Genomic DNA, 288358 nt, shown 5'->3' on the forward strand with positions numbered 1-288358 from the left:
TAGCGGGTCCCTTCCTTAATGCCTGGTTTTACCAGGCATTATGCAAGGGACCCGTTAAGGGACTTCAGAGCTAATAACGGTGCCGCAAATTGCGGTACCGTTATTAGCTCCATCCCCATTCCCATTAAGCCCTATGGGGGCTCGAATGGGAATGGGGAATGGTTCCCGGAATGGGGACTTACCGGGTACTCCAAGGTTGGAATGACCCGGTAAGTCCCTATTTCGGGAACCCAGACCCGGAATGCAGTAAGGGGGTAGCCATGGTGATAATAGCACCATGGCTACCTCCTACCTCGTAATGAGGCCCATGGCCACTCCGAACTGGTCAGGAAAGGAACAGGTTAGGACATTTTTAGGTATGGCCGAATAGTACTCTAAATTTGTACGAGGATTTGCAGACCACACAGTTGCCCTACGGAATATGATGAAAATGAACAAAAGATTAATGTGGGGCAAAGGATATGAGGATGAATTTCAATACATAAAAAATGCTTTGAAGACAGCACCAGCGTTAAGAAACTATGTGCGAGGGAGATGCACAGTAATCACAACTGATGCAAGCAATGTAGGTTTAGGTGCCGTTTTGACGCAGATTCATGAAGGAAAAAAGCATGTAATAGCATTTGCGTCCCATTTGGTGAAAGGAGCAGAAAAAGCATATGCAACAATAGAAAAAGAAGCTCATGCCATTAAGTAGGCTACAGACAAGTTTAGAAGCTTTGTGTGGAGAATTAAATTTGAGCTTCATACGGATCACAAACCTCTAGTTGAAGTATTTTTGACCAAGGGTCTTGCCAAAGTGTCAGGCAGGATAAGAAGATGGGTTTCCATGCTACAAGAATTCGATTTTTTGATAATGTACATCCCAGGTTTGAGAAACTATGCTGCAGACTGACGAACTACGAAGAATCTAAGGTTGATGAATAGGAGCAGGAGATGATTTGTGAGATTTGTGAATCCTCAATATCTAAACAAGAGTGGTTCGAAGAGATGACCAACGATGTTAAAATGATGCTGGTAATCAAAGTTGTGGAGGAAAGTGATTTTTTCATAAAGAAAATGCGACAAGCAGGAATAGAAGGTTTCTGGAATGTGAGAGATTAACTATATATTCAAGATGGTCATTTGATGAGAGGAGATAAGCTGATAGCCCCGCAGGGGATCAGGGAGAAGGTTATATGTCTCGGACATGAAGGCCATCAAGGAATTGTGAAAACCAAACACAGAATAAGGAATACCTATTGGTGGCCTAGATGTGACATGCAGATTGAAAGAAGCATCCGAAACTGTATCCTTTCTACTAACTGTGATAAAGGGTGTATGAGTAAGAAGTATCCCATGGTTCTGACAGACATAACAGAGAGACCCAGAAAAGAAATAGCTATTGATGTACTGGGGCCAGTGTGGAGTGAGGGCTGTCAGATCTTGCATTGTTGTTATTGATGTTTTGGCGATATGGGCGCCGCTGAGGATGACGCCGAATGTGACTACCAAAAGAGTGATTGATTTCCTGGAAGAGCTATGTGGTCGTGAGAGCTATCCTGTGGAGGTGTTGACTGATAGTGGATCACAATTTAAATGTAGGGAAATGGAGAAGTACCTTAAGAGAAGATCCATTACACACAAAACCAGTGCCATATATCACCCCCAGACCAATGGCATTGTGAAAAAGGTACATTAGAGTGATAAAGGAGGCGATCATGAGGGCATGATCTAATGGGAGAGATTGGAAGGAAGTGGTGAAGAGGACGGTTGTGGCGCATAGGTTCACGCCACATAGCACAACTGGGGTATCGCCTTTTGAACTTAGCAAGGGGAGGAAGGCCAACATCAAACTTTCCGGGATGGTTGGGTGAGATGACTGGCATGAGTGTGGCACTTGATGAGGTGGAAGAGAACGTCAGGAAGAGACAATTGAGCAATAAGACACTGCTGGATAACAGGAAGTTCAAGACAGCAAAAAATCCACATGCTGGTTGTTGGGTTAGGCTCAATTTGCTGGTGGTCCCAAGGGACAAAGGGTGTCAATGGTCCAAACCGATTGAGATGATGGGAACGTTTAAGCATGCTGTGAGAACAAAGGATGGAAGGGTGTGGAACAATGGAAGAGTCATGGTTATGACAGGGAATGGTGGTGAAGTGAGAAGGTGTGATGAGGTGTACAGAGAGAGAGGTGATCTTTCCTTGCCAGAAGATTCAGGTACTTCGGGAGCGACATCAGCAGCTACATTAAGCTTCAGGAGGAGTTATCCAAGACCAAGGCATCTGATGGATTTTGCTGACTAGCAGAGTCACCGGAAGGGACTTTCGTGTGAAGGAAGGAGAATGTGTAGTATTGTGTAGCACTATAGAATGTGGGAATGGGGATTCGACTCGAGAATGCTGGCAGCGAGAGAGCAACGGTTGCCGAGACAAGAGAAGTGAAGGAGTGGCAGAGGCATTGTTCATATCCTCTTTAATATACATTAACTTACTTTCATGTAATAAACCCGTTCTAATGAACCACCATGTTCGCGTACGCTTACTGTATCAGCCGGTACTTCAGTCCTCTAGTTCCAACTCTCTGCTGATCAGACGTTTTTCCAAGCAGAGAGTGGGGGGTAGAGCCCTCTCTTCGGCAGATGCCTCCCTCGGGAAGGGCCTCCCTGCCCCTCTTAGACTTGAGCCGAACCGCTTTAAATTCCAGAAACCTCTCAAGACCCTGCTTTTTTCTACTTCCTTCCCTCTCTCCATCCTTTGCTAATGTCCCCATCTGCTGCTGTGACTGGCGGCCTGGTCCCTTATGAGTCTTACAGGTTACCAGGCCCCATTGACCAATCTTTACCAGCACTCCCCACTTATCAGCACTTCCCCTCACGGGCCCCCTCCCTGACTAGCCTGGATGGTTGGGCATTCCCTTCCTGAGTCTGTTCCACCACCGTCCTTGCACGTAGTCAGTCCTCACACGGTTCCCTCAGCACTTGCATAGCCTCTGGGCCCCTCCACATTGTAACCAGCCCCTCCTATTCCCCCCCTTTTTGATGAGAGGAGATAAGCACTTCTTGTTACTGCACTTGCACAATATGAATGTCACAAGGACTAGTAGAGCCGTTATTGTTATTTTTCTCCCCTGCAAACCCCCCACCGCCTTTTTGTTTTGGGGCGCCGGGATACACCATTTGCTGTATAGGCACCTTATCCAAGCAACGAGTCGGTGATAGATCTCTTTCCTCGGCTGGAGCCTCCCTCTGGAACGGCCTCCCTGCTTCCCTGAAACTTGAGAAGAACCATCTCCGGTTCTGGAAGCACCTCAAAACCTTCCTCTTTGCTTCTGCTTTTTCTCCTCCTCTCCCCTGCTGACCTCTTGGCTGTAACTGTAGTGGCTACCTGGCCACCCTCTGATGATCTTGGTCCAGTCACACACACCTGCACTGCCTGCATAGGAACCCCCGCAATTAGGACTGTTCCTGTATCCCCACAGTCCCACCACCAGCACTTGACACCTGATTCCTGCACTTACCTTTGCACTTGCCATTTGCTGGCGGTTACTTACTTGGGATTACTTTTCCCTGATTACTGCACTGTCCCGTCCCCCTCCCCCTGCACTTTCCCTTCCCCCATCCCATGCACTTGCGTGATCTGAATGACACCTGGCTTAGTAGGATCATTGTCCTCCCTTTGTTCCCCCTCCCTTGCCTCGTTGCGCCTTGAAACACCTGTGTATAGGCGTGTTATAAATGCCATATCATATCATATCATAAATAGTGAATGAATAAATAAACAATGTTCCCAGGTCTACGGAGTTTGATGATTAAGGGTATATGGACCCATTACCTTGACCTCATTCAATCACCATATGAGAAATCTTTGTATATTTGGTTTAGGATGGGAACGCTCCACTTAGCGTCTTTACCTAAATCCTGGGGTCAAGGTGGATCAAGCAGGTGCCCATATCTGACCTAGGCATGGAAACCGTTATCCATTTTCTGTTTATTTGTGTTAAACTGAAACATCTCAGAATTTGATACTTAGGATCACTTTTTAAGGCAGCTAGGGTCCGATGGACTATTGAAGCAATGAAATGATGTAGACCTCCCAATGAGCACCATATTGTATTTGCTGTAGTCCATTATAGTCACAATGCCTGGTTGCTCAGGTTGAAATTAATGGATAAGGGTATGACTGTTGGTCGATAACATTATTTTACATAGAGTGCATACCTTAGGCTTTTAGTGATTGACCTAAATTTGGGGATTTTGATGAGGATGCAAGTATACTCTCCTTTCTTTTAAATTCTTTTTAGAGATGAGTACATAGAAATTGTTTATAATTCTAAGGTGATCGATTGTTTTATTTCATATTTATGTTTTTGTTTGTCTGTTTTTATAAGTACCTTATGGTGTGTATACCAAATAAAGTATTAGAATAAATTATTAACAGGTGTGGTGGTACGATGGAGGGCATTAATACTTTAAAGTTGTCAATATCTCTCCAAGGGCAGTGTTTGCTTTTGATATCAGTATAGTTAGTGACTTTTTATAGAGAAGTGCCTGTAAATAAAATATTTGTTTTTGCAGATCTTCATTGCTACAGAGTTGGTTATTAGCCACTAACGTACTTATCCCCATTATGTTCTTGAAGCAACAGAGCCATCTGGTGTTGACTTGGATCTACATACAATTTCCTTTATTGTGATAGAAAACAATGTAGTGGATGGCCTGAGAAATAGGCATCGAAGGCCAGATTCAGCCCACATGACAAATGTTTGATACGCCTGATATGATATGATAGTTTATTTATATAGCGCCTATACACAATATGTTTCAAAGCGCTTCAAGGCAAGGAAGGGAACAAGGGAAAATACAATGACATTCTTACAGGCCATGAACAGTAAGGATGTGAAATTAACTATCGTACTTGGCCTGACGACATTTCAGATACTGCAAGAGCTAAGACATAGAAAAGGAAGGGAGGGGGAGAGTGGGAAGGAAATGGAAACAGACAGGCAACTACTGTACTAGGCCTGACAACATTTCTAGTAGAGCAGGAGAAAAACAAAAGGTGAGGGAGAGGGGTGCAGAAAGGCAGGGGAGGAACAAAACAAGCAACTATTGTACTAGGCCTGACAACGTTTCAGATAGTGCTGGAGGGACGGGGGGGTTCAGTAAGGGGATGGGGAGCAACAGATGAGGTTGCTATCATACTAAGTCCAGGGACAATTTTGATAGAGCAAGTGCATAAAAGACAGCAAGGGTAGGAGGGGAGGAGATAGGAAAAGGGAGAGGGGATGACAGAACAGAGAGTAAGCAGTCAAAAAGAGTGGAGAAGCAAGAGGGGAGAGCGAATACAACTGCAGAAGTCAGTAGTAACACATAATGTTGCAAGCCAGGATACAAGATAAAGATGGGAACAGCATGATTCAGGGTCACCATAAGGATAAGATGCAAAGGAAGTCTAGCATGAGAGTTGAGAAAGGGTAACACACCGTGAATCAATGAAGTTCATAAAAGTTAAATCCAGCATTGGCCACAAGATGGTGATGGTGAAACCAGAATGTAGCAGGACAGACTCCTGTGTGTGGGAAGGGGGGGGGGGCACTAAACACAGGGGGACCAGAGAGGGTGGGGATGACCTGTGGGGACACAGGGTGTAAACAAATGTTGGTGCATGCTTACCTGCTGTTTTAGCAGGGGTTCGGGTCCTGGATCCTCCTGGTCTGAATAGGTCAGAACAGGAATTGCTTTTTCCTTTGACTGCCCTTCGCTTTGGAGGCCCGGGTGAGAGACGCCCTTGATCTAAGAGTTAAGAGCAGGGAGGAAGAGGCAGGGCTAAGCAGGTGGGTGATGCTTAGGCAAGGTGACCTAGATCCACTTACACCGTCTCCCCAGCTGCAAAGGAAAAGAGGCTGGAGGGCTCCTTAAGTAGGGAAAAGATCGGTAAGCAGGAAGGCACCAGGTGGGCGGGGGTTGCTATGTGGTGAAAGAGATCGGCAACCAGAAAGGCACCAGGTGGGCGGGGCTTGCTAAGTGGTGAAAAAGAGCGGCAACCAGGAAGACAACAGGTGGGCGAGGCTTAGGCCAGGTGGCCTAGATCCACTTACACCGGCTCCCCAGCTGCAAAGTAAAAGAGGCTGGAAGGCTCCTTAAGTAGGAAAAAAGAGCCGCAACCAGGACGGCACCAGGTGGGTGGGGCTTAGGCCAGGTGACCTAGATCCACTTACACCGGCTCCCCAGCTGCGAAGGAAAAGAGGCTGGAGGGCTCCAAGTAGGGAAAAGAGCGGCAAGCAGGAAGACAACAGGTGGGCGGGGCTTGCTCAGTGTTGAAAAAGTGCGGCAACCAGGAGGGCACCATTCGGCCGGGGTTTAGGCCAGGTGACCTAGACGCAGTTTCACAGGCTCCCCAGCTGCAAAGGAAAAGAGGCTGGAGCGCTCCTTAAGTAGGGAAAAGAGCAGCAAGGAGGAAGGCACCAGGTGGGCGGGGCTTGCTAAGTGGTGAAAAAGAGCGGCAGGAAGGCACCAGGTGGGTGGGACTTAGGCCAGGTGACCTAGATCCACTTACACCGTCTCCCCAGCTGCAAAGGAAAAGAGGCTGCAGGGCTCCTTAAGTAGGGAAAAGAGCGGCAAGCAGGAAGGCACCAGGTGGGCGGGGCTTGCTAAGTGGTGAAAGAGAGCGGCAACCAGAAAGGCACCAGGTGGGCGGGGCTTAGGCCAGGTGACCTAGATCTACTTACACTCACTCCCCAGCTGCAAAGGAAAAGAGGCTGGAGGGCTCCTTAAGTAGGGAAAAGAGCGGCAAGCGGGAAGGCACCAGGTGGGCGGGGCTTGCTAAGTGGTGAAAAAGAGCAGCAACCAGGAAGATAACAGGTGGGCGGGGCTTAGGCCAGGTGGCCTAGATCCACTTACACCGGCTCCCCAGCTGCAAAGTAAAAGAAGGTGGAGGGCTCCTTAAGTAGGGAAAAGAGCGGCAACCAGGAAGGCACCAGGTGGGTGGGGCTTAGGCCAGGTGACCTAGATCCACTTACACTGGCTTCCCAGCTGCAAAGGAAAAGAGGCTAGAGGGCTCGAAGTAGGGAGAAGAGCGGCAAGCAGGAAGGCATCAGGTGGGCAGGGCTTGCTAAGTGGTGAAAAAGAGCAGCAACCAGGAAGGCACCAGTTGGGCGGGGCTTAGGCCAGGTGACCTAGATGCACTTACACCGGCTCCCCAGCTGCAAAGGAAAAGAGGCTGGAGGGCTCCTTAAGTAGGGAAAAGAGCAGCAAGGAGGAAGGCACCAGGTGGGCGGGGCTTGCTAAGTGGTGAAAAGGAGGGGCAGCCAGGAAGGCACCAGGTGGGCAGGGCTTAGGCCAGGTGACCTAGATCCACTTACACCTTCTCCCCAGCTGCAAAGGAAAAGAGGCTGGAGAGCACCTTAAATAGGGAAAAGAACAGTAAGCAGGAAGGCGCTGTCACGACCCGTAACCCAGAACCCCCACTGGCATTGGCGCCAGGCTTATACTTGGAATGGGACTTGAAGGGACTACTTTTCATATGGAGGCCTGCGGCCAACATGGAGTGTTCAGAGACCAGCACCCGGCGTTCCTGGTATAGCGGACCTGCAGAGGAGACAAAAGAACATTATTAGCAGTTCCAGCTTACCTGCAGTCTTCCATCCTTCAATCCCAGCTGCTCGCGGTCTTCCATCCCGTTGGCAGCCTCTTCAGGACATTGCGCTCGCACCAGAACGAAGCACCTGGGAAGGAGAGAAAAAGGGACAACGTTAAACAGGTTACTCACGGCAAGCTCAGTAGTAACCAAAATCTCCTCACCTGGCTGGGCATATCTTGACCAGTTCCGCTCCGGAAAACACTGCACGCCCAGAAAGACCATTGTAACCTGAAAAGGAATAAAGAATACAGGTTAGCCCAAAAAAGACATTAGCGTGCCGCACTTCACGCTGAACCTACCTTTCTTCATACGCTCTGCGTCCATAAATCCCGGCAGGAGCCGAACCCAAGCAGCACACCCAGCGAACCTCCGCATACAATCAGGGAATGACATTAATAGCCCGCAAGAAAGCAAAGGCCCTCAAAGACTACTATTATCGAATTTACCTCTTTAAAGACACTTGAATGGGTTGGCATCAGTGAAGTTAACTCGGTCGCTTCAACCCGCAGAAACTACGCGCCCCTGCGCAGAAAGCAGGACGGAGAGCACGCCAGACATAATGAAAAGGTGAGGGGGGGCCTTCAGGTCGAGTCCAAGGGGCTGGTGGGAGGAAACGAAATCTGAACCCAGTCCTGCTGTGTTTTTGCTATAGAAGACATCATCCCGAATTGAGTACATCTGGGGGAAATCTGGCAACCAGGGCATACAGGCGTCCCTGTGGCTATCAGGTGAGCGTAACAGGCACCAGGTGGGCGGGGCTTAGGCCAGGTGACCTTTATCCACTTACACCGGCTCCCCAGCTGCCTGCAAAGGAAAAGAGGTTGGAGGGCTATACTGGTTAGTCTTTTCTCCTGGGGAGGTGAGGTGGGATGTGTCCACACCCCAAAGACTGGCTTCTAAAGGACCTGTGATTGTCCCCTGCCATGTGAAGAAAACCAAGGTAAGGTGACATGGGGCCCCTCCCCATATCAGCCCAGGTTCATCATCCACTGACTCAGAGTGGCACCCGCCATATTGACTCACCACCTTGGTGTTCCCAGAGGCAGGCATTGGACTTCATAACACTCCCAGTCGAGAGACTGCTTGAATTTAGTGCTGGCACCGTCTTGGTAGGAGGGCTCTTGGATTCTCATCGGAACTAGACAAAACTGGAGACAGGAAATGACCAGAAAAGATAGGTCCACAGCCTGGCAACTAAAATAAATGTACCTTGTTACAAATTTAATGTTGCTACATCACCATCCGATGAATTAGGGCAAGGCACCACTCGCTGATCTCCCTCATGAGAGCTTTCCTTTACCCTAAGCCCCTCCATTTACATGACCAGCCCAAATCAGTCCTCCTACAGGAGAGTGAATGCAGCTGTGTATGACCATGTTTAGCGCAATCTCCCATGGGGATTAATATCTACCTCTAACTATATATCATCCTTTCTGATTTTTGTGTGTAGCAAAAATTCAGAGCACAAAAAAGAGGTCCAACCAGAATAGTACATTTTGTAGAGAAATTACAATTTCCAAGGTGAGTGAGGAAGCTTAGAGTGGGTGTCTGGGATGCAGCCTGCTAATGCAGCTCGCCCCTACCTTGTTTTCAGAGAGGAAAAGGAGGAAACCACACTAAAAAAGATGTAAATATTTAATGTACAATTCTTTCACGCGGTTGAACCCAGCAGTGTGTACATTTTATATATATAAGAACATACTACAGATAAGCCATAGACCCCCACATAATAAATAGGCATTGGGAATGACCGTAGGGCTTAGCATGGCAACGGACAGTCAATGGGTGGGCAAATATCCAAACAACACCTACACGCCTTGTGTCCCTCCTAATATGCCCTCTCACCCTAGCTTTACTCATAGCAAAAGTTTCAGTTTAAAATTGGCATAGCTCCTTTGGGGTCCTTCTCTGGCTTCTCAGACAGGTAGAGGCACTGTGCAAATTTTTAAGGCCATCTGAGCTGGGTTGGTAACCTCTAGAAGGGTTAGGTATATGAAGGATACCTATGTGGGTTTAACCCATAAACTGATATCTGTTCCTAGATGTAGGTAGCAACATATGGGTTCGCAGGACTATACTTCTCTATTTTCCTGCCTAAAATGGCTGTTTAATCAACACATATTGTCAGTATTTTTGCCCTCAATGTCTTTGAGATGCCAATAAAGCCATGCAAGATGCTGACTATTGTTTCACTACTAGGTGTCTCCTTGTTCGCGTCTCATTTTCATTCAACAAGATTCATTCACCAGGGGTCATCATGACTACACATACATGCTCAGTCCACAATTTGAACATTCGTTTGCACACAGGCACTGTTAGGCAGAATAACATGCAGTACCCTTTGGGAACACTACACACAATTAAGACTACAGGTGTAAGCACAATCTTACCTTTGGTATAAGTCAGTACTACACAGTTTTGTGCTAGTAGGGCTGAGCGGCCAGGCTTATCTCAAGAGGGATGTGAGCAGAAGAAGGTGTTACACAAAGGACTTGCAATCACAGTGGTTCAAACAAACACTTACTCAAGGTTTCTTGGTAAAACAATATTAATTTATTTACACAGTTAGTTAGAAAACATTCCACTAGTAATAAGCAGCTCAATATCACACTTTAATACACTACAATACCAAACCAATAAGTTTATGAACAAGTTAGGCTCCCCTGAAGTGGGAGCAAAATTGCACTTCAGTAACTTTCAAAAGGGGTAAAAAGACAAAGGTTATAAGAATCAATCATAATTACTTTCATAGGCAGGGCAAATGGTTTCATTTCGCTACAAGAGGCAGTTCAATTCAATAGGCCTGGGCCAAAGTCAATGGATCAGTGTCTTGGATAGGATAGCACAGTTCTGTAGTAAACGGTTAAGTGTTTGCCAATGTTCTTAGAAGTAGTTTGCACAAAAAAAAGTTATATGTCGGATTAAGAGCGAACAAGGCTCCAAATTTAGGAAAGTTTCACAAACTTTCACTGCGGCAAAGAGGATTTCTCTTGCAATTGCACAGTACCTTTTTAATGAAGAAAAGCTGTAGCTGAGGCTGTTGTTCCTGGCATTTCCTGGCAGTTCCTGCAGATCTCGCTGTTCCTGAGCCTCAGTCTTGGGGACAAGAGGGAGGACGTCGGGAGGTTCCTGCACTGCACAGGCACGAATCCATAAGCTTGGCAAAATGTCGGTTTAAGGTGTGAGTGCCTTAAACAGTCCACAAACTGGTATTCTTCTCACTTTCAACAGCACTCTGGAGAAAATTTGACCAGTATGGAGATGGTTTCCAGGTGGCCTGTGAGTTGGTTGTACCTTCAGCCAGGCTCATGATTTCCTTTCTGTTGTTGCCCCTGCTGCTTGCTCCCCAGTGTCGTGCAGCAGTTATGTGATGGGCTAAAGATGAAATGCTTTTTTTTTATCAGTACACACACTATATACTGTCGGTATTTGCTTGGGTACACACATTAAGGAGAGCCATCATCCAACCCTCACAGGGGAAAGGCATTTGGAGGTAGTCTTTTCACCAATCAAACTGGCACCAGTGCCCGTTTCTATTTATTTTAAAGACCTATATATTGTTGATGTAAAGACTTTGGGTCTCATTACGAGTTTAGTGGTAAATCTGCTGATTTACCACCAAATTTGTTTAGTGTTATCTACACAAGATTTCAGGCATTATAACGGAATTAGAAGTGGTGGTATGGAGGTGCAAATCCTGATTATTGGAGTTCACAGGACTCCATTGTTATTTTTGTGAATTTACAGTGGCCAGTAATTCTGTATGGTAAATCTGCCAATTTGTGGCCTTAAAGTGAAAGATTTACTTCTGACGTCATGCAATTACTAGCAGGAACGGAATTACAGCCGATTTCTTACCACCCCACTGAACTCATAATGAGGCTGTTTGGAGGGACAGTGGGATTCTGGTAAAAAAGAGGGGGTGGTTGGGGATTCTCCCAGAGAGATGCAAACTTCAACTTTGAACATTGGCAGTTCTGCAACATGGGAAAATATATGTGGTTGCACTTTCTTCCACACAGGGACACATGAGAACACCATTTTAGAAAAGGTTTCCCTTGAACTTGGGTGCTGATGCCATGGCAGGGTGGCTTTAACAGTAATTTGTCACTGTGTTCCTCTGGAGAGTGTTAAAAGAAAATAAACGTTTGACACAGGTATTAGCAGGGGCGACTCGTCCATAATGGGTGAGGGGGTATCAACTCACCGGTTCTTGGCCCCCTCTCACCCATTATGGAGGAGCCAGCCCAGTAAAATACGAGCACTCCCTCAGCTGTTTATTTCAGCTGAGAGAGTGCTTTTAACTATGTTTCCCTTTCACAGTTACATTTCCCCAGCCGCGCAAACTCAATGAGCCATGAAAGGCTGGGGGCGTTTGCTTCTCCAACTTCGCATGGCTTGTTGGAAATGCTGGCTGGGGAACTGAACATCTGTATGTGCAAGGGGGCGCTCCGGCGCCTCCTCACACATACAGACAGAGCAGGCTGGAGTGGGGAATCTCAGGACCCACACTCAGGCCCCTTGCACGCAGGGTCGGACTGGGACAAGAATTAGGCCCGGACACCCAAAGAAAAGTGGCACACCCCTCGCCTCAAAAAAGTGGCAGTTAAACCATCATCCGTGAATCACGTCAATTCAAGACTTTACAGAAAGTGCTACTTATGGAGGGTTCATGTGTCTGTTGCATGTTATGTTTTGTTTAAACGCTTGAGAAAGTGATAACATTCCTTTTGTTCTTTTTTTTAAAAACAACATCATCACATAGCTTAATACTTATTTTAAAGAACCAGACTCAAGGCATGTCTACTTGTTGCCACCAGTAATTAAAATAGCGTTGCATTTAATAAGCAGTACAGCCAAATGATGACACCGGAAAGTACCAGTTGCCAGTTGTATTTATGATCAAATAACAACACAACTCATAAAATAACATAACTTTGCATACAGTTCTGTGACAGGGTTCACAGCTCTGAGGCTCAGGAGGTTTTTGGACCTGCTGCAAGTCGATGCTTATACAGGCCTTCGCAACCCCTGCAGGGAAGGAGGGTTAAGTTGGCGATGGCTGGATAGGAAGGGGGGGAAGTAGGGAAACCAGAATGAGGTTTGGGGAGAGGTTATGGATAGGTTGGGGATGTTAGGGTAAGGTTTTGATCCCTGCGCACGCTTTCAGTGAGCTGTTACACCCATAGAAACACACGTCCCTGCTTCTGACTCTACACACATATACAATATCACTATAGCAGTATACAAAGGCACAGCAACATAATAAACACATGAGGTAGTGCAGCACTTAGTTTAGGTTAGTTGCAACCAGAGTGTCCTTTGTCAGTCAGTCAACAAGTTTATTCGGATTAAAGAAAAATCCATCAAACACAAAACAAAAATATCACACAAAAAGCATTTACAATCAATAAACCATATACTTAAATAGTACAACAGAGAGACTCTTAGGGAACGGGAAAGGTGAAACAAAGGCCCCCATCACCCTCTGGATGACTCCCCTTGCCTGGGCTTGGTCCCCAAAAATCCTGTCCGGTCACGGCCCAGGGGAGTGAGGTTTGCCCCAGACAGGGGGTAGGACCTCCTGACTGGCCTCATGGGCGATATCAAGCCTAAATAAGGGTGTGGGCTGATTAGAATTCCGCTCCCTGGTGTCCCTCTCGACCCCTCCCATTGACCCAAGACCCTGCTCGCCTGTCTCCAGTCCCAAAAGGCCAATTCCACTATGTCCTTCGGGCTCTTGCCCACACTGGCCAATCTCCGACAGCCTACCAAGGATTCCCTAGACACAAAGGAACATCCTCTCACGGAGCGTAACCAGTGTACACTTTTGTTCACAAGAGATTCCTTGGACTCCAACGTGTTCTTTTCCATTTTTGGTACACCGTGAAGATACACTGTAGCTCGACCATTCTGGTCATGAACAGGAAGCTGAGATGGGCCGACTCTGTGCCGTGGACCAAAAACAATCTTGCCCTCCTGATTAGGGCTTTTTAGGGCTACTAGGCTTGGGGCGAATTCCACCAACCCACCAAGCTCATTGTGCTCGGTGCCGCCTGCCCTGGGATATTTTCCAATGACTGAATGTGCAGACTCAGACACCAGGCTGGGGCAAGAAGGTGTTGGAGCTACAGTCTCGGGACACAGGGGGGCTTGGTCCTTGGGGTGTACCGGAGGGGAGTCAGAGAAACCCTTACATACAATCGGAATGGTAATGGGCTCCCCCTCCCTTTGCTCCCTCCCCTTAATGGCTATTAGCGATTTAAGCAGATTTCTAATGACAGCCAACTCAGCCAATACTTGGTTACATTTACACCCCCCCAGTGACAAAACCTCCTCGGTTGGGGGGTTAATAACCGGCCCTACAGCCGGGGGGGTTTCACATTTCGGTTGCAAGGACACCCTAGGTGGAGATAGGTGGAGAGAGGGGCTAGCCAACGGGCACAATGTGGACATAGATACACTCCCGAAACTTCTGTTAACCAGGGAGAGATTGCGTACAGGGTCGTCGTTGATAAATGAACTGCCCCCCGCAATTGGGCTAGCCAGAGCGAAGCTAGAGAATGACTTTCCCGGGCTGGCACAAATGATAGAGCATGGTGACAAAGTGGAAGCCACGATGTTGCAAGCAGGAATGGGATTTACTGAGGGATGGCAGCTGGCTGGTACTCCGATTCCTGCAATGTCTCCCTCCTTAGACTCCGGCATCTCTGATCCGGGGCCAAGATTACCGGAGACAGATGGCACCTTGGGGAGACTGAGGCTCAAGGTGGGGGCAAGGGGAGAGAGCACATCTGCAGTAGATGGACGGGACAACAGGCCTGGATGATTTCCTCCGTTGGGGCCTATGATAGCCTGATCCTCCTGGGGCTTAGAGGTGCAGTCTCCTCCTACGCAGGGTTCCGACATACTGCCATAGTTAGTAGGTATTGGACCTTCCCTGGTCCCTTGTCCGGCGGCTATACTGTCCCCCTGTGACAGTCGACAGCCCCCATCTTCCAGCACTAGTGGGGGTTCAGGGGAACATGGGAGGGGCTCAACCCCATGAATTAGGACAGAGTTTTGCACATCCGGGATTGGCGCTTTAGCTGGCACTTCCTTTTGACTCTGGGAGCCCAACCTCTTCACAGCCAGAACTTTTCGCTTGGGTTTGGGGCCACTCGCTTGGCGGGCGAGAAGAACCTCTGAGCAAAATGAAGGGAGGGGGAAGGGCGAGAGAGCTGGTGATGGAGGGAGGGGTTTCCTTGGTGGGCCCTGAACTTTCAAATTTCTTAGGGACTTGAGGAGTGACATTGCAAGTTCAGTAGGTCCACCCCAGTAAATCTGCCCTCTGCCCTCTGCCCTTTTATCCAAGACACACAGGCAAACAGGTAAACAGCTCCTCGTACAGTCCCTCGCCTGCACTTACTTCGCCCTCTTCTCCCAGGTGGATCCAGGCCGAGCCTCCCTTTTCACCGCCAAAACACTGTGTCCTTTTACCGCCTCAGGGACAGAGTCCAGAGGGTGCACCTCCCCGGGTCCGCAAACACCCTCCGCGGGACGCCAACACCCGCGCCCTTGTCCCCCGCGGGCTTCACCCTGGCGGGCCGAGAGGCGTCGGGAAAGTAGTGGAGGGGGCGTGGCTTGTAAGTATGGAGGCCCTCCTGGGCCAAAACACCCTCCGCGGGACGCCAACACCCGCGCCCTTGTCCCCCGCGGGCTTCACCCTGGCGGGCCGAGAGGCGTCGGGAAAGTAGTGGAGGGGGCGTGGCTTGTAAGTATGGAGGCCCTCCTGGGCCAAAACACCCTCCGCGGGACGCCAACACCCGCGCCCTTGTCCCCCGCGGGCTTCACCCTGGCGGGCCGAGAGGCGTCGGGAAAGTAGTGGAGGGGGCGTGGCTTGTAAGTATGGAGGCCCTCCTGGGCCAAAACACCCTCCGCGGGACGCCAACACCCGCGCCCTTGTCCCCCGCGGGCTTCACCCTGGCGGGCCGAGAGGCGTCGGGAAAGTAGTGGAGGGAGCGTGGCTTTGTTGTCTTCTGTGATTTCGTTGTGCCAGGATGTGTCGTAGTAGCTGTTCAATTGATGAGAGTGCTACAATTAGTACACATATCAAACACTGCCACATGTGGCTGTTCACATGCTTATACACATGCAAGAGATTTAGAGAGGCCGCATGTGGCTACTAAACATGCACAGTAGGGGCCGCAGGTGGCTCTGGTAATTGGTGCTAACATGTTAGTTGGAGTATGTAGTTAGTAACGCCTTACGAAGGTATTCCGAATTGTGTCCATGGCTAGCGAGCCGGCCCGTTATCCAATGATTTATGGTGCTGCGTGTGGCTGCGAAGCGCCGATTAGTGTTGTGATCTGTTACACGGCATGCAGTGTCTTACTAGTACAGTTAGCTTTGTAGGAAGCAGGAGCCAGTTGTCTCTGGCTGGTGGGGCTGGGTCCCCTGCGCGACCCCACTGCTCCTTGTGGTTATGAAGAGCGCTGCAGCACTTATCTGTGTCAGGCGAGGGTTTAGGATGTCGATCCCATGGGACGTTGTCCCTCGCAATGGATATGAAGCCGAAGCTGCTCAGAGACACATCTTCTCAGCAAGAGGACTTGAGTATAAGCACTGTGCCTTTGTTGCTGTGCACGTGCGATGACGTGCCACTCCGAATGTGGCCTTTCTGTAGTTCTGGGGCCAGGTGCTGCTGGGAAACATAGTTTGGTAGGCGGTTGGCCTACAAAAAGGGCAGAGAGAAGTCTTCTAAAAGGCTGGATTGTCCATTTGGGGATGCATTTAGTTTTTGCTGTAACTTTGGCACTATTACAATGTCTTTGGCATGACTAATGCCATATATTGCTCGCTTGCTTTTCTTGCTTGTTGGGTGGCGCCTCCTCCAGGACCTCAGCCCTAACATCTGTGGACAATCTTTTTTTCTTTTGAAAGTCATGTAGCTGGACTCAAAATCTGATGTTACACAAAGATGTAAAGCTGAATGATTCATATATTGTCCCCACTGATGTTAACACCGACTTGCTGAAGGGCACCATCTTCACATAAACTTTATGATTCTAAGTACTGTGTCACCCTTCCCACTTTGGTCTTTGATTGGACACATCTTGGTTTCAGAGTACATGATGTATTGCACATTCAAGTCAAGGTCGTAGTGATTGAAGTGATGATGGTCAAATGTGATTCCTGCAGGTGCCATACAATAGGTTTTTAAGATGTTAGTTGGTGACTTATCCAAACTTAAATGTATTGTTTTACTTTAAAAGTTAATATTAGGCTGTTTGCCTAATATGCAATCTAAGGATATTGCTGCATGCATTGACAAGCTGGCACTCTACTCTTCCTGGAATTCCTGAAAATCACTCGATCAAGAGATACTTCAACAATGCACTTTTTTGTGCAACCAGGTCGATTATGTCAGAAATTCTGCAATTGGTCAAGCACATTACGCTCCACAGGCATGAGCTTAAAGGCTTAAAGGTTGTCCTGGCTGAGGTGGTTTCTTAGGAGAGTTTTAAATTTCTTCAATTTTGAAAAACTTCTTTCACATGCTAATTGTGTACAAGATAAGGTCAATCGCCGGTAAGCACTACTAAAAAGTTTATATTTCTTTTAGAATTGTGTAGCAACATACTGCACAGTTACGGCATGTATTGCATTTCTGTACTAAATGTTTAGGTAGCTCTCCAAATTCTTCTTGTAGTGCGGGATCTTCATTATGTGGGGCTTCAAAGGCATACTCTTTTGGTAGTGTCCTCCTCAGTTCAGTCCACTTGCTTGCAAAGTCCAAGAGTTCTTCCCTAACCTGTACCGTTAGGGAGTCATCCGGTCTTTCAAGCAAGGAACAAATATGTCTAAGGGCATTGTCGGATAGACTTTCATTGACATTTTTGGGAGGCAGGCATGCCATATCTGGGCAAGAGATGAGTGGGTTTTAAAATGACTAGTTAGGCTTTGAATAATGTTGTCCATAATGGCATTATGTACAGTAACTCTAAACCGGTCTTTAGCCAAGGTGATTGGCTCATCCCTTGCACTCATTCCAGACATCCTCTTTTTGTGGGACAATTTCCCCTCCCCTTCCGGGGACTTGGGCCAAAATACCTTCAACTATCTCTTCCTAAATATCTTCCTTCTCGAGCTCTTCACTCATCCGCCTCCAACTCCCTCAGGGTCAGCCGCTTCTCCAAGCAACGAGTTGGGGGTAGATCTCTCTCCGCAGCAGAGGCCTCCCTTTGGAACAGCCTTCCTGCCTCACTGAAACTTGAGGAGAACCATCTCCAGTTCCGGAAGCACCACAAAACCTTCCTCTTTGCCTCTGCTTTCTCTCCCCCTGTCCCCTGCTAAAATTACTGAAACTACACTGAATCTGCAACTGGGCCACTCAACCAATCTCGGTCCTTGGACCAGCCACTCTCCCCTACACTGCCAGCCTGGCAACCCCTGCACTGCGGGACTGTCTCTGTATCCCTACAGCCCCCACTTCCCAGCACTTGTCTGCACTTACCTTGCACTTGCCACCAGCTGGCCCTTATTATTTATCTTGTAATCTACTAACCCTGTACTGCACTTTCCCCTCTCCCTTTCCCCCTTGCACTTTTCCTTTCCCCTCTACCCTTGCACTTGCGCGATCTGAATGTCACCTGGCCTAGTAGGATCGTTGTCTGTCTCCCTTTGTTCCCCCTGCCTCGTTGCGCCTTGAAACACTTGTGTATAGGCGCGTTACAAATACCATATTATATCATATCATATCTGGAAGTGCAGTTTCCACTCTTTTATCATAGCCTCTCTCTTCCAAGCCCATGTTGGCCCATTCTGCAAATATTTCTGCTGCACAATACACAGAATCAACATTTCTTGACTCTGCAGCAAGCGCTTTTGTAGTGTCCGAGACCATTCTTTGTGCCTGGAGGATGTCCATTCCACTTGTGTGGAGGTAATTAGATAATGGGGTCGTCGAATTAAATACTCAGAAATATAACTGGGCTGTGAGCACTGTTTGCAATATTGCACAGAGCCTCAGAAAAGTTTAAAGCTTGGTAACGGATGTTTACATTGAATATTTATCTGTATTTGAGCCAATATTATTGAGTGCTTCACCACATCAATGAACGTTGCTTTGTTCGGGTTATTAAAGGAGCCAACAACTTTCTGTAGTGCCGCATCCTTTGCCCACCACCTTGTTTCTCCTATTATTTGGACTGTGCGCCCTTCCACAGACAGCTCACACCACACATCCATCCTTTTGTGGGACTCCCGGAAAAAAACGGCACAGGAGTTTAACAGGCCAACCAATGACGTGGATTCATTTGATGGTTGTGTCCCTTCTACAGGTACAAGATTTAATACATGTGCATAGCACCAAGCATGTATTTAACCCGGGGGTTCCTTACTGAGCCGGGATGTGAGACCATTGTACTGGCCCTGCATACTGGATGCACTATCGGTTGAATTTCAAATGCACCTGCGTAGGTCAAGACCATTATCTTTAATAACACTCTGCACCAACTCAAACAGCCCCTTTCCAGTAGACAAAGGGCAGTTGGTTAATGATAGCAGACATTCACGTACAGTGTCTGTAACATATCTAATAATTCTAGAGCACTGTTCAGTAACACTCACATCTTGGATTGAATCTATCTGAATGGAAAATAGTCTGCTTCCTTAATTTCTTGACTGGTTACCATTTTAAACAGTTTGGAAATGGCTTCAATCACATACCGAACTGTAGTCTTTGACATGAAGGTCACAAAAGCACCCCGTCCTGACCTAGGTTTCTTTTTGGATTTGGTTTGAACGGCCTCAACATGTTCATTTAGAGATCCGTCATTTTTACTTAGGAGCAGAAGGATTTCAAGGAAGTTGCCATGATCCAGCTCTTCGTTATCCAGCTCAAACATGGACTCTGATTTCCCATGAAAACGGAGCCCTCTTTTTCCAATGACTTTTACAACATCAATGACACACTCCAATATGTCTCTTCTGTTTCTGATTTGCTCACTTCGAGCTTATTCCTATCTGTAAAAGAGTAGACCGCCTATGTTGACCCCTTAAAAGGTCAACATATATGAATCCGTGCACCTCTTATGACCGTGGCCTTCCTCATGTTCTACAATGCCCTGGTAAAGACACCTCCAGTTTCTCATCCCGTTGATGAAAGGACCCCTTTCTTCACGTTTAGTAAACGCTAACAAACTGCAAAAAAGGATCTTTTGTATTTCAGATTAACTTAACCAATGCCGTTTACTCCCATCTTTCCTCCAAAATGCTAACTCTGCTTTAACGTGTGTATGTTTAGGAGGTTGAATTGGATGATGCTGAAAGAAATGGGAAAGTTGATCTGGTTTTGGATGTTGAAACAAATAGTCTGCCACCTGTGGTTCATCTTTCCGTGTTCTGGGTTGCACATGCCAGTTCCCTGAGTCTTCAGTATGTAGTAAAGCAGATAAAGATTCTTCCTAATGACTAGTACCTGGCACTTCCTCTGGGGGGATGATGATGTCTCCAATTATTTCAGACACACTGGTTTCTGCCACTTCCTCCTTGGGGGAATCTTCAATTGTATGTGACAGACTGGTACCACCACCGGCTGCCACTTCCTCTAAAGGGATATCCTCAATTATTTCAGACACACTGGTTTCTGCCACTTCCTTCTTTGGGTGAATCTTCAATTGTTTGTGACAGACTGGTACCACCACCAGCTGCCACTTCCTCTAAAGGGATATCCTCAATTATTTCAGACAAACTGGTTTCTGCCACTTCTTCCTTGGGGGAATCGTCAGTTGTTTGTGACAGACTGGTAGCACCACGGGCTGCCACTTCCTCAAGAGGGATATCCTCAATTATTTCTGGCAGACTTGTTTCCGACACTTCCTCTAGGGGGCACCTTCAATGATTGCTGACATTGTAGTTGCTGCTGCATCTGCCTCTGTTGAGATGTCCCAATAACTGCAGAGACTCTGGCTTTTTTCACGTTCTCTCTTCTCACATCTTGAGCTCTTGTTGATGGCTCCAGTGAAGAACCAGGTTTAACAATTGTACTTGAAGAAGATGCCTGGTCACCCTCTTCCACTTTTCTCCCAGCAATGCCACGTGACATTTTGATGGTCTGAACTGTAAACAGACTTTCAATTTTTTTGTTTTGCCGGACTTCCTCTTCAATCTGCTTTTTCGTCTTTTCTCATAGTTTTTCTGCTACTCCCTTTCATTATTTTTTTAGCCATTTCTCTCCTAAAAAACAAAATTACCTTTAATGGGCATCAGATTCCTGCCTTTATCACAGTAGGTCTAAGTAACTTGGCTGCCAACATCCAAACTAGCATTTAATTAAGAAGAAACAAGTGTTTTCCATTAGATCAAGGTCAGCATTTTCAGATTTGACTGTACCCAAGCCTCACAATAACCTCCCTCCCCAAAAAAAGAAAACAATATCCAGCTGGGTCTATACAATTCTGAGTCTAACAGTAATCCAGCCTCATGGCATGGTAAATTAACTGGATGCATGCATGTTATTACTTTTTTGTCTTTCTTACTCCTGGCCATTGGCCTGTATGTTGTATTATGGTCTGACGTCTCAGAAAAAATAGTAGCCAAAAAGGAAAGCTGCCTTTTCATTAATTTATGAAAACCACAAAGGGCCATGCAGCAATACACACATATATAGCAAGTGAATTCCTACTGCATGCACACAAATGCACACATTTGTGTAATAATGTTACCCTCCACCCTAGTGTGTGCTCTGCAACAGAGCCTTTGAGAGAGGTGTAATCCAGGTTTTTCTTTTGCCCTGGCACACATTAATCCTGAATGCAAATTCACAATAACAAAACTTGGCCAGATTGAAAGAGGAGATCGACTGATTTTCTAACTGTAATTTGGGTGTGCAGGAATAGGATAGGAGTTCTGCCTGGTCACTGCTGCATATAGACTAGACTGGAGCCTAAGATGGCCGGGCACCTGCGGGGAGACAGAAGGTGTGCATAATAATGGCCTCCAAAGTGGTTTAAGTGTGCTATACAGGACCACCTTACATTACACTGCATTGAAGATATACTGTCACTAGTGGTTACTTACCCACAAGGATGGGCTCGCCTGGCTGGCTGTTGGTAGCTATGCTAAAGCCTGACTAGAGTGGAAACTTGAACAGTGATCGGCCTGCAAAAACAAACAAAGTAAAGATGACGAAAACCCAATAAACACAGTATATATCATATAAATACAGTGCAGGGCTTGTAACAAAGATATGATGAGCAACGAAGCATCCCCCAATAGCTAACGGCTAAACCATAGATAGTCTGTCACAAAAAAAGGAGTAGAGCACCTAGGACCATAAAGGCTGTACAAAAATTGAGCTAAAAAACAATAGAGGATGATTTGTGACGTGTTGATGTATTCCTTGTTTCATTTGAAGGATGCTAATTGCAAAAACATTTCCAGATAGTAATGTGTGGGTGCAGGGAACTGGGATTGCAGTAAACAGGTAAAGGTCATTTGATATAAGCTTTTCAAATATAGAACAAGGGGTTGTAAAAAACAATGTGTGTGCATTTGAGAGAGAGAGAAACAATTGGGGCGCTTTCAAACAAAATTTACTTGATGTATAAGCGCCTTACAAATGCACAATAAATAAATAAATAAAATAGGGGGAATGAGAGCACACTCGATTTTATATTAAATAGTTTGTGTTGGTTCTGGGAAGACACTAGGGGTGTGAGCTAAAACTTTTTTTTTATAATGTTCAACGAATACCTCTTTCACTTTTGCCATGATTTTTTAAAGTTTTCACTGAGATATCTGCTCTGAAATATCACTGACAGTGTATATTCAAATGAGAGATGATGTACTGTTGCTGGTGAAAAAAGTGATCTAACTCCCAGTGCATGTAGTTTTAACAAACTACCACTCCGACAGTGCACTGCAACCAAGTTGTAAAGTTGTAGTTTGCAGTACATCCTGGATGTGCTCTGTTACCTTGTGAACTTTTGTCACCAGTAATACTCCCACCTGCCTGTCTTATGTCAGTGATGTCATTTAGGGGTAGCCAGGGGTCATATCTGCGACCCACGAGGTCTTCCTTACTACTCCTGTGGTCTCTCAGGTGTGTACTGGGAGCCAAAAGAGGCCCTGGAAATAATTTTCAAAGTGGACCCGTGTTGCACATTTTCCGCAAGCCCAACCCTTTCTTATGAGAACATTTGAAAATAAAATTGGTTACCACACAAAACGGGCCCAGGGTGCAGAGACCTAACAGGAAATCTCCAGAATTCCCGATAGGCCAGTGCACCCCTGTGTGGGATACATTTACCCACTCCATCTCCAAGCTGCACTTCAGCAGCTATCAGCAGAATGGCTGCGCTGGCTCCTTTGAGCACCATTGCCTCTCATCAAAACTGTGTTTTGCAGCTATAAAATGATGGCTGCACTGTCGTGCCAAACACCTATGGGGCAAGATGGAACAGGGAGCACACTGAGAAAGGCTGCCAGTCTGTTGTCTTACATGCGCCAATTAAGAGAATTGAAAAGCAGCTCTGCTTTGCTGCTTGCTCAATTTCCCATTGGCAAAGGGAATATTTTACATTTAAAATGATGCTGTTCTGATGCTCTTTTCATTTGTTCTACATTACACTGCTTTTATCAGTGAGACCCTGCTATGCCCATCCATATTCAGATTGTGCTCTAGCAGAAGAGTGCATTATCACCGAATAACAGGCTGTGGCAGGCAAGAGCGCTTCACTTTTGCTATAACGTGTCAAAAATAAACCCTTCAAAATAAACCCTAACTCCCTGTGCACATGTCAATATCAGTGGACATTTGCCTTGAACATGCTGCTGTAAGAGAAACTGACTAGGGCTTCAAACAATGTTTGGAATCCAGATGGGAGAGAAACCCGAATTTGAAGGGGACATCCCAGCAGTATTCACCATCTGTCAAAATGTGCGTTTGCAAAAGAGGAAAATGCCTGTTTTAAAAGTACGTAATGTGATGAAGGTCCTGTCCTTGCCTAGAAGTGTAAGGGGGGTTTGGGTAAAATCTATCATGTTTCATATTAACAGACTTGCTTCTGTTTCAGAACAAAATAAAATACATGGACATGGACTTTTGGGTGCTGACAGCAGGAGTGGCCTCCCCCCAGAAGGAGCCACAAAGTGATTTCAAGGACACATACATGTTAATGTCTGCCCTTGAAAACTTTGAATGGCCAAGAGGAAGAATATCACACCCCCATCAGACTTCTGTCTGGGCTTCAGCTTGAGACAATATATTCTGGGACACCTACGTGTTACTTTTGGGAGTGACACCTACCAGTCACTCAAACTGTGGAAACTCCAGGGCAGCCCTGTGCTAAACTGATATTTGGTGGTAGCCTGAAAACAAATGTTCCCAGTTGGGGGACAAAGGCCAGCCCATTTTGGCACAAAGAACTTTTAATGAATACACTTTAAAGACTGTTAATTCCATAACTGGACAATTCATTAATGAAAAAGCATTGCAGTTTAAAGGTAATTTTCATGGTTTTCAAACAAGATATCATGGCTGTCCATAGCATGAATGGGGCGTAAACTCCAGGAGAATGTGAATCATGGGAAAGGTACATATGATCGAATGTTAAAAATGAATGGAAATGTGCCCTATGATATGTCTATATGCTTAGAATTGTGGGATTTTGGGTGAAGCGGTTCCCACTAGAAACCGCGAAAAACTATTAGAAGGACGAAATGATGTCCTGCAGACCTGGGAGTGGGAACACCATGATCTGTATGAAATATACAATTTGCCTATGTATTTTGCAAAGGTGCCACAACTGTATAAATGTGTGATTTATGTTAAGATTGATTTTAGGCAAATATGACTGTGGGATGGCTTTGAACCTCATAAAACACAACCCCCTCTTGGAGGAGGCAACCAACATAGGCTGATCTATCCGGTTCTTCGGGGTAGGTCTAGCTTAGTCCTGCCCAACAATAAATCCTGCGAGTCACCCGCCTTATAAAAAGGGGAAGCTGGAGACTCTCTTCTGAATTTTCCAGCGCCTGCGTATCCAGACATTCCAGATCCACCCTGCAGATTTCAGACTCCACGACTAGAAAAGGGATAGTTGGTTCAGGCCCTCCTATTTAGGCAGAACCACCCTTCATAACTAAACCCCATAACAAAATCCCACTAACTCAGGGAGAAGGGGGAAAGGCTGTGGTACGCTTTTGGGAGTATCCTGTGACCAGGCCGGCTTTTTGCCCCCTACCTGCATGCCAGCTATACCCTTGTGATCCAGTGACCAGACAGGCCCAGCTGTTGTTCTGCTAGGAGAGTCCTCCGCCTTGCTGTGACCAGAACCTTTGAGTCCAGAACCCGGTTTATTGCCCCAAATCCCAAACTCAAGTGCGGATTGTGAGTATTTCCCCATCCCATAGCACCACATAGCATACCCCATCTTGATACTTTGTCTTTATTACACTCCCTAAGTAATCCTATCCATACCCTGATAACTTGTTTAAAACTTTCCAAATTAGTTGCGCATCTTGTCCTTGATTTCTAAGCGTTGGCACCATTCTTCCATTCACTCCTGTCTTGGAAGTCTTTAGCAATGTTTTGATTAAATAAATTAATTCTCCGTAAAGAAAAGAGGCACACTGCGTGAAGGGTTACAACTGCAGCTTAACTTTTCTATTCAGAGTGTCATTTTATGCAATTGCCTCTTATTTTATGAGGGAAGTTCAGATTTTTATTCTGTTTGCTGCATAGCATCCCTGACTCCCTGCTGCTCTTTCCTATCCACTCAAATTTGATTGGGTGGGGTTTGAGGGAACATTGCAGGGGGATATCTTAAATCGGGTGCTATCTACCCAAATAGAAAAAGTGCACCAATTAATTTGTGCTTTAGATATGTTCTTGTAGGAGGTCAACCAAGTGTATTTCATTAGTTTACATTGTAATTATTACCCCATTGGTGATTGCTGCCCAATATTCAAACTATGGGCCTCATTACACGGTAGGCGGTAGGGGTTTTACCGGTACCGGTAAGGGCACCGGTACCGGTAAACCCCTACCGCCTTACTATGAGTTCCCTTTGCGGGACCTGACTTTAACGGCTGGTTTTACCAGCCGTTAAAGTAGGGTGCCGCAAAGGGACCTCGGAGCTAATTACAGTACCGCAATTTGCGGTACCGTAATTAGCACCTTCCCCATTCCCATTATGCCCTATGGGGGCAAAAATGGGAATGGGGAAGAGCCTTGGTGAATGGGGAATTACCGCCCCGCTCACCTTGGAGTAGGGCGGTAATTCCGCCATCCACCAAGGCGGACACGGTAAAATACCGGCAGCAACCATGGCGCTATTAGCGCCATGGTTACCGCCTACCGTGTAATGAGGCCCTATGTGATTTTCTTTGAATTCAAAATAAATAAATATTGTATTCCCACCAACCGGCCTGGTTCATGGTCCATGGTGACCCGGGGTATTTGTAAAAGGGTGTGTAATACGGGTTGGGTGCCAGCTCAATTTGAATTCGTTGAAAATAAAGAAAAAGTATTCTAATTGAGCGCTACATCTTAGGCAAGAGTCTTTACACCTGGTAACCAGACTTTTGCTCAGCTGCTCTCCACCTTTTCAGAATATGAGTTGTTTTGCCGCAATCGAATTGCTGGCATCTTTTTTAGCCTCTAGTTTGTGGAATTTTCCTCAACTGAAGCTCCAATGCTCGCAGCACCATCTACCTTTCCACATGCTGCTGAAAGACTGTGTTTTTTCTCATCCGAATAAAAAGCATAGATTTGGTCGTTATATAGACACTGCCTTGTAGTGTGCGTGGTGTTTCAGGTTCTCTGGCAGGCAGCAAAAGGCTTTCGGGCTAGGGTGCTCTTTATGTTATGTTACATGTAATTTGCAGCATTAATCGGCCGTTAGCATTACGTGGTAGCATTTAACACAATGTAGGTATGCCGACTTACATTGTTCTGGGTTTTTAGGGACCTTAGCCTGGCATCACATAAAATGAGTCAAACATTGCAGAATGGCAAAAATGTGGAATATTTATACTTTTACAAATCGACATCAACCAAACACTGCATGCAAAATAGTCTAACAAATCCCAAATGAAAGGAGCTTATCCTTTGCTGGTGCATTGTCAGCATGGTGGTAATGTGGCGGCTGCAGTATGTGTTGATGTGGAGTGGCCTGTGAGTTGTGGATATCACTTGCTTGTGCATGTTGCGTGTGACAGTGCTCAACAGTGTGTCAACATCCTAAGGAGAGCAATTTTAGCACTGAGGTAATATGCAGTAGAGTGAAAATCTCAAGCTTTTTTATATAGCTCTCTGCTTCATGCCACATGCCCCCTTCTAAGTTCGGTAGTAACAGGTGTTGTTAAGCAGTCGCCATTCACGTGCCTTCCCACCTAGCAGACAAAGTCACTATCTCTGGCTGTCAACACACCTCAGAAATCAGGATCTGGCAAGAATAGAGGAGCAGACATGCAAACACGAAAGGACCAGGAAAGAATAATTCTCAGATTATTTCCCCAGAGCGCTGAACCACATAGCCCTGATTAGGGCCTTTGAGCATTGAACTACAGATGGCCCAGGTACACAACCTGGAATTGTGAAACATATATCAGAACATGACATAGCCCATCATCACACAGTATAGCATGGATGGTAAGCTCCCAGTGCCTACAGTCATAAAAGGCACAAAGGTTCTGACATAACCTGACCTATTCTAATCTCACATAATGTAGCCTAACACGGCATAACAAGACACAAAAAGGTAGAGAACCGTAGGGCAAAACATGTCTAAAACCGGGTACACCACAACAAGGCAGTCGGCAGAGCACAGCACAGTCAACAGGTCACAATGGAGCATTGCAGGGCATCAAGAGTCACCCAGGCATCACTATGCAGAATACGGTGTGACTGTGACCTGGTATTGCAAGTCAAAGCAGCATCAAAGGCAAATGAGGCACGCACGAGCGAGAGGGTGTGGAACATACATCAGGACACAACTGTTCAGTCAGTCTAATTTACCTCCTGTCCAAATGGGGAGTTCAGGCTGAGCCAACCGCTAGGCCAAGGTCCAAGGCCCAAAGTGGTGGCGAGTGCTGAGTCGACGTCGACACCGGTCCACATGATGACGAAGGCTCCTTCGAGTCCTAGTCTGCACATTGGCTGGCTGCTGTGAGGGCAGCCCGGCCGGCGGCCTGACTAAGCCTGAAGAGCCGGCATGCACTAGGTGCCTTGTGCCCAGCCCAAGCAAGAACTTGGCGTGGCGGGCAGGCCGGGCGCTATTACTGCGCGGTCTGACTGCTGCAGTCAGTGACTCAGACTGCCTGCTGCTGGTGGCGGTGCCTCCGTGTGCGGCTGACTGACTGTGCGCCGTAAATGCCCAGCCCAGGCCGGCATGCCAAATATCCTTAATCCAGTCCAGAGAGACGTCACGTGAGGTCACTGAAATGACCTGACCTCTCCCAGGCCTGGCGCTGGCAAGTTGCTTTCAACTTTGCAAGTGCAACAAATTTGTTGTTTACTTGACACCTGCAAAATTGAAAGCAACTTAAATGGAGTGTGTGCCATGTGTGTGCACTGGCCCAGCCCTGCAGGCTGCAGCCCAGCCCAACAGCAGGCAGGTGTTACAATTTTGCACTTCTAGTCGCTGGTCGCACAGGAGCGCGGCCTGACTAATGCCAGGCAGCCACGCCGTCACCAGATAATGCCCATTGCCCAGGCCTGAGGCTGGGCTGAGAGGAGGCCACACTGCGTGGCAGTGGCCCCTCACTACTATGCACATAACATAGAAATCATCAAGGCACGTAACACGTGTTACCTTGCTTTGATGAATGGTTGCTGCCAGTGCCATCACCATCCGCCGCTGCTGGCGAAAGCGAGCTGCTCATGCCGTGGCCCACAGCCGCAGGCAGCAGTTAAGCATAATTTAATTTTCAATAAAAACAAACAAACATCTAAAAAAATCGGCCCTGGGGTGGCTTGGTGAAAAACGGCCTCCACGTCCTCAAGGTCGTTCGGCCAGTGGCTGAACGATCTATAGCCCCAGTCCAACCCTTCTTCCACGCATGTGCAGGAACCAGGAAACTTCCTGATTCCTGTTCCTGCTGGCAGGGGGCTGGAGCACTGGAACAACCGGACCCGCGGCAGAAGGTAAGTTTGTTTATGTTCATTTTTTTTAATTTAAATTATCTGTATGGAGCGTGCATGCTTGTGTTGTTAGGTCAATGTATGATGATGGATGCTGGTGTGACTGAGAGCGCTTTCTGTGTATATGCTGTGTAAATGTGCGTGTTTGTAAACTCTGTATGCTCATGTATTTAGTATTTATGCATGTGTATGGATGTGTGTATGCTTGTGCAGTTTTAATGTCTGGATGTGTGTATGCGTGTGCTATGTGTGAGTGGATTATGGATACTCATGTGAATGAAACAGAGTCTTCGCTGCATATGTGTTGTGTAATGTGTGTTTGTAAGCTCATTTATTTCTTATTTAAGTATGTGCATGGATGCGTGTTTGCTTGTGTTATGAGAGTGCATGACGGGTGCTCGTGTTAATTAAAGAGTGCTTGCAGTGGTATATTTAAATGTGTGCGTTCGTATGTTCATGTGTATGGATGCGTGTATGCTTGTGTTTTGAATGAGTGCATGATGGTTGTTTGTGTGAATGAAACAGAGAGTGCTTGCTGTGTGTATGTTGTGTAAATGTGTGTATGTTTATTATTTAAATATGTGTATGGATGCGTGTATGCTTATGTTTTGAGTGAGTGCATGATGGATGTTCGTGTGAATGAAAAGGTGCTTGCTGTGTGTATGTTGTGTAAATGTGTGTGTTTGCATGTTTATTTAAATATGTGTATGTATGCATGGATGTATGTATGCTTGTGTTACGAGTGAGTCCATGATGGGTGCTCGTGACTGAATGAGACAGTGAGTGCTTGTTGTGTGTATGGCGTATAAGTGTGTGTGTGTGTGTGTGTGTTTGTGCTGGTCTAAGATGATTTTGGCGAGTGGGGGTAGGAGGATTGTACAACAAAGGCATTTTAAACATTCCTTTGTTGTACAAACCCCCTCCCCACCAGCCAACATCAGCTCTCCATCTGAAGTGCTGTGGGGCCCAGGGGACAGGGATGGCATTATTGTACTGGACATCTATCATAGATGCCCAGTAAAAAATGCCATGCCTGCCACCCTGACCCCCCAACGTCTTGCATACACACATACACACTTTGATTGTGTGTGTTTGGTGCTGTGAGGCCCAGGGGACAGGCATGGTGTTTTTTTTACTGGACATCTATTATAGATGTCCAGTAAAAAATACCATCCCCGCCCACTAGTCCCCCAGTGCCTGGCATACACACATAACCACATTTATTGTGTGCATGTGCGAGGAGCTCGGGACCCATTATTGTGATTATGTCTGACTGCAAGCCACTGGCACACCATGGAGCACACATGGAATTTTTTACTGCGCATGGTTGGTAAAGCAAGCATGATAAGTGTTATTACGAAGCAAGACTGGCATATTTAATGCTACCAGTCTAGCCATTTCTTACTGAGGCACGACATTTTGTATTGAGTATCTTTGAAGAAGCAAGGAGGATCAGTGGTATTATTGTTACTGTGGCATAACATTTTGTATTAGACTCTTTTGGTAAAACAAGCATAAGTGTTATTATGTGGGTAGGCTGGCATTTCAATGCAGTCAGTTCAGTCCTTTCTTATTGTGGTATGGCATTTTGTATTGGGCATCGTTGGTAAAGCAAGCATTGTGTTATTATGAAGCGAGATTGTCACTTTTATGCACTTAGTCTAGCTATTTTTTATTGTGGTATGGCTTGTTGAATTGGGTATCTTTGATGAAGCACGCATGATAAGTGTTATTATGTAGCTCGACTGGCATTTTAGTACAGTCAGTTGGACATGTTTACATCCTTTGGTATGCATTTTTAATGGTAAAGCCAACTGGACAGTGTTCTTATGTGTGGATACTGCCATATATTGGTAGAACAAACCTGGACATGTTTTCCTATAGTATCATTACTGGCATTATGCACAAAGCAAACATGACTATGTTCTGATATGGGAATAATAGGGTATAATGTTGCAGTCAGCATGGACATGTATGGGCACAGCCAGTGTGATGTTTTATACTGGCACATATTGTGGGAAAAGGCATCATGAAAATGTGTTAGAGAAATGCTCCTGTGCACTGTTGGTGACTTGCATCTATTGGATTTTTTAATGAGTTACCCTACAAAACACAGAGCAAAATGGTTGGCTTTTTACCCAATTTTTCTAAACGATGTTCTCTAACATGCACCATTTTGTTCCCATTATTTAAAAAATAATCTCGTTGGGGAGAACGCCCCTCCCCCCCAAGAAACTCCCTTGATGGGCGTGGGCTCCATCACTAAGCTCGGTCACTCAGCCATATCTGGGACAAATATTTACACCACTCCAGTCAAAAAATTCACCAGCCGCCACTGGGTACTAGACATGCAACTGCAGAGGACCAATTCTAGTTCAGACAATCGCCAGTAGAACCCTTCAGCTTTCAGTAAGGCCCCCATTCCAGGCAAGATCCCCCCAATGCTCTTAAGCTCACCTCATCCTAAATGCAACGACTGTCCTTGACTCAAACCATGTGCATCATTAGTCTAATTCCCCAAGACCCACTTAAATGGGGATGACAGAAAGAAAAATACTCGGAAGTGGAGCAGTCAAAACTTTACAGGAGTTCAACAGTATCACAAACGTTTTTGCAGAGACACAGTTGACAGTGATACTGTAATAAGAAAGTTTCATTTAAGCAAAAAGCCCCGAGCTGGGGGGGGCATTACCACTTCAGGTAATGCCCCGGTGCCCATAGTGCCAGGCCTGAGTGAAGTGAGGGTCTTAGCGCAGGCCCTGGGGCATTACCTGAATCAGTAATGCCTCCCCAGCGAGGGGATTATTGCTATTAGTACCCTAGCCCGTTGGACCAGGGTAGTAATAGATTATTTTGGGAAGTTAAACGTCATCAGTGAAAAAAAAGAAACAAACAAGATGGCTGTCATGAAAGGGGGGAAGGGACTACACTCAGTCCCTTCTCCCTTTCCATGGTGCCCATTCGCACAGCTGCATTCAATATTTACATCTGGCCCCTTGTGTGGCTCATCCGCTCCTTCGCCGTCAGGTGCTACTCATATGGCGATGACACTCAGATCCTGATCTGTTTAGATCTCGATCAGGCTGAGTTTTAGTTGTGCCTGTGGCGGTGTCTGGTGTCAGTGGGGGACTGGATGAACCGCAACTGGTTGAAGTTGAACGGAGATAAGACGGAGGTGCTGGTGGTGGGCTCACCTCCTGATCCTTCACTTTGGGTGTCCTCCTTTTGGCCTTCCTCTCTTGGTTTTCTTCCAGTCCCGGCCGATAAGGTGAGGCATCTGGGTGTCTCTGCCTCACTTTCCCTGAAAGTCACTAGTCGTTGCCGTCTGCAAAGCTGGGCACTTTCATCTCAGAATTCTGAGGAAGGTACACCCGCTGACACCTTCTCAAGTACATTCCCCTGTAGTTGCAGCCCTTGTGATTAGTCGTTTAGACTATTGCAACTCACTAAATCTGTCCCAACCAAAGGGCTTAGTACAGCGGCTCCAACGCCTTCAGAATATGGCTGCTCAGGTTGCCACTGGCTCCCCCTATGGGGCCCATATATCACCTGTGCCTCGTTCACTGCACTGGCTGCCGGTTGCTAAGCGCATTGCTTTCAAGGCTCTCTGCTTGGTACACCACGCCCTGCATGTCCAAGGTGCTGAATATCTTTGCAACAAGTTCACCCGTTACCTTCCTATGCGGCCTCTATGTTCTGCTGCCATGGGCCTACTTGTTGTTCCTTTGTTTCTCTGCTCCCACATTGGTGGGCGAGTGTTCTCTGTTGCCTCAGCTCGACTATGGAATAGACTTCCACTGACCCTCAAAAATTCTCTAAATCATTTTACTTTTAAGAAGGAGTTGAAAACGTTTCTGTTTTAGGACTGCGACTGTAGCTGGTTTTGTTTTCTCTCCTTTCAGCGCCATGATGCCCTTGGGTGCACCAGCACTTAATAAGTTAACATAACATAACAGCAGCGGGACGCGCTGGGAACACTGCTGTTTCCAGTGCCAGCGAGGGTCCAGGCAGCACAAGGTAAGTGGGAGGAGGATGTGGGGGGTGGACATGCGTAAAGGGGTTGTGAGGGGCTAGAAGACGTGGGGCACAGGCAAGAACTTACCTGAGCACCCGGCAGGGGAAGGTGGTGGCCTCCAGCACTCAAGAAGCTTGGAGTGGTGGAATTACTGTATGGCAATGCCCCCACTCCAAGTCTCCTCATTGGCTAGGAGGACTAGGCTATGCCGGGTACAGTTTATATTAGAAATGGAGATCATTATTTCTTGCTGCCTGCCACTGAATTTCTGGAAGAAGGGAAGTGAGGAGGCTAAGCAGCCTATCTGTGTTGTAGGGTAGCATCCCATTGACTGCCGATGGCTATGCGGGTACCTATGGGCATTTCCACCAACTACCTGCCCATCCATGCCCAAGGCACAGCCCCCTTGGGTCCCTTTGTGTATAGTTCTGTGTTTTCCCACTAGACATCTGAAAGGTAATGGCATACCTGTAGTTATAAAAAAAAAGCCCCAATGTAATAAATTAGACTTATTCAAGTGTGCCTACAGTCAACTTGTTTTGTAAGCAGTTTGTGTGCTTCCTTGCATCTGTTCCTTGCACGGAATTTCATTTAAAAACATGTATTGGAAAAGTCAACGGTTTTGGCTCTTGTATAGACTCATATAGGCTTGTGTAGCCCCAAGACGAAATTTACACACAAGAAAAAAAAAGGAGAGAGGCCTTCTCTTGGTACGCCGTTGCCTTCTGTAACACCATTCCAATGACATTACGTACAGTGCCAACACTCTTGTAGTTCCACAGGAACTCAGGACCTTACTCTTCAGTTAATACTTAGGTGTCACCTAGTGTTCTTGAATTCCCGCATCCTACCACAACCCTAGCGCTGGAACATCTGTTCCACCTATTGTAACCCTCTTTTCTGCATATGTTAACCTCAAAGACATGTACACTGCACTGATGTTTCCTAGCTAGGTCTACGCTATATAAAACCAAATACATACAAATCCATATAGGAGTTAAATATGCATTTACCAGGCAAGGTCAGAATATGGCCAGCTTTTGTCACCTAATGGACAATTAGTACCTGGCGTGTGGGGGAGGGGTGGCCGCCTCCCAGCCAATGGGGAGGCTCAGAATGCAGGCTTTACCAGACGGTAATGCCGCCGCCCTGAGTCTTCTCAGGGCTGGTGGCTGCCATCTCCCCTCGACAGAGAATGAGGGAAGTCTTCCCCTTCCCCAAACCCCCACCGACAGAATTCCCTCCCCGCCCCCACTAACCTTTTCTGTCCATTTGCACAGCACGTCCGCTCCCGATCTGCAACAGGTCATCATGGAAATGAAGAAGGGACCACACATAATCCCCTCTCTCCTTTCCATGGCAGCCATTTGTTTTTTTACTTTTTTTTAATGGCCACCACGGAAAGACTACGTGTAGTTCTTTCTCCTGTTTCCATGGCAGCCATTTTTTTGTTTACATTTTTCTATTTTAAATCCAATGGCCGCCATAGAAAGGGAAAACAGATTTTGTTTTTCCTTCCCCAGCGACCTTTTTTTTCTTTTCTGTTACAGACACCAGAGCAGAAATAAAAATGCTTTGAGTACCCCGGTCTTACGGGATGGGGTACTAATAGCAATAGGCCCCTTCGTTAAGGCCCTCGTCGGCATTACCTGAAGTGGTAATGCCCCCTCTGCTCGGGGCCTATTGCTTAAGTAATACCATTATGGCAGAGCCGGAAAAATGTGGATGCCATGACTACAGAAGAGCCAAAACTGTGCTTGTTTCAATTTTATTGTAAAGCCAATGGTTGTCTGGCATAGTCACTGCTTAATTGCCCCTTCAGTAAAAATTGCCACTCATCGTGAACGCCCAGTTTCCTCCTCCCTCACACAAGAGGCACTGCCCAGTTTAGGGCAAACCTGCAGTACAATGGGGGGTGTTAATCCAAGCCTTTAAAGTGAATCACGCATAGCAATCTGGTGCAGTACAAACAATAAAAGAAAACATTGTGCATGATAGATCGTCAACTGACACGAGTAAGTCTTTTCAGGAGGAGGTCAAATTTACGAACATACGTTCCAAGGGCACCTGGAAAGAGGTTGAATATGCAGTGCTCCTGATCAGAAAGTTGTAAAACTCGTTGCATTGCACTATTATTTTCTGTACTGCACCCACCTTATGAAACAGTTTCTTTCTCAATATCCCTTCTCTGAGAAGTGTGAAGACCCACACAGCCTTGGTGGAAAAAGTGATTAATATAATTTTTGGAACCTAGGAGCAAGACACCTGCTGTCAAATTGATGATCGGATTATGGGTTTGAAGCAATTACAATTCGAGGTTATTAGGAAAGTGGGACATGCAAGGAATCTGTTTTGCATTACATTGGGGGCTTTGTTTGGACGAACTGAACTGGTCTCTTCAGCCCAAGAAATCTTAGACTGTTAACAAATCCCAAATCCCAGTTATCCAGCATTTCGTTGTTGGTAATTACTAATGGGGTAGCCCAGATGAGGGAACTCCCAGCAAAATTGAATTTGATGTATCTGAATTTAGATCAGTCTGTAAGAAAGAAGAATTGTACCGTGCAGGCATCAAGAAATTCCTTTAACTTCTTTTGGCTGCCAACAAACTACCCGCAATAGAGGGGTGCTGGAGGTTGTTGGAGGTCTGGTAGTCACTATTTGTCTTAGATTCAGACATGGAGGACAAGGTTTTCAGGTCCAATCGAAAATTATTTACAGGTGTGCATGATCTGTGGAAGGGCTTCAGATGCATAGTCGTGTCTTGGAAGACTGGACTGTCTCAGATATTTCATATGAGAAAGAGCGTGATATTCTCAAAGGGAAGAGGCTCTAATAACCACTAACACCTATGGGTTATAATATGCAGTCCTCAATTAGGATAATAACAGGGCTGTACATACCCTATGATTTCTACTCCCAGTGGGTGACACTTGGAAAGGGATATGATGATATATATTTCACAGCCAACCACGCTTCTTGTACAATGGCCAAGCCCGGTGACAGCTGCGTCTCGTCTTTCTTCAGTATCTCTGCACACATAATCAGGTATGCCAATGATGCCCAAGGAATGGGTGGGCTTCATATTTCATGGAAGCACTCTTCTCTTGCTTCATTAGGTGTTCCATATATTGCTAATGTGTTGCCTTTCTGGCTGCTTGCGGTTGCTTTGGGCCGCTGCTGCATGCAGTAATGCCAAAAGAAAGCAAAGGTTCAGACAGCCGCAGTAAAGGGAGTGAACATCGGTGCCCCCGATATTCTGTTTTGGGTCCTTGGCTGCTGACAAAGCCCAAATCCCTTCTATGGGTGGGATAGGTGGGTGGCCTTGAGGGTTCTTAAGTGAGAAAGGGATTCATTAAGTCCAACTGCAGCGCAGTTCCTCTGCCTGACTATAGAGACATCTTCTTGTTGGAATTCCAGTGGTGTCAACACAGTACCGCACATAAGCAAGTGCTGCGCTTCCTAAGAATCACCTGCATATACCACTCAGTCCCATGCACGCAGGCCACTACTGTCCTTACAAGGGGACAGCAGGGTGGACCAGAATGTGTACATGACACACCCTATCAGAATGCACACGCGCGCACACACATACACACACACCTCTTCATGCAAATGACTAAGGGCTACTTAAAGGAACATTTCATGACCAAATAATTGCTTTCACTTAGAGAAAACGATCACTCTAGCCTTCACCCACAACACTCCCCAAATTGTTGAGAAGCAAAGCCGCTTTTTTAGGGCAGCAATATCAGGGTCAATTGAAAGGCACAAACGCCACAGTTGGACAAAATCGCCATGCTCAACGCCCAATGTATCAACACAATTTAACAAGGATTCTTGTAAACGGTAGACTCCTTTTTCTTTGGCAAAACGATGCTTAGGAAGGAAGAACCCCATATATACAATTCTGTATTCAATAAACAAAATGTGACTTGCTTTTCAATAAGCAAGAATCCCCTCCCAAACATGAGAGAGTTAAGTTGCTTTGTCTGCTAAGCATTCCCATTCTTCTGAAGCAAATGCCCCTCATTTTGGATTTTGTGTGGGGCCCTTATATAACAGGCCAGCCTCTACAACGGAAAAGGCCACGGTGTACTCCAGTCACACTGAGCAAAGCTTGCTCTCACAGAGCCTGCCGGTCATACTCGAGCCAGCTAAAGTGCCATGAGAGGCCACCACAGGCTGCATTAGATTCTGCCTCAATACTTATGCGCATGGAAATCTCAATCATTAAAAAGACATGATTACAAATATGTCTGATGTATTTCTAAAATTGATCATACTTCTAAATGAAATGTATAAACTCTGTAACTGTGGTATCTAAATAATGCCACAAAACACTGAATTTGAAGGAAAAAGCAGCAATGGGATTTTGTGGCACCCAGGAGACAGTACTCTCCCTCAAGTTCCTTTGATGAGCTACAATGCTTTTGTTGGGGACAAACTCCCAGGTAGGTTCGAGGGCTACTAGGAGTTTGCAAACTCTTGAAGAGCTAGATTCTTGGAAGGCCCCAACTTCTTCCCCGAAAAAACTAACGTAAACCCAGTCTGACAACAAGTTCAAACTACAGTTTATTGCAGCCAAATACAACAGGGATCAGTTCAAGGATTGAAGAACATCCTAGGACATCTCAACGTTCTCTAGCTGGCAGGCCAGTTTTGCACCCATATGATGTCAGAGTGATGCTACAATCTGGGCCCCTCTCCAGAAAACCTATTGCACTACTGGATTGGGTATTGAGTGATAGTCCACCTATAGTGGACACTATACATATTAGTCAACTGGTTCTTGCCTGGCCCATCCCCAAATTACTAACTTTACACAATGTTGCATTGTGAGGGCCTTACCATTGGTTCTTGCCCATTGCTACCCACCCATAGGAGTCTGAACGGTGATTGGCTAGAGCTGATCTTCCCAAGCCTGGGATCCAAACTGATTCTCTGCTCTTGGTGTACCTTTTCAAGGTAATAACAATGACTATGTGTCTGCATTATAACTTGTGTTCACCACCTTAGACTATGCGAGTGCTCGTTCACATCGTGCAACACTTCTCTAACACTGTAACATCTTTGTTGCAAGCTTCTTTCTGGTGGCGTGAGATCCAATCTCTTTCCCAGCTCCTGGTTTTGATTCATCATCCGGGTCGGCCGGGTCACCTGTATAGAGACCGTGATTTGGAGCTTATGCAGCTCAGAATTATGAGGAATTATTTGCATTTACTGCAGCTGGTATTAGTGTCATTCAGGGAACATAATATCGTTCGTATCTGGTGGCCTTGGCAGCGGGTCCTGTCTCACACGTTTGCTCTCTGTCCAACCTGGATTCAGCTCAGCTCCTGCTGAGGATCTGTGGCCTGTTGTAATTTTCCTAAGCCCTAACGTGGCTTCTACATGTTTGTGCTATTCTATATTTTCCATATGTTAGTCACACTTGACTCTGTCAGGTCCCATAGGTGCTCTTGCAGTTCCATAAGGTTAATTGCACATAAGCATCTGCAAGCTTTATTCAGGATCTCTTGCTTCTTGTGGTTTCTGCGTTGCTGCGTTAAGCTAATGACAAAATAATAAAAGCAATGACAGCATGTATATGTATCTGTCCTCTAATTTACAGAACTGAACGCATGTGTTCTTTGTGTATTCGGGTGCAGGTTTTTGTCCCAATGCACGGCTGGCAAGTGTGCTTCCTGTCTAATGCTATGTCGTGGTATCTCTAACGAAGTCAGGGGCTTTCCTTCTCAGCACTTTAGTCAATACTGCCAATTGAGGTCTCCTTAGTTGCAGCCTGAGGGTCCTCGTCCACCATGGGTAAGATTTGTACCGCACCTGGGCTGTAGGGCTGGCTGAATGCGTACCTCTCAAAGTACTTATCGATTGTTGGAGCACTAGGAATTGGTCTGCAATAGTATGGGCGTTCACAGTATGTCCTGTGCTTCTTCTGCGTCATGTACCTTATAGGAGGGGAAGTAGGGGGTGAATTTGGCCATCCTTCAGTTTACAAAACTGTATTTTAGCACAAAAAATTAAAAAATAAGATCAACTTTGTATTTAGGAACAAATGTATAATATACTTAACTGGTGCATGCATGATTAAATCCAAACCAAAACTCACACACAAATATAAATAAAGAAATATGGGAATGGCAATTAAAACAACAGAGACGAGATCATATACTTTTAGACTATAAATCAAAACTTGCAGTCTTTATGCAAAAAAACAGCAAACCCAACCCGGCCTGAAACTGTTTCCAGTCTATCGATAGATAGGAATCTATCCCAAAAACATTAAAACAGCCACACGTAAGTTAGAACACACTACGACCTACCCCACCCTTCAGATCCCAGTCCTGTCACAGCTGTTAATGATACTATCAGAAGGAAGAATATCAGACACAGTGTGCGTATGCTCATGTTAAAATATACTTCAGGTTTCACCATGAAGTAAAGGAATTGGAGTGTCTGTGCCTGTGATGAGTATCAGAAGTTCTTGAAACTTCCTGAGCAATGGTTTTGATACTGCTAGATATTCTCTGGTACATCTCACTGCAGAGGACAACAGCTGGCCCCCTTCTTGAGGGCACTTGGCCAAACGATCACATGGGTGCTTATTGGCAGAAGGAGACCTACCTTACTTAAGTGTTTGCTATAGATGGAGTGGAAAAGGTATTTCCATAGGATACTTCTTATGCCTTTAAATCCCAACCCAATCCCTCCTGCAGTAAGGCAGAAGTAGCTCTGGTGAGCAGACGCAAAAGGCATTTGAGGAACATATTCTGAGCCGCACTTAATTTAAAATGATTAAAATATCCCAACAATTCGCTGCTATAAGTTGTGGCTGCCATATAGTTATCTCTATCTGCCTGCAGGGTGATTTTAGAGCAGTCCCTGCAAGCTTTGAAAACAGCATCACTCAGCTACAGCTTCAAAGTGCCTGATGGTGAGGAGTGGATTCCAAGTAGTCAAAAGGGTTTACGATTTGCGGTGGTTAATTCCCCAGTACACTTCCATGGGTGAGCAGTCCGAGTTCCCGGACAATTATCAATATGATCATGGTACCAACAACGACCAACACGAGAAGTGTCTCCTTGCTGCCCAGAGGAAAGATGTCAGCAGCCAACCTTAGCGGCCAATCCTTAGCACTTCTCAATGTCCTATTCTACTATGTTGGCCGACTATTGATTTTGGAAGCTAGGAACTGGACAATTGTGTACTGTTTATATAACTCAAAAGATAAATCGCCTATCTGACGTGTCAGGGACTTTGATTTTTCATACCTCACATGATTTTCTAAAGTCAATACATAGCCTGAGTTCCTTTTCACTAGAAACACCCAAAGGTACCAAACTCTAGGCTGGACATGAAATCATGAAAGTCTTCGCTTTGAAACGGTGTAAATACTGATGAAAGAAATCTAATGAAGATTTACTGTGCAAATGTCAGCCTATCAGCTTTTAATGTAAGCTGTTCTGCTGTGACATTCTGGTGTGCATTGCTGGTAAGGGATGGGGTGTGTTCTTCAGTGTTTAGACAGCTTGGGATGTAAGGGGTGTTTTTGTACGTGTAACCCACCCGGATAATAAGGTACACACATCCTGCGAGGAAAGGGGTGATTTCCTTACTATCCCACATTCAGGAATTTTCAGGGGTAATTGCTTGATTCTCACATAGCCTAGAGGGGCAGTCTGAATATGTATATTTTAAAGTCTTCCTAAAAGGAAATAAGGTTGGCAGTAAGTGGACATCGCCTCTACAGAATTCCATAAACAAGGACCAAAAAAGAGTGTGACTCTTCCAACATCCAACCTCCTCGCCTCATAGCTCGTTGTAAACCGAGACCATTCTGAAATGGGCAACTTCTCAATAGATAAGAAGTGTTATCCTGGAGAAGTGCCTTTTAAATCAAACAATCACATTAACGTTGGATGAGTGTGTGCACTGCAAGCCTCGGAAGGTGAACAAAATAGGTGTGATCTGTTCAAATGTGTTAGCACTCACCATCAAACAAGCTGCAGAGTGGAGAAATGGTTTAAGTGAAGATGCAAGAAGACCAGAGCAACGTGTTCATCTGCCATCCAATCTTGCAAAGAGTGATGCCTGAACCACAGATTGCAGGTGATTTTGAGGAAGAAAAGTAAACGTGATATCGATTCATGAATCGATATCAACTTGATTCAATATACAGATGTTTTCACTCCTTTGAGGGTGGGCAGCGCTGGTAACAACCCGCCAGCCCTGAGCTAGTTAGGCATGAGTGCAGCGCTACCAGCCCAGAATCCTCCGAAAGCTGTATATATTGCTATATACTGTCCGCCAACCAGAGTGCTGATACTTTTTTTCATTTTTAAGGGAAGCAGGCTTAGGATGGATTCACGTGCACCAACGTCCCTTAAAAACAAACTACAAACAAATATGTCCACAATTGGAAATAACTATTTGAAACACCTGCCGATGGGCTGGGAGGTGCACATGCGAGTGAGGAGGGAAATGGGATGGGGGACTCCAGTGAGGGAATGGGGGAACAGGTGAGGGTCAATAGTGGGGGATTTGGGGAGACAGGACTCTGGGCTCTGACACCAATATGGCAGTCATGAAAGAGGCGCAGGGGGATGCCATGGAAAGTGGGCTTTAACTTTTAGATTAAATCTGCTGTGGCTTTCCCTGGTACTTATATATTAATATAATCATACTGGAAGAGCATAGAGAAATCTGGAGACTGAATGCAGTGAATGCTGTTAAAGTACATCTGTAGATGTGCAGACTGGATAGAGCTACTGATTAATTATAGCTCAGAGTGAAGTTCTGAGAAGAATCTATAACAAATCCAAGCAGGGGAAAGCCCCATCGAAAATAAAGAATTGTGAAATGAAGAGGAGGAATAACAAGGTGCAGAAACTCTTAGAGGGTCTCAATTTAACAAAAGGTGCAGGCACCAAATGGTCTACGGCACCGATTCAGACAAAGTTGAGGATACCGTTGAGATGACATAGTAGGATATAAATGTAATGGATGTTTTCTTGAGCCTCCCACATCCAAGCGAGCACAGGGAGCGCTTTTTCAAAGCCTTGACTAGTAAGGGGTGCTTTGCTTTGCTTGGCTCTTTCGTAGTCTAGCGTGGTAACGAGTGTCTGCTTCTACCTCACAATCTACAAGGCATACATTGTTTTTCAAAAATAGATCAGCAATGTTAGCTAATTAAACTTTTCTTGATTAGCAAATACACTTCTATGATCAGCAATTGTGTACGATTGTTTTCAATGTCATCATAAGTTTTTCATAGCCAAGACATACAATGAGGAACAATACAGCATTTTTGAGTACTTCTGAAATAAGACACTAGTGCAGGGGTCTGCACCCTTAGATTCCAAACACCATCAGGCCTAGCCACCATAGTCGATGGTGTGGGTAAGGGAAGGCTGAAGAAGTGCCAGGGCTCATGGGTCCCATTTCAAAATGTTTGAGGAAGCCTTGCCGACAGCAGGGACAAACAGTCTTAAGGACCAGGGTGTGCCTAAATTATAATGGAGACAGTGGAACGCAGCGCGGTGTTAGAAGATGCTCATTACCACGGAAAGAGCAGCCGCATAGGAGCTATTTAGCACCTTGCTGAAAAAGAGTGATTATGCAGATGAAACAGAGCAAAAAGGAAACCAGGGGATAAGAATTTAGCTGGATAGTGCGCATGGGTGTAGGACATGCGGGGAACAGGGGGGACAAATCCCGCCCACAATTTTAAGTGGGGGAGGGGGTGTAATGTTATTTATCCCCCCAGAATATGTGTTTGGTGTGTCGTGCAGGGATCTGTTTTTGAAGTGGGGGGAGGGGCTGCTTACTATATAAGCTGCCCTCTCCCCCGTGGCCCCCAAGGCATGGGGGCAATACCCTGGGGGCAGATGGCTGATTATTTGCCCCCAGGGAAGGGGGGTAAACAAAACATTTTTTTAAACATAGTTTTGGGTGTGGTGGGTGCGGGTGGGACCACTAGCCACCAGGGATTTTTGCAAGGGGGATGGCCCTTTCCCACCACCCTAAGTGAATGGGGGCACCTTATGTAGCCCTCCCTGGGGGCAGATTTGCCCCTAGGCAGGGGTACATGAGATGCCCCCATCCATTTGGGGTGGGGGAAGAGGTCACTGCAAATATTGGCAGAGCCACCCCGTCCCCCAAGCCTAGGTAGTTTGTTTTGCCCCCCTGGGGGGCAGATGCCCACACACATGCCCTACGAAAGGGGCAAAACAAAAATAAAACAAATTATAACTTGTTTTGGGTGGGTGTGGGGCGCCACTGTACCACCATGGATGTTTTTAGTGGAAAGGGGGGTGGCCCTCTCCCCCCACCCCAAATGGATGGGGGCATTTCATGTACCCCTCCCTGGGGGCAGATTGCTAGCACAATCTGCCCCTAGGAAAGAGGCAAAACAAAAATAAAAAACAATGATAACTTGTTTTGGGTGGGTGTGGGGGTCACTAAACCACCATGGATGTTTTTAGTGGAAAGGGGAGTGCCCGCGGGTGTCTTCTTTTCAGAAATGCATGGGGTTCTCTGTTTTCCTTGGTGGCTTCGACACCGTAGGCCCAAATCTGTAGGTTGCCCAGATGAGCAAAATCTGCTTTGGCGAAAAGCTTGGGGCTATCAGTGGGTTAGACTTTTCCCTTTACGCCGAGGTAGGGGCATCCACACATGTGAGGTACCATTTCCGTCGGGACACGTGTGGGAACGTGGGAAGGTAGGACATCTGTTGTTGGCGGCGTGTTTCGGTGGGTGGGCAGAGGGAAATGTTTCTGAAATCTGTTGGAAAAAAACACAATTTTCAGACATTTCACTCTTGCCACCCAACGAAACACGCCGCTAACACCACATGTCCTACCTTCCCGCGTTCCCACAGGTGTCCCAATATAAACAGTACCTCATATGTGTGGGTGTACCTACCTGGGCGCAAAGGGAAAAAGCTAAACCACTGGTAACCCCCAAAGGGTTTGGGGAGACAACCTACAGATTTGGGCCTAGGGTGTCAAAGCCACGAAGGAAAACAGGGTACCCCATGGATTTCTGAAAAGAAGGCACCCTTGGGAATCCACAGAGGTCTGACTTGCATGAATCGTCCCAGAATTTATTACCCACAATCCCAGACAAAGTGAAAATTGTGTTTTTTCCACTAAATTTCAGACTTTGTCAGGGATTGTGGGTCATAAATTATGGACCGATTCGCGCAGGTCAGACCTCTGTGGATAACCACAGGTGTTTTCTTTTCGGAAATGCATGGGGTTCCCTGTTTAACTTCGAGGCTTCGACACCCTAGGCCCAAATCTGTAGGTTGTCCACATGAACAAAATTCCTGAAAATCTGCTGTGCGAAAATACTTGGGGTTACCAGTGTTTTAGGCTTTTCCCTTTGCACCCAGGTAGGTAAACCCACACATGTGAGGGACCATTTTCACCAGGAAACCTGTGGGAACGCGGGAAGGTAGGCAATGTGTTGTGGCTGCGTGTTTCGGTGGGTGACCAGAGTGAAATGTGCAGAAATTGTGTTTTTTTTCTGCCATTTTCCCGATTTCCCCCCAAACTATGGAATCTTTCCCTACATAGTTGTTGCCTGACCTGTGCAAATCACCGCTTCCTAAACTTGGAATATTGTCTACTTTACAGAAATGTATGCCTTTCTGGCTTCCCATTGAGCTTTCCTACCCTTTTCTTCCAGTCTGCCCACGCATGTCCTATTGGACAAAAAATTCCAAAATCGCCTACCTCTCACAAAATGGCTGATTAGCATATCAAAATATATTATTTTGGTTTCCACTCAATCTGTTCTTGAAAGCCTGGAAAATGGTGATTCCAGCACAGCAAACCATTTGTTCCTAGCTCCTACAAGGAAAACACCACAGGCTTCTTTGTACAACATTTTATTGGCATTTTCTGAAAGAAAAACAAATGTTCTCCTTTTTGGTTATTTTCTCTCACCCCCCTACAGCAAACTAGGATTCCTGGGTGGCGTTACGACTGCATGTGGGAAAAAAGGGGCCAACTTTGGCCGAGATATCTCATGTAACAAAGAAGTTACAAGGGATTGAATGGCGACATACCGATATCACCAAAAAAGGCTTTGGCACTGGGGGGAAATACCAATGGCAGTTAAGGGGTTAAGATGGTAAAGCCCCAGAGGAGATTTCATTTGTAAGGTAGCTCAGTTAGTTAATTCTCCAAATGCAGATTGTGCACAAAAATATGTAACACCTGTGTTCAGCACCTGGCTTAATCTTCCGATGGGATAATAGACAGAGTGAATACATTCAGCTTCATTACTGTCGCTTTTTCTAATTAGCCAGATTTTCGTGCATTTTCTGGGTGGAGTTTGGGAGCCGAGTGGACACACCAGGACCAGCTGTATTTCCCGCTCCACCGTTCTCATGCTGGAAATAAGGAAAGGAACTCCTCTGGGATCTGCTTGGAAATGAAACCTGGTAAAAGCGGGCGGAGTCCAGAGGAAGCCATTGTCAATTCCGCCAGCAATCGCTAATTGCGTGAGGTATTTACACTCTTCCAAAGTGGAAAAGCAATGTGATTTCACCTGCCTTTTACGCTAAAATCTTCCATTTTGTGGAGGAAAAGTGAAAACCTGCGCCAATGGAAGTGGTCCACTCCATGCAGTTTACTTTGCGCCTTGATGCTTGGGGGTTTTGCGTGATGCTACACATGTAATAAATAAATACATACATTTAACATGACCCCAGATAAATGCCAATTCGTGATCAGAATGAGTGAGCATGGCATGTCACTGGTAAGAGGGTGTCCTGTGCTTCTTGAATGCGTTGGCAAATGCCCTTAATTGCCATCTCGCGTTAAGCAGGTGCTGAAACCCATCAGTGTGGATTGCGCAATAATAAGTCGACAGAGGTATTCCAAACGGCCAATTTCGCTCTTTGGGTGACATTGTCAAAGTGGGAGAATGTTGCCCAGCATGTGCCACTTTCTCTGTGGAGTGAATTGTGCCCACCCCGAGGAAGAAGTGTGAAAAACCCACAAGGGCACTGTGCCCTGCTCTTTCTGTGTGTGTCTTACCCACAGGGCGACAGATGTTGACTCAGACATGGGTAAGTCTCAGGTGGCAAGCCTGTACCCTAGTCGATGTGGCAAAGGATTCTAGACTTCTGAGGCTGATAACATTAGTAGCATTGAGTTACATGCTACCTGACAGGTATGTGTGATAAAGTTGCAAAGCAGAGCTGTTAGTGGGCTAAAGCAGGAGGCAATGTCTGCCCACCCTCAAAGGGTATGTACAACCAAAATTAATAGGCTCCTCCCCCCATCATGGCTGTAGGGGCCAGGCTCCAAAACAAGGCAAGAATGTCCTACAATCATCCATGCCCACAAGTAGGGTACCCCTCTCTCCAGGAACCCTGTTGAGCAACCTCTGTGCTTTCCAAGTGATATTAACGTTATTTAAAGCCAGAAGTCTAAAGGGTAATCGCTTAATTGCAGCTGGAAATTAGCTCCTGGCGTGATCAAAATGTCTTAACCAAGTGTGACATCATCCCCTTCCTTTATAAGCAATATGTGTGCTCTCACGTTTCTTCATCCACTGAATTACTTTTAAAAACAAAGGCAAGAGTTTTGTCTCTTGTGTAGGCATTAGGAAGGCAGTTGCCAGCCTCTGGCATAATATGCCCATGTTCTTCCAATATTGGCTAGCTGTTGCCCTCTTATAGCCAAGTAGAACCATCATGGCAGTGACTGGCAAAAGCCTTTCCCCTGCAGACAGAAAATCGGAAATAAGAGGCCAATTCAAGACACGGAACAAATAGAAGTTAAGACAGACTGCAGCTTCCTTTGCTGTGTTAGGGAGAATATGTTGAGTGTTCAAGCAAGCAGGTATGTATTAAGCAAGCAAGCAGTAGGACAAGGGAGAGGCAAAGAAAGGCCAGAGGAGCTCTTTGAATAAAGTAACAGGGCAGAGGACCCATGCTCTGCCTTCCTAGTAACATATGAGAGAATCAAATAGATCAGGCTGTGCAGCAAATGTTAAACGAGAAAGGAGCGGTACCGTTATTTGCTCCCTGGACCCTTTGCGGCTCCCCATAAGGCCGCTTGGTAAAACCTTGTCCCTACAAAGGGACCTTGTAGTAGGGCACAAAGGGATTACCGGCACCGATGTCCTTAACTGTGCCCGGTATCCCTTTGTACCCTACTCGGAATGAGGCCCATGTTATTTGCTTGTGCATCCTTTCATTTTCTTCTGTTTTCTTTTCTTCTTTTCTCTTGTTTTATACAGTGATATTTGTAATTTAATAAGTACTGCTATTTTAATTCTAATTTTGTGAAATGTCGAGTTCTTTCACTAAAACATAATAAATAAATAAATAAATAAATAAATAAATAAAGCAAAGTCCACAAGATGTCCCCTGTCCCCCCCAGATTTTATATGTCTCCTATGCTCCTGATAGTGCGAGAGGCCAAAGGATGGCCTGAGGACAGCAGCAAATGTAAACTGTACCTGCATTAAATGACACAAATACCCCTCTCCCCCATAACATAAATATGTTCAGAGAAAATGTTTCTGTGCAAGGCTCTGTGCCGCTGGACGCAGTCGGTGTTGTGCAGGGCAGTGCATCTGTTTGTTTTCTGCCTGCCCCACCACATGCTGTGTAAACAGAAGTTTACAAGTTTCATAAATCAAAATGTTCAGTATGAGACGAGTGTCAGAGCTGGAGACTAAGGAGTCTAGTGTTGCATCAGGCAAGGTAATTTGAAACATCAGGTGAACAAAATGACCCTTGCCAGTAATTCATATTAACTTGATTCAATATAGAGATTCATACCACTTTCGAATGTGGGCAGGGCTGGTAACAACAAGCCAGTCCGAGTTAGTAAGGCATGAGTGCAGTGTTACCAGCCCAGCTTCCTCTGAAAGTTGTATATATTGCTATATGCTGCCTGCCAACCAGGGTGCCGACACTTTTTTTTTTTCATTTTTAAGGGCAGCAAGCTTAGAATGATTCACTTGCACCAACTTCCCTTAAAAACAAACTACAAACAAATATGACCACAATTGGAAATAACAATTTGAAGCACATGACGATGGGCTGGGAGGTGCATAAGTGAGTGAGAAGGGAAATGAGACAGGGGGTTCCGGGAGGGAGTGGGGGTTCGGATGAGGGTCTTGTGAGGGTCATAAATGCAAGGAGGACAACTTTTGGATGATTTCTCCAAATTTGCCATTTTATTAAATTATAAGTTTCAACAAATGTCTCACTATCCCTACCTTGATGAGGCATTCCCTACCTATAAAAAACAAAAGGAAACACTCTGGGAAAGGATGTATGGCCCTCACACTTAACCATAAAATTCACAAGAAAATCTATAGCAATTCACAAAAAATATCAACAATGGTATTTCTCATATGTTCACAGTCTCTCTTTGTACCCTAGGTTCACTCCCCTTTCCTAGGTTTCAAGTTAGGTTCAGTTCCAATGTTCAATATAAAGAAAGAAGGAAATCCGGGTTTGCACCAAAGTTCCAAGTCAATTCTTGACTCCTTCACTTTGTCAAAAGAAAACGTTCTGTTTAACAATGTTCAACCAACAAAAGAATGTCTTCTTCTTTGAGTAATAATTTCCACTTCATCAAATAGCACCAATGAGGTTCTGGGTCACAATGCTTTGCCACAACTTAGAAATGTCGAAAGAAGAAATACAGTTCCTTGGCAGATTCAAAGAAACACAACTTCTGGCAAGGTAAAAGAAACAGCTTCTTTGTAGCACTTCTCAAGGTTCTCGTCATAGTTTTATAAATCACAGTGTATATCTTTGTCATGATGATTTCACAGCACCACTTCTTCCACCTCATGCCAGGTTAACTTCTGTAAGAGTTCACTATGTTGGTCTATCGCCTGCCCCATAGTGTGTCACATTCAACTGGGCTTCTGAAGTTTTGAATCTATTGACCACCAAAGGTTTTATCACAGCTTCAGCAATCTGCAACTTTATGATTAGCCACGTTCCAGAAACGACAATATTCACATCAACACTTCCATGTAGGCAAGGCACTCTTCCTCTGAACATTTACCTTGCAGAAGAGAAGCCTCTTTCACATTCTTGTCTTTCTGGCACATTAACAACCAAACTTGCCCTTAAGGATGTAATTTTACCTTTCCTCCTTATGACTTTGGCAATGTGAATTATACCAATTCCTAGGGAACTATTAAAATCAGCAGGCTTCACCTTTTACCACATTGCCTAACCTTTTCGCTCTCTGCCCACCAAAGCAATTTACTTGTATGCCTCTTGTTAGTCTCTGTTGGCTGAAGACAATGCTTGCACAACTCTGGGCGCGGTATCAGGTAATAATATCCCTATATATATGGTTGCCGTATATAATGTCACCGGGAAAATGTTGTGGCGACATTATATAGGTGACCATATAGGTGTCCATATATATAGGGAGAGGGGAGCAGGGGTTGCGGGGGTGTCCCCCGCCCTCCTTGAAAAAAGAAAAAAGGCAATTTTTTGGGCCATTATTACATGGAACCCTCTGGGCTTGAGGAATACTGCTTTCACTTTTGGCTTAGGCAATGCTTGTTCCCTTAACTCACAATTCAATGTTCAGTCACTTCATTTCAGTGCTACATCATCGTCAATAACTTCACAATTGATGTGTCGGTTCACCTTTACCTCAGAATCACTTTTAAAGCACACAAAACCAGTCTTTCATATGTTCTCTGAAGTTTAAGTTTCAATTAACATTAACAAGGTTTGAAGTGTTTTACTGTTACGTGAGTGCTATGGAGAAAGTTCACTCATACGTGAGCGTTACTTGTGTAACTTCCCATTGTCCAACAATCAACGGTCAGTTTGTTATGGCTTTCACTCTAACGCTACAGTTGCCTGCCTTCGTTCGCACAAGGGATCAGAATGCTCGGTAACATTCATCGACTTCTGTCTTGCTCCCTTCGCGTATTGCAGGACTGGAACTGCTTTGGGTCTCATCTGGACACACATACTGCCTCTGTGAAGGTGCCCCAGTCCACCCCATACAGTCACGTTGCTCCTCTCGCTCCTGGGACTCTTGGCTGCACGCCAACACTCAGCCACGGTCTCCACAAGCATCTTGCTGCACAATTTCTGCAATCAGGTTCACATGGGGAAAAACAATCTTCTTTCATGCTTTCCGCTGCGCAACATCTGCACTTCATATTTAAGGGGAACAGGACTCTCTCAAGAAAGGCAGCTGGAATATGCTTGGTCAAAGTCCCAGCGTCCATTCTTTCCACCAACTTCTGCTTGGATTGCCAACAACGTGCTCTTGCCCTGCACCTTGAGTGGGCCTTTTAAGCCTCTCTGCTTCCCTCACGTGTGGGTCATGATGCTTAACAAGCTGACTACGCCTGCAACATTGCTCTTCAGCCCTCTTCTTTGTCCAGTACTTAGGGGATTATGGGACCTGTAGTTCCAACTGACACAATTAAGGCCTCTTATTTCTTCCGCTTGACAAAAAGCCAATAGAAGTTTGGGATTGGGGAAAGTTTAACAAGGGAGTTTCTTAGTATTCCTAAGCTGTTCCCCCCCCAATGCCCCAATGTGATTCTCACGCAGAACACTACCCCCAGGGTTGGGATCTTGAAGTATCTACCCTTTCCAGGCCACATGAGAAGGGTTGCAAGCCAGGTTTATGGGGGCAATCATTGCTGATTCATCACAGTCTCCAGTGGGGGCAATGGGGAGATATGGCTCCGGGTGTCATGATCACAGGACCGTTCCATAGAACTTCCCCCAAAAGGTCTTGGGCTGCGGTGTATCATTCCTGGGCTATGAGCATGGAAAACCCAGTGGCCAATTGTAATTCAGACTATCCCGCTTTACTCAACATGGCCGCCAGGCGGCCTTCCCTGAATCCTGCAGAGCATTCCAGTAGTGCAGGCTCCGCGAGTATTTAAGTCCCTCCCCTCGGTAGAGCTGCGCTTCGCGTCCTCTTGCTGTTAGCAGACGCTTATCTCAGCTCGTTCCTGACAGGAATTTCTTGCCCTTAGTTTTCCCTTTAGTCATTGAAAATTCCTGTGCCTGAGTCACTCTCCGTTCACATTTGTTGTAGATTCCTAGTTCCAGTTTGAATGCCCGTCAGTTCACAGTTTCCGAGTGTCCTGTGAGAAGGAGCGTTCTTCTGTGAGGAATTAACAGGAGAAGCTGTCCGTGTTGTTTCAATCTCACCGCAAGTACAGTTTCTTGTGAAGCATTATTTTGGCATCTAGTTTTCTCTTCAGCCTTTGTAGTAGGTACGCAGCTATTTTAGTCGCTCGCGTCACTAGGAATTTTACTGAGGCTGTGGTATTGCACATAATTGTTTATTCTGTAGCTGGGCAGTCTAGTCACAGCAGCTCATTTGTTTTACATGGTTTGTTCACACACACGTAGGAATATACAGTATATGTATTGTCCCTTCTTGCTGGTTCCCTGAGTCCCTCTGGTGTTATGTGAGGGAAATAATTTACTTAGTGGATTGCCTGATAGAGGTGTCTTGTTGCCACTGTGTGTATGTGCAACACACTCTTGTACCATACATTACATAATAGTGCAGGAGTAAATGGTTTCAGTGACATTCCCTTCAGATTAGGAGTGATTTTCTCCTCATGTCTAGGCACCTAGTGTCACTCAGTCATTGAACCTTTTCTAACATACCACTTACCTCCTGAGGCATTAGTACTCCCTTAGCTCTTCCATTCGAGTTGGTTCTTTTCCCGCTCTCATTCAATCCCATCTTCAGAACTTGCGCCCCTGCACAGATGCAGGACGGATAGCCCATCAAAACATAAAAAGAGGTGAGCAGGGCAAACTTAGTGGGAAGGAGTGTTGATTGGTGAGGAGATAATTCACAGTTATCTTAGATTCCACCTTTGACTGGTTGCTTAATTTCACAGATTCTCAGCTCATTGAACACTAAACAGGGAATTAGTGAGAGAACCACGCACCCTGAGAAGAGTAGTAGAGGTGTTCCCGCAGAGCCTAAGGTAAGCGTTACACCGGGCACTGGCACCAAAATGGCAGCCATGAAAGAGGGGCAGGGGGCTGGCATGGAACGTGCGCTGTTACTCTTAGATTGCACCTGCTGTGCCTTTCCCCAGTATTTATATATATAATATCATCATAATCGAAGAGCAAAGAGAAATCCAGAGACTGAATATAGTGTATGCTGGTAAAGTATATGCGCAGACTGGATAGAGCTATTGATTAATTATAGCTTAGGGTGCACAATATGCTCTTGCCAATATAAACTCAATATAACGTTAAGCGGAAAATGCCTTTTAGCTGGTCACCTGCAGCTCCTTTCCAAAGTTCCAACATAAAGTTCCAAAGTGTAAAAGAAACCAACAAAGTTCTACCAGTTAAAAGGGTTCTTCCCTTGCCCTGGGTTTTTCTATGTTTTCAATGTCCTTCACTTTCACATTACCATACTCCACAATCTCAAGGGGAATGGCTCTTCCACTGAGTTTCCTCCGGTTTACACAGTTCATCAACTCATGATATACAAATTCTCTCTTGATCTCCTTCCACAATCTAAAGTGGTATGACCCTTCCCTTAAGATGTTCACAGTTCCACAATTCACAGGCTCAAGGAGTATGCCTCTGCCCCGGAGCTTTTCCATAGTTCCACAATTCACAGTTTCCAGGGTTATGCTCCTTCCCCTGAACTGCCTTAGACTTTCCACAATTTATGGGTTTCCCAGTTTCACAATTCACAGGCTCAAGGGGTATGCTTTGTTTCCTGAGCTTTCTTGACTTTCCCAGAGCAAACCCTTCCTGTAGATTCCATGCATTTGGAAAACTGCTTTCCTCCCTTTTCCAAGTTTAGCAATCTTGATTGGGTGCGGGTCCCAGACTCACTGTGTGCCTGGTTTACTCTCCTGCCAGGACTGCCTCATTTTGTCACTTGGGAGCAGGTCCAAACTCGCTGTGTGCCTGGTTTACTCTCCTGCCGGGACTTTCTTATTTCGTCACTTGGGTGTGGGTCCCAGACTCGCTGTATGTCTGGTTTACTCTCCTGCCAGGACTTTCTTAATCAGTTCAGTATTTGGGTGTGGGTCCCAGACTCACACTTCTCATCAGCAATCACCTTCTCTTTTGTATAGTTCCAAGATTCTTTAATTCCACTTCTCATATATTGGGTCAGCGACCCCTCTTCATTCATCTTTGTCTCTTTGCTCCTCAATCACCCTGGTGTCCCAGCTCTCTTGTTTTGGCTTTCCAGGTTCATCAACATTATGTGGAATCGGCCATGAAGCACCCCGGCTTTCCAACCTTGCTCCCTGGGCTCACCGGTTTGCGTCAGCTGCTTTGGCGTCTTTCACATCTCACGTTCTCGCTGCTGCTTGCTTGGCAGCTGGGAGGGCTTCCTGTCTGCTCTCCGGGTCTCGCTTTGCCCCCTTCACGTGACAGCTCCTGCTGTCCGTGGCACAAGTGCTACAAACCTTCCGCTTCCAGACTTCCCTGGACGGCACCTGCTTCTCCGCCCCACACTGCAGCTTGCTCTCCTTCGGTGTCAAGACCGATGTCGGGAAAAGTGGCTGTCTCTTTATCTCCAGGTGTAGTGTTTTTAAATGTCCCGGCACCTGTTCACCTTTTCCGAACAACCAGAGTGTGGCGTTTGCTTTCCGGTTTTAGTGATCTTCATTACTCCAGTCCTTTTCCTCGTCTCAATGTTATCAAGCAAAGGGGAATGTAAATACTGTTGGTGATTGGTCATAACTGGAGGTTCTACACCCACACGACAGTATACCATACAGGAATGGGGAGGCAATTGGGTGTTACCAGAGGCTAAAGAAACAGGGAAATGCCTGTCTTGACCTGGCAGGTCTACTCTGCCTCCCCAAGGGTTGTCTTCCCTCATGTGGTCCTCTCATAGATAGCCACATCCAGGGCAAAGATCAGGCAGCATCTGGCTCTCCCTGGCCACATGAGGGGAGGTTTTACCTGGGAAAATTGCCAGATTGATCACACTAGTAACTTGAACTTTCTACTCCTTGCTTACCACCAGCATTAAAATCAGATGCTGGCGCTAATGAATGCAGGTTTGTACGGTGGAGCATTTTGGGCTGGTCAGAAGTGGTGATTGTACTTCTTTCCCAGCTCCGCCAAACAAAATCAATGAAAATCTGACCGAACTTAAAAAGCAAGCGTAAAAGTTTAACACATGCTTTTTACGCATGCTTTTTATGTCACTCAGAAGGTAAATGAACTTCCCTGTTATTTTGTTGAGCATATGTTCCCTGTGTGTCCTTGGTTTATTGTGATGATAGGAAATCTCTCACCCCTCATACCTTTTTTCCTTCTCTTGCAAACTCATACTCTCCTCCCGTTCCTCTTCCCCACCGAGCGCTAGGATCCAGCTAGCTTTTAATTGAGCATGATACAAAACGCGATAAATCAAATACATAAAAAAATATATGTATACACTAGATGAAGGGTATGAAAGGGCAACACTGCAAGCAACAAAGGTTGACATGAATCAATGCTAAGCAACAACCTAAGGCTGCTTTGGTAATATGCATGCAGCAGTCTAGTCCGGGGCTCCAGAGCCACCATGTTTAATATCAATAAGTCTGAATGAGCGCATATACTTATGCATAAAACAGAGCAAAAGAAGGATGCTGTAGCAAGAACACAGGCACCTGCTTGGATAATATTTCATCTTTGTGGCTTATATGATGTATTGAGAAGGGGATGGGGTTGGCAAACCAACATTGCTGCAAGTAATCAAACAAGAAAGTGTGTACCAACAGTAAAGAATGCGAGCTCTAACAGTGGAGTAAGTCACTGTGCGCTGACTCAATGTACAACAGCTGGAAAAAGGATCACTCCTGGCTAGGTGCATCTACTTACTACCTAGTATGGTGTCCTGGTGATGGCTATCTGCACAGCGGAGGGTCATAACTATGTGCTATTAAATAACTCGTAATATTATGGGTCAATGGGGTGATATCCAGTGAGCCACTGATGGTGGGAGCATACGTTGTACAAAGGGAGATTTAAATTATCTTCGCATTTAGTACTTTGTTAGGCATAACCTTTCGTAATTTAAATTCCATGTCCGTAGTGGTGTTGTGTCATAGGTGCCATGTGTTTCCTTTGAATTTTGAGGACATGCGCTGTCCATGCCGCCCGCCTGACTTAGACTGTCTTGTTCACAGGAAGCAATCATGATTGGATGCCCAATGCCAGATGACATGATGGTGATATGTGCCGCCGTTCTTCTAATCCTCCCCACCCCCGTCTCAGGGGCCCCTGCAGCATGTCACCTGAGGAGCCACACTGACAGCGCACTGTCTAAGGATGGGGACATCATTCTCGGAGGGATCTTCCCCATTTTCTATAACAATGTCTTTGCTCCAAGCGCGTTCAAGGCCCCACCAGTGCTAAAATACTGCAACACGTAAGGTTGAAGGAACGAGTGAAGTAAGATGGGGCTTTAGAGTCCAAGCAGAGAAGATTGGATTGAAATATTGAAAAAATGCAAGTCCCAGTAGAGGAATTTGAGAGCTGGTTCAGACAGGATTTGAGGGCATTGCAGACCAATATTTGTGTCCAGTACTAGAATAGCAGGGGCTGATGCAGGTCGATATTGAACTGCATTTGAGTCTGTCTGTCCTAGCACTGGAACAGTAGTGGATGCAGGGGCCCAATTGAGGTAATTCAGCGGATCTGTTTGGAAATAACAGCAATGGGATAGCAGGCATCCTACATGTCAGGGTTGAAGTGCATTTGCAAAGCAGTGTGTGGGTTTAAGTACAGGGATAGAGATGGGTGACCCAAAGCTATGATGAATCGCAATGGCAGATCTCTGCAAAATTAGCAAACCTTTAACATTTCCCCAATAAATGTTTACTGTAATCAATTTCGACACTCACATTTTCATTGGTATCCATCCTGACTTCCTCTAGATTTCGCTTTCGGGCTTTTCGCTGGTATCAGTCGATGATTTTCAGCATTGATGAGGTGAACCGTAGCCAGCGCCTGCTTCCAAACCTCACACTGGGGTTCCAGATGTATGACTCCTGCTCTGCAGAAGCCCGGGCACTGCAGGGCACCATGTGGATCCTTTCTGGGCAGCAAGATCCAGTGCCCAACTACCAATGCCAACCAGGCCAACTGGTGCCAGCTATCATCGGTGACTCCCTATCGGCCACCTGCCTACTTATGGCCAGGGTCCTTGGAATCTACAGGTATCCACAGGTGCGGGCACCTTTCTCCTGTGCACCATGCTAAGAAATATTACTTTATTGCTGTTTTGTACAGAAAAGCAATTGCTTGTTGTCAGTGTAGCACCAAAGCAAGACTTCCTCTCCTTACAGATCATCCTTGTGCACTTTGGTGCCCAGGACTTTGGATTGCAGGATTTGGTTATTGTATTGTTTTAATTGTGCACACAAAAATAGATATTCTGTCGAAGGATAAGCAAAATTATTTATTTTCTGCATAGAAATATACAAAATAATTATATAATTATATTTGTAGGGTGTTTTCTAAGAATATTGATCTTCTGCAGATATTTACCCTGCTCCGGAACAATTATTATTATTATTTGAAAATGTGTAGAGTGCGAACTAAGGCCAATAGGCATCTAGGCGCTAAGGAGGGCAGCAAACGCAGGCCAACCATTACTTCATACTCTGAATAGGAAGAAGAAAATACTAGAACAGATGGGTTTTCAGCGCTCGTCTGAAGGGGAGATAGTCAGCAAGTGTTCTCAAAGATAGCGGAAGAGCATTCCACAAGCTTGGGGCTAAGACTTAGAAAGAACGACCATCCAATCGCTTTTGCTGGTATTTGGGAATCTTAAGAAGCAGATGAGAATCAGAACGCAGATTTTGCATTGGGCAATATCTTTCTAATTTCGCTTTTAGATAATAAGGACCCACATTGTGCACTGCTCGATGGACAATAAAGAGAATCTTAAATTCAATTCGGGTGGCCCCCGGCAGACAGTGCGAACAATGGAGGAGAACTAGTGAAGGAGTCAGACGAGGCACCATAAGTGGCAATTGCGCTGCTGAATTCTGAAGTACTTGCATCCGCTAAATCTGATACTTGGGCTGCCCCAGATAGATACCATTGCAATGGTCCAGGGAGCCCATTACGGTGGATATCACCAGTGTTGTGCTGTTTGCAAGGGGAAGTAAAGGAAGAATCTTCCTCAAAGCCTTCAGTCTTCCAAAACCAGCCTTACAAATTGCAGAGATCTGGGCCTCACGTGATCCATTTGGAAGAAGTTTCACTCCCACACTTTTCACTGAGGTGCAGGGGAGCGGACATGGGCCAAGTGACTCGGGCCAGTACTGTGAGCTCCACAGATGATCCCTTGCGGGAGGACCAACCGCCAAAACCTCTGTTTTGCTTCCATTTAGTTTCAACCAGTTGGCTGACATTGTGCTGAAAGATCGTTTTGCAGAATTTTGTGAGGCCATCAGCAGATTTAATTTAAGGAAAAGTGAAATGACTAACCACAGGAGTGGACAGTGGAAGGTGCAAACTTACATTCCATGTGTTTTTTGTTGAAAGATATATTTTAACTTGTGACTGTCATACAATTTCTAGTTTAAACTTGAAGAGGAAATGTTTTTCCAATAGTTGAATGAGCGGAGTTGCACAGACAATATTCTGGCGCGACTTGTCTTAATTTGTTCTGCTGAAGGGTCACAAATCAGCAAAAAAATAATTATAAACATCAAAAAACTCCCAAAGCTCGTTTATAAACTCAGAAAATGACAGTGCGATATGGCTCAATAAGAGATCCCTTGCTGTGTTGGCTTTCCAGAGCATCCAATTCAAACAGAGAAAGCCTCAACACAGAGATGCTTTGCTCTGGCTGTAGTCATCATACATTACAAGGAACAATATATCCCTCAATGGAGCTAAATATATTGCTTGAATAGTTTTTGTGAGGGGTCACCTGTTGTGCAATAGTCCTCAAACTTCACAAAGACCAGAGAACAATCTTGTATATAAACGAATCACCTCGTTGGCCCAACGATTCATTGTTGCCATAGTAATCTAGCCTTAAAATACAAACCCGCCACATCCCAACAGATTACATGAAACGACCTCCACTACTGTGCTAAGGTAGTATAAAACATGAAAGGCACATTGCGTTCTTACACTGTGCTCGAACATAGCAATATACTGCCTGAACTGTATTTGATTGAAGCAAATGTTTGCAGATAAATTCTATGTATGTAAGGAAGATACAACATGCTATTCCCTGCTGGTTAGCCGACAAAGCGGTCACAATAACCTTAGAGATTGAAGGCAGCCTGTCTGACTTAGAAGTACAGTCACATTTACTCACCGAAGTATCCGTTAAAACTAAAAAAAATAAGTGAACAATAAAGGATACTGAAAATAAAGAGGTAAAAATAAAGTTACCTGAAAATAAGTAAGGAAGAAAGCAAAATGAACGAGACTTTAATGTTTAACTGTAAAACATAAACTTAATCGCAAAATAAAAAATAAAGTATGGTTTAAGAGCAGTTGAAGACATTGGGGTCCAGGGAGACCATAATGAATGGAAACAGGTAAGTAAACAAGAAGGGGTGCTCTGTAGTGCTGGGCACTATGTGATGCTCACTCACCACCTGCTATATACTAAATCAATAAGAATAAAAAAAAAACACATTCTTGAAACAATACATATTTGAACAGAATTTTCATTTTTTTCATTTTAGAAAAGAGCAAGTAAAACATTCATATTAGTTCTGTTTGCTTTCTTCATTTAAAATGTATTTGTTTTACGACTGAAAGATGAGTCACATTTCAGATACAAAGTGGCATGCATCTTCATATGGCCACATTAGCAATGATAGGCGCTTGTGTACCTATCAGTTTTACAAGCTAAGGGTCAGGGAAAGTATGACATTAATCAGGAAAGTCTGCTGAGGCCGCAAACCGCCGATTCATCTTCCACGCCTCATGTTAGAAACTACTAGTATTTCTAATGTTCAAGCATACCTGGCAGAAGAATCCTAGCACCCTGCAAACGGAGGATAGCACAGGGGCAAAAAGCCCCCTTGGAAGCAAGATCACGCAGAGCAACAGAGTTTTGAATCCCGGATCCGTGCTTAGAAACCAAACTCCGGTATGGTATTAGGCGCATTATAAAAAACAGTTTAATAAAGGAATGCCACTTAAACCAAAAATAAAGCAACATTTTGCCAAAGAGACATTTTGGCATGATTAGTAACACACTTATAACCTTATTCGTGTTTTACTTTGTAAAGTTACTAAAGTTGTCTTGCACGGATTAGTCTTAAAGATAAAAGTGCCAAATGCTGGGATAGTGCCACCTCATTCAGAGATGATACCAGATGGCATTATGTTCCCAAGGGATGGTTTCACACCTTAGGAGCAGGCGAGGGAAAGGACTTCTAAAAATTGGGCAGAACCCAAGTAGCCCTTGCCATTTTTAGCAGAGGAGCCATCTGGGAAGAGAAAGATAATTGGAGTTCCGAGACCTTTACTCTAAAGGAGGCAAGTTAGGAGCGGGGCTAAGTCAGCATTTGAGCTCTGGCACAGGGAAGATCCTTTCTGCCATCTCAGAAGCTCTCTGCATGCTTACTTCTGCCCTGAAGTGACTCTGGGAATTGCTGAAAACGAGGGAGAACACGCTGCTAGATACTCACAGGAGATTGGATACACTAACAATGTAATGGGGGACGCCCACTCTGTTGTAATACTATGTCCGTTGTTGAGAGCTCTAAGCCTCCTTCCATAGGATGATATGATATCTGACTGGAGGAGGGAGAGAGGCCTTCCCTTAAGATCTCCAGGAAACAGAAAGGACATGAGCTAGAACTTTGAGCTTGCTTGTTGCTATAAACCAAGAGACAAAGTCACATCGGTGCCCAAAGAGAGGTGTGTGCTTTTAGGGGGCATAGTTCACTTCAGCCTGAGGGGAAAGTAGCAGAAGGGAACTCCTGTCTGTATGTTTCTTTGAAGGTGACCACCATCAGACCCCAAATCCAGACGCATCACTCAAGACCAAACAGGCTTTGTGAAAACATTAAGCCGCATTGAGCACCTGTTCGAGCACCAACTTCTGACTGAGCAATTGAACCCACTGCACCATGCTGAACCAACCGATCGATTTGAGACAAGCCAACTGCTTCAGAGACAATGCCGCTGTAAAAATCCATCCCACTGAGCCGCCTTACTACCATCAAAGCCTCCACATTGAACCTGCAGCTACACACTCTTGAGCCTTCTCCTGAGACCATTGATCCTCCTGTCTTAAAGTCAACAGTCCCTGAGCACAGACAGTCGAGCCGACCACTCAGAAGATGTAAGCCACAGACTCCGAGAAGCATTGAGCCAACCCACAGCCTCGAACCCAGCTCAAATCGGTGAAAAGAGCCCCCAAGTACCAGCTTGATGCTGTTAGCCATTAACAAGAGATTAAGTTTGAGAACTTGTGCACTACATGACATTTCCACACATCTTAGGCACCCTGACCACTTTGTGTTACCTTGGGCCCTACGGGTTAGGCCCTGCTTGGACATTACTTTTACTTTAGCACTTATTGTAAGGTTATTTGGAAACTTCCACTACTGATTCACATCTCTGGAGAGTATAGCCTGAAAAAATAGTTTTACAAAAGCCGACATGAAAAAAAAATCACTTTAGAAAACCACGTGCGGAGCTTGAGCCAAGGTTGAGGCAGTCTTCAGCAGTCCGCGGCGGGTCCTGGAAGGACCCCGGACATGGAGCCCGAAACGGCACAATCCAGCTTCCCTAAACCGACATCCGAACTCCCAGCTGAGGCACGAAAACTGAGGAGCAACTTTAAACTCTCAGATCCGCCTCAGCAGAAATCTTCACACAAGAAAACGAAGGAGGTAAGGACCTCCTCAACCATAACTTCCACCGTAAACACAAATAACTCTGCAAACAATACAGTTACATCAGCTAAAGCTCGGTTCGACTTTGAAAACCCATTTGATGGCATACGGCGGTCTCCTTTTTCTTCTCCATCTAAGCCACTTATGCTCACAGAGACCGCAACAAACGGCAACACTCAATCTGAACTAACAGACCATAGTGGTCACGCACCAGCCCCTCGTATTTCTTCTACCTCCTCCTCTGCTACAACCCCAAATGGTCTGACCATGCCTACCGCTCTACCGTCTCACCTGTGCCACGGGGTATCGAGCCGGAGGTCTCCTTTTATCTTCCTGCACTATCTCTGTCGGGTGCATTGCTGGCGATCCTCTCCTCACCGCGCTTTGTTCAGTCCACGGTGGCGAGGGGTGAGGAGGCCCTGACTGTCGAAGGACAGTCCGCCTCCTCCCCTGTGCCAGCAGCGCGGTCTAAAGAGGAGAGGGTCCCCCGGGCAGCGAGCGAACGCCCGGCTCCAGGAGACCGACACCCGGAACAAGATTCGGCGGAAGAGCAGTCCAGGCGAAACCCGCCTCTGGAAGGATTAACAGTCCAGGAGGACCACACCGCCTTCAATCCTGGCAAGCCCAACCCCCTCTTTCCCCAGCGGCTGCCGACAATCCAAGCCGCAGGCATGCTGGGGTACCCACAAGGGGGCTCTGTACACCCAATAAACGTGAGCCCATTGACAACATTGGTTTCGGCTCAAATTCACGCCTCAATGGAATCAACAATAAACACTCAGCAATCAAGAAAATCTGGTCCGCCGTCTGAATCTTTTTACAAAGCAACATCTAGCAATCTTTCCATGGGAATACCTTCAGCTTTCGAGCCCACACCACAAAGCTTTGTTGATATAAGCGCGGCAGCCCATTCAACTTTTAGAGAGCCCTCTTCTCCCATGTTACACAATGCCAATACATTTTCACCACAGCAACGACGTGCAGATTTTGAGTCGCCCGACTCCATCACTGCAGAACCTTATATCGCAGAAAAAGTCAAAAAGCAGGCCACTCAACCCAAAAAAACATGAAAAACAGAAAAAAAGACATAGGGAAGAAACTCCTTGCCCACCGCTTCTATCTTCAGCCCTTAAAGACTTCTTTAAAAAACAATGCAAAAGAAAACTGGACGAAGCTCAAGAACTCTCGGATGCAGAAATCTTAGAAGCCATTCAAGACTTTCCCCTGGCGACCAAAGCAAGGAAAGTGATGCTTTCTCCAAAAAAGTCTCCAATGCCACCAATCAGCGAAGTATTGGAACAGGAAAAAAAAAAAGGAAAAAAAATACTGTTATCGAAGGTCCTCCGTTATTTATGGAGAAACAAAACGTGGCTGACACAACTAATGTGGGTGTGTGTATAGGCAATCACCGTTCAACCATAACAATTTCATCTGGGCCTTCCAAAGTACTCTCCAATTGTCCAGAAAAGGAAACAGACGCAAACAATTGCAAACAACCGTCATTATCCAACAAACAAGGGGCGATTGGCCCCCTATCATTGCCTAGCAGTGAAATCCTATGCAAAGAAAAATCGCCGACCAGAATAAAACCATCAGTCTCTCTAGTATCTAGACAGCACTATACCCAGGGGAGCGTATCAGTGAGCCAACATCAACTCGACCATCGACCACCTCAACTAAAAAACTCAGACAGACCTATTGAAACAGAGGATAGTTTTGTCCTCCAAGAACCATTGTTGCCGGCTACACCAAGAGACCGATCTCCCCCAGAAAACAGAAGGCTAAGTGAAATAGCCAACTCAAACATCAAAGAATCACCGGCAAATAAAACAACCTTACAACCATTATGTCGGCTATAACAATAGCCTTAGCCCCTTTCGGGAAATTATACGAAAATATCAATGACTCGCTAAAAGACAGTACTACATTTACTGCAATGATACACACAAAGCTGATCTTTATTGAGGGTTTTATTACAGCGCTGGACCAAAGAAACAAGAAACATAGAGACTCCTGGGACATGAAGTTGTACATACTGGAAGAGAAACTAAACCTCCTTAAAAACATAAACTCTGAGAAACCTATTTTGGTCGACAAAGAAACCCAGACAGTGTCCCCACCTCATCCGGCGGCACTGGCTTCCGTGTTTGCAAGAACAAAAGATAAAAACTCTTTTTTACAAACTACAGTACCCAAATCAGTGCCACCAAGTGACCTTCTCCAAAAATCCACCCCCACTATGAAAAAGCAACCTCTCTTGAAACTCATTGCAAGCTCTCAACAAGACTTAACCCACTTGGAAACAGTGACTGCGCTTGATCCACTTCTATCTCCAAAAAACAAAAAATCAAAAGAAATCACGAGAGAGAGCTCAGCTACCACATCCCATACTGAAAACATTGCTAATACAGAGACATATTGCACCATCTCTCCAAGGACCGCGGAGGAATTCATGACTCAAAGTTCCTTGATCGATTTAACACAACATTGGGACTCAACTGAAATCCTAGAACTCCAAGCGCTAACTACAACAAACACCAAGATTTTAACTCCAACTTCACCATCTAGCCCTCAAAAGAATATAACCAAACACACAAACTCTCTGACCATTCTGACAATTCACAATTACGCTAAAAAAAACAAGAAACTCTGCCAGTGTTCTCAAAAAACGATGCACCAAGATCAAACGATTCAACATCAAGATCCATTCCTCTCTTTAAAATAGAGCAAATACCTTCTGATGACCGATACATGATTTTAAACCGAAGAACAGTCCTCAAGACACTAAAGCAAATAGACACGCTTCGGGGTATAAAGTCAGACGACTTCACTTTGATAGAGCCTTATCACAGGAACAACCAAGCAAAGGCCTATCTCCACATCAAAAAGTCGGCGCTTTGTGAGATCCCCCAAGATGTCTATGTTAACTTAGCCCACCTAGGGTTTATTCTGAATGAGCTTCAGGTGGCAAATACGAACAAGAAAGAGGGCGAAAACTTCAAGAAACCTCCCACCAAAAATTATAGATATAAGTCGCAAACGGAGGATCTTTATAGATCATCAAGAAGGGGAAGCACACTATCCCCATCACGAAAAACGGACTATTAACGTACCAGACCAGCCTGGAAACGGGCTAATAGATCCAACTACCTGAACTACGAACTAACCTATGAAGACAGATCTGATTTAAGAAGAGAGACCAGAAACTACAAAGAACAGGGGAGATATCAAACGCCCCCAAGTCAGCAGTATAAGCGCAAAACCACATCGCAACATCTCCGTGAAAACAAAAAAGATATACTAGACCCGTCTACCACCAGCGCAGACGGCGTCCCAAAAAGGGTACCTGGTCACGGATTTGAGACGCTTTGACACCCGGGCTTAAAAGATAGCAACAAACACGAGGTGCAAGTCTACCATCTCAGGCACCCTTTCCTAATCCTGACGATCTTTGAAAACCAACTTTGTCCATAGCCTCATGGAACACCAGAGGCCACATGCACTTAACCAAACCTGATGGTTACAACTTGGGACTCCATGATATCCTTTGCCTCCAAGAAACCTGATTGCTGGACAAACTAGCCTTGGATGGCTACACTCTAGAGATTTCTCCCGCCTGCAAAAGTCCCCTAGGTAGACCTTCATCAGGCCTATTGATAGCTATCCATACAGGATCAAACATAGCCATGACCAAGTAAATAACAGCAACCTACGGATTCTTGGCGGTCCTTGCAACATGGGATGACGAAAATCCAGCTGAAACAAGAAGTCCCCAGGAACCCTTTGCCATCATTAATGCCTAATGGAACCCTAAAAAAACATCTTCAGCTAACTTCTACGACACGGCAGAAAATATTCTTGATGAAATTATGATCAAACATCAGACCTCGAATATCCTGCTCTGCGGCGACTTCAACGCTAATTGCATGATCTCTAAATTGCCAAAGATAAATCCATTTGTCTGTTCTTTGGCTGAAGAAAGGGGAAACTTGTGGCTCACATTAATGAGATCTAGGAGCCTTTGCAACGCAGCCAACGTAAGCAGAGAGGAAAGCCTGATACCTACATGTGAGCGTGACCAGTCATCTGCCACTCTGGACTATATTTTGTCTCTGAAAAGATCTATATGAGTATAGTCTCCTTCGCAGTAATTAGAACCAAAGCAAGCAACCACAGTTTACTGAATCTTACCTGTAACACCAGTGTGCGAGACCAACAATTCTATAAACTATCGATTGAGATAAATTCTCAACTTACCCGTTTACGCATGACTACTAAAGACATCAAAAGGCTGTCAGACAACTACAAGAAACTAACTTCTGACATCGAAGCCCAGGATGAAATTTTCAAAGATATCTATATTCCGCTGCTCCTTGCTTTCAAAAAACCCCGGAAAAAATCCTCATAATTTTGCATCAAATCACGACCACACGTATAACCGAAATCTAGTGATTAGACAAAGCCACCTAAGGAAACTAATGAAAGCAGCAGCGGTTTTGAACACATCGACACTGTGGGAAGTCTACTGCACTGAGAAGAGAAACTACAAACAGTGGCTCAGAAACTCCAGATCTGCTCGCTATCAACTTGATGCAGAAAGTATGCTCAAGGCCTTAACAAACAAAAAGCCTCAAGACTTCTGGACACTAGTCAACAAAACAAATAAACACCCCAACTTTCAAATGATAAACCCAGTTTCGGAAACCAACTGATCCAAGCATTTTTCGCAACTTTTCGAGCCATGCACTTCACTTACGGACCAAACAAAAAGAACCACAGACGGAAGCTGGGTGGACCTGTCTGACGAAGTCGAAATAAAAAGGGTAATCTTAAAATAGAAATTGTCGAGAGCACCTGGTCTGGACGGGTTAGCGAATTCTGACCTAAAGCAACATCCGGAGGACTGGTCAGCGATTATCAGCATGATATTCAAAGACTGCAAAGAACGGAAGATCAAGGCAGTCATTGTTCCTATTTTCAAAAAAGGTTCCAGAGAGGATCCCTCGAACTACAGGCCTATAGCACTCCTCGATGTCATTGGTAAGGTCTTTGCATCAATCCTTTTGACTCACTTCTAGAAATGGGCACGATCCTCTCCATCTGTGGACCCTTTACAAACGGGATTTCAGAAAAACACAAGTACAGGTGCAAACATAATGATCTTGAAAATCATCAAAGAAAATGTCCTGTCAGGAGCCCCTCGAGTTTTCCTTGCTTTCGTAGACCTATCTCAGGCCTTCGACAGAGTCGATAGGCCAAAATTGTGGAACAAGCTTAGGGCATGGAACTGTCACAAAGAAATTCTTGGTCCTATAATAGTCCTATAATCGCCCTATAATCTGTACGATTCAACCAGCAAGCCCTACTATCCGACCACATACCTTCCCATCGAGGAGTGAAACAGGGCTGTCAATTGGCTCCGGCACTTTTTATAGCCTTCCTTGGCGACTTTAAAGACTCCCAAGCCTCGATCAGATCGTTTCCACCCAAAGTCGGAAACACAAGGGTCACTAGACTACTTTATGCTGACGATCTGATAATACTGGATCATACACAGGTGGGTTTGCAACGTCAACTCGACAACCTTGTGCAAAACACAAAGGACAACAATCTGGAGATCAATAAACTAAAAACCAAAATTTTGATCTTCCAGAAACAGGGGAACAAAAAAAAGAAAGAAACCTTACAGTGATAGATACATCAGTCAAAAATCGAAATTGTTTCAACATTTAAGTACTTGGGAGTAGAAAAGCTACTACTTTGGGACAGTTCTAGAAAAGCTCTGAGCATGCAACAAGTACTATGGACAAAGACCAAAAACCTAACTGCTCAATTACGTGCAGTCCATAGGAAATACGGTAAATACAGCTTGATACCAGCCATTCAGTTCTACAAGGCTAAAGTAATCCCAGCATTAATTTACGGAATGGACACAACACCTGCAATCCCATCTACGTTGTGGACTAAACTGGAAGTCTTCATTTGGAGAGCAGCACTTGGACTACCCAAATCGACATCCTCTCTAGCAATAAGACGTGAACTAGGTCTACTCTCACTAGAGGCAGTCGTGGCTCACAGTACCATTCAACCTTTCCGAAAAATTCGACATCCAGAGAGCCTCGGAATATACTGCATGATTGCTAAGGAAATTGCCACTGGAAGCAACAAATTCCTCAATGATTGGGTCAACACACAAAAGCTCATACTGCAGGAGATAGCCTGCTCTGAAGAAGATCTCCTCCAAAATCCGTTAAGAATCAAAACAAAAATGGAATGGTTGGACTGGATAAAAACTAACGAGAAAGCAGTTTCAAACAAACTCCTAGGTCATCTCCCACCAGTCTTTAATAAACTCAAAGAGCCTATGTGGTACTGTACAAAATATCCTAGCAGACTCGCAATGAAACTCTACTAAAAGCACGCCTAAACCTGCTGCCAACCCAATAAATCTTAGCAATTAGAACATCATCTAAAGAGAAAGCCTGCAGACTCTGTAAAAAGCATAGAATCGATCAGACACTTCTTGATGGCTTGCCCGACAATAGACATGAAAGGAATGCCTTTTTCGGCACCCTGTATACTAACTCTTTCATTGATTACGAAAATACATGGTGGAATCGACTCATCACAGGAGCGCAAACCAAATGGCTAACTAGCATCAACAAAGCTCCTAAACATCGCCCTGGAGAAGGCTTCCCAACTGCAATAGGCAAATCCCTCTAGCTGGTCTGAAGACGATTTTTAAGATTTTTAAGACCTTTAAGAATCCTTAGAACCCTTAGAACATTGGACTTTATCTTATTTGAACTTCACCAACAGTATCTTCACTAATTTCGATGGAGACGAACACTAAAAAACGGTTATAGGTTAAACGTTCGAATCAAAAGGTTTCGAAATACAATAGGTTCGAGTACATTTGCTCGAAAACAAAAGGTTCGGAAAAAAAAATAGTCATTTTTTTTGGGGGGGGGGGGTGTCGCCCCTGACCCCCGTTTTTGTGGTAAAACCCACTTTTTTTTACCAAAACGAAAACCCCCAAAAAAATATATAATAAAAAAAAAATTCAAACCTTTTGTTTTCGAGCAAATGTACTCGGCCCTAGTGCATTCGAACCTTTTGTATTCTCACCTTTAACCAGACACCTAAAAAACTTAACATGTTATACTAGCAGACACTCCACAAATCTCTTTTTTTCACGCTCTTCTATGAAAATTCGTTTTGTAAAAATCTTAATAAGATTATATACAAATAATAAAACTTTTTTTTTTAAACGCGTGCAGGGGCTGACAGGCACGTCAGGGCCAGGATGAGCAGTCACATGAGTCCCAGGTGAGTGGTTATGTGTGTTTGTATGTGTGTGTGTGTGCATGTGTGTGTGGTGGGGGGAAGGGAAATGTTTGTAACGGGGAAAGAGGCAAATGCAACTGTGCGTTTGCGGGTGTGTTTATAAGTAATGCTTGGGGGAGGGAGGCAGTGGCGGCTGAGGAAGAGGTGCGGAGGTTAAACCCACCCCCCCCCCGACTTCTGGTACCTCCAGCGTGGATGCGGACAGGAAATGTGATATTCCACCAAAGGAATGTAATATTTTCCCTTTTTGCGTCCTGCCAAAAATCGGAAGAAATAAATCAGCCTTTTTGGTAGGCGGCCTGCAAAAAGCGGAAATATCACATAGAACCAGAGATACAACATCTACTTTTGTCTAGTTACTTTTATAATTAAAACACTAGTGAACCAAGTTGTGCCACACGTTTGGGAAGAGCACATTGAAGCCTTTGTCCCCACTTGTACTTTTTATGTCCCGAACAGAATGACTGCCCCCCCCTTAAAGCTAACTACCAGCCTACCAAATCCTTTTCAAGAATGACTTCTTAAAGCACATGCGAGGAGCATATGTGGCAAGGCGACAAAGACGCAGAATTTCCTTGGCCTGCATGCTAATCCGTAGATGCTCCTGGGACAATGAAGAAGAATTTTGCTGAGGAAAAGATAGACTGGATCCCCTAAGAATGTAAGGAAAATGGCTGCTATTCGTCGGATCCTAGAGATAACTACTAAAATGAATTTTGCATGTATTTCATTCAAAAATCTCTTCTTCTCTGCACGAGGCAAGATGGTATACAAAGGACAGCAAAGGCTGTAAACCGTGCTGTATGCCAGAGCACTTTGGCTTGCATTCTGCAAAGAACAAAAGGATAGCTGGACAAGATTTGACTCTGCAGAAGACAGATTGAGAGGAGGGACTGCCACAGTAGATAGACCCAGCTGGATGAAGCAAAGACCATCCAATAATTTAGACCCGCTGATGACTGCTATAAACATGCAATAACCAGAACGTAGCGAAAGGGAGTGCAGTGATCTGAGGGAAACTTTCTCCCTCCTTCCCTGTTGGAGGTTCCTTGGACAAAGACAGTCGCCTTTGTCTAACACAGCTCCATTAGGGTAGGCAGACCTCAGGAGGGGTGGAGCAACTGGCTGGGGCATACAATCACCTAAAGAAACACCACAAGTAAAAACAAGCCAAGACGTATCTGTATGGCTATTGGCTGGGGAAGAGAGAGGTGAAGGGCACTGAGGGGAAGATAACAAAGGTAGATAACATTGTGGCAAAGAAAACTGACCAACCCTCACTGACAAGAGAAATGGGCTAACACCTTTAAAGTGCCATTCTCACCTTCAAAGGAAGTACAGCAGTAGAAACACAAGTCCAAACATTACAAGAATCAGGAATACCACAGAAGCAAAGATTAACAGTCCCACCTCTTAATTACTGTCCATGCTAGAAAAATCTACCGATCAGAGAAAGAGTTCCAACGGAAAAACCTTTTCATGTGTAGTATGCAAGAGGGTCCACAGGAATCCGATATCATGGCCTGTGTCCAGGAACGAATCAGTGATCAGCATCTAGCTCCCACGGTTTTGGGGATTCATTGAGCCCACACAGCAGGAAGACTGTGACAGGGAGATGATCCTGCATCCATAGATGTCCTGATGAAACTGTCCTGAGTGCAGAAGAGGAAAGATTACAGATGTCCAACAGTCAAGCATAAATCCACTACAAGGGGTTGAAGAGTCATTTGTACCAAGATATAACTCAAGAAAACGTACAATAGAGGAAGCCATTTTTTTTATTTGTATTGCATTGTTTAAAGCACAGACATAGCTCGAGAGCAGTGGAGCGCTGTACAGGGTGTGAGAGCGTGGTCTGTGTTTGGCTTGAGATCTTTTAAAAGTAGCCTAGTTACGGTCTGTGCCTTCATCGGTTTTAGTCCTTGTTCAGGTGTTGTTGAAAAGCCATGTTTTGAGAGATTTTCAAGACGATACCAGGACCGATTTTCAGCGGATGGGTGCTTGACAAGACAACAATTGTTTCCCGGGTCCTCTCTTCGAGGATGCGTTGGGATTTGAGACAGTTGTTTGATTTGCTGTGTGTGCCTCCAGGTATCTGGTAGTTATCCACCAGGTAAAATGGTATGCTATTTGTGACTGCTTTGCAATTGATATATGAAGTCTTGATCAGTATGCTGCCATGGAGAGGAAGCAAACGTAGTTTGCTTAGGATGGGGGTCAATACGTGAAAATTCCTTGATGTCACAGGAGAGCTCACAAACCGAAAAATCAGATAAATGACTTTTGCCAAAAGAATTAAATGTAAATGGCATGGCAGGTTGGAAGTGGCAACAATCCCAGAGATGGGATGTAGATGGTTGAAGATCCATGAGGAGGGACCGCAGTGCCAAAACGACAAGGAAATCCAAGGCCAGAAGATGAACGACCGAGGAGTCAGCAAAAATAAGGTGGGGGGTGGCACATGTCTTTATTTAATGGATATTTGTCAGGCGCCTATACAACAAGCAGTATTTCAAGGTGCCACTAAATATCTCTCCTTGAAACTTTGCTGTATATGAGGTAGATGCTAACTGTACTGGGGCTTGAGCACGACTTCTCCAAAAGGAAGGCAATGCTAATTTGTGTTCTCTCTTAATGGCTGGAGATTTCGATCTGATGCAGGTGACAAAATGTTCTGCCCTGTGATGGAACCAATGTCGGTTGGAAAGGTGGGCATGTATGGCATTCCTGATTTCGCTTTTGCGAAGTTCCTCCTATTAAATTGGGAATCTACTCACTCTTGGAGAAACCTTTGGAACAAAATGAAAATAGACATATATGAGTTACCCGATAGCAAACAAAAATGGCATTTGATCAACAGAGAAATGGAAGCATGATGGACAGAACCGCAGGTGGTCATAGACTCAAGGTAGTACTGGATGTATAGCTCTTAAATGTTAAGAGTGTAAACTCCCCTGTGACTTGAGGTAGAATCTGGAACCTACTGAAACCGCAATCAGCTTTCCTCGTTTACATACAGGAAACACAATGTAACATTCTGCACTATGTAACAACTGAGCCTGTAACACTAGAATGTAAAGTACTTCAGGTAGAATGGTAACAAGATGCAACTTCCATTAGAATGTGCGTCTTTAGAAGCACAGAGTAACAGGAAGAGAGCTAACTTGAAGGAAGCCAGTGGGGCATAGATAAGTTCTTAAATAAAGGAGAAAGAAGCTCCCATGTCTGCTGTATCCTTTCAATGGTGACGAGCTGGACAATGCTGAGGCCACACTGAGTACTGGTGTTGTGGACCTACTGTTACCCTGAGCTTTGCTAGCTACACTTCTGCAAAAGTGCTTCTCACTTCAAGTAATGAGTGTCCTGCCTTGCGGACCCTACAGAATCCTGCTAATTGCCTTGTGTGCCGGTTGCAGTGGGCAGTTATGGAAGCATCCCGTGCGAGGGTGCTTTATATCAGCGCCCGTGGAGAGTGGAAAGAGGGGCCTGCAGAAAGCTAGTGGAAGAGGGACTGCTTTGTTTGTACTGTGCTTTATTAATATTGGCACCTGTGGAGAGAGGGACCAAAGCAACAAAGCGGAAAAGCACTGTTACTAATTCTACCTTGGATGTCCTGGATCAAGTGCCCTGCTAAGGCAGCCTGTACTCCTTTAACTGTGTGTGCAGTCATTTCCAGTAGCCTCCTAAAGTCTCTACTTGGAATCCTGGACTGGAAGCCCATGGAGAGCGACCATAGCTTCGGAAAGTGCCTATACACACTACTTGGGCTCTCCTAATTTAATGTTCATTATTGGGAAACAGCTAGAGGTAGTCGCGAGCTCTGGAGGGTGCCCATTACTCTTTGCATGCTGACCGTGTATACTTTGAAGCTTGGATACTGGTGCTCTATGGGACAACTTTATTGGTATTTTAGTAACATAATATGATATGGCATTTATAACAGGCCTATACAGAAGTGTTTCAAGGCACAAAGAGGCAAGGGAGGGAGAACAAAGGGAAGACAGCGATCTTACTAGGCCAGTTGACATTGAGATTGTGCAAGTGCAGGGGTGGGGGAGTGGAAAAGTGCGAGGGGAAGGGGAGGGGCAGTGCAGTACATGGGATCACACAGTAAAAGAAATAAATACAAATAAATAAAAAGGAAGGGCAGCTGGTGGCAATTGCAAGGGTAAGTGCAGACATCAAATGTCAAGTGCTGGTAGGGGACTGTAGGATACAGAAACAGACCCTGAGATCAAGGTTTGCCAGTGGGGCAACCAGTGCAGGAGTGTAACTGGCGGGGAGGGGACTTGGGCCCGAGATCAGAGGGTTCCCAGGTGACCAGTGCAGTTTCAATTTCAACCAGGAGTTCAGCAGGGGAGAGGAAGAGAGAAAGCAGAAGCAAAGAGGAAGGTCTTGAGGTGCTTCCGGAACCAAGATGGTTCTCCTCAAGTTTCAGAGAGGCAGGGAGGCTATTCCAGAAGGAGGCCCCAGCTGAGGGAAGAGATTTACCACCAACTCATTGCTTGGAGAAGCGACGGGCCCTGAGGGACTTGGAGGCGGAGAAACGAAGGGCTCAAGAAGGAAGATATTTACAAAGAGAGAGTTGAAGGTATTGAGGCCCCAGCCCCCAGAAAGCTTTGTGGACAATGCAGAGGGTTTTGAACTTAATCCTCCCAGCCACTGGGAGCGAGTGAAGAGATTTCAGTTCTGGAGAGATACGATCCCTGGGCTTGAGGCCAAAGACAAGTCTCGCAGTCCTGTTTTGGGTGAGTTGCAGATGGCGGAGAGTAGAAGCTGGCAGATTTAGAATGAGGCTGTTGCAGTAGTCCAGCCTAGAGAGAAACAGAGCTCTGGAGACAGTGAACTTCTGATGTAAGGAAAGGAAGAATACCTCTGAGGAGGTGCAGTTGGTAGTGTGACTTCTTAGAGACGTCGGAGATGTGAGGAGAGAAGGAGAGTGTGGAGTCAAAGATGACCCTAAGGTAGGTGGGAGCAGGAAGAGGGCCAAGAGAGGCCGGCTAAAGAGTGACAGGAAAGGAGGGAGCAGGTGTGCCGATAAGGATAATCCCAGTATTGCTAGCATTAAGGCAGAGCTCATTGGCGGCACACCCTTCCTGGATAGCAGACAGACAGTCAGAAATGAGAGATGGAGAAGAGGTGGCAGAGAGGAGCCTGAAAATGGGCTGTGTGTCATCTGCATAGCACTGAAAGTTGGGGCAGAGAGCAGCAATGCGGTGGGCAAGAAGTGCCAAGTATTTGTTGAACAGCCAGGGAGAAAGGTTAGACCACTGGGGAACACCACAGGTAGCGAGAGAGAGGAGAGGAAGGACCCAAGTTGGAGAAGGACCCAAGTTGGACCTGAGAGGGTCAATCAGAGAGGAAAGAATTCAGCCAGGCCAGGGTCTGATCGATGATACCCAGGTTATCTCGGAGACGGTTGAGCAGGATGGCATGGCATGGTTGACCGTGTCAAAGGCAGAAGAGAGATCAAGTAAGATGAAGACATGGGGTATTAGAATCGAGGTTGGAGAGCAGGTGTTCACGGATGTTCAGGAGGGAAGTTTCCGTGCTTCTGGCAGCTCCGAAGCCAGACTGATGGCCATACAACCAACAGATTCAGTGTGAAGATTAAGCTGGGAGATGGCCAGCTTTTCCAAGAGTTTGCACAAGAAAGGAGTGATGGAGATTGGGCGATAGTTAGCCGGGCAGGAGGGGTCGGTTGAGGGTTTCTTAAGAAGAGGGTGCACAGAGAGTGTTTCAGGGGGGAAGGGCATGCTCCAGTGGAGAAGGAGTCGTTGCAGAAGTCAGCCAGAGCAGGAGCCAGGATGTCAATGTGGTCCTTGATGGTTTTGGAGGAACAGGGGAGAACCTGTTTTGACAAGACTTTAATAGATTGGACTTGTCTAGAAACCTCATCTGGGGAGAACAGGGGAAAGGCAGAGGAGGGAGAAGGGGTGGCCAAAGAGGGGCCAGAAGAAGAGCAGAGAGTAGAGGGAGAGGAAGAGAGAGAGGACAGGATGTCCTGAGTTTTAGAGATAAAATGAGAAGCCAGGGCCATGCAGAGGGCCTGGGAGGGGACAGGAGAGGTATATGACACTGTACAACTGTGATGACAATTGCATATAATGTCTGCATAGTGCACATATCATTAGCATATGAATAGGTGTGTTGGCTATTGCATGTATAGTCAGCATTTTACATCAGCATTTATCTCCTGGATGAAGAATATGTTCGAGAATGTGTTTTCTTATTGTTGATATTGCAGAATTGAAAGTGATCATTTGAGAGGCAATATCTGATTGATCATTTGGAGGCAATATCTGATTTCACTGTGGGTGCGTGTTGTTGGTAGAAATCTTTCCAGCCTTATTGTTTATCAATGGCAAAATTCTATTTCATATGAGGCAATATTTGTTCAGTGCAAATGTGGTAGAGTATTGCTGATAAGAAGTCCTTCCAATATTAATATTTATTAGCACCTGGGCGGGGGAAGCCAACCAATCAGGTGGTTAGGAACGAAGGCTTAACCGCCGATGCAAGCCATGTTCCAGCCAGCCTGATGGCCATCTCCTCCCACCCCCTCTTTTTTTTTTTAAACCCTTCTCACACCCCACTCACCTTATTTCGGCTGCGGCGCTCCAGCTACTTGCCATGAAAAGGGAAGAGGGTCTCTGTATGGAGCCCCACCTCCCCTTTCCCATAGCGGCCATCTTTGTAAAGGATTTTCCTTCATTCAATGGGATGTGCACGGCGTCCCATTGAATGAAGGAAAATCATTTTTTTTTTTAGCACCCTGTGTTACTGTGATCGGCACCCAGGGTGCGAATAGCCTTAAGCCCCCATTCCAGGGGCTGCAATGGGGGTTAATGGCCAGAGCCCTAGTAATCCACCCTTGCTTCGCACAGGCTGATAACTTGGGCTGCCTGGCTGTTAACCCCTGTTCCAGCCCTTGTAACGGGCGCTTAACTCCATATTAATGGCTGAATTCTATTTTGGGTAATGGGACACCTTTACAATTAAGGATCCCTAAGGTAGTATATAATCATACCTGCCTGGAGCATGCTATATACTTGTCCCCATCCTGTTGATTATCAGCCAGAACTATCTGTTATATATGTAAATCAGATTTCCTTTCCACACTTGAGACTACATACCTGAGTGGTGCACAACCACTCTTTTTGAAGTACATTTAGGTGTGCAACGTTTTATAAGCATAACATGGTTAATTTTCAAACATGCAAGGGGTACCACCACCCAATTATTTCATATTGAACCAAGGTGATCCAGGTATTCCTTGGAAGAGGTGGAAGAAGCCTTTTGAGCATTATTTGTTGGCTGATTTTTTCTAGTGAGAGAAAGAGATGTTTATTGTTACATTGCCTGGGAAATTATGGGCAGGAGCAATTCGAGAATTGTCCTCAATTATCATGTGGTGAGTCCAATGGCATGTCAGAATATGATAAATGTATATTGATGTTGGACACACATTATGAGAAATCCATGAGCATCATACTACAAAGATATCATTTTGGTAAAAGAAAACAAAAGACAACAGCGTCTGTAGAGCAATATATTACTGCTTTGAGGGGTTTAGGTACTACTTGGGAGTTTTGTACCACTCTCAATGAGAGACACTGTGATCAGTTTATGTTGGAGTCTCCTGATATTAAAGTACGTGAGGCCTTATGGTCTTAAAGCAATCCTGCCCTTGAGGAGGTTCTTAGAGTTGCGAAGGAGGTTGAGCACACCTACCATTGTGGGAATTAGAAACAGCTAGGAACGAAGGCTTAACCGCCGATGCAAGCCGTGTTCCAGCCAGCCTGATGGCCATCTCCCCCTGCCCCCATCTTACCCTCACCCTCCTCCATCTTTTTTTTTAAACCCTTCTCACACCCCACTCACCTTATTTCGGCTGCGGCGGCACTCACCACCGCAGCCACTCCTTCTTCCGGGCTCCAGCTACTTGCCATGGAAAGGGAAGAGGGTCTCTGTATGGAGCCCCACCTTCCCTTTCTCATAGAGGCCATCTTTGTAAAGGATTTTCCTTCATTCAATGGGACGTGCACGGTGTCCCATTGAATGAAGTAAAATCCTTTTATTTTTTAGCACCCTGTGTTACCGTGATCGCCACCCAGGGTGCGAATAGCCTTAAGCCCCCGTTCCAAGGGCTGCAATGGGGGTTAATGTCCTGGAGCCCTCATTATCTGCCCTTGCTTCGCTCAGGCCGATAACTTGGGCTGCCTGGCTGTTAACCCCTGTTCCAGCCCTTGTAACGGGCGCTTAACTCCATATTAATGGCTGAATTCTATTTTGGGTAATGGGACACATTTACAATTAAGGATCCCTAAGGTAGTATATAATCATACCTGCCTGTAGCATGCTATATACTTGTCCCCATCCTGTTGATTATCAGCCAGAACTATCTGTTATATATGTAAATCAGATTTCCTTTCCACACTTGAGACTACATACCTGAGTGGTGCACAACCACTCTTTTTGAAGTACATATAGGTGTGCAACGTTTTATAAGCATAACACGGTTAATTTTCAAACATGCAAGGGGTACCACCACCCAATTATTTCATATTGAACCAAGGTGATCCAGGTATTCCTTGGAAGAGGTGGAAGAAGCCTTTTGAGCATTATTTGTTGGCTGATATTTTCTAGTGAGAGAAAGAGATGTTTATTGTTACATTGCCTGGGAAATTATGGGCAGGAGCAATTCGAGAATTGTCCTCAATTATCATGTGGTGAGTCCAATGGCATGTCAGAATATGATAAATGTATATTGATGTTGGACACACATTATGAGAAATCCATAAGCATCATACTACGAAGATATCATTTTGGTAAAAGAAAACAAAAGACAACAGCGTCTGTAGAGCAATATATTACTGCTTTGAGGGGTTTAGGTACTACTTGGGAGTTTTGTACCACTCTCAATGAGAGACACTGTGATCAGTTTATGTTGGAGTCTCCTGATATTAAAGTATGTGAGGCCTTATGGTCTAAAAGCAATCCTCCCCTTGAGGAGGTTCTTAGAGTTGCGAAGGAGGTTGAGCACACCTACCATTGTGGGAATTAGAAACAGCTAGGAACGAATGCTTAACCGCCGATGCAAGCCGTGTTCCAGCCAGCCTGATGGTCATCTCCCCTGCCCCCATCTTACCCTCACCCTCCTCCATCTTTTTTTTTAAACCCTTCTCACACCCCACTCACCTTATTTCGGCTGCGGCGGCACACACCACTGCAGCCGCTCCTTCTTCCGGGCTCCAGCTACTTGCCATGGAAAGGGAAGAGGGTCTCTGTATGGAGCCCCACCTTCCCTTTCTCATAGCGGCCATCTTTGTAAAGGATATTCCTTCATTCAATGGGACGTGCACGGTGTCCCATTGAATGAAGGAAAATCCTTTTTTTTTTGGCACCCTGTGTTACCGTGATCGCCACCCAGGGTGCGAATAGCCTTAAGCCCCCGTTCCAAGGACTGCAATGGGGGTTAATGTCCTGGAGCCCTCGTTATCTGCCCTTGCTTCGCTTAGGCCGATAACTTGGGCTGCCTGGCTGTTAACCCCTGCTCCAGCCCTTGGAACGGGGGCTTAACACCATATTAATGGCTGAATTCCATTTCAGGTGATGGGACACATTTACAATTAAGAAGCCCTAAGGTAGTATATAATCATACCTACCTGTCACATGCTATATGCTCGTCCCCATCCTGTTGATTATTAGCCAGAACTATCTGTTATATATGTAAATCAGATTTCCTTTCCACACTTGAGACTACATACCTGAGTGGTGCACAACCACTCTTTTTAAAGTACATTTAGGTGTGCAAAGTTTTATAAGCATAACACAGTTAATTTTCAAACATGCAAGGGGTACCACCACCCAATTATTTCTTAGAGAACCAAGGTGATCCCAGTATTCCTTGGAAGAGGTGGAAGAAGCGTTTTGAGCATTATGTGTTGGCTGAATTTTGTTAGTGAGAGAAAGAGATCTTCTGATGAGTCCAATGGCATGTCAGAATATGATAAATGTATATTGATGTTGGACAAACATGAGAAATCCATAAGCATCATACTACAAAGATATCATTTTGGTAAAAGAAAACAAAAGACAACAGCGTCTGTAGAGCAATATATTACTGCTTTGAGGGTTTTAGGTACCACTTGTGAGTTTTGTACCACTCTCAATGAGAGACACCGTGATCAGTTTATGTTGTATGAGTCTCCTGATAGTAAAGTACCTGAGGCCTTATGGTCTAAAAGCAAGCCCGAGCGCGCAAAGGGCATCGAATACACGGAGTATCCTGCTGTTGTGCTGTGGCTGCACCTACATTCCCACTATCAGCTGTTGTAGTGGGAGGAGAGCGAGGTGCTGCGCATTGAATGGACATTGACGGACTGAGAAGTGCGGATTTGGCTCCGCCCCTTTCCCGCCCCCGGTCACGGGCACCGCCTCCAGGAAGTGCTATAAAGAGACTTCCCAAGCACTCTTGCGGCGCTAAGCCCGAGCGCGCAAAGGGCATCGAATACACAGAGTATCCTGCTGTTGTGCTGTGGCTGCACCTACATTCCCACTATCAGCTGTTGTAGTGGGAGGAGAGCGAGGTGCTGCGCATTGAACGGACATTGACGGAGTGAGAAGTGCGGATTTGGCTCCGCCCCATTCCCGCCCCCGGTCACGGGCACCGCCTCCAGGAAGTGCTATAAAGAGACTTCCCAAGCGCGGCGCTAAGCCAGAGCGCGCAAAGGGCATCGAATACACGGAGTATCTTGCTGTTGTGCTGTGGCTGCACCTACATTCCCACTATCAGCTGTTGTAGTGGGAGGAGAGCGAGGTGCTGCGCATTGAACAGACATTGACGGAGTGAGAAGTGCGGATTTGGCTCCGCCCCTTTCCCGGTCACGGGCACCGCCTCCAGGAAGTGCTATAAAGAGACTTCCCAAGCACCATTGCGGCGCTAAGCTCGAGCGCGCAAAGGGCATCGAATACACGGAGTATCCTGCTGTTGTGCTGTGTGGCTGCTGGGCTGCTCGCTGTGTAAGTACTATACTGCATAAGCCAGCAGCCACGATAGGCTGAGCTGAGATTTGAGGAAATAAAGCTTATACTGAGGAGCTGCACTACAGGATGAAACCTATGGTTGTAAATACGGATGCATCGGGAACAGCCGTGCGAACTCGCCTGCAGGTAAGGCAAAAATTTGCATCACTCCCGGAAGTGAATGGAAGCCCGGAGCGCGCACAAAACATGCCGATGCTAAAACAATCTCGCTTACCCTTTTGCACCAAGAAGCGCAAAAGCTTGTCTTTGGGGGCCCCCGCGACCGATACGGGTAGCGAAAAAATGTCGAGTTTGGTTATTGAAGACCCTGTGCAGTTAGCTCCAAAATCACCTGTTCAACCTATTGCCTGTACAGTTTCCACTCTCGAAGAGCCCGTGAGTCACCTCCCTCCACCCTTTGAAACACCAAGCTTGCATGAGGAGGATGCCGATCAGGTCAAGAAGTTAGATCTAATTGCTGGTGAAGGATATCCCAGCAAAACGATCAATACTGCGCCCCCAGGAGATAAAGAAAAAAGTATAGTTGAACAAAATCAGACGGTAGGGGTGCTACTCGAGAAAGCCCCAGTTCTCCTGGTCAATCTGAGCCTTGAAAAGACTACGGAAATACTAGACCAACCTAGCAACCTTGATACTTGGAGAGACTCGTGGTGTCCGATCCCATCTTTAATTTCCCCAAGAAGGGGAAATGATTCTGTAAACATGCCGACTAATGATCTAGTCAACTATGGAACTACACCTATAGCGGACATGTGTGAAAGCATGTTGGATGAAAATTCTAGTCTGGATGTGGCATTGAACTCCCCTACTCTGACCTTAAAGGAAACCACAAACAGATCTCTACTGATTGAGTCTGTGTGGGAAAAGGAGGACCAATGGGACACAAATGACTCGGAATTATGGGAGAAAGCCTTGCCGGATCCCAAGAAGGAAATAGAAAAAAAAAACAACATCTAAGAGCCATGGAGGAAACCACAACGATAAGCGATATCTTCCAGCCATACAGGGAAGATAACAGATGTCAGTGGCTCAAGGAAAAGAGCCCCCAAAATAATACCCAGCTGGGGGCAAATGCCCTGCTCTCAAATAACCTAACTGACCGAGAATCTCTTCCTCGGACCCTACACAAAGATATGCTGGCGATGCCTTACCCTAAGGGGACGCTCCCTCCAAAGGCCAGACTAGAAAAGAAAACCCTGTGGGATTTTGGAAGTGAAACTCCGTCAAAAACTACAGGCACTGAAGGAAAGACAATGTTGCCATTAGCTAATTTGAGCAATTCAAGTTTAGCTAACAAAATTATGCAAGACCTCACTCTCTTGACGGGGAAAATAGAGAGAGAAAAAAGGAGGAGTTTCTCGATAATAAGCGAGAAAATGGCTGAACTGGAAAAGGAGCAAACTAAAGGGAGCTCCCTGGAGTCGGAGGCCGTGGGGGCCGAGGTCCTCGCAACAAAAACCCAAAGAGACTTCAGGTCAATGACCCTGTCACAAAGATCTTTAATTGAGAGGAGAAATCCATGCCTCGTAGATAGACCGTCAAGCTTAAAACCACAAGGACAATCTGTAGAACCCCAAATGATAATGAAAATGACTCAGACGCCCTTGTTGGATGACCAAAAGCAGTGTTCTGAAATCTTTACGAAACATCAAATTATACACCTAATTAAAGACGCTTACCAAACTGATAGAGAAAAGGATATGAAACACCTCCAGCAAGTGATCATGACCTCATTGAACATCACACTGGCACCATACCTAAAATTGTATGAGATGATAAATGACTCTGTGAAAGATATGACTACTACTAACATACAAATTAAAGAGGCAAATATACAAACAGATTTGTCCCTGCGGAATTTGAATGTACGAATGGACAAAGAAGCCGAAAAATCCCATACATGACAAAATCGCCTCACTGATCTGGCAAGGAGAGATGCTAATGATAAGTCCTTATTGATGGAGGCGGTTCTGGAAGATTGCAAGTGAATGCGAAATTTATGCAAACAGAAAAAAGATGAGGTACGCATGGTTGAAAATCCGTGTCGAGGGAAAGGCCCCATGAAATTGAGTCAAAATAAACCAAATCAACCCATGCAAACTGAGCTAATGACCAAAGAGGTTATATTGATCTCTCCCGGTTGTAAGGGGATGGGAAGTCGTGACTCAAAAATTCAATCAGAAAAATCCAATTTCGCTATCTTTAGTGGTGGGACATCCAAGGACCTGTCCTCAGAAAAGGGAAATGAGCAGAAGAAAAACCAAACGAAAATGGCAAAAAAACAAAAAATGAAGGCTTAAAACGGAAGATAAATGGTTCCAGGGCATTCTTAGGGAATCTATGAACGCCCCCAAGAAGAGAAAACCTCCAACAGGCAAAGAAGCCGAGGAGAGAACTGGCAATGGGAGACACGAACATTTTGGAGGACACGAATGCAAAGGATGTGGGAGGGGGGAAAAACCCTCCTCCCTCCTTGGAGGATAATGGAGATGAGTCAGACCAACGAGAAGATCTAAGTGACCTGATTGACATTATGGAAGAAAATAGGGAGGACGAAGAGTGGCAAAGCATCAGCCCATCAGAATGGAAAACTATGGACAACTGGGAGATGGTGGAGAGTAGCCCTAATCCCTCTGATCGCAAGAAACCCCAACGAGATATCCTTCCGAAAACCTTAAAGGAGACAAAAAGCGGATCAGACTCATCGGAAAGGGAGGAAGTCAATGAGGCTGATGACAATCCTGCTAACTTCAAAACCTTAGAACAAAAAAGACAGGAGCTAGCTACCAAAGAAAGGAGGGTACGATTTCAACTTGAAAGCTTTCATCTAAAACAGGATGGTAAAAACAGAATTAAAGAAACAAAGAAGATCAACAAAGGAATAAAAGCGTCCGTCACAAGAATGCTATTTGAAATTAGAGACGACACTCAATGGACCAAGAAGAGCTTTGCTCAATAGGAGCTATGTAGTCTCGCTTTGTAACCAAACATCAGCTCTACGCATGATATCTACTGAGGACATTAAAGTTGTGGAATTCCCAAGAGAACAGAGAATGGACCAAGTTATATTGCATCTTAATTCAAATGACATCAAGCAGAAATTTCTGAAGGCTACTGACATCCTAAGAAAAAAGGGATTTCGTCTGACGGAATTAGAAGATGACATTAAGCCTGATAGTATTGATATATCACCAAAGGACAGAAGACGTGCTAATAATGAGGTCTCATCATACACGGAAAAAGAATCTATGGGAAAAAAGAGAGAAAAAAATGGTCAAGAAAAAGAGGAAAAGAAGAGGAAGACTCCAAAAGAAAACGAAAAAGAAGGAAATAAAAACCCCGAAAACCATTTATACAGCACCAAAGAAAATGTTGAAAAACTAAAATCTTTGAAGTTTACGGTAGATAATTCACAAAACCCAAGGAAGGGTAAAATAAATGAAAACAAACCTGAAAATAAACCAAATGATTGGCCCCCCATGGCAAATGATCGCAACTAAAAAAAAAACAATAGAATAAGGAAGTTGGAAATTGATCCGTTCGCTGTGCCTCATGGAATACCAGAGGATTTCATCATCTGTTCTCGACGGAAAGCTCTTTCTAGACCAAATATGATCTCATTTGCATCCAAGAATCATGGCTGTGTGAACCTCCAATATGTGAAGGGTATGAAGTCTACTTCAATCCGGCAAAAAAGGGACTGAAAGGCCGACCGTTTGCAGGCCTCTTGGTATTAAAAAAAATCGATAGCCACTTACAAATACTCAAGCATGAAGCTCCAAATCCTTACGTTCAAATATTGAAAATAGCCTCTACAACAGAAAATCAGGAGGAGATGACCAATTTGCTATTGATTAATACATACTGGAGGGAAAATATGCCAAACCCAGGGTCATACTTAAAATCTATCACAAATGCCATTGACAAGTCCATGACGGAGGAAGAAGATCAGCTCATATTGCTGAATGGTGATTTAAACATCAAGCTCCTAGACAAAGGGGGCGAAATTAAAGAGATTGACAATCTTACAGGAAAAGAAAGCCAATGGATGAAGGAAATGGGCATACGGCATATGATGATGTTAAACAGCCAAACAAATGGCGACCTCATGGGGGCCGACACTTGGCATAGTGGAAAATTGTGAGCATGGTTGGACTATTGTTTTGTGGGAAGAGATACGCTTGCCTGGATAAAATCATTTCGAGTCATCAAGCAAGCTAATAGTGACCACTCTCTTCTGGAAACTGAGCTTGCATGGGATTCAAGAGCTTTCCCAAAGGGAGGAAAAGTGATGGAAACAGAGATATCGTGGGGAAGAAACAGGCTGTGACTTAAAGATCAGATTATACCAACACTGGCGAAAAATTTCCAGGAAGCCGTAGAAAAGGGCGAGGAGGTGGTCGATTATAAATGGCTGTTTAAAGCTTATGAGGTTAAGTACGATTCATCTAAACTGAAGCAGGTCAAAAGGAAACACGCCTTTAATGAATTTGTAGTCGCCAGACGAAAAAGATACAGAGCTGACCTTAGGCGTATAAAAAAGTCTCATAGCCTAGACAAATGCGAATTGGAAAGAAAATGCCGACAAACCTACAAGAATTGGCTGCAATCAACCAGATACCAAAGAACTCAAAGAGACGCGGAACAAATGATGGCAGCCTTAGCAACAAATAATACAAAAAGTACCTGGGATCTAATTAACAACAGAGATTCTAATCAATCGGCCATAGGTATCAACCAAGTCTCTGAGAAAAACTGGTTCGACCACTATACTGCCCTGTTCAAATGAAAAAATGAGGAAAAAGTAGTTGATAAAAGAACAGGAAACGCTACCTGGTCATTGAACTTCGATAGAGAAGACATTCAAATACTGATCAAAAAATTAAGCTCTTCCAGGGCTGCCGGTCCAGACGGCGTCTCCAACAAAATGTTGAAAGAAAACATGGAAGGCTGGTCAGACCTAATTTACGCACTTTTCAAACAAGTAGCGAGAACCAAACAAATTCCAACTATGTGGACGGAGGCCTACATCGTGCCTATTTTTAAAAAAGGTGACCGCGGCAATCCTAGAAATTACAGGCCGATTGCGCTACTAGACTCCATTGGCAAGCTCTTCGCCTCCATCCTCTTACGGGATTTAAAGAACTGGGCAGCTCAAGCCGGAATCTTGGACGAGAGACAAACTGCTTTCGTGAGTGGAGTGGGCACCTGCCATAACCTGTTCCTGATCAATATATTAAAAGCAAAGGCCCTAAAAGGAAAAACAACAATCTACTTGGCCTTTATAGATCTCGAACAGGCGTTCGATGGAATAAATAGAGAACGGCTGTGGGCAAAACTGAGGAATTGGGGATGCCCTGTGGATCTATTGGAGGCAATCCAGGCACTGTATACCGATACCTCGATCCAGGTTCAAATTACTGCAAATGGAGGTCTATCAAGGCGGATCAAGACATCCCGAGGCATCAAGCAGGGATGTGCCCTCGCCCCTTTTCTCTTCATACTCTATATGGCTGATATGAAGTCTTCACAAGATCAGATCCGGGCCTTCCCACCGAAGGTAAATGGCATAGAGATACCATGGATGCTATATGCGGATGACGCAGTGTTCGTAGACCAGACGCCGATAGGTCTTCAGCGCAGGATTGAGGCTTTTAATGACTATCTTAAAGCCAATGACATGAAAGTAAATGCAAAAAAATCTATGATTTTGACTATGAAATCAAGCCGCGGAAAGAAACTAGCAGGGAAAATACAGACCTGGTCATTGGAAAAAGAAAAACTGGCAGTAGTCGATACTACGATCTACCTCGGGATAAGAATTAATAGGAACTGCAATGAGCAGGCCCATTATACCCTGATTAGAGAAAAACTAAAAAGTCTGGTTAACCAAGGGCTACTTCTACATCGTAGATATGGGAAATTTTCTCTGTTGCCGATTACAACCTTCTATAAGCAAAAGGTAGTGGCCGTCATTACATATGGAGCCGAGGCCCTTATAGCCCTAAAATGGGAGGTCTGGAACCTATGCAAAGCCTATTTCTGGCGAAAGATCTTGCGCCTTCCAAATTTGCTACCCTTGGAACTTATAAGATCGGAACTAAGACTGCAATCCATCATTTCAATCACGACGTGGAAATCACTATCGCTTTATAGAAAGTGTATTTTGGACAATCCACCCGTGCCATTCAGAATCCTAGCAAAGCCAAGGGTTTCCAGTAGTGATTCAATTCTCCAAGACTGGAAAATGAGATGTGAAGAAACTTTAAAATACCTGGCGATCTCTGAAGACACCCTCAAAAATAACCCAGATAAGGCTAAAAGAACTAATCGGGAAAAAGACTGGGAGGAAACACAGGAAAAGAAATTAACAGGAGACCTATGTCATAATGTCATCTGGGAACGCAAAGCTCTGAACATGTTACCTCCATATTTGATGAAATTTCCCTCACAGCACTACCAAGATCTGCTTATGCGCTGTAGATTTAACATCTGGCACTCGAGAGAAATAAGGTGGCGAAGAAGGCAAATTGACAAATCACTAGCATACTGTAGATTTTGCAGAAAGAAGGACCAACTGGAAACTATAAGGCATGTGATGCTAACTTGTCCGAACCTGATATTGAATCGCCTGATCTACATGGGAAATTATACGAGCCTGATCTCGGAGGAGAACGAAGAAGAGTATTGGGAAAGGCTCATCACAGCTGAGAAAGTGGGCCGTACTTTGGACGCATTGAAATTTGTTGAATCCTTAAAACTGGAGCAGGAGGAGGGGGAGTCTGAGGTGGACGCCACCCAAACAACTGGTGATTCTGGCCTAGGGGCGATCATTTAGGGATTTTGAACTTGAACCTAATTTGGGGGGCCTCCACCTCTTTGAGGAGGGATTGTTAAAGGAATGTTAAAGGTTTAACTTTGTTTAACCAATAAAAAAAAAAAAAAAAGGCAATCATCCCCTTGAGGAGGTACTTATAGTTGCGAAGGAGGTTGAGCACACCCACCATTGTGGGAAATAGAGAAGAGATCTGAAGGTGATACCAAGAAAAGTGATGATGCACAGGTCATGGAGGGTCTAACTGTACATATCAAGAAACCAGATAGGAAAAAGTCTGTTGAAAAAGAAAGCATCTAGATTTAAAGATTTAAAGAAAAGAGATAAGGGGAACATAGAAAAATGTTTTTCCGTTGTGATAGTGTTTATCACTTTGCTAATAGTGACAAATGTCCTGCTGGCAGGGCCATTTGTAAGAAATGTAATAGGAAGGGTCATTTCAGAGGCTGTTGCAGAACAAAGAAAGAGAATGTAAAGTGTGTTGATGAACTATGTGATGTAAGAAACCAGAACGTATCTCACCCGCTAGTCCCCAGGGGTTTCTCTCTCAGGTGGCCAGGGCACGGCCATCGCCTTTGGATCCAGAACATAGGGGTGGACCAGTGCGGGAGGATCACCTGGGTGAAGGGTCCTCCGGGAGAGGGAGTTGGAGACCTGATGGCGAGACGCAGTATCCGCCTCCTGGTAAACCTTTACCCCATCCTACCCGATATGATATTTAGAAACTCTACCCCCCTTTTTCCTTCACACTCACTTTCACACGGACAGCCCGCTCTGGGAGAAAATAGACTCACACCCGAGCATTGTACCTGACATGTCCCAATACAATGGCCAGTCAAGGTGACTTCCATTAAACATCCCCACACGGATAAAAGGCGCAGCACGAGAGGACACTCTAAGCGAGGCAAAGCACACGAAGGAACAGTACTTTTCTGATGGCAGCTGAACGAGGGAAGAAAGACGGCAAACCAAGAAGGGTACGCAAGGAGGGAGATACCCTTGACCTTTCTGGCCAGAAACCGTTGCTTTCCAGAGTGCTTTAGCGTACAAAGCATAAGGGCCGGAAACCAAACTGAAGAATCCTGTATTGTGTGTCGGAGATACCCAGAGCCCTCCTGCATGGCTGACCAAGTCAGGGAGGATCAGCAGGCACTGTGGTACCATCTTTGACTCCAAGATCAAAGCAGCGCCTGACAGATCAACACACCCGGTGAGTTGGGGGAAAGTGATGCAAGACCGGTCTGTGTTGAACTCAAGGTTGCAAGCGCCAACATTGTATAAAGAGCGCAAGAACGAAGATTGAGAAGCGTCTGATGAAAGAAGTGAGGAAAGCTTAATTGCTGATGGATGTTTTGAACATTAAGGAGAACGATATAATACCAGTGACAGAGTGGTCCAGCACTACGTGGGTGCTCAATCGAAGCACTCTGTAAGGTATCCAGCCAAGAAGTGCCAGAAACGAAAGTAAGAACATTGTGTGAAGTGAATCAAAATGGTCCTGTGACGGTTTAAGAAAAATCACATTGAAAGTCAAAATCACATTTGAAAGTCTTTGATATCAAGAGGGAAACATAGAGGGAAACATAGAAACATAGAAAGCAAATTAGTATTGCACAATTGTATATTTCAGAGTTCCTGTGCAGTGTGCATAATCATGCAGAGGCAAATCATTTTTACACTTATGATTTAATGTACACTCTAATTATAAAAACAGTGTATAAAATGATGAGTATGCATTCGATCTAGTTTACATGCAATCAACCTTGCTGTCAATGGGGTACATTATTATAAATGGTCAGTGGCAGCAGAGTCTTTGCTCAAGGGTGAGTGATTGTCATTACACCAATCACAGGTCTTACAGCCAATGAAATCTTCAAGACTACAATTAAAACATCCAAAATCTGACTCTCCAGGAAGTGCAAGCGCTATTCAAAAACAAATTAAAGTTACATTTGTAATTGAAATAGAAACTCAGCAAAACGTGTCCCTGTGATGATCCAGATAGGTATTTAACTTTATGTAGCACTTCGTGCATGGTTCGTCCAACATCTAGGCACTGTGGTTGTTATATTTCAGTCGATACTCAGTTTACCAACCTCTGATGTATGTTAGCCAATAAGAAAGCTCAGCCAGTTGAACGCTAGTTGCTGTGATCTGTGTGTGATATGTAGGTTGCAGGTTCGAATCCCGGCAAGGCCAACTCAGCCTTTCAGGATCGATAAAGGGGTACCAACTCCTTTGGTGATAATTGTGATAAATATGTTCTATGTACAGCGCTTTGCTAAAAGCGCTATATAAATAACCATTTGACAATGAGGTTAGGTATAGAATTAAACAAGGAGTCCCTGCCTCTCTGCACTGTTGTATCATAACATTGGCATACCATTAGGCAGTAATAGCTCCAGGAAATTAGCACTTTCATTAAACATCAAAAGACAACTCTGCTATCGCACCTCAAAACACAAAATACAATTCATGTTTGCTTTACTTTGTAATTGACTAGGTTTTTGTGTTTTCAACATTTAAATATATACAGGAATGATAAAATGTCCATACCTTAGAGAAATAATGAAAGGTGTATTCTGTCACAAAGCTGCTGCATGGTTATGATTTCCATACAGTTTTTGCACACGGCTGATGTCACATACATTTTACTCTGTTGCATTTTTCTCCCTTGAAATCAAATTTACTCTGAAAGTTTAAAAATAGGGAGTAAAGTACTCCCACCTCAAAATCTTATCTGGAGCACTGGATATCTGTCAAGTATCGTTATAGATAATGGTGTGCAGTGGTGCAGAGAAGATGAAAACTGTTATGGTGTAGCTTTTATGAGACATATATATATATATATATATATATGTCAATTAAGATGTAGGTTCAAGATATAGAAATATAAGCAAGTTAAATGTTGTGTTAAATAACAATGGAAAGCAAGTATTGCCATTGAAAGAATACAGCCCTGTCTACTCAATGTAGCCTGGAATGGAGGTATGTCATACTGTAAGAGAACATTCCATTTTGCTATGATGCTGCTGTTTACTTTTGTTAGCATTCCATGTGAATCTGTTGCTGCTTTCTTATGTGCCTGGTTGCAGTGTTATGCAGCTGGAGGTCCTTTCATTATAAATATAACTTAAAATAAACAGTTCCTTTAACTTGCGGTTGTCCGGATGTTCATACTTAACATTGGCGATGAGGATTTTCAAGAACCTGATGCAGAAGCAGAGTAAAGCTGTGGTGGGGGAGTGTAATAAAGAGGCACACTGAAATGGAGGTGAGTAAGAGCTTTATTCGAGGCCCCCGGGGTAGTCACAGTGGAGGCACCAACTGGCGAGGCACTCTCAAATGGAATATACATGCACAAGGTTCTAAAGAGACTTGTGCATGTATTACCATAACAGGGAGCAGCAAAAGAAGAGAGACCACTGCCCCCAGCCAACCTAAAGCAAGTCAGGACCTCCTCTGCACACTGGTGAGCAGCCGCTCTGTTCTTTGAACGTTTGTAGCGGCCTGGTAAGTGGCTTCCCCTCTTATTTACTCTCCGCGCCTTAGCACAATAAGCGAAGCAAAGCAATAGACTGATTAGGAATGAGGAGTGTGGAGGGGTGAACATTGAGAACACATGTGATGACATGTAAGAAAAAGGGGGGAACCAGCCACAAGAGATAGAGACATTAAATAGACATATGTTCCATGTGGAGCGTGAGACATTGAAGAGACATATATTTTGAGTTACAAATAGGAGCGGGAAGATATTTCTAAGCAATAAGGAAGTGCATAGAACAAGTTTTGGAAGCAGGCACGGTGCAGACACAGCCAACAGTGTGCAAGCAAGTATAGTTAAGAAGATGTATTGTTACATAGAGACATTTTGAGAAGCAGGCACGTTGCTGACACAGCCAACATACAAGTACTGTCAGAAAAGGTACATTATTGCATTAAGGGTTTGAGCTGGTGGATGCATTTTCAGAAACTCATCAGAAGGCAGCACCTGCAATATTGCCTTCATTGTGCTCAATTGAAACCTGAATTGACCTCGGACCTAAGACCTGAAGCAGAACATTGCCCCGTGTGTTTGCCCAGGGAGAGGTGTTCTCAGTGATCACAGGCATCAATCTATAGTGGAATAAATAGCTGCAACAAGACGTGGGAGAAGTTTTACCTGCACCACAAGTGATAATTCACAAATAGCACCATGGCTATGTCGAATCTTAGTGGCCCATCCATATTTATGGCCACTCCAGGACCAATAAAAATCAAATGGGCACAGTGGAAGAAGGGTTTCATGCACTATTTGAAAGCAGCTGGCGGAAATTCGTTTTCCAATGACAGAAAACTTGCTCTTTTAATGCACCACTTAGGTTATGCAGGACAGAGAATTTTTGAGACTTTGCCACAGGTTGCAAGTGATGGTGAGGGAGACAACATCTCTGATCTGGAAAGTGCATTTGCGAAGTTGGATTTACATTTTAACCCGAGGACAAGCACTATACTGGAAAGGTATAACTTTCGCATGAGAGTACAGGAGTCTGGTGAATTAGTTGAAGAATACATAACTGCACTCCGACAGTTAGCATCCTCATGCAAGTTTCTTGGAGCATATGATGAGCATCTGCGTGACCAATTCATGACTCACTGCAACTCTGATCGCATACGTGAGGAGTTATGGCTCAAAGATGAGCCCACGTTGGATGAAGTAATAACCATTGCTAAAAGAGTTGAACATTCTTTGGCATGCATTGCTAAGCTGGCAAAGAGAGATACAAAAGAGGTGAAGCAAGAGACATTGAATGGGAATGCACACAAGAATAAAAAGAAATTCAAAGATAAGGAAAAACAGTCTTATCGAGGAGGAACAGAGTCAAAGAACTACAGTCAGAAGGGAGAGAAAGGAGAAAAAGATGAACGCTTGTGTTATCGCTGTGCCAGTAGTTCACACTTTGCTGCCTCAGTAGTTTGTCCTGGTAGAAGAGCAACCTGTTCGAAATGCAAGCGGAAGGGACATTTTGCAAATTGTTGCAAAGACTACCAATACTCTCAAAAGAAAGTCCTATATGTTACTGAGGATGAGGGACAGAAGTCTTCTGATAATGAGAATGAATTTCCAGTGAATAATGTTATTGTTAACACCATTACTGATACCATTAATGCTGTTGATGATGTAGATAATGAAGATGATGAATGTGAGCGTCCTTATGCGAGTGTTAAAGTGGATGGTAAAGAAGTATGGATGATGGTAGATTCAGGATCAAAAATAACACTCATGTCCAAGGAAGTGTTTGAAAGAGAAGTGAAAGGGGATGTATGAGGACTTTTTAAACCTGATATTAGGCCTGATGGCTACAATCAGGACCCCATTGATCTCTTAGGGTATAGTAAAAATCCATTTCAATTTAAAGACAGGGAATGTGAAGGGAAAATGTATGTAACCAAAAGAGGTCTTACTCTACTGGGGTGGAGGGAACAAAAGAAATTGAAGATCAAGTTAGTGTCATGATGCCTACCCCCGGGCACCAGGACCAAGGCCCTCAGCTCCGGGAGCAGGCATCCAGACATTTGTTTAAACCTCAGCAGCCCCGGCTAGGGGCTGTCTGGGTTCAGTCCTGGCGCCTTAGGCGCCAGGCTCATCATAGAAATCAGTCCTGGCGCCATAGGCGCCAGGCTCATAGACTTTACTTACCTGATGCCGACCATGCTGCAAAAGAGTCCAAGCCTTCATGAGGCCTGGATGGGACTATTTTGTTAAAGGGACTATTTTTTACTCGGGCGTGGCTCTAGGGAACTTCTTACCTGGAACTACTTTGGAGGTTATTTAAACCACACCCGAACAGCAGCACATGCTTCGCGTTATTCTGCATCCAGCAGCGTGACGCTCACCGTGCCTGCAGCCAGCATCCAGTCTTCTGCCACGCCCGCGTGCCTGCATCCAGCATCCAGTCTTCTGCCATGCCCGCCTTGAATCCAGAGCTCCTAGAATTGAATCCGGAGCTCCTAGAATAAAGAAGAAGAAAAGGACAAGGTTAGAAAACAAACTTATTTCAAATTCCTCACCTAATTCCGGAACCATTTCATCTCCGGACCTGGAAAGTACATCAGTCCTGCACGCGTCGCTTCGCCAGCTCCATCACGGCGCCATACTCACCAGTTCTCACAGCATCTTTTGATCCGGCACTGTCTCCATCATTTCTTCGCCATAATCCGGCACCTAGGGGACACAAGAAAAAACGAGGTGAGCCAAGGGAATCAACAAATACAACCTCTTACCACCATAGACTTACCACCGGCGGTATTATTCCATAACTCTCCACATTTTCATATGCCACATCTGTAAAGAAGGAGAAAAACAACACGTTAACGCATGCAATAGTTACCGGACAGCGTTGGGTAACACAGACTCTTACGTGAACGCCAGCAGCCGCTACGAGACCTTCTTCTCACAAACTCAGTTGCAACTTAAGGAAGGAAGGGGACAAGAGTGAACATCGGGCATATTGAACTCTTTGAACTTGATAGTTGCCAATCCCAGCCAGGGACTTTAGAGTCAATACTTACCAGAACTCTCCCGACGCCTTCAAACCAGTGAAGTAACTGGTATCTACGCGCCCCTGCAAGACACGCAGGATGGAGAGCTCATCTTTTACGAACATAAGGTGAGGTTACTAAGGGGATATCGGAGGTGATTAGTGGGGGAGAGCGATAACAGTTGGGAGGCCATCACTAAAACCCACAGGTGGTTAATCCCTGTCTCCACTTTCAGGAAAATACTTCTTCGGGTCCAGCAGACAAGGCTAGGTGGGCCAGTCCAGACAGTCATCTCTGCACTACGCATCACGTTGAAGGAGACCGCAGCTGTCTGGGTCCGATCGACACCCCTGTGTGGTCCAGGTGAGCGTAACAGTTAGATCCCAATAGTCCTGAACAAGTGTTGCAAGTGAATGAATCAATCATTAGTAAACACCCCAAAGTATTTAGAGAGGGCATTGGAAAGATTAGAGGTATACAGCATCAAATCTTGTTAAGAAAATGGAGTATCCCTGTGGTTGCAAAAATGAGGCCAGTACGTTTGGCAATTAGAGAAGGAGTTAAAGAGGAGCTGGCGAAATTGTTGAAACTAGGTGTTATTCAATGAACAGGAGCGGTAGACTGGACTTCTCCACTAGTGGTAGTTAAGAAAAGCTCAGGTGAGCTCCGCCTATGTGTAGACTTAAGTCAACTCAATAAGTGTGTGTTGGTAGATCGCCATCCTCTACCTAATCTGTCAGAGATGCTTTCGAGAATTGGGCAAGGAAAGGTATTCTCAAAATTAGACATGGCTTCTGCTTACCATCAAGTAGAATTGGAAGAACGATGCAGAAAGCTCAAAGCATTTGTCACCCATGAGGGAGTTTTCCAGTTCAAACGCATGCCTTTTGGACTTGTATCTGCTGCTGCAGTTTTTCAAAAGGTTATGGACAGATTAGTTGGAAAAATCAGAGGTGTATATTGTTTTCAGGATGATGTTTTGATTTGTGGGAAGAGTGAAGAGGAACACAATAACACACTGCATAGAGTTTTGGAGATATTTGAAAAGAATGACATAGTGTTAAGGGAAGGAAAATGTAAGTTTGGTGTTTCTAAAGTTGAATATTTAGGCCATGAAATATCGGCAGATGGTTTAAAGCCAAAAGAGAGTTTGGTAAGTGCCAAAAAAGATATCAAAAGCCCAGAGGACAAAGCACAATTGAGATCATTCCTAGGGATGACTGAATTTTATCAGAAGTTTGTACACAACTATGCTAGTAAGGTGACTGAATTGAGAAAACTGCTGAAGAAAGGAAGTGAGTTTGTCTGGTCATCCAAATGTGAGAGTGAATTTGTCAGATTGAAGAAGGAAATAGATGTAGCACAACCATTAGGACAGTTCGATACGTACCGACAGAGTAAAGTCACTGCTGATGCATCCGAAATGGGGATTGGTGCAGTGTTGTCTCAAGTGGATGATCAGGGAAAGGAAGAGATTATAGCACATGCATCTCGAGGGTTAAGAGGAGCTGAATTTAGGTATTCTGTCCTTGAAAAAGAGGCTTTAGCCTGTTATTGGGCCATGGAGAAATTCAGAGATTTTATATGGGAAACATGTTTTATGTTGTGCACTGATCATAAACCACTTAAAGAAATTTTAGAGAATAAAGGCCTAGATAAGGTGTCCAGGAGGGTTGCCGGATGGATTACCCACATCACAGTTTCGTGGTTAAAGTAGTTCCGGGTAAAGAAAACATATTAGCAGATAGTTTGTCAAGGTCAAGGAAACAAGAGAATGAAAATGATTCATATGGTGAGAATATGGAAATGGAAATGGTTTTCATTAATACTGAGGGCATAGTGTCCAAGGAAGAATGGTTGGAGGAAATGGACAAGGACGAGTGTTTAAAGTTGGTTATTACATATGTGGATTCGGGTGAGTGGCCCAAGAAAAATGAATTGAAAGAAGATACCGTCCCATTTTGGGAGGTCAGGAATGAACTAAGTGTGGTAGGTGGTATTTTATTCAGATGGGAGCGTGCTGTGGTTCCCAAAATGTTACGAAACAGAATTACTGATTTAGCTCATGTAGGACACATTGGCATTAGCAGAACAAAAAGTGTTTTACGTAACGATTATTGGTGGCCTGGATTTGATAGGGACACAGAAAGAAGACTGGCTGAGTGTCCTATGTGTACTAAGATTGGAAAAGGAGACGTGCCTAGACAACAACCCCTTGTAGAGGTAGAAGTACCAGGTGGAGTTTGGAGAGATGTGGCAGTGGATATCCAGGGCCCAGTTGATTTAGGGTATGGAAGAGGAAAATGTATATTCTAGTTGATCTTTTTTTTCACGCTGGTGTGAGTTTAGTATAGTAAGGGAGACCACCGGAGTGGCCTTAGTAAAGGAGTTACAGCAGATATTTGCTAGGAAAGGTGTCACTGAAAGCATTCTGACAATGGTCCTCAATTTGTTGGTGGATGTTTTGCAAAATATGTCAAAGAGGCTGGAATCAAACACAAGAGAACTGTGTTATATCACCCGGAGACGAATGGGTGTGTGGAAAGAATGAATAGATATATCATGGAAAGTATTAGGATGGCAACTGAAACAGGATGTGATAGAAAAGTTGCAATCCAGGACAGGATTTTTGGTCTGCACATGTCACCTCATTCATTTACGGGAATAACCCCTTTCGAGTTAATGAGAGGACGTAAACCAAAACACGGTGGTCAGTCCTCCATGGTTGGGAAGAAGCAGAGAAAGTGATTATGTGGTAGATGGTGTGAGCAAAGATTTGAAAAAGAAAAAGAAGGAATGGGTAGAGCGTGAGAATGCAAGGAGAGGGAAGAAAACTTTGAGAATTGAATGTGGAGACATGGTGAGGATAAAGAAAGGGGTGTTGAAGAAGAAAAGAGAAGCACTATATTCCGATCCTGTAAAGGTAATTGCTGTGCTGCGTGGAGCGATTCGGGTAGTGAGAGGACAAGTGTGGAACTTGAATCGTGTTGCTTTTGTGAAAAAGGGTGGATGATGTTTTTGGAATAAAATAAAGGAGGGAGATGTGTTATGGTGTAGCTTTTATGAGACATATATATATGTCAATTAAGATGTAGGTTCAATATATAGAAATATAAGCAAGTTAAATGTTGTGTTAAATAACAATGGAAAGCAAGTATTGCCATGGAAAGAATACAGCCCTGTCTACTCAATGTAGCCTGGAATGGAGGTATGTCATACTGTAAGAGAACATTCAATTTTGCTATGATGCTGCTGTTTACTTTTGTTGGCATTCCAAGTGAATCTGTTGCTGCTTTCTTATGTGCCTGGTTGTAGTGTTATTCAGCTGGAGGTCCTTTCATTCTAAATATAACTTTAAATAAACAGTTCCTATAACTTGCGGTTGTCCGGATGTTCATACTTAACAAAAGCATTTTTAAAAAGCAATGGGATCCAGCATAAGACAAGTTCTATACATCATCCAGAAACCAATGGAATAGTAGAAAGGTTTAATTGTGTCATGAAGGATAGCATCAGAGGGGAGAGATTGGAGGTAAGTTGCAGATGAAGTGGTGGTAGCGTATAGGTTCACTCCTCATTCTACTATGGGCATTTCACCCTTTGAGGTGCTCAGGGGCAGGAAGCCCAATACATGAGTGTGTCCTCTTTAGCTTAGTAGAGCAGAGTTCAGAAGCATGGATTTACAGAACATTTGAAATAACATTAGTAAGAAACAATTACAGAATAAGAAGTGTTTTGATGTCCGGAAAGCTGTGAAAGAGAGGAAGTTTGTTGTGGGTGATGAAGTGCGTATTAAACTGCCTAAACGGCGCAAAGAAGGTGTGGTGAGTTGGTCAGAACCGATCAAAGTGATAAAGGTGCTGCATGGTGCTGTCAGAACCTCTGATGGTAAAGTTTGGAACAAAAATAGAGTGTGTTGTAGTCGGGTCGCCCAATGGAAAAGAAAACATAAAATGGTGTTTAGTACTACATTTAACAGTAAAGATACCGGCCAACCAACAAGAGAATGTTGCAAGCCATCTTACTTGAGGGAATATGTAGAGTGATTTCTGTCACCACCACTGAAGGGACGGAGGGGATATGTCGACAACAAGGTTTGATGATTACCACTTGTAGACTATTGTTGTTACCTTCCCCATGTTTGCTTTGACTTCATTCCAATTGTAAATATCTCCATTTGTAAATAGGTTGTGTCAGTGTATATAGTTAACTTTGTCTATTTCAAAGTCATGTGAATGAAGGGTATTCTGTTATGAGAGAAATCTGTAAAGAAGGGAGATTTGTAACTTTCTGCATTATGTAACATCTGAGCCCAGAACACTAGAATGTAGTGCACTTCAGGTAGAATGGTAACAAGATGCATCTTCCATTAGAATGTGCATCTTTAGAAGCACATAGTAACAGAAAGAGAGCAGACTTGAAGGAAGCAAGTGGGACGTAGATAAGCTCTTAAATAAAGAAGAAGAAAGAAACTCACCTGTCTGCGGTATCCTTTCACACAACCTCTGCAAAGAAGTCAGAAGCTTCTCTGCCATAGCAAACCCCCTACGTGGTACATATCTACAAACACAACAAGCATTGGCAAAGCCAACAGTTTTGCCTTTTAAGTAGGCATGGGAAAAGCATTTTCCAGGCACTGGCAAAATGGTAATATCTGGCCATAAGATGACAATAGCTGGCAAATGGTGTTAGCATTGTGGTGCATTTTGATAGTACCTGGCAAATACCTATACAAGAGCCAAAAGAAGGATCATAGTGCAATGAAGAGATGCAAGGTGTTATGCTGGAAATGATTTTGGACCGACAGGGCCTCCTCGTCCTCGTCCTCCCATGTCTCTGTTGGTGTTTTCTCTGTGTTTTTCTACAAAGGAGTCCATTTTGGAACCCTGGCAGCGCAGCTCTTCATTTTTACCTTTTGCGGCACAGTACCCATGGGATACCCTTAGGTCACCCATGGGTAGGGGTACACCCTTGTACCTCTGGTGTATGTTTTTGGCACCTTTGTGTTGCCCTCAAAGCAGGGTATGGACTGGTGGCAGGTACATGCTGACTTTACAGTGGCTTTGGCTATCCTCCATTTTTGGGATACTGAGGCACTGCAATAGGAATCAATGGATTCCTACACAAAGGCAAGATGGCCACTGGTGGCCTCTTGGTTTCCTTTGCCTTTCCCCCTTGTTTATCGAAGTCCTGAGAAGCCCTAGCTTTGTTCACTTTCCTTGAATGGATGTTGGGTGGAAGGCCCATATATGGCTTTGGCGCTGCCTCCTGCAATACTTTATGGAGCCTTCCCAGGGACGGCTTGTTGTGGGTACACCCTTGGGGTGGAGCCTGCATGAATGGAGTATGGAGTCAATATGCATTCTGTGCTGTGGGTGTCTGGTATTGGTTGTCTGACACAATGCCTGAGCCCGGCCTGACTGAAACTGGAATTAATGCAGTGTAGTGATCTGAAAGTATGGGGAGTTGCCCCAAATTCACATCCTGTGTTGTGGGTGTCTGGTATTGGTTGAATGGCCGGAATGCTCGTGAGCCTGATTGGGTGCTGCCTGCCTGAATGCACTTGTGTGTGATTGGCTGGCTAAGCATGGCTCATCCTGAGTGAATGGGAAGTGTTTTGTATAACAGAGGATCTCACACTCACCTCCTTGTCAGAAGCTGAAACAAGAAACCTGAAGCAGAAGCTCAAGTCATCTTAAGCTTGTATGCTGGGTCCTGCTGGAGGAAGAAGTCTGCGGTTGCAACTCTTTTAGTAATGCAAAGGCTGCTGTGCTGACTCATGGACTGAAACCAGAGAGCACCTGGATAGGCGCGCTCTTCCCGTAGCGACAAGGGACCATTGTGTAACTGCTGCTCTTCACCCAAAGTGTCCTGGAAGTCAGTCCTGTGGGCCTGTCATCCGGGGAATGGATCTTCGTAGGTTCAGAAGAGGAGTGCCTGGACATCTCAAAGCCAAGAAGTCCATCTGTGTCGGCTAAGGTCCAGAAGGACCGATGGAAGCCAAGCTGCTGAGTTGCCTGACACCCAGGGTTGCTAAAGTTCCAACCATCCAAAGAAATATTCAAGGGGCACATGGCCACCACATCTATCCACTTTTCCGGACCAGAGAAGATCCAGAGTCGCTGCCTGCAAAGGAGTATCCGCCAGCGGGTTTCCTGCTACCAAAATCCGAAGAAGATGTCCCGAGGGTCCAGACTTGGTGAGGGTCCACAGTCCAGTCCAGTGGTGATGTGCAGGTCACCAGAAGCCATCCTGAGGCTCGTGCTGCAGCTGTAGCAGCGAAGAACCGAAGAACCGAAAAGCAGTAAACTGCGGAATCCAGAAAGCTGACACCTAATTCTGCAACTGCACCTGTCACCACCAAAAGTCCTCAATGAACACCAAAGGACTTCTTCAGCCAAGCCTTGTCGAGGTCCCCAGCAAGTTTAATCTTCGTGGGACATCCACAGCTGGCGTAGCAACCCGGCATTGGAGACCACTGCAACAGACCTGCATTGCTGCCTTTCCGGCACTGCTTGGTTCCCTTCTTCTGCTTGACCCCAACATCTCAGTGGCTCCTTCTTCCAAGGGGGGGTCCATCCTCAAAGGGCATCATCGAGTGAAACTGAGAAACTCCATCACTTCGCCTGCCAAAGCACCGAAGGTACTGTGAAGAAGAAGAGCATCTTCCATCCTCCAGTTTCATCCAGGGGTCCGTGATTCATCTTGGATCCTGTTCTCCTGTGGCTTCCCATGTACTTAGGATTAGTGGGATCTGTAGAAAGAAAAGCAGGCGATAAATGAACACATTTGGACTGGGTAGTAAAATACAACAGAAAGTGCATCTTAACTTACATGTTGCCCAGAGGATCCTCAGACAGTATTGCATTTTCATCCTAAAGAAAGCATCCTTCCTATGTTCTAATTATGACCTGCCTATCTATAGTAATGATTTATGAAGTTAACTCTTACCTAATCATGTTAACGCTTTTTATTAACTGTCAGCAGTTGGTGCATTACAATTGCATTTAAAGATAACAGTGGTACCACCTAGAACTCTATATATATATCTTAAGTTAAGTTACCTGTTTAGATTACTAGTACAAAGTGGGTCTAATTTATTTTTGTATATCTACTTGACTTTTTATCCTTTAATAAAAGGACTTTGTTATCACCTAACATAGTGTGTGAACATTCTATTGTGGGGTGTTTGGGGATCCAGTGTACCTAAAAACCAGTCTGTATCACCTCCTTTGAGTCTCAGCCTTGGTTGCTCGTCTATAGCCACCAATAGAGAACCTTGGCTGGGGTGCTCTGTGCCTCTACCCCTCCATGCATCTCATCTCTATCCCAGCTTCATTTCCCTTTCATATAGTTGCGGCTTATAGATAGCGTTTAAAGTGCCACCTAATTGCCAAGACTTAAAAACGTTTGGAGAATCATACCCTATGTCTTTTATCTCTTTATTGTACTAGTTTTTGAACTTGTGATTCCAGAGCTCTCATGGTTCAAGGCCCATGAGCGAGAAGGCCAACCAGTCCTATTTGTTTAACTTTGCATCCTGGGACTTATAGTTTTCTCTTTTCGATTTGAAATTTAGGCAATCTGCGCAGATCCAGAACTCCAAGCAAAAAAAGCTCTGTGATTCCCACCCTGCCACGTCAGGAGAGTTAAACATTTGAGCTTGGACTGACATTTTCTCAGTGAGCTCAAAAATACTTTAAAAAAAGCATTTTGATTGACCTGCATCTGCAATACAATAGTTAGGGTGGTTTACTGTGATTTGTCCCCAGTCACTTTTCCCTTCCAGCCCCTATAAGGAAGGCATGGTATCAAACAGTAAGACAGACACAAGTGTTCAAGGGTGTTTATTGAATTTCAATTGGGTTTGAAAAATGTCTAGCTAATCCTAAATCTAAAAATGGGAGCAGGCTACGACCATCAAATAATAACGCAGTTCTAGTAGAGTCTTTCAGCACGGGACAAGGCGGCACACTCAAGCTTAGCACACTCTCTGGCTCTCTAGCATGAGGATCCAACCTCAATATAAGGGCCTCCTGTGCCAAATTCTCTTTGCCATTCAAAGTCTCTTATTTCAGAAGGCCTGATGCAACACGTCAAATTAAAGTTGTTTTCTTCTTAGGATTTGACATATACAACTTTTCGGGTGATTTACTGTTCACCCCGGGACCCTCTCTGCCAGGCTCAGACCCATTTTAACACAAAAACTTCAATCAGTCTCTCTCTGCCGTGCTCGGACCAAATTTATCTATTTCATCAAAATCAAAGACTTTCAACAGTGCGCAGGATTTAGCCCGACCCGTCGCAGGACCACTTTTATTCACACTTACTCGTTCTCTTCTTGATATAACCTTTTTCTCACTTTCACTTTTGCCACATCTTAGCTGGAAACCTTACAGAGAACTTCGATTGAGCACCCACATGGTGCCGGACCACTCTGTCAAAGGTATTGTATCTTGCTTTTAAAGTTCAATTACTCACCAGCAGTTAAACTTTACTAGTGTCTCTTATCACACGTGTTTCAACAATGTTCGTTTCAATGCTTGTCATACAATGTTGCTGCTTGCTTCAATACAGACCGGTCTTGTATCGGTCTCCCCAACTCACTGGCTGTGTTGATTTCCCTGACACTGCTTTGTTCTTGGAGACAAGGACATTACCCTGGTGCTTCTCCCTGCCTTGATTATTGTTGTGGGAGGGCTCTGGATATCTCTGACACACAAAGCAGGATTCTCAGCTTGGTTTCCAGGTTTTACGCTTTCTATTCTCAAGGTTTTTGGAAAGTAACGGTACCTTGTCGAAAAGGTCAAGGGAACATCTCTCCTTGCGATCCCCTTCTGTTTTGCGGTCTTTCTTCTCTCATTCAGCTGCCGGTTCAAAACTGCTGTTTCCTTGTGTGCTTTGCTTCATCCAGAGTGTGCTCTTGTGCCTTTTATCTGTGTGGGGAAGCTTAATAGAAGTCAGGTGTGTGTGATGGTCAGTAATTGCCTGACCATTGTAATAGGACACATCAAGTTTACTGCTCGGGTGTTGGTCTGTTTTCTCTCATAGCGGGCTGTCTGTGTGAAAGTGTTTGTGTTGTAAAGGGGGTACAGTTCCTAAATATTCTACCTGATAGGATGGGGTAACAGTGTTAGAGGGAAGAAGATACCACGTCTCACCTTCTGGCATCCCACTCCCACACCCCGAAAACCCCTCACCCTGGTAATCCACTCGCACTGGTCCACCACCAGGACCTGGATCCAAAAGTGATGGCCGTGTCCTGGCCACCTCATTGACAGATCCCCCGGGGTCTAGTGGGTGAGAAACCTTCTGGTTTCTCACACCTCCCACTCCAATCTCTCAAACTGGGCAAAATGAAAATAAAAAGCAGTTGCTGTACATTTTCAGGAAAGGTTATAGGAAATGGAATGATATGACATGTGGCCACTCAAAAAAGCAGTCACAAAGAAAGGTGTGCATTAGCTTAAACAAACTAGGAATGCAGCTCACAACACGTATAAAATACATTTTCATTAAACTATAAAATAATGAAGGAGATGGAAGCATTTACCTTTTGAAAGCAGACACTGTGCTTATGCCCCAGCTATCAGAGTAACAAACCCTGGTTACAAAGCAATAATTAATTATTTTTAATTAATCAATATCGTGGCTTTTCTTAGCCAGCCTCCACAAAATGTTTGGACTAATACTTAACAAAGTGATTCTTGTAACAAAGGCAGTGGTCGAAGTGTACGAAAAGAAGTAGTGGAGCGATGTTCCCTGCTGGTCTGCCCCACTCCCCACAAACCCCATTGCTGCACCCATCCCACACACTGTCCAAACCCCCAAACAAACACATCTATTATTTAAGGGAATGTTCAGTGCAGTGCACTGAATTGAAAGCTTCAACTTCTTCCTACACTTTTATTATAAAACTAAACCGTTCCGGAACGTTTTATTTTTAAAATAAAAGTATAGGAACGGTGAAACTGAAAAATAAAAAGTATGGGAGCACCGCTCCCAGCTGCTCCTGCCCACTTCGAACTCTGAACAAAGGTCATGTGTGAATAAGACATTTTGATATTTCAATCAATACAGCTTATTTATTGAGAAACAAAGTGATGGCCACTTACTAAATGGTTAGATGTAAAGAATACATGCACTTCATAAAATGCAATGATGCTTTGTAATGGGCACAACCAGGTTAAAGCTGCTGATAAACAATCACACCTAAAACATGTCTGAATCAGCACATTAATCTGCCTTATTTACTAGCCAAATGAGATCACATTACTTTACAGCTTTCATACTGCCCTATGATAGGAGAGAGTAGTCTGGGTAAGTCAGATACAACTTTCAACTTTCAACAGAAACACAGCACAGCTTAAAAATAATACTGACAGGCCAAGGCGTGATGTTACTGCTTGATAAAGATAGCTCAAATTGACCCCAGGAGGATGTGTTTTGGGCAGGGAGGTGGGGGGGCAGGTATTTCTCACATGCCAGTATAAACTGTGTGTCCCTCCTCACAGGCCATCTTCTTCCTAGCAGTACTCCAATGCAATCGTTTGGGTTTTAGGAGGTGCTGAATCACCACCTCATAGCCAAAACTAATTATGACCAGGGTTGCAATTAGATTCCATAAAGATTCCCCATTTGTAAAAGAAAGCAAAAACATGGATGGACAGGGGCCACATCTTTTTGTGAAAGGCAAAGACATCACTAAAGCTTCTATATATAGGCCTTATGCATGACAGGGAGTCTTCCTAACAGCACATATTACACATTGAATATAATTTAAATAAGAGAACGTTATCCTGATCGGGATTTCAACTTAGTGATACAATTTTAATATGGTAAGACTTGAAAAGGATTCATAGATATCAGCCTCTAACAAACAGAAAAAGATCCTAACAAAAGGAAAACTGAGCTTTGGATATAAGGATACAGATTATTTGTTCTTTTCACATCTAAAATGCTCTTACCCGAGGATCGTTCTCAAATCCCATCTGGTGCATGAGGTCCACAAAACGGACACCAATTTCATTACAATACAGAATCATAACCCAGTATTGATACAACGAAACTGCTGAGCAATAAGAAGAGTTAAACAAAATGTGATCTCAAGTAATTCTTTATTGTTTGCTATTCTATTGATCTCAAGTAATTCTTTATTGTTCGCTTTTCTATTGCAAGAGCCAACCCACAGAGTGACACTAGTAAAATAGATTGATCAACACTAATGAAGTGTCATTGGGCAGTCACGGTATTGAGCGCGACACGTTTGTTGAAGGATTCTATGCCATGACGTATGGAACCTGGGTAATGGGAGGTCAACTGTTGGATTTTGAGATGAAAAGGTGGAAACAGCACTGCTTAAACTAGAAGAAAGGTTCAATGATAAGGGCAACAAGGTGGACAAGCTACTGGGTAAGAGACTGAAATCATGACAGAGTAAAACGTACACAGCCAAATTAAACGATTCACATGGAATGAGATTCAAACATGAGAAGAGTAAGCAGGTGCTATCTAGAGCCTTTTGCCAGCAACGCCATACAGCAGAATAGGCAGCCAGCCTATGGATATATGAGTACCAAGACAAACTGAGGCTACAAGTCCAAGTTAGATGCCCCACTGACCAATTGGAGCCATCAACCATTTCAAAAAGGGCAATGATCCAGTCCTTGACAGACATACTGTACCATTCCATAAACCTTAGGCCCACTTCTGGGTCCGAAACCGACTCATCTGTTTAAAAAATTTGACAAAGCAGGAAGGGTGACTCCATATCTGAATCGACTGGAACTGTCATACCAAAGCCTTATAATGATCTTTTGGAATGTCGGTAATATAGGCAATAGACCCACTGAATCACGAACCTGAACTATATACAAATATTCTTGCCCATAAAAATTATTACTTTTTTTGTTTGTTACCTGCCTTCATACCGGGGTCCAGCCTCTAAGCGCGGGACCGGATATCAAAACTAGATATGGGTGCTTCTTTGCAGCGTTCACGTTGTGTATGCCACGAACACAGAAGCCCGGCGTACAATAAACCTTGTGCAGAAGCGCCACGTGCTGTATGTGGGGCTTCCGCATTCATGGCATTCAGAGTGACGAGTAAGGCAGCCAGAGTCAGCAGCATTTAAGTGGAACAGATGAGGCGAGGGGTAAGGGAGGCCATGCAGTGGTGGAGCGGTGCCACCGATGAGCACTGGGAGAGGGTGCCAGGAACAACAGACCGACCTTGGGAGATTGGCCTTAGCAGCCTAGATTCTGCGCAGTCTGTCTTTTATTTCTGGCACATAAGCATAGATCCCTATACAGAAGATATGTTATCAATGATGAAAACAATTGCTTCAGTCCTCACATTGCTCAGAGAACTGCAAGGTTTCAAGTGGTGACGGGGTTGAACATGTATCTGGGGTATTTAGAAATGTTTAATGTTACTCCGAAAAAACCAAATGTGATACCCTTACTTTTAAACCCACCAATAAATGTGCTGAGGAAATCTTTTGCGAGTGGAGTTGAGCAAAACAATACATCTGCTCAATGAGACAAACATCCCCAGAGTAACAGATGATATTAAAAAAGAACTATGGCAGTGGAAAGGGTTCTTCATATCCTGGAGCGGGAAAACAGAAGCCATTCATACTCAAGAATATCATACTCGGATTGCTCGTCACTTTCTGGGCCTCATCATGCAAGCTCACAGGAGATTACCTTCAGATACATACTCACTTGATTGGGGAGAACGGAAGCCAATGGTTGCAATAGCTAGCCTTTCCCAGTATCCCTCACTACTCTAGTGTGGCTGAACTGTCATATGCATTTGAACAGTTGAGATAATCAGATCAATTATTGGTCCACATGGAAGCTCTTATAACAAATATTGTGAATGGTGAATTGGGAAGGGAAGGATGTCAATTCCTGGAGCCCCGGATTGTCAGCCTCCCTCTAAAGATCCCACACCAGAGCCCTCAACACTGGTCAATTTTACATTCAATAGTAGAATACTATTGTTGCAAAAATAATGGAAAAGGTAGATCTCTTCCAGTTGTAGTCGTTTCTACTGTCAATTCGGTCTGGATTTCAATGCCAGATAACCGGTCTTAAAAATATATGCATTTGGCTGCTGTGCTTATGTAATGGCATACACGGGATTGTACTTAAAAGACTAGTCTAGCTGTTTTTATAGCTTTCTTAATAAGGCCACATGCTAGGGAGAATTCTCTGTTTAGGCTGAATTTCCTAACCTAGTGAGTCCCCCAGCAGCTTTGCTGGATTTCTGGAGTTTGTTTTTTTCTCCTGCCAAGAGTGATACTCTTTTTCTCCCACTCTTGGACATGATTTGTGGTGTTCCTTTGAATGTTAATGTGTTTTATGGGCTATGGGGTCCTTTACTCCATAGGGTCTGTCTTTTATTTCTGGCACATAAGCATAGATCCCTATACAGAAGATATGTTATCAATGATGAAAATAATTGCTTCAGTCCTCACATTGCTCAGAGAACTGCAAGGTTTCAAGTTGTGACGGGGTTGAACATGTATCTGGGGTATTTAGAAATGTTTAATGTTACTCCGAAAAAACCAAATGTGATACCCTTACTTCTAAACCCACCAATAAATGTGCTGAGGAAATCTTTTGCGAGTGCAGTTGAGCAAAACAATACATCTGCTCAATGAGACAAACATCCCCAGAGTAACAGATGATATTAAAAAAGAACTATGGCAGTGGAAAGGGTTCTTCATATCCTGGAGCGGGAAAACAGAAGCCATTCATACTCAAGAATATCATACTCGGATAGCTCGTCACTTTCTGGGCCTCATCATGCAAGCTCACAGGAGATTACCTTCAGATACATACTCACTTGATTGGGGAGAACGGAAGCCAATGGTTGCAATAGCTAGCCTTTCCCAGTATCCCTCACTACTCTAGTGTGGCTGAACTGTCATATGCATTTGAACAGTTGACATAATCAGATCAATTATTGGTCCACATGGAAGCTCTTATAACAAATATTGTGAATGGTGAATTGGGAAGGGAAGGATGTCAATTCCTGGAGCCCCGGATTGTCAGCCTCCCTCTAAAGATCCCACACCAGAGCCCTCAACACTGGTCAATTTTACATTCAATAGTAGAATACTATTGTTGCAAAAATAATGGAAAAGGTAGATCTCTTCCAGTTGTAGTCGTTTCTACTGTCAATTCGGTCTGGATTTCAATGCCAGATAACCGGTCTTAAAAATATATGCATTTGGCTACTGTGCTTATGTAATGGCATACACGGGATTGTACTTAAAAGACTAGTCTAGCTGTTTTTATAGCTTTCTTAATAAGGCCACGTGCTAGGGAGAATTCTCTGTTTAGGCTGAATTTCCTAACCTAGTGAGTCCCCCAGCAGCTTTGCTGGATTTCTGGAGTTTGTTTTTTTCTCCTGCCAAGAGTGAGACTCTTTTTCTCCTACTCTTGGACATGATTTGTGGTGTTCCTTTGAATGTTAATGTGTTTTATGGGCTATAGGGTCCTTTACTCCATAGGGTCTCATGTGTTTTTCCTATATGTGTTACACAGCACCCTCCGTGCCGTAACACCGGGGTGTCATAGTGACCCCCCACCATAGACTCCATACCCTGAGACTGACTACTGTCTCCCAGGGCATGTAAAGTCACCATTGGCTTTACTAGTCCCGAATTACTAACAGAACCAGTACAAACCATCATATTGTGGACGTGCTGGTAGGGGCAATTCGATTGCCCCTGGGTCTGTTATTGGAGGGGGCAGTGTCCCGTCCCCCCTCGTCGAGTTTTGGCTGGTGGCAGTGGATACTACTTTTTATATTCAACCGCGAATATATCTCTATGGGATTTTCCCATTGTTCGAGGCTAATACTTTTTTACATAGCCTCTAACATACAGCCGATTTATTTATTTAATATTAATTCACCGGTTGGTATTTTCTGCCATAACTCGGTTTTAAAATGGCGTTTGTGTTCGCCTCTGTAACTCCAAACCAAAGGTCGAGCCCTTTGTTCCACTTTTGGCGGGCTTCTACACAGAAGCCCTCCAAAGTGGTGCCACTCTGTCTGGGTACCACAGGGGGTGTGGGAGGGGGTTTAGGCACCCTGGACTGAATTGCCTTGGCAACTCAAGTCGCACTCTTGTGTGATTGGCCCAAGTGGTGAGCCGGCCGGCTCACCACTTAGCATGTTTGATTGACAGCTAGGCTGAATGAATGGGGGGTTCTTGCATAAAAGCAGGGCTTTTGGGACTGGAACTTCAGAAGTCGCCACAGGACCTGAAAATCCGACGAGGGAGAAGCTGAGCCGACTTGCTACGACGACACCACCGGTGGAGCCCTGCTGAACCGACTCACCACTTCCCAACGACAGAGGAGATCTCCCTGCTGGAGAGTCTTCTTCCCTTGACTGGTGGGCACAACCAGTTTACCTTCTTTTCTCGCATCCCAGGACGTCTTGTGGTAGAATTGCCCGTGCAAAGCACCCCGCCAACCGGATAGCCACTTACCACTGGACCGCAAATAAAAGGACTGCTCCTTTTAATTGAGAACTCCACGGCTGGATTCTTCCCTGGCAGTGCAAAGGACTACTGTTTTCCTCCCCGATGAGATTCTCTCTTCCCCCGGATGAAGCACCGACTTGCACCCACTGCCAGGAACAACCTGCCCCCGCTGGAGCGTTCTCACCATTTTAAGGTACCGTGTCCGCCAGGCCTCCCTTTCTAAAGATTGCTACAAGGTAACAATAATCCCTTAACCTTCTGGACTGGGCTGGGCGCCGTGACCATCTAACTGGTCCCTTTCTGTTGGTCCAACTCTTTCTGAACCTTGTGCGAGACTTTTGGGCACTTTCAACCGTGTGACCTTGGACACATTTCGAGCAGAGCCTCTTAAAGTGGGTCCGGCCTTGTTAACTTTGACTTTACGGTTTTAACCTGCCTTTCTCTCCTACTGTGTTCGTCCGAAGGTGTTGGGATCTGTTTCTATCCTTGCTCTGCCTTTCTCTCCCTCTTAAACCGATTGATTAGAGTGCCATCTTCATTAAGCGCTCACCGCTGTCTGAAAATAAGTGTTGCTTTACTTAAGACTTGTCTAATAATCGTTGAAGGGAGTGTATATCTTTTAGTGACCGTGTTTTTGAACTGCTTGATATTAGTGCCAGTGTGTTTAACTAGATGTGTTTCTAAATAAATAATTATATCTCTTTTACACCAAGCTCTGGTCAGTGTTTGCTTGTTCTACTGTGTTCTATTGACTTATTGTGAATACTCTGTATACTGCCTAACTCTTCTTGAGAGAAGTCTGACTGCTTAGCCACAGCTACCAGCTAAATCTGGGTGGTACAGACTTCTACCAATTGGGTTTACTGCCAACCACCTGTAGTCTTAAATCTTTTGCAGTGGTCCCAGAGGGAACTGCACAGGTTTCTGCCTAACACTGGTGTACAGCAGTGGGATTTGTATTGAGTATACAATTTCTTTTTTTTAATTTATTTTTATTTTCAATAAAACCAAACAAAAATAACACACATTACAACTGTTTAGGACGTACATACGTACATAATCAGCATCAAACCATCACATTATACAGTATAATTCTCCGTCCTCCCCCCTCCCACCCCACAAACTAGAGCCGGCTCACTCATGTCATCTATGGGAGCATTATCCGGTATCGCAGTGCTTGTGCACTCATCAGAGTCCTCTGATTCGCTATTGTCTTGGTGAGGGTTTGCCATAGAGGTCACCAATTGCCGCCAGGCCAACAAGGGCCCTACTTCCTCCTCTCCCCCCCTAGTAACCGCTTCAAACCAAACTACGGATTCCGCCTCCGCCCATCTGAGGAGGTCCGTCCACCATAGCTCCACCTTGGGTCTGTGGGCCGCCTTCCAACCCATTGCGATCCTGCGCTTGGCCAGGATGTAGGCTAAGTCCTTCATTTTGCTTATGTGCTTTAAATCCCGTGGCCTGGGAAAAATCCCAAGCATGCATGGCCAAGCTGATCTCACGTCCAGCTCCACTCCCCCACCAGCCAATTTAGTTTTAATCTCGTCCCAAAATCTGTGCACCTCCGGGCAAGTCCAGAACATGTGTAGCAGCTCCGCTTCCACCTCCCCACACCTGGGGCATTTCTGCGTAGCCGAGCCTCCAAACCTTGCAATTTTCCCGGGAGTCAAATAAGCCCTGTGAGTGACATACAATTGGAGTTGTTGGAGTCTCACATTCCGGGATACCTTTTTATGGTACCTTTGGGCTCTCTCCCATTGCCCATCTGTCATGGGTCCTCCTACTTCCTCCTCCCAGTCCTGCCTCAATTGAAGCAGCTCCTTCCCTACCTTTGCTCTTAGAAGCTCGTATATTCTAGATATCTCATGCCCGCCCTCCGAAACATCATACATCATTTCCAGGGAGGCATCAGCGTCATCCGCTAGCACTGTCTCCGGCCATCTCTCCCTTACCCGTTTCATGAGCCTAACGTAGGTTATATACTGGCCTCTATGCACCCCTGTCTCTTCTTGCAACCTCTGAAATTCCAATGCCTCCCCTTCCTGCCATATGTCCACAAGGGTGGCCAGGCCCACCGGTTCCCAATATCTACGGACCGCTTCGAACAGTTGTGAGTCGTTCCCGCATAGTGCCACTAGCGGGGCCTGCTGAGAGAACGGCTCTATGTCACCCATCATTCTCCACAATCTGCGCCAAACCTCCCAGCCCAGCCTCAACAGCTGCCCTCTTCCCACCAGTTTGTTCTTTTGTAACCACACCAACTCATTCAAAAAGTATGGGGCCGAGTCTTCCCGCAGAAGCCTGGCTTCCGCCGAGTCTTCAGTCGACAGCCACCTGGCCACATACAGCAGCTGCCCCGCCAGGTAATAAAGCTCAAAATTTGGCAGGCCTATGCCCCCACATGTCACATGGGTTCTGGAGTTTCCACAGGGCCACTCTGTTCCTGGAGTTACCCCATATGAAGCCCCTGCACACGCTATGAAGTCTCACAAATAGGCTCCTGGGAATCAAAAACGGGACATTCACAAAGAAGTGCAGGAGTCTGGGCACCACCATCTTAAGCAAGGCCGCTCTCCCCATCATGGTCAGGGGCAATCTGGACCAAAACACCATGCTGTTCTTGACCCCCTCTATTGCTTTCTCTGTATTATGTTGGTGCTCCGCCTCGATCCTGTGGTAAATATTTACTCCCAAATACCTAAATGTCTCAGTCTGCCATGGTATCGGCAGGCTAGGCAGCCTCTGTAACGGGACATTCTTGTATCTACCCAAGGGGAACAGACTAGACTTCCTAGGGTTCACGATATGCCCGAGAGGGTGGCATATCGGTCTATCACCTCTAGCACATACTGCAAGTTCTCCTCCGGATAGCGCAGATAAAGGAGCATGTCATCTGCGTACAGCGATACCAGGTGTCTACCACTTACTGTACTAATCCCCACCTCCCCGTATTGTTGCCTCAGACATATTGCCAGCGGCTCTAATGCTAGAATGTATAGCATGGGCGACCAGGGGCATCCCTGTCTTGTCCCCCTGCTGAGTTGCCAAGTTTCTGAGATTATGGATCCTGTTTTAACTCTCGCCACCGGGGTGCTGTATAACAACTGAACCCACCTGATATACCCAGGTCCCATTCCGTATCCCCTCAGGGCTGCTTTCAACCACGGCCATCGCACCGAGGCAAAGACTTTGACCGCGTCTAGCGACACGATGGCCAGCTCACCCGTATCTTCCTCAGTGTGGCCAATGATGTGGTGTAGCTTCCTATGGTTATCTGTGATGTTCCTGCCGGGGACATATCCCGTCTGGTCTGGGTGTATCAGCTTACCGATCACCCTCTTCAGCCTATTGGCCAGCACTGCCGTAAGTATTTTGCTGTCCTGATTCAGCATAGACAAGGGTCTGTAAGACCCACACTCCGCGGCCGGCTTGCCTGGTTTTAGGAGTGGGATGATCATCGCCTCGCGAAGGGACAATGGCAGTTCCCCCTGCTCATAGGCCTCGTTGAACATAACAAGCAGTGGCTGAAGCACCTCCTGTTTGTATGTCTTGTAAAACTTGCTAGGCAACCTGTCCGTCCTGGGTGCCTTACACGTAGGCAAATGTTGGATCGCTACCTCCAGCTCTTCCGAGGCGATAGGGGCGTCCAATTCCGCGCGTTCTAGGTCGTCCAGGGTGGGCAGCTCTATGTCCTCTAACGTGTCCAGTATGTCTTTGCTCCTATCCTCCCCTGGGTCCTCATATAAGTGTCTGTAAAACTTGAGGAACTCCTCGTTCACCCCCTCCTGGGTATTACAGATGCGACCTCCTCATCCCTTATCTCACTGATCACTGTGCGGGGGGGTCTCGCTCTTATACAGCCAGGCCAGCAATCTGCCCGGCTTATCGCCCCCTGCGTGTAGCCTCGCCGTGTATTTCTTGTAATTTAGTCTACATAGCCTATCCCAGAGTCCACTGCAGGTTAACTGTAGGTCTTTTATCTTATCGCTATTCTTCTGGGCGGTATCCTCATGTCGCGTGAGGCCCTCCAGCTCCCTTTCCATTTCCTGAAGTTCCCTTTCAATGCCCCCCTGGAGCCCTTTAGATTTCGAAATAGCTACTCCACGCACCACCACCTTGAACGCCTCCCATACTGTTCCAACCGAGCGCACACTGCCCATGTTTATATCAAAATATTCCTCGATGGCTTCCCTAAAATCCTCCCGGAACCCCTTATCTTGTAATGCCTCAGTCCTAAGTCTCCATGTCGGGATCCGCGCTCTGGGGGGTTGGTGTCGCCACTCTACCACCAACGGCGAGTGGTCAGATAGTACCCGGGCCTTGTATTCCGCTCCCACCATTTCTCCCGCTATCTCTGCCGCTACGAACACATAATCTAGCCTTGTGTGCAGGTCATGTGGTGCTGCATAGTGCGAGTATTGCCTATCCATTGGATGCAACCTTCTCCACACGTCTTCTAGGCCTAGATCTTTTAACAATGTCCCCAGTGCTTTGGCCGCGGGGGCGCCGGCTTCCACGCTTTGTCGACTGACCTATCCATTTTGGGATTCAGGGTGCAATTAAAGTCCCCTCCCCACAACACCGCACCCCCAACCAGGGGGCTAATTTTGCTGTAAAGGGATCTAAAATAAGCCGCTGTATCATGGTTGGGGGCGTACAGATTTATGATATGCACTTCCCTGTTCTCCAGGAGTCCTGTCACCGCCACCATTCTGCCCTCTGGGTCTACCGTTGAGCTAAGCACCTGGAGCGGCACGTGGGGCGCCACCCAAGTGATAACCCCTCTAGCGTACGCAGAATACGTAGCCCCCACAACATGTCCCCTCCATTTTCGCCTGACAACCTCCAACTTCTCCCTTGTGAGATGAGTCTCCTGCAGCAGGGCCACATCAATGTGCATCCTTTTTAGATACAGCATCACTTTGTTACGTTTCAGATAGCTATTAAGACCCCGTACATTCCAGGTCACAATTCTGAGGTTACCCGATGCCATCTACTCGGTTTGTTCCCAACCCACCTCTCCCTTCAATGCTTCCCTTGATGGTTTGTTTTCTGGCTCACCCCCTTACCCCCCTCAACAGTATCCCCCCTCCCTGTTCCCCAACTCCCATCCACTGCACACAACCCAGCCCCTCCCCCCACCCTGCCCTACCCCAACAAATGCCCAGCTCCATCCCTGGATCTCAGGCCCACCCGCGTCTGGTCCTGTCCCGTCGCCGAGGACTAGGACCCCACGGGGCATCACCGATCTAACAGTGACCTAACTAAGTATATTACTATTGGGTACAAGGGATGCCTCCCAGGAGCTCCCAGTCGTCTATTTTAGGATTGGTGCGTCCAGCGGGTCCAGCCAGTTGATACTACAACACACTCCCCACAAGCTTAATACAACTCGATAATCAAGTCCCAATGTCTTGGCCATGTCACCCCAGGTGCCACAGCCGTCCGCTACTTATCTCCTGCAGCTCCCATCTGGACATCCGGTTCCTGAGGTCGGCCCTGCATGTCCAGCCAGTCCATTGCCTCGGTCGGCGTCTCGAAAAAAAGTGATCTGTTCTTATAAAACACTTTCAACTTGGCTGGGTAGAGCAACATGTAGCGATGGCCTGCGTCCTTCAGCCTCCTTTTCACCGATCCGAAGTTCATCCTACTACGCTGTACAAGCAGCGTATAGTCCGGGTAGGCCGTGATTTTTGCGGAACCCTTTTCAATCATTCCTCCCCTCCGGAAAAATTCGAGGATCTTCTCCCGATCCCGATAGTTCAGGATCTTTGCGATCAGCGGCCGCGGGAGGTCTCCAGGGGGCGGTCTTCTTGTCAAGGCCCTGTGCGCCCTTTCAACCGCGAACCCCTGGGTCAGCACCCCGTCTGTTATCTCCTGTAATGGCATGGATTCCACGTATTCTGTGGGGTTTGATCCTTCCATACCTTCCGGCAGGCCCACTATACGGATGTTATTGCGTCTGGTGCGCCCTTCTGCTTGCTCAGCTCTGTCCTCCAGATTGCCCACCCGTTGCATGAGGGCATGGAGCTCCTTTCCATGTGCGGCGCACGCCTCCGTGTTCGGGGCCATCTCCTTCTCCAAGGCCCCAGTGCGCTCCGCAATCGTTCGCACGTCCTGTCTCAGCAGGTTCACCTCCTCCTGGACCGCTCCGATCTTGAGGTCCAGGCCCTCCTGCAGCTCTTTCATTGCCTGGCTCAACTTAGTCTCCCAGGCCACCTTTAAGTCTGCTATCGCTGCCAGCACCTCCTGGATCGTGCCCGGTGTTTCCGCCGCTGCCGTGGGGTTCTCCTTGCTCTTGCCCACTTCCGCTTCTGCGGGCGACCTGGCGTAGGTCTCCATCGTGGACTGTCGGATCCTGTGTCTAACCACTTTAGAGGACATCCTGCTATGTTAGCTGGGTGAGGGCCTGCCGTGCCTCCCTCCGCACAAAGGTCCGCGTGGTCACGACCACTCTCAGCAGGCCAAGCATGTACTTGTATGCACTTGTCTCTTCTCTCGCGCTCAAAGTGGGTCTTCTCCTCCCATGTGCTCGTACCCTCTTGGTGTCGTGGCCCGGTCTCTGTCGTGTTCCTTCTGTGGCCAGTGCTCGAGTGCGCTCACCTATTCGCCGCACTCCCTTTGTTCCCCTCTTCCGCGATCACAAGGCCATCCGGCCCACAATGCCCAGGCCCAGAGGGGCCACTCTAACTGCAGGGGATCAGCAATTGTCTCGCATCGGCCTCAACCACTGGCCTGCGCCGATGTTTCGTCTGACTCTGTGGGATTTCTCCCATCTTTCTGTGTATACAGAGTTGATCCGCTGCGCTGTGGAAAACTGCAGCCACCACCGCCCGCTTGTTCGCGTCAGCCCCAGGATCCGCGGCCACCTAACTGGTGCGCTGCCACAATGAATCCTCCTGGGTTCCGCCGGTGTTCGATCCGATTACGCCGCGGGCCCAGCGTCGGTTACCAATGTGCTCGATGAGTCAATGTACAGTCCGTAGGTTGTACCAGCTCCGGGTACGTGTGCCCACAGATGTGCACCGCCTCAGTGAAGCAACAGCGCATTCCGGTCAAGTGCCGCGGTCTGCTTCTAATCGCTGGTCTTGGAGTTCGATGCAGGGGCTTTACAGGACTTACATCTCGTGACCCCTGTTGTCCTCTTTGTCTCTGCCGCCATCTTGTTCCACTCGCCGATCCGGGGCCCGCGGCCCGCAGACGAGTATAACTCAGTGTCCTCACCCTCCACTCGCATCAAAGTTTCAGCGAGTGTAGCCATCATCTTCACACGCATGGGCATTATTTTCCAGTGCCGGCCAGTTCCCGTGCACGCACTTCTCCTCCAGGATCATTGTGGGATCAGCGGAACTCCACATGAGCATGTCCCTTTACATGGCCTTCCAAGCCATGCCCCCGAGTATACACTTTAGTGTGCTTTTTGAATACTTTAGGACAACTAACCACAAAGCTTAGCACTAAAAAGCTGATTTTCTAACTATTGGGGTCATTATGACCCAGGCGGTAAGTACACCAACTTTACCACCATGGTGTTACGTTTACACCATGGTGGATGGCTGATTTACCGCCCCATTCCAAGGTGAGTGGGGCGGTAAATCCCCATTTCCCATTTACCCTTCCCCATTCCCATTTTTGCCCCATAGGGCATAATGGGAGTGGGGAAGGCGCTAATTACGACACCGTAAATTACGGTGCCGTAATTAGCACCAAGGCGGTTTAGCGCCATGGATTTTAACGCCTGCTAAAAGCAGCCATTAAAATTGGAATCAGGCGTTAAGGGTTAACGACGGCGTTAACCCTTAACGCCTGAGTTGTAATGAGGCCCTGGGCCTCATTACGACCCAGGCGGTAAGTTACCGCCTGGGCCGTGACTTTACCACCATGGCGTAAACTACGTTTACGCCATGGTGGTTGGCGGACTTACCGCCCCATTCCGACCTAGGCGGGGCGGTAAGTCCCCAATCCCCATTTACCCTTCCCCATTCCCATTTTTGCCCCATAGGGCATAATGGGAGTGGGGAAGGCGTTAATTACGCCACCGTAAATTACGGTGGCGTAATTAACTCCATGGTCCCTTAGCGCCATGGATTTTAACACCTGCTAAAAGCAGGTGTTAAAAGCACCATGGCGCTAGGGGACCTCGTAATTGGCGGTAAGGGGTCGGCGCAGCTAACGCTGGCGTTAACCCCTTACCGCCAGGGTCGTAATGAGGCCCCCTATGTCTGCTATGGAGAGTTATACCCTAGAATCATTGTCTGCCAAAACTGCTGATTGCTTAAAAGTGTTGTGTAGACATAAGAATCTCTCTGAGAAGGGCAAGAAAATGGAACTTGTAGAAAGATTGTTAGAAAACCAAAGTCTGGGTGGTACAGAGGAATCTACCCCCCCAGCAAATGTAGAAAACGGCGATGGTATTGATCTGAATCAAAGTCTTGATAATGAGTCAGAAGAGGAAAGTGAACCTAATGAAGTTAGCCACTCTGAGCCTCTGTCTGCCTTACCTACTGTACCTACTGGGCCTATACCAGGTCCTACATGTAACCCTGCTTATTTTGAACTTGAAAATATGAAGCTTGAATTAGAGTACAAATGTTTTATTGCTCAATCTGAAAGAAACCAAGAGCTAGAGTTCAGAAGAATGAATGCCCAGGCTGAGCAGAAGCAAGCTGAGTTAAGACTCAGAGAAATAGAGCTTAATCATGACTAGAAATGAAGAAGTTGTCTGTGGAAAATGCTTCTCTCTCCTCTGGTTCCTCTAGGAGTTCCAGTCCCAAAAGACCCCGGATGCCTAAGGAATTAGTGGGTATGTATGAACCTAGGTTGGAATTGTTGGATTGGTTAAAAATGTTTGAGTATAATCATGGGCTCCAGGACATCACAGAGAATGAGTTACTTCCTTGGTTGTTCTCTAGGCTTCCCCCTGTTGCAACTGATGTGGTAATGGAGTTGGGGGAGGTGGATAAGAAGGATTATGAATGTGTGAAACTAGCTTTAATATCTAGATTTGGGAAGACCCTTCCCAGTACCTTAAGAGGTTTAGGACCCTCAAAAAGCATGATGGTACCCCTTGGGCTACCTGGGTGAGTAAAAGTTTGAAAACCTTAGAGGGATGGATTAAGGGTTACAGGGTTAACACTTACGAAGGAATGAAGAATCTTGTAATGTTGGAGTCAGTTTATGATGCCTGCTCTCCTGAGCTCAGACAGCACTTGGCTGATTCAAAGGAATTGGATTCCAGGAAGTTAGCTAAGGCTGATGACTTGTGGGTTGCCAACAGGGCCACTCACAAGGATTCTGGGGCTACTCAGAAAAAGGATGAGGGAAAACGGCCTAAAAAGGACTCCAAAGAGAATTCTAATAATTCCAATTCCAAAGAGGGCCCCAAACAAAACCAGAAGGGTAAGCCACAAGGGAAACCGAATCAGGCGAGTGTACCTTCTGGTGCCAAACCAGAAGGAGGTCAGAACAAGCCACCATTCCAGAAAGCATTTGGTAAATGCTTTGTTTGTGGCTCTACTGACCATGTGAAAGGAGATCCCAGATGTAAGGGTAAACTTTCAGGGGTCCAGCTTGTCTCCTTAGCCTTCGCTCCAGAGGAGGAAGTACAAATGGCAAGTGGAAACTTTTTATTACTGGCTGATGAACCCATTGGAGTCTCAGCCAGTGTTTCTTTAGTGTCTCTGGGTTTGTGGGAACAACAGAACTTAGATGTCTATAATTCTATCCCAGATAATACTAAAGAGTATTATAAGGACATTGTCCAGGTGAATGGTCAGGAGACTCCTGCGATTAGGGACACTGGGGCCAGCATAACTGTGGTGGAAAAATCATTTTTCCAGGCTGAGGATGTTGCTAAGGCACCCAAACGCCTCACCAAGTTAGCTGGAGGGCCTGTGCAGATGCTTCCCCAACTACCAGTTCTCATCCAGTGTAATGACATGACTGTCTAGATACCTGTCAGCATACAAAGTGAGGTGCCAGGAAGAGTTCTGCTGGGTAATGACTTGAAAACTCTTGGAGTAGTGTCACATACCCCCAGACCTCCTGGTAAAAGGTTACAGGAGCTCACCAGACCTGCAAGGGAGAGAACCATGAGAGGTGCTCCCAAGGAGATGAAGAAAGAGATCACTCCTGCTCCACTGGAGATGTCAGCTGCTGTATCTGCGTGTAGCCTCGCCGTGTATTTCTTGTAATTTAGTCTAAGAAACTAGAAGAAAAAGGGAAACCTAAAACTTCTAAAAAGAACCCCACAGCCAGCACTCCAGTGCAGCCAACAAGGACTTCCCCTAGGTTGTCCAAAGTTACACCAGTAACTCCCCCTCCAGCTGAGGCTGAGAGGGAGGTACAACCCTGTGTGGTTGAACTAGACACTGAGGAAGAGCTAGTGGAAGGCCAGGAACTCATTGGAGATCTGGATCCGGTTGACCACCCTGAGCTGCAGGTTTTACTGGCAGAAGGTGGACCCAACAGGGCAGACTTCAGTAAGGGACAGAGAGAATGTCCAACTCTGGAAGGTCTTCGCCACCAGGCAGATGCTCAGGCTGAAGGGCAAGAACCTGGGAAATATAGGTTGCACTGGGAAGATGGCCTCTTCTACAGTGAACCAACGGAGTCTGCACCTGGGGACAACAAATGACTTGTAGTACCCCAAGAGAACAGACCACAGTTCTTGCAGTTAGCCCATGAGATTCCTTTGGCTGGTCACTTGAGTTTCAAGAAGACTAAAGAAAGGCTCTCATTCTACTTTTATTGGCCAAAGATGGGGGCTGAAGTGGATAAGTACTGCAGGAGCTGCCACACCTGCCAGACTTCTGGTAAGGTTGTCTCCAAGAATGGGGCACCTTTAGTGCCTCTCCCGGTTGTGGGAGTCCCATTTGAGAGAGTAGGGATTGACATTGTTGGTCCCCTTGATCCTCCAACCTCCTCAGGCAACAGGTTTATACTTGTTGTAGTAGACCATGCTACTAGGTACCCTGAGGCAATTCATATGAGGACTGTTACAGCTCCGGCTGCGGCTAAGGCCCTTCTTGGTATTTTTACCAGGGTTGGGTTTCCTAAGGAAGTGATCTCTGACAGGGGGTCGAATTTTATGTCCCACTACATGAAAGCCATGTGGAAAACCTGCGGAGTTACTTACAAGTTCTCAACAGCATACCAGCCTCAGACAAATGGATTGGTTAAAAGGTTCAACAGAACCATGAAGAGCATGATAGGTGCCTTAGAGGACCCCCTTAAAAGAAAGTGGGACCTTCTACTTTGCTTATAGAGAAGTCTCTCAGGAGGGAGTAGGTTATTCTCCCTTTGAACTTCTTTATGGTCATCCGGTCAGAGGTCCATTGGCCCTGATCAAGGAGGGGTTGGAGAGTGCTCCTTCCCCCAAGCCAGTCAGAGTGACTGACTATGTGATAGGTCTCTGAAGGAGAATGTTGCACATGATGGCAGAAACAAGGGGCAACCTGAAAGCTGGGCAAGCATTGGTCAAGCACTGGCATGATCAAAAGGCTAACATGGTTGAGTTTACTCAAGACCAGCTAGTTCTCGTTATGATTCCAACAAGGCAGAGGGCCTTGCAAGACAAATGGATGGGACCCTTCAAACTTGTGGGTAATCTTGGAGAAGTCAACTATCTGGTGGACTTGGGCAATCTCGAGGAGGCTCCAACACTCTTCCACACCAACAGACTAAAAGCGTATGTCTCCAGACCTGATGTAGGAGCTTTGCTTCTAGCATCATCAGAGGAAGAAGAAGAGAGTGAAGCTCTTCCTGATCTCCTCAGAGGCTTACCTTTAGACGAAAAGATTGAAGGAGTAAATCTCTCTTCAAATCTGACACCTGAGCAACAAGAAGAGTGCAAATCTATGTTAAATCAGTTTGCCTCTCTGTTCTCACTTTCACCAGGCTTGACCCCTTGGGGACAGCATGACATACTAACTGGTGACTGTTTGCCAGTCAAAAGCAGAGGATATCGAATGTCAGAGAATGTAAGAACCCACATCAAAGGTGAGGTCAGCAAGATGCTTGATCTTGGGATAATAGAACCCTCTACTAGCCCATGGTCTAGCCCAGTTGTGTTAGTACCAAAGGCAGGATCTAAAGAACTTAGATTCTGTGTGGACTACAGAGCTCTTAATGCAGTCACTAAGACTGATGCCCACCCTTTACCAAGGACAGATGAGTTGGTGGTTAGACTTGGTGCAGCCAAGTTCCTCAGCACATTTGACTTGAAGTCAGGCTATTGGCAAATAGCCCTGACAGACCATGCCAAGGAGAAAACTGCATTTTCTACCCCAGTTGGCTTATACCAGTTTAAGGTTATGCCTTTTGGATTGAAAAATGCACCTGCTACATTTCAAAGGATGGTAAACGAGGTTCTGAATGGGATGGAGGACTTCTGCATGGCATACTTGGATGACATAGCAGTGTTCAGCAATTCCTGGGAAGAAAATATGGACCACTTTAGATATGTTTTGCAGGCTCTTGGAAAGGCCAATCTGACCCTAAAGGCGAGTAAATGCCAGATTGGGCAGAGTAAAGTGGTCTACCTTGGACATGAGGTAGGAGGTGGAGAAATAAGGCCTTTGCTCAGTAAGATTGAAGCTGTGCAAAATTGGACAACACCTACTACTCAGACCCAGGTGAGAGCTTTCTTAGGTCTCACTGGGCAGTACAGGAATTTCATAGTGAACTATGGGACCATAGCTTCTCCACTGAATGTCATCTCCTCTCCTAAATTCCCTAAAAAGGTTAGATGGAATGAGGAATGCAATCAGGCCTTTGAAAACCTGAAAAAGGCTCTTTGCCAAGCCCCAGTACTCAGACCTCCTGACTACCACCAAACTTTCATTGTGCAGACAGATGCTTCAAATGTAGGAATAGGTGCAGTCCTCAGTCAAGTGGATGGGAAAGGTAGGGAGCACCCCATTTGCTTCATCAGTAGAAAACTGAAGGATCCTGAAACAAGGTGGGCAACCATTGAACAAGAGTGTTTTGCTATTGTGAGGGCTCTGAAGAAGTTTAGGCCATACTTGTATGGTTCTACTTTTGTCATCATTCAGACTGACCACCAACCCTTGAGATGGTTAATGCAAATGAAAGGGGAAATCCCAAAACTATTGAGATGGTCAGTCTGCCTGCAAGGGTTTGATTTCACCATTGAGCACAGGTCAGGGTGTCACCACCAAAATGCTGATGGTCTCCCTAGGATGTATGTCATCGACTAGAGGTATGAGATTTATCCAGGAGTGGATTAAAACCTCCTGGGGGGGGGAAGGGGAGAGCGAGCGTTAGGGAGAATTCTCTGTTTAGGCTGAATTTCCTAACCTAGTGAGTCCCCCAGCAGCTTTGCTGGATTTCTGGAGTTTGTTTTTTTCTCCTGCCAAGAGTGATACTCTTTTTCTCCCACTCTTGGACATGATTTGTGGTGTTCCTTTGAATGTTAATGTGTTTTATGGGCTATGGGGTCCTTTACTCCATAGGGTCTGTCTTTTATTTCTGGCACATAAGCATAGATCCCTATACAGAAGATATGTTATCAATGATGAAAATAATTGCTTCAGTCCTCACATTGCTCAGAGAACTGCAAGGTTTCAAGTGGTGACGGGGTTGAACATGTATCTGGGGTTTTTAGAAATGTTTAATGTTACTCCGAAAAAAACCAAATGTGATACCCTTACTTCTAAACCCACCAATAAATGTGCTGAGGAAATCTTTTGCGAGTGCAGTTGAGCAAAACAATACATCTGCTCAATGAGACAAACATCCCCAGAGTAACAGATGATATTAAAAAAGAACTATGGCAGTGGAAAGGGTTCTTCATATCCTGGAGCGGGAAAACAGAAGCCATTCATACTCAAGAATATCATACTCGGATAGCTCGTCACTTTCTGGGCCTCATCATGCAAGCTCACAGGAGATTACCTTCAGATACATACTCACTTGATTGGGGAGAACGGAAGCCAATGGTTGCAATAGCTAGCCTTTCCCAGTATCCCTCACTACTCTAGTGTGGCTGAACTGTCATATGCATTTGAACAGTTGAGATAATCAGATCAATTATTGGTCCACATGGAAGCTCTTATAACAAATATTGTGAATGGTGAATTGGGAAGGGAAGGATGTCAATTCCTGGAGCCCCGGATTGTCAGCCTCCCTCTAAAGATCCCACACCAGAGCCCTCAACACTGGTCAATTTTACATTCAATAGTAGAATACTATTGTTGCAAAAATAATGGAAAAGGTAGATCTCTTCCAGTTGTAGTCGTTTCTACTGTCAATTCGGTCTGGATTTCAATGCCAGATAACCGGTCTTAAAAATATATGCATTTGGCTGCTGTGCTTATGTAATGGCATACACGGGATTGTACTTAAAAGACTAGTCTAGCTGTTTTTATAGCTTTCTTAATAAGGCCACATGCTAGGGAGAATTCTCTGTTTAGGCTGAATTTCCTAACCTAGTGAGTCCCCCAGCAGCTTTGCTGGATTTCTGGAGTTTGTTTTTTTCTCCTGCCAAGAGTGAGACTCTTTTTCTCCTACTCTTGGACATGATTTGTGGTGTTCCTTTGAATGTTAATGTGTTTTATGGGCTATAGGGTCCTTTACTCCATAGGGTCTCATGCGTTTTTCCTATATGTGTTACACAGCACCCTCCGTGCCGTAACACTGGGGTGTCATAGTGACCCCCCACCATAGACTCCATACCCTGAGACTGACTACTGTCTCCCAGGGCATGTAAAGTCACCATTGGCTTTACTAGTCCCGAATTACTAACAGAACCAGTACAAACCATCATATTGTGGACGTGCTGGTAGGGGCAATTCGATTGCCCCTGGGTCTGTTATTCGAGGGGGCACTGTCCCGTCCCCCCTCGTCGGGTTTTGGCTGGTTGCAGTGGATACTACTTTTTATATTCAACCGCAAATATATCTCTAAGGGATTTTCCCATTGTTTGAGGCTAATACTTTTTTACATAGCCTCTAACATACCGCCGGTTTATTTATTTAATATTAATTCACCGGTTGGTATTTTCTGCCAAAACTCGGTTTTAAAATGGCGTTTGTGTTCGCCTCTGTAACTCCAAACCAAAGGTCGAGCCCTTTGTTCCACTTTTGGCGGGCTTCTACACAGAAGTGCTCCAAAGTGGTGTCACTCTGTCTGGGTACCACAGAGGGTGTGGGAGGGGGTTTAGGCACCCTGGACTGAGTTGCCTTGGCAACTCAAGTCGCATTCTTGTGTGATTGGCCCAAGTGGTGATCCGGCCGGCTCACCACTTAGCATGTTTGATTGACAGCTAGGCTGAATGAATGGGGGGTTCTTGCATAAAAGCAGGGCTTTTGGGACTGGAACTTCAGAAGTCGCCACAGGACCTGAAAATCCGACGAGGGAGAAGCTGAGCCGACCTGCTACGACGACACCACCGGTGGAGCCCTGCTGAATCGACTCATCACTTCCCAACGACAGAGGAGATCTCCCTTCTGGAGAGTCTTCTTCCCTTGACTGGTGGGCACAACCAGTTTACCTTCTTTTCTCGCATCCCAGGACGTCTTGTGGTCGAATTGCCCGTGCAAAGCACCCCGGCAACCGGATAGCCACTTACCACTGGACCGCGAATAAAAGGACCACTCCTTTTAATTGAGAACTCCACGGTTGGTTTCTTCCCTGGCAGTGCAACGGACTCCTGTTTTCCTCCCCGACGAGATCCTCTCTTCCCCCGACGAAGCACCGACTTGCACCCGCTGCCAGGAACAACTGCCCCCGCTGGAGCGTTCTCACCATTTTAAGGTACCGTGTCTGCCAGGCCTCCCTTTCTAAAGATTGCTACAAGGTAACAATAATCCCTTAACCTTCTGGACTGGGCTGGCCGACTTGGCCATCTAACTGGTCCCTTTCTGTTGGTCCAACTCTTTCTGAACCTTGTGCGAGACTTTTGGGCACTTTCAACCGTGTGACCTTTGACACATTTCGACCGGAGCCACTTAAAGTGGGTCCGGCCTTGTTAATTTTGACTTTACGGTTTTAACCTGCCTTTCTCTCCTACTGTGTTCGTCCGAAAGTGTTGGGATCTGTTTCTATCTTTGCTCTGCCTTTCTCTCCCTCTTAAACCGATTGATTAGAGTGCCATCTTCGTTGAGCGCTCACCGCGGTCTGAAAATAAGTGTTGCTTTACTTAAGACTTGTCTAATAATCGTTGCAGGGAGTGTATATCTTTTAGAGACCGTGTTTTTGAACTGCTTGATATTAGTGCCAGTGTGTTTAACTAGATGTGTTTTTAAATAAATAATTATGTCTCTTTTACACCAAGCTCTGGTCAGTGTTTGCTTGTTCTACTGTGTTCTATTGACCTATTGTGAATACTCTGTATACTGCCTAACTCTTCTTGAGAGAAGTCTGACTGCTCAGCCACAGCTACCAGGTAAATCTGGGTGGTACAGACTGCTACCAATTGGGTTTAGTGCCAACCACCTGTAGTCTTAAATCTTTTGCAGTGGTCCCAGAGGGAACTGCACAGGTTTCTGACTAACACCACAGTACAACACGCTGCGGTAATCCTCTGGCAATTCGCCCATGTAACCACATTAACCCTGGTTGAAGGTTGGGACAAGCCTTTTATCAGGGGCAACCTTTATTTCAATTTGCAAACTACTAGACAGGCATAAAAAGTAATTTGCCTCCTCAATTCTATACATACACAATGTCTTGCCCGCTAAGAGACAATTATAATTAGCCAGTGGTTAGTGATGAGCACAAATTCTGTGCTCGCCGTTTAGGCTCAATAACAGCACTAATATTCCAAGAACACCGTGCATTTATTTTAACACACTGAACCATAAACATGCTCGTCAATTGGCTCCCCACAATCAAATAATGTGGTACACAGTTGTTTCCTTGTACCACAACTTTCATAATCATAGGCCCGGGTGGTAACGGTGGGGGTGTTTTCATCAGAACTATCCTTGATAGGTGGGGTACAGCAAGAACCACCACCCTCTCCTGTCATGTCTGTATGACCTACGTTTTTAAGACTACATGTTGCCATTTTGACTTCTTATTAAGCAGATAACACCGTTTCTTTATGGATATCTCCTCTAAACAGCCTGTTCATTAAATACTTGGACACAATTCAGGAGTGGAGGCAGGACAGCAAAATAAACATGAATGCTGGTAAAATTGAACTTGTGGGTTGGGCTTGATAAACCAGTTGTTATTCGAACGTATAGATGCACAAACTCCTTGGGAGTTGTTCTCAGCGTTCAGTTTGGGGTTTACCCTGGCCGCTGCCTGACCCTTTAACACCCTCAGTCAGAGTTGTTTCCCAGAGGATTACTGCAGTGTGTTATATGTGGCCTTACCAGTAAAGCTAAAAAACAGCTAGACAAAAATGTGTCAGTGGGGCTCATGTTTGAGTCGTTTAAGTAGAATCACATGCATGCGTATACACAAACACCGTAATGGTATCATCAGCCAAATGCGGGCTAGTTTAACACACGGTATGTGGTGTTAAAGTGCCTTTATAATATGGCCACTGATTACATGGAGAAAACCACTAACACCGTAGGCTTCAAAGGCTCAGATGTTGCGCATACCTACTTAAGACGCCTTAGATTTAAGTAGAACTCTAAGAGGCATAGCTGCACGTTTTCCAGTGCCATGTATGACACCTCTAGCCAGTCCTATTTTTTGCCACTGCCTGCTCAGACTTGCAGTTGTTTTCCAGTGTAAGTATGGGCCTACATGTCCCAGCATGCAATGGGAAAAACAGGACCGGCTCTAGGTGTTAGGCATGGACAGGGAAACGTGGCAGCTCTGAAGGGAGGGAGGCAGAATGTTTTCTGTGCAGGCTGTTAAAACTCTTTAGACGTTCAATCGCAGTCCCCCTTCAGAACAAACCTTTAACGATTGGATGTTAGCTTGTTATTGGCACCAGCGCCTAGAGACCCCACGCAGTATAGCGCTCTATACAAGTGCATAATTCAATCAATAAATCATGATATAAGTGTTTACTATTTAAACTTCTGTACAACTCTCTAATCCCCGCTGGCTCACACTTTACAAAGCATCTAAAGATACAAAATATGCAGGAACACCTCTCAAAGAGAAGACTGTCTATGCTTGAAAAGCAGGAGTTATTCTCAAGTATAATGAAATATAGAGGTACATAACAGTGAATGCTTGCTGTGCACTACTGTACAGGTTGCATTTTTGTCAGACATTCACCTTGTGATATGTGACTGGATTGAAAGTGTGGGAAAGTATATGCGCACAGTGAATGGTACTCTGTTGGCCAGTAGCTCCCTTGCGGACTCAATATTTATTTTACCAACAGCCCCTGCTGCAATGTGAACTTCCTGCATCTTCTGAGCTAGGAGGGAGCCAGCTGCTAATAAAAAACGACAGGATAGTATACATGTTTCCAGACAAAAGCCATATTGCAATGCATTATCAGCAAACGCTACCAATAATGACATGTCATTGTCAACCCTTTTCTCTGCAGATCAGTTACTCAGCAGTGGTGCCCACTCTGAGTGATAAAGCACAGTTCCCATCCTTCTTCAGGACCATCCCAAGCGGGAATGAAGTGGCTTTCTGCATTGCCCGACTGGTACTCCACTTTGGCTGGACTTGGGTGGGTGTCCTGGAGCTGGAAAATGACTATGGCCAGCAGGGTAGTCAAATCATCAAGAGCGAGTTGGCCAAGCATGGGAGGTGCATTGCCTTTGCTGAGGTCCTCCCTCTGGTCTACTCGCAAGAAAAGATCCTGCGCATTGTTCAGGCCATCAGGCAGTCTTCAGCCAGGATCATTGTTGTCATCTGCACCGAATCCCTCCTCATTCAAGTGATGGAAGAGATATCCCGGCAAGGCATTTCTGGGAGGGTATGGGTGGCCAACCACAGTTGGTCCAGCTCTCGCTCTTTCTCTCGGAGAGAGTTTGCTGTGACCTTAGGGGGCACCATTGGGGTGGCCATCCGCAGAGGAGAGATGACAGAGTTCAGAGATCACCTGTTCAGGCTGCAGCCATTTGGGAGTCCATCAGACCCTATCACCATGGCCTTCTGGGAACATGCATTCAGGTGCCAGTGGAAAATTCAATCTGAGGGCAATGGAACAATGGCAAGAAGCAGCCAAGTTGGCAAGGAGTTACCCATCTGCACAGGCTACGAAAGCACAAGATCTCTGGAGGAAACTATCCTTGATGTGGACAACTTCAGATTCACCTACAATGTGTACAACTCTGTCTATGCCATCGCTCAAGCCTTACACAACCTCATCCATTGCACGCCAGGGGAAGGTCCGTTCGCACAGGCAACATGCTCCCTCTTCAGAGACCTGAAACCATGGCAGGTAAAGTAGCACCATAGGTTTAATGAATTTGTTTACAAAAAGTGCCTGAAGTAATTCTGTAAGCCCTACAGACGATCAATGCATGGCTACGTTTCCCTTCAGAAAATAGCCACCGAGGTTCCGTTTATTCCTACATCACATCCCACTCCCATGGCGCGAAAATCCACTACCACATATTGTACCCCCTCACCTTACCTCCTATGTTTCCATCAATTACATTTACATTGACCAGTTTCTTTCTAGCTCAGATCGCGCTTTATAAAACCCAAAGACAAAAATAGTAGGTGGTATCTGTGCTTCTTCAGAAAAAGTAGATAACCTACGGTTTTCTTCTGAGACAGTGTTTATTCTCTGGCAGCTTTTCCATTACCTGAAGAGAGTACGCTTCCTGAACAAAGATGGGGAAGAGGTCTACTTCGACCAGAATGGTAATCCACCTCCTGTCTTTGACATTCTGAATTGGCAGCTAGATGCAGCAGGTAATGTCCACTATGTTAAAGTGGGTGGCTTTGACCTGACCGCCCCTAAAGGAAAGGACTTCACAATCAACGAGACTGCCATCGTGTGGCATGGAGGGCACCAGCAGGTAAGAACGAATTCGCCAGTGCATGAGAGGGAATGTATAGGAGCATGGGCTTGGCCCTCATACGTAGAGTCGTGGCTTCACGATAAGGGAACCGCCAATACGGCTTGGCTTCTTTCAGAAGAAAAATCAATACACTCTTGTTTTGACTTATGTTTCAGGGCAGATATTCTAGCTTTGGAATTCCAATTTGTCAATCTCAAATTAGCTCCCAAACATGAATCAAACTACGTTTACAATTCTGTAAATGTGGACAATCAGTATTTTGATTATTATCAATATTTGCCCAAACCCAACAAATAAATATTTCTTCCTCCTTGTCTCGAGCAAGTCAATTGGAGTTTAAGAAACAATCCCCTCTATGGCCAGTACCTTTCGTGATGCTACTTTTACAGTATGAATACTGTTAAATAGACTAAATCTGTGTTGTTCTATTTTTGTATCTTACTGCTTCTGAAGAGCGCTATTCACCAAAGGCTTTCACTACCATGTAGATTTCACACTCTCAAAGAGATCGCTACGATGAGTAGCGTTCTTTAGCCTATATTGCCAGCCTGTCTCTTGTGTATATGAATGTCTCTTAGATTAATTTCTTAGGCTCAAGAAGCAGATATCCCAGTGCCATAAAAATGTGGTTAAATCTCTAAAATTCCAGATTTCGATAAAAGACAATCAAAATATGCTGAGGTCTCTGATTAGTGCCAACTCTAAAGAATTATGGTCACAAATAAATAAGAATTCGGGAGACAAAGTACATAATTTAGAGCTTTCTATCCAAGAAGACGTGGACTCCTTGCTCACTGTGCACAGAGAGGCGCACAACTCAACTTCACTGATGAGGTCCAACAAGGCTATAACAAGTGTCTGGGGTTGCTGTTGGTACTCTTGTTAAAAGGAGGTTTGCCTGGCATTTCGGTGCTTGACTGCCCTTGTGGGTGAGACAAAGACTGATATGCAAATTGATATTCCTCTTTTGTGAAAAGTACAGTGAGCAAAAAGTGATGAATGCAGACTTTCAAAGTGGGAATAAATCACAGAACAGGTTATCATGCCATGTTCTTTCTAGCGATGGGCGCCTGCAACCTTTTTTGTATCCAAGAAGATACTTGGGTCTCTTTCTATTAAAAGAAATTCAATAGTGCGATGGCCCATACGCTTTCTTTCAACTGGATGTCTAGTAAAGATTCAGAGAATATGTGTTCGTGGGAGAAGGAGGACATTATATGGGCCATTGACCAATCAAAACCTTCACAGGCCCCTGGCGCTGACGGGCTTGCCCCATTTATACTGAAAAAGGACCCCATAGCCTGGGCTTCCTTTCTTAAACCACACTTTGATGCCATTTATGTCTCACACATTTTTCCTGCGTCCTGGCCTGAGTAGATTATTAACCCTATCTTTAAAAAAGGTGATCCCAGTGATCCCGGGAATTATAGGCCAATTGCTTTAATTGACTCTTCCAGCAAGGTGTTTTCGATTCTCCTTCTAAGATTTCTCAACACCTTCTTGGGTGGGAAGGATATCTTGCCACGCTTTCAGGTAGGATTCCGTAGATGTATGGGAACCTCTCTGAATGCAACAATACTGAAGCATCGCCTGCTCACTGTGAGGAGCTTCCAGGGAGACCATATTTACATGGACTCGCTGGACTTGTTCTCCTCTTTCAATTGTGTGCAGCGGCAGTTGCTCTGGGATAAACTGTTGGACCTTAAGGTGCTGAGGAAACTGGTGCAGTTGATTGCACTACTAGGAATGGTCGGTATCGAGGGCCATTTTGATGAATTTAGGGCTTAGACAGGGGAGTACTTTGGCACGACTCTATTTAATCCTTACTTGAGAGAGATTGAAGAACTGTGGGCCACTCAACAAGTAGTTACCGTTAAATTGGGCCATATACAGCTTCATTGGTTGGCCTTTGCTGACGACATTATCATTTTTGACAGGACTCCGCAGGGCCTGCAAAAGAAGCTGGACATTTTCTTTCAGTACACCCTTAAAAACAATCTAAAGGTTAATGGACAAAAATGTAAGGTGGTGATGTTTTCAAACAATAGCAAACCTACAACAATGTGGTGGTCCATGGGTATTGATAGGGTTGAACAGGTGGCCTCTGTAAGGTATCTTGGCTACCACGTAACCAATGCTTCATCCATCAATCTGTGGACGAACATGCTGAAAGAAAAAAATATACCCCTGTTGTCCCCATGAAGATCATTTATAGGAAACTATGCACATTTTCCTGTCTCCCTGTCATAAAGTATTATCAAGGAAAGATTGAGCCTATCCTATTATATGGCCTGAATATTGCATCGGTTAATCTTGGAAGACCTTGGATACAATCCAGGCCATGGTATGGAAAAACGTGTTGGGGCTCTCTAGCGCCATTCCCAGAGCGATTTTGAGACACAAACTAAATCCAATTTCACTCAGTGCCCGATTTCAGTGGAGACAGCTACACACATTTCCTTCCCCACCCCATAATACCATCTTCGAGGATTTCCACAAAATCCTGACAGCATCTGCTGTTAAATCTGTTAATTCGTTTAGAAGCTCTATGGGTGTATTGTTGGAGGATGTCCGTGATTTTTTCCTGAAAATATTTCACCTAATGGAGAAGTAATCGAATTTATTTAACCTAAAAACGAAATTCACTTTTTACTTTTTAAACTTTTTTTTAATAATGCAGGGGGGAAACCCCTGCCAGCCCCCCTTCCCCTTCCCTACCCTAACATACACTTGCCACACCCCCCACCTATTATGCACTATACATATACCATATTACCTGCCATTTTCGGTCAAATATATTCAGTCACTTCTTCTTAGGTGAAATTGTTTTCAGTGAAATCTATGGCAACGATTGTTGGAGCGTATTGGATCCTCTGAGGGGGAATTGAGGAAAAATCCAGCGCCGTGAAAAGAAAGGTGTTTAGGGATGACTGATGACTGACCGTGGAGGCCTTGGGGTCTTATTCATCCTATCAGGAATATGCAAGGTTTCCAAGAAACCTCAAATGCTTCCCATGTGCTAAGGTCCGTATAACATAGGTTAAATCAACTGAAAACTAAAGAACAGACCGAACACTGGGGTAAACAACATCAAGCTATGTTCCGGTTGCTTCTGTAATTGGTGTGGATGTATGGAAACGCTCAAGCATTGGACTCTGGACTGTCACACTTTAACTTCAATCAGATTGCCATCCTTTCTTAAGGAAAGCCACAGTTTCGCCACAGACAGCTCAAAGTAGATGCTGTGGTCGAGACTTATGTGGGGAGAGAACTTGGGCCTCATTCCGAGGCTGGCGCTATCCATGGAGTAAATAGCACCATGGTAAGCAACCATGGAGCTATTTACTCCATGGAAATCCGGCATGGTGAATGGAGTAATTACCGGTCCATTCCAAGGTTGGAGGGACCGGTAATTCCCCATTCACCATACCGGTTCCCAATCCCCATTCCTGCCCCCATAGGGCTCAATGGGAATGGGGAAGGAGTAAATTACGGCACCGTAAATTACGGTGCCGTAATTTACTCCACGGTCCCTTTGCGGGTTGGATTTTTAACGCCTGCTAAAAGCAGGCGTTAAATGCCAACCCGCAAAAGGGAACTCGGAATATGGTGGTAAGTGTTAACGGTCACCGTTGCCATTAACGGTGACCGTTAACCCTTACCGCCAGCCTCGGAATGAGGCCCATTGAAACCTGCGTGCAGCTTGATGATGTAATTAAAAAAAGAAAATAATGGAACAGACATCGGGCCTCATTCCGAGTATGGCGGTAAGGGATAGCGGCCACCGCTAACGAGAGCGGTGGCGGTAATCCCTTACCGCCATACTCCGAGTTCCCTTAGCGCCATGGTGCTTTTAACACCTGCTTTTAGCAGGCGTTAAATACCATGGCGCTAAGGGACCTTGATGTTAATTACGCCACCGTAATTTACGGTGGCGTAATTGACGCCTTCCCCACTCCCATTATGCCCTATGGGGCAAGAATGGGAATGGGGAAGGGTAAATGGGGATTGGGGAATTACCGCCCCGCCAACCTTGGAATGGGGCGGTAATTCCGCCAACCACCAAGGCGCTGCCGGTCCGGGTACGGCGTCAACCAAGGCGTTAATAGCGCCATTGGTTAGCGCCGTACTCGGAATGAGGCCCATCATGTGCTCAGGCGATTTAACTAGTTATTCAGCATAATTGTTTTTTTTTCTGGAAAAGCTGGCACTATAATTGTTAATTTGTGACATTTTGGCATTCAGTGGCTACATTTCCCATTTCAATCTTTGCACAAATAACTGTCCCTGCCTGTCTTTTTTTATTTACTGCATGGCAAAAGCAAAGACATGGCAAGGCTGCCAACCCTGCCCCTACTGTGCCTGAAGCTCCAGACGCCTTTACAGGCCTTTGAAGGTGTTCAGGGAGCTTGACACCCAACATTTCGAAGACTCTATTAGGGCCAAGCTGCAGCAGTCAGCTTTGTTGCCATGGCCACGCTGATTGGTAGAACTAGGTGAGAAGGGTCCGGTGGGACTCACAGTTTCATGACCACTGTAGCGGATCTATTGCTTGAGAAGGCTGCTGTCCTGTCTGCCACTGTTTGTTGGCTGCTGCCGCCGCGGTCATGGGTTGAGAAAATGGACAGGCTCTTGCCGTTGGAGTCATGGGGCCTCATTCCGAGTATGGCGGTAAGGGATAGCGGCCACCGGTAACGAGACCGGTGGCGGTATTCCCTTACCGCCATACTCCGAGTTCCCTCTGCGCCCTCGCCCTTAACGCCTGCTTTGAGCAGGTGTTAAAGTCGAGGGCGCAAAGGGGCCTGCAAGCCAATAACGGTGACCGTAATGAACGGTCACCGTTATTTGCATCTTCCCCATTCCCATTGAGCCCTATGGGGGCTCATTTGGGAATGGGGAAGAGCCTTGGTGAATGGGGAATCACCGCCCCGCCAACCTTGGAATGGGGCGGTGATTCCGCCATCCACCAAGGCGCTGCCGGTCCGGGTACGGCGTCAACCAAGGCGTTAATAGCGCCATTGGTTAGCGCCGTACTCGGAATGAGGCCCATGGTCTGGATATTTCATGAGAGTGATCCCTTCTGCCTCAAAGTGGGTGGGACTTCAGCCCCGCAGAGACGAAGCCTGGTGCCTACCATGCATTCAAGGCAACTCGGCTGTTACTTTACTTGTTTCACTCGTTGGTCGAAGTGAGCGGGAGCAGTTGGGAGCACTGCTCCTCTACTTTTTAAAATTAAGTTTTACTGTTCCTATACTTTTATTTGAAAAATAAACCGTTTCAGAATGGTTTCATTATAAAAAAAGTGTAGGAAGAAGTTGATACTTGCCATTTCAGTGCAGTACACTGAACGTTCCCTTAAAAAGCAGGTGCATGTGTTTTGGGGTTTGGAAAGTGCTTGGGAGGGGGCGTGGTGATGGGGTTTGTGTGGAGTGGCTGCATGCCAGCAGCGAACATGGTTCCACTACTTCTTTTAGTACACTTCAACCACTGGTTGCACTGCAGGACGATGCAGAAGATTCGGGCACTTTGGTACTGGAATGTGGATTGTTCAGTAAGACTATTGCAAAGGGGCAAGGGCTGTGATGATATCAACTGACAGACAACCGAGGGCACTGAAGCTCTGCACTTGATAGTGGGAAACTACATCTTTGGGTTGCACACTGGTCATGCTGTGGTTCGAAGAAGTGACAGGCATGATGGCAAAGGAGTCACTGAAGACTCTAAACCTTGGGTAAGGTGTCCTGCTGCCAGGACAAGGTGCCAAGGAGCTCTGTGAGCTAATGTGAGCCATTATGCACTGATGGGAGGCCGGGAGGGGGCTATTAGCAGGGACCTTTGTCCCTTTAGAAATGCGCATGGTAGGGAGTGATCAGCAGTGGGGAGGGTGCATAATGCTGCAGGCATTATGAAATAATGACTATGGCTTTACCCAAGGGGGATTTCTTAGGCTAACATTAATCTGCATGATTCTATTGTGACTCTGCATGCAGGATAGGGAGAATAAAACTAAAGCCATCCTCATATTGCTCAATATATTTCTATAATGATGAATATAGTGTAAGAATTTGAAGCACTCCACCTGTCTCTAAGTGCTGTATAAATAAATAATTACAATTAAAGTTAATTATGAATGGTAGTGTCTTATGTGATGTGCTTTGTTTCCAAAGAATTGTTTTAAATACTTTAACTCTGGCACTTGTCCCTTTTTTAAATGCTATTAATTGCTCATGAGCTCTTAAATTTGTTCATATTGTAATATACTCTTTCACCCATTCCACTTGACTGAAGGAAGTGTAACTTTTACTTTTTCTTTCTTCTTCTATTTTGTGTGGAAATATTGTGTAAAGTTTTAAGTAAATCACAATAAAATAAAAAAATAAAAAGATTAAGATGTTTGTCTTCTACACAAATCAGTCAAGTGGTTTCCTCTCACTCTACTGTCTTATTTAGGAATCAGTATATTCTTTGGATTGTTGTTCTGATTTCAACTTGTCTCACCTGTTATAGCTCTTCATGTGTTTGCTCCTCCAAGGTTCCTCGCTCAGTCTGCAGCAACAGCTGTGTCCCTGGATTCCGCAGAGCAGCCCGAACTGGGGCTCCACTGTGCTGCTTTGATTGTGTTCCATGTTCACCAGGAGAGATCACAAACCAAACAGGTGGGTCCCAGTTTCCAACCTGGGATAAACCAAGCATACAGCACGTAGGCTTGTTTGACAAATTAACAAGTTCCCACAAAAAGCTCATTTGCACGGTACCTGACATATATAGAACACAAGCTTAAACAAAACACATACATTACACAAAGTATAGGTTGGAAAAGTATACCTATAGACAGAGCACGCCTCGCAAATTCTTACAAATCCTGTTAGACTTGCAGGGTGAGTTCCTTAGTTTACATACAAGACCTAAGAGAACTGCACTCACACCATGGTGACAGATAACACAATATTTACAAGTGCTTTCTGTAAAATGTAGCATGTCACAATAAGCAAACTTAATATTTCTTATTTAGTATTCCAAATGCTATCCTCATGTTTATTCTTCTTTATTCTACACAATATATGTTTTTGTGATCTATGTTACGTAATGTTATGTTAATGGATATGTATACCGTGCACTATCACCACGGTAGTAGTCCCCTGGCGCTCTTGCGGATCTTAGAAGGTAAGATGGTGGGAGGGGTTAGTAAGCTTGAGCAGGGAAAAGAGCAAGAGATCTGTAATGTGTTGTTGGTTCGGTTAACACCGTTCGTTGAACTTATGTTGAACGTTATGTTTTGTTGTTGCGATGTAGTGAATTGCGTGCAGTTTGTAGTGCTTTGGAGGAGCGGTTGTGTTCCTGTAGAGTGCGAGAGTTGTATGCAGAGGGGAGAGATTGTTTAGTGGGGTTGGTTAGTGGCATCGCTATTTAAATGTATTTGTGTCTTTTTAAATGCACGTTTTTAGACATTTTGCTAATGACTCTGTAATGTTTAAAGGGGAAGTGTGCTCAAAAATATTATTGTTCCGATCGTTCCGGCAAGTTTTTTTAAGCATACTGTAATCGGTCCTAAAAAAAATTCCTGTGCATCTTACCTTAGTTTTCTGCAATTTTACACATGCGAAAACCATGGTTTAGGCGTGGCCATCTTGTGCTAATCTCATCCGTTGAGGCATTGCTCTAAGTTCAAGCGCGCTCAAGGCAACAATACAGATCACCCGCCCCTGAAGCTGACATCACTAGTCCATCCAATGAGCGCCAGCTATTTTCGTGACATTGATAGCCAGCGTAGCTAAACATGCCCAGTCATCACCCATGCTATAACGTTACCTAACGCAAACCAGGAAGATAAACACACACACACCCACCTACAGCGCTTCACTATTCTTTCTTGTCCCCGATCTAATAGGAAAAGCTTATATTTCAAGAAAACATCATTAGTCTGCAATTTAACAAGTGCTTTTAATTATCAAAAAACACTCACAAGAGATTTTTAAGTCCACGAAAAGAACAATACCTTTTTTCCATCGAAGTAAGCGCTAGTAACCATCACATGATTTTAATATTTTTTATGTGGTCCTCGTAAAAATGCTGATTGCGTGCAACCATCGATTAATTCCATGAAACCAATTGTTTTGTGTCCATATGTTACATCTGCAAAACTTTAGAATGATGCTCATGGTCTGCACTTTCAACTGCAACGTTTTCGCTTCATCACAATTTTAAATCGTGAACTCTAACAGGTTGCTCATTGTTACTGGTAATGACAAAGGGCAGACTGGTCCCTGTCGGTCGTCCCACATAATCGTGATGCTATAAATGCTGTTGATGGTGATCCGCCAATGTTGATTGAAGAATCCATCTGAAGGCAGCTGGAAACTATGGCATATGCAGAATGGTACAATATATCTGTGTTGATAACAGAATAAAAATATATTTTAGTCGTTGTTCTGTAATCGAATATGACAAGTTAACGTACAATTCAGACCCAGATGAAACCTATTCATGAACACAAACCACACATAATTAACACACACATGACAAAATGTGTGAGTCTTTCAGACCGCAACACGCATGATAGGTTAGCGCTCTGAAGTGGGTATATAGCTCCCAATGGGATGTAGAAGCAGATGCAGAACATAAGGACAAAGATGGTCATGTTTCATGTTGAACCACAGCCAGATGGCATTATAACATACCTGGTATGTTAAGTGATCGAAAAGCGAAACACGCGCCCACGTCAAATGTCCATCCCGTCACCCTGCAGCACCACTTTATGCTGCGCAAGGATGCAACGCTGACAGCACACCTGGGTATTCCACTCGTCAAAGAGCTTTGGATATCAGTAGTCTAGATACAGGTTCTGGTCAAGTTATCAATCCATATCAAGGCCAGTAAGCAACACAGGCAAAATAATGAAATCTCGATTCAGCCCTCTTTAAACCATAGATACATATCAGTCAATACTAGACAGATAAACAATCCGCAAGTTACACACTCAGTTTCTCAAAATGCGCAGTATAAATATAAATCAACATAACACATTGTACTGTGTCCATTATTTTTGTTTTATCGCACATCGATGAATTAGTTATTATGCATCGAGCACATGTGCCATTTTTAAATCGCAAGAACATTATGTTAGGTTGAACTCACATAATTTCGGGATATTCAATTTGCTCGATCTTGCCAAGTAACCACTCCGAATTACAGCTGGCAGGAATTGAAACTAACTTCCGTATGTCCACATGCATAATAGTAAATATTATCATTTTTTGGGGCTACTCGACACCTTGTGGCCTTCGAGCAGTTGCTAACTTTTGCCCAAGGCCAAATAACAATACTTGCTTGTTTTCAGACATGGAAGACAGAGATGGCTAGGATTCCAGTTTGTGAAAAAATGCTAAAAAACGAAACAAAACGCTGGAGTTGGCTAACGGTTCAGAAAGCAAAGTACAGTTACAAACAGCTATGTAAAATGTGTTTGACAAAAGGAACGTATGAACAATTGAGAAAGGTATGTATTGCAGGTACCTCTGTGGATATATCATCTCTGTAAGAAAATTAAATTGAAACCCACCCTCTCCCTCCTCCTGCACTCTTTCATGGGACAAAGGACATAATGGGTTGGTCAGTGTGAGTATTTCTTCCACCCAACACCCATGCAACATCCAACGAGCATTCCGGGTGCATTCCACAGCGAGATAGTAATAGGCTTAGCATATCATCGTGCTTTTCAAAATGTAACTTATGACAGACATGACAATCACTTCATGGATATATGAGTCCAGCTGACCCACGTGTTAATCTACATTTAGCTGAGAAACAAACCAATTGTGGCCTGGCATCCCATATGGAGCAGGATCGTGTATACTGTCTAACAAATCAACCTTGCGGGTTCAGACCCTATGTGTGATGTCAATAATGACCCTCTAGCCTCGCGAAAGGCACCAACATTCACTGTCGAGTCCGAACGTTATTGAGCAGCTAAGACCTTTGGTGTTTTTTTAAAAGTATTTTTTATTTCTTACAATTAAACCTTGGTTTACTGAAACATGTGAACTTTCTGGACAAGCCAGAACGATTGATGTGGCTTCGCATGTGGTAAAGACTAAGGGCCTGATTTACAGAAGTGCTGTATAATGACGCAGTCCCATAGTGAAACGTCTGTGAATCGGGCCCTTAGTCTGGGAGGGTTAATACTGATCGGCTAACCCTGTGCACCACATTGCTGTAGTGCTTGGTTCTTCTTGGAAAGGCTGTGCAAACTCAGGAAGGGGCCTGAGGCAATTAAGAATTTGTTTCCACTATTCGAGTAGGGAGTGTCCTTGGCGGAAAATCATTTCTCATTGAATAGAATAGCCTGGGAGCGCATGCTAACCCAGCAAATAGTGAATACCTTTATGGGTTATTTGTGTGTGAAAGTTACCTTCATGTGTTTGAAGGGCGTACCCTTTCTTACAAATTATTGTCGACAGCACGCACCTGCACTTCATACATATATAAAACATATACCTTGTTGTAACAACTTATTGGGTCGACTACTGGGAGGCTGTTAGTGCAGATTTTCTAAAGCCAAAATACAGGCTTATTCAATGTATTCAAAGTAGTCAAGTACTCAAATCTTAGTATAATGCTGTACCACTTTAAGTTCAAGGTTGCGTAGGCATAGCAGCCACGTTTGTCTAAGGGTGGAGAGGGGGATGTGGAATTAGTTAATGTGATATTGTAATACAAACATTGCAAAGAAACAATGAAACACTATGTATTGGCAAAATAAATGGTTTATTTAAATAAGAGTAGACATAGTTAATTCTCTGTGCAAATAAGTAATAACTGATTATATACAACTACTTTTATAAAAACACAACACTATGCTTGAAGGTACACAGACCGAAGCAAATAACCTTATTTGGAACACATAACAGGAGTTCTTTGGCAGTCAGAACCAATTGTTCCGTTTATATTACTTTCGGTAGTACCAGGGCTGTAGACCCTATCAGTTGTAAAATGAGGCTCAGCAAGAAATCATATACTACAATAAACTGGACAATATATTTCTTTGATTTGGTGAAACTCAGATACTGTGTAAACAAATGAATGTACCCTTACTGGTGATAAATGCTCTAAGTAATTTGTTTATATGGACAGATGCAAAATTTAGGGCCTGTCCACAAGTTTTTTTCAATGGTATGGTCTCCTAAGTAGGAGATCCAATCAAAGAGTCTGTAAATACTCGACGCTCACTGTGTTAGAAGTATGCAAAAATTAGAAAGCAATAGTTTATTTGCTAGTTGCATGAGTACATATAGTGCAGAAAGAAAAAAAAACATTTAAAATACAATGTTTAAGAATTGCGACATACATGAGAAGAGTAACAATTAACAATGACTTCAAATGACGAGTGAAAGTTATGACATATACAATAAAATGATCAAAAAAACAAAAAGCAAAAAGCACTGTATATTCAATATACAATCTCTAAAGTTATTTCGTTAGCACAGTAAATATACACACTTGTGTGAACACAAAAAAGCTTTGTGGTAAATCCAAAGATCAAAGTGGAAACAAAGGGGCTATAAAGTCACCCCAGTTTCTAAAAGATGTCCTAATTGGGAGATAATTCCTTGTATGTGTTGGGTATTCCTTCTAAGTATAACAATACATGTTTCAGGGTCATATGGAAAACAAGATATCTTATAGCCTACGTGGCAGAGACTGAATGGACAGAGCCTGGGACAACTGGGAACCGTTATACTCCGCTGTTCCCGGTTGCTATCACGTTTCAGCAGATTTTCAATGAATTGCGTCCGCCTTCATCAGGGCTCCTTAGGGGCGACCCTGCCAGTGCTAATTATCCCAAGTCCTCGGTTTTTGATCACTAAGAGGCATATAGCTGAGCATGGAGGATCCTCACAACTGGTCCCATTATGATATACTGGTGCCCGGACAGTGTTGTTAAACCAAATGGTGATTCTGCTGGTTTGAGGGCAGTGGTCCACTTGCAGGGTAGTAGGTTGTTGCTGGGATTATACTCCTGGTCAATGAAATGGTTGCTAATGAGAGCCTTGTAAGTGGGCTCGGTTGTGCCTCCTGTGCAGGGAAGGTGCGCTGACCGGCTAGCGTTGAGCGCGCTTCGGCCGTGTCTATAGTGTCTATAGTGACAGATACTGGGCACGGTATAAATCAATAACTCGGATTAAGTCTAACACAGTAGTTCTTGGGGCGTTAGCCCTCGGTAAAGTAAATGTATAACGTGTCTGTGTATACAGCGTCTGTGCAATTAGGTCACTGTGGGAGGGAAGACCACGTGCACCTGGTCATTGGATCATTTAAATCTGGAAGTCAACCTTTCCACAAGTTCAGATTTAGGAGGGCAAGGCTCGTTTGCAATGTTTGGTGGCATTCTATGTGTCCTGGGAACAAAATCAGGATCCATTCAATGAGTATGCATGGCCAACACAGTCAATGTCAGATCTTTTACAAATTCAAAATCCATTTCATGATATATTGGCCTGGCCACCCAGTGTTTCCCACGTTTTGTAAAGGCCATGAGGTAACAAAGCATCTCGAATGTTCCTGCAGTTTTCACTTGTTTCCTCCCAACGTTCTCGTTATGTGCAAGTACAGCTAGTCTTGTTCTGGGCTCCATACTGTCTATGCCAAAATGCAACCTTTTGGGCATGTACTTTAGGCACATATTATGGAACACCTTCAAATCTCCAGTATGAAAGAATTCTGGGAGTCCCTTCAGGTCTCTTGAAAGCGTTTTATCATACACAATCTTCTCAAGTGCTTTGTATGCACCAACCACTTCTTCTTGCATTCCTGCTCCTTCGATAAAGGTCCGTGTGCCCTTCGTGGAAATGTTGGTTTTCTGTCCATACGTTGGAACAATGGTGCATCAATGAATGCCATTTTTCCAGTAGAATTTCTAAAGATCCATTACAAGTTTTGGAACTCCACCAAAGATGGTTGCTGATAGATTGACACCACTTTAAAATACCTTCGGAATCCTTCTTTTTACCTGCAGCTGTAATCCTTTTATTGATTGATTTTGCAATCTGCCATACATCATATTGATGCCAAATTTGTGGAAACTGCTCTTGCATGGCCTTGGCTATGGAAACGTGCCTGTCAGTGGCTATCAGGTCTATTTGCATTCTCCTGGACTGCAGATGTTTGATGGATTTAATGAAACCATGTTTCTCCATGGCTACAGACGATGTACATTCAGACACCTGCACCATCAACGAACATACTTTTTTTTACTTTCTATGTCTTGAAAGTGGTATGTGCAGTACTTAGCGGAAAATCCTGGACTGTTACACTGTCAGTCGCCAGCTATCCTGAAACGTTTGCCAGAGAATGTACTGTCCATTGACATATGTTCCACTTCCCAGGCTTGACTAATAGCAGGGAATAAGAATTCCCTTTGAAATTTGTAGTATTGGGTTTTAGCAAGGAACTAAAATCCCACAAATTGACAGAAACTGGAAATCTTACTGAAAGTCGATCCGCTGAAGAGTAAAGCTGCTGTACAAAGTAGAATTCCAGCAGGCACTTTGCCGAGCATCGGTTGAGCAGACCATGAAAATGTATTATGGAGGTGAACACAGCTGGCATGGATTTTCAGGTTAGTGCCTTGTAATACACGAGACACATTCACCAATGGCTGCCCGCATATGTTGCCTCTTAAGGCATGATCACATTTCAGCATTTGTACAATGTCTAGAACGCAGCTGTCGAATACAAAGTATTTTTGCTCCTTTAAAAGCCAATCATCTGGCAGTAGTGTGTTTTGTGAGTCGACAGTGGTGGACAAATCACCCAAATTAGGCAAACTGTAGTCGAAATCTTGAGCCAATTCATCAGTCGATTGCGTTGAAGCTTCAGCCTCTGTCACTTCAGGCTGTGATATTTCCACATGAATTGGAGAAACAGGAAACATTGAATGTTTGCTAGGTGGAACATTTTTGGAGGGTGTTGATTGTGTCAAAGATTCTGCAAGCAATTGCAATGCATTTTCATTGTCTTCAGTTTCATCTGTCCTAGGTCACACAGAGTCCATGGTGACTTTGTACAGTTTGCAGGTGAGATTCCATTCATTTTCCAGCCTCTGGACAAATGCATCATGAGTCTGAATATTGACCTGACAACGCTGTGTCTCAAATAGTATTTCTTCCATTGTTGAATCAGTTTGGCAAGAGACATCTTTGGTTTCAGTTGTTGTCTGAGTCATTATACTCCTCTTCCTTCTGGGCCTCTAACAGATTTATAGAAAAAGATGATCAATGTATAGCACACATACATAAATACGATATACAAAATGTAATATCACTAAAACATGCGCTTTAAAAATTCTCCACAATAAACTTTCGTTCTTTACCCTTGATTTCTTAATTGGCTTTGTGACCGTGGCCTTCTCTTTCTAGACTGCAACATCAAGCTGAAAAAACAGCGTTTGTATATGGTTGAAATCAAGCAAATCTCATTTTCACACAATTGTGCATAGTTACAAACAGAACCCACTTGAAGGACTGAAACACATTACTACATTATAAAAATGCATTCCAAAAGCAATGTGATGTCCAATTGTATTTCATATTAGGTTATATTAGGTTATATATACCTCTGATCCTTGTGCCTCTTCTAATTTCACATCTTGATTACAATCATTAAATACAAAAACAAAATTGTGCTCAAAATTACAATCTTTCATCGCACAGAGCACTTCCGCACAAATATCTCTACAACACAATCGTTTCTGAACCATATACTACACGCATTGTTGTTGATACACAAATCTTACATTTGTATGAACATACCCTCGAAAAAAGTTTACATGATTTGGTCATAATATACATTTCACACATCTGTATCTTACTTTGCCTACCCTCTGTTGCCCTAATTATTTGTTTTTACACACTGCCTTATTGCCTCAGATATTGACTCTGCCTACCGTCTGCTGCCTTAATTATCAGATTTCTCCCATTGCTTTATTGCCGCAGGTACTTTATCTTGTGTATCTGCACCTGCCATTTCGTCATCATTCCGCCTAAGATAGCTTGTTCTCAAACTACTCACATTACAGCAGAGTCGGCCTATTTGCACCAGTTTTTGCGATGCTACCCTACCCGAGTTAGCTTACTCCAAACCTGCCCTCCCTCTTTGTATCTAAATTGTGCATCTAATCTGCCTCGTTATGTTGCACCTACCACTATCCCATCCCGGCACTGTTGCATAGACACCCTTCATCCGACCCTAGTGCCACATTTGACACCATTTAGTCACCATACGTGCCAATCATGTACTTGCCAATGATCTATACTGTCCTGTTGAGGACCATCCTAAATCTAATCAGCATACAAATCCTACCATGTCACACACTATGCCTTTAGCAGCTACAACATCTTATCTGGTTTCACCATCACCGTCTTGAGGCCAATGATGGATTTGACTTAAATGGACTTCATTCATTCACGGTGCGTCACCCTTTCTCAACTCTCATGCTGAACTCCCTTCGCATCTTGTACTGGTGGTACTGGTGGCCCTGAATCATGCTGTTCCCATCTTCATCTTGTATCCTGGCTTGCAACATTATGTGTTACTACTGACTTCTGCAATTGTATTCACTCTCCCCTCTTGCTCCTCCACTTTTTTGACTGCTAACTCTCTGTTCTCTCCTCCTTTCCCTTCTCCCTTTTCCTATCTCCTCCCCTTACTTTCTTCTATGCACTTACTCTATCAGAATTGTCCCTGGACCTAGAATGATAGCAACCTCGTCTGTCTCCTCCCCCCTCCCCTTACTGTTTTTTTCCTCCCCACCCCCGCACCCCCTCCAGCACTATCTGAAATGTCGTCAGGCCTAGTATGATAGTCGCTTGTTTTGTTCCTCCCCTACCTTTCTGCACCCCTCTCCATCACCTTTTGTTTTTCTCCGGCTCTACCAGAAATGTCGTCAGGCCTAGTACGGTAGTCACCTGTATGTTTCCATTTCCTTCCCACTCTCCCCCTCCCTTAGCTCTTGCACTATCTGAAATGTCGTCAGGCCGAGTACGATAGTTAATTTCACATCCTTACTGTTCATGGCCTGTAAGAATGTCATTATATTTTCCCTTGTTCCCTCCCTTGCCTTTAAGCGCTTTGAAACACATTGTGTATAGGCGCTATATAAATAAACTATCATATCATATCATATCATATCCTACGACCTGTTACAACAAACTCCCAAGTCTGAATAACTTGGACACCAGACCATGCAGTCTCCACCAGAGAAACCTCAAACTCAGTGCCAGACTCCCTAAAATGTATGAACCTCTAGCTAAAACCTCACGCCTTCTCACAAATAATACTACTAGAACCTTGAGAGACCCACAACCCAATACCAAAACCTCCCTCCACAAAGTCACCAATTCCCAGCACCCAATCCACTTACCTGAGACATCAACACCCACCCGAAGTACCACCATAACACCCAGGTACCACCAAAGAGGAGCCCTAATAAACGCCCGCTCCATGGTGGCCCATGCTACTGAAACAGCCGACTTACTCCAGACAGAAGAAATGGACTTCCTCGCCATCACTGAATCCTGGCTTCATTCAGCAGCAGGCCCGGCGATCATGCTAACCATTCCCGAGAACTACAATCTCCTCAGAATAGATCACACTAAATCCCGAGGTGAAGGGCCTTGCCATAGTTGCCAAAACTAGTCTAGCTTTGAGACTCACCACACCACAAAACCTAGACTCATGCGAATCCCTCACTGCCAAGTTGACCATCTCTGACACCCAGACCCTGTCTATCCACCTCATTTACAGACCTCCATTGAAGAAGACAACTAATATCTTATCTGACAACCTTAAAAATTCCTCACAATGCCTTCTCTTATGAGATCTCAACCTGGGCTTTAACAATTCATTAGACCACAACGCCAACGACTCCCTCTAGGAATTGGGATTCACCCAAAAAGTAACAGGTGCGACCCACACTAAAAGGAAGGACCCTCGATTGGATAGCAGAGCATAGCTGCCATACTTCCATTATTTCCATAACACTGTAGCTCTGGTCCAGCCACCACCTGATCTCCTTCTCTTTAGAGGCCATGCCTCTCCTACCTTCCAAAAGCATAGCCCCTGTCATTCGCACCAGAAACAAAAGAAATATCACAGCTGAAAAACTCACTCACCTGATTATCCCCACCTTGAATTCGCTTCCCGACCACACAGATCCTTTCACTTTGGTAGAGGAGTACAACAAAGTAATGTTATCGTCCTTAGATGTCATAGCACCACTGAAAATTAGAAAGAGCAAACCTTAAAAACATGTGAATACCTGGTTCTCTCCCCACTTGAAAGCAATTAGATTAGAAAAACACAAAAGTGAACAAATTTGGAGACAAGATCCCTCTGACATTAACAAAAACAACCTTAGTAAAATAGGCACCATTTACAAAAAATAAATTATCCTCGCGAAACAATCCTCATACAACGTGTGTATTAATCAAGCTAATTCAAGCACTAAACAATTATTCACAATCCTCAAAGAGATAGAAACGCCCACCCAAGCCCCTGATACCTGTCTCAAGGACAAAATATGGTGCACCAGCATTCAGAGTGCCCTATCTAACAAGGTAACGACCCTCCAAACAAAGATTAACAACAACAAAAACAAAAAAGAAACTCTCCTCCTTGCCCTTAAGCCTAACAAAACTTCTGCGCCTTTGCCCCAGCCTATTCCACCACCTCCCAATCAGCTCAGACCCCGCTTCAACTTCAAAAAAGTATCCATCATAGAAGTTGAAAAAGTCATCCTTGCCCTCAAACCATCTAACTGCCACGGCGTCCCCTGCCCAGCCCAAATCATAAAAGACGTTGGACGCGACCTCTCCCCATTCATCTCCAAACTCATAAATGCCTCCTTCTCCACCGGCACCATACCCAATAACCTGAAACAGTCCTGGGTTCTCCCACTACTTAAAAACAAACACTTGACACCTCCATACCCACAAACTATCACCACAGTCCCGTTCCTGCTTAAAATTCTAGATAGGGTGGCTTACCTTCAAATCCAACAATATTTGGAATGTAACCACCTCTTAGGAGTACGCCAGTCAGGCTTCAGACCACAACATGGAACTGAAACTGCCCTTATAGACTTTAGGGCACAAATAGACGTGCTGAGAGACGATGGCAAGGCAGCACTATTGCTACTACTTGATCTTTCAGCGGCGTTGAACCTAGTAGACCATAAGATCCTATGTAACCACTTGGACTCTGCTGCCCATGTCTCACGAGAAGCGATAAGATGGATCCAATCCTTCCTTGACAATAGAACAATGCACGTCCTTTCACCCATAGCAGTCACTGACCACATACCCATCACCTGCGGCGAGCCTGAGGGCACTTGTGTGTCCCCCATCCTGTACAGTATTTTCACAAAGCCCCTTTTTGATGATCTAGATGGCATGGGTATCACCTACACTAATTATGCCGATGATACCCAGATCCTCATCCAGTTGACGGGCGACTACAACAAGGATTTGGCTTTGTGAATAGAGTGTACCTCATCATCCAGCCATCGATGGCTTATCATGGTCTAAGCCTGAATGATGTAAAAACGGAACTCCTCAATCTCGGCACCCCCTGCAAACCTTAACAAACTAGGTCACAACTACTCCAATTTCAAAACAGACAACAATAACATCACATTAGCCCAGGAGGTCAAAACCCTTGGATTCTACCTAGACTCTATGTTAATCTTTAAAAAACAAGTCAACTATATGGCTCATCAACTGCTTACACCTGTAAGCTAATCAGAGCAGCCAAGCCCTTCCTCTCCTCCGACAACTGCATCACCCTAGCAAGAGCCCTTGTTTTATCCAAACTGGACTATTGTAATGCCTTATATGTAGGGAGTACAAATACATCACCAATAAGATCCAGATTCTACAAAATAATGTCCTGAGAGCAGCCCTAAGTATTCCTAAGAAAGCCCACATCTCTGACCTCTGAAGAGCCAATAACTGGCAAAAGCCTCCTCTAAACAGCTTCCCTGACACACAAATGTCTCCACTATGCCACCCCACAATACCTCATAGCCAGATTTACGAGACAACCCTCCAACCGTCCCACGAGAACTGCCAACGATAACCTCCTAACGGTGCCCAGATTTAAACGTAAAAAAGACTGGTGGAAGCAGCTTCCCGGTCAAAGCTGCCCAATACTGGAACTCCCTCCCTCCGCCCCGAGGGAAGACCTACCATACCCACACTTTAGGTCCAACCTCATCCATTGGATCTAGGGAAATGACTTCTGACCCCTCACTACATATACAATGTTAACTCCTATTCCTCTTGTACATACTGTATATATTCTCTACTGTGTTTTTGCCGTATTGTGTAGCCTGCCTGTCTTATGCCTGTATCTCATTGTATGAAATGTATGATCTTGTACAGCAATGTAACCTAAGCTGAACAACCCTCTTGATGCCTATTGCGCCCTGATACCCTCAGGTCTGGCGCGCATTACAAATATTAAAACAAACAAACAAACAAATAGTGATTATAATGTTGCATTCAAAAGTCTTCAAAAGTAGCTTGCTTTGCAATGTTTCCTTTGTAACCAGTTCTGCATTTTGGAGGAAGTGTAACGCTAGAACCAAAATCAGAAAAGTTTGAAACAGTGCAAGGTTTCATGCATTTCAGTCTCAAAGTATATCCTTTGTAGGGTTTAGCAAGTGAAGTGTAAGTACACATATCGCATACTCTGGACCTGTTGCAAAAGGAGGAAGTGATTGTAGTCGAAGTTCACGCATCCCCCTATAACACAGTACTTGTTTTAATACGGATAAAAAAGCATGCAGATGATGGTACATACAGAGAGACACCACTAACATGCTATTTCTTTTGTAAATCAACAATAATATACATAATAATTTTCCACATGTTGAAAATCCAAGCATAACACATGCATGCAGTTGAATCGCATATAAAGGACTAGTAGAATATAATTACTTGATAGCCGAGTGATGTTGAGGTTGACTCCGGAAAAGAAATTGATGCAGAATGTTGCTCCTTCATTTTCAGTACATTGTCAGGAAATAGTACAATGAGAAATGTAAATTAGTATTGGAAATGTGGCCACAACCAACAAACTAAACAATCTAAAATATCACTTTGTGCAAGTCGGTAGGTCTCACCATTGGAATACTAGATGTGTTGGTGGTTTCGTCACTGGTGAGGGTCTGTGCTTCCATCAATGTGCACTATGTAAAGAAGGATATGTCAACCCACACATTGCCAACAGATTATGAGACTTTTATAGTTCAGTATGGAAGATTTTACTAACGGTCACATTTCGGTGAATTATTTGAGACTCCCGAAAGCGGGGATAGATGAAGTAGTCTGAAGTTAAATATTTGTAAATTCTGTTGCATCTGGTAACTATGGAAACTTGAGAAATACAACTTTGAGTAATACAACTTTGATGTAAATAAACACAGAAATCTGTTACCTTGTCAATCCACTACTTTAAATAAAACGAGAGATCATAGAGAATACTTATTTATGCCGACCATCGTCCTACATACCAACAAAGATAACAAATTCAACATACACTACTTACCTCAGCCGCAGAGTGCCAACATTTTGTCGGAATTGCATTTGGAAGCAATTTACGAAGGATTCTGGGTCAACGCTTTTTTGTGAACTTTGATTGTTCATACATATCGTCCGTAAAGTGCAGGCTGCAGACGTAGAATCGATTGGCCCTCACGTCTCGCAGGACTTCCTGGGCTCTACTTTCAATCTCGTCCTCTGCAAAACCACAATTTGTAATCCATCCTCTTATTAAATTAATATCCTTTGGGAATGTATGCAGGACGGTGCCCTGAGTTTCGGCATGGCTCACAGAGGGGCAACCGAAGAACATACATGAAGGCATTCTTTAAAAGTCTGTAAGATCTGTATACAAATAATACTGTATGAATGAGAGTAAATTAATTACTACACATCTCTGTCTAAAAAGTTATTTTTAAATAAAGAAAAGCTGCGTAACCTAGTCAGAGGAACTCTGCAATACATTTGATATTCTACAACTCGCAACGTGTTACTCGTCTGTTGAACTAACGTTCAAGCATTAAAAGAAAAAATGGCAGCAAACATGGACCACAAAACATTCTATTTGATTACAATGCACAGTGATGCTATGCGCTATTTACAGAGATAAAATTACATCAAACATTCCATAATGGTGAAGTCTTTGAGATAAATGAACATTACAGTACTGAGTAAATCAGGTGGAATTCGATAGAAAATTTGACAACAGCGATCGATGAACATAGAGTAGTAAATAGGTGACATACCTTTACTTGGATGCACAAATGAGCTGATTCAGCAAGCCTGGGAACAAGTGGCTTTGGAACAGGTATCCAGGGAACAGGTAGCTCGATGATGTTATACCTTGTTGATCTCCGTGATGTTTGCCTGGTAAATGTCAAGGTGTTAATAAAGGCTTAGTAAAGTGGGTGTGTAAGTAAATGTGTGACGTGTTCGTTAACACCCACTGAGCCTCGATTCAATCTTTCACTTCTGCCACACCCACCCAGCACCTTTGCGAGCCAAAGGTATAGAGATGCTTGTACAGCATATAGGCCAATAGGTACAAGGTTGAAACACAAATTCAAAATGCTTATGTGGGTGGTTTATGTAAAATTTAAGTGGCATACTTTTTGGGCCCATGCGTGCCGGTTTGATGAGTTACTTCAATACGTGGGTAGTAGCACTAAGCACTGTTGCTGAATATATATATTTTTAGAGGCACAATTTGCATCACCTTTTCATCAAAAGACTCATCGTTTTGTAATGTTCGGAATGTGCCCAAAAATGAAGGAATAGCAACTTCGAACAGTGTGCCACATTTTCATTGGTGCCCGAGAAAATCTTAGGGCTCAGTAACACCCTGTCCATAGGTGCCAACTTCCATTGATAGTAGGGCGAAGGATGGATGGGCAGGAGGTGAGCGCAAAAGGCTGAACACTGCTCAACGGACAAAAACATATGTTGATTGCAGGGTCAGGGTCTTGAAGCAGTGATTCTGGAGAAACTGGGTCTGGCCTGGCCATGTGCCTGGAAGGAAGCTTACAGCAAGCGCACGAGAGCTCATCAGACAAAATGTAGGTCCCCAACACACCAACCTCAGAGCTCACAATGGGGGCAGTCGGTGAGATACGGAGGGCCGCTCCGGTTTCACGGTACAAGTGCTCAAAAAGTACAGAACTATGATAATGATGCACATCGGTTGAATTGTGACAAATACAGTAATCTTTTTTGGTTTGTTATTGTTATGCTTAAGAGAAGCCACAGACTTTTGTTCCAAAATAAAGAGTCTGCATAATCATATATGATGCGTAATGTATATTTTCTATTTTCTTCTGGGTAGCTATTCAACAGCTTGTGGCACCTTGCTAGGGCATCCACAACCACTGCGATGCCCTTTGAGCGCATGTTAATAGGTGCGAAATGCCATCGATACTGAGGAAGGAGGGAGGAGGATGAATGGCCTTGAAGTGTGGAGTCTGGAGACACTGGCTCTGGGGAGGCCATGTGAACAATGGACCCAGTGCTAAATAACCCTTTGAGGTGCCCATGGTGTTTTTCAACTGGAGTGTTACCATCCACTCAGCCCCCTTAGGAGAGCACGGCCATAGGTGTGAACTGCCATTGATAATGGAGGGGGGATGGATGGGCATGATGCGAGCGAAAAAGGCCTGTAACAGTAGTGAAGGTATACAAACTTAGGTTGATTGCTGGGGCGGGGTCTTGGAGAGGGGAGTCTGCAGATCTTGGGTTTGGGTGAGTTTATGTGAACAATGGTCCCTTTGTATAAGATTCCTTTGAAGTGTACATGGTGTTGGGGAACTTGAGAGTTGCTACCCACACAGTACCACATGGGCGCGAGTGTAACGCTTCCCTTTGACTCTGCGGGAACACCACTCCAACTGACCTCTTCTCTTTTCTCAGTTTGCGTTGTTACCCTTTCACTCTCTCTATCGGCTGAAACTATCTTCAAGTTCACAAAGGGTCTAAGAAACAACTAGAGAAAATACCAGGAATTATTTAAGGGGCTTTCTCTGATAACTGAGAGGAATAGTGATTCTATCTCAATCTTATTCTGAATCTAAATGACTCCAACCCCTTACCTTGAATTATGGTATGGTGAACTATCCATCCTGCAATCTATGCAGGGGCGCAGGTTCTGAAGATGGGATACTAGCTCGATGCCTGGACACAGGTTCTGAAGATGGGATTGATAGAGCACAGAGCTGGACAAAGTATTTTACTGACAGGGACAAAGAGGTTTCTATAAAGGAGAGTTCCGTGACCATAACTCCTATGGCTAATACTAAACTCAAGGCAATGTAAACACCACAGTGAATTCTAGAGAAAATACAGAGCAACCTAATATGCCTCTTTTAATCCGAAATGGTAAGCAGAAAATGTTCACATTCATACAACAATTGTCAGAATAAACAATGCGCCTAAAGACACATGGATGCAGGTTTATCGAACGCTAGTTCGTTTTGTGAGGCGGCGCGACTCGTAACTGCGCATGCAGGTCATGAGGTGAGCACTTCGTAAAAACATGTGAAGAATTACTGTAACAACTGCATGCCACCACGAGCGCAAATGACAACCATAAAACTCCTCACAACACCATGATATTTGCGTTTCGCTGAGGTAGTCGAGAAAACAAATGGAAAGGTCTTCCTTCAGAAACCTCACACACGTCAGGAGCCGGGGAAGGACAGGACAGTGGAGGGACTGGGCACTGTGAAAGGACAGGGAAAATTACTATGACAACTGAGGGCAAAAACTATGATACAAACAAATAGGGAATCGGAGAATATCTCTGACAGGAATCCGGACCGCGGTAAGCGTCGCTAATAACAACAGACGCGAAGCGCGGAACGAACAGAGGGAGGGGCTTAAATACTCTAGGAGCTGCAGCAACTAGACTGCTGCCTGAAATTCAAGGTGCATATTCAGACCGCCATGTTGGAAGATGAGGAAGTGGTTTTAGATCCCCTAACCCACTAAGCTCTGCCTACTCTTGGACCAGGAATTGTAGGCAACCACCCAGGAAACCTTGGAGATCTTTTTAAGAGGGATACCCGTGGTCATGACAGTATTCCCCCCCAAAACCCCTCCTAAACTAGGGCTCCCCTTCCTTGGTTTGCACGGGTGATTACGGTGAAAGGCCTTTAACAATCTAGGGGCATGCAGATTCTCAAGAGGTTCCCAAGTCCTATCCTGAGGACCGCAACCTTTCCAATCCACTAAGTAGAATAGCTTGTTACGGACTATCTTAGAATCCAGGATGGCCTTAACTTCATATTCAAGCTGATCGTTCTCCACTTCCACGGGAGCTGGAGCTTCTTGGACTCGTCTATTAGGGTGAACTGGTTTCAAGAGGGACACATGAAATACAGAATGGATTTTCATATTGCTTGGAAGGGTCAGCTTCATGGCTAGTGGATTGATTATTTTCTCAATGGCAAAGGGCCCTAAAAATCGTGGAAGGAATTTTCGAGATCCTTTCAAGGCTAGGTTCCGAGTGGCTACACCAATTCTCCCACCTTGTATTCAGGAGCACTACTTCTTCGACTGTCAGCAAACTTTTTCTGAGATTCTTTCGCCAGAGACAATTGATTTCTTGCTTGAGCTATCGTGGTAGCAATCTTTTCGTGCAGAGATGTTACTGCAGGCATTTCCAGTGGTTCAGGAGGATCGTAACTTGAAGTGCGTGGATGCCGTCCGTGCAGGGTGTAAAAAGGACTTAATCCTGTGGAGGCATGAACGGAATTATCATATGCATATTCTGCTATCCACAAAACATCCAACCAGGTTTCGTCAAGTTGATGTAGCATACATCTGAGGTACTGCTCCAAAGTTTGATTAGTTTGCTCCGTTTGGCCATCAATCTGGGGATGGTGACTGGTGGATAATCGTACTTCTATCTTTGCTAGTTCACAACATTTTCTCCAAAATTTGGAAACAAATTGGCTCCCTCGATCCGAAACAACTATGGTAGGGAAGCTGTGCAGTTTCACAACATTTTCCAAAAAAGTCTTAGCCAAGACTGCAGCGGAAGGTAATCCTTTCAATGCTATAAAATGCGCCATTTTAGAGAATAAATCCACTACCACTAAAATGGTATCAAAACCTTCACAATTTGGTAAGTCGGTAATGAAATCCATCGAAATGGTGTGCCAGGGGGCAGGTGGCACTTCCAACGGTTGAAGAAGGCCAGCAGGCCTTTTCTTTTGTGTCTTGGTTTGGGCGCAGTTTCCACAAGTTTTTAAATAATGAATGACGTCCTTTCTCCAAGTAGTCCACCAATACGATCTCTTGACCTTATTCAAGGTTTTGGTGATTCCGGGATGACCTTCCAAAAGGGCTCCGTGATAGTTAGCAATCACTTGCTCTCGCAGTTTGAGTGAGGGCAAGTACAGACGTTCTTGAAAGAAAAGCAAACCATCCCGAACTGTAAAATGTTCTCCTCTCGACTCCCACCTCATCAACTCATCTTGAGAGATGCTGGCTCTTATTTCCGTTTGTAGATCTTCAAAGGTCGAGTCTGTGGTATCCATGACTCCGAGCACCTTCTCCCCAGAAATGATCTCCACCGGATTCACAGGCACGTAGGCTTCTTCTCCTTTTCCAATACAGGACAGGGCATCCGCCTTCCCATTGCGCACTCCTGGTCTGAAAGTAATAATTAAGTCATATTCAGCAAAAAAGAGGGCCATCGCAATTGCCTAGCGGAGTGTGCCTTGACAGAACGTAGATATTGTAAATTTCGATGGTCCGTGAAAATGGCCACAGTGTGTCTTGCGCCGAGCAAATGATGCCTCCATTCCTGCAATGCACATTTTATTGCCAAAAGCTCTTTATCAGTGATTGTATAGTTCAATTCTGCAGCGGAGAACTTCTTGGACCAAAAGGCCACTGGATGCAACTCTCGTGTGTCAGGATCGCGCTGAGACAATACTGCTCCCATGGCCACATTTGAAGCGTCAGTCTCCACCACAAATGGAAGGTCTGGTCTCGGATGTTGGAGAACTGGTGCAGCCTTAAACCGCTCCTTAAGTTTCTAGAAAGCCTCATCTGCTTCTTCTGTCCAATCAAATTTCCGATTCTTCCTAAGCAATGCAGTGATGGGATGAACCAAGCGAGAGAAATCTGAAACAAATCGTCTATAAAAGTTTGCAAACCCGAGAAAACTCTGGATTCCTTTGACCGAAGTAGGAGCATGCCAAGAAAGAATAGCATCAACCTTTCTGTTGTCCATCTTAATTCCACTTGCCGACAGAATGAAACCGAAAAACTCCACTTCAGGGACATGGAACTGACATTTCTCCAACTTTACATACAGAGAATTTTCTTCCAAGGTTTTAAGTACCGATGTCACATGTCTCACATGATCCGAAAGGTTTGCGGAGAAGATTAAAATGTCATCCACATAAACCACCACACAGATATCCAACAATTCTCTAAAGATGTCATTCATAAAAGATTGAAAGGCTGCAGGAGCATTGCACAGCCCAAAGGGCATTACTTAGTACTCGAAGAGACTGAACCGCGTTCGAAAGGCGGTTTTCCACTCCTCCCCTTTCTTGATGCGAATGAGGTGATAAGCGCCTCTAAGATCAAGCTTGGTAAATATCCGTGCTTGTTTCACCTGATCCAGCAAGGTCGAAATAAGAGGAAGAGGATAACGGTTCTTTACCGTAACTTGATTCAGTGCTCTGTAGTCAATACAGGTCCTCAAATCACCCTCCTTTTTAGGCACAAAAAAGAGAGGTGATGCCGCCGGTGACTTGGATGGTCGGATAAAACCATTAGCTAGGTACTTATCCAGATAGGATCTCAGATGAACATTTTCTTTTTCTGTGAGGGCATACATTCTGCTACACGGAAGCTGGGCTCCAGGAATGAGATCAATTTGGCAGTCATATGGTCTGTGTGGGGGTAAAACTTCTGCTTGCTTTTCTTCTTGAAAAATACTCTGAAATCTTTGATATCCTCCTGGTAAGGATCCCACAAGACCTAAGGTGGATTTGGGAATTACTTCAGACTGTCTTACGACTTCGGAACCTTCGGCTGAAAAACACATTTTTTTACACTTAGAGAAAAAGGTCAGAGTTCGAGCACACCAATCAATTAATGGGTTGTGCCTTTCCAGCCAGGGTATCCCCAAAATGATTTGGAATTGTGGGACTTGAATTAGGTCAAAAGAGATCCTCTCTTTGTGTCCTTCCTGGCTAAGCATAACTAGGGGGTTAGTGCATTGAGTAACGGGGCCAGACACCAATGGAGTGCCATCCACCTCAGAAACATTCTCAACTTCTAACTTATTCCTCAAAGGGATTCCCAATTCGTTAGCTAGCTTCTGATCCATATAATTGCCAATCGCTCCACAGTCAATGTATGCAATTAGAGTATGCCTTAAGGTGGGAGTTTCATGACCAAAAAGGACGATAGGGAACACGAAGTGTGAGGTCACTGCAACCTTCTTCATGCTCGACAAGCGGACCTCTAGACTTGTCGGGCACTGGAGTTTTCCGCCATCTGTTCTTTTTTGTCCTGATTAACACCTCCAATAGGTTTCCGAGCAGGCTTCACAGGGCAATTTTTAAAAAAATGTCCAGCCTTGCCACAATATAGACACAACTGTTGTTGCCGTCTCTTTTCTCTCTCGGCTTGGGAGATGGGGCCTCGAATTCCGCCCAACTGCATAGGTTCCGGACAGGCATCAACCCCTGTTTTAACCAATGGTTCTCTGGAACGGACTACAAACGGTTGGTTGACTTGACGGGCTCGATCTGTTCTTCGGTCCTGAAGACGATGATCCAACTGAATAGTTAAATCTATAAATTCTGCAATGCCTTCAGGCGGTTTCACAACTTGGGCCAAGACATCCTTCTACTCACTGCATAGCCCACGATAAAACAGGGAAGTTCTCTTTTCTGTTGGCCAATTTGTTTCTGCCACCAACCTGTTAAAAGTAGCTACATATGCAAGTAAATCTTGGTTGCCCTGCTTTAGCGACACCAACTCATGGTCTAATGCCTGTCCTTGTGTGTGACGAGCAAACAGCTTCTCTAACTCTCGTTGGAATTCAGCAAAGTTCTGTAACACTGGATCGTCTCTATTGACTAAGGGAATGGACCAATCCGCCGCATATCCGCCCAGATAAGACAACACAAATGCGACCTTGGATTGATCATTTGGGAAAGTACCAGGTCTGCACAGAAAATGCAATCTGCACTGATTCAGAAACACTGCAAACCTTTTAGGGTCCCCAGTAAAACGCTCTGGAGGGGCTAACGGAATATTCCCTGGGAGGACTACTTGGACTGGAACTGGTGGTGAAGTAGAGGTGGAGGCCTGAGCATTACCTTGGGGTAAGGGTACCTGCCCAGCCCGACTCTGTAATAACTGACGAGCAACCACTTCAGTCCGTTCTCTGTTAATTCCCAGTTCTCTTCTAAGAGCATTAGTCTCGGACCGGGCAGCATGGACTTCTGCCCTTAGTTCTCCCAAACGTTGAGTTAGTTGATCTACCTCAGAAGTTCCCATGGTGTTCAGGCAGAGTATTTTTCAGTACGGCTTCGCGTTCTGTAACGCTTACCTTTGACTCTGCGGGAACACCACTCCAACTGACCTCTTCTCTTTTCTCAGATTGCGTTGTTAACCTTTCACTCTCTCTATCGGCTGAAACTATCTTCAAGTTCACAAAGGGTCTAAGAAACAACTAGAGAAAATAGCAGGAATTATTTAAGGGGCTTTCTCTGATAAATGAGAGGAATAGTGATTCTATCTCAATCTTATTCTGAATCTAAATGACTCCAACCCCTTACCTTGAATTATGGTATGGTGAACTATCCATCCTGCAATCTATGCAGGGGCGCAGGTTCTGAAGATGGGATACTAGCTCAATGCCTGGACACAGGTTCTGAAGATGGGATTGATAGAGCTCAGAGCTGGACAAAGTATTTTACTGACAGAGGGACAAAGAGGTTTCTATAAGGGAGAGTTCCGTGACCATAACTCCTATGGCTAATACTAAACTCAAGGCAATGTAAACACCACAGTGAATTCTAGAGAAAATACGGAGCAACCTAATATGCCTCTTTTAATCCGAAATGGTAAGCAGAAAATGTTCACATTCATACAACAATTGTCAGAATAAACAATGCGCCTAAAGACACATGGATACAGGTTTATCAAACGCTAGTTCGTTTTGTGAGGCGGCGCGACTCGTAACTGCGTAAAAAACATGTGAAGAATTACTGTAACAACTGCATGCCACCACGAGCGCAAATGACAACCATAAAACTCCTCACAACACCATGGTACTTGTGTTTCGCTGAGGAAGTCGAGAAAACAAATGGAAAGGTCTTCTCTCAGAAACCTCACACACGTCAGGAGACGGGGAAGGACAGGACAGTGGAGGGACTGGGCACTGTGAAAGGACAGGGAAAATTACTATGACAACTGAGGGCAAAAACTATGACAGAAACAAATAGGGAATCGGAGAATATCTCTGACAGGAATCCGGACCGCGGTAAGTGTCGCTAATAACAACAGACGCGAAGCGAGGAACGAACAGAGGGAGGGGCTTAAATACTCTAGGAGCTGCAGCAACTAGACTGCTGCCTGAAATTCAAGGTGCATATTCAGACCGCCATGTTGGAAGATGAGGAAGTGGTTTTAGATCTGCTAACCCACTAAGCTCTGCCTACTCTTGGACCAGGAATTGTAGGCAACCACCCAGGAAACCTTGGAGATCTTTTTAAGAGGGATACCCGTGGTCATGACAGCGAGACTGGAGGGGGGATGGATGGGGACGAGGTGAGCTCAAAAGGGCACCAACCATTCTTTCATGACACTTATAGACGAATGAGCGTGTTTTTGACTCACAGATAAATTCAAAGTACTATTCGTATCAGCTCATTTGCATTTTATTTAATTTGGCGTTGGTGATGGCTCAAACTACACATTGTATACTTGAGGTTGCAGCACAGTTTGTGACAATCTCCTATACTATCCAATGTCATTGGGAAATTCGGGCTCCTAATACACAGGTGGGTATTACTCATTGAACTGGGAATCCAAGCCTCCCATAAAGCCACCATGTAAATGAACGGTAGGCCACCAGCCTGTACCACCTGTGAAAGAAAAACAAACATATTGTAATTGAATAACCCGTATAAGTGTACCATCTTACTTGAAAGTGCATCTTAGAAAAGTAACTTCTGGAAAATTGACATTGATTTTTGAAGTCTTGACACATTACAAAAGTGAACACCGATTCAGGCCGGAACTGTTTGGGCCATAGAGAAATATTGTTTTTTTTCGTTGAAAGTGAAAGACACATAAGAGATGAACACTCTGATTTCCAAAAAGCGAGATAAATGTATTTAATTTACACATTCATTCATCAGTGATCGATCAAAGATCTGAAAATGTAGGAGACAAACATGAAATGGTAGTGGTCTAAGTGATCAAAATGTCATCACATCTAGAGTATATTTACTCGTTACTTGGATTGTGAAGCCAAACTGTTGCGCAAAGTTCGTGCATAAGCACCATCATAATCCTCAACATGGATCTTGTGAGGCAGGCTGCCCTGAAGTCATGCAGCTCGGTAACACATATCGGTGGTCGCTTCATCGGCTATGTAGGACATGCATCCAGAGATTTCTCTGCAACAGCAGCTCTCGGTTGGCATGACCTCGCAATGATTGCAAGTACACCAGGTTGAAACATCTTCCATGCGACTAGGCTCAGGCTCATGCTCCAGTGAATCATCTTCCCAACTATCGTCCGATTTGCCATCATTTTCGCATCTCTCTTACCCTTAGTTCCTCCTCGGAATTCCCAGGCCCGTACTGGTAGGGCTGTTTTGTTGCCATTATAAGTAACGGGTATAATCAATTATGCTAATGTAAGTACCTGTTCGCAGGGGCTTCGTAATAGGGTGATAGCTGAACAGAGCATAAACGAGTCACGGGAGATTTAAACTAAATACAGTGAAATGATTGACAAAGCAGCTCCAATGTTGTCTGATCAGAAAGAGTCTGTTTACAGTAGTTGAGGAAAGAAGCGTCCTGGCATTTCCATGGAGACACGTCCATATCTTGCGCTCAGAAAACGTTGACACAAGACGTGCTTTGGTGTTGTGAAAAGGGCTGTACGCGTCTAGTGATGTCAGCTTCAGGGGCAGGCGATCTGTATTCTTGCCACAAGCACACTTGAACTTAGAGCATGTCTCAACGTATGAGAATAGCACAAGATGGCCGCATCCAACCCATGGTTTTTGCATGTGTAAAAGTGCAGAAAACTAAGGTAAGATGCATAGGATCATGTTTTAGGACCGATTACAGTATGTTTAAAAAAACTTGCTGGAACGATCGGAACAATAATATTTTTGAGTGCACTTCCCCTTTAATTCAAACCAATTCACAGAATAAACAAAATAAATAAATACAATTATTAGGTGCAATGCTGTCACTCTATGGTCAGCCATGCAAAGTGAAACTTTTATTTGACAATTATTGCAAGCAGAGTTTGCAGAAAAATGTTAAATGAATGTTTTAAACATCCCCATACTCACAAGCAAGTTCGAGTACCACACCCTTCAAAAAATCTCCCCGTCAATGTGAGTGGGATCCTAAATTTTTCGAGCCCTGCAGAGGATGAGGAGGTGATGAAAAATCATTAAAAAACTGCCAAATAGCTAAACTTGTTTATGTTAATTTTAGAATGGGAAGTAATATGAAAAAATCAACTACCGAAAATAATTTGCTTTTGCAGTAGTCCTCACTTATCAGAAGCTGTGATTAGTTGGGGTATTTGCATAAATTGATACAGGACCTGCTACTGAGCAGTGTGTCTTAACTGGGAATGGAAAGAGGAACTGAAATCAATACAAACACTAGATCACAAAACTCACAGTTTTCTACCAATGTAGAAGGATCAGTGAAAAGTCCTAGATCTCACCAGAATGAGGAACGCAGATGGCTGTAGGCACAGTTGGAAATCCTTTTGCATTGACATAATTCTGTTGCTAGCTGTCTTCACAGCTGGAATGACAGAGCACAGCCACCCTTTCTCTGCTACAGCCTACAGCATGATCAGAACACACGTATCAGAAAATCAACAGATTATCCTGTTAGGCAATAAGCAGACAGTGCACTTGTAGCTCTTTATAGCTGTCTGTTTGTAGGCATTTAATCATCTGCTAGGGTAGCTCCGGGAATCTTGCTTAGACCCACACTCCAGCAAGGACCACAGGTGAAGGTTCCTCGACATGCCTCACAGTGGTGGAATTTCTCACTAGAATCTAGGCACAAACCGACACTATGGGACTCATTACGAGAATGGAGGTATTGAAAAAAGGAAGGCAGAATGGTAATACTGGCATCGTTAACGGGTCTGAGGCATTACGACCCGACAACCCGCCAATACCTGCACCGCCCGTACCGTGCCCCCTCATACCGGCATGGGCGCGTACACGCGCCCCTTCTGCGAGTAAATACCAGGATGACGGTAATAGGAGGACATTACAACCCACGCGGGCATGCAAATACCGGCATCCCGAAGGCGGTAATCAGGGCTTGCATGATGGCGGCCATACAGGCATCGCGGACCACCCGTAAACAGCAAACAGCAATCAAGCCAACTCAACTGCCACAGGTGCACACAATCATCACAGGTGGAGTCAATGGTGCCTGGCCCAGTATAAAAGGAGTACACCCACACGCCACACCCCTTCCGACACAAAAATGATACCACTAGCTGTTGCAATGATGGTGCTGGAGGACATGCCTATACTGCTACAACTACAGCAACAACAGCAAATACAACAACTACAGCAGCAGCAACAGGCAGCACAGAGGAGACGCGGGAGGAGAAGGAGGCCAAAACAGGCCCAGCAATTACCACCAGTGCAGCTAGTAGTACATCGTAGGCAGCCACCAATCCCTCACATCAGACCCAGTCCATTCAACCTAACCCCTGAGCAGAACCATACCCTGTAGCGGTTGGACCGGGACACCATCACCACCATAGTGGACATGATAGGCAACGACATTGCCAGCCTCATAGAAATACGCACTGCCATCCCCCGCTTCTAAAGGTGGTGTCTGTGCTCCACTTCCTGGCCACAGGCACCTACCAACAAACAGTGGGGCAGCTGCATGGCATTTTGCAACCACTATTTTCATGCATGCTGAACCAAGTGCTGGATGCCCTCCTGAAGCACACTAGCACCCACATATCTCTACCTCGGACTGCCCAGGAGATAGCAGACACCAAAGTAGGCTTCCTTGCACTGGCAGGCATGCCCAATTGTGTTGGTGCCCTGGACTGCACCCATGTGGAATTGGTAGTCCCCCATGCCGTAGAGGTGGTGTACCGCAATCGCAAGCAATACCACTCCATCAATGTGCAGATGGTATGTGACTCCATCAAGATCATCACACATTGTTGCGCCCGATTTCCCGGATCAACACATGATGCCATGGTGCTGCGGAACTCCACGCTACCCCGTCACATGGAGCGACATGCTGGACCACGTGCCTGGCTGCTTGGTGAGTTGCCTAACTGGCCCATGGCAGTGCTTTGGGGTAGTGATATGTTGGGATGCATACTCCACCTGGGTGGGAAAGGGCGGGATGCATACTCCACCTGGGTGGGAAAGGGGGGGATGCATACTCCACCTGTGTGGCAAAGGGGGCAGGGGATGCATACTCTACCGGGTGGGAAAGGGGGGGATGCATACTCCACCTTGGTGGGAAAGGGGGGGATGCATGCTCCACCTGGGTGGGAAGTGGGGGGGATGCATACTCCACCTGGGTGGGAAAAGGGGCAGGGTGCATGCTCCACCTGGGTGGGAAAGGGGGGATGCATAGTCCACCTGGGTCGTAAAGGGGGGGATGCATACTCCACCTGGGTGGGAAAGTGGGGGGATGCATACTCCACCTGGGTGGAAAGGGGGGGATGATTGCTCCACCTGGGTGGGAATTGACAGTGAGTGGAGAATGCACGCAGAGCTAAACACTCCTGACCTGAACCTCCCAACCCCAACATGACACATCACTGGCACACATTTAACCAATTACGTATATAAATGACATGTAAAATGCACAACCTGGCCACCATGGGTATGTCAAGCAATGCATGACTGAACAGGATTGCAACTGTGCCAATGTGGCTAGTGTGACCATGCACAGTGTAGAATACACAGCAGAAATGGGAGGCAAAACATAGTCCTACAATCACAGTACATCCGCATCAGCATTTATGACTTCACCCTGCATCATCTGTACAACGCCATCCAGACTACCACACCATATTGCAGTATAGAATGCATCTAAAAAATATTCATGCATACCTACAGGGACATGTGCAGGTCAACAGCAAATAGCTGCGGCCATGACTGTGTATCCTGAAGGTGGCAGCTCAGAGTGACTCACCTAGACCTCTCTGTATTCGCTTGCAGGTGATGGGGAATATCCCTTAAAGCGGTGGCTACTCACCCCTATGCAGAACCCGCGGAACAGCCATGAGGAGGAGTACAATCGGGTACATACCCGTACCCGTGTAGTGATTGAGCAGACCTTTGGCCTGTTGAAGGCGCGGTCCCGCTGCCTAAGCAGGCCTGGTGGAGCACTCCTCTATGCCCCTGAGAAGGTGGCAAAGATCACCATGGCCCGTGTCATGCTGCACAACATGTGCATCCGGAGAAATGTACCACTGCCACCTGACATTGACATGCATGCACTGGGTGAGGATAATGAGGATGAAGATGGAGGGGAAGCAGCACCCCTGCCAATACGTGATGCACAGGATGGCTGTGCAGTACGCCAATCACTGATTGACGAATACTTCTGACCCATAGGGACGTTGATAGATATGTGTCAGTGACACATTGTACACTGTGTCCATGTGGACATGCACACAGTGAATGTGTGGAGTTGGGCACTGTACACCATCATTAATTAAATGCAACCCCCCCAACCCCCAGTGACCTCCCAAAACTCCCCAGTAAACTCCCAAAACCCCCCAGTAAACTCCCAAAACCCCCCAGTAAACTCCCCCTAATTCACCCGTTCAACACCACCACCATCTGAGCCACTCCCATAGTTCCCCATCACTATTTCCTGGACTTCTTGCTGTCCGGGGGCAGCATTTCAGAGCTCCTTGCACTATGGCTTGTTGGACGCACAGGGCTGGAGGGTGCTGACGAAGTGGGGGCAGTGGAAGCAGGTGTGGTGGATGGGGTGGAAGCCGTGGGGATTTCCACGCCTGGTGCAGGTTGTGCCTGCTGCATGTGCAGCAGGATGGAAGTGAGGACCTGCGTGATGGCCCCCAGACTGTCTCTCATCAACGATGCTGAGGCATTGACGGCGGCAGTGTTCGACTCTATGGCGGCTGTGGTTGCTGTGATGGCCTGGGCTATCCCACGCCTCGTGTCTTCCCCATCGGCCACATATTGTCTGAGCAGGTCCAACATGGAGTCATGTCTGGCCTCCACCCTCGCTAGCCGTGCCTCGAGGTTGTTGGTGGGAGCAGCAGTGGTTGAGGGTGCTGTGACCGGGCCTGCAATGGCAGTGCTGTCCTCGTGGAGGCTGCTGAGGTCAGTCATGCAGCAGGGGATCCGCACTGCTGCAGGTGGGTGAGGGCTGAATGTGGGGTGGGGGGCTGGGCATGGGGCTTGGGGAGCATGTACATGGCACATGGGTCAGTACATCCCGGTCCACATCCTCCTCCACTGGGGTAGCAGAGTTGCTCAGTGGGTCAACAGCCTCGCCTTCCACTGATGTAGCCAGCTCAGTCTCCATGGTGTCAGGTGCCCTGGGTGTTGGTGTGGGCTGCGAGGCTGCCCCGGAGGTGGTGTTGTCGGTGGCTGTTGTCTTTGGCCGGGACGTGGATGCCCTTGCGGTTGGATCCTCGTTGGCATCTTCTCCATCGGTGCCTGGGGGTAGAAGAGATGCAGGGCATCAGTGATGGTGTTACATGCTAGATGCATTATATGGTGCTGTGGAGTATTACATTTATTGTGCATTCATATCTTACAGGTGTGTCACACAGGGTAGTATGAAGGGGGCATTTTGGCGTTTGATGCATGGCAGGTCGCATGCCGTTGTGTTGGGGTTTGTGTGATGTATTACATGGGCACGGTCCATGTGTGTTGACTGTGTGTTGGTAATGGGATTGGCACTCAGCATGCATTTCAGTGTGGCAGGGATTGGCCCTCCATCTGCACAAGTGTATGTTCATGTGTGTGTTGGGACATGCATTGTCTTGCCTAGGCTCTCTTCCACATCACTTGTGCTACGTCATGGTTTCCCCTACAGGGATCTGCAGGGTCACTCACCTCCATCTGCAGATGTTGCGGCACCCGTCTCCATCTCCCCAAATCCCTCGATGGACTCCATCTCAATGAATGTGCTTGCAGTCTCCTCCCAGGTTGTCAGTTTGGCAGGTGAGTGGGGACCCCCGCCTGTGGCCATGGCCTCCCTCCTGTAGCTGGCCAGGATATTACGAACCCTGAGGCGGAGGTCATCCCACCTCTTTTTGCAGTCCTTCACTGTCCGTGGGGTGGTGCCGACTGCTGACACCTTGCGGGCTACCTCCTCCCAGATTTCTTTTTTGCGCTGCTGCACCTCCCTCTTCAGGTTCTGCAGGTTGATTTCATCTGCATGTGCTGCAAGGGTGTGTGCCAGCATGTTAAGTTCTGCATCTGAGAAACGCTTTTTGCGCAGGCGGGAGGTTGCTTTACGGGTAGCCTTTGACATGGTGAAGGGATTGGCACTGGTCTCTCCTGAATGCAACTGGTGGTTTGGGAGGGTGGCAATGGATTGTGTTTTTAAAGATGGCTGCCGCAGCATTTCCCATTCGGACACGATGACGTTAATTCCGGGTCCGGTATTACGAGCCCGGTATTAGCATGTTGTTATTACCAGATCGGTATTAAGGGGTTCCTCCTCGGCGGAGGCGGTATCGGCGGGTCCCGTGATGGTGCTATCGGGGGGTTGGAGGGCCTTTAGCGGCAGGCCGGTAAGCCCATTACCGGCATGGGGTTTGCGCGTGCTCGCGCACTCGTATTCACCCGCTATTAGCGGTTATACGAGCACGGACCCGCTAGTACCCCCATGCCGGTAATGACCCTGTTTTTACCACGCTCCTCATAATGAGGCCCTATATGTATGCAGATCAACACCCAAGGAAACAACATGTTTTGCTTCAGAATATCCAAGCAAAAGCTCAACTGAAAAAGATCATGTAGGGTTTGAAATTACTGGGAGCAATTTTGCTCTGCTTCCAGCTGAGGAGAGCCTGGTTAGCTTGAAACCATCAGTTACAGGAGCTACTTTTCACTCCCTAGGCCACCTAGTGCCATACAAACATACATATGAGATATTAACTCTGTGTGTTTGGTAACATGCATAAAGGTGACTAAATAGCACACTAAATCACTAAAGAAATGTAGTGTCTGCATTTCATGCGCAAGCTGGTGCGGTGTCTAGTAGCTACTGGTTCTACGTTGGTAGCTCCTGCCTATTGGGTGATGCCTTCTAGACAGGACCTGCTTTTAGACCCCTGTCATGTATACATTACATCTCTGAATAGTAGGCAGCAGTGTATAGGGTGTAAGGAGGGAAATGGTAGATTTCTATGGACAATGCACCCTTTCTACGTCATTGCACATAAAATGCTTGCTCATGGTTCACGTGATGGCCACCCCTTGAGGCAGATGCTGGAGCCGGAGCTCCCTCTTAAGTGAGAAACAAAATACAGTGCCTTGCATGGAAAGCGTGTTCCAATAAAAACAAACCGTGCAGGAGTAGGTGTAGTGCTCATCCATGCCAGTGTTGATCCTAGGAGCGCAGCGGGACAGGCTTCAGTGGCTTGCCTCTGGTGGAAGGTTCTTCATGCATAACTACACGTCCTTTGGCAATTACCTTAGAGTGTTGAGAGCCAGGTGCTACAGCTAAAATCTTGCTGAGACTGGCAGAGCCTGTGTGAGTCTGGGCCCCTGTGGGCGTGTTTGATCTCACTTGCTGAGGCCAAGAAGCATGTGTATGTTCCAAATGGCCCATATGCTGATGTGAGCTGCAGTGCTGTTTTCTCTGCGCTTTGTTGCCCATCCTCCCCTTCTTGGGATGGCAATGGTAGCATTGCTGCACTGAGAAATCAGGTGTTGGGAATGTAATCCTGCTGAGGTCTGAGGAGTCTAGGTCAGTCTGGGTTGTTGTAAGTTCACTTCTGCCGGATGAAGATTACCCTATTAGGAAGGCATCAGCAGCATTATCAAGTTCTGCATCCAATTGCTGAAGTTTGGGACCTGTTTAGATACATTGGGGCCTCTGGGAGGCCTTTGATATGTGTTTGACGACCCAAGGATCTTCGTACTAAGTTCGTAAGTTTAGTCTTCTGTACCTCATCTAAAGGTCACCGTTGCAGCATGGTCTGATAATGAAAGTTGAGGAATGATTGTTCTATTTTGCTGTAATCTATAGTCTTTTTTAAAATGTATCATGTGTTTGTGTTGCTGCAATCAGAATTCCTTTGATCATGTTGAGTGGAGGCCAGATTGACCAGTCTAGTCATTGAGTCTCCGGATGGTATTGTTCACTTGAGCTTTTTAACTAAGGCGGATCATCCAACGCCAGACATTATTTTTTGCTAGTGTGACTGAATATTCTTGATTGAACAACTACTCGTCCATTATTACTTTGGCCTTACATTGGCAATGATATATCGCTGTGGATGGAACATCCAATAACTTTTTTTCTTTCCCTAGAGGAACAATTCACACTACAGCTCCCAGAGAAAATATTGTAACATGTAATACCAATATTGTGATATCATGAGCGTAGAATAATTATTGCGAAGCATGTAAACAAAATAGATCTGCCCTTGTCAATAATGCATGTCATGTGTCTGTCCTAGTGATTGTACTGTTTGACTCACGCTTAGAAGGAACATACCAAGGATGCTATTGTTTGATGTTCTTCTTGCTCTCCGTTTGTCTCTTTTCAGATTCAAGCGAGTGTTTCAAATGCCCTGAAAGTCATTGGTCCAATAGAAGACAGGACCAATGTGTCCCCAAAACTCTGGAGTTCCTTTCAGTTTATGAAAACTTGGGGGCCACACTATGCGTTGTAGCCATTTTTGGTTGCTTGGTCACCCTTCTCATCCTCTCAATTTTCATACGACACCGGAACACTCCAATTGTGAAGGCCAATAACCGATTCCTAAGCTACATCTTGCTCCTGGCCCTCTTGCTCTGCTTTCTGTCCTCTGTTGGGTTCCTCGACAAGCCACACACTCTCACTTGCAAGTTTCGCCAAGTGGCCTTTGGAACTGTTTTCACTGTCTGTGTTGCATGCATCTTGGCCAAGACCCTCACGGTGGTCATTGTGTTCAATGCCTCAAAGCCTGGGAGCAAGATGAGAGTATGGGTCGGTCCAAAGCTGCCTAATTCCATAGCCATGGCATGTTCCTTACTCCAAATCCTACTGTGCAGTATTTGGTTGACTGGATCTCCTCCATATCCACAGGTCAATCTGAAATTTAACACAGAGCGGATCCTCCTTGAATGCAATGAAGGTTCACCCACTGCCTTTTGGCTCATGCTTGGCTACCTCGGCATCTTGGCATGTGTGAGTTTTCTCATGGCCTTCCTGGCTAGGAAGTTGCCTGACAGCTTTAATGAGACCAAATACATCACCTTTAGTATGCTACTCTTCGTCGCTGTCTGGCTTTCTTTCATCCCAGCCTATCTGAGCACCCAAGGGAAGTACATGGTGGCAGTGGAGGTCTTCGCCATCCTGGCATCTAGCCTGGGATTGCTGTCTTGTATCTTCTTCCCAAAGTGCTTTGTCATTCTGCTGAGACCGCAAATGAACTCCAAAGGTTTCCTTCTGGGCAGGAAGACTGATGCCACCAGCATGAGGATAAACCGCAACAGAAATTGAAGAGGAACATCACGATTTAGCAGAACCACACCCTCAGTACACTACTTTATTTTCCAATCAGAATGCAAAAGGGCCATTATTGTTCGGCTGCCAAGGGTAGCGTAGGCTGATACTATAAAACTACTGCAAGCTGACATTTTCATTTGGCACATCTGAGAAGCCTGTATTTAGAAGAACACTCAATAATTACAAGTGTTATCAAGACTAAAAGATTCTCTACAGTGTAGTGGATTATGTCTCAACAGTTATTATGGGACAATCTGTGGAGACATTCAGAACCCATCTGTTTCTTTTTATTCCTCCCACAATACAGTGATATTTATTTTACTTCATGCATTGAACGCCGAACCATCATGCATCCTTCGTGTGTTTCCCAATTCAAGAGGAAATGTTTCCTTTTTTCATTGAAAAATAGAATCTCTACAAGGAGTGAAATTCTGGGGACCCAATCAAGATACAGGAGATCCCTATGATTTAAGGATAACCTGTGTGCTTTCTGTACATCAAGCACTTTGGTAAATGAAAGGATATGAATAATGTTAAATTATAGCATAATATAAAATATTGCAAAATTAGTAAGGTTTGAAGCTTAAGTGCCACTCGGTGGCCCAACTGCACATTGAAGCCTTTAATTGGTTTATATTTTTTTGCATTTAAAGCTTTTGCAGAAGCAATGTACACAAGTTTAGAACTGTACAGTAAATATAAATAAGTGAACAAAGCATTTAACACAATCAATCAATAATGCTACAAAAGAAGGTTAAGAATAATTTAATAAGAGAATACTCTGGAGCGGATAATGGGTGTGTGCCAAGAGAGAGTAGAGTGAGCCGAAAGTGGGAAGGAGTTTCAGTGAAAGAGGCAAAGATAAGCAAAGGAACGATTATAGGTAGAGGGAGGACAGGGAGGAACAAGACAAAGCTTAGGAGCAGAATGAGGATATCAAGATTTAACACAGAGGGCCTCATTACACGGTAGGCGGTGGACCAAGGTGCTATTAGCACCTTGGTCCATGCCGGTAAAACACCGGCACCGCCTTGGTGGAAAGGGGAATTACCGCCCTATTCCACGGTTGCCGGGGTGGTAATTCCCCCTTCCACCATTGCCCTTCCACATTCCCATTTTTTCCCCATAGGGCATAATGGGAATGGGGAAGGTGCTAATTACGGCACCGCAAATTTGCGGTGCCGTAATTAGCACCAAGGTCCCTTAGCGGGTTGGTTTTTAACGCCTGCTAAAATCAGGCGTTAAAGTACCAACCCGCTAAGGGACCTCGTAGTAAGGCGGTAAGGGTTAACGGTCACCGGTACCATTACCGGTGACCGTTAACCCTTACCGCCTACCGTGTAATGAGGCCCAGAGTGTTGATAAAGCAGTATCGAGGTTTAACACATAGGGCCTCATTACGAGTATGGAGGTAGCCATGGTGCTATTAACGCCATGGCTGCCTCCATACCTGGCTCCAATACCGGGGTCTGTGAATGAGGAATTACTGGTTCATTCCGACCTTGGACCCGGTAATTCCTCATGCACAGAACAATCCCCCAATCCCATAGGGCTCAATGGGAATGGGGATGGAGCTAATAACGTGCCCGTTGGTAGCAGGCCCGTTATTAGCTCTTTGGTCCCCTCGCAGGACACGGAAAGGACGTCTGGTTTTACCAGACGTCTTTTCCGGGTCCCTCTAGGTGACCTCGTAATCAGGCAGCCCGTAATGAATGGTGCCAGTCCCGTACCGGCACCGTTCATTACGGGACCGCCAGCCTCGTAATGAGGCCTATAGTGTTGATAAAGCAGAGGAAGTGAGGGGCCAGGTCATGGGTGCCTCTGTAGTCAGGGGTCCACTAATTAATGCATAATAAAAACCACATACTCACAAAAATGGAGCACAAACCGGGCAAGAAGCAACGCTGTTCATTACAGCTAGGTGAGCACAAATCAAACAATCAAACAGAACAGTGGATTAGCTCTGATGAGATGCTGACATCTGAATGGACTATGAACAGAAGTTTTATAACAAGAAATACAATATTTGGAAGTCAGGAGGAACATTTGCAAGTTTGAGGATTCGTTTTTTTCTGTGCTTCTCATGGATTTGATTGGTTTGCAATCTCCTCCTCCTCGATAGTTACATTAATTAGTGAAAGCGTCATTATAGCAAACAATTCAATAGTTTCCCCATCACCTCACCTCCCCATGTGGTACCACATTGTATTCACAACCCAGTCCGGAACATCTTGTTATCAATGAAGCAACATTTGTGCTGACCGCCGGAACTTTAATATATTGCCATTGGTCAGCACCATTGAGAACAGGACACAAGACACCCTGCAGCTGGTGAGAAAGGGGATATTCACATGATACGATAGATAATGACCTTTGCAGACTCTGTGGTGGATATTTTTGAGTGCTGGCCCCCTCGTCTGAGCTTAGGAACTTAATGTTTGATTGTTCCTCTGTCCATTGTTCTGTTTCCACTGCAGCCTGCCGATGTGTATCAACGGACTTGTGACCGGCACACTGATACACAGTCACCCTCCCAGCAACCGATCAGGGTGGCTTGTTTGGCTAAAGGCCTGCAATTACATCACTCAGTTCTGGCTGTCTTAATTCCCATATGACAAGTGAATTGAGCCCCCCCGCCTTGCACATTCCTGTCGTTGTGTTTATGTGTTTAAATTGAAAAGTTCAGTCAGCGCTGGGGGATTTCCTACTACACGTATTTGTAATTGTGCTATTTTTGTCCCTACCCTGCTTTAGCTAATCATAAAGAAATGTGTTGGACCAGGTCTACATCCAATGTATCGTTACCACCTGCAATTCACAGGGAAGTCCTTTATTACAGTGTGTTCGAGGCTTGGAGTATCTGTGTTATTCCCCCTGCAGCCACCCTCACTGTGCATCTTCTTTACTCCTGCAGTTGGTCGGTGCTTCCCCGTATCTGGTGCTGAATTAGCACCTTTAAAACACCTTTGAGGAAATGTATAGGAATATGGAGAGAAGGAGAAAGCTGGGGTAAAATGTAAATAGCAGCACTAAAGATACCCTAAGACATATGCAGGGAGATCAAATAATAGATTAAGTAGAAGAGAGGAAGGAAATAATAAGAATGAGCACTGTAGTTGTAGAAAAGGGAGACAAGGGCAGACCTATGGAAATTGTTTAGCTGACATTAGCACCCAGCAGGTTGGCAGTGGCAGCCTCTCCGAGTCAATGAGGAGACTCGGAATCCCGTCGCTCCGAGCCTCCTGATGGCTGGAGGACATCAGCTTCCCCGCCAGGGAACTATGGGCCTGTAACTATGGGTCCCAGGGCATTAACTGAAGGAGTAATGACCCTACCCCCCTGCTCGTGGCTTATTGCCTAAGCGACACATGCAAGCAAGAAAAGCAAAGTGACCTTTAAAGGAGACAAAGTTTGAAGGGAATACTCACGTTACAGCTGAGAGGCCAAGGCAAGAGGAGTAGGTGAAAGAAGGGAGGAGACAGGTGAAGGAAGAAGACAAGCATGATGAGAGGCTGGAGGGAAGAAGAGCATTACATTTTATTGGAGCTTTGATTAAGAAAACAAGAATTCAACCCATGTTTAATAGCGAAAAAGCAATTAGAAAATTGTATAATGAAGAGCATTCGAGGAAGAAAGATGGAAAAATATGGCAATCATCAGTGTAGCAGTGAGATGATAGAAGGGAAATTAGAATACATAGATAAATGAAGGGGACCAAGGATAGAGCAGCGGATATCCCAAGACGATGAGTCAAAGCAAGTGCTCCCCTGTTCCTCCAGAACCATTAAGGACCACATTGACTCCCTTGCTCCAGCCTTGGCCGATTTCTGTAATCACTCTTTTGCCACTGGAGTGCAAGGGTTTCCAGGGGAGCAGTGCAGGTGTGCAACTGGAGGGAAGGGGACCTGGGCCCAAGATCAGTGGGTAGCCAGGTAACCAGTGCAGTTTCAGATTCAGCACAGGAGTTCAGCAGGGGAGAGGAGGAGAGAAATCAAAAGCAAAGAGGAAGGTCTTGAGGTGCTTCCGGAACCGGAGATGGTTCTCCTCAAGTTTCAGAGGGACGGGGAGGCTGTTCGAGAGGGAGACCCCAGCAGAAGAAAGAGATCTACCACCAACTCGCTGCTTGGAGAAGCGACTAACCATGAGGGAGTTGGAAGTGGATGAACGAAGAGCTTGAGAAGGAAGGTATTTAGGAAGAGAGAGTTGAAGGTATTGAAGCCCCAGGCCCAAGAAGGCCTTGTGGACGATGCAGAGGGTTTTGTTTTTAACTTAATTCACGCAGCCACTGGGAGCCAGTGCAGAGATTCCAGTCCTGGAGTGGGGGGGTAGATCTCTGCCGCTCCCAAACTTGAGCAAGACCATCTAAGGTTCCAGAAGCAACTGAAGACCTTCCTTTTCGCTTCTGCTCCCTTGCTGATGTCCCTGTCTGCTGCGCACTCTGGTTACCTGGCCACCCACTGAACTTACGGGACCAGGCACCTGCACAACTAGTTGCCCTTGCACAGTCTTCAGAACTCCCAACCACTTAAGGCATTGTATCTGCAACCCTACAGTCCTGTGACTCTCTGCACTTATGAGCCACCAACCAATGCACGTACAAGCTACTTGCACTCTCCACCCCCTCCCCCTACTCCCCATCCCGCACCCTGCACTTGCGCGATCTGAATGACACAAGGCCTAGTAAGATTGTTGTTTTGTTCTTCTCTGTCCCCCCTTTGTTGTCTTGTCGCGCGTAGTATCACTTGTGTACAGGCGCATTATGAATGACCTATCATAATATATCAAGGAGCAGGAGGAGGAAGCAACCCAAGACTTAGAATGTATCCAGTCGGAGTGGTATGAAGAAAAATAAGAAAGAGAAGTATCAGAAATACCAGGAGAGGAGAAGGGGGAACAGAGGATAGAGCAAGCAAGTGTGTCAAATGCAGCTGCAAATACAGGACACATAAGAAGCAAGGACATCTTAGAGGGACAAGGAAAGGTAAAACTATTACTCACTGAGAGTAGAGCTATTGAACTGGAGATAGCAGGTAGAAAACAAGATTCAAGAGAAGAAAGATGAGACTTGGGGGCATCATTAGGAGTCCAACAGAGTTAAGCCTCAGACTGAGCGGCACACAGTGTGACGAATCTGCAGATGTCCCTTTTCCCATAGTGGAGGACCCTTCTCATGGGGCCATGGCGGCGCAGCCACAGTCTTATAATCTCTCTGGGGGTGGTGTATTGTGGGCGGATCACATGGGGAGGGAAACCCCTTATGGGAGGAGGGACGACACACAAGTCTTATAATCTCTCTGCGGGTGGTGTATTGTGGGCGGATCACATGGGGAGGGAAACCCCTTATGGGAGGAGGGACGACACACAAGGGAGAACGCAGTATTTACCCACCCCTTCGCAACCTCCCTGTCCCCATAGAAGATCCGGCAGCCCTCTACACTCCCATGTACCTGTGTCAGGTAGACACTTCCACCTCCTTAACAAGTACTGGGACGGGGAAGAGTAGGGACTACCCGTATGATTCCTATAGCAAAGGAAGAACATCAGTACCTCAGAGAATCATGGCAGTGAGGATACTGCGGAGAGGAAGATGCGGAGTGACGAGGAATACTCCAAAGAACCAACATGCGTAGTCTAGTCAATATGGACATTTAATCGCAGTGGGTTCTTCAAAAGGAAAGGACAGACTAGCTTTGTGGAACCGCGCTCCCTGGAGGAACCGCGAAGTTCAAGGAAGCAACTCCCAACGAACCCGGGAGGTCGTAGAGAGTGGGAAGCAGCACTCCAGCTGCCATGCTGCACCTGTGGAGCCGACACAGACTTAAGGCAGGCAAACAATGACGAGGAAAACACACAGCTGACAGCCGGCATCTGAAGAGTCCCGACATCGCCACAGACCAGAGAAAAAGGTACACAGGGGGCACGGGAGACACAGAGGAAACTCCCAACGAGCCTGGAGGTTGTAGAGAGTGGAAAGCAGAAGTTCAGCTGCCAGTAGAAACGCTGCCCCTGCAGAGCCGCCGCAGACCGAAGGCAGGCGAACCACAGCGAGGAAACCACACAGCTGACAGCCAGTGTTTGAAGCGCCCCAACAACACTGTAGACCAAAGAAAAAGGGAGTCATCCCCTTGGTAGTTGTGAACATTGAAAGACTTGTATACAGAAGGAAGAAGAAACCAGAGAGAGGGAGTCCAGGGAAACAGAAACCTTTTCTCTGTTAAGCAGTGCTAAGAACTAGCAGGATCTATTGTCCAGAAGGAGGGAAGCATCATTCTGGACCTCCTAGATACATTATACTTAGTTAGTTAGTTAGTTAGTTAGTTAGTTAGTTAGTTAGTTAGTTAGTTAGTTATTTATTATGTGCTCTATAGGACCCAGAGGCTTAAGGACGTAACAAGTACAACAATTCACAACGACCGACACATGAATATAAATGTTAGGGACCGAAGTAGGTTTGACACAACGGTGGACTTTTATGATTTGCTGGACATTCCGACAACCCTTAGTTCATTAGCTGGGCAGGGAAACCCTTCTTAGCAATAGGGATAGCCAGGTTCTTTCTTTTCTTTTCATTATAATAAAGGTCTCTAGCCAAAAACATGCCAACTTTGTGTCGGTCCATTACTTCTGCACCGTTACACCGGTATGCAGGATCGTCCTAGGATTGTGCCTTTACTGCCCTTTCAATTGCAAAAAGAGCCTGTCGTGTGTGGGCACCCTCAATAAAATCCATTTCCTTTACTTTTCGAGAAGGGAAATAGATATGGTACAGAGGTGCATCACACTGCTACTGTAACATGTATAACAAAGCACACGTTTTTCCAGTATGTGAAAGGATGCTCCTGCTGGGGCTTTGAGGTGGATGTAGAACATTGCAGAAATCCCCTGCAGATTTCCAATTCCTAATTTTGCAGTATTTACCTCATACCCCATGATTAGGTGGACATCAATAAATGGCGGTGTTTGAACAATTGCTTGGTTTTACCATAACCACCTGACCCAAATTGAGGGCTTACAATCAAGGAATACACAGCTGGTTAGAACCAACTCATTTTAGGAACTTGAAAGGGAATTATTGTGAAAATAACACTAAGGGTCTCATTACACGGATGGCGGTAAGGGTTTACCGGTATTTTACCGGTACCAGTAAATCCTTACCGCCTTACTACGAGGTCCCTTTGCGGGTTGGGGAATTTAACGCCTGCTTTTTGCAGGCGGTAAAAACCAACCCGCAAAGGGACCAGGGAGCTAATTACGATACCGCAATTTGCGGTACCGTAATTAGAGCCTTCCCCATCCCTATGGGGCAAAAATGGGAATGGGGAAGGGCAATGGTGGAAGGGGGAATTACCGCCCCGCCAACCTTGGAATAGGGCAGTAATTCCCCTTTCCACCAAGGCGGTGCCGGTATTTTACCGGCATGAACCATGGCGCTAATAGCGCCATGGTTCACCGCCATCCGTGTTATGAGGCCCTAAATTCCAAACAGCAGCTTCAGAGTTACAAGTTAGTCGAAAAATACAGAAGTAAAATGTGCACTGTGTTCTTTTGTAAGAAAATCGTTGTTAATAATGTGTTAGTCAGGGTGCAAAATGTACACTCAGCATTAGCTCTTATCTAGTGATATTTGACTCTTGGCGAGTGTGTATGTATAGTATTGTGATGATGAGTGACTTTTTTAGGACTGGCTAGCTTGCAACTTGAATTTTTGCCCCATGTCAATCTTATGTGCTGTATGTTTACATAAATCTTTAAATGAATGCTTTCAACTTACATTTTAACTAGTTTATGTAGGTATGTATGCCTATTGCAGGTTGTTGTGATTTGTAATAGAAAAATCTTAACAAGAAAATACGATGCTACGAAATTAAAGCAATGAGCGGAGGCAATAAATGGCAGGGGACGACGGGTCTAAGGAAGGTTTTCTGAGAAAAGGCTGAATGGTAGAATGTTTGAAAACAATACGAAAAGTAATAGTGGCCACGAAAAGATTGAAATGGCACATAAAATATTTGAAAGGGATCCACCAGGGGGCGCAGAGATGTTCTAACACATCTCGGCTTGTCTCCTCCGCAGGGCGCTGATCGCGGGACCTGAGCCCCCCCGACACCCCTGGACTGAGAAGCCGACACCACCCTCACCCATCTGAGTGAGCCGGGCACCCCTGGCCCAAATTTGAGCCCCCGGGGGGGAACCGTTCCGGAGATAAGAGCTTCCGAATTTAGAGGGACAGAAGCCCCTCCCCCCTGCGGCGCAGCGACTCCGCGAGAATCTACGGCGAACCCGGGCCCGAGCGAGGCCTGTAGTGGGGCGCGGCTACCCTGACTGGCAGCTTCCCCCCTGCCCCCGCCTAGTGCACATCGGTAGGAGCGGGACGCATCTGGGGGCACCCTGCAGCGGACCCGGGAGGTACTACGAAAGCGCCGTGGAGTTCCAGGCCTGGGTGAGGCCTATAGTACAAGGAGAAGGAAGGTGCGTGAGGGCCCCCACAGGAGTGAGCGGTGCTTGGTGAACCCGCGTAGGGCGAACTGGAGCTCCAGGAATCGGTGTCGGCAGTGCGAGGGAGGCAGGCGAAGCCCCGCACGGGCCTACACGCGCAGCACACGGACTCCCACAGGCTGAGCAGCGAATCTGCGCTGAGGAGGTAAGGAGGTGCAGACCGGGGCAGGAGGACCTCCGGGAGACTGAAGATGTCACGGGAAGAGTGAGGCTGGGGAGAGCCCCTGGCATACACCATCTCGGGCAGCGGGGTGTCCCCCGAGTACAGCGGCTCCCAGGCAGACAGAACGGGCACTTAGGGCCCAGTTGGGAGAGATCGGCCTCAGCAGGCCACACCGGGGTACAGACACGAGGGCTTGGAGATTGGTCCTTCCCGCGCCCAGCCTCTGGATCATAAAGTACTGCCTCTGCTCCGACGGGAGTGAAGTTATACAGTTCGATGGGTGAGAGGGAAGGTGGGAACCCGGCGGAGGTGAAACCTATCCCCGCAGGAGTGCATTAGCCGGGGACTCAGACCCCCGTTGCTGGGTCTCCGCTCCTCGCCCCTCGGCTGACATTGGCCCTCGCCCCCCTGCGGCGTTGTAAGCGTGTGTGATAGCGGGTCACCTTGGGCTCAAGCTTTTGGGGGAGGCCCCCACGGAGCAGGGATGCTTGGGGAGAGTCTATGAACTGGAAGGAATCCCTGCAGAAGTTTCACCGCATGCCCCCCGCCCCCATGATACCTCCTGCAATGGCAGCCCAGACGCAACAGGAATCTGCTGATACAAGTACAGTCACCAGGGGCATGGCGGCCCTACCGGAGGAAATTAGAGGCTTTAGGGCGGATATTGCTCTACGACTGGACACCTTGGATAAAAAAGTGGACAATATTGACGACGGTTCAGGCACTGGAGAACAATACAGCTTCGAGCGACATCTTTGAGACACAGTTTGACATGCGCCTGTCGGAGCTCGATAGGAGAGAAGAGAAATGCTCCTTAAAAATGGATGATTTGGAGAATAGGGAACACCGCTGTAACCTACGTTTCCTAGGCTTTCCTGAACACGAAGGCGAAACGCAAGCAGACATCATCAAGGCTATGAATGCTGTAATAGCAGTGCTATTCGAGGGGGCCAACACCAACGAACCCACCATTGACAGGGCCCATAGAGCGGGCGCATCCTCTAGAGGCCCCAGATCCGTTCTAGCTCGCTTTCATTACTTCTCCGAGAAAAGCAGGATCCTCAAACTGGCTCGCAAGAAGGGCCCAGTGGAGTGGGAAGGGGCCCAGATCTCGGTGTATCAAGACCTGTCGGCCTTCACTCTTGCAAGACGTCGCCTCTGTTCCCCATTGACGAAGATGCTCCAGTCCAGGGGGGTCCGATACAGGTGGGGATACCCATTCTCGCTCTCTTTCGAGTTCGAGGGCTACAAGTATGCCCTGATCACTGAGGACGATATCCAGAGAGTGTCGGGCGAACTTTTGGACAACTCAATCATGGAGATGGGGAAGCAGGACCGTGAGCGAACCCCGACAGGCCCAAAAGGGAACAAAGCTCCAAAGGAAAGGCGCAGAGTTTGTGGCCAAAGGAAATTTAGGAGAGTGGCCCCAGCTTCCCCGGACCTTCCGAGTACCTGAAGCGGGCTCTTGGCAACAGACGAAAAAACCGGCATTTGACTTTGTGAATGGAGGGAGATGTAACGGTTTGTGAACTGCGTTGATCCTGGGGTGGGAGGGGCTCGAGTTGTTGTTTATAAAAAGTTTATGAGCCCGGAGGGGGGAGACAATGGTGGCCTGGTCTGGTGATTGGATGAAGCCATGGAACAGCCAGGCAATGAGGGGTGAGGGGGTAGGGAGGGGGGAAGAGGGGGAGTTGGGTTGTTGGGGTTACAGTTATGGCGTGCCAAGTTTTCTGGTTTTTCTCGCACCCCTGGGGCTGTCTCGAGCCGCTAGCTCAACTCGCCTACAAAAAGGTCGCTAATTGTGAGGGAATTTGCGAGGCTGCGGCTTCACTTTCTCTTTGTGCAGGAGACTCATTGGGTTCGGGGAAAGGAGCCTAAGCTCAAGGCCAAGACCACTGAGCAGAGGTTCACGGCTTCTTCCCAGGCAAAGAAGCGGGGGGTAGCTTTGTTGGTCTCCCCTGGGACCCATTTTGTGTTTAAAGCCTCAAAAGCGGATCCGGATGGTCGTTATCTCATGGTAAAGGGGGAAGTGCGGGGCCGTTTGTTCACATTGGTCTGCATATATGCTCCGAATGAAGCGCAGCTTCTGGGAGGGAATGAAAGGGATAATCATGTCATTTTCTGAGGGCACCCTACTGGTGGGTGGGGATTTGAACATGGTGCTTTGCCCCGAGAGGAATAGAAAGTCTGATAAACCCTGCCCCAACATCCATCTCCACAAGAAATTGGCGTTGGCCTTCCAGGAAGTAAATGGGGTACTGGGTCTGTGTGACACATGTATACCCGAGCGGGGTCGGCACCCCGAGTACACATACTATTCAAAGCAACATGCTGCTTTCTCCTGTATAGATTACATCCTAGTTGATTCCTCGCTGCAGGGAGAGGTCTCGGACTCGGGGTGGAGATCGTCCCCTGGACGGATCACGATATGGTAAAGATTAGGATTGGCCTCCCCCTACCCCGGCGACCGGAACCCAGTGGAGGTGTAACGACCTCCTCCTGCAAGACATGGAGATACGCCAATCCCTCCTAGCAGCCATAGAAGACTATTTCACCCTTAATGACAACGGGGAGGTTGGTATTTGTATTTTTTTGTATTTTATTTTATTTATTTGTAATGCGCACCAACCCGAAGGTAGCCAGGCGCAGAGGCAGCAAGAGGGTTGCAAAGCTTCGTTACATACGTGTGGCGAGGTCCAGCTAGGGTTACATTGCCGGAAATATCACGCCAAGTCGGAGGGTAGAACATGTACATTAAAGGCAGTACTATAAACATATTTACAATTAATGCGTAGGTGACGAACATAACATGTGCATTAGGGCAATACTATAAACAAATTTACATTCAGTGATGCGCCACATAGTAGAGGCACATCTGGGTCTCTAGGAGTCATTGTGAGTCGAGGGATTTGAGCCAGTTGATGGTACTATGGGAGTATGGGAGGCATTTAAGGCAACGATTAGAGGCACCCTTATTGGTATAGGGTCTGGGAGAAAAAGGGAGAGGGACCGTGAGGAGAAATTGTTAAAGGAAAAGATAGAGGCTATCCAACCGGGGGGGAAGCCGAAAACACAGATGTTTCCCGGGCAATGGGAGGAACTGCAGGGGTTGCGAGCTAAGTTGGCGGACCTCCAGGTGGAAAAACGGAAAGGAAGATCTCATTCCTGAAACAGAAGTATATGGAAAAGGGAGAAAAGGCGGATAAGATATTGGCCTGGAGACTTCAAGAACTTAGGAATAGTAGGAGGGTAAATTCATTACGCACCCTGGAGGGAGACTCGACCGTGAGGGATAGCAAGATAGCAGAACAATTCAGGCTATATTATGAAAAATTGTATTGCTCGGAATATACGGGGGATGGGAATGATGTTGACAGTTTCCTGGACTCCCTTCCCATCCCGGCCTTCTTCCTGACAAAGCTGATTCTCTCGAACACCCCATCTCCCCGGAAGAAGTAATAGACACCATATCCTCATTAAAGAGCGGCACTGCCCCGGGGGACGATGGCTGTACAGTTAAGTTTTATAAGACCTACAGATCCACGCTTGCCCCATTCATGGCTAAGATGTACAATGCTTAATTGTAGTCCTGTCTAAAGAGGGCAAGGATCCCTCCTATTGCCAATCATATCGCCCCATATCCCTCCTTAACACCGATGTTAAAATATTGGCTAAGCTCCTAGCGAATAGACTAGCAAAGCTCCTCCCTACCCTAGTACATGGAGACCAAGTGGGCTTCATCCCCGGTCGCCAGGGATCAGATAATATAAGAAAAACTCTCGACCTTATGCACGAGGCATCTAGACAGGGAGCGGAGGGGTACCTTCTCTCGCTAGACTCAGAAAAAGCCTTCGACCACGTCGAGTGGCCTTACATGGGCAGGGTTCTCCGAAAGATGGGTCTGGGAGACAATTTTTGTGGGTGGGTCGCAGCTCTATACAATGGTCCCTCGGCGAGAGTGCTGATCAACGGAGGCACTTCAGAGCCTTTTCCCTTTCTAGAGGTACCCGGCAGGGATGCCCCCTGTCGCTTTGGCAATGGAGCCCCTGGCCATTGCGGTTAGGAATGACCCAGAAATCACGGGAATACTGTGTGGTGATTGTGACTTTAAGCTATCCTTATTTGTGGACGACATTCTGGGCTACCTAACAAATATTCAAGTCTCCCTGCCCCGGTTATTCGATCTTGTACACTACTTCGGTTCCTTTTCTGGACTGAAAATAAACACGTCCAAATCAAGCATCATGCCCATGGGTCCAGGGGATTGAGACATCGGAAGTGACGCCAACATTCTGGGGGTTAGAATTGAATGGAAATCCACTAGGTACCTGGGCACCACCATCCCCAGAGACCTATCCCAACTATACCAGTGCAACTTTCCGGGGATCCTTGCTTAGGTTAGCAGCGACCTCAGACGGTGGGCACCCCTCATGCTTTCCTGGCTTGGCCGCATGGTCACGGTGAAGATGAATATTTTGCCACGCCTCCTCTACCTCTTCGCAGCGCTTCCAGTCGTGATACCCGAGACCTTTTTTGAAGTGCTTCAGTCCCGTGTCCTCCAATTTATTTGGAACGGTAAGCGGCCGAGAGTTAAAACCTCCACCCTGACCCTCCCAAAGCTTTATGGTGGTTTTGGTCTCCCCGACTTCTGGCTCTTTTATAAAGCAGCCCAACTCCGGGTGATGTTGGGGCATATGCGGGACGATATGGGAACATATTCGACATATGTCGAAGACATTCACACCCACCCGAAAAAAGTTAGAGACCTTTTGTGGGCCCCTCCTAAGGCTCTCCCTTCTCAGCTCAGAACACATCCCACCCTGGCAGCCTTGTGGGCATTATGGAGGCCTAATAAAGCTAATAAACAACTGTCTTCATGGCCTTCCCCCTTGTCCTTGCTCTGGGGCCCCCCCATTGACCTGGGCTCTAGGGGTTTCCGAGACACTCAGGCCTGGTCAGACATGGGTCTGGAGAGGGTCTCTCAGCTCACACGAGAAGAGGGCTTCATAGAGTATGACAACCTGATCGAGGCACTGCCAGATAGACCCCCCACGGTCTTTGAATATTTAAGCTTGAAGGGGATTTTGACCCACCCTCGCTGGGCTGACCAGCTTAGATGCTCCCTCACTCCTTTTGAAACTATCCTGGCTAAAAGTACAACTTGAAAGGGTTCTCTATCTAAGTTTTATAGTGTTTTGATAACAGCGGACCTAGAGGGTAGACAACCCTTCAAAAAAATATGGGAGGAAAGGCTGGGCATGCCATTGGATGATCACACTTGGAGGGCTGTCTTTAAAAGTATCTTTACGGGCTCTCTGTATACCGCTGCCATGGAACATGGCTTTAAAATCCTCCATTCGTGGCACCGTCCCCCGGCCCTGTTGTCCAAGATGTTTAGAGATGTGTCCCCCTTTTGCCCTAGGGGCTGTCACCAACGAGGAACCTGGTTTCACATGTGGTGGGGTTGTCCGGTCATACAGGTTTACTGGTCGGAACTACTCAGCTGGATTAAAGATATCGAGGGGTTTGGCCCTTCCCTACACCCGTTGGAAATTCTACTGGGCACTCCTATGCCGGAGACAGAATCGAATGTTTATCCCAAGGTCATTGGGGCCATGCTACGAGCGGGGAGGCTGGCGCTAGCCCAGAAATGGAAGAGCGCCCTCGCCCCCTCCAAGGAGGAATGGCTCTGTAAACTTAGGTCGATTTTTGTATACGAAAAACTTACTGCAATAACAAACGATACTATGACTGATTTTCTACAGGAATGGACTGCAGTTCTTCTCCATGATGATTGTATTTCTATGCGGTTGTAGAATGAATACTGAGCTGCTTTGATATGGTACATGTTCTTACACCCCCTAAGGTCCCGAGATGTTTCCTGTTCAATTGTCTTTTGGTCGGACCCCACTGTCTCAAGTGGTACCTCTAACAATCATGTGGTATGCAAGTGTTCTACCCTAAGTCTCAATAAGTTTGCAACACCTCAAAACTTGGCATGTTGATCTATTGTGGGGGGTGGGGTGGGAGGAGGGAAATGGGGAAGGGAGTTATTGTTAAAAAAAAAGAGAAAATATCATTGACAATCTGGTTCTTTTTGATTGTTTTGCTGGTTGGGTCGGCTGTCCCGCCCATCCTTATATGTATATTGTCAATAAAAAAAACAAATAAAAAAAATATATATTTGAAAGAGAACAGGTAGAATGCTGCAAAATGGGGAGTGCAAAAGGAATATGTGGGAACAGGAGTGGGATAGGCACGCCAGAGAAGGCATTCAAGTCGGTCCCAGAAATAAGGATAAAAGAGGCCCGAGCTGCTCAACTAGAGAGTTGTGAAGCAGTGACAGGAGCAAAGGGGCTCTGTGTTGAAAAACAAAGACAAATCAGAGGGCCGGGAGAGGGAGATGTTGTAGGATCAGTGGTGTGAGGTGGGTATTGAGGAACACAAAACAGGTATGTAGGGTGCCAGCTTGGACAAAGTGATAATCGTAAAGTTAGCATTAAGTATGCCACAGCAATAGGAAGATCGATGAGTGGAAAGGGCCAGAAGAATCTTGATGTTTTTCTGGCAGTATTGAGAGAAGGTCTGAGAGAGAGACGAGGACATATATCCAGGGCACGTGAACTGGGCTCTTGAAAACATGAGTAGTCCCATTAAGATGGGAAGAATAAATAGAATCAATATGAGAATGAGAGGAAAGAACAGTTAAGGATTAGGAAGAACTATTTCAGAATGAAGATGATGGAAACAGGAAAGGCCTGGCCAGATGGCCAATGGGAAAGTAAAAAAGCAGCAATGGAGAAGGACAATAGAAGGTGATGATACACCTCAAGGAATAAAAGAAAGGATAAAACAGAAAAGCCAGACGATATTGTAAAAACAGGATTTTTTAATAAAGATAAGAGAAGTGGTCGTGGAACCTTGATAGGATAAGAAATATTCTAGAAAAGCGCAAAAAACGGAAGAAACATGTATAAGCGAAGCTGGAAATTAAAGTCAGAGCAAAAAGAACAGACATTGATAAGAAATAAGCATACAGAGTAAAGACTCAAGATGATAACAGAAGGAAAAATGTCAGGTGGACAAAGCATATTCAACATTGGCAAAGCTGACAGGACTGACATTTTGTTAGTGAATTTGTCGAGTACTGTATTTGTCGGCATGGCTAGTATAGCTCAGTGGCAACATGCTCATCTTGGAAGCAAGATGACACAGAGCAGCATAGGTTCAAATCCTGGGTCCGTACTTGGAACCCTTATGTTTAGCTAGTTTCCAACATATGTCTTGGTACCCTTCTCGTATGCCATATATTGGAATACTTTGTCCATGAACACCATTTGGAATGCAATGTCATCATTTGGGTAGGTACTCCTACCACACGCCAGGCATTTTAAAGATATCCCCAGGTGCTCCATATCCCCCTCCGGCTCTTGTTAACTGACACTTCTATTAGAACTTTACCCAGGCACCCTTGCTGATTGGTGCAATACATTTTCTTGGGTTTTTGGGAATGCGCTGTACCTGGTATGCAACAATGTAATTGTTTGCTCTCCTCTCATTACACACTGTGTGAGGGGCCAGAAATGTGATACGGACACAAAGGTATAGTTTTCTCAATGGTTGGCATTTATAAAAATTAAATGCTAGACGTGCATAACCGCCGAGCAGTGAAGGGGTTAAATGAAACGAGGTGAGATAAACACCTATCTTTCCATATCCTAAGAAGGATGTCTCTACCTAGCAAACTAAAAACTAAAGAAGGATGACCTAGTTTCCAATAACTGACCCTCACACTAATACACACAACAAAAAGTATACAAGGAAAATTGGATGTCTTCAGTTCAACAAAACAGTATAAAAGTTCACACTTATATGTTTTAGAAAGTACTCCTTGTGACCAGGGTTGGGCCCCCTTCCGCTGGATCAATTCAGAAATACCCTTGGAAACGTTCTGATTCAACAACGTTCTGTTCAGATCAACACAAAATGTCTTTTCCCTCTACTGCATCCTTCCACTTGGTAAAGTAAATGTGTCAAGACCGGCTAATTCACTGTTCCCTTCTCCCAACTCCTCCTCACCTGAAGGGTTCAATGTGTCTGCAAGTAGTTCCATCATCTTTCTCCTTCTAGATCTTTGTGGCTTCTTCTCCTTCCTTTCTTTCTTGTGATGTAAGTAGGGGCGTGACTCTCCGGTGGCCACTGTGACCGGAAGGTGACCTAGTCTCGGGGGCCCCCGAGGAGTAAGACCCCCAAATCCAGGGAAAAAGCTGATTGGCTGAAAAAACCCTGGTAGCCGATGGTATTACTGTAGAGGTGGCGGAATGTTTCCAGTGGCAATTTTGATCCTTTTGTTGTGAAGGGTTGATGATCCAATGTCCAAATGCAGGTTTGGTGGAAACAGCAGTGCGATTAGAACCTAAACAGTACGTAATGTTTACCACCAAGTTCAAAGATAAGAGTTCACAGAACGGTAAGAAGTGCTGTGTCAGGTAACACAAAGAATGCTAACTGGCAGCGGAGAAGGGTTAGCCAGCAGCGCAGTGTCCAGTACCCCAGCGGAGGCTGGATGGCAGCAATGAAGAGTCTGCAAGCAGCGTGGTGTAAAGACCCCAAATAACACTGTGTGGCAGCTGTGAAGAGTATGCAAGCAGTGCGGCGTCAAGACCCGAGTGGACACGGTATGGCAGCGAAAATGAGTCTGCAAGCAGCGCAGCGTCAGGACCCCAGTGGACGCGGTATGGCAACGGTGATGAGTCTGCAAGCAGCGTGGTGTCAGGACCCAGTAAGGAGTCAAAAGTAGAAGAAAAAGGTAACATGCAAGTAGAGAGAAAAAAGAGAATACCACAGAATAAGAAGATAGAAATAGTATGAAATACAGAAATCCGTTAAGGTAAGTATAGGTAAGCGGCAGAGAAAGGACAGGACCGACAAACCCCAGAGTAAAGAAAAAACAAGATAAGGTAATGAAAGGAATCTACCTTAGCTGCTCCATGCAAAATGACAGAAAGCAACCTCTGAAATAAACCTCACAGATACAAACCTCCGAAAGTGACCAGATAGAATTAAAGGCTGCGAAACTAAGCAAAAAAGTGCGGCAGAAAGTTATAAGGGCAAGTAACAAGGAGCAAAATAGAGCGCAAGCGTATGAGCAGAGAAACTTCAATACAACGCACCGGAGTAACGGTGCGTGAGACGTAAATACGTCTCAGCGGCCATGTTGAGAAAAGGGCATGGACCGCTAAGGCGGAATCACTTGACTCCATATTAGGTGTATCTCCATTAAAGCCAAACCCTCCATGGCTGATGCATTACAGTATGCCCCCTTCGGTGTCTGGGAGCATGCACATGAGATCTAGGCTCCCATGTTCTTTCAGATTTGGGATATCCCTTCCAGTGTACCAGATAGTGTAGTGTCCCATGTCTGTAACGAGAATCTTCAAATCTGGCCACCACATATTCTTCGGGTTCTGGTGGGGGGTTGATTCTGGTCCTCTTGACTGTTCTGTGAAATGGATCTTCTACATAGGGTTTGGGCAGTGACACATGAAAAACCGGTTGGATCCTTCTGAAACGATATGGGTGCTTTATCTTATAAGCTACGGGATTGATCTTGGCCTCAATGCTAAATGGTCCAATATATCTTGGAGAGAACTTGCCCAAATGCGCCCACCTAGGTAAGTATCTGGTGGACAACCAGACTAGTGTTCCAGGACCCCATGGTGGATCAGTTCCTCTTTTGACATCTGCATACTTCTTATAGGACTTCCTGCTCTCCTCTAAAGTGTTGAGGGCCATTTGGTGTGTCCTTTGAAGTTCTGTCATCAACTCATCAACTGCTGGAGCCTTGGTACCTATAGAACCTATCCCAGGTAGGAAATGCGGATGGTACCCATAGGTGCATTTGAAGGGACTCATTCCGATCGCTGTGTGGTAGGTGTTATTGTATGTAAACTCCGCCATTGGGAGCATGGATGCCCAATCATCCTGCTCCTTGTTGCAAAAGCAACAGAGGTATTGTTTGAGGTTGGCATTGAGCCTCTCCGTCTGCCCATTGGATTGTGGGTGGTAGCCTGATGAGAGCGCCCTCTGGATACCCAGTTCGTTACACAGGACAGTCCAAAACCTAGAAGTGAATTGTACTCCTCTATCTGAAATGACTACTTAGGGTAAACCATGTAATTGTACTACGTCTCTCAGGAATGCGGATGCAGTTTTTGATGCAGAAGGCACTCCAGTGAGTGGAGAGAAGTGAGCCAATTTATAATAGGAGTCTATGGTTACAAGAATCGCTGTTCTCCCCTGAGAGGGAGGTAAATCCACCACAAGGTCCATGGAAAGGTTCTCTCACAGACGAGAGGGTAATTCTGGTTGTTGCAACAGACCGAGAGGCTTTTGCCTAGAAAGTTTCCCACTGGCGCAGAAGGTGCATGCCTTGACATACTTATTGATGTCCAAGTGCATACAAGGCCACCAAAAATTCCTGGATATGAGTTCATACGTTGCCTTCTGATCCTTGTGTCCTGCGAGAGGCAGATCGTGGCAATACTGTAAGGCTTGCTGCAGAGCTGGCGTGGGCAAAAAGAGAGAAGAATGTGAAACCACAGACCTCCGCTTTCCTGTAGGTTATCGGTTAATAAGTCCCTCTGTTCCCAAGCCTTACACTCCTTCTGTACATCTTAGAGGGACCGGTTTACAACTGTGATAAACCTTTATTTAGGCAACATACCTTCTTTTTCTGACACCTCCCTTTCTCCTTCAGTCCAACTTCTGGAAAGGGCGTAAGCAAGGCTGTTTTGTGTTCCAGGTATATAAGTAACCTGAAAGTCAAAGTTTGAAAAATAGTATGACCACCTGGCATGGCGAGAATTGCAGCACTCCATCTGCTGCAGTATCCGTAAGTTTCTGTGATGTGTGCGAATAAGGAATGGTTGAGAGGTTCCTTGCAATAAATATCTCCACTCCTCGCACGCCATCCTCATGGCCAGCAGTTCTCTCTCCAAGACTGAGTAGTTCCGTTCACTAGTGGTGAATGTTTGTGCGTAGTAGGCAATAGGATGTTCTTGTCCGTCTCTACCTTCTTGTAACAATACTGCTCCTAAGGCACCGCCTGAGGCGTCTGTCTCCAGAATTAAAGGTTTGGATTGATCAAGTTGAATCAACACAGGGGCTGTTGTAAATAATTCTTTGAGTCTCAAAAAAGTGGCTTGTGCCTCCGGATTCCAATTAAAAGGACATCCATTCTTGAGGAGGGAAGTAAGCGGTAGTACGATTTCTGAAAAGTGTGGTATGAACCTTCGGTAAAAGTTTGCCAAACCAAGGAACCACTGTACTTCTTTGACGGTACTGAGTTCTGGCCACCTGAGAATGGCCTTAACTTTGTCGGTATCCATTATTATCCCAGTAGATGATAAGATAAACCCAAGATACGGTACCTCCGAAGCTTCAAAGGTACATTTCTCAGGTTTGGCATACAGATGGTTCTCGTTCAACCTGCGAACGACATCTTTAACCTGAAAGCGATGTTCAAATGAGGTAGTGGAGAATATCAAAATATCATCCAAGTAGACCACCACCGACACGTTGAGCATATCGGCAGAAACTCTGTCCATGAATCTTTGAAACACCGCTGGGGCATTCACTAAGCCAAAAGGCATCACACAATATTCGAGCAACCCCAACGGTGTTCGGAAAGGCGGTTTTCCACTCATTGCCTCGTCGTATCCTCAGTAAATGATAAGCTCCTCTTAGATCAATCTTTGTGAAGACTTGTGAATCTCTGACTGCCTCTAAGATATCCCTGATAAGAGGCATGGGGTATCTGTCCCGAACAGTTATACTGTAGTCAATACAAGGGCGAAGCTCCTTAGTGCCTTTCTTTGCTATAATGAATATGACCTCCTTATCAAACCGTTCTTGAGGTTGGAGTCCAGATATTGCTTAAGAGCAGACCTTTCAAGTTGAGATAACAGATAAATCCTTCCAAAAGGTAGTGGTGCATCTTCTTTGAGTTCAATGCTACAATCTTCTGAACGACGCGGGGGGAGGAGTTTGGGAATCACATCTTCAAATACTTCGGAGTATTCACTGTACTGTGCCGGAATGGTAGAAATAGATAAACATGGTTGACCCACTCTGTAAGATAAATGAACCTCTACCTTCGGCTCTTGTATGCAACTCTGTCCACAAAAGTATGAATTGAAACTCAACTTGTTGGAACTCCAGTCAATACAAGGGTTATGTCATCTTAACCAGGAAATTCCAAGTATTATAGGGAAATGTGCCGCCCTGATTACATCAAAAATGATACCTCGGTATGATTACCCATTGAAAGTTGGGTAGGTAAGGTCTCCATAGTTATCGGTCCTGAGGATAAAGGGCAGCCATCAACCCCTTCAACTGGAATGGACTTCTTCTTGGGCTGGAGTGGAATGTCCTTTTCGGTAGCCCATGTAATATCCGTAAAGTTGCCTGCTGCTCCGCAGTCCAACATGGCAAGCACGGGAATATTGATTCCGGATCTGCCTGACAGTGCAGCCTGAAAGTCTGTTGTCTTCTGTTCCTCCTTCTCCTGTTCTGGTGGAATTGCAAGGACTTGAGCGTTTATCCCTGTAGACTCCCTTGTGTAGACTCAGGGATGGGCGTTTCCCTGATGCCTGGAAGGAATCTCTGTGCAATCCTTTAGCTGATGTTTTGAGGATCCACAGAACATACACAGATTCTGCTCACGTCTCCTCTTCTTCTCTTCAGAGGTTAAGGGACCTCTTGTTGAGCCTATTTGCATAGGCTCTTCCGTAGATGATCTGTCCTTTGACACTGGAACCTGGTTGTAACCTGAAGAGTAACCTCTCCCTCTTCGCCTCTCATGTCGCCTTTCCATCAGCCTGAATTCAATCCGGAGTGCCAATGCTACCAACTCAGGGAACGTCTCTGGTCATGCCACTCGCACTAGCTCGTCCTTTATATCTTCATGCAGTCCTCTGCGGAATATAGTTTGTTGAGCGGTATCTGGCCATCCCGCTATGGTAGCTAGCCCTTGAAATTGAGTGACATAAGTCTGGACGTCCTGGTTGCCTTGTTTGACATCAAGCAATGCCTCATACGTCGGATACTGCACTTCTGGTCTCTCAAACCGAGCCTTAAAATTGTGAACAAATTGGCTGTAGTCTTTCACTAAAGGGTCGTCGGCGGTTACCAATGGTGTGGCCCAGGCCACAGCACTGCCGGCTAAGTTAGATAGCAGGAATCCTACTCGAGCTCTTCCTGTCTCAAACGCCTTCCGTCTAAATGAAAAATACACTGAACAGGCGTCGAGAAACTCCTTCATGCCCTTTGGATTCCCATCAAATTTGCCCTTAGAGAAGGGCATAGGAGGTAGGTCGCCTCTCCCTTCGTCCCTGGCAGAGAATTGTTGGCGGAGATTTTGATTCTCAGCCTGTAGAGTCTGCATCTCCACTCGCAAACTCTGAATGGCATTACACATCTCCTGAAATTGTTCTAGCAAAGCCATTGTTCCTTTTTGGCATTGTATACTGTCAAGACTGGCTAATTCACTGTTCCCTTCTCCCAACTCCTCCTCACCTGAAGGGTTCAATGTGTCTGCAAGTAGTTCCGTCTTCTTCCTCCTTCTAGGTCTTTGTGGCTTCTTCTCCTCCTTTTCTTTCTTGTGATGTAAGTAGGGGTGTGACTCCCCGGTGGCCACCGTGACAGGAAGGTGACCTAGTCTCGGGGGCCCCCGAGGTGTAAGCCCCCCAAATCCAGGGAAAAAGCTGATTGGCTGAAAAACACCTGGTAGCCGATGGTATTACTGTAGAGGTGGCGGAATGTTTCCAGTGGCAATCTTGATCCTTTGGTTGTGAACAGTTGATGACCCAATGTCCAAATGCAGGTTTGGCAGAAACAGCAGTGCGATTAGAACCTAAACTGTACGTAATGTTTACCACCAAGTTCAACGATAAGAATTAACAGAACGGTAAGAAGTGCTGTGTCAGGTAGCACCGAAGAATGCTAACTGGTAGCAGAGAAGGGTTAGCCAGCAGTGCAGTGTCCAGTACCTCAGCGGAGGCTGGATGGCAGCAATGAAGAGTCTGCAAGCAGCGCGGTGTCAGGACCCCAAATAACACTGTATGGCAGCTGTGAAGTGTCTGTAAGCAGCGCAGCGTCAGGACCCCAGTGGACGCAGTATGGCAGCGGTGAGGAGTCTGCAAGCAGTGCGGCGTCCGGACCCCAGTGGACGTGGTATGGCAGCGGAGATGAGTCTGCAAGCAGCACGGTGTCAGGTCCACAGTGGACGCGGTATGGCAACGGTGATGAGTCTGCAAGCAGCACAGTGTCAGGATCCAGTAAGGAGTCAGAAGTAGAAGAAAAAAGTAACACGCGAGTAGAGAGGAAAAAAAGAATACCACAGAATAAGAAGATAGAAATAGTATGAAATACGGAGATCCGTTAATGTAAGTATAGGTACGTAGCAGAGAAAGGGTAGTACCGACAAACACCAGAGTAAAGAAAAAACAAGGTAAGGTAACAAAAGGATCTACCTTACCTCTTCCGTGCAAAGCGACAGAAAGCAACCTCTGAAATAAACCTCACAGATACAAACCTCTGAAAGTGACCAGATAGAATTAAAGGCTGCAAAACCATAAGTGCGGCAGAATAGGTTATAAGGGCAAGTAACAAGGAGCAAAATAGAGCCCAAGCGTATGGAGCAGAGACACTTTGATACAATGCATCAGAGAAACGGTGCGTGAGACGTAAATACGTCTCAGCGGCCATGTTGAGGAAAAGGCATGGACCGCTAAGGCGGAATCACTTGACTCCATATAAGGTGTATCGCCATTTAAGCCAAACTCTCCATGGCTGATGCTTACAAAATGTCTCCGCCACAAATATTTGTTCACAAATCAAAGCAATTGTTGTTTTCCACAATATCCTTCTTGGTAATACAAATGTCTTTCTCACAAAACACATGTTCATAAACCAAGGCAATTGTTCTCTTCAGGATGTAAAGCAACTATTAGCATATGACACTTATTCTTCCAACTGAATACTTTTGTCAGGATAGCACAGCAACTACCTTTGGTGATGCAACAATTTGTAAAAATGATAATAGAGCTAACAAGATCCCCCCACCACATCTTTTTGCCACAAAAACACTTCTTCAAATCATCTTTTTTCCTGGTATACTCGCCTGCCAGGACTAACTACTATGATCCCTTTCCTGGTGTACTCGCCTGCCAGGAAGAAAAACTCCTACAACTACAATGATCTTAGCAGCAATATTTGTTCCAAGATTCTCCACATCAGTATCCCTTGTGAGGAAGGCTGAGCAATGGCTGCCTCTTTTTACATTCTCTTGCCTCTTGGCAATGTGGGTTACGGGTTTCCCCAAACTGGAAACTCAAGAAAGGAGAATTGTGTCCAAGTTTCCTCTTGACTGCTTCTTTACAGGCTTTTGGCTGTTGGCAATGCGGGTTGCAGGTTTCCCCCTGTTGGTGTCCCCATAAAATGGGAATTGTGCCCTTGTCACCTCTGTACTTTATTTGTTAGGTATTCAAAATTATTGTTTACTGTCAATTGTCCTGCTCGGAGCACGCCAGGTTCACCTTTAACTTCATGCCAACTCATTGGTCTTCCTTGGTGTCTCTGCTTCACTGACTGCTGATGCAGCAGACCTCCTGCCTCCAGCCTGCTCCGTTGCCATTTCCCGAGTAACTTCAGTGGACTGCGCGGCTCTTCCCCATAGTTCTTCCAGCCCCGTTGGTCCTCTGCGTCCTCTCGCACACTGAAGTGCCATACGCAGGGTTGGGAGCAAGTCTCCCCTTTGGCTCGGCTTCTCTTCCCAATGCTGCTTCATGCTTCAAGCACTCTGCAATGACGCACGCCAGCACTTCTTACGTCGGCACCAGCGGCATTCTTCCTTCCGCTTCTGCAGCAATCGCAGAGCTCCAAACTGTTTCTGCTACCCCTTTCCACATCTCTCTTCAGCTGCAACTCATTCCTGAGTTTAAATGACCCGCTCACGTGTCCTGCTCAACAACGACTAGACCGCAAATTCTGGTCAATAGCACCTTTGATCCTTACTAACTCTGAGCTCTTCTTCCTCATCCCAGTATGACTGGCATTATGGATTGCATGGCAGTTACATTGGTTTGCTCTATTTTACAATATTCCATTAATGCTTCAGGAAGAATAGGAGACTCTTGAGAAAAAGAGGTGACTAATTCCCCCTGATATGAGTACCCTTCTATCTGATTCTCCCACATATTACCGCCCCAGAGTTAGGATCCGGTAGCGGTTGCCTTCCCTAGGCCACATGAGAGGAGACCCATCCTGGGGTTTCAGTGATGATCTCACTAGATTCATCACAACTGTCAAACGACTTGCTATAATTGTGCACTTCATAAAACAGCAATAAAGTAAAACTGTTTTTTGGTAAGCAATAAACCACTCCGCACAACTGCAGCTAACTGGGTTTCCAGTATATCGGCATCTAAAACATAGCATACATTGCTCTCATTAGGGTAAGAGGTAGTCAGGTGAATCTGTGTTTGGGTCCCAGACAACTGTTCACAAATTATGGGCTCTTCCTTCATCTGTTATATAAGTAAATCAATTGTGGATAATGACAAGGACACTGAAAATAGTCTGGCATACCAGGTAGGTGGTGGTGGAGGAGTCATGGATCTCCGGACAGATTTAGATGTTTGGGCTGGGGCAGACAGGAAGATTTAGATTTTAGCAGTATGGTGCTTATTGGGATCTGATGGTTAATAAAACAAGTCAGTGTGTGGCGTGGGGGCTTGGGCCAGTGTGGTGGAGACAAATTCGTAATACATGTACGGGTGCTGTCGTAAAATAGCCAGGATGACCATTACCTTGTACGTTTCCTTTCCACCTACTGTGGGTGCCAAGCCCCTGAGCGCTGGCATCCAAGTGCCAGTCCTCATAGCTCCCATGAGACTGTGCCACTTTCCTCTGCCCTGGTTTTGGGCCCCAAACCCTCTTCTCCTTCTAATTCCCTTTTCCAGCGACTGTGCGTGCCCGGGCCCTCGGTTCTGGCATACGCATCCATGTTCTTAATGCACCACAGTGGTTGTGCCACCTGCATCTACCCTCATAGTGCGTGCTGACCGGTCTCCTGAACCCCCTTTTCTGGGTTCTTTTTGCAAGTCTCTTTTCCTGTCTACTGCAGGTGTCAGGCCCCCCGGCTCTGGCACCCAAATCCCATTTTTAAAGCATTTAAAGCATTCAGGAGGCTGCACCCCCAACGTCTGCTCTGGTTTTGCAAGTTCATCGTAGTTCCAGCCCTCCATATAAATGGTATATTAGGCCTTTTTCTGCACTTAAATCTTGTGAATAGAGAACCTTTAATTTGTCCACATATATCAGATATGCAGGCTATTTGGTAGCATCACCAAGGGTTTGAAATTGCCAACGGCTGGAAGCTATTTAGCTCCTGGTTATAGCCAAGGGGAGCCGGGTTAGCTTGACATCATCAGCTACCAGGAGATACACAGGACTCATCGGGCAAGTGGTGCCAAGCACCCATATAAACTATGTAGTGACTCATCAGACAAGTGGTGCCAAGCACACATATTAAATATCTAGTTTTGGCAATGTGTTTACAGGAGAATAAAGGACTGACTAAGGGACATTTAAAGCAAATGTATAAAATGCAAATGGACACATTAAAGTTGCATCTTGTGCTCATGGTTACATTTTCTGCGTGCTATGGGCTGACTCCTGGTTCCCAAGATGTAGCTCCTGCCTAACAGTTGATGTCTGATAACCAGGAGCTACTTTTTGCTTCTGGTAATCAAATCACAATTTCAACCCCTCCCCCCATAAATCATGGAGGCCACTGCTGATAGTCAACTGGGATGAGTCATGCTCGGTTTATTTAACACTTTCCTCTGCTGGCAATACCATATATATAATACTGTGCTCCAGCACCTTGGAGCGTATCTTATGTGCAGAATGGAATTACAATAATAAAGGATCTCGGACCCAAATAACTGGACATACTCAAAGAATACTTTATTGTCAGCTCAAATAAAGTAGGGAAATCTGACAAGCATAACAAGTCGCAGCTTACTCAACCTCAACTACATTTCCATTATACAATGACTTTATACCTCAATGTGCGTCAGCTATGACATCATCCTATGTGGCAAATAGTAAAACCTATCGAGGGGTGGGATTGGTTATGGGAACATATATACCTATAGTGTGTACAAGTGTTAATAACATCATTGGCTGCCCTTTATCTATTAGGCACGCCTCAAACTACCTCTAATACATATTATGTTATGTTATGTTATTTTGCATTTATATAGCGCCTTATATACCATTGGTATGGTCTGAAGGCGCTGGTAGGTTGAACGCCCTTGGGAACCGAAGTTCAGGTCAGTAGAGAGAGTAGGGAGAGTCAACGGCGCGTGTGCGCACCAGGTATGTGTGCAGCTGGTGTGGTATTCGTGAAAAAGCTGCTTCTTAGTGGTAGGTGTGATGGTTGAGATCAGGGGTATGTGTTCATTCTGGCAGGATTCATCCAGACCGACCGTGGCTGCGTTAGGCCTGAGGGGAACGCCTGGCTGGGGGGTATGTAACCAGCAGGGTTTACTTAGAATGATGGGGAGTGAAAGGGAGATGTTAGTATGAGAACAGTTATACCGAATGGTGTCATAGTATCACTGTGTTCTAGTTGAGTGGTGGTGTAAAGAAGAGAGTAAGCGTGGGGTGTGATTATGGTGTGTTACATGCTCTTTCAAACGTTCCCCGCATTCCAGACCATACTATGTACGTCTATGCAGTTCTTTGCGCTCCAGTCCTTTCTATGTACTTTTATTCATTCCATGCGTCCGTCTATGCTACACTCCGGTCTGCTCGACGCACTCATGCACTCCAGACCGCCCCGCACGCTCCTGCCTGCCCCACGCATGCAGTCCTGTCTTGCCCTGATTTTCGTGTTCACCCACACTACACAGTCGCCCGCTCCCCGCATTCACTCGCTCCCACACTCACGCGTTCCCGGCACTCACCCGCTCCCCGCACCCATCCGTTCCCCGCACCCATCAGCTCCCCGCACTCACCAGCTCCCTGCACTCACCCGCTCCCGTGCACTCACCCGCTCCCTTGCACTCATCTGTTGCCGCACTCATCAGCTCTCGTCACTTCTCCATTCTATGCACTCATCCGTTCTATGTACTCATCCGCTCAATTCATTCATGCTTTCCACACATTCAACTCATCCGCTCCCCCACTCATTCACTCACTCATACACTCTTCCGCCCTTACAACTCTTCCGCTTTACATACTCTTCCGCTATACATACCCTTCGGCTCTACATACTCTTTCCTTCTTCACACTCCTCCACTCTACATACCCTTCGGCTCTACATACTCTTTCCTTCTTCACACTCCTCCACTCTATACACTCCTCTGCTCTACACGCTCCCTCACTCCACACACTCCCTCACTCCACACGCTCCCTCACTCCACACGCTCCCTCACTACACACGCTCCCTCACTCCACACGCTCCCCCATTTTACACTCGACTCCACACGCTCCCCACTATACAAGCTCCCGCGGTCTACACGCTCCCTCACTTTACACGCCCATACGTTCTGTACATTCATCAGATCTACATTCGCTTCTCTGTAATTATGCACACATCCGTCATATATGCTCGGCCGCTCTTCACATCCAACTACTCCAGACGGTCATCTGCTTAGCATGTTCATCCATTCTATAACTTCATCCGATCTACATACTCGTTCAATTTACACACTCATTTGATCTATGTAGTCATCTGTTCTTCCCCTCATGCATTCTTCCATTTAGTGCATTCAACTGTTTATCGTCAACCACTCTGCACAGTCAACGCTCAGCAAGTTAATCAATTCTATACATTTATCTGATGCACATACTCATTCAATTTACACACTTATTCTGTCTATATAGTCATCAGTTCTTCCACTCATGCATTCTTTCACTCAGTACATTCATCTGTTCAACACGCTTCATCTATTCTAACTATTTAATCGACGCCATTCATTTCGTTCCCTCTTCGTGCATTAAGTGCCTTTCAGTAGTTAACATCTCATTACAGTTTCCCTGTGATTTATTCTTATTAATCGCTTCACTATTTTGATCTACATTACTCGTTTAATTCTGTTTGTCGTTCTAGTTTATATTCGGGTTCATTAGCTGTCAATTTCTCACCTCAGGTAGTTTGTTGGGTTGGTGTCGTTGGGATGCTGATTGTCTGTTTGGGTTAGTTTGTTTACCGATTGGCTTTTAGGGGAAGAGCCAGGTTTTCAGCAGTTTGCGGAAAGCTGTTAAATCCTCAGTTTGGCAGATGTGGGGTGGGAGTGAGTTCCACAGGGTGGGGACCATGGCTGAGAATGCTGATCCGCCTAATCTGACTGAGTTTGTCTTAGGAATGACTAGGAGGCCGGCTGAGCTTGATCTTAGGGTGCGAGGGGGGTGATAGGGTTTTAGTTTGTCTTGAAGATATTGAGGTCCGGTTTTATGCAGTGCTCGATGAGAGATGCATAAGGTTTTGAAAGTCACCTTTCGGGCTACTGGAAGCTAGTGCAGTGTTTTAAGGGCTGGGGAGATGTGGTCTCTTGGGCTGAGCGCAAGCAGCAATTTGGCTGCTGCGTTTTGTGCCCTTTGGAGTTTATTCAGTGGTATGCGTGGATTCCGAGGTATAGGGGGTTTGCATACTCCAGTCTTGACATAACGATTGAATGGACCGCGGAGAGTCTGTTAGGAAAGGAGAGATAAGGAAAGATGTGCCTGAGGGTTTTAAGGTGGTAGTGGCAGGATTTTGAGATGTTGTTGACTTGGCGCGAGAGTGTTAGGTCCGAGTTAAGGATGCACCCAAGATTTTTCACTGAGATGCAGGGGTTCGGTGAGCTGCCCATGGCGGATGGCCAGGGTAGTGGTTGCGGAAGAAGCTTGGAGTTGCCACATACCATGATTTCTGTTTTGGAGGGGTTTAACAAGAGGTGTCTTTGGGTCATCCAGAGTTCTATGTCGAGGAGGCAGGAGGCCAGGTCAGGTCGGGAGTTGGGATTTGAGTTCATTAGTTTTAGAATTAGTTGAGTGTCGTTGGCGTAGTTGTAACACAGGATGTTGTGTGAGCGAACTATTGGAGGGAGGGTGATCAAGTATCAAGTACAGATTGAACAGGAGGGCAGATAGGCATGCTCCTTGTGGGACTCCCGTGTCGACTGGTCGGGCTTGGGAGGTATAGGTGGAGAGCATCGTACCTATCTTTGAGGAATGAAGCTATCCATTTAAGAGCAGTGCCGCGAATTCCTAGGGAGTGGAGGTGGTCTAGGAGGATTGAGTTATTGATTGTGTTAAAGGCGGCAGATAGGTCAAGAAGGATTAGTGCAGCGCATCCCGCGGAGTCTGACATAATTTTAAGGTCATCCCAGATTGAGGTTAGGGTGGTTTCAGTTCCATGACAGGCTCTGAAACCTGATTGTGTGGGGTCTAGGAGATTGTTGGCTTCGACAAAGGCATTTAGTTGGGAGTAGGCGGTTCGGTCAATGAGTTTGGCAAGGAATCTGGTGTTCGAGATGGGGCGGTAGTTTTTGGGCTGCAGATGGTCAAGGGACGGTTTTTTAATTAGCGGTTTGACATGAACCGTTTTGAATGCGTCGGGAAACATACCAGAGGTAAGGGAGGTATTTAAGATGGATCTTGCGAATTCTCCTGCGCAGGTGGAAGCGAAAATTTCCTTGAGGGTTGTGGCCGGGCAAGGATCCAGCGGGGAGCCAGATGGTTTGCGGACAGATACAAGTTTGAGAAATTGCTCTGGAGATATTGGACTAAAGGATTTGAACGTTGCTTGTATAGCGGTCGTGGCTGGTGGGCTAGCCGCGGTGGGGGGAGTATTGCCTGGTGGATGTAAGTGAGCCAGTTTGGTGGCTACAGTATTTGTTCTTTCGAGGGCTGTGGTGTAAAAATGGAGGGAGAGTGAGTCGCACAGTGATTGTGAGGGGGTTGGGGCGGTCGTGGAGCAAGCCGGTTTGGTGAATTCAGAGATGATTTTGTGGAGTTCCTTGCTTGGGTTTTTGCAGTTTAGTATTCGGGAGTTGTAATGGGCTTTTTTAGCTTTCCGGATTTCGGCCTTGTACTGATAAGAGGTGTTGGGCCAAGTTGGCCCTGTTCTCCTTGGTTTTTTCTTTCTGCCATTTGCGTTCTAGGCATTTATATAGTTGTTTAGTGGTCTTCAGCTCAGGAGTGAACCATCTGGGGAAAAGGCCACGGCGGGTTTATGGTTTGCAAGGGGGTGTGAGCCGCATCAGGGATGCATTGAGCCATGAGTCAAAGACATCAGGGGTTAGTTGTTCATCTGCAACAAGTGTTGAACAAAGTAACATACCTGCTTAAGATGGTCTGCGCATCCTTCAGTAGCTCTAGAGCTATAGAGAAATAATAACTGTGGATTGGATGTTTCAACATTGTATAGCATGTTGTTACCTAGCCCCTTATGATTGGTTGGCATACTCTGCCAACCTTGGACATTCAGCTCGTTAGCAGCATGTAAGCAAAACGAAACCCAGGTGCGGGGAACAACATCACACTACTGCCCACTTTGGTCAATTAGCCTACCATCTCTCATCAGTTAGACCACGAGTCAAGGCTTCTCCTTTGTAGTTGACCTTGCTGGATGTTCCCTACTCTGGGACTTTTAAGGGAGTGTAGGTATATCGCTATCTTAAATTGAAGCTTAATGAATAGGCCTTGTTGTCGAGCCTTGCACCACGTGTCAGTAGACCACGTATTTGTCCATGTCAACCTTGTATTTACTGCTATTTGATTCAATTATACGGGGTGCTATTACACCTCTTGGCCTCTGGAGACTTGGTTGCTCCATCTTACATGTGCTCTCTGTCTGTTTATTTGTTCAATACTTGTCACTTGCAAATGCTTTCGCTTCTGCTTAATCTAAGCGAAATATGTCCTTCGTTCATAGCTTATCCATGTTAACTCCCTTTGTACCTTCCAATTATTTCCTGATGTGTCATCCCCAGTTTCTGGCAGAACAAATATTCTTTATTCCTTGCATGAAGCCTTTTTCTGCATTGCTTATGATCTTCAGCCCTGGTCTGTCTCTGAGGTAGTTTTCAAACGATTCGACGTCCAACTTTCCATCATGGCTGCTTTCCCCACGTTATAGATTCTACTGCAGCAAACTTCTATATGTCTTGTCTATCTTGCATTTCTGCGTATATACATTTGTTACTCATCTGGTTATTTATCTTCTTTAGTTATATATGATTTCTTCATTTCTGCGTACATGTTTCTCTTGTTACTTCAATTACATGATCATTCTTTAAGTATTCATCCATCCTTTCGGTATGTTTTAGTATCAGGGCGTCACTTTGCTCTAGTCTGATTTCATTTACAGCTCGTCTATGTCCAATGGTGTATGCCGACATCCTTCCACCAGCTCAGTGCGAGGATACATTCGATATGGTTTTCTGCGTGCATAACGTCTCTCATATCTTCGATGCGATATTGGAATAATACTTGGTGTCAGGCACAGATTCTTCCAGTCATCCATCCAGTATGACGGGGGTAGGGAGGCAGGCACTAGAGATGATGTCAGCTGCTGCTCTACATTACTTTTAGAGATCGTTAGATGTAACACTCGGAAATTAATTTGTTTGTGTTTTTTCACTCTGTTCAACTGCTTTGACTTTCTGTGTTCTAATGTTATTCAAGCATTTTGCATCCCTTATGTGCTTTACACATGACTTAATGGGAGTTTGGGAAATAGCATTAGAAATGGCGCTGTTATTGTGGAAAAATGGTTTAGTATTGTGTAAAATACTAAGGGCTGCTTTTGTGTTTTGTTTACCTCTGGTATTTTGATTGGCTTTAGAGGCACCGTTGCTACAGCAGCATAATTTGATGTTAAATATGACATGTCTTTGCATAGTTTTAAAAGATTGCTTGTGTGTGTATGCATCACGTGTTTGCAAGCGTGTGAGTATGTGTGTGTGCGCTTGTGTTTGTGTACAAGCATGAAAGTGTGCAGGCAATTATTAGCAATCACAAAAGAGAGAGCTAGACCAGGCAGGGCATGTGGACTGAACTTTATTTTAATCGCCATCCCTCCCTATCCAGAGTAGGTTGAATGCACACAGGTAGGCACACACAGTGAAAATATAGCAGCACTTCTTGGATTAGCTTTTATACATGCAACGAGCAGTAGCAGCCTTACCCATCAGACTAACTATTAATATTTAAATGGTGGAGGGTCAACAACTCTCAGCAGTGCTTTGTATATTTTTAGTGGGACCTCTTGTACCATTACTTGTCAACAATGCGGCTATGCATATGGCTTCCAGCGTCTCCACACTAGACTTTCTGTAGAGTGTCTAAACTACTTCATGCATTGAGTTGTTCCACTCTCTCGTCTTTCCAGACTACAGTTTAATGAAGGGCCAAGCATGCTACAACACTTTGACGCCACCACATATGGCAGGAGGCACTATACATATATAACATAACATGACTTACTGTTAACACATGCACATGTGGCCTACTGTAAGGCATGCCTTGCCAATTCTGGTAACACATGCGCATGTGACCTAATGTGAGGCCTGTGTCGCCAATGCTACGCAAATACAATTCTTTGACATTCTTCCTCAGACATAATACCAACTTGTTTAAATGCTGTAAATGCAACAGCACAATTCAGCAAGGCTCCTATTCCCGCAGAAAGGCAGCCGTTTTGCCACTTCCGCTTTTTTTGTGTTGTAAATAGCAGTTAACAGGTGAGGCTGTACCTTCCTGCTCCATAAAACCCCTGTGGGGAAAAGCTTGTACCTTGCGCATATGCAAATCTCTGACAGTGCCTTCCTACACTGGGGAGGACAGGAAGAAAGCATGGCCGATTTTGTACTGATTCCATCATTTAGCCTCAGCCTGAGGACCTTACCTAGTAAGGAGCCTGAGAGACTCTAGATCTCAGTGTTTTTGAACTGTCCACCCTATTCCGCCCGTACCTCGGCCAAACTCCACTTTCTGTCTCTGCCAGAATGCTGTTCTTCACCTTCCTGCATCGCCGTACCCTCTTTATGCCAAGGCACTACACTTTTGAGGAATCTATAATCAATTTTTCTGATCCTCATTTCAATGAAAGCATCCTCAGCATTACTCTGATACAGAGGTCTAGGTGCCACCTCAACACCTTGTGAGTTGTGGCTGTTTGGGGCAGAATGGATGCCATTTTTGCCTGTGTGAAAAGTGTTTTGGGGCTTGTGAGGGACACAAGGTAAGAGCCCTAAGAGGAAAGAGCAGGGGTTCTGGTACCTACGACTGCCTGACAAATGCCTTCTCTCCCTTCCCAAGATGGGTCCTTTCCTTGAAGGGCTGTTTTCCCAGCAGGCCTAAGATCACAGCGCTTGAGCAGGCTAGAGTGAAATTTGAGTCGCCCTTCAGCCTGCCAACCAGTTTACTAAGAAAAGCAAAATGGATAACTGTAGCCCTAAATTTCAAATATTTGTACCTCCTACCTTCAAGCATGTTTACCTCTCATCTCTCGAGCAGACACCAGGCTGTCCATATGAACATGTTGCATTCTAAACAACTTTCCATCTCCGCCAAGGCTCCATCCTCTCCAATCCTTTTTAACCTTTGCATGGAGCCTCTGTGCACACTCCTTAAAGATCCTGATATAGCTGTTCACCAATACGCCTACGATACTCAGCTGTCCGTGAGAATAAAAAGTCCATAGGACATCAGTTGTCGCCACGATTAGATAGACATCATCCAGTTCTGGATGTCAACTGCCTACCTCAAACGTAAGCCCTCCAAGACCGAATGTGTCCGCATTGGTCCCCCCACTAAACTACTTGCCTTACAATGGCTCAAGAATATGCGCCTAGAAGGATTTGATCTGCAACTCTCGAATTCAGCAAAATCCTTAAGCTTCATCATCAACAGCAGCCTGTCCTTCCAGAAACACATAACATAGAAGCCCCAAATGGCCTGGCACCAAATCTCACAATCAAACGTTCACCCCGCCTCAGAACTTCCAGGCCATAGTGCAGGTCGTTTGGTCTTGAACGTTGATGGGGCAAATGCCCTTCTGACAGGGCTCCCAGTCGCTCACTTGGCTCACCTAAAAGCAGTCCACCACACTGCAGCACATCTTATTACATGTGTGCAGAAATTGACCAAAACACTCCCGTCTTTTGTGAACTACATTGGTTTCATCTCTAGGTCAGGATATTGTTCAAGACTGCATGTATCATCTACAGGACAGTCATGACTAGCAAACCATTGTACCTTGCGGCTAAGCTACATATATCTAGTGGCACACGCTTCTCTTGCAGCAAATTGACAAACCGTCTCGAATCACAACTCGTCTGCAAAGAGAGGATCCGCAAACAATTCTCTTGTAACTCACCCAACCGCTGGGATGTGTGAGAAACCTGAGGGTATTCTCATTCCTCCGCTGGGATCCTCTGCGCAAGTGGCCAGGGAAAGGCCATAGCTCTTGGATTCTGACCCTGGGGGTGGAGAAGTGAGAGAGGATAACCTGGGTGGAGGGTCCTTGAGGATTGGAAGTGACGACCAACCTAACCCTCTCCTGACCTTTATGGGTTATTGCAACAACCAGCTCCCCTCATTTCCCCTTTTGGGACACTTGACAGTACTGAGACGAGGAAGAGGCCATGGAGAGTAATGAACACCACACACTTTCACCACTTTGGTACTGGGATGAAGAAGATGCCTTGTTATGAAAGCACACATGCAACCTGTCAGAGGGTTTCAGGGGTATAAAAGGAGGTTGGAAAAGCAACACAGAGGAGCGGCATGTAGACCTGTGTGATCAACAGGGTACTTGGTTGGAAGAGAGACGAGCCGCTGGAGGGAACTGTTTTGGGATGGTCCGTTGTGTGCAGCTTGCCGAGACGCTGAGGATAACAAGGAAAAGTGTTCTTAGCGCAGCGTGGGAACAGGGGCTGCGTGGAGCAGACTGGCAGCAGAGAAGGGAGCCATGTGGAAAGGCGCCCCTTTCCCTTTCATTCAAGATGCTTGTTCCCCTATGTTGAGAAGCCGGCATAGGAGTGTTTAAGGGGCAGGAGTGGGACCCCTGGCAGTAGAAGCTGCAGTTTGTGTGTGCGCTGTGAGGAAAGCTATTAAAGAGGTTGTGAGTTTCTATGAAATAAGACACCCAGTGCGTGAATTGCAAATGACTGAACATTTCCATTGTAGTAGAATACTTTGTATTGTAGTGTTCACGTACTCTAAAGAAGAACATTTATTAAAGACTCTGAGTACTGGGAACTTCAATGAAAGTAAATTGCATGAATATCACATATCGGGTTGAAGGAGAACTAAACCCTAACCCAAACCAATGCCCGCTGAATACCGAACTGAACATAAATGTAACAATTAAGCAAATCGGCCCTATGGTGAATTCAGAAGTGAATAAGAACTTTATAATTAAACCAAACTACTGCATGCTGAATGTTGAAGTGAATGGAACTTTCAAATTCAAGCAAAGCCATTACATGTTGAATTCTGAATTTAATGAAACTTCAAACGTACGGAAGATTGCACCAATAGAACTTTACAAAGGAGGAAAAGAAAGACACAGCAATATCAAGTTGGATACAAGCTTCAAACCTATGAATATATATTGAAGTTAATCCTATTACCTGATGAACGGAACTAAAGTTTATGGGCCAAGGAAGTAGAAAAGCAGCCAAGAGGCCCATTTGTTTGTGATAATGAGATGAAAGCATTGGGGTAGGGAATCCTGACACCTGAAGAGCTACCTTTGTTGTATTGAGCACAGAACCGCAAGACCCTTTTGTGCTTGAACTGTGTTGCCTGAAGCTTGGGGAAGGGAACCCCGAGGAATATTTAGAACTGTATATCCTAGAACTTAAGAAAGGTAAGTTTGAGACTTTTTGTGGAACTTTTTAGCACTTGGGAAAGGCAGCTGAATGGAACCTGTGAGCTAGAACAAGCTCAGAACTTTCAGTTAAAAACGGTTTCTTTTGACTTTAACATCCCTACACATTGGTTCATTGTAGTTGTGAGGGCAAGGATAGGTTTTGGACACAGACAGACATTTAAGTTGAACACTTTGTCTCAGGCTTTCCTTAGACAGACACAAGTGATCACAGTTCAAGGGTCTTTATTGAACTTCAATTGTGTTTGGAAAATGCATATCTAAGCCTAAATATAAAGAATGGAGCAAGCTACGACCATAAAATAATAATAATGAAGTCCTGGGGGTGTCTTGTCAAAATAAAAGGGCCTATACAAATAAACCTATTGCCAATCCTTACTTCTAAATATAAATAGTGTGGGAAACAATGTTATGCAAAAGAAAAGTGTTCAAGAAATGATATGTCAGGATATTCAAGACGTTGGCTTCCCTTCCCCACATTTTCAGCACGGGACAAGGCGGCACACTCGAGCTTAGCACGGTCTCTGGCTCCCCTAACACAAGGGTGCAGTTCAAAACTTCAACATCATGGCCTTCTGTGCCAAAGTCTCTTTCCCATTCAAAGTCTCTTTTTCGGAGGGCCTGATGCAATATGACAAACAAAAAAGTTCCTTTCTCCTTAGGGTTTCGCACGTACTCATTCCCGGGTGATTTTCTGTTCAGCCCGGGTCCGTCTCCGTCGGGCTCAGACCCACTTTAACACAAAGCTTTCAATTGATCTCCCTCTGCCAGGCTCAGTCCAACTTTATCAACTTTGCCACAAATGTTATTTTATGTATCAACATCGAAGACTATCGATTGTGTGCAGGATTTTGCTTGACCCATCGCAGGACCACTTCGATTCACAATTTTCTACAACTCTTTCACATTTCAGATGGATACCTTGCAGAGCCTCCGATTAAGCACCCATGTGGTGCCAGACCACTTGTCAAAGGTATCATATCTTCACTTCAAAGTTCAATCACTCATCAGCAGTTCAACTTTACTTGCGTCTCTTATCACATGTATTTCAAAGAATGTTCGTTCCAGCGCTCACCATACAATGTTGCTGCTTTCAACCTTGGCTTCAACACAGACTGGTCTTGTATCGGTCTCCCCAACTCACCAGCTATGTTGATTTCCCTGCCGCTGCTTTGTTCTTGGAGCCAAGGACAGTGCCACCATGGCTGGTAATTCTCCTCGCCTTGATTCTTGACGTGGGAGGGCCTCGGGTATCTCCGACACAATGCAGGATTCTTCAGCCCGTTTTCCTAGTCTTACGCTTTACAATCTCGAGGGCTCATGCAAGCAACGGTTCCTTGTTGAAAAAGTCCAGGGAATTTCCCTAGTCTTACGCTTTCCAATCTCGAGGGCTCATGCAAGCAACGGTTCCTTGTTGAAAAAGTCCAGGGACCTTCCCTCCTTTCAATCCCCTTCTGTTTCGCCATCTTTCTCCTTTTGTTAAACTGTAATCTTGGAACTGCTGTTTCCTCGTGTGCTTTGCCTCGCTCAGAGTGTGCTTTTGTGCTCCGCCTTTTACCCATGTGAGGAAGCTTAATGTAAGTCTGGTGTGTGTGATGGTCAGTAATTGCCTGACCATTGTATTGGGACACGTCAGGTATACGGCTCGGTATTAGTCAGTTTTCTCTCATAGCGGGCTGTCTGTGAGAAAGTGCTTGTGTTGTAAAGGGGGGGGGGCTGTTGGAGTTCCTAAATATCCTAGGATGCGTAAAGGTGTTATAAGGAAGGGGATACCGCGTCTCACCATCCAGTGTCCCGCTCCCCCCCCGAAGACCCCTCATCCAGGTGATCCTTCCGCACTGGTCCACCCCCAGGAACTGGATCCAAAAGCGATGGGTGTGTCCTGGCCACCTGGAGGACAGATCCCTGGGCACTAGTGGGTGAGACGCCTTCTGATTTCTCACGCTTATCATAGGGCAAGTTAGGCCTTCATCTACCCTGACATTTAAGTTAATAAATATTCTGTTGTTGAACTTGAAATCTCTTGCCTGTGTCGTACTCGATAATACCTTCCCAGATGCCACTACGGTATTGGCACAGAATGCCACCACAATTCTCCAAATTCGCAAATGACTAAGGATGTATCCCAAATGCACACATAGCCGATGTGCAGACCACAACTCACAGAGCTCCACTACTGTTAAAAGATGCCAGCCCAAACGCTGGCTACACACACCCTGTACAGTGCTCTGCAACTTTCGAGCTAGGTCTGCACTACAAACATTAAAGTTAGTAGCCCTTCCTCTAAACCAAAGGTTCTTCCCTATCATAAACCTTGACATATAGTATATGGTAACTGAGTTTCCAGATTTCCCCTTCCCCCTCATCTGCCAGCTCGCAGATTACTGTTATGTTGCACACAGGATACAATCGTTTTTAGTGAGAGAAAGCGAGAGTGGGATTAACAGAGGTAATTTGAGTTAGTGAAAGAATTGGACCTGCCTGCAAGAGGCCAGAAGTGGGAATGCAGGGTTGCAGGTTGTTTCACCTTTTAAGGTCTACTCCCCCGCTCCCATGACTGACTCCCCTCTAAGGTCTCCTACCTACTACACACACATGACACCCATAGCCAGCCACATAGGCTTAGCCATTAGCACATTACACTAACCAAACCAAGACTAAGCTCTTTTATTAAAGCTGCTAATTCAGCAACAGGCAGGGTGGCGCACCTACCAACTGTGAGGGTAGACAAAGGGGGATGGTGGAAATGACACAGGTATTCTAAGCCACAGACGCCCAGTACAAAGGCCTTCACCAGGAATGGTAGGGGGTAGTGATGCATTGGGTGTACTCAGATACCAAGATACCGGCTTGTGATTGGTGAAAGAAGGGAAAGGACAAATATTGAGCCATCATAAGGACATGTATTGGGAAATCCCTTGGGCAGGTTGAACCTGGGAAACCTCGATCTGAAACATGTGACCAATACGACAGGGATCTGCAAAGAGGGGTGGTGCTTAAGCTACTCATCTCAAGAAAAACAACATAACTAGAACAGGGTGATGTAATTACAGGGTGGTCAGCCAAACTAGCACCCTGCACAGCAGCGGGGAGGCTGGCTCTGTACCAGTGTGCCGGTCACATGACCACCGATGCCCATCGGCAGCCGGCCGTGAGAGAGGAACCCTGGACGAAGTGGCGCTCCTGGAAGAACCAATCAGACAGTAACTTCTTGAGCTCTGGGGAGGTGACCAGCCTCCAAAGTATTTACCACAGAGTTTGCAAAGGTCATAGTCCAACAGGTATCGTGTGAATGTCCCCTTTCCCACCAGCTGTAGGGCGTCTCGTGTTCTGCTCTCAATAGTGCTGACCCATAGCAGTGTATTAAAGTTCAGGCGGTCAGCACAAATGTTACCTCAGTAATACCAAATTGTTCTGGGGTGGAGGTGTGAATAAATAGGATACCACATGGGGAGATATTGTAATAGGAAACTTAAACTGTTTGCTTCAATCACGCTTCACTAATCAATGTAAATGAGAAGGCGATGTCCAAGGACCAATGAGATCAAAGAAAAAGTGAAATCTCCAATTTACAAGTGTTTGGATGGGTTTCCAACCATTGAATTTCATGGTATAAAACTACTGTTCGTTTTCCATTCAGATGTCAGCCTCTCGATCAGAGCCTATCCACTGTTCTGTTTGATTTGTGCTCACCCAGCTGTAATAAACAGCGTTGCTTCTTTCCCTGTGTTTGCTCTACCTTTTGAGCATGTGGTTTGCATTATGCTCCAATTGATGGACCCCTGACCACACTCTCCTCTTCAGCCCTATGACACTCTCCCACATCAGCAGCAGCCAGACCCAAAGCACTGTAGTCTATCAGACCTTGGGCTCTTGCCTACGGATAAGATACTGCCATGTTTCTCCGCAAACACCACAGAAAGCAGTTTGCCGCTCCAACTGTCCCACTAATGATTCACCCCTTTTGCTATTACATAGCCAAGCTAAGCGAGGCCACCAATAGCGGTAGCATGGAGCTACACAAGACCACTTACAATATTTTAACACATGCACATTATGCCTTCTGTGAGGCTCGCCTTGCCAATACTTTTTTTGAATGCCTTTATCCAACAAATTGTCATTTGGCATACATACAAAATAAATATACCATTAGCAAAAAGGAAACATTATACAAAGACCAATTAAAATGTTTGCGAATCTGATCAAAAAGAAAAAAAGAAATAATACAATCATGATAAAAACATACAATATGCTTGCTAAGCGGCCTCTGATCTAAAATATTATTTAGTGCAAAGCATACATCACCACTAATACGATCATGAAACTTGGATAATTTTCGCTCTTATATGCCAAGCGCTATTCATAAATGTTGCCACATTATGTACGATAATCATATCCTTAGTTTGCCAGACCAGAGTCAAAGCAGCATTGAGAAATGGTCTCAAGTATTTGGCCCGCTCTATCCTATGACTAGTACATAAAAGCATAAAGTGGACTAGTGTCTCATTTTCCAGACTACATGCTGGACAGATCTCAATACCATCCTTGTTCCATTTTCAAGTAACACTTGCAGTGTTGAGGATGTTAAATCTCAGTTTGAGAAAGAGTGTACACGCAAACGGCAGATGGATCTTTTCCAAATATGTCTCAAGGCCCACATTGCCTTCCACAAGATGTAGGTTGTTTCCTATGGACAATCTACAACATACATTTAATAGGTTCCTCCCAGACAACTCAGCAGCCAAATTCTTCACTATAGTTACACTTGTCTTGGTAATAGATGCTGGGTCATTCCAAAAAAGAATCAAGGTTCAAGAGTTGGAGGTATCCTTTTACATGACTAAACCAGGGCAATGACCTCACTCCCTTGATAAGTAATACATGGGAGATTGATTCCCTATAATCGATTAGGCCCAGACATGCACAGATCCTGAGCCAATATAATACTGGCCTCAAGTTTAAATCATCAACAATTTGTCTCACACCAAGTTCAAAGAAGAATGAGGAATTGGGGAAACTATGGGGGAGGCTCAGTAAACTTTTCAAAAAGGCCTTTTCGGCCCTAGAGAGTTTATCGCAATGGTGTAGCCCCAAATATCAGAGCCGTATACAGCAGCAGGTTTCGCTTGGGCTCTGTAGGTCTCGCACGCCAGGGAGATAGCTCCCCTGTCATGAGTAGAATGGAATTTTTTAATGGCCCCACAATATTTTCCTTAAGTGGTTTTTGATTTCTCTTTTTGGGTGGTCCATTGGGCACTACTATTAAACCTAACCCTCAAGTTTTCATAAAATTCAACTTGCTCAATGATATTGCCATTTACTTCCACGGCTATTCCTTGGGGCTTGTAAAACCTAGGTGTAAATATGAGAGCTTTTATTTTCTCAGTGTTAACCTCAAATTTCAACTCAATGCATTAATCCAAGAAAGCATTCAGTGTTGTTCTCACCCCTACCTGCAACATGGCTAGAATAACAGTGTCATCGACAAAAGAACAATGCCAGCACAAATTCCCTTACCAACTTTGGCCATTCAAGACAGTTGGAACATAATGATTTTATTACTTGATCGATATAAATCCAGAATGATAAGGTGGTGAGGATGTCTCCTTGCCTCACCCCCCTTACCAATGAAAAATAGTTCAGTGGTTTCACCTCCTAGTCCCCAACGTACAGCTCCTGTATTGCACGTATAAGGTTGTTGGATAATGCAAAGCAAGTTGCTCGGTATCCCCCTATTAACCAAAGTCGACCAGAGGAGGTTCCCATCGAAAGCCATCCTGAGGTCAATAAAGACAGCATAAAGCTTCATTTTTCTCAAGACTATATATTTCTGGACCAAGACAAGGACCTGGAGCCCCTGGTCCACCGCACTCTTCCCCACCTGAAACCCAGCCTGCAAAGTGTCAATGATGTAATTTTGTGGGTCCCGGATGATCATGGATAGCTTTCGAGAAGATTTTCCCTACGCTGTCTAACAGCGAAATAGGTCTGTATTGCCTGGGGACTCTGTCCCCCCCTTTTATAGCTCGGGACAATGGTGGTGCACTGCCAGGAAGGTGGAATTCTATTAATGCACAACACTGCTTTATAAAACGTGAAAAGCAAAGGGGCCTGTGAGAAACTTGACGGTGTCTCACCCGCTAGTCCCCAGGGATCTATCATCCAGGTGGCCAGGACAAAGCCATCACTTTTGGATCCAGTTCTTGGGGGTGGACCAGTGTGAAAGGATCACCTGGATGAGGGTTCTTTGGGGAGAGGAAGTGGGACACTGGACGGCAACACACGCTATCCCCTTCCATGTAACACCATTACCCCATCCTACCAGGTAGGATATGTAGGGACCCAACCTCCCCCCCTTTTCTGACACAAACACTTTCTCACGAACAACTCACTGTGAGAGAAAACAGACTAACACCAGAGCCATATACCTGACATGTCCCACTACAATGGTCAGGCAGGGTCAGGCAATTACTGATCATTACACACACCTAACTTTCATCACACTTCCCCACACGGTTAAAAGGTGGAGCACAAAAGCACACTCAGAGCAAGGCAAAGCACTGGAGGAAACATCAGTTCCAAGATGGCAGTTTAATACAAGGCGGAAGACGACAAGACCGAAGCAGATTGTAAGGAGGGAAGTTCCCTTGACCTTTTTGCTGAAAGACTGCATCTTTCATGAGCCTTCGAAAATAGAAAATGTAAGACCTGGAATTAAAGCAATATAATCCTGCATTGTGTTTCGGAGGTACCCAGGTCTCTCCTGCATCGATAGTCAAGGGGGCTAGGGGGTTTGCCGCTGTGGTACTGTCCTTGGCTCCTGCAACAAAGCAGAATCAGTGAAGTCAGCACAGCCGGTGAGTTTGGGAGATTGATACTAGACCGGTCTGTGTGGAAACCAAGGTTGCAAGCGGCAACATTGTATAAAGAAGATTATTAAGACAGCAGATGAGTGAATGAATGTTGAAGCTAAGATAAGATACCATAGACAGAGTGGTCCGGCATCACGTGAGTGCTCATTTGAAGTCTCTGTTAGGTATCCAACCAAAAGGGTGCAAACGTTGAAAGAAAGAGAATTGTGAAATCAAATTGGTCTTGCAACAGGTCAAGCCAAACCCTTTGCCCATTTGAAAGTCTTTGATACTTGACATTGGTCCGAGCCCGGCTGAGGGAGACTAATTGTGTTTAAGGGATCTGAGCCCAGCAGAGGGGGATCCGGGGTGTACCATGAGTAACCCGAAAAAAAGAAGAACCTACGAACATTGTGCGATAAAGTGAAAGGTGAAAGACAGGCTCGAGCCCAGCAGAGGGAGCCTGTTCAGACCTTTATGCTAAAAGGATCTGAGCCCAGCAGAGGAGGATCCGGGATGGATAGTGACTCACCCGATGAAAATACTTTTGAAAATCTAGAGGGGAAAATAACTTGTTGTTTATTTGGTTGCCTCAGTCCCTTTGAGTGAAGAGACTTTGAGAAGCAAGGAGACTTATGCTCCGAAGGCCCTGATGCTGATGCGTGAACTGTAACCTCGAAGCCAGAGACTGTGCTATGCTCGATTGAACTACCTTATCCCATGCTCAAAACGTGGGAAAGGGAGGCCAACGGCCTGAAAACCTGCCATATAATTTTGAACACTTCTTTCTTTTTCATAACATTATTCCCCACAATATTTGTATTTAGAGGTAAGGATCTGTCATCCAGGTGGCCAGGGTACAGCCATTGCAAATGTGGGCAATGGAGACCCAGTCAAACCATCCTTACATATCATTTTGGGAACACTTCTTTCTTTCCTGGTGAACATTATCCCACACTCTTTTTTGTAATTTAGTAGTTAGGATTGGCAATATTTCTTTTTTAGTATAGGCCCTTTTTATTTCACAAGATGCCCTAGGACTGCCTTATTATTATTTGATGGTGATGGTCGTAGCTTGCTCCCATCTTAGATTTAGGTTTAGATTAGGCGTTTATCTCACCCATTATAAAGTTCAAAAAACTTGAACTGTGATCACTTGTGTCTGTCTTTAGTATTGCCACCATGAGTTCCTTACATATGGTGTCAGCATTGGGATGTGACTCAATTGAAACAAATTGGGAAATCCTACAATTTCAAAAACAAAGTCATCGTACTTCTAGCCCTTCTGTTACAAAAGAATTGATAGGTTTCAATATTTGTAGCAGTAGGGAAGCTATCATTCCCCCTTGGAAAAGAGGAATTCCTACTGATTTGGTTCTGATACCCCCTTCAGGAGGTTACATCAGGTTAGCCCCAAAATCTGGCCAAGCATGGAAATTCAGTATAGACATTTTAGCAGGCGTCATCGACCCTGACTTCCGAGGCGATGTAAAGGTTCTATTACAGAATCATGGCGAAGTCCCATTTGAGGTACATCGTGGAGATCAAATTGCTCAGGGTATTTTGGAAAAGGCCATATTCCCTCACTTTCAAGAAAGTGAACCAGATAAAACAGAAAGAGGTGTATTGGGCTTTGGGGAAGCTGATAAACCTTCTGACATTGAAGGTATGAAGGGAGAGGAGCCCACCATCTATCCCGATTTAGCCTTCGCTCAGCGAAATGATCCCGCTCTCACTGAGGCCTTCCTGCAGGCTATTCCGGAAGGAGAAGACGTAGGAAAAGGGGGCACGATTTTTTAAATTAAAACAGGGATTGCTGTCTAGGAGTGAAACATCGACTGAAGGGTTGATAAAGACGCAGTTGGTGATCCCCGGGTCCCACCGAAAAGGTTGTACTGGCGATCGCACTCTCGCATTTTACCGTGGGTCCCCTAGGACAAATGTAAACACAAGCACACATCAGTGGGAAGTTTTACTGGCCTGGTATCCACACCGATATAATGACCTTTATCCAGATGCGTGAAATATGCAAAGAAACTAGCATACCTTACCTGCCCCTTTAAATCCCTTACCAATCATAGAAGTACCTTTTTCAAGAATCGGAATGGACATTATCAGACCTCTAAAAACATCCAGATTAGGCAACAGGTATGCCCTAGTAATTGCCATTTATGCCACTAGATACCTCGAAGCATTTCCAATGCAAAACAATACCACACAACAAATCGTTAAACACTGCCTACTGCATTTTTCCAGGATTGACATTCCCAAGGAAATATTGACCGATCAAGGTTCAAATTTTATGAGCAAGCTCATGGCAGAGGTCAAAGAGCTATTTCATTGTACCACCTTACGAACTTCTGTGTACCACCCCCCAAACCGATGGCTTGATAGAAAGATTCAATAAAACCTTTAAACTAATCCTGAGGAAATTAATAGATAAAGACGGGAAGGAATGGGACGGAATAATCCAGTGGCCACTATTTCGCAGTGAGGAAAACCCCACAGGCATCTACAAGATTTTCACCTTTTTAATTACTTTGTGGCAGAGAGCCTATAGATGTCCTGGACATGCTCCGGAAAACCTGGGAGGAATGAGAAGAGGCACCCATTCCCATCTCGCAAACCGTGAGAACATATGAGACTTGTCCGAGATCTAGTCAGCAGTCCTATGGAAAAGTCCCAAAGTCAACAAAAATCCAACTACGATAAGAAAGTAAGCTTAAGGTCATTTTCTATAGGACAAAAAGTATTGGTCCTATTACCCACCTCAGAAAACAAGCTTGTTTGTAAGTGGCATGGGCCCTTTGAAATAGTAGAACGAACAGGAACCTGCACAGAAGAAAGAGAACCTGCCAACCACCCATGCCAAAGAACTACCTTGTTTGGTTCCAGAAGATATAGACAATTTTGAACTAATTCCACCTGAGTTGTCTACCCAAAAACTAGAAGATCTAAAAGATGTAATCACAAGAAAAGACAGCGTTTTCAACACCCTTAGGACTGTTTTAATTCAAAGCACTCCCTTTTGGCAGGAAAACCCTAATGGATAAAATCTAACGCCACTATTCCGACTTCTGTGGAGCTTACCGTCACAAGTCTCTCCCCTTCTCACCTGCCTTTCCTTTTTGCTTGCGACCTTCTTTTGTGACTTCCTCTGCATGGTCCGGGATTTATATAAGCCTGCGCGCGGGTCTTTGGATTCCAGCGTGCTTCGTTCAGATTGTCCAGGACGGAACCAGGAAGGAACAATGTCCATGTGCTGAGGCACAGAAACAGTGGCTCGAGCGCTGGCGAAAATCCAGGAAAGTTCAGTAAGTTTGAGGGATGAAAGGAAAGGAGGAGGAATCAAGAAACCGGGAATAGAGAGATCAGAAAAATAGCCCCGAGCGAACTCTGGCAGCACACGTCCAGCTACGGCGAGCAGTAGCAATGAGACGCGCAGAGCCGCGGGGAGCGTGGGCAAAAATCCATGAAAGTTCGGTAAATTTGAGGGATGAAAGGAAAGGAGGAGGAATCAAGAAACCGGGAATAGAGAGATCAGGAAAATAGCCCCCCGCGAACTCCGGCAGCACACGTCCAGCTACGGCGAGCAGTAGGGTTGAGAGGCGCAGAGCCGCGGGGGCGTGTCTGTTTTGTAGAACATAGAGCGTGTAATGCAGAGACTGGCAAGCAGCGTTCTGCATCAAGCGGCCATGTTGGAAGGATTACTGAGTTCAATCCCCTATGTGTCAGGGACCACGAAGTCCAGAAGGGAGGCAGACGGCCGTTCATGACACTTACATTGACGATATCGTCATCTATAGTAAAACCTGGGAAGACCACCTTTTCCAACTTCATACTATCATGAGAGTCCTCAGAGAAGGCGGCCTAACTGCTAATCCATTTTAAGGCAGATTGGCAAAATCCACCGTAAAATAGCTGGGGTTTCTTGTAGGGAACGAGAAGGTACAGCCCCAACATGAGAAAGTGAGAGCTGTCCTAGATACACCTACACCCAAAACTAAAAGGGATTTGAGAGCCTTTCTAGGGTTAATAGGATATTACTGTAGATGTATCCCTAATTTTTCATACAAAACAGTGATGCTGACCAATAAACTTAAGAACGCTAAATGCCAGAAATGTCAATTGTCTGAAGAGGTTGACACATGTTAGAACACCTTAAAGCAAACTCTGTGCCAAAACACAATCCTGAAGGTAGTAGACTTTCCCAAAGACTTTATTTTGCAGACGGATGCCTCCTTTACTGGGTTAGGAGCAGTCCTAGCTTAAGTCTGCAAAGGGTTCGAACATCCCATTCTCTTTACAAGCTGCAAACTCTTCCCATGTGAAAATAATTACTCTGTGCTGGAATTAGAGGTCCTGGCCATCAAGTCGACCATCATCCATCTGAGATACTACCTCTTAGGAAGAAAGTTTGCCTTAGTCACTGATCATTCTCCCCTAGTTTGGATTAGCCAAAGCAAAGACTCAAACCTACGTGTCATGCAATGGTTTCTAGACCTGCAGCCCTACTGCTTCACGGTGGATCATCGGAAAGGAAAAGACCAGGGGAATGTAGATTTCCTGTCCTGGTTCCCCTGTGAAGCAGTATATCAGCTACATCACATGGAGGAAGGGTATGTGAGAAACATGAAGGTGTCTCACCCGCTGGTCCCCGGAAATCTGTCGTCCCGGTGGCCAGGACATGGCCATCGCTATTGGATCCAGTTCCTGGAGGAGGACCAGTGGGGGAGGATCACATGGGGAAGGGGTGTTCGGGGAGTAGAAGTGGGATACTGAGGGTTGAGAGGTAGCATCCCCTTCCCTGTAAGACCTTTCCCCATCCTACCCTGTAGCATATTTAGAAGCTCTACCCCCCCCCCTTTCCCCACATAAAGACTTTATAACACAGTAGCAGACAACGGACTAACACCAGAGCAGTTTACCTGCCATGTCCCAACACTCGGATCAGGCAGAGTCAGGCAATTAATAATAATCACGCACACCTGACGGCCCTTTACCTTCCCTACAGGGATAAAAGGCAGAGCACGAAAGCACACTTCGAGCAGGCCGAACGCACAAGGAGACAGCTACACCAAAACGTCAGTACAAAGGGAGGAGAAAAGTAGTGAGACCTGGAAGGAAGACAAAGGAGGAATTACTGTTGTCAACTGAGACCAGCGAAGCCTCCAAAAGGGAAATAATAAGACCGGGAGTTACAGCTGGCGTGTGGAGCAGCAGATGTCAATAGTACACAGGGGCCTCCCGCATTGATACCGCAGGCAGAGAGGCAAGCAGGCTACCGTGGCACTATCCTCCAGAGAACAAAGAAGCCAACGGGTTCATTACAGCCGGTGAGTCGGAAGAAACTGATAGAAAACCAAACTGTGTTGAGCCCAAGGTTGCAAGTAGCAACATTTTCTAAGGCAAGGAATTTACAAGAAGAACTTAAGCGTATGTTTCAACTAATTTAGTAGTAAGGATTGGCAATATATTTTATTTAGTATATGCCCTTTTTATTTGACAAGACGCCACTAGGCCTGCCTTATTATTATTTGATCGTCATAGCTTGCTCCCATCTTAGATTTAGGTTTAGATTAGGCGTTTAGCTTAACCATTATAAAGTTCAATAAACACTCTTGAACAGTGATCACTTGTGTCTGTCTTTAATGTTTCCAACATGAGTTCCTTACAATTGGCAATAGGTTGTTTTAGTATAGGCCCTTTTATTTTGACAAGTCACCACTAGGACTGCGTTATTATTATTTGATAGTCGCAGCTTGCTCCCATCTGTAGATTTAGGTTAAGATAGGCGTTTATATTACCCTTTTTGAAGTTCAATAAACACCCTTGAACTGTGGTCAGTTGTTTCTGTCTTACTGTTGATGCCATGTCTTCCTTAGAGGCCCAAATTAAGAGTTCATCCTGGTAAAAGTGTACAGAAATGCTATCTGGACCGTAAAGTCCGAAATGGGAGAAAAAACACATTTTCTGCACATTTCACTCGGTTCACCCATGGAAACACGCCGCCAACAACACATGGCCTACCGTCCCGCGTTCCCACAGGTGTCCCGATGAAAACGGTACCTCACATGTCTGGGTGCACCTTTCCCCCGCCCTCCTGTGACTGTACAGCTCTTTCAACCTCCATTTGGCTCAGCTGGAGCAGGCCCATGGTAATGATGGACCCAGTTGAATGGGCCTCCCAGTGGATAGTCAGGTAATTGGTTAAGAAAGTGTCGGCCATCTTGGGCCCATATACATTGGACAAATGATTCCTCCAATCTGTGTGTGTAATACTGCAACCAAGTTTATTCTCTCTTTCCCTTCCCCCAATACTGTTAACACATGTATGTGTGGACTACTGTGCAGCTTGTGTTGCCAATGCTGTTAGCACATGCACATGCAGCCTAGTATGAGGCCTGCTTTTCCAATACGGTTAACACATGCACATGCAGTCTAGTATGAGGCCTACTTTGCCAATACCATTAACACATGCACTTCTGGCCTACTTTGAGGCCTGAGTTGCTAATGCACAATAGGGTGTGCAGCACCAGCACTGCTGAGTCAAGGTAAGAGATCTGTTCAATTTCTATTGCATGATGCAGCATATCATTCACTGCGCACGTATGCTGCATGTGGCCCTCCACCCCATATCATACAGCTGAGCCCCACAAAACAGTTGTTCCAGCTGTCACAGACTCTACTATAGTCCCTTGGGGTGCATACACTATTAATTCCTGCGACATTCCTCTTATAACGCTGCGCCCTGTAGCATACAGCAGAATGACACGAAAGGAAATCAGTCACACAGCCACATAGTTTCTATCATCCAGGCCGCAAAATTTTCACTCGTCACTAGCCATTGCCTAGTTATATTTGAGTCTTGGTGAGGTAATAAATGGTGTATTGTGATTGTGTATTTATAAAATTGAGGTTGAGATTGACTTTTTATGCCCTGCTAGTAGCTAGCAACAAGACGTTTTTCACCCTGTTCTTCTGCATCCTCTCTTCTGCTTCCAATGACTCCACACTAAGGGCCATGAATCCTATGGTAAAGCAACTGCATAGAAGCAAGTGCAGCATTGGCTGAGACAAACATCTAAACCTGTAATTTCCCGAACTAACTCCCTAAAACAGGTTTGCAGACAGTTAAAAGGAGACCCCTCCAATGTTCCTGCTGAACTAGATTTGTAAATGGGAAATGCATGTTCATATTTTTGAATATGTATTATTTTTATGCCAAAAGCTGAATAAAAGTATAAGGGAGGTGGAGCTGTTACAGACCACCGTGCCTTTTACCCTTTAAGTGCCATGGGTATTTCCCCCAGTGCCAAGGCCTTTTTTGGTGATTTCGGTATGTGGCCATTCAATGGCTAGTATCTTTTTTGTTACATGCGATATCTCAGCCAAATATGGCTCCTTTTTTTCCCACATGTAGGTGGTCGTAACGCCACCCAGGAATCCTAGGTTGCTGTAGGGGGGTGAGAGAAAATAAGCAAAAGGGCGAAAATGTTGTGTTTTTTCAAAAAATGACAATAAAATTATGTACAAGGAAGCCTGTGGGTTTTTCCTTGTAAGAGCTAGGAACAAATGGTTTGCTGTGCTGAATTCCCCAATTTCCTGGCTTCCAAGAACAGGTTGAGTGGAAACAACAATGTTTTATTTTGATATGGTTGTCAACTGTTTTGTGAGAGGTAGGCGATTTTGGCCATTTCTGCCAATTGGACATGCATGGACGGAATGGAAGAAAAGGGTAGGAATGCTGAATTGGAGGTCATAAAGCCATATATTTTTGTAAAGTGGACAAAATTCCAAGTTTAGGAAGGGGTGATTTGCCTAGGTCGGGCAACAACTAGGTAGGGGAAATGCCATATATTGGGCGAAAAGCGGGAAAATGACCGAAAAAAAGGTATGTGGTGGACATGGTTGGCTTGGTACGGCAATGGCTTCTATGAATTTTGAGAAAAGCAATGCTCCGTTAATTCCCCCGACTCTTGCAGTTAGGAAATCGCACATTTTTTGTAGTGTTTTACAAAACAAGCAATACCACAAGCCAAACAATGAGCAATGGTACACAGGAGTTTTATGCTTACGGCCTGAACAGACACACTTAGCATGTGTAAATCAGGAAAACCAATGTGGTGAGGAACGGCAAGCATATTTTTTTGTAAGAGCACAGGCAGACCTTTTCAAGGGTAGGTGACTTGTGCAGATTACAAAAGTGTATGGTGTCTAAAACAGCGACTAAATGTAGGGCATATTTGGGAAATTAAAGGGTTGTGTGACAAAGGGCACCAGCAAATGGGTCAAAACGTTATGAAAACCACACAAACACAACAAATGTTATACCATCCCGCATTCCCGAAGGTGTCCCGATGAAAACGTTACCTCACATGTGTGGGTGCACCTACCTGGGCGCCAAGGGGAAAGCCTAAAACACAGGTAACCCCAAGTCTGTTTTGACACGTTCATTTCACACTTTCTGTAGACGGGCACACCATACAGATATGGGCCTCGGGTGTCCAAGCCACCAAGGAAAATAGGGAACCCCTTGCATTTCCAAAAAGAGGACACCTGTGGGAAACCGCAGAGGTATGATTTGCACAAATCGGCCCAGAATTTATTACCCAGACACCCCCGCAAAGTCCAAAATGTGGGGAAAAAAACGCATTTTCCGCACATTTCACTCGGTTCACCCATCGAAACACGCCGCCAACAACACATGGCCTACCATCCCACGTTCCCACAGGTGTCCCGATGAAAACGGTACCTCACATGTGTGGGTACACCTACCTGGGCGCAAAGGGGAAAGCCTAAAACACAGGTAACCCCAAGTCAGTTTTGACACCTGAATTTCAAACTTTCTGCAGATGGGTACACCATACAGATATGGGCCTCGGGTGTCCAAGCCACCAAGGAAAACAGGGAACCCCATCCTTTTCCGAAAAGAGGACACCCGTGGGAATCCGCAGAGCTAAGACTTGTGCAAATCGGCCCAGAATTTATTACCCAGACACCCCTGCAAAGTCCGAAATGTGGTGAAAAAAACACATTTTCCGCACATGTCACGCAGCTCACCCATCGAAACATGCCGCCAACAACTCATGGCCTACAGTCCTGCGTTCCCACAGGTGTCCCGATGAAAACAGTACCTCACATGTGTGAGTGCACCTACCTGGGCGCCAAGGGGAAAGCCTAAAACACAGGTAAACCCAAGTCTGTTTTGACACGTGAATTGCACACTTTCTGCAGACAGGCACACCATACAGATATGGGCCTCGAGTGTCCAAGCCACCAAGGAAAACATGGAACCCCATCCATTACCGAAAAGAGGACAACCGTGGGAATCCGCAGAGGTATGATTTGTGCAAATCGGCCCCAAATTTATTACCCAGACACCCCTGCAAATTCCGAAATCTGGGAAACAAAAAGCATTTTCCGCACATTTCACTCAGCTCACCCATCGGAACATGTCGCCAACAACATATGGCCTACCGTCCCGCGTTCCCACAGGTGTCCCAATGAAAACGGTACCTCACATGTGTGGGTGCACCTACCTGGGCGCCAAGGGGAAAGCCTAAAACACAGGTAACCCCAAGTCTGTTTTGACACGTGAATTTCACACTTTCTGCAGACGGGCACACCATAGAGATATGGGCCTCGGGTGTCCAAGCCACCAAGGAAAACAGGGAACCCCATGCAATTCCGAAGAGAGGACACCCGTGGGAATCCGCAGAGGTATGATTTGCGAAAATCAGCCCAGAATGTATTACCCACACACCCCCGCAAAGTCCGAAATGTGGGGAAAAAACGCATTTTCCGCACATTTCACTCAACTCACCCATCAAAACACGCCGCCAACAACACATGGCCTACCGTCCCACGTTCCCACAGGTGTCCCGATGAAAATGGTACCTCACATGTGTGGGTGCACCTACCTGGGCGCCAAGGGGAAAGCCTAAAACACAGGTAACCCCAAGTCTGTTTTGACACCTGAATTTCACACTTTCTGCAGACGGGCACACCATACAGATATGGGCCTCGAGTGTCCAAGCCACCAAGGAAAATAGGAGACCCCCTGCATTTACGAAAAGAGGACACCCGTGGGAATCCGCAGAGGTATGATTTCCGCAAATTGGCCCAGAATTTATTACCCAGACTCCCCCGTAAAGTCCGAAATGTGCGCAAAAACACATTTTCTGCACATTTCACTCGGTTCACCCATGGAAACACGCCGCCAACAACACATGGCCTACCGTCCCGCGTTCCCACAGGTGTCCCGATGAAAACGGTACCTCAAATGTCTGGGTGCACCTACCTGGGCATCAAGGGGAAAGCCTAAAACACAGGTAACCCCAAGTCTGTTTTGACACCTGAATTTCACACTTTCTGCAGATGAGCGCACCATACAGATATGGGCCTCGGGTGTCCGAGCCACCAAGGAAAACAGGGAACCCCATGCATTTCCGAAAAAAAGGACACCCGTGGGAATCCGCAGAGGTATGACTTGCGCAAATCGGCCCAGAATTTATTACCCAGAAGCCCCGGCAAAATCTGAAATGTGCCAAAAACCCCCACATTTTTCATTTTGTCGGGGGTTCTGGGTAAAACATTCTGGTCCGCTTCGTGCAAGTTGGACCTCTATGGATTCCCACTGGTGCCCTCTTTTCAGAAATGCATGGGGTTCTCAGTTTTCAAAATGTAGCCCTCCCTGGGGGCAGATAAGGGGGGGCTGTCCTGCACTCCTCCCTGGGCTCAGGCGTCCCTTCCTAGGAGAAGATATCTGGTCCCAGGGAGGGCTGCATGACATGGCACCCACTCCATTACGGGTGGGGGAGGAGGGAGGTCAATGCCCCATCCCATTAAAAAATTCCCTGTCCCTCTGGGGTGCCCCATAGCCCCCCCTAAAATGCGTTCCACCATTTTCCCTTTTTTCCTTTGGTAACCCAACTCCCCTTGGCGCAGAGGGGCACCTTGGTGTGCCAATCTGGCCCCGGGGTGCCGAAACCTTACCGCCCCACCCACTGGGGGGCCTGTCCCACAATTTTTGGGGGCCCACTCCCCCCCTCACCCCAAATGGGTGGTAGGGGCACCTCATGCAGGCCTCCTACAAACGGTGCGTGAGGTACACCCCCCTCCATTTGGGGTTGGGGGAGCGGGTCCCCAGAAATGGTGGGACAGGCCTCCCCAGTGGGTGGGGAAGTAAGGTTTGGGCACCCGGGGCCAGATTGGCACACCAATGCGCCCCTCTGCGCCAAGGCACATTTAGTAAACAAAGAAAATAATTCAAAATGGCAGGCTGCCCTTTAGCGGGGGCTGAGGGGCACCATACACCGCTGGGGAATTTTCTAATGTGGGGAGGGGCAGTGCACCTCTCCACCCCCACCCCAATTGGAGGGGCCGCGCATCTCATGTAGCCCTCCCTGGGGGCAGATAAGGGGGGGGGGCTGTCATGCACTCCTCGCTGGGCTCAGGCTTCCCTTCCTAAGAGCAGATGTCTGGTCCCAGGGAGGGCTGCATGCCATGGCACCCACTCCATTGCAGGTGGGGGAGATGGGGTCACCACCCCATCCCTTTAGAAAATTCCCCATCCCTTTGGGGTGCCCCACAGCCCCCCCCCCCTAAAATGCGTTCCACCATTTTCCATTTTTTTCTTTGTTTACGAAACTTGCCTTGACGCAGAGGGGCACATTGGTGTGCCAATCTGGCCCCAGGGTGCCCAACCCTTACTGTGCCACCCACTGGAGGGCCTGTCCCACAATTCTTGATGGCCCTCTCCCCCCTCACCCGAAATGGGTGGTGGGGGCACCTCATACAGTCCTCCCTGAGCCTCCTACAAACGGCTGCGTGAGGTACACCCCCCCTCCATTAGGGGTGGAGGGAGAGGGCCACCAAAAATGTATGGGACAGGCCCCCCGATGGGTGGGGCAGTAAGGTTTGGGCACCCTGGGGCCAGATTGGCACACCAAGAAAAAAATGGAAAATGGTACACTACACTTTAGGGCGGGCACCCTAAACCGCCAGGTAATTTTCTAATGTAATGGGGTGACCCTCTACCCCCCCCACACCAAATGCAGGGGGGCATCTCATTCAGCCCTCCCTGGGGGCAGATAAGAGGAGGGCATCTCATGCAGCTCTCCCTGGGGTCAGATGCCCGTTCCTAGGAGCAGATATCTGCCCCCAGGGAGGGCTACAAGGGGTGCCCCCCCTTCCCCTTGGGGTGAGGTGGAAAGGGCCACCCGACTTTTCTGTAAAATATATCCCTGGTGGCTAGTAGCCCCCCCACCTCCCACCCAAAATTCCCTTTTGTTTTTTTTTGTTTTTTTATTTTTATTTTGCCCCCTTCCCTGGGGGCAGATGATCAGCCATCTGCCCCCAGGGGGGGGGCCTAACCTGCAGGCTCCATCCTTTGGGGGGCCTGCACACTTATTCCTGGTGGCCCTCCCCCCAATCCCCCAATTGGATGGGGGGCCACCTCATGTACTCCTGCCTGGGGGCATAAAGCTTCCCCGAGGGAGGGCTACAAGGGGTGCCCCCCTTTCCACTTGGTGTGGGAGGGGGAGGGCCACCACCATTTCAGGGGGCAAAAAAATCCCAGAACCCCCATCCCCATTGATTTCCGTTTTTTTTTTTTGCCCTCTTCCCTGGGGGAAGATGATCAGCCATCTGCCCCCAGGGTTGTACACATAGGTGCCCCCATGCTTTGAGGGACAGGGGGGCGAGGGCTGCTTTCTGTAAGCAGCCCCCACACCCCCACATTCAAAGACATCCCTGGTGTCTAGTAGGCATTGCTGCCTGCGCATCGAGCGCCATGCGCCCCCTCCGCGGACAGCAATGGTGTCACAAAGGGTGTCGTTGGAAAGGGGAGAATCTCCCCTTTCCAACAACACCTCCCTCGATCTCCGGCTTGAAAAACAGCTAGAGATCGAGGGGGAGAAAGGTGAACACTCACCTTTTATTTTCACCGCAGCATCACGAAATGGCTGATGCAGTGAAAATTACTTTCACTTTCACGTCGGCGTGCTTCACGCACGCCGACATGAAACTGAAGGTAATCCAGCCCCCTGGCAGTGAGTGGGGACCTCCCCCTCACATAGCCAGGGGGTTGGATTACAGTTTTGGGATTGCTCAAAACAGAGTGCCAAAAAGGAAGAGTTATCTCGTCCTTGGCACCCTGGAGGGAATTCCAAGGACGAGATACCTCGTCCTTGGCACTTAACGGGTTAAGAGTTATGCCCGCCCACAAAGGGGCAGGACGTGTGACGTGAGTTGGGGTGAGTTTGGGGAGAGGCGCACTTCGTGCCAGTTAACAGTTGTAATAGAGTAAAGAAGGTTGCATTGTACCTCTCCGGCTGTGCGTTCTCCTTTCTGCGTACCCGGCCCAGCCCGGGTCAACACTGGCGACTAGGCCCTTCCCCGCACTCCGGAGTCCTCCTTGCCGCAGTCTGCCATGCGTCCTGCCTCCTGCACGGCCGGTGATCCCCCCGCGCCGGTCCTCCGTCACTTTGCGTTGGCAGTCCGCCAAGCGCCCTACTCCTAAGGCGGCCGGTGATCCCACTGCATCAATCCTCCGCCTCCTCCTGCATATGCCTTCATACGCCTCCAGCACCCAACGCAACACGCCTCCCCACGCGACCCGTCCAGCGCTGCAACCCCACACCGAGCGAGGGAAAAGGCACCCCGCCCCCACAGGTTCCACGGGCCTAAACGCCTCCAGCAACAATTCCAATCTGCAGAAAACAACAGGGTGAGTGCGCTCACCACAGGGAGCAGCCCTCCCCCTTCCTAGTGCATGCTGCGCGTTGCCACATCTCCTGGTGAAGACAAGATCCAAGAAAGCCCAAGTACTCCAGCTCCCCAGTGTGCGCCCCCACTCCACGCCGCTCCCTCAAGGGAAACCCACCACTTTAATACTCCCAGACCCCGGGACATCCTACCGCACAACCCGACCACCCATCCTAAGGGTCCCCACCCACCGGGTGTATAGAGCCAGCAAAGCTATCCACCCTGGGGTGGCACAGCCCACAGTTTTGTGACATAGAAAAGAGGCCCTCAACGCCAAAATCTCAGGCGGGCGCATCTTACCACCACCAAGAGCAACCCCAGTAATCCACCGTCACCCCAACCAGGCTGCGCCGCCAAATCCATACAACTGCAGATGCCACTGCCATTCAACACGACCCGACAAGCCACAAAAGGCCCACGATGGACTGAGTGGATGGAAGACTTTCATCACTTTGTAAGGGGATCAGGGGACGTCTACTTGCCCCACCTAAGGGACATTTTCCTCAACCTGGTAGGCAGGGAGATAAAGACAATTGTTAAAACTATCCCAGCAGCTGAACAAAACGATTTTGCAACCTTAATCAAAGCCCTTGATAAATTACTCATAATCGACCAGTGCTCTAAGAAACCACAAGAGACTGTAGACAAATACATAACTCGCTTAAGGGTGAAAAGTGCCCACTGGCAATTGACACTTTCTCCCTAGACGAAGCCATACGCCTGAGGATCATTGAGGGCTGTCTGTCACCAACCCTCAAGAAGCAATTGCTGAAGAAGCCCCTCACAATCCCTGAGGTCAGTGAACTTGCTTGAAATTTTGAGAGGGTAGATGCCCAAGCTGCGTCCATGACAGGTGCCAGCACACCAAAACATGATACCACTGAACACCTAGCAGCCGTTCAACCACCCGCACCTCGTCAGACGACAAAGGAACTTACCCGTACAGATCACAAGCCCGGCAAGTACCACGACAACAGAGGCAATGCAACCGTTGCGGCATGGCATTTCCACACTCGGGGTCCTGCCCATCCCTGTCACAAAGGTGTACGAACTGCAGAAGAGAAGGACATTTTCAATCTGTGTGCAGAGAAGGGAGACCATTTCCCACCATGCGGCCTCAAGCACCCATTGGGCCGCCCTTCCGCCCACCACCTTCCCAATATGGACAACAAAGAACCAACGTAGATACGTGCAAGCCGTCGACGAATACCCATTCCAAGAGTACCCACAAACACAAGATTATGTGGAACAACCACCCTACCTGATGGACGAGTATGACTATCTGCCGGAAGGATATGCTGAGGAGGTGTACTAACATGACTCCACAACAATTCCAGGCACCATGTATTCCCTCAACCCCACAGGAAGAGTACGTCAACCTCGTGCTCGACAGCGAAGAAGCCAGAGAAGCCCCAAAAATACCAATCAAAATGGGCAACTGCCTGTTTCACTTCATGGTGGACTCGGGCGCCACCGTAGACATCATGGGTGAGCAGGAATATCTGAAAATCCCAAATCTACCGGTGCTCGGACCATCACAATCCAGAATCTTCCAGTAGGGGGCAGCCAGACCTTTACATACCATCGGACACTTCACGCGCCACCTCCTCCTCAAAGGACGAGAGGTGGACACCACCATCCATGTCATCCGATCCCTCACCAAAGGTTGGTGCCTCCTCAGTTACTACACCGCCTCGCACCTGGGGCTGATCAACATCCATGAGGAGGTTGGCGACAATCACCTCAACTATGATTCAGCAGGACCCAAAGGAATGTATAGAGGCTATCCTCACAGACACTCCCAAGGCCTCATCACCAAAGCAGACATTATGCAAAAATGTCCGCAGCTGTGCATAGGTCTGGGAAAACTCAAAGGTCCCCCAATCAAATTACACATAGAGCCAACAGTGAGACCCGTTCCACAACACCCGAGGAGGGTCTGATTCCACCTCTAAGAAGTGGTCTCCAGGGAACTCAACCAACTACTCTCTGATGTCATAATAGAGCCCGCCACGGGGCCAACACCATAAGTCTCTCCCCTGGTGTAACGCTCACCTGATTCCCGTAGAGGCGCCGGTCTTGACTGGGCGTATACCGTATCTGCAAAGGTGATATGTAACACACGGCTGGCTCTTTGGGCTGGACCTCTGTGCACTGTATGTCTGACTTGAAGGGTAAGATGTCTGCAGATAGAAAATATGGGATTAAGGGACTGGGTTATTGAATGTCTCTCTCTTCTTCCCTTTCTCTTCTCCTGTAGAACCCCAAAGGTTAACGCTCTCACCTTAGGTAAGTGAACGCCGTGCTCTCCATCTGCCTCGGGGCAGGGTGCTGTAACCAGTTTCTTCACTGGATAAGGGGAGCAGGCCTCTTGACTTCAGAGGACTGCTGTCCGTCGTTTACTGCACGAACGGTAAGTTTCGAGTAATTCTAATGTCTTTAAAGTCTTTAGTAATGATGTTTCTTGTTTTGCAGGGTTCCGGCGATGGCGGATGACGGGCTGAAGTGAGTTGAAGATGGAGCCCGTGTGATGAATAGAAGCGCCTGGAAGCACGTAAGTAAGCGCTTGTTGCCTGCTTCACGATGCGCTCTAACTGTCTTTTTATTTTGCAGGTACAAGTTCGGAGCGGCTGCAGGGTGCCGGAATACCCACTGGGTTAGATGTGGAAAGGAGTAATGGCACGTGAGTATTAAAGTTCCCCAATGTCTTTAAACGCACCTTGTTTTGTCTTCAGATGCGGGATGCAGCGCCGAAGGCCTCCGGAGCGTGCGAAGAGTTGGTAAGCTTTTGTCTTTCAGATGCCGGAATGCAGTGTGAAGACCTCCGGAGCGCACGAAGAGTAGGTAAGCCTTTGTCTTTCAGATGCCGGAATGCAGCGCGAGGCGTTGGTGACAGCCGATGGACCAGGTAAGTGAAGAGCTGTCACTGAAGACCGGAATGCTAACCTGTTCTTTCTTGTCTTTATAGGTGTTGCTGAAGACTGGATTCAGGATGGTAAGCCTTTTTCCTTAGGCCCAGGATCAGATGCAGAAGACACGATGAGCGTTCTGCTGCAGAGGATGCAGAATAACACAAAGCAAGATTCATCCATCGGGTGTGGTTTAAATAGCCTCCTGTAGTGCTTAGGTCCCTCCTTCCACAGCCACGCCTAGGTAAGAAAAGAGTTCCTGCTTTCCAGAAGAGTTCCAGTGTTCTGAATCTAGGGAGTGCTCCTGCCCCACCCAACAGGAAAAGTAGTTCCAAACAGAAGAGGATCAGAGGCTCAACTGGCAGGCAAGTAAGCAGCATGGTCTGCTGCAGGTAAGTCCACCCAAGCATTATGAGCCCGGCGCTTCCAGCGCTGGGACTGGGCATATTTATGAGCCTGGTGCCACTGGCGCCAGGACTGGGTCCAAAAGGTCCCAATTGGGACTGGTTGGCACTCGGAACCTGGGTTATGGATCTGCTTCCAAGGGAGTTGGGAAAACCCTGACCTTTTGGAAGCAGAGATCATGACACCTGGTCATCGTACCGAAAGAAGGTGGCACACTACGCCTATGCGTCAACATGAGAATAGCCAACAACGCCATTCATCGCGAGAGACACCCTGGCCCATGCATCAAGGACAAGATAGTGCAGCTGAACAACACCCGCATGTTCTCCAAACTCGACCTGATGTAGGGATACCACCAGCTGGAACTACACCCTGACTCCAGAGTAATAACAACATTTGCCACACTTGACGGACTGTTCAGATACCGGAGGTTGAACTTAGGCATTTTGTCTGCGGCCGAAATTTTGCAGGAGGCTATGAGACAGATCATCAGACCAATCCGGGGTTCCTTGAACTAAAGCAATGGCATCCTCATCTTCGGCTCGTCCAAAGAGACTCATGACGCTGCTCTCCTCGCCACATGCAAAGCATTACAAGCCGTTGGCCTCACGCTCAATATCGAAAAACGTCATTTCAGCAAATCAAAGCTAACATTTTTTGGACACATCTCCTCGAGCGAGGGGATGACGCCAGACCCCGAGAAAGTGGACACCATCACCAAATTGAAAGAACCACAACAAGCGGATGGCGTCTGCTCTTTCCTTGGTATGGCCGCATATTGTGCCAGGTACATACCTCACTATGCCTCGTTCACGGAACCGCTCAGGAAACTCCTACAGAAAGATGTGACGTTCGATTGGTCACCAGCATGCCAACATGCGTTCGGTGCGATCAAACAAGCCCTTACAGAGGCCCACCGTCTAGCCTATTTCAACCCTGCCTGGTACACGGAAGTGATAGTGGACGCCAGCCTGGAAGGCCTGGGAGCCATTCTAGCACAGATGAGTGGTGCTGACGTCAACCCCAGACACGTCGTGGCATACGCAAGCAGGGCATTGTCCCCCCCAGAGGAAGCCTACTCGCAGGTGGAGAAGGAAAGCCTGGCCGCAGTCTGGGCCTGCAAACATTTTCATAACTTACTGATTGAAAAAAAAATCACTGTAATCACCGACCACCAGGCTTTGCTATCGCTTTTTGGCAACCCGCATATGAAAATGCCTCCAAGGATAGAGTGCTGGGGCATTCGCCTCCAGGAATATGACTATGACATAATACACCGCCCTGGAGGTGACCTGAACCCTGCAGACTATTTGTTGAGGCATCCGGTGGGGCCCCCACTGACCCAAGGAGGTGATGTTGGATACATCAACTATGTGGTGGCGAAACCGCTACCACCCGCACTATCGATGGAAATGGTAGCCGCAGCATCAGCAGCAGACCCCACGACCTCACTCACCATCAGCCTCACTTTCACCAACAAGTGTGGGACTACCGACGTGCAATTTGGCTCATCCGGGGGTGTGTAAAGAGGAAACAGAAAGGTTAGCCTGAGTACACAATGTGAAAGACCACAACATACTCCTCAGGGGCTGCCGCATTGTCATCCCCGCTGCCCTGAGAGCAGATGTTGTCCGCACTGCACACAAAGGACACCGCGGAGCCGAGAACACGAAAAAACAACTACTATTCCCATTCCTGGACTCAGCAGTGGATGAATGGATAAAGAATTGCCACGCCTGCCAGTGCATGTCGCCCGCTGAACCTCCTATTCCCCTGCAACACACACAAATACCAGATCGACCCTGGGAAAGGGTGGCCATCGATTTCTACAGACTAATGGAATCAGGAGAATACTTCCTTCTCCTGATTGATGAGTATTCGCGATTCCCCATCGTCAAGAAACTAGCCACCACAGCGTTTCCCAAGGTAGCTGCCGTTCTAGATGAAGTACTGACAATGGGCCACCTTTCAAAGGATACGAATTTGCAGTGTTAGCAAGACACCTAGGATTCAAATATCTAAAAATAACACCCCGATGGCCACAGGTGAATGGCATGGGGGAACGCTTCATGGCGTCAATAAAGAAGACGATTCAGAGAGCCTGCATCGTAGCAATCAACCCACACCAAGCACTGTGCCGGCTCTTCAGAGACTATCGAAACACCCCTCACGAGGCCACTAACAAAACGCCTGCAGGGCTAATGGTTCGGTATGATGTGCACACCCGCATCTTACGAAGTTCATCAACTCCAGATGACACTGATGCCGAAGTGGTTCAGAGAAACACAGAGGTGAAAGTGAGAGCTAAACAGGACACGAACACAAGGCGCAAGGCGACGCCAAAAGACTTTCATATCGGAGACGAGGTCTTAGTGCAACAGCCCATGATCAGAAAGACTGGCTCACGGTTCGCTCCTTGACCCATGAGGGTTACGGCCGTAAAGGGCACAATGGTGACAGCACAGGACCAAGATAAGGCTGTTACAATTCAAACACTACCTCAAAAGAGAAGAGAGTGAGTCTCCGCCACTGGCCTGCAGCCCGGTGCCACGGGAGCCGCGGGATGACCTGTGGATTCTACCCGAGGGAGACGTCGATGGGACAAAACTTGGTGAAGACACCACAGTCGGTGAAGAGGCGGAGACCCAACACGAGAGGCCACAGCAGGTGATCAAGAGACCAGTACGACTGGTTGAAGAGTGTTAACCCCGACGTTTGAATATTTGTCCGGGGGTGGTGTTACGGACCACCATGCCTTTAAGAGTTATGCCCGCCCACTAAGGGGCGGTACGTGTGACGTGAGTTGGGAGGAGTTTCGAGAGAGGTGCGCTTGTCACCAGTTAACGGTTGTAATAGAATAAAGAAGGTTGCATTGTACCCCTCCGGCTGTGCATCCTCCTTTCTGCGTACCCTGCCCAGCCGGGGTCAACAGGAGCAATTCTGAACCTAAGAGATACGGGGCAACAAAGAGGAGAAGGTGGCGCTGACAGAACAACAGAAAATGGAACGGACATTCCAAAACAGGAGGCAGAACAAAATAAACAGGAAGAGAGACCTAGGTGATACAGGGGGTAGAGAGACAAAGAAAGAGAGCACAAGGAAATGGAGGTAAATAATAGGAGCCACACACAGCAGTAGGAGTGAGGGATAGAACCAGATCAAAAGAGAAAGGTATCCGTACATATTATCCCCACGAAAAATATCGCCGTACATATGGTCGTTTGGCTCGCCATAGGCAATATTTTTGGGGGGGGTAATTTGTGGGAGCGGGGCTTGCAGGGGTGTCCCTCGCACATTTAAAAATAATGCAGGGGTTGCGGGGGTGTCCCCCGCAGGGTCCATGGCTCAATATCGTCATAAAAATATGGCGATATGTTTGTATCGCAATATTTTTGCGGGGTTATTAACACATGGAACCAAGAGAAATTCAGAGGCAGGACAATAAGGAAATACAGATCAGCAACACGTGGGAGTGAAAGAAATGAAAAAAGCGAGACAGGAGAAAGGAAGACCAATAACATAAGAGACAGTTGAAGAAATACATCAACACGAGCGACCGCAACAAAGTAAATGAGAATGAAGAGAGCACCAGAGTAATGATATAAGAGAGGATGGTGGGATTAACAGGAGAGGGCGTCAGAGGAGTTTCAGCAACTAAAACAGCAACACACAGAAAAGTAGCAGCGATAGTAGTCTTCAGAGACAGAAGGGGCAGAGCAACACAGAGCAACAGAAAGAGTAGCAATGGGAAGGAGCTAGAGAGAGCAAAAACATGACAGAGAGGCTGCGAAACAGGTAGTTCCATGCAGCAATATTATGAGTGAGATGTAGAGAAGTGATGCTAGTAGAGAGAGGGACTTGATTTACGAATACCCAATGAAACCACCTGTATCTTACTCTGTATATGTAGTAGTTGTTAACAAGAGTTCCTGAGTCCAAGTATCGTGGAAATGCAGCTGGGTATAACATAATATTTCTGATGCTTGTGAATCTGCTTAGAATCACATGCTGTTCATATAGTCCGACATCTGGTGGTAATCGAGGATCGAAAGGGGACGTGGACATGGGCGTGCCTGTAACACTATCCCTAAAGTGACGTGTAGTGTACCCAAAATCACTCACATGTCGAGGTCCCTCAGATTGTTTTTTTCCGCCCAGCTAGCTGGTCGCCTTATGCAGAGCTCTTCCAAACTGCAAATTATAATCTTTGTCCACGACCTCTGGTCATTTATAGATATTGGGCCTCATTCCGAGGCTGGCGGTAAGGGTTAACGGTCACCGTTAATGGCAACGGTAACCGTTAACACTTACCACCATATTCGGAGTTCCCTTTTGCGGGTTGGCATTTAACGCCTGCTTTTAGCAGTAGCATCCAACCACATAAACCTGTTGGAGCTGTTAGGGGTGTTCAAAGCCCTGAAAGCCTTTCAGGCACAGTTACAGGGAAAGACAGTAAGTACTGGTCCTCATGGACAGCACCACGACCATGTATTACTTGAACAAGCAGGGGGGCACACACTCTCCAGGGCTATCCTAACTCTCCCAGAACATTTGGAAGTGGGCTCTCGAACACGACATGTTCCTCCTGTCTCAAAACGTTCCAGGGGAACTCAATCTTCTGGCAGACGTGCTCAGCAGAGACTTCCCTCTACCCACAGAGTACGAATGGCGACTACATGAAGAAATCGTCTCCAACGGTTTCGCGGGATGGGGCTTCCCAGAAATCGACTTGTTCGCAACTCTGGAGAACTCACAATGCCCAGATTACGCCTCCAGGTACACCCAGAACTGCTCTAAGGGGAACGGTCTCTGGATAACATGGTCAGGGAAATTTGTTTACGCTTTTGTCCAGAAACCAGTCACCATGATACTGGTGGCCTCGATTTGGGCCTGCCAGCCCTGGTTCTTCCATCTGATGGAGATGTCGATCTCATCTGCAATGAAGCTGTCTTGCCCATACAACATGCTATCACAGGACAAGGGGGAAACACTTCATCCATGTCCGCAAACTCTCAAGATAGCGGCATGGCTCCCGAGATCATAGAGTTCTGGCACCTCCAAATTCCACAGAGATGCATGGATATACTTAGAGAAGCAAGAAAGCCTAACATCAGACATTGCTACTCCAATAAGTGGAAATGCTTCGTCATCTGGTGCAATTCCAAGAATATCAATCCCATAGACTGCTCTCCTACTCCTATTGTACTATACCTGACTCACCTCCTAGACTCAGGTCTAGTTTTTAATTCCCCGAAAGTCCACTTAGCTGCACTTTCAGCCTATAACACGCCCCAGCGAACGTGTTGTGGTGGAAGATCCCAGTAATTAAAGCTTTCATGGAATGTGTTCAAAGACTTCATCCCCCCATTTCAAACCCAGCTCCCGGATGGGACCTAAATGTGGTACTAACTACACTTATGGGGTCTTAAAGCACTCACTTACAAGACTGCCTTCTTGGTGGCAGTCATTTCTATAAGAAGAGTTAGCGAACTTCAGGCCCTTTCAGTTCTAGACCCCTTTGTCACTATCCACAAAGATAAGGTGGTTTTGCGCACTCACCCACAGTTTGCGCCCAAATTAATTTCAAGGTTCCATGTGAAGTAATCAATAGAACTGCCCACCTTTTTCCAGAACCCCACTAATGTGGCAGAAAGAAGCCTACACACAATGGATGTACGCAGGGCTGTCATATACTATATGGAAAAGACTAGACCACTAAGAAAGACTAACCAGTTTTTCGTATCTGTGGCGGCTGGTAGAGAAGGGGACCCTCTCTCTAAATCAGCCATCTCCAAGTGGATTGTCAATTGCATCACACTCTGTTACACTCTTTCCAAGAGAGAACTGCCCTTCAAGCCCAGAGCACACTCTACTTGGGGCACTGGGGCTTCCATAGCATTCATTACAAATGTTCGTCTCGAGTCCATTTGCAAAGCAGCAACCTAGAGTTCTGTACACACCTTTACAAAACACTACTGCCTAGATACACTACTGTTCCTTCTCACCTCCCTCCTCAGCTTCGGGTACTGCTTGCTAGTCTATGTACAGCATGTGATTCTAACTTACTGTAATAGCATTTCTGATGATTGTATCTGCTTAGATTCACATGCGCCCACCATTCCTCCACACTCGGGTGGAAGATACATAGACATCTTACTACTACTTCTCTCTTTCTGTGCTCACTCACGTTAGTCATGAGGCTCCCTTGCGGCAGAAAAAATACGGTCAGAGGGACCTCGACGCGTCAAGCATTTTGAGTACACTACATGTCACGTTAGGGATAGTGTTAAAGGCACGCCCATGTCGACGTCCCCTTTCGATCCTCAAAAGACAAGATGCAATACTCTACGATTACCACTAGATGTCAGACTATATGTACAGCATGTGATTCTAAGCAGATTCACAAGCATCAGAAATGCTATTATGGTAAGTAATGCATGTCATATCTATTTCATATATAGCACTACGCACCCATGGGTCTCAAAGCGCTGAAATAGCAGATGATATTTTAGCCCACAGAGTGGTACTCAAATTATCGACCGCGGAAAGACGAAAGCCGCAAGCAATCAGGGGCTGTGCTGTTCTGTCCGTACCACTTACATAAGAAATACACAAATCCATTAAAATTACACTTGGGCCCTTGGCCCTAGCGGGTGAATGGTGGCTGGTTTCTGACCTCCACCCTGGTGTGTTTTTCTCAATGAGGTTCCAGGCCCCTAGTGAACAGTTAACCAAGTAAATTGAATGTCCCTTCAATCTCTTTCTCGCCTGCACAATCCAATCCAATATAAATGATCTTGTCCTCGTTTCTTAGTTTAGGAGCATCTGACCTGTGTTTGCCCTCTCTTTGTGAGGGTGTTCCTGGCGTTCTTTCTCAGGTAAGTTCCTTGCGCTTTCACCATGGACTTACCCCACCTTGGGTTTTAGTTTCTTTCACCCCGCATGGGGTCCTCACTGTCCTTACCTTGCGTTGGGGTTGTCTCACTCTCTCTATCATTGTGACTTAGGGTCTTTTCTCTCCTACCCCACCCTGGGGTTTCACACCTTTCATCACACCTTGGGGCTGTCGCTCTATCACCCCTCGTTTGGGCTTTCTTTCTCCGCCACGTCTTGTGGGCGGGTTTGTCTAACCCCACCTTGGGGTCTGGGTGGGCCTCTCCTCCATCTCTCGGTTCCCGAGAGCAACTACGTACCTCTTCTCACATGGCAGTGCTCGTCAGGAGACTCGGGGAGGTCAGGCAATGCATCTCGACTTCTTCGCCTGCGTTCTTCCTGCTGGATTCAGATTCCTGGCTCTCGGCATGCCAGTTGCTTAGTGGCGTGTGCTTGGTGCAGCTATTCTCAGCCGGGTGCTCCTGGCTTCTGCTTTGGCAGGGCTGTAGGCATTCCACATGCCTAGCCACTGTCGGGTCTGCAACACCTGATGGATGCTGTCAGTTTCCTATCACCCTCCCAAAAGTCCGGTTCCATGCCTCTATAGCTCACCCGCTGTCCCCTTCCTCTTGCTTCAATCCCGATTGGCACTTTATCCTTCCCTCTGTTAGAGGGTGCGATTTCCCACTGTGCATTCATTCCAAGTGAATACTGTATACTGTATACAGAGGTCAGAAACCACATCAGGGTGTTGAAGTCTACATATAGGCCAACTCGCATGTAGGCAACAAATACACTAAGGTCCTGGGAATAGGGAGGATAACTTATATCCGTTTGTAGGGATCTCCTATCCTCTAAGGGGGTTCACCTTCCATAGGATCCTGCTTGCCCCGTCCTCTACGGGGTGTTAAGCTTAGCAGGCTCACCAAAGTGGGCAGCTCCCCTTGAGAAGAAAGGGAGAATTCCGTTGATTCGTCACGCTACCGTCTTTGTTTCTTCTTCTTCCAGTAGCTCCTCCACCAACATCTGCCAGTCAACTCCCACTATCACCTCCTCCTCCACATGCTGTCTCCTACACCAACTCTCCTCTGCCAACCACGTTCCGTTTCCAGATGTAGGGGCATGCTTTTGGGTCCATTTAACTTTGGAGTGTAGTTTCAAACTCTGTGATACATTACTGTGGTGACCTATGAGTTCTTATTTTTTTTATTTTGCAAAAACCTTTATTATTTCATTAATTCAGTACAACCAAAGAGATGCATAATAAAAGTAGCCAACAGCAGAGCGCAAAGGGAAGATCACATCAAACTACACGTTTCCTCCCTGCCTACATTCATTCACCCTGAAAAACATGCAATGGGGCATTTCTAAAATCATTTTGTGCAGTAGAATTGTATAAGGACAGCACAGTGTTTCACATTTCCTCGTTCCACAACTCAGTTTCAACACCACCCGTTTGCCTCCAGCCAGTAGAAACTCTGTCCCTCTTAGGAAATGTCCCATTTCACTTTTTGTTCCACTAAAAGCACCTCCTCAACATTTACCGATTTAGTCATATTTACACATTCCACCTCTCCAAACTTGGACGGAAAGGGCATTCGTCCAAAGTTAAGCTGTACATCTTTAATATACTTTTAAGTCCAGGGAAAACAATTCCCAGATCAACAACACAGATCATTTCACTCCATAAACTCTGATAAGTAATCAGTCACGGTTTTCCTTTACCTCTGCAGACCTGCTCCCTCTTTCAAACATTCCAGGGCAAAGCAGTTGACCTACAGCATGCCAGTTCCCCCTAACATGCTTACTGCTCTCCAAACCCAGTCCGCACAAACTGCAACTGTGCCACAGAATAATATAGTTAGGAATGAGGAACTACGAGCCCCCCTCTATCTAATGGTAGTTTTAGAGTATCCAGATTCACTTTGGGGTTCTTACTATACCATATCTGTTTAACCACAATATGATCCCGAGCATTAACGTGTTTCAATGGTATCAAAAAGGGAAAAGGCTGAAAAATGTATATAAGTGAGGCAATAGGATCATTTTGTGAGCAACATTCCAGGACTCTACTCGACTACTTATTTTTTCTATTTTGTCATATATATTATGGCACCAAACATTCTGAGCCAATTTGAAAACCTCAATTCGCTGATATTTAAAAGAATGTGGGGCAAAAATAATTTGAGGGGTCAGATTGGGTCCTGTATGTTTCTTCCCCATTGGAAACAGGCCCATTTATACATATCCCAAATGCTTTCCCAAAGTTTTCAAATCTTCCAACAACTCTGGGAAAGTATGCTCAGGGTAATTTATATGTAATAAGATGTCATTTGTATAAAGCGAAATGCCATGCGGGATCCCTGCCAATGGTTGACCCAAAGTAGTGAATGCAATCTTAAATCTGCACACTACTGGTCCCATCGACAATGAAAAAAGGCTTGGTGAAAGGGAGACTACCTGTCACACACCCCATTGATGGGCTCACTGAATCGACTATATCTTTCCTGTTCTCACTTTCCCTAATGGTTCAGAGAATAACAGTTTCACCCAATGTATCAACACCGGGCCAAAACCAAACCTCTGCTTTGTGTCAAAAAAGTACTTCCCAGTTCTGGGACACAAATGTCATCTCAGTTCTCAGTTTCAAGGCTCACTACTGGTAGACATTCCATTGCATTGTCATTAAATTCTACAATACCGCAAATAATCTGCCCAGTTTCATCACAGGATAGAAATTAGGTATAAAACTGTTTTGATCAGGGTGGACTGGCCTCCATATAACCCGTTGGATACGCTGTGGCAAGATTCAGCTTAAATGTTTAGCATCTGTATTCAGCAAAGAAAGAGTACTATGATATATCGTCATAGTCCTGTCCTTTCCAAGCTGGAATAAAACAATTGTTGCAGACTGTGTCAATGATAAACAAACTCACCCTTAATATATACAGCCTATAACACTAGTATTTCTGAATCAGCCTTCTAGAAGTCAGAGGGGAGGCCGTTCATACCCAGGGTTTCCCCTGTTTTGAGGCACTTAATAGATTGTTCTTTATTAATTAAATGAATGTTCTTTTTTCTTTGCCAACATGTATTGTATTGTATGATGTGAGAAAAGTTCCTTGTTGAACTAATTCACTAATAAATAAAAAAAAACAATAAAAATTATTGTTCTTTTTAGACAGTAGTAATGAGGCTGTCCAGAGTTTTTGACATAGTCAGATCTAAAAACGGCAATTGGACCTCTACCAAATCATCCTCAATTTGATCCAAAACTATCGCTCCCACCTGGGTTCACAGATCTTTATAAACATTATATAAAACATCATCTTACCCCTTCTGTGTACATTTGTGTGTTCCCATCTCTTCCCTTCTTCCCTGAGGTTCCATAATAAGGGTACGCCCCTTTTACACCTGTAGCAGCCATGCCAGGCTCTTCCCAGGTTTGTCCCCGTCCCAATGTTGCTGTATTAAACATCGAACATAGTCAAACTTTCCCCACAGCAACCCTCATCAGAGCATAAACTTTCTCACATTCTTCCATCACTATCTTATCCTCCTAAAATGCAATCATGAACGTACTATTATTCTTCACCTCCCTTTCTTGATTTTGCAGGAATCATAGCATGGACTTTCAAACTCCTGATACCACTGAATGACATTCCCCCCGTATGCACAATCATATTCCATGAGTTTTTTTCCCCCAGATCATTAGTGAACATGCATTCCTTTACTAAAGGGCCTCATTACACGGAAGGCGGTGAGCCATGGCGCTTTTAGCGCCATGGCTCATGCCGGTAAAATACCGGCACCGCCTTGGCGGAAAGGGGATTTACCGCCCCATTCCAAGGATGGTGGGGCGGTAAATCCCCCTTCCGCCATTGCCCTTCCCCATTCCCATTTCTGCCCCATAGGGCTCTATGGGAATGGGGAAGGCGCTAATTACGGCACGTTAATTTTGCGGTGCCGTAATTAGCTCCGAGGTCCCTTAGCGGGTTGGTTTTTAACGCCTGCAAAAAGCAGGCGTTAAAGCACCAACCCGCTAAGGGACCTCGTAGTAAGGCGGTAATGGTTAACGGTCACCGTTACCATTAACGGTGGCCGTTAACCATTCTCAGGGTTGTACTCATTTCCAAATCGCTCAACATTGCCACATTCGTTCTCCAATCTGAATAACAGGGTTGACAATACTGCACATTCCCAACTAAAGTGCAGGGCGAATGATCCGAAAGATACCTCCCCTATTTTTCCCATCCTGAACATGCATGTACGCTGCATCATTGACCAACATCAAATCAATCCTGGAGAATATCCTCTGAGCAGGGGAATAGAATTAATAATCCCTGGCCTTTGGGTGTCTTATTCGGCATATATCTTTCATATTCAGCTCTGGTATTTCAGATGGGAACCAGACACTATCGTGTTGGTGGAGGCTCAGCTTTTGGATACTGATTTTGACCTTTGATCCATGAGTAGGTCTATAATTTCATTGAAGTCATCACATACTATCAAATTAGGAAGATCGGCTTGCAGAATATTTTTGCATGCTGAGTGGCCGGTGTGCCGCAAGACTCTTTATCTTGTTTGGATTGCGAGTTTGAGTTCCAAACACTTTTGAACTTTTGGAAAGTGGCGCTTTTTCGAGAAGGGCTGTTTGTAAAGTGGTGTCTGTGGCTCTCAGAAACGCTGCTCTGCTGTGTTCCACCCTGTGTTTGAACGCCGTTTCCCCAGCGCGCAATCCTCTGCTGGAGATAAGGACTGACATTGTGGAGTATTTTCTAAGTGCTGCAGCACCTCCCCCTTTACCCAGAATGCCATATACAGCGTGGACTTGCGCTTTTGCGCGCACGCTTTTTTTTCGAGAAAAGCTGTTCGTAACGGGCTGTCTGTGGCTGTCTTGGGCAGGGTTGGCAGGGAGGCAGAAAACCGGAAAGTATCTTTTATTTAATTAGAAGCTGATTCTTGTATTAAAGAAGTGTGGGGATGACAAACTCTGTATCAGTTGGGCGCTGGTAGGGTATGATGGTCCAATGGTCGCTGTTGAGCGATTTAATCAATTATATGGTCCAGTCAGGTCTTAGTCATTAATTTGTTTATTTGTGGTTAATTAGCACCAAAGGAATCATCATTGTAGAAATGAATGACAATTTTTGACATGGTAAATCGCTACACAGCCGACGCACGTTTCAACCTAAGTCTTTTCAAGGCCAATTGAGTTAGGGGGTGGGCTTCAAGATGCTGTCATTAATTCGTTTATTTTTGGTTAATTAGCACCAAAGAAAACATCATTGTAGAAATGAATGGCATTGCACACAGATTTCCGAGAACGCTCGCACACAACGAACTCGCCGGACCCGGCTAATGATCGGCTATCCAGCCCCCCTGGCGCCCTTATCTGGGAGGACCAGCCTACAGCCTAAGACCTGACTGGACCATATAATTGATTAAATCGCTCAACAGCGAGCATTGGACCATCATACCCTACCAGCGCCCAACTGATCCAGAGTTTGTCATCCCCACACTTCTTCTAAACAAATGGGAACCCCAGAGTTGGTTCCTCGACAAACCGGGATCCAGGCTGCTGGTGTGATTCAGAAACAAGAAAAGAGGAGGTGCGCAGGAGAAAGGGAGTCCCGCCACTAATAACTCCACCATTGCTAAAACTGATTCTTGTATTACTGGGAGTTAAGAGGCAATTTTTATTGCCAATCGTGCGTAATCAGTTATATTTTTGCATTTCTGATTCTACAAACAGCATGGGAAGTGTATAACGAGGGGAAGTGGTTATTTGTTGAATGAGCCCATGTTGTGTGTATTATGTGCATATTATAGTCAGGTGTCCAAGTGTAGAAGCTGAGATTAATTACAAAAAAAAAGCTGCGTAAGTAAGTAATACCGCTTAAGGAATAAGCGATCCTCTCCTTAAACCAGCTCGGTGCTATCTACATTTATTAAGCAAATTGCAGATAAATACGCAAATAGCATGACAACAAATCAATTCTCTTTGAACTCTGGCATGCCGGCACTTCATTTTGTGATTGTTCACGTCCAAACAAATGCAAGCATTACAAAGATGCATACACCTATACAGAAAAAAACATGTTTTAATGAATGAGGAAAAACTCCCGTTCTAGTTCTGCAGCGTAAAATGTCTAATGGGCATGATATACGGACCTATTACAAACGAGGAATGTCTCAAAGAGCTTAATCAAGCAAAGTATAGAACAAACTAACTGCACAAAGTTGACTGTCCAATGACAAGATTGATGCAGTGAAACGTATCTCGTTCGAAGTTTCCCAAAGTGGCGTTACATGGAAAGGTCTATCTGATATAACGATGGAAGCTGAAGGCAAGCGATGTGAATCAGTTTACCCAGTGGCACGCGACGGGGTGACGTTCACTCCGTCGCGTGTGCTGTATAAATAAACGGGGCGTTCCCGACAGCCGCATAGCCACCGGGGAGCCCACACGAGCAACATCACGTCTCCGAGTCAGTGTGTGTATGCGACTGGGGGGCTCACGGAAATGCAGTCCGAGTAACTGCTAACAGTGGTGACGAACGATCTGACCTATCCCCGGGACAGGCGGTGATATTTGCATGATGCGCGGATGATCCGAAGTGAGTGCATTTTCCAAAATCATGCCGCGGAGAGGGGTATGAGACATGCGGTCGGCGGCCATCTTGTTGAACAGGCCCTGGGAGGTCACGGCTTCGAAATGAAGCGCCAGTGAGCCACCCAAGCCTAATTTTTGGACAATCCAGTGGCAGATAGCCACTAGAAGCAGCACATGTCATTTTCATAGTGAGTTATTGACATTTTCACTGTTTTCCACCGAGTACTTGGGTGAAGCACCAAGGAAGGCTTGCTGGTTGCACACCTTGGGGCCCACCCTGCTCAATTTTTGGATCCTCCACATCTGCCTGGTCACCTGATCTACCCATCCTGGAACTGCCGTTGCCTGGCTACATCTGAGGAACATTGGTATCTGTGGGCTGTTTGTGGCTGCATTTCAGGACCATTCTCTGCAGAAGAACACTGGTGTGTGTGGTGGTGAGTTGCGGCCCCATTCTTTGGACATCCCTGGGGTGCCTGTGCGCTTACCACCATGAGCCAAGCTGCAGCGGCTGCGGCTGCCCCTCAACAACCGGCTGCTCCTGCACCACAGCCACCACCCATCCTGCCGCCAAGACCTTTGCTGAAGCCACCGGGGGCCCTACAAGCAATGCCTGAGTTTGATGTCTCAGGCACGCCATCAAGTCTGGGACAGAGGTGGAAGATGTGGATGGACAGACTCGAGATGTACTTCAGGGCCACAATGGAGACTAGTGATGACAGTAAATTGGCCACCCTCCTGTACTCTGCAGGCCCTATGGTACATGAGATATTCTTATCCCTGCAACCTGCCGATGGGTCGGTTGCGGCGGCGAAAGATGCGCTCCACAATATTTTCTGCCCATGGCAAATGCAGATTATGAGCGTTTCCTCATGGGGCGGCGCGTCAAAAGGATGATGAGACCCTTGATGTCTTCTATGGGAGGTTGCGCAGACTGGTGGTGCCGTGTGCATGGAATGACCCAGACACCATGATTCGCAACCAACTCATACAAGGGTGTGTGTCTGGCAAACTGCGGCGCCAAATCCTGCGAGAGCCTGGCATCACCCTTCCCCGCATCCTGGAACTTCGCAGATGCCATGAGGTGTCCGAACTGCGAGCAACAACACATTGCTGTGCGGCGGCCGAGGCCCTTGGAATTGTGACATTTGCATACTCGGTATACCTGGCCGACATACAGGTATTGCTGGGCAAGCACGCTTCCCTGTTTGAAGGAATTGGACAGATGGTGGGTGAACCTGTAAGGCTACACATAGATGAGTCGATCCAGCCAGTGGCGCTCAAGCATCGGCGGGTGCCATTCCACCTTAGAGAGCTGGAATACCAGGAGTTGGATAACCTTGTCGGTTTGGGCATCATTGAAAAGGTGGAAGGCTCCACCCCGTGGGTGTCCCCCATTGTGATCGCCCTCAAGCCCAAACAACCAGATGCAGTGAGAATATGCGTGGACATGCGCCTCCCCAACAAGGCCATAAAGAGGGAGCAGCACTTGACCCCCACCATTGATGACATCATAACGGAACTGCAAGGGGCAAGGTTTTTCTCTAAGCTGGATCTAAGAGCAGGGTATCATCAGGTGGTCCTGCACCCCGAGTCCCGCTATATAACGACATTCACCACTCATCAGGGGTTGTACAGATATAAAAGGCTGAGCTTTGGGGTCTCATCGGCTGCGGAGGTGTTCCAGAACATCATCCGAGGGGCGTTGGCAGACCTGGATGGAGTCCTTAACATCAGCGACGACATCCTGGTGTATGCCAAGTTTGAGGCGGAACATCTGGCGCGCCTTGCCAAGACATTTGGACGCCTTCGCTCACTGGAACTCACGCTGCATAGAGACAAATGCGAGTTTCTCAAAATGACCATTGAGTTTTTTCGGATTTGTTTTCAAGGCGCACGGGGTGTCCCCTGACCCCCGCAAGGTGAGGGACATAAAGGAGGCCAGACCACCAGAGAATGTAGCTGATGTGAGGAGTTTTCTGGGCATGGTCACGTATTGTGGCCGTTTCATCCGGAACTTGGCATCCTGCTCGGAGCCATTGAGGGCACTAATGAAGAAGGACACCGTCTGGCAGTGGGGGCCGCTTGAGCAGGCGGCCTTCGATGACATCAAAAGCGCTCTGGCTGCCGAGGACACCATGGCGTTTTTTGATCCGAGCCTACAGACTGAGATCGTCGTGGATGCCAGCCCCTATGGTCTGGGGGCGGTCCTCACCCAAGTCGGGAGTGATCAGGAAATCCACCCGATAGCATACGCCAGTAAGGTGCTCTCCGACACCGAGCAACGGTATTCACAAATCGAGCGAGAGCCCCTGGCGGTGCTGTGGGGCTGCAGACATTTTCGCCTGTACATCTTGGGTCGACCAGTGACTGTGGTTACAGACCACAAGCCTTTACTGCCCATCATGGCTGGGTCCTCATCGAAGCCACCAGTGAGGATAGAGCGCTGGATGCTCGCGCTACTCGAGTATGGAGTTTCGCTGATCTATCGTCCGGGAAGTAACAATGCTGCTGACTATCTCTCCAGACATCCGAGAGGAGGCTCCCAGGCGTCCACGTCGGCAGAGGAAGCAGATGAACATGTTCGGCTTGTCATTGAAACGGCAACGCCGAACTCGATGCAGGTGGAGGAGTTGGAGCAGGCGTCTAAAAATGATGAGTGTTTTTAAATACTGAAGACGACCATGGGGCAAAGTGCCTGGAAGACTGTGTTGGAAGCCTTGGGCCGAAGAACAAATGAGGCCAAAGTAGCGCTGGAACAACTCTGGCGGGTGCGCGAAGAATTGACATTCTCGGAGTCTGGGCTCCTGCTGAAAGGAGACAGGATTGTGGTCTCCCAGGCCAAGGTTCAGCAAATCATCGCCCTGGCGGACCAGGGTCATCAAGGCGCCCCCAAAACAAAGGCTTGTCTCCGCCAAAAGGTGTGGTTCTCGGAGTTGGAAAGGAGGGTGGAGGAGTTTGTGTCGTCTTGTGTGTGGTGCCAGGCTGCTTCACCGCCCCAGCGCGAACCATCCATCGAAACGATGCCCCGAGGGACCAGGCCATGGGAAGTCGTTCATGCTGACTGTGGGTCAACAACCAGGGGCACTCACTTCCTCGTAGTGGTGGACGAGTGGTCTCGGTACCCCGAGGTCGAGTTTGTGGAGTCGGTGGCATTCGACAAGGTGGTGATAGCACTGGAGAAGATCTTTGCCACCCACGGTCTACTCACTGTCCTGTGCTCCGACAATGGGGCGCCCTTCCAAGGAGAGAGCTTCGCAGACCTCATGAAGGACTACGGCATCCATCATAGAAAGGTCACTCCACTCTGGCCTCGGGCTAACGGGGAGGCAGAGCGCATGATGCGCACACTAAACAAAGTGTTTAGGACCGCTCAAGGAAAGGGCGAGTGCTTACAAAGGGCGCTGTATGTGTTCCTGCGAGGATACCGGACGACACCCCACTCCTCTACGGGTGTGGCACCAGCAGAGGCACTGTTCCAGCGTTGCCTGAGAGACATTATACCTGAAGTGGGGGCAGAGAGCCGTCTGTCATTGACAATGATCAGGTGGAAGAGGAGAGAAGGGCAAGGACTGAAATGGAAAACAACAGAAGAGGTCTGAGACCCCCAAGGATTGCTCCTGGAGACGAAGTGCTGGTGCGGAATCGTCACCCACAGGGCAAACTGTCTCTCACATATGAACCTGGCCCCTTTGGACGTGGTGGCGGTCAAGGGGTCCATGGTGACCGCATCCGATGGGACAACATCATTGACTAGGAATGCCAGCTTCTCTAAGAGAGTGGGTGTGCCGAGGGCGGAGGCCATGGAGGACATGGACCTCGAAGAAGCACCGGACGAAGGAGGGGGTCAAACCCCCACAGAGGACTCTCCGGCCCGTGGGGGGCCAAGCGAAGGGACACCGACCAGAGAGGCTGGCAGGAGGTACCCCCTGAGAACAGGGCGTGGGAAACCTGCCCGCCTTACAGACTATGTGACGGACTGAGATGGGAAGGCTGGCCGGTAGTTCCGTCCAGGCCGTTGGGCAAAGTGCTATCGGGGGATCCAGGGTGGCTGCCAATAAACAGGGGACGTGTGGGTGCTCTAATGTGTGCTGTTTAATGTGTGGTAGTTTAGACCATTCTTTTTCAAGTTTTGTTGTTATGGAAAAGGAGGAGTGTTGCGCTGGCCCTTTAAGGGCGCACACGCGACGGAGTGACTTTCACTCCGTTGCGTGCACTGTATAAATAAACGGGGCGTTCCCAGCGTCCGCAGAGCCAGCGGGGAGCCCACACAAGCAACATCACGTCTCTGTATCAATGTGTGTATGCGACTGGGGGCTCACGGAAATGCAGTCCGAGTAACTGCTAACACCCAGTAGGGAGTGTGCCTGCTAATGATGTAGAAGGAAATCAAACCATAACATGCTCAAGGAAAGCCCAGTATAAATTAAGGGAAGCATACCAGGTTTTAATAATTACTGGGCAAACCGATGAGGAAGCCATTGACTTCATGAATTTGAGCAATAACTCCTGTAATAACCAAGAGATTATATATGTGCACTCAAATACATCCGATCTAATGCAATTAAATTATATCTCCCCAATAAAAGCCCATCTAATATTGTGTTTTTTATTTTTTTTAAATTTAAGTTGAAATTTTCAAAACAGTACAAGAAAAGAAAACAGTACATTTGGATATGTGGGTCACATCAAGGCAATGTACATTCGTCTCTCCCATCCCCCAAATATCGTATCTGTTAAACATTTCAAAGAGATTTTCCCCTCCTCACACCCTCACCCACCCCCGGAACAGTGTATTCCTGTCGCATACATTGGAATACTAAATAGGGTTGTGGTAAGTACATAGAAATTGTGCTGTATAAATTACAGTAGGCGCGGTTGCCCTTTTATGCCTTCTTAGAGCGAACATACAGGTATCCCCCCGGAGGAGGACATCACATGAGAATCATCTGTAGGTCATTAACGACTGACCATTTCCTCTTCTATAGACTTCATACAATTTCCGGCATATAGGTATTCACAAAGGCCCCCCACATCAGATCACAATACATTGATTTCGAATGTAGGGCAGCTGTGATCCTTTACATTAAACACATGTTCCTTGACACGGAGACCCATTCACCCTTGGTCGGTATGCTCCTAGATTTCCATTTCATTACCAAGGTGGCAAAGGCCACCAATAGAAGGGGGGCTGCCAAACCTGTATTCTTCTCCATTCATCCTCATACCTTTCAAATCCGAATAAGACCAATAGGGGTTCGGTCACCCGTTGGATTCCATCGAGGTCTTTGATCCACCTCAGGACCTCATCCCAGAAGACTTTAATTCGGGGGCAGCTCCACCACATATGCCAGTAATCGCCATTTTCAACACCTTTACACCAGCATAAGGGGCTGATTGACTGGAACATCCGGGAGAGTTTGTGTGGGTCATAGTGCCATCTGTGTAGCAGTTTGATGGTGTGCAGCTTATATTGACTTGCAATAGAGGCCCGTGGGGCGGCCCTACACATCCTTCCCCACATTTCCAGGTCAATCTCATGCCCGAGGTCCATCTCCCACTTATCGTTCAAATGCATGGTAGATCCCTTCCCAGCTATTATTAATTCTCTGTATATGGCAGATATCAGCCCTTTCATTTCGGTTCTGGAGTTTAATAACTTCTCAAATAGAGTGAGGTCCCTACTGACTCGTTCCTTGTCCCTACTGTTTTGACCAAATATAGTAATGATGAGCAATTGGGGGGTAGTCAAACACTCTCTATCACAAATTCCTGATTCATTTGAATGCCTTGATCATAATACCTCAGCCCAGTCTCTATCATTTATTCCGCCTACGCCACGGCAAATTTTGACAACTACAGGGTGAAATGGAACAAACCTTGGACCTCAATCACCACCCTATGAAAGAAAAACATTTGCAGAGACAAATTCTCTTAATAACACATTAATGGCAATGAATACAGCGCTTCTAACATTAGCACATTTATATGAGGCAATGGACCAATAAATAAATTACCAAACAATTGTACTATCACAAATATCAAACCGTAATGGAGATAATGGTAATAGTGGCACCACGGATGTAACATCTCCTACCTATGAAATATTCAGACATTGCTAACCAATGAATGCAGGATCCCGAACTGATTATAATTCAAATGATTTGAGGTTACAAGTAAATAATGTAAATGTAGATGTAATTGAAATTAGTCCTCATAATCAAGATAAGCAAGTAATTCAAATGTAAATGAGGTTGTTCAATTGAGCACATTTAACATTTTCAAAAAAATAAGTGATAAAAAAGCCGACGAAACAACCGTCAATTGTAAAAGGTTCCAAGAACAAGACCCTAGCAACAAGAAAAAAATTGCGAACAAAAAACCAGAAGGTTTCTAAAAATAATAAATATGGCTCATAAGAAAATAGAAGTCGTAAAGTTAAAAGCTAAGTTACAAGAGAGTGAGCCCCAAATACAGCCGGAAGGTAATAATCAAACACAACATCCAATTGATATGACATGAAAACCACTTGACGACCTAGTAGAGATGTGAAGTGAATCGGATGCCACTGATAATGGCCGACAGCAAAAGATAATAATTCCCCAGATAGGGGCATGTGAATCCACTAAAGTGCCAGCAATTCCAGTAAATCCACCACGAGCTTGTCAGCAGAACAAATGAAAGATGAAATAAGCAAGTCGGTGGCCTGGTATAAGACAAACGGGCAAGAGAATCAAACGATTGCTGATCATGATAGAGAGCAGATGTCAGCTCACTCCTATAAACCTATTCTACATGGCCCTGTACTTGGAAATAATTAAAATAAAAGAAGTGTTCAGCAGAACGCTTGTACTAATCTGAACATTCAATAAGAGAAAAGTTAACTCTCTTCATTAAACGCAATCAGTAAAAATAAATTGATGTCAAATAATCAACAATGTAGAGTGAATTATTACCAGTGTATCATTGAATGTCGCAAACAGCCATTCAATCAATTCGATCTAATTCGATCAAGTATTCTAAATATCTGCAGAGAACTTCCAAAATTGAGGAATATAAATACTGCGGATATCGACAGAGTCAAATTTTTGAATGACTGTGATTTAACGAAATCCTGTTTCTTTATTCTCTCCTCATTGATAACAAACATCCTCTGGGGCAAAAGGTTTTCGTTACAAGAAATTGGTTTCAACTTAACTGAAGATCCAAAGAAGAGTTTACGGATCTTTGGAGTAGACCGCCAGTATTCCGCACTACCAAATGTTAAAGATCCTAACATTGTACAACATTGGATGTGTGATGAGCGATATGATGCATAACAATCCTCTTTATTTGAAACCATCCATCTCATATCTTGGAATACGCAAGGTTTTAACACTTCATTAACAAAGAAGTAAACGATTTAAACAACTATGACATCATAATACTACAAGAGACTTGGCTTGTAGATACACCGATATGGGATGGATATGAAGTATTAACAACTCCTGGCCTGATCCAGGAGAAGGGCCGCCCAATGGCAGGTCTGCTGATAGCCATCAAAAATCAGAAAATGTCAGTGCCACTACATTTATTTTATCAACTCTGTATATACAGGTGGTAAAGTTGGTGAAGGATGAGCATGCCATGAATGTAATAAACATCTACTGGGGCAGATCACAAGTTTGAAACAATTCTTGATAATATAGCGTTAGAAGGAAACATACATTTTGTTATGATTGCAGGTGACCTGAATCTTCACTTAACAGCCAATCTAACTGATAAGTATAAAACAAATAGCGACAAATGGAATCACATTGTGCGATTTGATTATGAAGATCTATATTATTACATCTCTAAATTCAGTGGGGCACACGCGTTAGGCCCTGACGGCCCATATAACACCATGTTAAAAAAATTCCCTGTAATCTGGGCCACAATTCTTACTAAAATATTGAATCATGTTATAAAAACAGCATTGATACCTACATCATGGAGAAGCTCAGTGATAATACAAATTTTCAAGAAAGGGCGATAGATTAGATCCTATCTCATATAGACCTATTGCCCTTCTTGCCCTACTCGATTGCCCAGGTAAAATCTTTGCCCGATTAGTCTTAAGAGACTTTAATCAGTGGTTGACAAAGGAAAATCTAAGGGGCACCTACCAACCTGGCTTTTTGGCTGGCTTGGGGACTAGCTTAGGGACCAGCTTTAAAATGGGATAATAGCTAAAAATCAACAAATAAAACAACCGCTATATGTAGCATTTGTCGATTTCCAAACGGCCTTCGACTCTGTACCAAGAGAGTTACTCTTTAAGAAGTTAATGGACCATAATTGTCCATGGAATGTACTAAAGTGGTTGATCGAATTTCATAAGGACACTATGATCCAAGTGAGATTAAGTAGTGATGGCTTGTTGTCGGATCCAATATCGATGTCAAGAGGGCTGAAGCAAGGATGTATACTTGCTTCAGCCCTCTTTAATTACTTCATATTCGATGTGGTTCTGGGTTTTGAAAATGTTGAGACCGATTCACCAAAGTTGGAGGTGCACGTGGTGAAATGGCTGTTGTATGAAGATGACCTGGTGTTACTTTCTAAGACCCCTATGGGTCTAAGACATATGTTAGAAGTATTAGAAATGTATGCTGTTAATAATAACATTTCAATAAATATTTTTAAAAAACACAGATCATCCAATTTGGCAATTTAAAACAGCGGAAGACTGCACATTTTTGGCAATTAGAAAAGAAACAGTTACAGGTAGTATCGAATTACATATATCTAGGGGTAAATGTGAATAACCATCCAAAGGATCTACCATATAAAGTAACCATGCAAATGAAATTCACTGCCCTTTTATCACAGGCCCGGATAATAAATGGCAGATATTGTACATTTTCCATTCATCCGCTTTTGGTATTTTATAAAGAGAAAGTATCGCCAATCTTATTATATTGCTCGGAAACAAATCGAGGAAAAATTGGTATCTTTTGGAACCTCATGGAAGGTAAATTTTGGAGAGTTTTATTAAAGTTACCATCTTCTGTGCCTATAGTCATGATTAGGCACAAACTGGGCCTAGTATCCCTAAATGCACGTTATAAGTGGAAACTGTGCATGTTATATCAAAAGTGTATTATGGAGAGTCTAAAGAGTGGTCTAGCTGCAATATTTTTGAATTATATAAAACATTCTGATGACAAATTCATAAAGAATTGGAAGTTGAGAGCTCATGGGTTTTTGCTCGAGGCTGATATTACTGAAGTATTGCTTATACAAAACCCAGCCAGAAAAAGCTAAGAAAAAGCTATGTGATAGTGATTGGATTCGGACCAGAGAACAATGCCTGCAATAAAAGGCCTTTAAGAAAAATCCATTTCGCTCTTAAGTGTTATGGAACTCTGGAACCCTAATGAAATATCCTAACACGCAGCATCGAGTGGGACTCTTGCACCTACAACTTAATTTATGGAAAACAGAGAAATAATGACAAGATGGGATCCCTCACAACAATCCAATCAAATGTGTCGATACTGTGAAAGCAGAATAGAAACCCTGGAACATGTTGTTGCACAATGTGGAAAGTTAGTAACTCTGCGAACTAAGTACTTTAAGGAAGTGCTAGGGCACTTGATTAATGTAGCTGCACAAAAATTATGGAGGCATGTTTTTCATATATATTCAAAGACGCTGGGATATGCAACTGTAAATTTCCTACTAGAGCTGAAATTGGAAGATGAAGTAGTTGAAGACATATGATATATAAAATGAGGTATTAATTGATTGAGTTAAAACATTTGTCATGATAGTAAGTAGGAGTTTTATAGAGATGATGAGTTTTTTTGTTAATTCTTTTATTTATTTTAGAATTCCTTATTGTTTGATATGTATTGTAATTAGGTTGAAAGTATTGTGTTTTATTGAATAAGATGTATTGTATTTTAATAAGTATGTTTTTTTGATAATGTTGAAAGGTTGATTGTTTCAGCCGTATCAATAAATAAAAAATAAAAAAGTGACGGAACCCTGAGGAAATTGGGAGAACCAGTCTCTCTTCACTCTTCACTGCTGGCAACGGAATGCTCTGCCTCCGCAAACGATCGCTAGCACACAAGATCTGGCCATTGAGCAAAGCGTCTGCTGAGCTTCCGGTGTCAGGTGACAGAGGAGTGAAGAACACTACTTGGCTAAAGAGATGGTAAGCGGGAAGTGGGTGAAGTGTATATCTGTATCAAAAAGAATGCCTGTGTACTCATTCCCCCGGCTAGCCAGCCCGTTAAGAACAGTGACACCGTTAAAGGCAACTAGGAACGACAAGGAGGACTTAGAGGGACGGCGGCAGGGAGGTTGCTCGACACCAACAGGGTCTACGCAAGTACACACCCCGCTCAGTTGTTTAGGCGACCAGACAGCCAATGTTACTAACATCGCCTGTCCGTTTAACATTAATGTAAACATAGGGATGAGTGCAGCGCAATATATTGACAACATGCCTCCGAGGAAATTAGGAGAAACAGAGAGGAGACAGCTGTAACAATAGCTGAGTCCACGGCCAAGCAAGTTCTCCCAACAGGAACGGAACCAGTGCAGACACCCAGCCTGCGTGAAAATGAAAGCCACAAAGAATCAGCTCCTAATGGGAAAGATGCAAAGTGGAGCTGAACATGCGGTCAGAGCTCACGAGCAAAACCGATAACTTGTCAAACGGGGTGGCCGTACTTGGTCACTCACCCGCTACAGTTGACGAGCGGGTCATTCACTTTTTGGAGGAGACAGTACAAAATGCAATTAGGCCGAATGAGGGCCCAGCCACGAAAAGGAAAAATGTTAAAACGCAGAAGAAGTATGGCTGTCCCAGACCTCAATTCCAAAGGAACTAAAAGCAAAAGGGACGGTAGACACCCCAGCAAGCCCACCAAAAATACACATTTTAGTAAAGTAATGAGCTGGGAGGAGCAGTTCAACAACAAGGAATGTGGCTGCCCCATATGAGGAATAGCAGCGGACCCGCAGTGAAACAAGAGGGCGCACTTATATGTGCCCTTTGCAGGAAAAAACCATTTGGAAACCACAGAGACTGACAGGAACCACGACAGCACAAAGATTTGTCTTTAATGGAGCATGTACGTTAGGAAACAAAGATAAGAACCACGTGGCCTGTACTCAGATCCTGCAATCAAAGACTAATGGGGTGGAACAAGAAATCCCAGATGAGGTCCTACTAGAAACCTGAAGAAACATTGAAAGAACCAACGCAGAACTTAACAGAGCGTTCTCTAACGCCCCAAGCTTACAAGCCCAAACTAAAGGAAACAATGTAAAAGTGGGGCTAATGGAACAAGCCACACAAACTTCTGAAACAAGTGAAGTAAATCCATGGGAAATGAGAAAGTTGGGGATTTTGAAGGAAACCTCAACAATGACAACAGAGAGTTGAAATAGTAGCAAACTAATCAGAGGATTTGCCAGAATCGTGTGGACACAAGGATGACAACTTTCTTTTGATATCCACAATGACAGCGATTCTAGAGCCATTCATGAAATTGCATAATGATGTGGCCGGGACTTTAAAAGATCATACCACCTTACTAGCGATGGTTCATACTAAAATGATTTTTGTAGAAGGCTTCATATCCGCAATATAGAACAACATGGATAACAGCTCTGCAAGGGTGTCCTAACTCCTGCACAACATACTGGACCCCATTATGAAAGAAAAAAGGGACAGAAGAAAATCAGTAGGAGGGGAGCCGACAGCGGCCTCTTCCGGGGGTAATTTGGACAATCCGTTTTCAGCCGCAAAAACAAATGTCTTGAATGACGTAGAAAATCACGAGAATTTTATGAGCAGCGAGAACGACAAAGAGTGTGTGACACAATCAAATTGTACACTGACAAGACCCATGGATACACCATCTAACTCAAAAATTCTTAAACAAACTAAGGTTATTAAACCTCAGTCCACATCAACCGCCGTTGGTGAAAAACAAAAAAAACAAAATACACAAATGCTGGAAGAAAGGACATCTCAGTTGGAACACAAACAAGTAAATAACCCGATCAGGGCCCATCTGGTCATAGAGATCGCATTGACCAATAGGCCAGACAGTAAAATCTAAGAGGAAAATAAAATGCGACAAGTAGCCAAGCATAAAGTACCAGGTCTGGACAGGAGGGTGATTGGCTCTAACGACACAAATGTTGAAACCCAAAGAGAATTCAAGGAAATCAATAAAGACAAGCAGGATTTGATTGTCTGTGAAATTTTCACGAAAAGAGGAAAAGAAGCAGCAAAAAAACAGATGGAGATCCCGATGACGGGCAACAATGCAGAGGAAAAGGGACAAAAAAAAAAGAACATCTAAAAATATAGTAGTCAAGAAGCTGAAGAATCAATCTATACCACCTAAACAAAAATCTAACAAGAGCCGCACTTTTATTAAAAATGTAACACTTCCAAAAGAAGGAAACAGCACAATAAATCCAACCTTGAAAATACCAGGTAAAGAGAGCAAGGACAAAATCAAGAAAACTTTATATATACTCGATTCAAGTGAAGACGACTCTTCAGAACCTGACTTGATGGATCTCTTGACCTATTCGATATCGGAAGAAGATCAAGCGATGGTAAAGGGTGAAGCATCCGAAAAGGAAACAACAGACAGTGAACATGAAGACGAGAAATATTCTGAGGAGGTCGAATCAAGCATGGATGCCATGGCAGTGGCCGACCCCCTAGTAGGACGAGATAGGAGCAATTGTCGACAAATACAACGTAAAGAAGACTGGGATCGTAACACAAAACTAACAAGATCTAAATTCCAAGATCTCAAAGAAGTCAACTTTGAGAAGCCTCGAAGGAGGCACGGAAGCAGACAGCAAAGTATTGTGATCCCAAACAGAGTGACATCACAAAAGAGAAACCCTACTCCAGAGAGGCATGAACAGAGGCGTCCACAAGGGAGTCCGAAAAGAAAAGGTAAGAAGCAATCACCTTCAACCTTGCCGGTTATAGGGAAAAGTCCCCACCCTTCTGATCATGAAAATAATGATCGATCGACATCAAAGGACAAGTTTAACTCAATTGACCATCAACAAGGTCTCAGTTTGGAAAGGATGCTGCACTTTGATGACGGCTTGATCTTAAATCAATAAAATGTGGTGAGATTGTTACACCACATCCCGGCGTTGAGATTGATAACATCTAAAGACATTGTTATGGTCGAGTTTCCTGATGAAGATCGCACCGACAAAGTATTTCTACATACTGTTACAAAACTACTAAAACAACTGCTGTTGGATGAAGCACACCATCTAAGGCCAATGTGCTTCGATTTATGCGAAAAAAGCTACGAGACATTGAATCAATAACGCCAAAGGGAAGACTAAGGAGGTGTGTTGACTCTAGCCAGCTGGAATACCAGAGGATTTTCTCACTTATTAAAAAAAGGAGAATTACAAAAGGAGGGAATTGAAGTTATCTGCCTGTAAGAAATGTGGATTACAGAAATTCCCATACTTGAAGGCTAGTGTGTTAAATCCTGCACTTAAGGGCCTGAAAGGAAGACCAATGTCAGGCCTATTGGTCGCCCTCAAAAACGATTTAAACTGGACACTTCTGCATACGTCTAATCCAACACCGTGCATACTGATGGTGGTCTTAAAGCCAGAAAAAGCACCAGCGGGAAACCAACGAGTATTGATATTGTTAAATGTATATTGGAACCCAGCAACTGAAAATAACAACACTCTACCAGAAGACATAGTGGCATTGCTGGATGAGCAGAGAATGAAATGGCAAGACCCATCTCTGATAATTGTTGGCGAACTAAATCGACCTTGATAATTAGGCCATTGAACACAATCTATCAACAACAACGAAAAAGCCAAAACGAGGCTTATTGTGGAGAAAAATTATGCAATCAAAAGATTGTACAATACTGCATGGAATAACCCCAGGTGACATCCCAGGTAGACCAACCAGGAAGGGAGTTCATTCAGCAGAAATATTGAATTGCACATGTACTTCGACCAACATGTCATGGATAATAAAAACCCTGGAAGTGAAAACGATATCTGCCAGCGACCACAATTTACTGGAACTAACGTGTCATAACATCAGCAATAATGAAAGAGCTAGATACAGAAACATGGTTTCAATAAACTTGGGAGGAAACTAACTGAGAATACGTGCAGACAAAATCCCAGCACTTAACGCAAATTTAATTGATTTAATATTGAATTTACAAGATCAAGAGGGGAATCAAACTATAGATTATGTACCCTTATTTGAGGAATACACGACAAACAGTAAAACAGGAGGTAAGAAACCGACAATGTCACACCGTCATGCTTATGACACAAGGATAGTGCAAAAGAAGAAAACACTAAAGAAAAGTATCATTTGGCTTAAGAAGAAAGCATCAGAAGGTTACTCAAAGGAGATTCACAAGCTTAAACAAAAATACTGTACTTGGCTATGCTTGCAAAAAAAGACAATGTTAAATCAAGACGCAGAGCAGATGTTGTTAAAGATTAGAAAAAAAACACAACAGGAATTTGGTCTACGATTAATGAAATGGAAGATCCACAAGAAGCTCTGAAAGCAAATCCCATACCTGCGACTGTGTGGTGTGAATTTTATGCACAAATGCAAGAAAAGAACAAACAATCAGTGTTTAAGGACAGCATTGACCACAAAAGAGAAAGAAGAACTGGGCATAGACATCAACACAATTGAGAACTACGTTAAGAAGTTAAAAAATTCGAGAGTTACCCGGGCCTGATGGGCTGACAAACAAAATGATAAAGAATAATCCAACAGAATGGGCAACATTTCTCCATTACCTTTTCAAATAAATTTGAACATCCAGAAAAGTCCCAACTTCATGGAAGATGGCAGTAGTCGTGCCAATATTAAAAAAAGGGCTAAGGACGAATCCGGATAATTATCACCCCATAGCCTTATTGGACGTGGCAGGCAAGGTTTTTGCCACTATATTATTAAAATCTTTAACTGCATAGAGTACATCAACACGACACAGAGATCAGTGGCAATCAGGCTTTGTGAATGGGAGAGGAAACCTAAAAAAAGTTTTTATTAATCTATTAAAAGCCAGAACTGAAAGAGAAAAGGGACAGAGAATATTTGTAGCCTTCATTGATTTATCAAAGGCGTTTGACACAATTAGAAGACCGAAATTGTGGCGTATTGGCAAGATGGAACTGCCCCCAGGGGTGTTGGAAAATATCAAAGATCTATACACAGAAATGGTCGTAAGAGTAAGACTGGGTGAAATTGGCCTCTTGTCAGATGCAATACCCATCAATAAGGGCCTGAAACAAGGCTCCCCCTGGCGCCAGAACTTTTTAATCTCTTTGTCTCGGATGTAGAAGAAGCATTTCAGCAAATTCAATCTTTTCCTCCGAAAGTGGCAGGAGCATCAATTGGGAGGCTGTTATACGCAGACGATATAGTCTTGATGGACCAGACTACTATAGGGTCACAGCGCCAGCTAGACGCCCTTCAGGATTATGTCGAAAGCAATAATCTAATAATCAACCTGGACAAATCGCAAATCTTCAAATTGGACACCATAAACAACAGCCATGAGAAGAATAAGTTTGTGTGGTCCTTAAAAGGAAATAAAATACTTAAGGTCAAATCATTTAACTATTTGGGAGTCTGTGTAAATAATAGCAAATGTGAAGCTCTGAGAATTGACTTAATGAGGAGAAAGGATAAAAATCTGGCAGCGCAAGGAAAGATTCTGCTAAAAAGATACTGCAGATTCACTCTCATCCCATTGGTGACCTTTTATAGGATGAAGGTGGTCCCGATTTTGTTCTATGGTGCGGAAACATAATTTTTTATGGTGCGGAAACATAATTTTTTCTATCAACAAAAATATGGTGCATCCTAGAGGGGATATTCTGGTGGTCAGCTTCCAAAGTCTCTACCATTCCAGATAATAAGGAGATAATTGGCCTTAACTTCCTTAAACTTCATTAACTTCCTTCCTGAATGGAAAGTGATCTCATTCTATAGCAAATGCTTGGAGGAGACACCAACAGGTGGCTTCCGAGTCTTAAAAAAGGCAATGGAACCTTTGGACCAAACATTAATGGAGTGACAACAAATTTGTAAGGCCATTTTAGAGGACCTAAATGAGTCAGAAGAGGATCTATTATCTAATCGCAGCAACACCAAAAAGAACTATACATAAGAGATTAGATAGAAACTCAGGAAGAAATCTGCAAGTCCAATAACTATGACGAGTTCTTGTCCGGTTCCCGAAAACTCAATGAGCTGCCAAGCTACTTGAGACTCTTCCCAAATTGGTACTCGATCATTGTACATGCGGTTTCGCTTTAACATCTTACCCACAAGTGAAAAGTTTTACAGGAGGAGAAACCAAAATCAGAATCTCCACCTGCAGATTATGTCATCAGCTCGATTCAAGGGAATCTTTAGAACATCTGACTTTAATAACAGAAAGAGACCTTTTTCTCTGAGATAACTTGAGAAAGTATCAGTCTAGAGACTCCCAACGAGTGGTGGCACAACAGAATCTTCTGGCCATTCTGCCCTCTAGATTTAAACCCAGGGGTAACAGAAGATTCTCTGTATTTGCCCCACTTCTTGATGATTTTCTTTCACAGAAAATTAAAAAGGTACTTCTTCTGCAGGAGCATTAGGCTTGCACCCTTGCTATCCTTTTGTTAACATTATCTTGTTATCATCCGTGCCTGGATGTGGTCTCAATGCCCAGAGCACTACACAAATGCATTAATTCAATCAATCAATCAATACTAGTTAGTTTCGTGCAGTCCTTCCAATCAGTTGGGTTTTCTTAAATAGTGCGATATGTACATATTTATGTTACAAAGGATTGCACCTGATGCCATTTATAAAGACTAAACATCCCTTGCACATTCCGGGACAGAATCCTCCACCCCAACAAGATACCTTGTATAAAACATCCCAAAGATTTGCATCAATTGTCCTATCAAACTCTTAATGAATAATTACCACAGGTAGTCCAAGAATTGCTAAGGTCCATTTGGATCACTCTGTTAAAGATGCTAGGTGACTCACGGTACCCCTGGGGCAATCGAGTGTGCTCGGATTGGGTCTCCAAATATGAAAACATTGTCAGATACCTTGAATCTGGGTGCAATGGAATAGAAAAGAAGGAATTTTTCAAGTCAATAACTGTGAAGTACTTCGCCTTTGTCGGGGTATTGCACAATATCGTGGCAGGGTTCAGGACCAAGGGAAATTCTGTCTCAACTACATCGTTTAGAGGGCGTGAATCATGTATGAATTATTCATTGCGGCTGTCGGAGGAGACTGCAACTTTGGTTGCGGTGCGGCTTGACGGCCTTGTCGCATTCAGGACCTCAGTAGGTCCTTTACTTTAATATTTCTATTCAGCACGGCGTGAGGGTTGTGGGTTGCTGTCAGAGCTCGGTAGCTGCTCCAGCTGAAACGTCCTCCCATCCGGGGGATATTGCTGCTCATTGCCTTCTGGTTGCCAGGCGCGACGGCTTCCACACGGCAATTGCAGCCTCTGAATTAATTCCGTGCGGAGCTGGATCGTGCTGCTGACGGTTACCGTATTGCATTGCATGGCCCGGTATTAACTACCATGTGGGTAAGCCTAGACCCCCTCCATGTTCGTGTTGTTTAGCACTTTATACGTTTTTTACCTAAACCTCACTCGCCCTCACTTTTTGAGGAGCTAAACCTGAGTTAGCTTTGTATAGTAACACACTCATACAGGATCTTTACCATTGGTGACCATTGGTAAAGATCCTGTATGAGCAGATTTCAGCAGTTTAGGCTGCTATTGATAGTAGCATGGTGTGTTTTCTCTTCTCGCCTGCTCCTTGAAAATCTTTGGGCCTCATCATGGAGGACTGTAACAAGCATGGATTTTTAAGCCCACTGCCTAGTAGTCAGGCATTAAATAACTTTACATCTGAGCCACGGGATGCTGTCTCGTGGTGTAGACTGGGAGTGGCTGCCGCCTCTCCTTTGTCTAATAGGGACCGTTTGTCTGAGGTCCATGCACTAAGCTCTCGTAGGAGACAGAGGCTGCACAGGTGTAATCTCAGCACGGTCCTGAACCCTAAGGCACAATATTCTATACGCAAGAATCTTAACAACGACTTGGGCAGTCTGTCTTTAAATCAAATATTGCAGCTTCTGTCACCCCAGAATGATCATTGGGAAGGGACATGATTGAACTCATCTCATCAGTCTTCTCACCAGCAGTGATGTCATTATTGGGAGGGATAAAGAAATAAGCCAAGAGGGATCCTGTCTACGTGACATCTCCACCATTAACCTCAGAAAAGGACCACAGGCTGTCTGCCATCCAAATTGACTACACCTCCTCTCAGTTTGTGAACCTTAAAGCAAGTATTTTGAAAGAGCTTAATCTGTGTCACAGCCTCCAGGACTTCTGTGCACTTATGGTCATCTTGAATGAGCTTGTCTCAACCATTTGTCCTCATAGAGAAAGTACAGTAATACAGACCATCATACAACCCCCTACAGCTATACAGAACCAATCGAATAAAGAGGTTACTGGCTGCCAAGCTAATCTTTTAGTGGAGACCGGGGATCAGGCCAGCCAAACCAATACAATAGTGGAGAGTTTGGGTCAAGTCTTACAATTCAATCGTATTAGTGACACTTCTCTGGTACCCTCTATGATCCTAACTCCCATCAATGAACAGGCCAACCACACCAGTATCACTGCTGAGGTTTCAGACATGGAATTACCCTATGTAATCCTAGCACCGGATTACAATCATGATGATAAACTCAATGTTCGAGAGACAAAAGTCTATGCTGCCCCGAAGCAGGCACCCACGCAGAATGTGCGATTAAAAAAAGCCCAAATGCCAAAAATCAAGGATGATCAGCACCCGTGACTTCATTATGGATAATCAAAACTTTGTTATTTCTAACATCAGTAAAGTAGCTGGAACTGAGACTTGAAAATCCCTACGCAACAATGTATTAGCATGGTTGCGCCAACGTACAGGCTCAGGGGTTGTTAGATCGTTTGATCTGAAAGTCACACGCCGAATTAACTTGAGTGAGTGGTGCTCCTCATCGAATAGTGACTGTGTCATCGTGGGCTGCGGGTCGAGCACATTACCACTCTTTCTCGGCATGTGTAACTATCTTCCAAAAGGGATTACAAACTGTAAAATAATACTTTAAATGCAGTTATTTGTAAAATGTATTCCTTACTTATTAGTTTTATTATTCCCACTCTTTCATTACGGGTTGAATAATTCTCTACTGGACTCATCTGGTTTTTAGGTCATATATTTTTTACTCTGCTTTATGTTTCATGTTTTTATGTATGTATTTTCTATTTTGTTCGCCTTTATGTGCCATCATGCCTGAGGTTCAATTGTGCGCAATATTAATAAATGTAAATGTAAATGAATCTCCATGACCCATCCTTTGATTCCTTTATTGGGTGGTGATGAGGAAATCTGGATGATGCCCTGCTACCATAGTGCATGAAGAGTCGAGTATATTCCCCCATCTGCTTCTCTGGACAGTGGGTATTGTTTTGCGTGGGAAATAGTGCCCCTTCCTTTAATTTTATCTTCACCGCCCCTACTCCTTTCAGCACCCTGCGTCATGGGGGCCCATGGTTCATAATTTCTCTGGCACTTTCTTGAGATCCTCCTCTGTGTGTTTGTTCCATTTTCTCACTAACTGTGTTAGTATTGGTACCATATTTTCGATTACTTGAACTGGACATGGTATCTGCAGCTGAAAAACTATCTTTCCCTCATCTTCCTCAATGGAGAGCAAATGCTCATCTGATATTCCTGTTATTGTCAGTGTTGGGTCGATGCATAGCACTGTGCGCCATTCCATGCTGTAATTGTCTGCCCCACATAGGATAACCATGTTTTTGTGTACCACCACCTCCTCTAGCTGTAACACGAGTGTGGTTCGCTTTAGATCAAACTTCTGGCATTGTGGTCTGAACAGAAGTTCTGAAGCCAATTGTAACCAATTGTAACACCTTCCCTTGTATTCCACAGGACTCATCCTAGTAGGATCTGAAACCCGTACAGGAACATGCTCGGATACATGGGCTGGGCTCGCAGGGGGCTCTAGGTGTGCGCCACCAGGGGGAGTCCAGCCACTCATGTGTAATAAATGCCTACGCGTTGTGCACACTATTGCTTTTTCCGTAAATGAGATTGTTCTGTTTAGTTAGCTGAGCAAATCTCTGCCTAGCATATTGACAGGAGTGTCTTTGAAATATAGTAGTGGCACCACAATGTGTTGCGTCCCTATTGTTAGTGGTACTTTGACCCCTGCCTCAGAGAAGCCCTGCGTATTCATCACCTTGTTTGACACTTGGAATCTCTCCTCCCTAATACAGGATTTGGTTGCTCCTGTGTGTATAAGAAAGGAAAATTCTCTTGGTCCTATTTTCACTGCTACCATGGGTTCCTCTTCGGGGTCATCACTTACTGCTAGGACTGGACACACTCTGGCTTTCTGTGGGCCCCCCAATTTTTGCGAGTTACCCGGTGGGAAAGGAAATAGGTTTCCCACGATAACACTGACCCAGGTGTAGTGGGGCACTACATTCTACCCTAACACTACTGCCCTAACACTACTGCTGGAGATGCTATTCCACCATCTGTTGTACCTCCCTGTGCCGGTGTCCCACCCTGCTGTGTGGAAATCTGGCACTATTGTGGCTGTACTGAGAGAAGTTGCATCTGCTGCCACTGCAGGTGTACTGTGCCGAACCCTTGTAGTTGTGACACTGCTTATGCCTGGGCTTACTGCACAAAACGGCAGGTACGCAAAAGGTGTCCATGTTCTAGCATATATAGCAGAGTATAAAGGTCCTGTAACCTGACCCTCTATGTCCCCCTCTTCCTCGTTGCTGGTACCCTCTTCCCATGTATTGCGGCTGCATGTAGGCCCCTTGCTGCGGTATGTTCCCAGCGGGAAACCCTCCATATTTTGTGCGGGCACCACCGCTGCAGCGTTAGGCACAAGCATTGCCCCTACCATTGTGTGGTATGGCATTTTCTGCCACCTGTATCTCACTCTCCTGTTTGCGTTTACAGTAATGCACTATGGTTGCCTGTATCTCTGCCCATCCCTTTGCTTCTATTCCCACAATCTTATCTCGTGATGCCAGAACCTCAGCTGGCAGCCCCTTGACCAATATGTGGTAGAATAGAGGTATTCACTCGTCCCAGGACCTTCGTGTCTCCTGTGTCCAGAGATCCTGCACCTGTTTTATGTAGTTTGCGGGGTCATCGCCAGGCTTAGTTTTGTGTGCCATTACTATTCCTAGATCATAGCTATCAGGTTACATACTTCTCAACATTTCCCACATGTGTGTTCGATAGTTATTAAATGGAGCCCCATCATGGGCATTTGTGCTTAACTTCACCCCTTTGTACCCTGCCTGTTCCGATATTTTGTATCCTTGCTCCACTATGATGTCGCAAATAAGCTCTTCATGTCCCCTATTGCCAGTGTCATCCCGACTGCCTTTTTCTGGAGCACCCGTATCCATTTACTCGCCCCTGCCACAAGGGAGGGCAGGCTACATATTAAATTGCATCTGTCCATCGTCTGTCAGGGTACATAATGCGTGTCCCCTTTTCTCTTTTGTAACAGTGGCATTTGTCTCGTCCATTGTCCCCGTACCCCGTGCTTCTTTGGTGGCCTGGACCACCCCTATTTTAATTTCCCCTTTTCTACTGCAGAGGAAAGTTGAGCAATCCCATCCACACTCCCCACTGTCCTATCGTTCTGTCGTCTCTCTTTCCGTCTCCTTCTCCTTTCTTTATCCGGTGTCCATTCACCACCCTTTCCGTCACTCCAATCTCCCCCCTACTGCCCCCTCGTCAGAGTTCTCACGATCCTAGCCGCACCCTTCTTTTACCTCCTTGTTCGCTTTCCCATCCTCATCATCTAGTTTAAATATTATCCTCCCTGACACCCATTCCCCCTTGTCCCCTTGCACTTCTTCCTCTATTACCCTTTCAGCCTTGTTGAATAAGGCTTCCACTTGTTGTCGCGTGTTATTTTTGATGTCTGCTAAAAATTTATTTTCCCCCTTTTTATGTACTTCCTCCCATCGCGTGTCCCTATCCCTCTTTTTCTCTGTTGTTTCCTTATCTCCTACAATGTTTTCCCGCTGTGGGTTTGTATATTCCTCTGCGGGTTGTAATGTCGGATAGACACCATAGGGTGTGGGCGGAGTGCTGGGTCTGAACCCTTCCTTTGTACCTTCTGCCTCTTTTTTTCATTTGCTCTCCCTTAGTTTCTTCGTATAATTTCCAGAGCCCCAATATATTCTGCCTGCTTTTTAGCTTTGAGCACTTCTATTTTGTTAACAAATATTAGAACATGTGTTCTATTATTTTACTGTCGAACGTTCCCTCCGTGCCCATTCATGGAAGCACTGACCCACAGTCTGCTGGACCCACTAAAATTTATATTTTAATATTGTATCGCAATACTGGGGCAACTTTCTACACATGCGATCGTGGGAACTGTCTAAATAGGCAATTTTTCTCCTGTCCTCCTACTCGCTTTCTTCTATGTCTCAATTACTGATAGACCTTCTTCCGCTTTTTTCCCTTCACACCCCTTTTCACACTACTCACACTTAACCCCAGTCACTCCTTTCTCTCACACTGGCCTTCTCCTCAGGCCGACCCACTCACACTCACCCGTCACACTGGCCTTCTCCCGACGCCCGACCAAACAACAGCCTTCTCCACGGGCTCACCTTTCTGTATGTTAATAAAAAGGAAAAAACATAGACGCCAAGCGCACTATTATACAGAAGGCACTTTTCGATGTTGATCGCTCCACCATGAATCAACACCACATGAATCGAACCTATCTACCACATGCGCGTTTTCTCTATTTTCAAGGCAACAACACATAACAAATTAACACCCGTCTACCCCTTATGAAGCAACAATACAATCACTGGAGCTATGTGCAACTCCTGTCTAACGGGGTCCGCCACTTACTACGCACCTCTCCTGCTCTAATGCAGTCATGCCCACACCAACGTCCACTCCCTACAGGGTGGTGCATGCTAAAATATACTACTCCCTAAGGTAGATAGTCCTCCCACCTAGAAGAAGTGACCTAAACACCATACAATTCCATCCCTCCCCCGCTCTGAGCATGCAACCGCAATGCAGCCCTTTTTCTTGTACAATTACACTCACGTCCTAAAGATCCTAGAATCCCCTTAGCACAGAGCCTCCCGTGTATGCTCACTCCCCCTGAGCTGAGCATGGGCAGAGGTCGGGTCCAGGCAGACCTTCATGAACTCAGCGTCTGCAGGGCCTCCTCAGTGAAGCGGGACAATCAGGTCTGCGGTCGCCGGACCTGCGCCCCAAGGGAGGGCAGACGAAATACCCCCAGTGAACCGAGAGAGCTGAGGATCTTCCAGGGACCTCCCAAAAATGTATCAGGGGCCCTCCCAAACTCATAATGAATAATTACCACAGGTAGTCAAAAAAGGAGCACACATCAGGCAAGAAGTAACGCTGTTAATTACAGTTGGGCAAGCACAAATCCAACAGAACAGTGGAACAGAAGTGATTGATGAGAGCTGACAATCAGTATACAGCGTACATCATGTTTATACATGCAATACAATGTTTACAATGTTAGAAACTTTTGGAATTAAAGCTTACGGTTTTTGCTGTTCCCACTAACACTACTGGTTAAGATACATCATTCCCTGATAGCTTAATATACGTGGAGCAGAACAGATCTGCCCTCCCAAAAATCATCTCGTCCCCATGTAACGCCACATTTCTTCCCGCTTCTCCCGCAAACAGTTTGTAATTAGTAAAGTACATTTGTGCTGACCTACAGTTCTTTTATCAACTGCCATTGGCCAAAACCACTGTGGATGGAACACGAGACACCCTGAACTAGTGGTAAGGAAGACGATCACACGGCATTCGCAAAATATCGGCATTCAATCGAATATTGCAATGTACTCTGTGAGAGCTGGTCATTTTCCAGGGCCTCCCCAACATACGGTCTTATTGTATCCTCAAGGAACATGCCTCCAAACCACCTCCCCGTTCCCATGCCCACTTGCCAAAGAATAGTTAAGACAGTCTTGGTGTGATAAGTGTGTGTGTGTGCGTATGTCCTTCTGAATCAAGCCAACTTCCCCAGCTCCCATTAGCATACCGTGGAACTGGCTTGCCAACCTTGATCACACCACACATTGCTGCGCAGCAGCTCTGGTCAGTTGCAGGAAAGCGTTCAACAGTACACAGGAAGTGTGCATGATGCAGACCTTCATGCTGTAGCATTTACCTGTGAGTTTTCTCCCCTTATGTTGGTACCTGCGAGTGCCCTTATGTCCATGAACGAGCTATATCCCTCTAAATTGAATATGGAGAGAGAAAAAGGGGGAGAAATATATATATATATATATATATATATATATATATATATATATATATATATATATATAGAACTGAATCAGCACCCTCATTACAGACTGATGGATATTGATTGGAAAGCCCTCCCCTTCCTATCAAGTATTCCCCTTTCCACCAGAACCTGACATGAGTGCATCTCCACAAACTGCAGCTGTAGAACCACTAGGGGTGCAAACCCTAACTCCCCAGTCCCAACACCAATCCACCAATGATGAGGTTGTCCCACAACATTGCATCCAACTTATGGATACTGTGAGGTCCACCAACATATCTCTTTCCACCTTGGACCCCGCTATACCCAAACCCAGCACGCAAACATATAATTCCAACCAACCCCAAACCATTCTGAAATTCCATACGTCACTGCTCTTCACCATCTAAAATCCACTCCTTTAATAAACAACAGGGCTGTATTAATTCATGCACTTGCACCTGTTAAGATTTAACATTGTCCTCCATGATCGACACATGTTCCTCCACCCCTGCACTCTTCCCGATACCTTCTGAAGATCCTGCTTAATGAATGAAACCTGGGCTGCCACCGAGCCAATCTCTTCCTCAGTAAGATGTTTGGATTGCTGACCTCCAATCTGCCGGCGTGATCTCACCGCCAATTGCGAGCTGCTGCAACCCCACAACAACCACATCTTGCTTGTTTTTTCCGGAATGGAATATGCGTTAGTATCGTTGTCCATTTTTGACTGCTGTGCACAGTGTTTATCCATTCCCATGGTTCATCCTCACTGACCCTCACTGCAGGCCCAATATTAGCCTGTACTGAAGTGACTGCTTACGCAATTCCCAATGCTGCCAGGCAAGCTGCAATCATACATTTGTTGTAACTTGAAACCGTGCTGAGGTCTCGTTCTATGTTACATGTTTGTACACCATGTGACGGACCCAATAAACAGGCCGAGCGGCTTCCCGCTCTGCAGTCCGACCACTCCAGTCTGCAGCATTTCATTGCAGCCCATGGCTGCAGTGCGCTGCCTGTCACTCTAGCGGCAGAGGGCCTGCACGAAACGGCCTTGTCACAACGAGTGCCAGAGACCCCGGGACTCTGCCAGCGGGGTCCTGCCCAGCAGCCTCCTCACTTTTGCAGGCTTCCCAGCAACCCAACAACTGGCAGCAAGGTATTGACGACCCGCATGTCGGATCTTGTCCAACAACTGTTGGCACCACTGGCGATGTCCCGTTGTCCTTGGGCGCACGCGCTGGAGTCTCCAGTGCGGGCAGGAAGGGGCGGGCCCACGCAAACAGCCGGAGAGTCCCGGACATGTCTGGCCCTGAAGAAAAAAAAGAACACACTCCTGCAGGGAGCGCTGCCACATTAATATATATTGAACTCCTGGCTGGGGGAGAAGAAAGGCGCAGCAAGGACCACTGCCACATTAATATAGATTGAACTCCTGCCTGGGGGAGAAGAACAGCATGGCAAGGGCTGCCGCCGCAGTGATGTTTACAAAGCCATCTAACAAGGACCATGCCGATCCTTGCGACCATGAGCCAGAAGCAGGTCATGCCGCTAGGCCCTTCCCCAGAACCTTTGACATCACAGGTCCTGACCACCCCGTTGCTCCTAACAATGACCCTGCCTATCCTTGCGGCGCCCGCTGCTGCAGCGCTCCAGGAATAGGCCATGCAGCTTGGACATTCCAAGCACCCTCATCAGTGCGGCTCCCTGTGCCGCTGCCGCCATACAATGCTCCTGGCTGGAGGGAGCCCACTGTGCCGGAGGGAGCCCACTGTGCCGACCATGCAGTTCTTCCTATGTTGGGCCTTTGCCGACGACCTCCAGCTCCTCTAACGAGGCCCTGAGATAGGCTGGCTCACGCGGGCAGAGTCCTTGGAGTGAGCCTACATGAAATACCCCCGTTTCTCCAGGTACCAGTGACACAGGTGCAATGCTGTCTCCTGGATGCCTGTGGTGCTTAAAGTGGGCTTGGCATTGATGCAAGTCGGATGATGTGACCCTGCACGGGTTACCAGGCTTAAAGTGGCCACAGCGATGTTGTGACTTAAAGGCTGTGACCCTGCAAGAGAACAGCATGCTCAAAGTGGATCCAGTAAGCTGCCTGGTGTTGGTGGTTGCAGAAATCCTCGCCCCACCATTTTTCCACTAACAAGGTATGCGGCATGCAGACCCCATTCTTGTGGCGCCGCTGAGTGCCAGCACGCCCAGTGTGCTCAAAGTGGGCCCTGCGAGCTTTGCCTTGCCTCACCTTCACCTTTCCTGGATTAACAAGAAGCTGTCCCGAGGACCAAGATGCCGATGTGGCCCCCTGTATCTCCTGGTGCAGTTTTGCAGGCTAGTGGGCCGCACGAACACCCCAACCCCCCCCCCCACTGGACTAATAACATTTCCCTCAGGGGCAATGCCCATGTCTCCTTGGAATGAGTTTGAAAATGTATTAATTTTGTATGTATGCTATTTTGCTTGGCTCCAGGGCCCCCAAGTGCACCGACTGTTGATGTATGTTTTAATGGATATACAATTATTATTAACATGTTTCCTCGTTTGATTTTATACTCTTGGCATGGGATGTTGTAACTTGAGCCCCGTGCCGAGGGATGTGCTTTGTCACATGGTTGTGCACCATGTGGCGGACCCCATAAAAGGGTTGAGTGGCTCTATTGCGACCTGCGTATGGAAATGCTAGACAAACATCTCATAATACTGAACAATAAATTCTATGAAGATTTGAATCAGAAGGAAAGCCCCCTGATCAGGAATCTTGATGGTATCACCACAAACCCATCTGACCGCTACCCATGGCCAATTGCAGCATTGAATTTATGAACTGCAATATAATTCCAGCACCATGATGTTGTTGCATAAGCCCTTTCTGCTCCATCCCTTTGGCCAGTCGCCTCTGCACCATTCCCTCCCCAAGATGGGCCCAAATCCCACCCGACTTGCAGCATCGGTGAACAACTGTAGCTGGGCACACGTTGTCCATGGTGACTGCCATAAACACACCCCATTGAATTTTGTCACAAATGTGCGCCATACCCTGAGATCCTCCTTCATTCCCGCCCCCATGCGTACCTTGTGCCAGCCCGTATCGGAGCCGCCAGTCGCCACAGCCAATCGTCTAGCGAACACCCTGCCGGCTGGAATGACCCTTGTGGCAATGTCCTCCCTGTGTGAGTGGCAAATGGACTCTGTTGCCAGCTGCTGGAGCTGTACCTGCCTTTCAGGGGGGAGAATGGAAGTGGCCACCCTATCCATGGACTGAGCCATCATCTCACACAATGCCCCCTGTTGTGCTACTATAGTGTACATGGAGTTCCCCCACACAGTATTGCCTGGTGGCGCACGGCCACCGCATTGGCGGGCACCACACCTGTTTGGGGCAAGGTGATGTGCACCTTGCTGTGCTGGCACTGCCTGAGGCTGCAGGACTGCATTCCTCCTTTGATCTGCTGGCCCAGGAACAGGATCAAATATTGTGGAGTGTGACCCTGCATCCGTAACCGCCACAGGCGGGCTTTCCCACACTGAATGCCCCATAGAGGGGTCTACCCCCAGTGCAGGTGGGTTGGACAGAACAGCATCCCTGCCAGAAACACTCACCTGCGACGGGACATATGTCTCAATGTCCGATTCAGCACCTGATTCATAGAGGTCTGCGGAGGTGTACCCAGAGACACCCGTGGACTGTATGGTCTGTATGAGTAATGGGTTTTCACCCACCACCACCCCATGTCCTCCACTGGTGCCCGGTTGTGGCTGTGAGTACTGCTGCCTCTGTGCCATCTCCTCCTCCTCAACAGCATCAAGTGCCTCATCACCTGCAAAAACATAAAAGAAAAGTAATTAAAACAGGCATGAGCACCATAGCCCACACACATAGGCATGACGAAGCAGACATCCTGTACATAAAAGACACATGTCACACATGACAATAACTCTGGCATGCATGCACTGGCAATGAGTTGGAAGGGGAGGCAAAAAGCAGACACTGAGGACTCCAAGATGGAAAAGCAACACATGTGCTGCATGCTGGATAGCACTGGCATCACACATTAGCCTGTGAGTAGCATGGACAATCCACATACATGACACATGCCAGCATACAGATGGCAGGTACCATAGCCATGGCAGATTTGACAAGGACACCCAGATGGTAGCAAATCAGTACTGTCACCCATCCATGTGAGATGGACATAATGAAATCGAAAATGAAAAATAGTGTGACAAAACACGCATGTGCCACATGCTGCAACAAAGCCAGTGTTCACTGATGCAATGATGGCAGGCACATGGATAAATCAATGGTTGGTCACTTCGACGTGACAGAACACTATTGTCATCTTCAACTTTCAAACAGGGCCCCGAAGTGATTGAGTAATGTGCACTTACATATGGCCTGCACACAATCAGCCTGATTGGTGAAATCATTCCCATAATAAGGTAACAAATGTGGGCCATTGTGGGGTGTAATCTATGACTGAAGTATGTTACTTTTGGGGCAGTAGGGCACAAAAATGTGTGGTAAAAATGCTAAGGAATTTATCAATCAGGCACAATGAACAGGAAAACAGTATGAACAATGTTGTGGCAAGATGACAGTTGAAGGGCAAGTGCATTAATGTGGTGCTAATTGTCTACTGCGGTCAGAAGGGATACTTGAAAACACTAACCCAAGGCTGGGGTATGGTTTGGAGGAACCACATGGGTGACCCATAGCGGTCATGACTACACAGCTTCACCTGGCACCCACGCCCAACACTTCACCCAAGCAACATACACATGGTTTGCACACACATGCATGGCCACTCACCGGACATTGCCTAAAGATCTGGTAGGTCTCCCACGCCTTGGATCTGGTCCTCTGCAATGAACTCTCCAGCGATTGCCTCAGGTTCTGTTAGTTCATCCTCCTCTGGTGGAGACCCACTGCCAGTCACCATAAGAGGCATAATTGGAAGCCAGCTTGTTCTTTGCTCTGCGATTGAGGTAATTCCACCGCTTACAGCAATCATCAGCTGTGCGCCTCACAAATCCAAGGGAACTAATCTGGTCCGCGATGCACTGCACTGCCAGTGGGTCCTACGTTGAGCAGTCGTAGTCTTGCACCCTGCACTCACCAGCATTTCGTGCCCATGGGCCGACACGTAGCCTACAAGTGCGTCTAGTTCTGCATCATTGAAACTACGCTTCCTTGATGTGCCTGAGTGGGTAGCTGCGTCTGGGGTCCCAGCCTGTACCGCAAGAGCACCCTTCTTTCTCTTGGAAGGTGGTGTGGACCCTGAGTGGCTTACGCCGCTCTGGTTGGTAGGGGCTGAAGCATAGGTGGACTGGGCACTGGAAGTAGCCAAAGGCACGATGACCAACGGTCTCACTGCAGGCATTGACTGCTGGGTGATGTTGGCAGGACCAACCTCGGTGTGATGGACTTGGACCAACACTGTCCCGGCTGGGAGACTCGGAGCTGGAGTGGATTCAGCTGCAGCTGCCTCTGCGGCCTCCTCACCCTGGCTACTTGGGGCAGCAGATGACATTGCTGCCCCAGATCCACGTGGCCTGGTGACAGCAACTTTCACCGCCACACGTGACTTTGACTTGGTGACACGGAAGTCAGCCTAGGAGTCATCCTGTGCTGGTTCGGTTGACAATTTGGGCCGGGTTAACAAGGCCTGAGCTGGGATGGTGTCAGCTACATCTCCCCGACCCATTGGGGGGGGGCATAGGTGTCCCTATTTGGTCCTCCACACAGTGGCCTCTTGGGCCACCCTGCACATCCTGGCCACGTCCCCTACCGCGCCCACCTCTTTGAGGTCAGCCACCTTTGCCTCCCTTACTGCTTGGTCGCCTCCCAACCATGGCACTGATGTTGCCGTGCGAATGGGAGGTGCAGTAAACAATTGTCCTGGGCAATTGGGGTCAAAGGGGTAGGGTACTAGATGGAATACGTACCCTAGTGCTCTAGCAAGGCTGTCAGTGACCCCTGGGGGAAGATGACAGGTCACGCAACGCACAGGCACCCCGAAAACAAACTTTAATGTGCACGTGACCCCTGGTAGACCACGTGCGTGGAATAAAGAACCTGCACTACGCTGTGGCACTCAGGAACACAAAAAGAAGCGTACGCGTGGTACACGCAGGCTACAATGACCTCTGAATGGGTACGCGACACACGGGGGCAACCACAGTTGAAAAATAAGTGCGCGACTCACCGCCTGCCTGGAAAAAGTACATGAAAAAGACGCACGTGTGCACGTTGGCAACACACCCGCCAAAAGAAGAATTGAACGCTGTCTGAGTATACAAGGAGTACGAACTGGAACCGTTGTGAAGTAATCACGTGTGAACCAACAAGAAGTACAAGAATAACCCGCTCGCTCTCCACAAAAAGCACATACAAGAAAATGGCTTCCTACGCGTACCTTTTAACCCAGCCCACACGTGTGACATCACTTACACGGGTACGCGCTAAGGGCCTTTCCTCCAATTACACGCACTGACACCCAGACGTGCAGTTTTTGCACGTGTACAATCAACATGCACCCGTGTTGAGTGAAACGCCCTTGTATGTCACGTCACAGATGCGCTTACGCGCTAAGTGCCTTTCCTCGAATTACACACTGACATGCAGTTTTTTCACATGCCAAATCACTCTGTATCAAGCTGGCCACGCAACAACACACGGAAGACCACACTCCTGCCCAGAAGGCCATTTTCCTGCCCCCCCAGGGCCCCGAGCACGGTCCCACCTGCCATCTGCTGCTGCCTCCCTGCTGGCCACGTTCCCTGCTATTTTGTGCCTGCACGTCAGCCATCTGCAGGGGTTCATTTGCTGTGACCACCCCTGCTGGAACAGAAGACTCCTGACTGGTATTCCATCGCTCCACAGCCCTGCTCCAGGACCCAGTTGCCCACCCACACCTGCCTTTGGGGTTGCCATGTCGGACACAACACCATCTGGCACCACTGGCAACCCCCAGCCAGAGAGGCAGAGGGCTACCAGCTTCAGTGCCAATGAAGTTGGTATCCTGGTGGAGCAAGTCCTGAGGCAGTATGATGCCCTCTTTGGAAGTTCACGCGCCGACAATGAAGGATGGAAGAGGATCTGGATGGACATTCTGGCTGCCATCAACGTAGAGGGGGTGGCAGCCCGCGACATTCAACACGTCCGGAAGCGCTGGGAGGACTTCAGGTCCAGGACCCTCAACAAGGCCCGGCGCCTCTTGAAGGCAGCGGATGCTGAGGGGTGCCGGGTCCGCCTTACCAACAACCAGAAGAGGGTCCTGGAACATATACGGCCAGCACTCCACCTCCAGGTCCTTGAGAGGCAGACCCGTCCGGAGTCGAGCAGTAAGTGTACATGCGTACTGATTGGACGCTGTGCATGTTGAGGTGTGCCAGGAGTGGGCAGGTTGGACATATGTCTTTGTAGGCCCATGTATGGATGTGTATGTACAGGGACATGAGCCTGCCGCATGTGAGTCCTGTCATGTGTGAGACACATCAATGGTGTATGTGTTCAAATGCATGCTGGCCAAATGCATGTGTGGGTGCACACGTTTCAATTTCTGTGTATGTACTGTGGCATGGTTGTGGCGTCACACATGGAGGCTAGTTCCACCTGCATGTATCTGCACTATGTACATGTGCATGTGTGTTTATTTGACAAGTGTGCAACTGTGATACACCATGGATGCATGTGACACTGACATGTAGGAGGCTGATTGGCAGATGTGACATGGATGGCAATGATATCAGTGCGACAGGTGGTGGAGATGTACAGATGCATGTATGTATGGTGGCGTATGTGCATGTGTTCTGCACTCCCGGTGTTGCATGTGACATCAGGCTAACCTTTGGCTGTTCATGCTGTTGTATGTGTATGGATGGTGCTGCCTGCTGCAACATTGCTGTTGATTTACGCATGTGTGTGATTTGAAATGATATGTGTGTTGGGGAGTGTGATGCCATGTGTGAAGTTTGACACTGCCACTCATGTGCAACTGTCATGTGTGTATCAGCCCATTGTACAGTGCCCTGATGCCTGTGTTCTATCTCTCCCTGTCTGCAGCGTCAACTGATGAAGAGGGCGGAGACGGTGCTGTGGAGCAAAGCGTCAGGGATCGCACCGCCAGCCGGAGACGCAAGGCCCAGCTCCCCTCCCAGGTTGTCATCTCGTTGTGGAGTGAGGAGTCTGGTGCCGCGTCCGTGGCCGCAGCTACCAAGGGTAGGTCCAAGAGGCGGAGGTGGACTCCTCGGCAGCAGAAGGGGCAGCTGAGACCCCACAGGGTCCGATGGAGGAAGATGGCATGGAGTCATCCAGGTTGTTGGTGGGTTTGGTTGAGGAGGCGGCCGTGGAAGGGACACATACGGGGTCTGAAGGGGGGATTCCACTGGTGCTAGTGGTGCAGTCCAAGGGCAGGGACAAGAGGCAGCACAGGCTGCCGCGGAGGTGCCTGTGTGTAATCCTGTCCCCGATCCTGTGACTGCATCATCCCACACCAGCAGGGATGCCTTCGTCCAGACCCGTTTTCAGGGCGGGGATGCACGCACAACTGGCCTTCCTCTCCCTGCGGATGTGGCAATCCGGGACCATGTTAAGCCTGTCCTGGCTGGGATGGCGTTGCATCAATGGGGCATCCGAGATGACCTGCAGGGTTTTCGTGAAGACTCTGCACGTTATCTGGGATGCCTCTTTGACCACGTCGACCTACTAGGACAGGTCACCAGTTCTGGATTCCTTTGTGTGCTGGACCTTGTACCGACCCACTCCTCAACTGAACCCCCTATGCGCCAGTCGCCATCTTCCGGCCCAAGTATCACCTAGGCACCCTGTGGAGCTGTCTCTGACCAGGCGGCCAGGCTGGTGGAGAACACATCCCTGCCACAGTCGGGAGTCGGAGGTCCAGCAGGGGTGGCCACCCCAACAACTGGACCACAGCAGGAGGAGGACGTGCAGGCATCAAGAGGCAGGGCACATGCACGGCAGCAGCAGGATCAAGGTGGGAATGATGATGGCTCGGGGCCATCAACATCAGAGGGGCAAGCATCGGCCGAAGGGCAGGAGGACCCTGGATTGGGAGTGTCTTCCGTGTGGCAGCGGTTGGGCCAGAAAATAGATGTAGAGCGGCAGCGGGCGGAAGAGGCACGGCTCACTATGGTCAGGGTGGAGAACTCCATGCGCAGGGCATTGAGGCGGGCTGAGTGCCTCGAGGCAATTCTCAGGGAGTTGGAGGTGGACATGGCTTTATCCCTGCGAAACCTCAGGGCCATGGAGCAGGCCCGCCTCCAGGATGTAGAACGGGAGTTCGATGATGCCCTGGCCCGGGAAATCAACAAGTGAGCCGTAGGACTTGCCCACCGCCATTGTATATAGTTAATTAGTGTTAGGTTTCCTTTCTGTTTTTCTTTCATTTAGGACGCTTGGACTATGCCCCACCTTTTTGTATATAGTTGTTTATTAGGTAGGGTTTTTTGTAGGTTTCCTTTGAATAGTTGGGCTAATGGACCCTGGATTTGTACTTTGTATATAGTTGAAGACTGGATTTCACTTCATTATTTTTTGATTTTACCATGGATCAATGGATTTGTCTTATTTTTTACCTTTGGATTTGGTTTGAGGGACGGACACTTTGGACCCATTTTCATTCGGATTAATTGGATTCTGCTTTCATATCTTTTTTTTCTATTATTTTGGACATGCAGCATTGTGTTTATTATTTCCATTATTGTGTGATTTCATTTCATTCCCTTGCTTTTGTGTTTAATAAATTTTTGTTTCATACTTCAATGTGTGGTATTCTATCATTGGTTTCATGCATGTCATGATGTGGGTTTTCTCATTCACTTGCACCCATTGTGTGCGCGTGACGGACATGTATTGATGTGCATACTTGCCATTTGGGATGTATCATGTAATGGGGATTTCTATGTGGGGTGGATGTAATACTTGGTTGGGTGTTTGGACTGGGGTGGCGTGGGGTGGGATTTGGGTGGCCATAAGGGCCATGATTGTGGATCGTGATGAAGTGTTGGGGGGGACATGAGTCGGGGCCTGCTGGCAGGTGCCTGTCAATGGTGGGTGGGTGGGGGACATGTGTGATGTCTCCCAGGTGCATGGTGCCATGCGGCCTGCCTGCAGGGCATGCCCTGGGGTGATGGGCTGCCTGCGGGGCATGGGGAGGGGGGTAGCGACACACCAGGGAGGGACCACACTGCCAAATCGCGTCTGAATCTCCCTGCGCACCCCTCAGAATACATGTAACCATATCGCGCTAGCGAAAACGCGTGTGAACCACCCCGCGCACCCCTCAAAATACATGTACCCCGCTCGCCCAAGGCCTATTGTGTGTAAAACTTCCCGCACACCCCAGAAATACACGTACCCCGCTCGCACAAGACCTATCGCGTGTGAAACTTCCCGAGCACCCCCGAAATACACGTACCCCACTCGCACAAGGCCTATCGCGTGTAAGACTTCCTGTGCACCCCTGAAATACATGTACCATGCACGCACAAGGCATATCGCGTGTAAGACTTACTGGGCACCCCCTCAATACAAGTAGCTTGCTCGCACAAGGCCTATCGCGTGTGATACTTCACGTGCACACCCAAAATACACGCAGGCACTCCATCCACCATGGCCACGCCCCACAGGCAGCCCACTCACCCTCCCCATGTCCCACAGGCAGCCCATCCACCCTGGCTATGCCCCACAGGCAGCCCACACCACAGGGGGGTGCTTTTTCTGCGCAATTTACCTGGCACGAGTGGGGTACGCGTATTCCGAGAGGTGTGCCGGTACATTTTCACGCTTTTGGCTGCCGTGAGCGGGGTACGCGTAGTATTTTCACGTGATTACAGTGTACCGGCCCTGTAAACTGGTGCAGGGTTAGCACAGCCCTTTGCGTGCATTGGGGATTTCAATGCCTTTTCCTTGCGCAAGGGGCGTTCTTGGGGGCGTAACTGACGCTGAGGGAAGTTCTCTGCGCCAGCACTCAAAATGGCTTTGAAATTCCATGAATATGCGGTGCGCCAGAATGCTGTTTAGCGCACACGGCTGGCGCACGCTTCCTCTCTGCGCTGCTCGCGTGCGCTGAAATCTATGAATTACCCCCTGAATAGTTCAAGCAGACACAGTACCAAGGTGTCAGGAATGGCACTCTGTCAAGAGTGGCACAGGGTACCCAGGTAGGTTTTGGGTGGCTGTGCTGAAGTAAGGTAGCACATAAGCACACACAGCTGGAAGTTCAACAAGAAAGAAGAGTAGGAAACTGTAGCTGTGAGCAAAAAGGGGCAAAAGATACAAAGGTACAAACAAACTGGATTCCCTCTTGAGGTGTATGCTGAAATGGGAAAGAGTGTTCCATGAACCTTAGGAAACTCCAGCCTTCTGCACAGATTGCTATAACAGAGGCCCACGCTGCATGCTCCTGGCTGGGAACAACAGCAGTGGGTGTCTGTAACACTGAAAACGCGACAGGGGAAGGGGCAGAGGTTGCCTGCCGGAAACCAACAGGCAAGCTCTGTACAAAGGGATTACATAAGACACATGAGAAGACAAGAACAGATATATCCAGCGAAAAGAAAGTCAATGAGCAATCGATCAGAAGGAAATGAAGGAAAGGCAGTTAGACTGAAGTAGATAACCTAAGGTGGAGTACAGAGGACTCAAGGAAGAGAACCAGGGAGCAGCAGTCAGGAAAACAGAAGGGCTGCAAAGTAGGGAGCAGGTCTGCAGTCAAGAGTGGGACTAGGTGCAGGCAAACTGTAGTGGACTGCGGAGGTGCAGGCTGCAAGGTAAGGAGCCCAGAGGACAAGGGCTTGGAGACAGCAGAGGGTTGCAAGCTGCAAGGTAGGGAGCCAAGAGGACAAGGGCTGTAGGCAGCCGGAGTGAGGCAGGCTGCAGGGCAGGGAGCCCAGAGGACAAGGACCATAGGCAGCCGGAGTGAGGCAGGCTGCAGGCTGCAGGGCAGGGAGCCCAGAGGACAAGGACCGTAGGCAGCCAGAGTGAGGCAGGCTGCAGGGCAGGGAGCCCAGAGGACAAGGACCGTAGGCAGCCGGAATGAGGCAGGCTGCAGGGCAGGGAGCCCAGAGGACAAGGACTGTAGGCAGCCGGAGTGAGGCAGGCTGAAAGGCAAGGAGCCCAGAAGAGCAGGGCAGCAAGGAGTGAGCCCAGAGGAGCAGGGCTGCTGACTGTAGAGGGCTGCAGAGGACTGTAATTGGCTGCAAGGCAGGAAGCCCAGAAAGGGCACTGGATCAAAACAGGATAATGCAGCAACAGGAACAGCATACAAAGTAAAGGGTCAAGGCAAACAGGAGCGGGAAGATCTCAAGATGCAAGACACTGCTCCTGCAGGCAGCTGCTTATATACACCCCTGCCCTGTTCTGAGGCAGGCTAATTGACAGCACCTGGAGCAGCACACCTGAAGACAATCTGCCTCCTCCCTCTCTGGTCCTGAGCAGGTGGAATCAGCACTGGCCGCTAGGGCTTCTGGGGATTGTGGTCCCAATAACGATGAATGAGAATAGCCAGGAATTGAGGACTGTAGCAAGGTGCATTGTGGTAAATGTAGTTAGTTGAATAAAATAAGAAAGAACCAAAGTCGAGCAAATAGAAATTAAAGACCAAGGTGTGAATAGGAGTTGTTCAAAGAGTATTGGGAGGATAAATGAGTACCAAGTAGTCCATGATGGTTGCCAATGCGTGTGCCAGCGGCGCGGGCATGACACAAGGAGAGAAGAGCGGGGGAAGGTAAAGGAAATGAGAGAGAGAGTTAATGCGGGGTTGAGGCCCCTGGAGTTAATGCAGAGAGGATCACAAATGAGGGCCACGGGGGCCAGTGTTTACAAAAAAAGTGGTCGAGCAGGCTTGCGTTGGAGTAAGGTGGAAGGCGAAGGTGGAGTCCTAGTCCCCTGGGGGGTTAGGCCTGTATAGGTAATGGCTAGTTGACCGGTTGGGTCCTAGAAGGTGAGAGGTAGGAATTGAGGGTGGTGGTCTGCCCGCGAGAAATTGCCCGGGAGGGGGCCCTGTAGGGGTGTCCCTGTGCTGTAGAGCAGCGTCCTGACGGGAAAAGTGTGGTGCAAATCCGGTGCATGCCTGTGGCCCCGTGGGAGGGGTTTGAAGTCAGGGAGGATTGCTAGATCGAGGGCCTCATTACACCGTAGGCGGTAAGGGTTTACCGGTACCGGTATTTTACCGGTACCGGTAAACCCTTACCGCCTTACTGCGAGGTCCATTTGCGGGTTGAGGAATTTAACGCCTGCTTTTTGCAGGCGTTAAAAACCAACCCGCAAAGGGACCAGGGAGCTAATTACGGTACCGCAATTTGCGGTACCGTAATTAGCGCCTTCCCCATTCCCATAGAGGCCTATGGGGCAAAAATGGGAATGGGGAAGGGCAATGAGGGAAGGGGGAAATTACCGCCCCACCAACCTTGGAATAGGGCGGTAATTCCCCTTTCCACCAAGGCGGTGCCGGTATTTTACCGGCATGGACCAAGGTGCTAATAGTACCTTGGTCCACCGCCATCCGTGTAATGAGGCCCCAAGTGATCCAGGGGGGAAACCAAGGTGGCTTCCCTGATGGGAAGTACGGCAGGGTAGTGCTGATGGAGTCAGCTAGGCTACCCCAGCACGGGTGCATCGAAATACATATGTTGTGCAGCACGGGATGATGCTTGTGTATCAGGGGGGGTGGCGCTAGCCGGGACGGGTGAGCGGGAGGCCAGTGTAATGGTCGTGCAGAGAAGCCGTGCAGCGGATAGGGCCCCGTGTCATTGGTAAGTGGCCCCGTGCTATGAACGTTGTGCTGGTGGGAGTGTGCAGCATGGGGACGTAAGGCAAGAGCAGCGTGCCTGCGTGCCAGCTTGGCAGAGAGGTGGCTGAGCTGGATGGGGACACGAGGCAAGGGCGGCTTGCCTGTGTGCCAGCTTGGCAGAGAGGTGGCTGGGCTGGATGGAGAGAATGGGGAGGCTTACCTGAGAGGAAATGTCAGCGTCCACACCGAATGGTTCCAGTCAGGGACTGTGTTCTCCCGTACGGGTTAAGACACATACTTCCTAATTGGAAAGAGGAAACAGAGATCTGATTGGTTGGCAGTCTGTGACACAAAACTGACGTGTTGTGCTCTGATTGGTGGTCAGAGGTGTCAGTCTGGGGGTGGCCCTGAGAGCCATAGTGTGAGCAACATTAGTTCTGGATATTACGCAAGGCCCGGAATGACTAGAGGTAGGGGGGGAGGTGACACGATAGATGATATAAAGAGAGTCCCATGGAGAGGGCCATATGAAGTCAGAGCCACGGTTGTCGGCCTGGTATGCTGGAGGGGAGGGGGACACGAAGGATGTATTATTCGTTTATGATCCATTGATTGGGGGTGATCTGAGGATCCATGCCTGAGCAATGGTACTGGTTAGAAAAGAGATGTCTGGTGCACCTCTGGCTGAGGGGCCAAGGTACTGGGAGGGATCATGTGAGTGCGCTGGTACTGATTGGAATTAATAAGTCTAGTGGACTTGGGACAAGGGGGCCCTGGTTAGTTGACAAGGTCTCAAAGTAAGTGCCATTATGGCAGGGGTGGTTCTAAGTATGTAGCATCGTTAGCAACTAGTCATGACTACTGCTGGCAAGGAAAATGGTGGGTTGGGTGGAAAAACGACAATTGTTGGATGGAAGGCTGTGGATTCCAACCAACCCCCCATGATTAACCACCAGTGAGACTCCACACGCCCGGACAACCACCTCAGCCAATTGACACAGAGTGCGACTTGGGTCTCCAAGGAGACCCTGTGCAGGGGGTTACTAAACCCCTCCCTCACATTCAGCCCACCTAGACACCCAGACACCAAGGGAGGGCTTCTTTGCAGAAGCCCACCAAAGGACGGTGAACAAAGAACCCAAACCTGGTTTGGAGCGAAAAGCAAACAACAAGAAAGACCTTTCCAACACAAAATGGCGAAAAACCACGCTAGGACCCAAGAAAAAAACGATATTGGGTAGCGGGTTTTATGTTCGAGTCTGTCACCACAGCCAGAACATTAACACGAGAATCTGTGTAAAAATGATAGTTACCACTGCCACCAGCCATGTCGAGTCGGGAAGGGGGACACAAAGTGCCTCTTGAGTTACAGAAGGACAGGGGAAAGATATTCCCCTCCAGTACTCCATTGTAAGATGGTTTGTACTGGATCTGTATTTTAAAAGGACTAATAAAGCCAATGGTGACTTTGCATGTTTCTGGGGGACAGTAGTCATCCCCAGAGATGGAATTCCCAAGGGAAGTCTAAAATACATCCCTGTGTCACTGCACTTAAGGTGCTGTGTGACACACAAGTAAAAAGATGATGCCTAGGGAGTTGGTGACACTCCATAGCCCATGAGCACAAAAAGTACAACACACACAATAAAAAACACTGTAAGAGTGGGAAAAAGGCTCACACTCCTACCAGGTGGAAAAAAATAAACCCCAGAAATCCAGCAAAGCTGCTGAGGGACTCACTAGGTAAGGGAAATTAGCCATAAATGAGAATTCTCCCTAACAATGCTTGAAGAAATGCAGAGCATTTCTGACAGGACCTGTTTCATGAAGCATTCGAAGGGCTGCTGATCGTAATGGCCACCAGGGTCGGTTGAATGATCGTTTCAATGACAAGGAGGCTGTAGACCGGAAGTGCAGTCTAGCTCGAGCAGTTTCATGCAACATTCGATGGTCAGGGCTCAATGATTCACCAGTGTCAATTCGACTGGCAATGAAGCTCTGCAGCGAAAATGCTGGCCGGGCAAGCAGTAGTTAAAAGGCAGCAGAAGCAATAAAGAGATTGTAGCTCGAGCCAAGGCAATAACAGGCTAAGCTAGCGCGGTGCAGGCGCAAACAGGTTTGAACATGAAAATTCAGCGGTTCGGGTACAGCAGTCACATTGCTCTAGACAGGGAGCAGATGTCGAGCAGAGGTTGTGTGCGGTGCAGGATGGTGAAGGCACGCATAGTCGGTTCATCAGTCGGTTCGACGGTGAAAAAGCTGTTGACTGAATGTGCAGTTTGAGTCACACGGCTCCAGTCCAGGTGTTCGAGGGTCGCAGTTCGAAAGGTAACCCAGGGTCTGGTCAACTGTCAATGAAGATTGTCAGTGAGGATATTGGCCGTTTCGAAGAGGAGATTTGAAGACAGCGTGTGCACTGAAGATCTTACAGTTCGAGACAGAGCAATAACGCGCTCAGCTAGCTCTGAGAGGCGGCAAAAAGGTTTGAATGCTCAGTTCAGCATGTCGAAAAGCAGGTGAGTGCCAAAGGCAGTTCTGGGGGGTCCTGATGGTTGGATGAAGCCGAATGGGCTCAAATCACAGTTCTTCTTGGTTTGATGGTGAGGACACAGGAATCATGGATGCTGTGACTGTCGGTTGCTGTGAGTCCCAATTCAGGAACTCAAGGATATGTTGTAGTCCTTGTACTAATGCTCCAACATACAGGGGAGGCTGGCCCACAACTGCAGTTGTCCCTCAACTCTGTGAGGTCCTGGGTACCGTTGTAGCTCGCAGAAAGGCAGGTTGTGTCCCAGCAGCAGATTACCCCAATGGTCCCTGGGGTTGGTTAGGGGACAGCGCTCGCATCTTCCTTGGTCACTCAGTCTACATCTCACTGGTGGAGGACTTTGGAGAGATCAACTCTCCCAACAGAGGTCCAATTAATTCTTTCTCAGGTTTTTGTTCAAGAGTGAATCAATGAAGGGGTGGGAGGACCCTTCTTCTAAAGGCAATAGCACACAGGCAATTGGACTAAAGTTAGCCTGCTCCATGGGTCTAATTCCTCTTTTTATAAGAAGTGGAATTTGCCGTCTGACACCACACCCAAAGTGCTTTGTGCTAAAGGAAGTGGAGGAGACAGGAAGGAAAGACTGGAGGCAGAGAGAAACAAGATGGTGTAACCTTCCTCCAGCTGTAAAGTGCTCCATGTCTACACTAACCCCGCCCCCTTGAAAGTGCACGTGTCCTCACCATATGCAAAAATAGAGATAACATAACCCGTTAGGGAGTGAGACCAAGAGATAAATTGAAAGGAAAAACAAACTTTATATAGAATAAAGTGTGCAAGCAAAGATCTCTGCTGCCCGAGAGCGCTCTGCCAAACAATACACGGGCAGGACCTTATGAGAGACAGCGTCATCATCAGTGAGGTCATACTATATGGTACAAAATAACAGGGTGGATTGGTGGGCCCGTATGGGATAGCCTGCTCCATAGGCGATGCCAGGCTGCAATCGGCTGCCGCTTCCCAGTGGATCCGGTGGCACGTGGGTCAGCTGGGCTCATCTCCACGGTGAAGGTCAGGACAAATATGAAACATGGCTAATTAACTAAGCTAAACAACAAGAACTGATAAAGAAAGAATAATGGTGAACATAAAAATTGTTGCATGAATGAGGGTACTTAGAGAACACAGGCTAATATATTGGCATTCCAACATCTGCATTCAGGGTCTCATCGATACCGGGGTCCCACTCCCATGTGTGTCTCCCGTGGGGTTTGATCTACCCGATGCCTCATGATACAAACAGACATATGTTAATTCTGGGGAGAATATACTGTAGCACAGGATTAACTCTACAGTGAGGGGCCTGGTGTGGTCAGTGCAAGGGGGTCAGATTTGTATCTACATGAAAGAGAGTAGGGGGCTGCGGACCGGTGGGCTGTGGCCTGGAGGGTGGGGGTTGAAAGAGCATAGGCAGGTTAGTGGAGATGGATGGGCACATGAACTGGGACCTGCTTGGTCTCCATCTCCTTCCCAACACCCTTCCCTTCTCAATAGAATCAAAGGCATTTAGATATTTAGCACCCTGGTGTGAAGCCACTCCTGTTGTGAAGGATTGTGTCCTTTAATTCCTGTTCTCAGGACTTACTGTGGAGTAACAGTCTCTCTGTGGAGGGTGTTACCTGCCCTCGCAAAGGAGCAGAGTCAGGAAATCCCAAAGCTACAGTCCTAATAATAGTAGCAAAGACAGCCTGTCTGAAGAGAATATACAAACTCCTTTCATAGCTGAGCTGGGCTAACAAGACTAGCACATGTGTGAAATCAAATTGCTGTGGATTTAATAATAATGAGAAATACCATCCACCATATCATAACTCAGGTATTGCTTATTATTAAAGATGTATCTGGCACTAGGACATTAAACTCATAATTATGGGGTTTTGATACAGGGGTGAATGTCTTCAATTTAGCCCTTCTGCGACAGAGACTTGGCGGTCACTGCAGTTGTCAAATGGGCACTTGTGGCTTCTGAACATGCTCTGTGGCACTAGTAGAGAAGGTGCCGCAGATCAGGAAACGGAGGCAACAGGGCACAGGTACACACTATGTTTTTGGCATGGAGTTTATGAAAGGGGAATCTGATTATCAGATTACCCTCCCAGAGATTAAATTACCTGTATTATTTTATTCATTTAATACAAAATTAAAAAGCCATGGCTTCTACTTCTATGCCAAATGGCAATCCGTCACACACGCCCAATCCCAAAGCACTCAAAGTAAATCCTGTTGCCCTCTCTATAAAGCACCATCCAAAAAATCGTCTTACAAGGTCCAAAATGGACCCCCCATAGAGAGCACAATTCAAACATTCTCTAACAGGGCTCAATCTTTATGCCCTCTCTGCAAACCACCAACCTAAACCAGTTGGATCTAGGTCACGTGGCCTAACCCCTCCAACGATTTTAGCCCTGTCTCTTCCTTTCTGCTCTTAACTCTTAGATCAAGGGTGTCTCTCGCCCGGGAGTCCGAAGTGAAGAGCAGACAAAGAAAAGGGCAATTCCTGTTTGGACCTATTCTGACCGGGAGAACCCAGAGCCAGAACCCCTGCTCAGACAACATGTAAGCATGCGCCACATGCGTTTTCTCCCTCCGTCCTCACACACCATCCCCACTACCACCAGGCAACGTCAACGATTGCCCCTCCTCTAAGGCATGGACTCCGCAATGCAGCAACCTCACTCACATCAGCTCCAAGCCCATCAGCACCCCCTCACTGTCCATGACACAGAAGTTAATGCTCACCAACATCCACTCAGCTATCACCCATGCAGCAGACATCGCCGACCCCATCACTACACACGACCTTGATGCCATCGGCATCACCGAGACCTGGCTGACACCCACCTTCACACACATCCTAGATGTCCTTGTCCCTGATGACAACAGCATCCAACACAGAGACCAGGTGAACAAGACAGGCGGAGACGTCACAGTCATTGTCAAGACATTGTGGCCCGCAGCACACTTGACTTCGACAGCATTGGCTCCTTTGAAACCCTTACCTGCCACTTCCCGCTCTCCCTGACAGACACAGTCACTTTCCATCTCATCTACAGACCACCCAAACTCAACACTGCCTTCATCTGAGACTTCACTGACCTGGTCACCACCATGTCCCTCACGCACGCCAACAACATCTTCCTAGGCGATTTCAACCTCCCAGGCAACAAGGCCACAAACCGATGAAGGAAGCTCTCCTCAGCCTCACAGCTGACCACATAGCCGTGCCTTTCAACATCCTGAACACCAGCCCAGTCAAACACTCCAAGCAGAAATCCATCAGACAAACCTTCAGGTCCTTCAAGAACTTTCTGGTGGAAGCCCTCACTAAAGACCTCACCAACCTCTACCTTACATGGACCAAACACCCCCAAAAGAACTGCGACTCTCTACTGGAAGCACTCAACGCCACTCTCTCAGCCTCCATCGACCGACATGCGCCTCTGAAGCAACGCACCTGCAAACGAAACCATCAGCACCCTGGTACACGCAAGAACTCAACCTCAGCAACATTCATCAGGAAACAAGAAAAAACATGGCGCTGCTCCAGGATTGCATCTAATCTGGTGCTCCTCAAAGAATGCCAGGCAACCCGCCGACAACTAATCAACACAGCCAATGCCTCCTACTATCAGAATACTGTAGCAGAAGCTGACAATAAAAGCAGTGTCCTCTTCAAAGCGGTCAAGCACTGCGTCAACCCACTACCCAACCCTGCCATACCACACTCCATTGAAAAATCCACTGGCCCTCATTACGACCCTTGCGGAAATCGACTGACCGGAGCGCCACAGCGTAAATAGCGTTTCCGCCATTGCACGAAGGAGCAAAGTGCGGCCCATTCCGACCCATCGGGCACGAGCACCACGGCATGGCGGAAGTGCAAAGTCCGCGATGGCGGAAAAGACCCCAAAACGGCCCACACCGCCGCCGTACGGCGCCCCAGGTGCAATACCGCCACCCCTCTTAGCGGTCACCGCAGTGTGCGCCTACCGGAAAGTACGGTGGCCGGAAATATACGGAAACGGAAGTTAAAACACGGGCCCGGAACGGGAAACATCCCGGCGTACACCTATAAATACACTAAAACCACACAACCACTAAAAACACTACCCTGAGACACACCCCACCCCGTCAACCACCCTAGCGAAACCAAGAAAAATGGGAAAAGCAGCGAAGAAAGCGTGCGACCGCAAGCGGCAGGTCCACTTCTCCCGTGAGGAACTCACCGTGCAAACAGAGACCCTCCAGGAGAATGCTGCCGTGGTCTTCTCCACGCAAATGACCAGGACGGCACTTGCAAACAAGAAGGCCATATGGGCTCTGGTTGCACAGCGGGTAAGTGCGGTGGGGACCGCACCCCGCACCCCACAGCAATGCCGCAAGCGATGGGACGACCTGCGGATACGCGTCCGCAGCATACTCTCTGCCAACCGCAACATTGCCACAGCCACCGGGGGAGGTCCTGAATCACCCATCAAGTTGACCCCCTGGGAAGAAATCTGTGCCTCCACCATCGGAATGGAGAGCATTGAGGGAGTCGGAGGGATGGAGAAAGGAGTGCAGACATCCGAATATTCAGGTAGGTGGGCCAGATAAAACAATCCACACAGTCCATCCATGTGAAGTACCATGCGTCCACATAGTGCAACAGAAACACATGTCCAGGAGAACGTCCACACACATCGGCCTGATAGCGCACGTTAAAAACCACAATAAATACATAAATAATTAAAAACCCCTAAAACACGCACTACACGTGCAGCAGGCACACCCTAACTGCAGGCTGCCAAACAACTGCACCCTCACTCCACACACAAATGAAAGCACCTCCAAGGCCCCGACCCAAATCACCCTCAGGTACCACCCCAAAGCATGTGATACTATGCCATTCCAATTCCCACAGACCCATCAATGACCCTCGCTCTCCTTTACTCCACCACAGGGTCCGATCCAAACGACGAGCAACAGGACACCCCTACCAGCACACCTGCAAAGAGGGCCAAGACCAACGGCCAGAGACCCTCCACCTCAGCTGCACGCATCAAGACACGGCAGCAGCACAAATCAGGTGGCAGCACAGAGGAGGGAACATCAACAGGCACCCCAGCAGCCAGCATGCCCACAACACCACCACCACAGGTCCCCCCAATGGATGCCACAGAAGGCACTGCCTCTGGTGGCAGCAGCACCATAGGTGACACCCCATTGATGGCAGCATGCTCGGACACAGAAAACGGGGATGCCGAAGTCAGATCCATCCATGACCTGTCCCAATCCCCCTGTCTGTCCCATCCCGTACAACATGAGGATACCACGCAGGGGCACCCACAAGACGACGACTGGCCATCCCCCCCAAGCCCTGTGGGAAGGCAACATGAGGTCAACAGCCCCTCTGCGACACCCCCGCAAATGGCCATGGCCCAGCAGAGGCAACAGTCCCTCGACCAGTTGATCGAACAACAGCAGCAACTGGCCAAACTCCTCAAGGACCATGCCGATGAATGTGGGGGCACCAAGGCAGACATAGAAACATCAACTGAGACACTTAGGGCAGAAATGGAGAGAGGCACAGAGACGCTAAGGTCACAAATTGAGAGAAGCACCGAGAGCCTGAGGGGGGAACTGCATGCGACGTCCAAAGACGTATGTGCCGAACTTGCCGCAGTGCGCCGTGTGCTCA

The 288358-nt window shown here is 46.2% G+C and overlaps 1 protein-coding gene across 1 annotated transcript; it reads left to right on the plus strand.

The window, feature by feature from the left end:
• The first annotated feature begins 55716 nt into the window (after positions 1-55716).
• Positions 55717-167851, plus strand: LOC138473218 (extracellular calcium-sensing receptor-like). Its single transcript, XM_069611823.1, has 5 exons — positions 55717-55974; positions 126378-127226; positions 127585-127812; positions 134348-134471; positions 166914-167851. The coding sequence occupies exons 1-5, from the start codon at positions 55717-55719 to the stop codon at positions 167849-167851; spliced, it is 2397 nt and encodes a 798-aa protein (XP_069467924.1).
• Positions 167852-288358: the final 120507 nt, after the last annotated feature.

This window comes from Ambystoma mexicanum, chromosome 1p, assembly GCF_040938575.1.
Source record: "Ambystoma mexicanum isolate Mex_15411 chromosome 1p, UKY_AmexF1_1, whole genome shotgun sequence".
Classification (NCBI taxonomy): domain Eukaryota; kingdom Metazoa; phylum Chordata; class Amphibia; order Caudata; family Ambystomatidae; genus Ambystoma; species Ambystoma mexicanum.

What these genes read in the sequence shown, in the direction of transcription:
- LOC138473218 (XM_069611823.1), top strand. Translation starts at nt 55,717, where the DNA reads ATGATTTTCAGCATTGATGAGGTGAACCGTAGCCAGCGCCTGCTTCCA. An exon ending in GGCATGGAGGGCACCAGCAG is followed by an intron (nt 127,813 to 134,347) that starts GTAAGAACGAAT and finishes TGCTCCTCCAAG; the next exon opens with GTTCCTCGCTCAGTCTGCAG. An exon ending in AGAGATCACAAACCAAACAG is followed by an intron (nt 134,472 to 166,913) that starts GTGGGTCCCAGT and finishes GTCTCTTTTCAG; the next exon opens with ATTCAAGCGAGTGTTTCAAA.